Genomic DNA, 242,769 nt, shown 5'->3' with positions numbered 1-242,769 from the left:
GTTACCTTGACATGTTTTGACTACATCTGTATGTTCTCTTGGAAGGAACACGTGATATTACTGTGACAGCAGCTGGCTAAACAGCTTACACGACACGTCACAACATACCTAGTAGGACTGCACCTGTTTTCCAAGGACAGTCATTTGATGCAACAGCGCCTCTAAGTGGACAAAGTTGGTATCACATGCTTGTGGATTCAATACTTTCAAACGTAAGTGTAACCAGAAATACTTTAAAGGTCATTTGGCACACAAGCGACAATTAAAAGAACAAAAACATGTAAATAAAAAACAAAAAACCTTAAACTTCAAATCAAGTAAGAAATTAGTATCAAGCGAGACAAGAAGTTAAATATTAACTATTCAAAATGTCACCCAGGGTATTAAAATATAGGTATATTCTAAAACAATACATCAAAAAAAGGGTAATAAAATAAAGAGTAAAAGAACAAAAAAGTACTGCTTTAAAGATATTATTAAAACAATTATTGTATGAAGAATGACAAGAACAGTACAAAGTCCGACAGTTACTAGTTCAATTCTCTGCAAGAATCTTTATGTTTGGTAGTCGCAAGTTCTCCATGTGCATGAGTGGGTTCTTTCCTGGTTTTTCAAAGGGTGAATTTGTGGATGCATCATTGTTTGTCTTGTTTTTTTCTCTATATTGACTTTGGATTGACTTAAGCCTCTTTTTATAAAAAAAGCTAAATAATGTCCATTAAGGCTTTAAAAACTTAGTTTGGTAGACTTTTTTCCTTTCTTTATACTTTTAAAAATATTCATAAAATTAATTATCACTAACTGCCTTACATACTATGTTCATTACATAAAAAATAAAATAAAATAATTAAGAGAATTGCAGCTGGATGCCGACACAACATTAAAAGTACATAAAATATTATAAAGATAAACAAAAATCATATTAACACATTGAAAAAATCATAATAAAATAACATACAACTCAATTAAATCAAAATTTTAAAAGCAAGCAACAGTCTAGATAGGTTAAAAGATACTGCAACTAAAACTTTATTTATAACGCCAGGTAGATAAAACAAAGTGCCACAATGTGCACATAACATCTTATTTAAAAAAATGCATAAAATAAAATAAAATAAAATAAAATGTCAACATCTCATTTGGTGTTAAAAGCCAAGGTGAAAAGACGGGACTTAAAAGATACCATTAAGATTTCATGCATAGACACTTTAGAAAATGAATGTTTCTGGATTTAAACATGTGTACATGTGTACATTTGGACTAGGACTAGCTGGCTCAAGTTCTCGGATCTAAGAGCTCTGCTAGGTTTATATTCGCTGAACATTTCACAGATGTATTCTGGGCCCTATTCCTTGATTTAGGGTCAGTAAAATCAGTAAAAAGTAAAAAATAAATAAATAAATAAATTAAATAAGTAAACAATCAGAAGGGTTTTAAAATCTATTCTGTGACTGACTGGAAGCCAGAATAAAGATTTTAAACTGTTGTGATGATCTCTTAGTTCTGCTGAAAACTCTAGCAGCAGCGTTCTGGATGAGCTGCTCTTTTTAAAGCTCTTTTTTAGCTGTTAAAAAACCATTATAGTAATCCAGTCTACTGGAGATGAACGCATAGGTGAGTTTCTCCTGGTCCTTCAGGGAGATAAAACCTATAAGTCCACTGATGTCTTTGAGCCAGTTAAAAGCTGCCTTGGTGACAGTCGCGATGTGGCTGTTCAAAGTCAGATCTGAGTCTATTAATACTCTAAAGTTACAAATTATGTTAGTAACTGATTTCATGAGCCTGAGTATCAGAAAGTCTACCACTGCTGACCCTCATTTCTTGAATAATCTTAGTTTTGTCTTCATTTAAATGTAGAATATTGTCCCTCATCTAAGTGTTTATTTGCTCCAGACACTGACACACTATAAGTCTATTGGGCCACAGTCATCTGGTGACAGAGACACATGAAGTTGTGCATTGTTTACATAACTGTGATAATCAATGTTAAAGTTGTGTAATATATGACCCAAACTGAGCATATACAAGCTAAACAGAAGCGGTCCAAGAACTGACCCCTGGGGAACTCCACAAGTCATGGCCACTTCCTCGGATTAAAAAAAAAAAAAAAAAAAAAAACTCTGGCCTTCTAAGTAAAGCCTGAACCAATAAGGACCACTCTAAAAAGTCCAATTCAGTTTTCCAGCCTGTGCAACAGAATTCTGTGATCTATCAAAGTTAGCAGTGAGATCCAGCAGAACCAGGACTGAGAGAATCAGTATTTACTCTAATGGCGCTACATAAAATTGATAAGAATAAGAGGAGTCTCCATTCTTTATATTGGTACTGTTGAAAGTTGTGAATAAAGTGCAAATACATATACACTGCATATAAAACATTAGTAGCCCAACACTTGCTTTCTTGTTTCCACAGGCCTATGGCAGGTTACCGTCAATCTGCAGAGCCTTAAATTTGCTGCAAGTGCAAGTTTACAGTAGACGTGTCTATATACAGACTGAGCCTAGAGGCTATAGGCTATTCACTGCAAATGGACCTGACAACGACCCGGCTTAGTGTTCAGGAAACACACATTCAGCAAAAAAAATCTGTTCAGTGGACATCATTTAGCTGTAGACCTCTACTTGTCTGGTAAGTTTGCAGTTAAGCAGTTTAGAGTCACAGCTGTTAATAAGAAGGATGAAAACAGTTAAGTTTTGCTAATAGTCATGGTTTCTGTATTCTGTATATTAATCTATTCCCTTTCATATATATATATATATATATATATATATATATATATATATATATATATATATATATATATATATATATATATATTGTCATGTCCTGTCCAGTATCATAGCAGCAGAATGATGGTCTGGCTGTTGTGTTGTGCCAAGCAAATGTGCTTTTTTTTTAAATCTTATGTATTTATTTTTAATTATGGAATTTACATAGTCATGCTGGACCTGACCAGAGGGGACATGGGAAAGGACAATATTGAACAGAAGTAAAAAGGAATTTAGAAAAAAGAAAGAGGAGAAAAAGATACAGCAGATAGAAGGCAATGACCGCTCAATCCAATTTAACTTCAGAGAACCAACTGTTACACCTGTACAGAAACACAACAGAGAATTCCCTATGACTTTTACAAGAAAGAAAAGTTGACAATAATCATGACCTCCTAAAATAAATAAATAACCAGAACAACAACAACAAAATAAAATAAATAAATAAAAACAAAAAACAAATGTGTATCAAGACAACAACCAAAGTATCAGAAACACACACACACACAAAAGTAGCTCTTAGTGTATAAACCCACTGGACAAGTCAGTGACTGTGTCAGCATGCAGAGGGTGAGAAATGAGGATTGAGCAGAGATGAGTGTGATCGTGCAAATGCGACCATGTCTCTCTGGAGGCTAGAGGCAGACTAGGACAGCCCAGAGACCCGGGCAGTCAGCAGTAATCCCGGAGCACGAACCCAAGCCACCCCACCACTAAGACCACTCCAGACCCACCCAGATGGCGGCAGAGAAAGGCCTCGGCCAGAGCCCCCCACTGTCATGGGGCACAGGCCCCAGCAGTCCAAGATTGGTAACCGCCAAGCCTCCAAGGCACTGGCCATCCAGGACGACCAGAGCGAAGGGCCCAGGGCCCCACTCCCCACTGCCACGAGGCAACCCCAACTGCATACCCCCACAGCCCCCGATAGGGCCAGACACAGAGCCGCCACCCAAGAGGAGCAGCCCAGATCCCAACAGTGGGAAACCACGAAGGACCCGCAGCCATCAGGCATCCCCCGCCAACATTCAGCCCCAAAGAGACGAGGTCACAATCCTCCACCTCCACTAGGTGATGGAGCTACTCACAGGGGACCAGAGGGAGTGAAATTTAGCTAACTGATTCTTTGAGGAGGCAGACATTTTTACTCATTTCTGTGTCTGCAGGATATTCAGTCTGCCTTGATGTCAGGGACTTTTCTTTATACAGAGCACTGGTATTGTCCCTTGCAGCTTTTAGATGTGGTTAATTTTTTTCTTGCAGGTTGCAAAAACATACTGTCATCTCTAAATCCAGCAGGAAAACAGCATGTGCATTTACAGTATGAAAATATATCTTGGTAAATAAAGTAAGACATAGTACTGAAAGCAAGTACATGTTTTAGGCAAGACATTCAAGGCTATGAAGACACGGCATAGAGATACTAAACATGCAGAAACAGGATAACCAACTTTCTAGTCATAGATATTACTTACAATTCTACAAGTCAGGTTTTGGATTTTTTTTTTTTTTTTTTTTTTTTGTTAGAGTGAGTGAATGGATGATTTTGGAAAATTCTGAATCCTTATCTGTGAGTCACTGCCAGAAGAAATATGGACTGTTTTTTTCTTTCATAATCTTACCTCAGTTTATTTAATATCCAACTAATGCTCTACATAATTCATAAAGCTTAACTTTCATTTAATGCATTTTTGTCTGCTCACGTGAAATAAATAAGTGTAAAGGATGTCAAGTGTTTCAGTAATTCAGATGTAACTTTCTAATCAAAATGAAACCAGACTTAATGATAAAGACAGATCTGCCATACACAAATATATTTTGCTTCCATTTTAATGCAATTTCAGGGGTTTAAAGTTTGACATGTCTGTCAAATATATTTGTTCCATTATGAACAGAAACCATCAGTTTGAAGTATAGTTACGCTCGCTAAATAAATTAACTCTCTGAATTAATTCAGGCTCACAATAATGAATGCCACTCTAACCTGAAACAAGTTTTAAAAAATAAATGTAAAATAACTTTCAGCAACACAGAATGGTCAAGTTTTACTCTCTTCTTTTTGACTCCGCTGTTATTCACAAAAGATTGTGTATAATTTGGAAAATAGGCTACAATACTTTCTTTTTTCTTTTAACCTTATAGTGTGTGTTTTTTGTTGTTTTTATCCTTGTCACAAACTGAACATTTGATGAATGTCACTAAATAAATAAAAATAAAAAAAATAGTTCCTGTTTTATAAAATAATTACATTAAAATAAATAAAAAAAACATGGCTTGTCTTTTTTTTGTTGTTGTTGTTTACTTACTTACTTTTAATTCTAAAGCTGCCTTGTATCACAGCAGTCTGATTAATACCTGTGCTGATTCAGGCGAGCTGAGTTAGGGTGTCTGCTCTTCTGAAGTGTTACATCTCTGTGTCCAGCAGTGACTCTTTACTGGTTCCATTTGGTGCAACGTATTGAATATTAACTAATTTACAGTTTTAGTCTTTATATTCGCTTTGAATTGTAATCAATCAATAAGGTTCAAGCTAAGTATGAAGAAATTTAGCCTGTTTCTTGCTCTAAGCATAGCCTAAACTCCATCAGTGTGTCCTGACATGATTAAATTTTCATTGGCCATTCCCTGTCCACATACATCCCCGTCTCCGGGTTTTCCTTCAGCCTTCTCTCATCCTCTCAGTCTGCACAATCTTCAGGCCACAAATCCAGTCTGCATCAATCGTGTGAAAAAGAACTACAGCAAAACCGGAAAAGCTGGGGCAAGTCTAAAAATTTAAAGCTCAATGTTTGTGGAAAGCTTTAAAAATAGTCCTTGGACAGATCATACCAAGATACTCCTGGTGTCGCGCGTTTATATCTTGTCATCGATGGTCGTTTGTAGTCAGAATCAGCTGTTTTGTACGTCTCTCGTGTGTCATTTTTGCTCATTTCCCTTGACCCAGATTTCTATTTTGAAACGTTTTGGTGGCTCTTCCTGTTTTTTCGGCTGAATTTACACTACTCGGAGGCGACCCATGATCGCAGACTCAACACGCATCCTCACACCACTGACCTGGGCTTAGCCGCGTCCTGCATGTGTGTGCATGTGTGTGCGTGTGTGAGCGGGAGTGTGAGTGATCCCCCAGAAACCAGCAGCAGGATGGAGGATCTCAAGGAGAATCTGGGAACTTTGGATTGACGCCCGGGGATAACGCGCGGTCGGCCTGAACCTCATCGGGCTTCTCGTGGATTTATATATTTGGATGTTGTCTGTTTTCCCCTTTTACATTTTCCTGTTTGGCAGTTGGGATTTACACTTGGCTTACAACCTCTATTATTTTTGGCGAGCAAAATGCCATTCGCCAAAAGGATTGTGGAGCCGCAGCTTCTGTGCAGACACCAGATCCCCAACGATGAAGGTCTGCTTTTCGAGGACCTGTGTGCCATCAGTAATGTGGTTCTTTCCCGGACCTTGCGACAGCTGTCCGACCTGGCACGGCATGCCTGCTCCTTATTCCAGGAGCTGGAAAACGACATCTTAAACACCAACCAGCGGGTCTGGATCCTCCAGAACAAAATAGGCCAGATACAACAGACTGCCAGTGCCCTAGACCCCAAAAAGGAGGCAGTGCGTAAGTAGACCACCAAAAAGTGTGTTAAAAATCTCATAATGCTTCACATTTGAGGCATGCGTGATTTTATTCATTCATATCACACGTGTGCCTTCATGCAAAATAATTTCTGCCCAGCTGCACGCACGCACGCTGGTAACGCGGCCGCGCACTCATACTCCTATTGAAATTTGTCACAAGAGGGCATTTGCACATCTGACCGTGAAGTAACATCGAGAAGCATTTTCGCAGGATGGGTTGACTGCTCATCTATTTGGCGGTCTAGACTCTGGTGTGTGTGTGCGTGCGTGCGTGTGTGTCCGTCCGTCGTCGACGACCACAGGGGAGTCGGCGTGTATGCAGGCGGACAGCGCGAGCGGAGCGGAGGGGCGTGTGATGCCGCTGCATTGGCTCAGCATCACTGCGGGAAGCGCACACCTGAAGCATGTTGGTGCTCTCCGGTGCACAAAAGCCGCCTGTGCCAAGTAGGGTGTGAATATGTGAAACTGAGGGTCGAATATTGAAAGCGTGCGTGTGTGTGTGTTTGTGTGTGTGTGTGTACGAAAGAGAGAGAGAGAGAGAGAGAGAGAGAGAGAGAGCGCGAGTGAGAAATAGGTTTTTCACAGGCGACTCCCCGTGCGCCAAACCCACCCTTTCCACATGCAGCGGCACCGACACAGCATCAGTAATAAATCCAGATGTCCATGCTACGGGGTAAATATGAACTGATCATCACCACATATTGAAGTGTTCGTGTTTCGGTGGACTGATAACATAAAACAATAAGCCTGTTTCGTTGTAACACAATGTTCTGTTCGGCAGATTCATATTATTTATGTTCTCTGCAGTCCCCTCTGCGTTATGTCTTCAGATTTTACACGAGCTTTTTACACATAATCTGTACAATGATTTCCTTATTGGTGTAGTTCATAATAATCTGGGACATAAAGCATTTTGTGGCATATTGTTGTTCTTGGGAACACCTCTGTGGTGTAAAACCCTTCAGCATATATGTCCATGAGGCGGCCATGTCTTTATTACATAAAACAGCCCCTCTGTATTTCTCTGTTTAATCTAGTTTACTTTAGATAGATGAATGGAAACACATGGCCTGTTGCAATTAAACTGCCTGACAATTTATTCAAGTTTTTCAGCAACACAGATCTCTTCACACAAACACAAGCAGTAAAAACTTTCACTGAAACCTGTCTGCTACACTTGTTGAGCTTAGAAGTTCCATAATATTGATTTGTTGAGTGTGTGTGGACTGTGTTTCTGTGTCCAGTGCAGCAAGTAAAGACATATATCAACAAGTATCAGTTGGCTTTTTTGAAAACATGCAGCAATGTTGGAGACAAGCTGGGTTTACTGTTTGTGTAAGGCATCACAGACAAAAAACAAACAAACACACATTATTTTAGATCATATTGAAGGGTAGAAGTTATACAACTGCTAAGCTGTGGTACGAAACCTTACCACTAACTCCCTTTTGAAATGATTTTTATGTCGCAGTGTTTTATCTTGTTGTAACTAGCATCCAAGACACCTTCTATATTGTTTAATGGAGAGAAGTGCTGGCAAGGCAGACATACTGTACAATAATATGAATGCATCCTATTTTCTGTTAGTTTTAACCATGGGATCCACAAAGTTTTTTTTTTTTTTTTTTTTTTTTTACATAATTTTACATAACTCAGAACTGCAAGTACAGATTGTGACCAATAAAACTTGCAGACTGTGACATCCAATAAAGTGCATCTATATGCACAGTTATTGAGATGCTGTCATTGTTTCCTCTGTGGCGTTTAGTTTTTATAGTGATTCACGATATTGCACATATGGTCTCATGATATGACCACTACAGTAAACATTTATGATCTTTATTCTTCTTGCGTCTATTTACAGTATTTAATCAGATGTATAATTTAACACATTTTGAGGGAAAACTTAAAAGTAAAATCTTTGATAGACTGTGTGACTTCTGTTTATCAGTTCTGCTCAATGGATATCCAACAAAGTTTTTCTATTTTATTTACATATAGAAAATGCTGTTATATTTTCCCTTGCTGTTGAAGGGCAGCAAAAACCTAAAGGAACTCAATATTTGTGTTACACACAGACTGAAATTCAGTGTTTCCCCACCTGACTGTGAAGTGTGTCAAGATTCAAAGCAGTCAATATGGTGCCAGCTTGGATTGATCTGGAACAAAACAGTAGGCAGTGTTCAGATGGTGCTCAGACTGTCTATGTCTGTCATGTTTGTGAAAACAATGTGTTGTGTAGAACAATTATCAAAACAGTCTGTTCTAGTAGTCATCTATTTTAGCAATATAACTTATCCATTAACAACTGATGTCCAGATTCTACAAATTTGTCTACAATGTTTCACGTGGTTGCTCTTTTTTTTTGTTTGTCTATTTTAGTCCCAGATGATATAAGTGCAGATATAAGTCACATTATCTTCAGTGCTGAATTGTGTAGAGCAATTTCAAGCTCTAAGCTCTGTTAAAAGGCAGGTGACCCAGAACACTGTTATTCCTGAATATATAAAACAGAAATAGTTAGTGTGTATCTTCTGTCTTGCTCCCTTTGTAGATATGGTGTGAGTGGTATGACAGTTGTAATAAAAAGAAACATGTACAGAAATGACTATTTCTGCATGCTTTCATTACAAATTTAAATCAATTTTCAATAATATGAATGCATAGTGCATGAAATATGTTAAGTGGAGTTGCTACCCAAACAAAAAAGTGGAGCTTTTACATATGTGATAACTCAACATTTGAGTTTTACCCCCTCAAAAAACTATGCATAAGTTGGGTAGGACTGGTACATCAATTTCATCAGTTTATTGTTAGATGCTGAGCTGAATGGATGGCTTGGTGGATGATTTTGTCTGAAATAACAGGTTGCAAGAGATAAAATAAATGCAATAACAGATCTATTTCAATTCAATTTAAAATGATCTATTTATAAATTGGGACTATGCATATTAATGTATATGTTCATGTAAATATGCAAGATTATAGTTAATGACAAATTTGACAGGCAGGTAGATGGACTTGACAGAGTAAAATACAATTACATAATACATAGACAACATATAATAGCATGTTATAGGAACATAACATAACATAAGACATGGACAACAGCAAACATTTGCATCAAAAAGTTGCAGATTGAAAGGGCATCTAACAAGATGTATAAAAATCTCAAATAATATTAATAATAACAACCGTCAGTGTTATACATGGTGGGTACATTGTTGCTGTACTTTTAACCATTGTTGAAGACTGTTTCTAAATGATGAATAATTCGTCATATCCCCGACAGTTACATGTAGTTTGTTCCAGGAATGCGTACCTCTGAATGACATCAAATCAAGATCAAATTAGATGTTTGCATTAATAAATGAAAATGAAATTAACACAGAAAACTTACATCATAAATTCATCCACTCAGCTGGGTTTTTTCCATTGACTTTAGGGAATGTATACATTGGCTAGATAAATTACAAACATATCTAGAGAAAATGAAATATTCTAAGAAAAAAGAAAATTAAGATTAAAGAGCCCTTTTCTGAACTCATATTTTCTTTGCTCAGGGGGTTTTGGAGGTAAAAGGGGTGTGCAGGTCTGAAGAGCTGGGTTATATAACTTCCTGGATTTGTCCTACAAGGTAACATGAAGTTTAATTCAATAGTGGGTGAGGTAATGCCCGGAGAGACCATGGAAGACAACTTGTGATTAACACCCCCAACAATGATCTTTCCCAAGTCCTACGAAAGGATTTTACTACCTAAAGAACTTGTTTCTTACAGATGTATCAGACTAGCATGAAAAGGCCCAATAATAACAGACTGGAATCCTGTGCAAAGTGGTTGATTTTTTTTATTAGTAGACTGTGGACACTGTGTATTACCTGCACTGTGTTACTGATAAAGGTTATACAGATCCTGTTATGTGGCACTTACTTGTAGCTATTTTATAAAAATACACATAAATGACAAACAATAAATTGATAAACATGCAGTTCTTACTGTCATGAAAAAACTAAATACACCCCATGATTGAGTAGTGGATAGAGCTATCTTTACCAGCAACAACATGAAGCAATTGATGTCTGTTTGGTTTGATCCACTCTTTGTTCGGAATAGTTCTGTTCCAAATAGATTGGAGATGCATACTTATAATACTATTGCGAAACCTTGTAAGATACTTAATCTGTGTTGGAAAGCATATAATTCCTTATAAGCTGAAAAAAGGGCAATGCAGGAGAGTCTAAGATACGACCACATTTGAAAATGAAAGTGTACACCTTGTTATCATATATATGTTTTGTCTGGAATTCTGGCTGATTTACAGACATTTGCCCTAATGTTCAACATAAGAAAATGCATTTCTTTTCAGGTTGATGTAAACTGCTGGAGAAACAAATTTGAGCTGTTTTTCCATCTAGTTTTATAGAACAAATTAATAGAATTAATGGGCAAAAACCGTACACAGGGAGAAGTAAGTTAAAAAAAAGAATTTTATCTGTGTAAATTCAGTTTAGTACAAGTGTTGAAATCTCTGTCATTTTTGCTGACCTCAACATTATCACCAGTGTTTATATGTGTTTATTTATGTAAAAATGCCACCAATATTTTATAACACCTAAACAAAAAGCAAAGTTTTCACTCTCATTAAACATGGGCACTGCACCTTATTTATATGATATTATACTGTTCTAGACTTCTGGGTGTTTTTCCTAGGGGTTTGTTTTCCACTCAGATAGTTGATATGTATTAGATAATGTATCATAATTTTGTCTACAGATACTTATTCACAATTTTAACTTAGTAAACCTCAGGACATGGTGACAGGTTTGGGGTTTAAAAGCAGCATCATTATTGAAACTCAAACAAACACCATCACACAATGTGATAGGGAATTTTAATGTGGACATATTAGTCTATAGGAAATATATTGCTGCTGTGAAAATACTAGTGTCTTCCTGGTATGCCATCAATGCACATTTGACTTTGAACATGATTTATGAGAGTACGGCCTTTGGCAGTAGGAGGACAGGCCCGTCTCTAGTCTGCATAGTAACAGGATGGAGATGGAGGCCTGCTTTAACCTTTCAGCTGAGTCAGTTTCTTTTAGTGGTCTCACAGTTGTACTCACTACCATTTGGATAACAACTAGCGTCACTTCTGGAGCACTCAGGACAGTGCTGTTGAAACAGTTTTGGAATAAATGAAAAGAGGTAAGTAAAGAGAGACACACAGAGGACCAACATTTTAGAGTGTCATTCTCTGTGGTCTGAAAGTAAATATGAGTGTAATTATGTATTTATTTTTTCTGTTCCTAACAAACAACAAAACTCACAAACACATTTACCTAAGTCATTCTTAACCACTGGCTAGTAGTCTCAATCTGTTCAGTGTCTTTTAATGGGACCTGGTTTAAGCCATAGAGGCAGAAGAGGATACACATTTGTCTGTCTCACACACACCTCACCAAGAGCATCAATTCAGATGTTTTTTACAATCCAGTATGCATGAAGATTTTCGTGCTTTTGTCTCTCATGGCACAGCTTTCTTCACTGTCAATGCCTTTGTCTGTCCTTCTGTTTAATCCATCTTTGCATATCTGTGTCCATTCTGCTCCTCCTCCTCCTTCCTCCGCTTTCTTCTCTCCATCTATACTTCTTCCCTCACTGCCCTACTTTCCCCATCATCAGCAGCATGGAGAGACTTCTGCTTCTTGACAGCATATTTAATGTTTAATGCACTTTGATTTCCACCCAGACACAAGCCGGAGAGGAGAGGAGAGGAGAGGAGAGGAGAGGAGAGGAGAGGAGAAATTTTGATAATGGAGAAAAAGGGAGAAGGAAAGCTAGAGAAATGCAGCAGAGGGATTTTCACGTGATAAGAGGAAGAATTAAATAATGACAAATGCTTCAAAATATTAATACAGATGGCTGTAAAACTGTGGACAAGAATCCCCAGAAGCAGTTGAACACATGTCCACTTCATATCTAAAAACAATTGTAAGTCTACAGCTGTGTTAATGAGTCTAAGCAACACTTTAAGCTAAATGCTAAGATTAGCATGCTAAAATACTCAGAATGGTACTGTTAGCATGTTTAGCTGAGCTACTATTGTCTCTTCTGTTTTGCTAGTCCTGGACCACCAATTTAACTTGCTACCATTACTCTCATAACACAAGCTTATGATGCTTTTCATAGAAAGGCATGATGAAGCGTTAAGATATACACATTCTCTCTCTTTTTTTTTTATGCTCTCTGCACCTGTATGGACACTGTAAATTCCCTTTGCACAAGTATTCTATTGTAATTTATAGGGTAAGAAAGACAATAAGAGTAAAATTACCACAAGCAATTCAAAGCATATGGTCAGCATATGTCCACTTATGTTGTCACAGATAGATGCAGGCATGGCATGCGAGGAAGACATGAGAAAAGGATGTGACAGCTTTGCGTGTTGTTATTACTGTTAGCACGAGACAAGCCAGCTGCAGCTCTGCTTGACTTACAAATACACACACACTGCATTTTCTTAAGCTCCTTAGTCTCTTATGTCATGGAGAGTAAAATCATAACTACACATTTCTTGTTCTCATGGCCCAATTACCTTTGTGCTAATTTTGGCTGAAATAATTGCACTGCCTTATATACAGGAACACACACACGTTCCTGTACACACTACACGGTTTACATTTATCATTCCAGTAGTATCAGGTGACACACTCACATGCCATCTCACACAAACAGAAACACATCTGATAACAACATGATACTACACATGAACACACTGCGGTCCTGGTCTATTTTCTCTCTCATGCTATCATTTGAAATTCCTCTTTATGTGCTTGCACCTCTGTTGCTGCTGCAGTCTGCAATAAAACATGCATGCAGAACTGATCGGTCTGTTCAGTGCAATAGCTATTCAGCCAGATCTCTGACATGCTGACTTTCTAGAGTTAATTCTTCATCTTTGCTAACCAGCCACTGGCTTGTTCATGGTTTTCACAGCTCCTTCATCATATTTAGAACAATAAGAAATTTGGCTGATGTCCGCAGTAATTAGTAGTTCCATAAAACACGATTCAAGTCTGAGAGAGTTAGTAGATAGTAATAGATGTTAGTGTGTTCATGTTTTTTTAAGTTAAAGTCACTGTGTTGATATGCCATCATGATTACATTTAATCTTAATGAATAGGCCATTTTCAATTCAAGTCTCCAACTCAAAGTTATAATTGATCATTTCATTTAAGCACACTGGTGTTCCTTTGAGGCACACTGGCTTTACATAACTTAGTGAACATTTCATGTCATTACTAACATTATGAGTTTCGCTCCCAAGTTTTTCCTTTGAAAAATATTAATAGAAATTTTCTATTTGAATGAATGAGTGAATTATTTCTTTATTTCGAACATAAAAACCAAACAGAAACATCCTTAACAAAGAAAAACCATCATACTAATAGGATAAGCAATTATGTTAACAGCTCACATCAAAGTCAATAGGATAAAATAAAATATGATTTTATGTTTAAAAGTACAGAAGAGTCATCACCCAAAGAGACAAAAACTATAATCTATTATATCTTTATATATAATTACACCTATTTAATGAGCAGTACAACTGTTCATTGCTCATATTTTGACAGAAATTCACTGTCATCATTAAGAAAATTTGACACTATGCCTGATCAAAATACTGCATTATAAATATTGTTTTTATTGATATTATTTTTAAACCGGTTTATAGTTTTTAATTGCATAGATCTTTTTAATTCCATGTTCATACTGTTCCACAACTTCACTCCACAGACAGCTGTGCACACATCTGCAGTGTTGTTTATATGTTTTGTGTTTTTTTTTTATTAAAATTTCTCCCTGAGGTCAGATCATTTCTTGCCTTGTACATGATTTGACCAGTTTCGAAATTTTAACAGTTATAAATTTCAGATGTGTTACAGTGCTAAATAGAAACACACATCAACTCTTCTGTTACTTAATAAGCTAATCATTTCAGTTTCATCTTAAAGTTAAATAGAAGATTTGTATAAATATTTTAATCTAATTCTTTTTGTCTTAAACCCCACTTGCATATACCATGAATAGTTTCAGGAACAAAAACTATTTATGGTCAAATTTATGGTAAAAACAAAACACATCATCACATTCATGACACTTAGCCTTCAATTGATCTGAATATGCTCTTCATCTTCAAATAATAATAATAAATGCATGTTAAAGTTAAACATGCAGGTGACGGACTGCTAATGTACCAAACTGACCTAAAGAGAAACGGCTGAATTCCAGTTGAGGTGTAAAGTAAAACTTAAAATGCTTTTGTGCACAAATGTCTCCCTGATACGTGTGTGTGTCAGCCTCCTGTGATATGCTAAATTGAGCTATTCTGAACTGCTGTCATCTCTGCCTGGAGACACTATCACCATCACCATTTTCCCAAAATCTTTGACAGATGACTGGGGACTTAAAAAAAACACACAGTCAGCAATCAGTATTGGTCTGTGTGTCTGCACAGTGTGTGGACAACAAGCCCAACTTATTAAAGAGATAAAGTCGAACTCCACAAACACCAATAATTATTTTTCATCCTATTACATTAATTATGCAATGGTAGTCTTCTGTACTAAATCTGTTTTAGCCCTGGGGTCACCACAGCAGATAAATGAAGATGCCTGTGGTTCTTTTGGAAAAGTTAAATCAAGAGAAGTCACCAGTTCTTCAGAGAGTTGGAAGTGAGTGAATAGTATAAAAAGAAATTTGGCTATAGATAGGGAATTAAACGTATTTAGTCAATTTGATTTGCATCACCTGAAAATTATAATAACAAATAACAAACAGGTCTAGGACCCTCTTCTTTAGTTTTGTAGGGGCATTATTAACAGGTGCTAATGCACCATTGAATTAAGAAAAGGTAGTTAACAATAATATTTCAAACATCTGCATTTTGAGTTTAATGTGGAAGTCTTTACTTGGCCTTTGTAGCTCTTCTGCTGTAAAGGACTGATGCTCTTTGTCCTGAAAAGCATAACGAACCAGCCTAATTATATCACAGGGCAATGTGAATTAGCAATTGAAGACAAACACAGACTGAAGGATACACAGGCATGTGAAGTTAAAGTCTTAGTTACAGGGTTGGCAGAGTTAGTGGTACATTCAGGACATGCTGTGGATACTTTATAGCCCACTGAGCACTGAAGTCAAACACACTAGGAGTTTGTTAGCGTGTTTTAGCAGATATATTCACCTGCAAAATGGATTTTAAAACCTCTTAAAGCACATTTAGTTTGATGTAAAAATTTAATTAAATTAATGGTCATGATTGACGCTGCGTGGGCAAGCCCAGCTGCAAATCTGTAAGGAATGCCGTGCATCCTGCCAAAGCAAATTTAACATAAGCTTTCAGATTATTCTCAGTCTAGGCACAAGACATCTAGAAAACTTTGCTCCAAGAACTTGTATTGAGTTTTTGCTTAGACTTTTTCCATCTAAATTATTTTAGAAAGTAATCTGAAAATAATCAATGATTCTCTTAGTTATTTGGCACCAAAGTGCTTAAGTAACAAATAAGGAGGCATCCAACAGAATAAAGAAAGTTCTTAACTCGATGTAAAATGGCAAATTGCTTTTTTCACTTCCAGCCTCTTAAAATGGCTTCGTGCTGAGACCAAATTATGAGACAAATTTCACATTTCAAGCTTCCTGTTTTTGTCTGAAACTCAAACATTTGCACCAATCAGTGTCATATTCTAGCTACTGTTATTAGGTTTCAGCTGACAACAGTCAACACTGATGGTTACTACTCATTGTCTCCTCTGTTGATGATCTGATTGCTTAGTTTACTCATCATTAGACAGATTCCTCACCCAGTTACTTACCAAGATTGTCTCATTATTATTATTACATTATTTGTCTTTACTCAGATAGTTTCTCCAGAGGATTTCCCAGAAGGTTTTGAGTAACAAACCATCTGGTGTGTCACATTATCTCAAACATTGATGGGCTTTGTACTGTTAGCTTGTTTCCTTAACTTACTATGCTTTGTTATACTAATTTATCTACATTTATTATATTTTTGATGGTTATTTTCTTTCATATTATGATCATGTGCTGTAAATATTGGATATATGTATTATTCATAGCTTATTTAAAGTTTTAAGGGACTTTACAACTGAAATAATAGTCAAATCACAGCTACAGGCTCAGCTGTCTGAACAGTTAGTTTGTTACAAGGAACTCCGGTGAGAAGATAAAGCTGAAAGCTCACACATCATAATTTTACTGGCTTCTCCACCTCTTAAAAACCCTTTTCAGTATAGGATGTACATTGTGTTTGAATTGAGAATTCTTGAGCAATTGGTTAAAGCAAATCGATAGACCCACTTTCTCCCTCATTGTCTGTAATCCTCTTTTTTCTCATTCCCTCAGTGATTTCCTCTCAGTTTAAGAAGAAAATCTCACACTGTGGTGAAGTATTTTGCAAAGTAGCTGCTGGCAGCGTGTTCAGCTGACAACAGGCAGAGATGAAAAGAGTCATGATAGTTAATGATGAATGCGCAAAATAGTGGGTTTAATTTCTTGCATTTACTGTACAGGTTTTGGTGACGTAGTTTATTCTCTCTTGGTATTAGAAGAAGCAAAAAAGAAGCTGTAAGGTGAACTATATCAATAACATTATAAACATGTGTTTGACAAATGAAAGCTTATGAGTATCAACAAGAGACTTAGAAGCAAAGCGCAGGAGATTATTTTCAAAGGAAGAGCTCCTGGATGGACTTAGTAAACTATCACCATAAGATGGAAACAGATGGAGTTTGGAAAAGCTTAGCAAAGGCTGTCTGCTGCTTGTTTTAAGGACTGAGCTGCCCTTAAGAGTTCCTTAGTATAAGATTGTCTCTGTAAGAACCTTAGCACGCTATAAAGAAGAGCCAAGCTAATTGGACTACTAGCAAACTCAGCCTTGAAGTCAACATGATTACCATCCCATGAGGGGCTGTGTATCTGCAATAGTTTTCAACAGCAATAAAAAGTCTGTGAACACACATGAACAAAAATCTAATTTCAAATATACTTCTTTCCAAATTAACAACAAATCAGTACTCATGAAATAATGTGCTTTTGGTTGAATTCCAGTGCTGATACTGTGTATTAGGCGAGGTAAATTAATCCAATTACACAACAAGCTTGTGAGAGGTGAGGACAGCCGAACCAGGGCTGCACTAATTAGCCATATATCTGTCACAACTGATTGTATCAAAGAGCCTACCAAAGCCTACAATCTTCTTCTTCACCACAGAAAAAGACATGCATACATACACACTCACAAACTCTACTCCACAGAGCTGCAACCTAATTTCTTTCCTTATGAGACTTAATATGAAGAAGCCAAATTTCTTCTATAACTCACAAAGAGAACAGTGATACAGTAGAGATTATGGTTTGAGAATCCTCTGAGTAGGCTTTGCATGCACATACTATGTTCTGCTCAATGAGTGTGCTAATGTACCTCTGGCTGACAGGCCAGAGATGTGTTAGCTGAACGCTGCAGGCAAGCACAGCTGTTACAAAGAGAGGAAAGGATGGGAGAGGCAAGACGAGAAAAAAGGGAGGTTAGGATAGATAACGAAAAAAAAGAAAAAATACTTGTTCGTTCATTGTTAAGTTGCAAGGTTAAAGAGTGTTTAGCCATGGTGGCAGCTACATGGGTTTTTATTTTAGCAAATTAACACTAAATACAAAGTGTTGCCAAAGGAATGCATTTCATTTGCTAATGGAAAAATTTAAGTTTGCACTAAATCAAAACTCCAAAATATATCTGTTTATGGTCTCAGAGGAAAAATAAGAATACCAGCATCAGCAGGATTTAGTTTTGGGGAATTACAAACGTCTGTACAATATTTTATAACAAATCTTCAAGTAGTTTTTGAGTGTTAGACCAACTATCAGACTGACAGCTGTTAAGGCAAACTATGAAAAAAATTAGGAGTGGAAAATTGTTTATTCAATAAAAAACAAAAACAATACTCTAGATATTACATGTGAAAATTAATTACAGTATCCTGACAGATTTTGCTCCAATTCTATGATCTAGTAATTATCACCACACAGTCAAATAATTACAGTAGCAAGAAATTACAATTAATCAGTTGTGTGTCTTACTGGGGACTTCTCCACACTATTGTCTGTGTTCATGTGTGTGCCTATGTGTGTGTGTGTGTGTGTGTGATTGTGCCTTATCCAGCAGATTACTCCACTGGGGCCAAGTCCCCACAGATGAAATGTGATAGCAGATTAATAGCCTAACATACTATTGTCACATCCCTATTATTCCCCTCTGTATGTGTGCTTAATCAGTTAATTTCTAACAGCTGATCTCTTCTTTGACTGCGTCACCTTCAGCGTAATGTCAAATTAAATTAAACTGGTACATGGTAATTTTTTTTTAAATACAGTTGTTTTTCAGTGAAAGACTGTATGTAATGCCAATGTGCTGTGAAACTTAATTATCACAGTGGTCAAATGATCTGTCCAATAAACATGAAAGCAACAAATGCAAAGATTGAAGACTAAAGTGAAACAAAACAAACTCAATAGTTTACTTATGACTTTTATTCATCAAGAGAAATACAATAACTAGCGTGATGTTCTTAAAGAACCATTAAGTCCACAAGGTAAAAGGCTGCATGTTTCAAAAAGACTTTGATATGAGAGATCAATCAATCAATCAATCAGTCTTTATTTATAGAGTACTTTTCATACATAAATGCAGCACAAAGTGCTTTCCATGGTTAAAGATAGAGATGGGTGATAAATTAAAATAGTTTGTACTGTATTTTACAACAATAAACACAGTTACCAGGTAAGTGCATTTTTCTTCTAGATGAGCTAATTTATGTTTGATTTATTCTGTTGGTACAAGATACTTTTCCCCTAAAAATTAAACACCACAGAACATATTTCCAATGAGACAAACTTTGGTGCTGCTATACAGCCCAAACTGCCACTATCATATGGTCAAAAGCCCCTTGCATCAATTTTTAATGAACCTTTATGGTCTTAATTTTGCCAGTAATCCTTCTGTGGCTGTAACAAAAAAGCACCAATAGTAAAGGATGACAGGAATACAGAATTTTGTAGCATATTTTTCCTGTCTTTAAATTCATCTCCTTTACTTGACCACTTAGTTATCAAGTTAGTCAATAAAAGTACCTGGCTAGGGCTAGGAAAATATGGCTAGGTGTTAAAATAGGCAACACAATAACACAGATTTTACTGAGCATAAAACACTAATGAAATGGCAACTGAACCCACAAGGAAACCAGTAATAAATATTACATTTCAAAGTAGAACATTAGGCTGATATGGGAATCAAACCCAAAGTTAATCTGTTAAAGCAGTCGTGTGCAGCTTTACCACATAACCCCACCAAATCCCAATGGCAGATTTTTCTGACAAACTTGTAAAAAAATAAATAAATAAACAAACAATTTCAGTGTAATTCTTTCTGTGTTAAATAAGAAATAATTTAATTAAATCACAATATAACAGTATTTCATTCTTTAAGTTATATTCACTCTTAGAGTTGTAACTATTATTAAAAGCCTTTAAAAGCTTCCATTGATTATATAAGTGAGGATTTAGGTCATGTTTACAAGGAGTTTAGTTTAGATGTATTTGCTTAAGTCTTTATTGTTGTTTTGGGAGCCCAAACATGCTTCTTTTTTTTTAAAAACCAGATCCCAGATCTCCAAATTCTACCATTTCATTTCCGTGTTTATAAACCATACATCTTTCCTTAAGTGATTACACTATAGCACCACCTCTCCCTTAACCTGCATGCAGAAATCGCACCAACAGTTACAACAATGGGGGGTACAGTAAAAAAAAAAAAAAAGAAAGATTCTCTGCCATCTTCTTCTTTACATGATTGTTTACCTCACATGCTGTCTTTGGTGTATTTCTGTGGCCCTATTACAGCACCACTTACATGCCTGGCATATTTACTTCAGCGTTTTCAGTGGTTTTCATTTCTTGAAATGATTCCGTCTTTACGGAAAACTTTTTTAGAATAAAATCGGTTTCATCTCCATGTGGATGTAGTTATATTGTTGAATGCAAAGTTAGTTTAAAGACTTGTGGAGGTAATCTTTCTGCAGAAATCATGGCTTTGTGTTTCCCTAAACATGTAATAACAGAATGTAAAACAGGCTTTCAGGGCCTGAAAAATGCCCCCTCACAGGTCTGTTTTTGGTTGTATTTCTGTTAGTTTATTACTACTTCATTGTTTATCTGCCTGCACAAATTATGAGTTTTGTATTGTGGAGCTGACAAACTGACATTGATGACTTTGTTTTAGGCCAGGCAAAGCAGACATTAAATCCAGGCCCATTAAAGTAAGGCTGGAGCATATGGTATGCCATGGATCAGAAGCAGTGATCCTGAGGATCATACTTCTCTAGCTAAATTGTGGTTCAGTGTGTTTACACCATCTGATGTTTATTGTTGCAGCATGGTCACAGCCCTGATAGCACTGATCACATGATCATATTGCTCATTATCACATATGTTAAGTGGCTTTTGTGTTGTTAATGTAGCTTAGGCTAATTGATGCCTTTACCAGGCACACAAATCAGTCTTTCTGACAAATAGCCTTCATGCACCATGAAAACAACAACTAAGTCTAGACAAAGAATGTTCTGCTTATTTATTGTTTTTACAGTTTGTTAGTTCCTTTTCCTTTCTGCTACATGGAGTCTCCTGATCCATTAGATGAGATCACGAGAGGAGGCCAGATGCCCTGTCCACACACATAAGAAATATTTCCACATGCATGCAAATACACAAATGCACGTATTGCACACCAGACAAAAATACATATGAACAAATCCATGACCAGCACTTGGAAGTCCCATAGAAACATGCTCTCTTCTCATCCTCCAGATAAAAGAGGAAATTATGCATTATACATTTTTTCCTCTTTCAACTGCTCATTACTGTACAGTCAGGGCCTCTGCCTAAAAACAGGTCGTTCCTAATGAGACTTGCTACATAAAGCCATCATTTTTGCTCAAGCATTGCTCTTTTTTTAATCTTGCAGTCACCACCTAAGTTTACTTACAATGACCATATGGGTTGTTGCAGTATTTTGACTGTATTTCTCTTGCATTTTGCTTCCATAATTTCAGATTAATATTAATAACTGCAGTGAATATCATGCTCATTATTTATACCCCATTACAGCTGAGTTCATAGCCTGTCAAGATTGCTGTGTTGTTCCATTAAACGCACTGATGAAAAGAATCCAGGTTAAAGCCATTAAAGGGGTAGTGCACCCAAAACTATGGTTTTTTAAGCTGTAGGCAACACAGTATTACTTAATTGCAATGAAAACTACTTATACTGTTGATAAAATTAAACAGCCTCCTCTATCCAGATGCAAACAGATGAGTCCTCGCCTTGCAGAAAACCACACCCACCAATACATATAATGGGATGTGAATTTATACGGTGTAGATTTGCTAGTTTAAGACTTCTATACTTTCACAGAGTTTCTGATGAAATATTCCTGCAGTGGGACGGATTTGTGCTTTTGAGGGTTGTAAAAGTAACACCTGCTGATCCTCATCTGGCGACAAAGAGCATCTCAAATCGTGGCAGCGGCAACTTAGAGCAGCAGTGCAGCTGCCACAACCTGCCGTGAGTCTCTACAGCTTTCCAGAGTCTGCTGGAGCTGCTGACAGGTCAGGGCAACAGAGCTAACGGTTCTGACTAATACGGTTTAGGACCACCTTGTTCATGTGTAGCTGAGGACATTCAGGAGGGGAAAAGTCTTTCACCTCAAAGACCACTCTGTGGCATAGGTGCTTTGTGAATCTTGTTTTGCATCTTGCCAGTGAGCTGAGCTGCTGTCTGTCAATCATTTCTGCCTGTGTATACCTCATATCTCCCACCTTGCAGTTTCGGGCATTTTCAAATTCGGCAGTGGTGGAGTTACACAAAAAGTAGGGTGCGTAGTTACACTTTAATCCTCATTGTATACAATAAGTGTATCTTCCTAGTAAGAGTTTAATATAATCTTAGAGAAACACCACTTAAATTAAGACAAAATTGCTCAACTGTTCCATTGATATGACACATAATTAATTCAGTGAGTATAGTTGTACAAATGTTTTTCTCAAAAGCCCATGAGGCAGTGGTTATGAACTGGAAATGAAAATGTGGATGATTGTTCTGATGAGATTTTTTTTTTATTTCATTTCCAGATCAAATATCTTACCCAGAACAGCAAATGGGAAAATTCAGACTACCGAGTGGATTAGGGAGTGTATATCCTTGCTCAAGCCAACTACCAATCTTTCCAATCATAATCTGGTGTTGGCAATTGATAAGCTGATGTTGAGAACTGAGAAGACAACTACTCATTTGTCAAATGTAGCATCTTGTGTATAACACCACAACCCTCTTCATTAGATGCTAAATGCAGTCATAGACTGTAAATAAAAGATGGACGGAGCCTCCGTGATGTCACCCGTAGGTTTTTGAAGAGCAAAAGTGAAGCTCACTGGGCGTTCGCCATCTTGGTAGCGTCACACATGTCGTTAGAGGTCGCGCTGAGAGGGGAACTGTGAAGGTAGGGGTGGATGATTGACAACCATCAAACTCTGAGCTGCTTATTTAAGAGCTAACCAAGCTAACCCCAAGCAACGGTAGCTAACCAGCTAATGGAGGTAGGTGGGCTAAAGCTAAGACATGCTGTTAGCCAGCTAAAAACCATGGTTGTGCTGCGCTCTCCCTTCTTGCTGCAGATATTGGATACCTGGATACTGGATACCAAGGCCTGCAATGAGTTTGCCAAATTTTTCACTGAAAAAATCCAGAATATCAGACAGTTCGTTCATCAACAGCAGGTTCAACATTGTGTGTCCATTGAAAACCAGTTTAAGCACCATGACACAGTTTAATCCCATTAACAGCAAAGATCTGGGTGACATCTTATGTCAGCTGAACTCCTCCTCTTGCTGCTTGGACACCCTGCCCACAGGTTTCTTTAAAATAGGTCTCAAAGACTCTAGAGCCAGATCTGTTACAGATTGTGAACTTGTCTTTAATTTCCGGGGTCTTCCCAGAGCTTCTAAAAACAGCTGTAATCAAACCTCTGCTAAAAAGGGACAATCTAGACAAGACACAAATGAGCAACTACAGGCCGATCTCAAATCGTCCTCTTCTAAGTAAGATAATCGAAAAAGCCGTTTTTCATCAACTAAACAACTTTTTAACACAAAAAAACTGCTACAATGTCTTCCAGTCAGATTTTAGACAGCACCACAGCACTAAGGCTACTCTGACCAAAGTCATTAATGACATATGTTTGAACACAGACGATGGAAAAATGTCAGTCTTAGTCTTACTAGACCTCAGTGCTGCATTTGATACCACAATATATTGCTTAAATGGCTGGAGAACTGGGTGGGCCTCTCTGGCAATGCGCTACACTGGTTTAAATCCTATTTAGAGAACAGAAAGTACTTTGTGTCAATAGGTAACTTTACATCTGAGCAGGCAAGAATTACATGTGGAGTTCCCCAAGGTTCCATCCTGGGGCCTCTTCTGTTTAACATCTACATGTTCCCACTGGCACAGGTTATAAAGATAAACAAAATTAGTTACCATAGCTACGCAGATGATACACAGATATATATTACAATGTCACCAGGGGACCGAGGCCCCGTACAGGCTCTTGGTTAATGCATTGAGGAGATTAATGACTGGATGTTTCTAAACTTTCTTCAGTTAAACAAAAACAAAACTGAGGTGATGGTCTTTGGAGCCAAAGAGAAATGATTAAAGGTCACCACAGAGCTTCAGTCTTTACACCTAAAAACCACCAATCAGGCCAGAAATCTGGGTGTATTGATGGATTCAGACCTTAACTTTGAGAAACACATAAAGGGAATTACAAAGTCAGCCTACTATCACCTCAAGAATATATCAAGGGTTAAAGATCTGATGTCTCAGCAGGACCTGGAAAAACTAGTCCATGCTTTCATCTTTAGTCGGCTTGATTATTGTAACATTGTCTTCACAGGTCTATCTAAAAAATCAGACACCTGCAACTTATTCAGAACTCTGCTGCTCGAGTCCTCACTAAGAACAAGAGAGTGGACCACATCAGTCCAGCTCTGAGGTCTTTACACTGGCTGCCTGTTCATCAGAGAATAGACTTTAAAGTTCTACTGCTGGTCTATAAAGCTCTGAATGGTTTAGGACCAAAATACATCAGTGACCTCTTGACCCAGTATGAACCTGCCAACCCCTCAGGTCATCTGGATCCAGTTCCTTATCAGTTCCCAGAGTCAGAACCACACATGGAGAAGCTGCATTCAGCTTCTATGCTCCACATGTCTGGAACAAACTCCCAGAAAGCCTCAGATCAGCTGAAACCCTCAGTTTATTTAAATCCGGGTTAAAGACCCACCTGTTCTCTGCTGCATTTCAGTAGTTTTTATTTAGAAGTCAAAATCTACATCTGGTTCTTTTAAGCTGGAATCATGTTTAATTACTGTCTTTCCCTACACTGGAACTTTATTTCTTGCATTTTATCTATTTTATTTTAGCATCTTCGTTCTGTTTTTATTCCATTAATTGCATTTCTTTTAATCTTTGTTTTTTTAATGCACTTGTATTGCTTTCTGCACCCTGCTGAAATGTTTTATGTAAAGCACTTTGAATTGTCTTGTACATGAAATGTGCTATACAAATAAATTTGCCTTTGCCTTTACCTGTCAATGAAAAAGACACGCCCCTAATTATGCCTAATTTCAAGATTAAATAACATCCAAACGGATGAGTTAGAAAAAAGTTCACCCCCCTCACCCCAGTTGTCATGAAGGTAAACTTGACCTATTAATCCTAAAATGGATTTTTGTACCAGGCTTTAAACATGTTTATTTCTGCTGTGAAGTTGGTCTTTTAACATGGGAGTCTATAGGGATTTGCTCTGTTTTGGAGCCAGCTCCTAGCGGATGAGGGATGAACTGCAATTTTTTTGCACTTCCTCATAGGCTTCACATTTTACAGGTGTAAAGCTTATCCCATACAGGTGGAGGTTGCTGCTTGGATGCAGCCCATGAAAATTAAAGTCAGCTGATAGTCACATCTCTCAGATCAAACTACTTGCTCCTTGGAATGCACTGGTGTTCTTATTATTATGGTAAATGCAGTAAAACGTAATTATTATATAATGCACTTTAGTAAAATCACAAAGATCTGAGGTGTCGACTCTTCATGCTAAAATAAACTTTGTTGATTAACATCAACAAACAAGCACAAACATCTACATCCAAATACTAAACTTCCTTTGGTCTGTATACTACAAGTTACAACTAAATGCAACACTGCATGGTTTAAAGAAAAAAATATTGATTGGTTTAAATTTTCTATTAGTGTAAGAGGGAAATGTTTTAATTCAAATCATTAATTAGAAGCATTTTTTTTCCTGATAAAATGTTTTTGGCATTAAAATATTTCCTTTGCAATGACCACAGCATAATGTGGTCATCTGTTCATGTTAAACATTAACAAGGTTTAATTATTAACAGGTTTAAATAACTGATTTAAGGCTAGGAAAATATTTTTGGTTTTGATCAACGTTTTCAAAAATTCATAAAAATGTTCTCTTAACTTTATACAAAGCATAAAGCCAATCTTAAGGGCTGGGAGTTTTCATTAATCTTTTTGTTAGTTTTTCTTTCTGTCTCTGTCTTTTTTGTTTTTCTTTTCTTTTTCTTCATTTTTGGGAGACATTTCTGTTTATTAATGATTCAAATTACTTAACTGATATATTTTTTGTTGTATTTTAGAGAAACTGATACATTTCTAGAAATGTGATTTGTACAACTGAACTTATTGGGCCACCTGTATTTTTTTTTTTTTTTTTTTAAGTTGAAAACTTTGGTAAACAAATTAAACAACATAATGGATGGTTTAAATAATCTGAACCCTAGTGTAACAAAGTTAAAAAAAAACTGAATGCAGTTAAATTGCTTCATAAGCACAGCTGGTAAAACAATCTAGCTTTATAAATGATAAACATAATTTCATAGGCATTATTTCTTTGAAATATACAAGTAGCTGCTCTAAAGTCCATAGGAGTATGTATTTAGGGCTACAGTTTCAAAGCCTTTAAGTAGATTAAGAGAAAATGCCTCTCTTAAGACCACGGTAAACAGATAGATTGGATATGACTGACACTGATCTTATTAGGTTATGTCCTTTAATAGGAGAAGCCGATTTCGGGAAGGATTCAGATTAGAACTTGGTAATACAGCTATGTTAGCATATACTGTGCAAAGCTGAAAATGTTCCATTCTTTTTATTGTAAGCGACAGCCTTCAACGTGATATATCTTTATGTTTCAGTTGAATATAGCAGGATTTCTTTGGGGTCCCTATTAGAAGAGCTTGGATTCCATCTTATACAAATTAGATTACAAGAACTAAAACTTATTTGGGTAAGACACTACAATTCAGCCTTGCTGCTAGTTTTTGCTTATGGTCACATATGGGATTCAGAAATTAAAAAAAAAGACTTAATGCTTCACTTCCATTTATTAATTGCATATGTGTCCAGCACTCTTCTGAACATGTCTATTAAAAAAACTAAAAATATTCAAATGATACAGTTTCTGAGCCTTCTTTCAACTATTACAATTCTGGCTCAATTTTGTTATCTGCATAAAAAGAGCATTAGCTTATTTGTTCAGTGACTTATTCTCTACCATAACTCACTAAACTTCCAGATGGTTCCATGGCATGACAGTATGAGAGTGTGTTGAGTAAGTCTCGTGAGTCTGGATACTTATGTGGTTTACAGTCATCATTACAGCCTCCATTGTTTATGTAGAGAAAGAGGATCACTTCCAGGTCCAGACCTCAGCCTGGTTTTTATTAAAGGAAAAGGACACAGCCTAAATTAACAGCCATACGCACTGTAATGTTTCATCAGAGAGTCACTCAGTGCTATACCAGTGGTGTCTTAAAGTAGAGAAAGAAGTGTTAGATATTCAGTGGCACTGTATGCCACAGTGAAGAGAAAAATAAATGAAGTTTATATATAAGAACAGACCAAGCTGATATTAAACACTTATAAAAGGAGATGTATTATACACTATCTGATAGTAGTGTGTACTGGTGTATTAGAGGTTGGTAAAATCATAACTAATATGAAAAAAAATTGATCTTTATCCCTTTAAATATCAACTGTCAAACTTATTAAGAATAATCTGAAACAGGCTATTTAAATCATGAAATCTAAATTCAGTGTCAGAGACAGCAAATCACTAAAATAATAAAAATTGCTAATTCACTGAGAACTTGTCTCCCTCAAGGCTAGAAAGACTGAGAATAACAAGCTCCTAAACAGATTAAAAAACAACAACAACAAAAACATACAGTCAAAGGCTATGTCCAAATGTGCACCCTATTCCCTACAAAGTGCCCTAGGGGGTCATGCCATTTTTTAGGAGTGTCCAAATGTCCAGGGAGAAAAAAGTAGTGCATTCAAAATTACCCACAATGCATCTTGAAAAGTAGTGAGCATTGATGGTCACTAGACAGGCCAATATAGACCACAATGCATTGCTGGCATAAGCTCAACATGGCGCAAGGAGGCAAAAAATCGAGCAGCGCGAAATGACCTATAAGCAAACAAAGAATAAAATACAACATAAGGAATAAAAATAAAAATATTTACACACAACTTTGGATTGGATTTGGAATGACATCTTGACGAGCGTTGTGGTTGCCGTGGTGTCGGCTGGTAGTCATGTGGTTTGAGGCGAGGAAAAAATAGGCAGCTTGTGTCCAAATCGCCAAGAGAATGAGTGCACAATGTAGTGTGCCATATAGTGAAACCCTATGTAGTGAACGAGGGGTTAGGGAGTAGGGTGGACATTCGGACACAGCCAAACTGTTTTGTTAAACTTGCTGAGAATTTTAAAGCGATGTCAATGTACTTCACAACAGTCCCACTTATTCATTAATATGAGGGATAGTTTTACATGTACATGCACACTTATTACACTCCACTGATATCTTCTTGAACCCTCAAAGGATTAAATGCAAGTGAAATCCCTTGGTGGGATTTTAAAACTGTCATTATCACCAAGTCCTTTAAAGCTTTCAGGATCTTTATCAAAATTTAGCTGTTAATTATAATCTGAACTCTTACACCTCCTTTGAGTCTTACTCTGTTTTTACATGAATTAAGTGAAGCTTATTATTTTCTGGAATATTAAATGCTTTTAAAACGTTAAAACCAAGAAATGTTGGTGTAACGTTAATTACACATACAGAATATGTCATGATATAAGTAGTTCCGGTTAACACTGTAATGATGGAAGATGTAAAGCCTTGAGAAGTTTTTGTTGTCAGGTTTTGCTTTGTCTGTAATGTAATTTTTTTTTTTTTTTTTGTCTGCACTTTCTTTAAAAGTTGTTACATTCCAAATCACAAAAAAACACATTCACACCCAGTAACTACCTGGTTGGTGTCACATTGTGAAATTTAACATTTAAGCCCATATGCTGTTTGTAGCATCTTGATAAATTTAGATGGAAATTTTGTTTTTCTTTTTTAAATCTCTTCAATAGGTCCTTGTGGTCCTTATTCAAGAGTAGATTGTTGAGTAACAAGGCATCCCTGTCTGCTGAAGTGCACTGTTATTGCTTGCCTCACCACAAAATACCAGCAAAATACCCAACCTCAGTACGAGGGTTAGTCTCTGAAGAAAAATACACCACCACACACTGTATAATAGATTCTGTTTGAGAAGATATTTTTGTATGATTCAGAGTCAGGAAATAAATATTTCACTATGTAGTAGCAGACTAAATCACAGATCAAAATTGATTTAATAGTTTTAAATTAAGATTTTTGAGAGGTACATCAATAAAATAATCAGAGAATGGAGCTTGTGATGTTTTATATGTAAGGGATAATGCCCGGCAAGGTGGCCATTATCATAAATTAATGGACGACGCAGAGGAGTGAACCGTTCCGACGCGACGGCCACCTCATCGGGCATTATCCCACTAATACCATGGTCCATTAAGAAAGACAAAAAAATTAAATAAATTATTAATGTGTTAATGTTGTTTTTTACCGATAAAATCGTAAGTTTTTCACAAGAAGCTGCCAAGTGGACTATTTCGTTGTGACGCATTGCCAAGGTAAACGGCTCTAACACAGAACCTGCAGCTCAGTCGACGTGACACAAAGATTTTTAGAGGGTGGGTTCAGCTCTTACAGCTTGTGTGTGTCCAGAGGATGATCCAACAATTTGTTTTAAACAGTCAAAGTCCACAAACAGTTTCCTACATGTTTAATAAGCCTGCAGGCTGCTCTGATCTGGTGCGTCTGCAAGCCGGCGTCTGAGTTTCTGTTGCCACGGTTACCAACGACCGTTTAGTCAGCGCAATAATTTACAGCAATAAGGCTATTTGGCCGGAACGTCTTTTATAGGTGTCCATTATCACTTTTTAATGGACACCCTCCAGCCAATCAGAATCAAGTATTCACCCAGACCATGGTATAATAAATATTAAAAATGACAGAAAGCTGTAAAAAAAAAAAAAAAACACACACACACAAAAACAAACAAAAGAAACAAAAAACAAAAAAAAAAAACAGATTTTGGTTATGATCTAGGATGGAGATGCATGCAGTAAATGCAAAACAAAGGGTGAAATAACACCATAGACTTACATTTTGTATTTGTGCCTCTTTTGTTTTACTCACGATTAACAATTCTGGTTGAAAATAATTATTCATTTAACTTTATTTGTCACATTTCATGAGGATGTCCAATTTCTTTGATAAGTACAACCTCTTCAGGAGTTCAATTTTAGCCAAGCATTATACATATGTAACATCTTTTTTAGGGTCTTATTTCAGTACATGCTAAGATAGTTTAATGCTGACAAGCCAACAGTTTTTAGTCGGTTACAGAATTAAAAACACAATGGTTGGTTGGAATCTTTGACTTCAGTGTGGAAGGCATGGTGAAGGAAACAAAAGATAAGAGGATGAAGAACGAGAGAAAATGACAAATGGGGGGAGAAAGGAAGGAAACTGCAACCGTTGCAAAGTGTTGTGGATCAATGTGTATGTGTTTGACAGTGAGAGACTGAGTGCGTCATGTGTGTGTGTGAAGGGGCAACCTGTAAGAGAAGAGCAATAAGGCCAGTGTTTTTCGAGAAGACTCACTCTCTCTGTCACATCGATCAGACTACAGCATCACACACACTCATGCAGCAGACACCACTGTTCTGTCTGTACTGTATTTGTAGAAAATATGGATGTGAAGAAAGGAGGCTGCAACAGATTACAAGAAATTCAGTCTTATTTTTTTTACTTTTACTTAGATGTGAAAACTGATACTCTATTAATATTGCATTATAGAAAAATTGTAACTATATCACGGGGTATTTTACTTTGGGTAGTAGTAATATTTGATAATAATATAAAATAGTAATAATATTTGAGAACACGTATTTTTTGTTTACAAGCATAAAGGCTTCACAATAACTAAACAAGAAAAAAACAAGTGAAATGGTAAAGATTGAGTATGTAATTCCACAGTGAGGGAAAAGGAACAAATAAGAACAAAGGAAGTAGTTCTAATAAACAATCATCCACTATGTTTGAGAGTGACACTTTGACATGATAAAGAGACCAGCTAGACAGCAATTTGCACACAAATAAAATCAGAATATTAAAAACAACTATTGAAAGGTCTTTTTTTTTCCCTGCACCATAAAGTTATAAAAGTACTTATAATTCTGTGGTTTTTAAATAAATATATATACTTGAAGGAAGCTAAGGGCACTGGAATTATTTGTTTTTATAAAGAATGGAAAATTATTATGTTTCCTAACAAATATTCAGAATTGCATTAGGCTACATCAAATTGATGTGCATCAAATCAAACCAAATTCTCCTAAAATCTAATGTCCCTAAATTGTGTTATGCATCATTTATCTAGATATATAATGAATCTCCCCAATATGAACACAAACAACCCCAAAAATCCTCCTTGTCTTCTAAATGCATATCACCCAATTTTGCTACCCTGATTTCAATATCACATTTTAGAGACAATTGTCTCTTCAGGTGCAATAAATGTAGAATCCAAACTAGATAACTGTAGCATACTGGATCAGGTTGTATCTGTGAAAGAGACACAGTGAAGCACAGTCATTTGCATCAATGATTTTTTATTCTTATCAGTTTATTCTTAATCCATTGTTATAACTGGTTAGTAGAGGTGAAGCCATGCCAGTTACAGTGCCAGAGAAGGGTGCAGGTTTTTCATGGTTTATTTCATTTAAAGCTGTTGGGTAGCTAGCTGCAGCTAACCAGGAATCGGGCAGATGAGAAAAAAATAGTAGGTAGAGTTTAGCTCAACCGGGGACATTTCTTCATCCTATCACATTTTTAACTTGGAAAACTGAAACACCTCAGCATCTACTACAAGGAAATTCTCATCTGTCACACTCATCGACACATTACAAGTACAAATTGAGACTACTGAGCAGTTGGCAAAGGCTGTATACATGTAGTTAGAGGCTTTTATCATTGCCAATGCCAGCAACTGATCTGGCCAGTCATTAGCTAAGGTTAAAAGTGAATAGCCAGGGATGGCAAATGAGAAATTAGGTTTCAACTTTCGAGGTAACTTGTGTGTCAGCTAGATAAGAATGTCTTGCAACTTGCAGTACATGTTGACACTAACAACCTTCTAAACTGTCTCCTGCTTTTGTTGTTAGCATAATGAAGCTAGCTAGATCAGCTCATCCTCTTCTTCTTTACTTAGCTGTAGAGTCTGCACTTTTACCACCAACTGAGGACTTTGATGTTATTCCCTGAAAATGTAAAAATAAACAGCATGAAATTTAAGGATGCACACAGGTAGGCTTATGTAAAAACCACAAAGGCTCAGGAGTTATTTATAATGCAGTGATAATATGGGTATAGAATATATTACAGTTGTTTTGTCTTTGTTCTGCATCAGCTCATGGGAAAAGATTTTAAAAAGAGGAAGGGTAGATGTAGAATAATGGAGGCTGGAATTCTTAGTTGAAAGAAAAGATCTTGACTTTTAAACACGTACCCAAAATAAATAAATAATTGGATGATGCCTTAACACACAATAATGTTACAGGCGCACACACACACACATGCGCGACTACAGGGTGTGCCCAGCATCAGCAAGAGTACTCTCTGTGCTTGCTCTCTTACTCCTCTTGCCCTCATTGGTCCCTGCCAAATCTAGACATCCAATCACATTAGACTGAGCAATTCAGTTCATAGACTTGCAAATAATCTGAGGTTTTACAACAACACTCCACGACCCTCACCACGACAATCGTGTTTTTTTTTTCTATGATGCCTTTTATACTGGTATCTTTAGAAAAGCAATGGATATTGTGTATTGAACATGAATTAGCTGTGAACTCAGATTTCTTCCAGGTACAATGAACTCACATGACTGTGTACTTTCTTTTTTATTCCACATCTTTCATTTGACCCAACAAATAAAATGTGTGCACATTGTTCTATTTATGTGGCTTTACAAATACATTTGAGAAAACTCTAGTTGTTTGCCTGAGCCTTTTGTTTAGTAGAGTAGAGGCTTATGAAGCTGTAGTGAATTATTAAGCAGGGTGAATTAAGGGCTGCATCAAGTGAACCAGAGAAACAGACAGAAAGGGAGAGAGAGGGAGAGGTCTGGACAAAAATAGGTCAACCTTAGCTGTGGTAACCCAGGAACGTAAAAATGATTCTCTCTCTGAGGAGGAGCTGTCTGAGCATGTGAGTGTGTGTCACAAAGCTTCATATTTGTCAGCAGCTCATAGTGTAGTGCTAATTCAGTTTAAAAGAGACCTAAAGGCTTCCCCGTCAGCCATGAAAGCGAGCTAAATGTCATTACACAAGTAGATCTTGTCTAGAGAATGAATCTAATCTAGAAACACAAATCATCTGAGATGACAAACTGATGAGGCAGGGGCACTTATTATTATTATTATTATTATTATCAGTAGAAGTACTATTTAGTTAGGGGTTTTGTTTGTTTGTTTGTTTGTTTGTTTGTTTGTTTGTTTGTTTTTACAGCAACATCTATAAAAAAAAACAGCAAATTGCAAATTTATCCAGATTTCCCTACCTTTTTAGCTTGTAACCTCCTGAAAAATCATCTTGTGTTTAAATTTTTAAAAATTTTCACTTTTTTCACATGAGGCATGAATGGTTTTGCAATTTAAAAAAAACGGATGTTTGTTAAAGAAAACTCTTGAAATGTTTCATGTACGTTGGATTTGTAGCTATGTTGTCTGAATGACCATTACCAAGCTACAATGCTAAAAATCTGAATTATTTACAGGGTATCGTTGATAGGAGGTTCAGAGTCCCTATTAACACTAATTAATCTCACTTTCTTTCAAACAGATTTGTTCACTGACATTCATTGTAAACAAAAAGGCATGATTGGATGGTAGCACATCCCACTGTTTCCATCTTTATAGTCTGTATAGTCTTAAACCTTTAAAAATAAGCATTATTTCTAGGCCTATAAGTTGTCCAATTTCAAACAAAGTTTAAATTACATTTCTGTTATATTCCTGATCTGGTGCAGCAGTGTCAAGCAATGACTGTATTGTCAGCAACCACAGTAGAGATGATATTGAATTTAATGGTAAAACTGATACCAGTACTTCAGGTGAAAAATAAAGTTTCCATCCAAAGGAAGGATTATAGACTTAAAACGCATGAAGAGAGGAAACAAAAGAACGCCACTTCAAGTTTAATTTACAGTCAGAAGAAGATTTTAAAATCTAGCAGCAACTTGAGAGGGTTAAAACAGAGCAACGGCAGACTTGAGCTCCCACTGAGAACATCACAGATAGTAATATCTAGGGAAAGGTGGGAGAGTTATAATGACATAAAAAATATATTTTTTATTTAAAACTTTTGATTTTTTAACTGTAATATTAAAGCTTATTTTAACTCCAAATTTAAATAGTTTAGTTAGTTCCGCTTGTGTTATGCTACAAAACAGAAAGCAGTTCAGCAAGGTTCCAAGAGAAGGCATGAGTGGTTTTATGTGTATATGTTTCACACTGTGATTTTTACTTTATCTTTTTGTATAAATGAAATATTAGCTGCAGACTGAGAATCCCATGATCATATGAACCCAGTGAGGAACAGAATAACCAGTTGTTATCCAGAGGGTATAAGGTTTAGCATAAAGCAAAGTGTCACTCTGCTTGAGACTGAGGGCATGTGTTTTATCAGATGAATTGTGTTTGTATAAGCACACCTTATTCTGTTTCTATGTGTGCCAATGTGATGAAAATACACACTTCTTGATTTATTTTCTGTGTATGAGTGCATCTCTAAAAGGGCGAAAAGGTTTGTGTGTGTGTGTGTGTTTGAGTAAAAGTGAGAGTAAAAGAGAGAGAGAGAGGGAGAGAGAGAGAGAGGCATGACCTACATTTGGCAAAAGCTCATCGTATGAGCATGAAACTGCCTAACATCACCCCAGAGCTCTTCAGCACAGAGCCACACGATTGGCTGCTTTCAGCTCCAGCCTGACAACAGCACTGGCATCACCCAGGGGGAGGGGGAAGGGAGAGAGGGTAAGAGAGAGAGAGGAGGACATGGGGAGGAGGTACATACATTAAATCCAGAAAGAAAATAAATCTAAGTACATGTTTAAATAAAAAGAGATGAAGAATGAGGAACAGAGAAAGTGGTTCTTTTGAAGGTGTCTGTATGTACGTTTGTAATACATTCAGGGGACAAAAGTATGTAACATGGACACATGAATTTCATCACAACCTGTCTGAGGACAAAAAGCTGTTTCTTACAAACCACCACACAGTAGGATTTAGATTTGATTCGGCCATGCATGTGTGACAGTCTTGGTGATGCTCTGACTTTGAAAATGTCTCAACAACCATCATACGGGCTACCATGAAATTTACTAAACTGCAAATTTGAGATAGTGAAAACTATTTACAGTTGCACTTATAATTAGTACCACATGTACACATATATGTGCATAAATCTCCTCAAAACAGCTAAATAAAAATGTTTTTTTCAATTTAGTCTGAATAAAAATTTTGTAAATATACACAATATGTGTACAACTTTTGTGTGTGAATACACTTTTGACTCACAAAAACAAGATTTCTGAATGGGCTTTTCATATGGAAAATCCTTCCTGTGCCTCCATGGCTTTTTCTCTGGCTTCCTTCTATCATCTGAAAAAATACATGTTAAGTTAATTGGTGTGTATTAACTGATCATAGGTATGAGAGTGTGCTCATTTTTTTCATTTGTCTCTGAATAGGAATGGTGATCTATGCAGAATGTGCTGGATCTCTCACCTCACATTTCAGATTTTGGGTTAAAGTTCAAGGCACTCCCAGTACATAGTGTGAAATTATACTCAAAGCTGCCCAAATGTGTGCTAATAACATGCAACATGACTTGGCATGCAATAACTACATCTTTTTTATGAGAAAACAAACTGGACAAAGTGAGCACAGAAAATGAGTCAAAGCACAGTAAGTAGAAATGAATCCCTTTGCTCACTCATTCACTTCCACCGAAAGAACAGAGGAAACCTGCTGCCCTTGTCTGTAGAAGTAAAAAATAGTTGACGGTCATAAGGAAATTATGGGAGACCACCAAAGGAAACTTTAACAAGATCCAAACAAGATCCAGGCAACACTGATACTGCAGTTACAGAGCCAAATCTAGGTATTTGTGAAAGGGAGAGCTGGCAAGGTGTGACATACCGCACTAGACACTGATGCTGCTGAGTTACGGTACTGCACGATCTGAAAAAAAAAAAAAGATTAGGTTGGCATTATGCTGGCTCCATTCAGTATGAACAAGTGAGGCAAAATAAGGAGGGGTTCTTCAGAGCAACATGAGCTCAATGAGAAAAGGGTTTTTGATTTAACTACACAATAACATAACGATTACAAAGTTAAATGGCTCAGACTGCCAGTAGAAGGTCAACATGGTGGCGCTTTGTTTGCAGGTGATCTGCAATTCCACCTCCAACAAATTTTAGGTGTAATTACATGTTTAAGATGTAGGTTTTACCTTATGCCAAACATATGCTGGCCATACTGTGGCTATGGTTCAGGACAAGTTCTGAGGTGTGTTCCCCCCCTGAAACAAAAGAAAAGTTTTTGAATTTGCATCTTCCTATGTGTGTGTGGTGAGTGTATGTGTGTGTCAGCTCGGAAGTTGCCATGCTCCAAATCCCCATGTTATTGTGACAGCTGACGTGATCAATGACACCAAACTCAGCAGGCACATACACACGATTCTATATGTGCACATACTCACACACCCACTTCTTCTGGGTCCCACTAAGTCTGTCTTTCTTTTCTCTTTCCCTGAGATCCCCAGGCAGAAGGCATTATGGGAATCACTCTGGCACAGCTTTTGCTCTTCACAGCTTTAATCTTTAAGTTGTTTCCATAGAAACAACTATATTCACTCAGTTCTGGCGGATGGCTTCTAAAGCTATAAAAGAATGTCCTTACCCAACATAAACCACCCCCTCTCTGAACAACAGAAGAATGTCTTAGTCACTGTAGACTCATTGATCCAGTGATTATATATAACAGAAACCAGTGTTGGTGATTGATGATGATGTCAATTATTCTGCTTTGAATGACATTATTGTGTTTTAGTGGCAGTTATATTCTAAAGAGTGCACTGACAATAATTTAGCGACAGGGTAAGTAAGTAAGAGCTCCTCAGCATAAAGAGGACTAGTGAGGACATTAGTTTTCTTCAGTGAATCTGTTGCCCAGCATGGGCTAACAAAGAGCCTTTCCATCCAGGTACAACATGTTTGAGTTTCCTGTTCCTGAGAAACCTTATTTCTCCACTATCCTCCCCATCTCTCTATACATTCTTCTGTCTGTTTCTCTATCAGACTCAAATGTGAAATGTTTGCAAACACACAAACTAAAACGTTTTTTAAAAAGTATAAGCTAAGTCATTAATATGCGCGGATGAATTAACAAATAAGATCCAAATCCAAAACAATTACTGGTGTTTGTTTCACATACACACCCATACAAACATGGGAACTCTTGTAATTACAGAATGACCAACGGTAGGAGTCTTCCACAACACACTCTCAGCAGGAGATCACCCCCTCCCTGCATATGTGCCGGTTTCCATGGAGACACGCAGTTAAAAATAACATGGGCGATGGCTTGTCTTGTGCCATTCCACCAACATGGCTGAAGAATTCACACACACACTCACACAGAGTGGCAGAAACGTTGGCAGATGTATGTTTGACAAGCACACGCACAGAGAACAATTAGAAACACACACACTCACACACACACCGCTACAGTTGGTATTGGCATGATAACGTTTCTTCCCATCCTCTTAATGCTCGTCTATAAACAGGTAATATCGCTTTATATTTCTAGAAGGAAACCAAAACATGACACCTGCTGTGACATAGAAAACTTATAGGAAGACTTTATTATGCAAAAATAGTTTTTTTGTCCAGAAAAAAATCCTCTTGATTGACGTCCTTCGCTGTTTCATAAATGTTTGGTGCGTGTGATATTCAGGGTGGTGCCAGTGCTGAATGTCAGATACAGTCAAGCCCAAGACCAGAAGATGTATAATGTTGACAAAATGGTACTAATAAAAATCATCAAACTTAAGGACAGTCATAGACGTCAGGTGACATACAAACGTTTTTAGGGACCCCGGAACTAGCAAGAGCTAAATCATTTGTTTTCTTCATTCTAGCCACTGGAGTTATTATCTAGTAAAATCCACTCTAATTAACTTATGCAAACAGATGACTGTACAGCGCGTCACTCACCAGGCATAACATTTAATCCAAATCCAAAGACCTCGGATGACCGCTCTAAGCACAGTGTTTCTGTGTGTGTCTGTGCACACAGTAAGAAAGCAATGTACAGGAATTGCTCCAAAAAATGTACACATGCTTTTCCACTCCAGCTATACCAGAGTAAAAGCACTGAACTTAAGAAGAACAATTCTGCACCACTAGTCAATAACATGGGCCTTCATACTTTGGGCAAAAATGATATCTTAAATTAAACATTTCTCATCTCAGCTGTCATCAGGTAAGCAGCTAGTGTTGCACATGTTGCAGTCTGTCAATTTAGAATAACCAATCAATCTAAGGTCCTGTTTACACGACACTGTTTCCACACAAAATGCAAATGTTTTTCCTTTTCATTAAAAAAGAAAAAAAGAAAGAAGAAAAAAAAAAAATAAAAATAAAAATAAATGCTTTTACACAACAGCAGAATGAAAAACTATGTCCAGGAGAAAATGCAGAGGACTAGAAATGATGTAGTGCACATGCCAGGCCTCTAGTGGGCAGGGAAACTTTGCAATGACACACCCAAGGCTGCACCTACCTTAGAGTTAGACCACAAAACACAACAACAGAAGCATTACATGTCGCCTGCTAATGTAGGCACATGTAACCTATGTGTCTTCCATTATTTTATTCATTATTTTAAATTACATTAAATTATTTTTATTTGCTAATAATTACTTAAATTGCTCATTTAAAAAATGGAATAATTAGATTAAGCTAACACAATATACATCTTACCATTAGACTTAATAGAGGTTAAAAACAGTAAGATGAGAATGTACTATGTAAATATCTGCACATACTGCAAAGTTTTTAGAGGTGCAGTTTTCTACCTTTAATTGTTGCTGAAGATCTTGTAACTTTAAAATTTGATCTACCTTTTGCAATTCCCCTCTGAGATTAATATTTTTTATTAATTTAAAGTCACACAAACATAGAACATAATTACTTTAAATACCATTTCTGTAAAAAACCTTACAAGATACATGTTGATATTTTTACTTTGCTGTATAAAAATTACATCCTTATTTGTCTTTGTGCACAAGCCCATTTGTCAGCATGTTTCCAAAAACCTTATAAAGTGCTCAGATAAACAACAACATCTAAACATGTTTCCTTTTGTTTAAGCTGCTCTATTATTCTCCCCATATTTCCTCCTGTGATTACAGCTTCTTTAGGAACAATGCTGCAATATTGATGAGGACAGGAGGAAAAACAGAAGCCCCAAAAAGGTTGAGTGAGAAAAGGAAGCCCTGCAACAACAAGAGATGATAAAAGATTGATCACCTGCTGCCTGCTTTTCTTTGCTGTCCTCAGAAACAAATGCATTTGGGTTTCACATTTAAGTGCAAATATAGGTCTCACGTAAGCAGTTTTTCCATCATCAACTGAGAAAATTATGCTTTGCTAATCAGAATAATGATCCAGTTGTCCACATTAAAATGTGTAGATGTGTATAGTGTAAACAGTCTGCATCCCTTTAGTAAATGTTTCACTCTGAAGTACATAAAAGACACATAGCAGCAATCACAAATAAATCCAACCTTTTTGCTGATGTTTCCATCCATGTACAAACACAAAGCTTTGTCTCTGAATCTGTGTAGTGTTCATGCTGTGCCACCAAGGGGCAGTACAGTAGCCTTTTCAGTGGAGCATGTTAACACAGAGTAAACAGCAAGCACAGAGCTGGTAAATAATCCCTTGAACATTTAACCTGCTTTTGTGTCTGTGATATTTTCTCTGACTTGCCGGGTGTGCGGTGACGTTGAGGGTGCTATAAATAAGACTTTTGCCTTTACTGTCATACTCTGTAACTCACATTACTGAGAGGTCTACCAGCCTAATGACAATGTGCACTCAATCATACACAAATATTTTGGCATTTAGAAGTGCAGGACAGAGACACTGGGAAGGAGAAAGGTTGAATATAGTGCAGCAGTGGGAGGGAAAAGGGATGATTTCTTCCTTTTTATGAGAACAAATAAGTGTACATACAAATATGTATATATATACTTTTTTCTTTAAAAACTAAAGACTACAGATGGTGTCTTTGATCTGTTTTTATTATTATTATTATTATTATTATAAACACCAAACCCTGCATTAAAACAAGTCAAAGTGTGTTTTAAGTGACTTAGAGGATGACAAAGTGATTTGGTTTAAGCTCTTCTGGCCAGACAAACCATTAGGGTCCTATCCAAGAAGCACTGATTACATAGCAGTTAATACATGGTTGAAAGATCTGAACTTCAACACAGATGTTTCATAGAGCACTCAATACTACGCTGACAAAAAACTCAAGGGAAGACAAGTTATTAAGAACCTCCCAGCAGTCCAGTAGAGCAAATCTGCCATAAATAAGTGAGGCAAGCCACAAGGATCATCTGTACATTTAAAATTCACCATCATATTATCCCTCCTTCTAGACCACCATGGTGTAGCATGGACCCACACAGGCCGTCATATGTGTGCAAACATTACTGGTGTGGCTGCGCTGTTTCTGGGCATAGTGGGAGACTGAAAGCTTCTTGAGCAGACTGTTGGCTCTGTCAGCTCTACTCCAAAGTCAGTGAACTGCCAGAGCTCCAGATTACAGCAGATTACCAGGCAGGGTGCTCTTACACTCTCTCTGTCTTTGTGTAAGTTTCATGCTGTTTATTTCACAACCACATGGGGGTGTTTACTGTCACAAAGTCTAAAGAAATTTCCTTGAGGATGGCACGTGAGAATATTGAAGACTTATTTTTTGTGGCTTTTGAATTTTTATCTATTTTAGTTATAAAATATTTCAGCTGTATGACTGTAGAAATGGATAACTTTACACTTAAACTCACCCTTAGGTCATCACTCTTTGATGGGAGGAATGGAAGGAGTGAACATGTGATGCATATTCCCAGCATGTGGTAGATTAATACATTAATACTTTGTGGCCAAATCCCCCTCCCTTTGCATATTACTGCATCATAAAGAGATTATGGTCAGTGACAGACCATGCCCAGGCAGGATCCTACCATCTGACCCATGCACATGGGGGTGAATCAGAGAGACAAATGGGATGGAACAGGGAAGAATTTAAGTTTGTGATGCAACATGGGAATGTCATTCTTAAATGTGATGCGACTTGCAGCAAGGCCAGAAAGAAATGTCCAAATATTCTGTAGATTGAGGGATTTTTTTTCACTTATGTGCCAGGTCAGCTAAAAGAAAGGAGAGAGTAGGGACAGCAGATGGGTGGGTGAGGAGGGGGATTGTCTGTGTCTGCAGATGCTGTTAGTCTGGATGTTGGACTTGCACGGGAATGCTTTAGCAGGGTCTGCAGGAGAAAATGATGTGGTGTCATTGAGGAACAGATGACAAGAAGTCTGCAGAAAGAAAGGAGGAGAAGCGCAGAAAGAAAAAAAAGCAGAAAAGAGTAAAAAAAAAAAAAGAAAGAAAAAAAAGTGGACTGCTGTTGATTATGGCTTTGGCTTGTCTTGGACTTGGCTGCAGCCCTGTACGATCCAAAGGTACTGTCTACAACATCTGGGTGTATCTTTAGGATTTCATTCTCAGTTCCTGTCATTGTCTTTTAGTAACATGCCATTTTAGCAAGATAATCAGGATTTAAATTACACAGCCAATGAAATCACAAAGTTTCCAAATTTATTAGATCGGCAGTAATGTATAGTCTTGAGCAACAATGCTTAATTTCATTATGTAAATGCAGTCAACTTAATTAGCTGACTGATTCATTTTCTTATTAGACGCAGAGCTAAAAAGTCAGCAAAATGTTGAAATATAGGCTGTATGACAGTCTGACAGGGTAAAATTTTTGAGATGGGATCTCTGAAAGGCATTAAGTGATTTGAATGTATTTTGTGAACAGTTGTCTTCTGAGCCTGTAAGAGGTTGAACTAAAAGTTTTGTTTTAGACAAAGTTTGAGGAGTTTTGACAACAGACTCACACATACTGCTGATATTTGATTTTTTTTTCTTCATGATAAAAATGGTTTAAGCTGGTTCATGGTGTGAGCACCATTCTAGAACAAGACCCGCTAGTATTTTATAGTAAAAGTGATCAAATCCAAATAAGAATTTTAGCAATGTTTATGTTATAATCACTTTACTAATATGCAAAAAAAAAGGTGTAATCAAATGACCATGCACATGCACAGGGAAGTGCATTCTTCATTGTGATGGACACGTGTCAGGGGAGTAACAAATCAGGGAAGCGAACCCAGTCAAACTTAAAGCTGATGTAGGTGCTTCTGTTGTTTCCATAATTATTTAGTTTGTCTCCATATTAACAAAGCACATCAGAATATTTTTCCTTGAAGGGGTTTATAAGAGTGTACTTTAAATATCCTAAACTTGTGTAAAAATGTAAAAGAAATGCCCATTTGCAAAGAGAAATCTTAGCTAAAAAATGCTCAACGTACATGCAAATGAGAACTCAGCACCACACAATTTTCCATTTCAGAACTAGCTCGCTAGTGTTTCTTATATAACAGCTGTCCGCTATGACAAGATTCTGCAGCTACAGCCATAGGGAGTGTGCTGACTGACCCAGATACACCCTAATACATTCTCTACTAATGACTTACATTCATTCACATCTGGACCAGAGAGAGAGAAAGAGAGAGGGAGATACAAAATCATATATCTGTGACAGAAAGAGAAAAAGGCTGTGTTAAATCAGGCTTCTCGTTGCAACTGTGATGGATTATTGTGCTATATTCTGATATCTTTTGTAGTTTGTCAGCACATCTTGCTCTACACTACAGTTTGCCCTCTGTACATTACATAAGAGCAATGTTTGTCAGCTATGGTTGCTGTATTTTTAACTATCATACGATAATTTGATTTTCAGTTTTGAGGTTGTGTTGTTGATGTTCTTGCTCTTTTTACTTAGAAGTATGTTGATCTTAGAAACCATCTAATCTACATTAGCCAGTCTTCTAGATTTGTTTAAAAACACCAACTAATATTAGATCCATAAGCTAACTTATTTTAATAAGCTACAAAAAATGTCTTTATATTTCTTGGTCGATAACTAACCTGCTAAACATGATAGATTTTAAACTTTACTGAGATGATCAACGAGATGACCCTGGACAACAACACATACGTTTAAAAATTTTAGTCTTTCAGACTACTGTGATTTTTTGGTGATTCAGTAGATTAATATGGATGTGATCAATTTTAGTCCATATATATGAAAGATATTTAATGCTACTTGTTTCTGTATGTGGGCTCAATTGTCTTTATAATTCCTGACCAAAGAAATTCAAACCAACTTCAGCACTTCAAAAAGTCAAATATGTTCACGTGAAACTTCTTCTATCCACTCAAATGTTGACTAATGGATCTGCTTCTGTATTATAATGCCATGAGAGAGCAGCATAGCCCTAAAGCTCTTTTACAAAGAGGTTCTTTCCATGTCTCTCTAAGTTCTCCTCCTAATTTTCTTTATTTTGTTCATCTGCATACACTGAACATGTGAGGAGAAAAATATCCATGGAAACCAACCAAAGCATTTTCATTAGCTTCACGGTGCTCTTTTGAGGTCTATTCACAGATTTTAATGTTAAGATCAAATGTTTGAAAGCGTCATGGCTAAATTTTCAGCTTGTAACTCTTAAAGTAATCAACTGGGTGTTTTTTGATTCTGTTATAGGGGCCATTCTGTGTTCATCTTTAGCTATCTGTATTTTAACTATTTTTTTAACTGAATACACGCTTCCCTCTGTTAGTAAAATGTGACAGAGGGAATCTAACCCCTACCACTGCTCCAAAACAAGCACAAAGCATGATAGTGCTTCACAGCTTAAAGTCCCAAATATACATTTCCCTATTGTGGCCAAGAACTTCAACATTTTATGATAAATTTTACTTTATTAATCCCGATTGGGAAATTATGTTCTGTATTTTACCCATCACTAGATTTACTAGACCCTTAGGAAACCCCTTCAATGTGTATCTCAGAAATTGGTAGGGTTATCCAGATGCTCAAAAAGCCCCTGAACATGTCTGTGTTTCATATGTGGATGCAGACACATAGAGATCGTATCTACATGTAAAGAACATACAACCTCCCGTGGTCATGAGTTCAGCTTAGGGCTGGGCAATATATCGAGATTTTCAAATATGTCGAGACTTTATCAGACGCAATATAGGAGGGAATATCGTTTATATCGAGATAGCTTGTTTTGAGTTAAAAGCATCTTTTCTTTTGCATTTTCTACAGCTGTATTTTTGTTATGGTCATTGAAAAGTATTTTTAATTTATTTTGTTTTAGGAGCATTTAATTTAATATAAAGGTACTTTAATTTCAGTCAGCTGTTTCAATGCACATGTGCTGCTGATCTTTAATAAAAGTATATTTAGCAGTGAGGGCTGTAAATTAGTACTGTCTCTTTGGTTATTGGACAATTTATATCTATATATACCGTATATCGTGATTCAGGTAAAAAATATCGAGATATAAGATTTGGTTCATATCGCCCTGCCCTAGTTCAGCTGCTTCTAAAAGGTAAAAATGGCAACCATGATTGTGATGATTACATGGTAAAATAATTCATTTTAGCCTTAACCATAATCCTTTTGGACATAACTAAGTTTTGACTACCATTTCCAACCAAACGATATGACAGCTTAAAGCTAATCAAGAAATTACAAAGTCTTGTCGCAATGTGTTGTGCAAAAAATTAGTTCAGTAGCTTTAAAGCGTTATTGGTTCTTTTACTCGAGAAAAACCACATGCAAAAACAGAAACGTTCATGTTCTGCATACCATTGTAGTCTGTCTGTACATCAACTTGTGCTGTTGGACAAGTTTAGAATAGACTTGAACTGGCAAAGAATTTCCCATGCAGGCTGTTAGGCGTGGCTTAATGGTCCCAATTTGCTTTTAATAATTTTAACTTAATTTATGATTTTATCATGATTTATTTCTGATTTTTTTCTGCCTTTTCCTACTTTTTAATGCTTTCTTTGCACCACCAGTTTTGCTTTTATTGTTTGTGTGCTGTGCCTTGCCTCATACTTTAAAAAAAATTGTTTGCACAAAAAAGTCAATTTGTTATATAATAAAGTACTAAGTGAAGAAAAGAATCATTGCAGAAAAATGAGATTAAATAATTAGATAAACATGAGAATACAGGTGTATACAGTCAGAAGTCTCCTAGTCTCATCTACTGTTAACTCATTTATTAATTTAAGCTTGAGTTCATAGAGATAAAAAATTTGTTTGAATTTTTTTTTCTAAAAATGGTATAGGATAGAAGAGGGCATGGTGAGATGTCATTTAAAAAGTGATTATTTATTTATTTATTTATTTATTTTGGCATAGTGAAAGTAAATAAAACATATTGCAGAAAGAATATGAAAAAAAAGGTGTAGGCAGAAGCTAATAGCTTATAAAGTGCCTACCCATTACTAAAACAATGTTACGAATTTACCATAATCAACTAAATTAACATTGAAAAAAAGATTTACATCATCACCACAATTGATAGTAAGAACAACATGTAAAAATTACCCATGAAATCTTTTGCATTTCATTTATCACGATACTTCATTATTATTATTATTATTATTATTATTATTATTATTATTATTCATTATCATTTATGGACTTTCTTTTAAAGGATTTCAAAGTAGAACTCATTTTTAAATCATCAAAACAACTGTTCCACAGTTTGACACCAGTTACAGATATACAATGAAACTTAACATTTGTCCGTACCTTGGGTTTGCTAAACATTTAATTTCCTCTAAGTTCATAACATTTCTCTCTCTTTTTAAACAGCCTCCGTATACAGAACGGCAATTGATTATTATTAACTTTGTACATCATTTCAATAGGGCTGTAATCTACTAGTTCTCTGAATTTCAGTATGTGTAATTGAATGAATAATGGAGTTGTTGGTTCACAATACTTTTTTTTTTTACAAATTATACATATGGCCTTCTTTTGCAGAAAGAAAACAGAATTTGTTTTTGTGTAATAAGTGCTTCCCCAAATCCCTACAAAATAGGTCATATATGGAACAATCATTGAGTTACATAGAATAAAAAGTTATTTCTGACACAGATATTCCTTTACTTTGTTCAGTATTCCAATAGAATTTGACATCTTGGTTTTGACATAATTTATAAGTGATTTCAAGTTTAGATTAGGGTCTACAATAACACCTAAAAATTTTATTTCTGTAACTGTATTATCACAGAAAGCCTGGCAGAGTATAGAATGACATGACTTCTGCAAAAAAAAAGAAAATATATAAAGTAAAAACAAAGTAACTGAAAAAATTCCAACATGAATAAATAAAGTAAAAAACCTGGTGAATAAAAATGTTGCAAAATACAGAGAAATGAACAATTAGCTAAACAAGAAAATAGGGAGCACAAGTGATGGTAAAAACTGAGAATTCTGAAGAGCCAACAATAAAGCTTTCCTGATCTTGGAAGAGCTGTAATATCAGTACAATGTCAGTCATGCATGGTAGCTTCAGTCATAGACGTTTCTAGTGTATTTCAGTCACATGCTTAAGTACTACGATATACAGTACTTGTCACTACATGATACATTCATAAGGTTCCCACTCTATCCCTTCCTTATTCAACTGTTATTCAACACTGCTGAGCAATTTAATTACATATGTTTTACTTGCAGACATTTTTTTCAAAACGCTTTAGCCTTTTCCCTTGCTAAAGAAGACATAGTAAATAATACCAAACATAGCCATCCAGCATAAATCTAAAAAGGTAAATGTCAATCAGACCCATTCCTCAGTTTTTAAAAACAAAATTCAAATTTTGCAAGTACATACAAAAATTAACCATAAACATTTATTATTCTGAATTAGCTTTAATCTGCTAATGTTAAGCCCTAAAGCCCAGAATTCTACTACATTACTCTTTTCTCTGTTCCACTCTACCTTTCTTTATTTTTATCACTGTACCTCTCCTCTCTTGATGCCATTGCTGGTGTTGTATGAAATTCTTAATGAAGACACTGCAAGCTGCTGACACAGCACCTGCAAACAGAAGGACTGGGGGAGAAGATGAAGAACACACTGAATATGAAAATGGGTAAAAGTAAAATTATCTGAAAGGACAGACACTACTGTTAAGTGAATATAGATTTGTATTTCAAGCTTGTCTCAGCTGGATGTAAATGGTTATCTAAATCTCAAGGTGTGAGTTAATATCTGGTAGTGTACTGTTTTGTTGGTTAGTTTGATTAGTTTTAAAACTGGTAAACACTATGGTAAATCTGTTTGTGATGGTTTTCACTCATCAAGGTAATTGTGTCCAATCTAGGTTGAGTCAGTTTCTTTGTTCACAATGTTTTGCTCTCATCTAGACTCCTCATCACTCCTGACTTGAGTACGTTGGATACGTTGGGCAATCTTTTTTGTAAAAAACTGCCCCATTTTTACACTAACCATTTAGACTCTTCAAATGCATTTATATATATATATATATATATACATACATTTCTTGATATTCTAGTTTGTGTGCCATTAACACGTTGTAGAAATGTTATTTCATTCCTGTGTAGATCCCATTTATGTAGAAATGACAGTCAAGTTGATTTTTAATTAGACTTGCCTGAGGTAGTTGTGAAAGAATGACTTTGTTTATGTGGCTGAAAACTTAATAACTAAGTCTAAATTAATCATTCTATCAGTTTGTTAGCAACAAAATCTCCCTTGTCTTAATGCAACTTAATTTGGACATTTGAGCTTCACTATGCAGAGTGATTTATGGGCAGTTTTGACGGCTACACCTTCAACATTCAACAGCTGAAGTGTTCACTTTGAAACTCAACCTGAAACAAGTACAAAAGTCACTTATAATAGTGACACAATTTGGAAATCAGCTGTGGTAAAATATGGATATTCCAACTAAATGAGAATAATTTTTTAGAGATATTTTGTGAGAACAGTTGGAATAAATCATATTATTGGTGAGTTTATTATTAGCTCTATGACAATAACATAATGATCTCCAATTGTTTTAAATCATTATTCCAAGTTTTAGAATAGAAATTAGGTTATAAAGTGAAAAATACATTATTAAAACATTTGTGCATTCAACTTTTTTCTCAAATACAGATTGGCATATTTATTTTAGTTTAATTATCCCTTGTTTTTATTTCAAAGTTACAATATTCCTTAATGTTAAAAAAGATTAGGAGTGGCATGCAAATTCTGACTGTGTAAGTGTTTGTTTTGTGTTAATGAGCTTCTTTAATCTTGCATTTTAAACAGGCAATAGCTGCTGATTTGAGCTCACTAATTTCATTGGAGGAAAGTAAAAGCCTTGATGAGTAATGAAAGGTTGCTTGGTTACTGATGTATAGTGTGGCTTTCAAGGACACAATTGCCTGTTGAATATCAAGTTAAAAGAGGGTAAATAGGATTCATGAATAAGGCTAAAGGAGCACTGTGAACAGAGGAATGGATAATCAGTCTCCTTCTTTCTGCTCACAATAACTTAGAGACTATTACTTCTATCTCAGTGATGATAACAGAGGTTTCTAAAATATATTTTAGTGTCAATAAAGATAAAGGACAGACATTTACAGTAATCTGCAGGTGTGTGCAGTTTTAGAGGTGGTTTTAGCTGCCATCTGCTGGCATATCATCACTTTGTCATGAGTATTATTGCAAATAAAAGAAAAGTGGAGCATAATTATTAATCACATTTACAATAAAAAAATATATTTTTGCAACTGATTTTATAGGATTGTGTTTTTTTGGAATACTTTTATGTGTTCACAGATATTAATGTGACCAGTGTATTAGCTACAGGCAAACTGTAAAACCTGGTCTGGATCTGGGGCATTGCGGTTTACTTTCAGATAATCATCTGAGGTGCTGGCTGAAAGGATTTTACTTTAGTATACTAATATTAATGTTTTACAAATGCGAAGGAATAATCCTAAAAAAATGTTTTTGGACTCCAATCTTTGGGATTGTGTAGCAACCAGTGCACTGAAAAATGTAAGGATCACTCTCCTCCCTCCATTTCGGTGTCTTTACTAAACACACTTTTATTCTCCATTAGCAGAACTAAAGCTTTCCCATACAATTTTACAATGCAGTAATCAGTGACTCAAAACATATATATATAAATTTTTTCTTAACCAATAATACATATCTTTCTGTATAATTCACACATTTGCAGCACAATGGAACACAGTGTGGACTTTACATGTTCTCAGTTGTGTAGGTTTACATCAGGTGATCTGCTTTCTTCCCACAGTCTAAGACATGCATGTTAGGTTGAGTGGTAATAATAAATTAACCATGTCAATGAACATGAATGGCTGTCATTGTGTGAGCCCTCTGATGAACTAGCAGCCTGCCCAGGGTGTGCCCCACCCCAAGCTCTATGCCAGCTTGGATAGGCCCAAATTCTGTCTGAACAGACAAAGAGATGGAGATGTTTAGAGATAAATCCAGTCGATGGATGGATGTTAATTTGTTGTGAAAGGCTAGTTACAACAGGACACCTACATAAGAGTAGAAATTGCTGTAAGTTGTCATTGATTTGTTTGTCATTAATTTATAGTCATTTTAACTGTATTTTTTTTTACATGTTTTGGAATATGTACCATTGGAGCAAAATAAAAGTAATAAAGATTTTACATTTAAAACTGAGCTGAAACTTAGGCTGTTGCCTAAAATACATAAAAAAAACTGTTTAATATTGTGCTTCTTTGCACGGTCCAGAAACAAGCGTGTTGGGTTAACTGAGAAGTGAGTGTGAGCATGAGTGGTTGTTTGTCTTTTTTAGTTGGTCCTGCAGTGGACTTAGTACCTGTCTATGGTGTACCGTGCCTTTCACCTAGTAGCAGCTGGGATAGGTTTCTGCCCTTCGGAAGGAAGAAAGGAAGGAAGGAAGGAAGGAAGGAAGGAAGGATGGATGGGTGGTTGGGTGGATGGATGGATGGACGGACAATATGAGACACAAGAGGGTCTCTAGTTAAAATCTAATCACAGAAAAGTTACCACAGAAAGTTCCCCTTTAACATGTCCCATCTCTGTTGTGTGTCATTGTAGCTGTGTCAAACCTGGATATAGAAAGCAAGCTGTCGGCTCACTATCAGGCTCCATGGCATCAGCAACACAACGTGTTTCATCCTTGCACCCGACCACCGTGTCTGGAGGAGCTACATAGAAATGCTCAACTCAGTCTCCGAGCTCTGCACCAAGGTGAGTGGCTGATTCAGGTTCTTCTTGGCTGCACAGGTGCAAATGGATACTGTGCACAAATTAAATGTATGTGTTTGGGTTGCACAGATGAACTACAGCAACAGCTGTCCTCAAGTCAGGAAAGAAATAGGGTGACCATCTCTATCTCAGTGGCACCCCCTATGCCCACCTTCCCGTCACCACACACCATCCGCCGGCAACAAAGGAGTCGTCTGGCACGAGCGGTAAGGTTAACACAATGTGACAATATGATTCGAAGCCTAGATATTTCATAACTGGCCAATAATGAGGCAGTTTGCCCAAAACAGTTTACTCTATGAGGCAGAATGAAGATCAGTAACAAAACCTATTACATATGATGTGTTTGTTCCCTTTAATTAATTAATAAAAGTAGTCAGAAGAACACTGTCACCAAAGTTAATGGCAAATCTATACGTTTTAAGGAAATGATCTGTAATGCAACCAAAATTTGTCAAGATTTTTCTTTCGACCATGCCCTCATAAACAATAATCAGACAACCAGACAGACAATGTTTAAAAGCCTGAATTGTAATGACCCTAAATAAATAAGTTTGTTTGCTTTTGAGAACATGTTGTTTCAAGTATTGCTTTAACAGATGAACCTATTATAAATTTCCATATAAAGGCAGGAGAATTTTAGGATATAATAAATGTTGTTGATATAAAGTTTAAAGAATGATCCTGTTTACCTTGATTTCAGTACTGATAAAGATGCCTGTCCACGAGTTTATTAGACAAGTTTATATATTTTCTGTATTCAAAAAGCTCTCTGACACAGTTTACAATATGACTTTTTGCTGTCTATCCCTTATATCTGAGACATCTCTACTTCCAGGCTTTAAAGATTCTGGCTAACATAACTTTTAAGGCAGAACAGCTACAATTCTATCACAAGAAAGCAAACAGCTTAAGCTGGATTTATACTCAGGAGTGTCTGAGTATGTGCAAGTAGGGCTAGCGTAGCCGACGCTGGTGAAAATATGCTCTCGCACTTGAGCATAGTTATGTCTTTGTGTTGTAGTTTCTCTTCTGTGGTTAAATGGTAAATGGTCTGTATTTAATAGCGCTTTTACCCAAAGTGCTTTATATTATACATCACATTCACCCATTCACACACACATTCACACACTGATGGCGAAAGCTGCCATGCAAGGCGTTAACCACGACCCACCAGGAGCAATTTGGGGTTCGGTGTCTTGCTAAGGGACACCTCAACATGAGCTTGACAGGCAGAGGATCAAACCAGCAACCCTCAGGCTACAAGACGACCCTCTACCCACTGAGCCATGCCGCCCCACATAGTTTCATAGTTTAAGGCACAAATTCAGTGAGAAGCTCCAGAAATCCAAAAAATTGCAAGGGAGTACTTCCACGTAACAGCAGGGGTGCACATTGGGTCTGGAAGAGGTGTGCATCAGGCCTCCGCTGACCTATGCTGAGCATACGGCGGTAATGCTTTAACAGAGTATAAATACAGCTTTAGACATTTAAACACAATCAGCTTGAAGCACATTCACTACTAACCAGGTAGAGAATTGGTCACATGGGTTTTTGGGCAGAAAAGATAAGTTTATTTTATTTTATCCATTTTCTTGCTCATTGACACCTCTCTTTAATATTAAATGTGTTAAATGAGTTAAACTGACAATATGTCACTCTGATGTTTCCATGCAGCAAGAAAGAGCAGAGAGAGAACGAGAGATGGACTACCAACCCAGGAAGGTAAAACAGAAAATTGTTTGCGTATATGTTACATATCAGCATCTGCTCAAAATGTTCTCTTATACAAATCTACCTATATTTACAATTACTGAGATCCCATCTGTTCTTTAAATTTTGATCTCTTGACCTCATTTTTTTTTTTTCCGTAAACTTCTGAAGGAGAGAACTGTGAGAGAAACGGAGATCCAGACCATACAGAGAAAAGTAAGCACAGTCACTAATTCCATATGTAATAGATTTAACTCATTTTGTCTGTGTTTGCATTATTATATTTGTTTTAATTTGTGTTTTCCGTATCAACAGGAGAGGCCAGGGAAAGAGACAGACATTCAGACAATACAAAGGAAGGTAAGAAACTGTACCAGATTAAAAGATTCGAATCTTCAAATTTTAGGGTGAAAAAGGGCACAAGGAACATCTAAATTTGCATAAGCAGTGATGGAACATTGTTAAGTGAATATTTTTAACCGTACAACATTTATTTAATTCATCTGTCACCTTTTGTTTTTTTTCCTTCTATTATTTTATTTAGAATTATTTATTGTTTTTATTATTTATATCATGCATTTTTGATTTTCTTTGTTGTATTTTGTTTTCATAGTTTGAGTGCTTTTACTCACTTGACACTATTGAAGGTTGCATCTTCATTCCGTGGAATAAAAAGGTATTAAGCATTTGTATTGCTCAACTTTATCCACTATGACTGTTAGTAATTGTTGTTTATTAGGTAACTTTGCATTATTTTGTGGTTGTAAAGTTTCTGTTTACATGTTCACTAACTTTAGACAAATTCTAGAATTTTAGTTATTGTTTGGTACACATTCCCCATGTAAAGGGTTCCTATAGCTGTAACTTTCTAAAATTGAAATTGTGGGCCTGTGCTAGAACTTACCATTAATATTCTCACTCATCTGTGCTGTTTGTTGCAGGCTACCTCGACAGGGGAGGATGAAAATGGTGAGGTCTTGGGAGGCCACATAGTCAAGGCTCCAGTCCCTAGTGCCCCTTTAACCCAGAATAAACAGACAAACTGGTCAAAGGAAAACATCCCACCATCAGATCAGAAAACGCCTGGTGATTCTCATGCCATCTCCTCATGTATCATCCCAATTAATGTCACAGGTAAACTTAAAAACAAAAATGAAAAACCAATGCGCTCGACTGTCCTTTATAAGTACGGACTGTACAAACAAGGGGTCAAACACAGACTAACTGTAAGAAAACCAGGAATTCTAATTACCAGACAACAATACATGGCAGGGATCACCATCTCCGGTCCTTAAAACACCAATATCCTACAGGTATTGACAGTTTCCCTACTACATCACACCTGATTCAAATAAAATGTATCTCCAACAGCTTGTGTTCAAGTTGTGCACAAGTCTGTCAATGGCCCTTTTATTTCAATCAGATGTGTTGCTGAAGGGAAGCATTCAATACCTGCAGGACACTGGCCTTCAAGGACCAGAGTTTGGGGCCCCTGCTATATGGAAATAGACAACAAAGGAACATCAGTATAAGTTTGGGCTTGTCTATTTTATTTATAAATGAAAAAATTGGTATGTCTAAATTTTAACTGGTTCTTTATATAGTGCGTTACCTTTTAGTTTTTATAGTCATAATGGCTTCTCTGTTGCAAATGCAGGAGTCGGTTTTGACAGGGAGGCCAGTGCTCGTTGCTCTCTAGTCCATTCCCAGTCGGTTCTTCAAAGGAGAAGAAAGCTGAGGAGAAGGAAGACGATCACAGGAATTCCTAAACGAGTACAACAGGACATGGGTATGTGATAGTAGTATAGGTCTTTACTACTGGCTGCCTGTCCATCAGAGAATATACTTTAAAGTTCTGTTGCTGGTCTCTAAAGCTCTGAATACATAAATAAGACCCCTTGACCCAGTATGAACCTACCAGACCCCTCAGATCATCTGGATCCAGTCTCTTATCAGTTCCCAGAGTCACAACCAGACATGGAGAAGCTGCATTCAGCTTCTACGCTCCACATGTCTGGAACAAACTCCCAGACAACCTCAGATCAGCTGAAACACTCAGTTTATTTAAATCCAGATTAAAGACCCACCTGTTCTCTGCTGCATTTCAATAGTTTTTTTTTTTTTTTAAATGTCCAAATCTGCATGTTTCTTTTAAGCTTGAATTTTAAAACTTGATAATGTTTTAATACAGTTTTTATCCAATGTTCTTTCTATTTCCTTTTTGTTTTGTTTTTTTAAATATTAAATTATGCTTCTTATTTTCTGTAAAGCACTGTGAATCACCCGGTCGTTGAATTCTGCTATACAAATAAACTTACCTTGCCTTGCTTTGTAATGTAGCAATGTATTTGCTTATCTTGTCGTAACTGTAATTCTCTAAAGAATTTTTTTGTATATGATATTCTACAAATTAGATCTGCTCTTTTCCTTTGCTTTCAGACTCGGATGAATCACCTGTAGCAAGAGAGCGCACAGTGATCATCCATGCCAACCCACACCAACTCTCTCTCTGTCAAGAAGACGTCTCAATTAGTGGCCGTCTCCATCACACTCGTGACTCTGGCTGCCAGACAGATGATTTTCTTATAGCGTGTATGTTTCTGAGAATGGAGAAATATAAATGGTTATATTTTGCAGAACGACAACTAAATTAAATTTTTTGCCGTTGCTGTGACCAGTTTTAGGTTAATGCTTGAATAATCTATTTTAAATAGATGTTATGACAGGACATCTGAAAGCTGCCAATATACTTTCATCCTGGAACTCGGGCCATTGATTCAAAATATTTATTTATACCACCTAGGTATAGTGTGTACACATCTGTAATTAGAGAGCTGTATTAAGAAACATCCCCTTTTGTCCCTAACACATCTCTTCTGATTGACCATTTTAGGTACAGCTGCTCCCTCCAGAAGGCGCATTAGAGCTCAACGTTGCCACCAGGGAATCCCTGCTTCTCTGTCCCATTCCACTGGCAATATTTCTTCCCTGGGTGACCAGTCAGACTCCACATACACCATGGCTTCAGTCCATGGTGGGCGCTTGCGTTCACGTAGCCTTCCACGGGAAGGCGGACGTCTATTGGACAGCGATGAAGATGATGATGATGATGATGACAATTATGATGATGATGATGAAGATGAAGAATTGTCACCTTATGAAGCTGAGGACTTTATTCCACCAGGGCCCAGCCCAAGAATGAAGATGATGTTGATGAAGGATGAAGAAGAAAGCACAGATGATCAGGCAGCACCTGAGTCATTGCAACTTGGAAGCTTAAAAAGGTTGCAGCGATCTAGCGAAAGAGACAGAGGGAGTGGAGGAGGAGGGAGCCCAGAGCATGGTTGGATGGAGAGGGGTCGCTCTCGCCTGCCTCGCAAGGCTGACATGGGTAGCTGTGAAATCTCATCCAGTTCTGATACTTTCAGCAGCCCGATTCATTCAGTGTCTACAACAGGAGTTTTAGGCAGCCATGTGGACCATAAAGAAGACCACCAGTCATCAAGTGGGAACTGGAGTGGCTCCAGTTCAACCTGCCCCTCACAAACATCTGAAACCATTCCTCCACCTTCCTCTCCACCACTGACAGGCTCATCCCACTGTGATTCAGAGCTATCACTCAACACTGTGCCCAATGCCATTGACGAGGGATTCTCACTCGATCCTTCATACCATTCCGACCTCAGACCCCAGGGCCAGGGCCACAGATCAAGCTCATTTACATCCTCAGCCACAGACCAGCTGGATGATGCAGGGGTCAGTACAGCCAGTGAGGGGGAGTGGACATACCCTCCAGACCAAGACCAGACTGATCCAGACCAAGACCCAGACCAAACCCAGAATCTGAATCAGACCCATGGACTTGTCCAAGAATACAGCTCAAAACAAGGTTTAGAAGATCAGACATGTTTCAGTGACAAAACATGCAATGTTGAAAAAGAGCTTGGCTCTCATTACTCATCTGATATGGACGGTTTCTACCCATCCTCTCAGAATTTTGGGGAGTGTTTGGGGAGTCAGAATTACAGAGGATACATGTATAACTATGCAGACCCAGGGCCCGATTGTGATCAGTCCAACACTGTGGTAGCACCATTATCCCATGGAGTTTATTCCCAGCCCTCAGCTGATTTCAATGTAGGGACTATGACTCTTGGAAGGGCTTGTCGTCCACTGAGGAAACTAAAAGTCAAGCCTCCACCACCAAAACGGACCTCTTCACTGAAGGAGACCAGTGGTAGTGTTGATGTTGGAACGGACACACAAGCAGATCAAGATCAACCAAAGATGGTTAGTGAACAAGAACTTACCTTGTCTTCCACAGATATGAAACTAGAACTGGACCTTGAACTTGGAGGTGCTCCAGAACCCTTACAGACATCCTGTCTAGTGGCAGAGCCTTTGGGAACTTGGGGAGGTATGGGACTGGGTCAAACCATGGACATAGTAGAGCCCATGTCTTTCAGCTCTGCAGACACACACTCTTTTAAGGATGAAGGTGCAGTGCAATCTGACTATGCAGATCTGTGGCTTCACAATAGTGAGCTCAAATCCAACAACGGTGAGTACACATCTATGTCCAACTCCAGCACAGCCACAGGTACCACTGTCATGGAGTGTATCAAGTCACCAGACAGCTCTTCCTCTTCTACTGAAACCCCAAACCAGGCCAATGCCCAGGCTACAGAGATCAAGACAACTAGTCCACCTCTCCCACCTGGAGACTTTAAACTTGGGTCACCTGAGAAACTGGCTGGCCTAGCGTCACCATCAAGTGGCTATTCAAGTCAATCAGAAACTCCAACATCAACCTTGCCCTCATCTTCAGCAGCATTCTTCCCAGGACCATTGTCTCCTTCAACTGGCAAGAGAAAGCCCAAAGTACCAGAAAGGAAGTCTTCTCTCTCTTCCTTGCAGCACTTTCCCAGAGATGGAGCTTCAGTTTCGACCTGCTATAAGAAAGACCCTGACTTTCCACCTCCACCTTCTCAACTTGATCTCAATGTTCTTCAAGGTGGCTATGTCAGACACACACTATCCCACCGGACACACCACATGCACACACTCCACCATAGCAAACACAGAATTGCAAATATTTTAGCTAGTGGAACAAAGATGTTGGCTCCTGAGACACCAAATACTAACCCACTACCAAGTTTAAGCTCTGCTTCAGTAACTCCAAACTCAAATCTATTAGTGATAACTCCATCTACCCTTCGTTCTGTACCACTCCATTCTACTAGTCAATCTACAGATCAACAGAGTCCTTCCACAACCCATCAGGAAACAAGTGGAACAGAAACAGTGACAAGACCAAAATGTCCTCCCAGTAGTTCTACTTGGGGTCCTCCACCTGTTAACGCAAGGCCTCTACCTCCTCGCAGGCCACCTCCCAGACCGCCATGTCTCGACCACACCTCCTCCCCTGAACATTCACAACCTACTCCCCCTGGCCGCCACCCTGATGGACCTCCATCCTATGAAAGCCTGCTACTCAGACAGGACCGTTATGGGCCTGGAACCTTCTGGGCTATGACTGCCTTCAGAACTCGGCTGGACCCATCTTCAGACCTTTCTGAGGACAGCTCACCTCTACATAGACCAGTGCCACGTGCTCCCCACCCTTCACCTGTGGATCTACACACACATATCCACTCTCATGCAGAGTTCAGAGGGCTCACCCACTCATCTCATGCACACTCTGAATTTAGGGTTTTGGGGGAACGTTCATTTTCCCAGGATGATGAAGAAGATGAAGATGAGGAGGAGGAAGAAGAAGAGCAGGTGAAAGAGCCACTGAGGGCTGCGTGTTCCAGAGGAGGCATGCGATCTGACCACCCTCCACCCCCAGCATATGAATTTGCTGGGGGATACCACTCAGACTCAGGGCCCTGGGCTAGTCCAGTCAAAGTGCCTGGTAACACAATAGAGACATCGCATCCTTACCTAATCAGCGATGCAAAGAAAGGAGGACATGAAGTGCAGGAAGAAGAGGGGGAAGTGACATCAGGTGCTACCAGAAGTGCCCATCAGCAACAGCCACAAGAGAGCAAAGATGACTCAACCACTCCTGACACTGAGGATTACTTTAGCAAAGGTAAGCTTTTAAAGTAAATTCAACTGATTAATTCTCCTGTAGCTCTCTTTTTCCAAAATGAATGAAAAAAAAAAAAATAAACATGTAGGATATTATAGAAGTCTGTTATTTCACAAATAGTGTACTGATTAGACAACCAGATGACATGAGATAGGTCTGTTGTGTGCCACAGATTCCACACCAAGTGATAATTCACTCTCACCTCTGATGGATGACACCAAAGTGGATGACGATATTATCATCACATCACCCAACAAGACCCGTACAACTGAAGACCTGTTTGCAATGATACACAGGTGATGTATTGGTACTCAATATATTGTCATTATAATTCAATGCGTCCAGTGTACACCTATTTGTCAGATTTGACAGGCAATCAAACTTCTAAAATGTTAGTTGTTTTTAAGTTTGTGTTATCTATTCATTCATTGTGTAAATTTTAATCAGCACTATATTGTGCTTTCTCCATTCAGATCCAAGAGAAAGGTTTTGGGCCGTAAAGATTCAGGAGACCTAAATGTGAAGTCCCGTCTCTGCCCTACAGCCCCAGTGATCACCAGCAATGTCTCCACCAGCATTGTCCCTCCAGCCCCTCCACTTAACTTCCCAGCTACTTTAGCCAATGCTGTTGGGTCACAGCGAGCCCCTGTGCCAATCTATCGGAGTGCTAAGAAATCCAGCACATCCAATGAGGAGTTTAAACTTTTGTTGCTGAAGAAGGGTAGCAGGTCTGATTCTAGCTACCGCATGTCTGCCACAGAAATTCTGAAGAGCCCTATCACTCCTAAAACACCAGGAGAATCTCTACAGGAAGGGCCCAATAGACAGGCTGAAGATCCACCGTCTACACTTCAAGAGCTCCCCATTTCTGGCCTGGAACCAATCCAGATACCAGGCCTTTTTCCAAGGGCAAACTCTGAGAGCTTCACCCCAAAAACCCTGCCCATGTCAGCTGCATCTCGACAGGGACGTTCTCGGATCCCCCCAGTTGCAAACAGCAGTCGCTACAGTACACGCAGTCGCCTCTACACAGCCCCCATGCAAGCCATTTCTGAAGGGGAGACGGAGAACTCAGATGGGAGCCCCCATGATGACAGATCATCCTAAAACCACCTGATAAAAGATGTCATCTATTCTTAGCTGTGTCCTACATTTTACATGGCCCCTTCTCCTTTTATAACCTTGGGTAGCTGTGTAATCAAGACCAATGGAGTAATTCTTGCAAAATACAAAATCTGGCTGTTCCTGAAATTCACTCAGTTACTGATATACAATTCAAAGGGTGACCGACTGTTGTTAGATACTAAACCATAAAAAGATGATTACTGAAACCACGAGGATATAAAACTGTACTATCTTAAGAATAGTTCCTATCCTTAAAAGTGCAAAACCTATTTTGATTGCAAAGTCTTCTTAAAAAAAAAAAAAAAAAAAAAAAGAACTGTCCCGGATATAAAATTCAAAGAAAAGATAATGACTGGAAAAGAGACTAAGTTTGCGTGCATGAATGAGCACACACAACATCCACTGAGATTTCTACTTCTTGTGTTTTGAATGGTGTGGGTTCGCGTGTGTCATTTGGAAACTGCTTTCTTATTCAAATAAAAAATTCTTATGACATTTAATATTCTTTTAACTTACAGTGCCCAAAGGATCGGCCAGACTTCACAAAGTCCATACTCGATATTCCTGCCAACAAGCACGGTCTGTTTCGATGTGGAAATTACTAACATCTCAACTCTGAACCAACTTATCTATTTTATTTCCATCTGCAGACCTGGTATAAAGAGTATATTAAATAGAGCCAATATTATATTTGTCCACAAAAGTGATATCCAAAAAATATCATGATGCATGTATTTTTGTAAAATTGCGCCTCAGAACATGATGATAATGCTTCACCATGTTGCATGACTTATGTGGAAACATCCCCTGGATCCTGGTCTCTGTCAGCATTTTTGTGGTTCTTTTGTATTATAAAATAATGGATCCTTCACTGCAAAAGATTTGGGTGGTATCTGTACCACACTGCCTCTAAATTAACTTGTCTTGGATTTGAGTGTCTAACAAAAAGGAGCAAGGGCTTGCACCTATTTGTTTGAGATACGGATAACTTTGGACAATCGCACAGTGGCCTTTCTCTAACAAAGGTGGTTGTAAGTAGGGCATTTATAAGTCCCTGTACATGGAGCTGTGCCATGTTCCACCAGAGTTCAATCAAATACTTTAAATCCAACCTTGAAATATATTTCTTCGACTGATTAATGCTTTTCCAGCTGCTGGCCAGTGTTGCCCTGCTGACATGAAGCGGAAACAGAGCATTTCATTGCAGACTTAAATATACCATTGAGTGCAGACGGTGAAAATGCTTTAGAAGGTCCTTAGTCGGTTTGACTAGAGGTTAATTTGGAACGATTTCCTAGAACTAACCTCTTTTTTGCACTTCATGATTCATTAAGAATATTCCTTGAAAAGAAAATATATCTTATAATGAAATGCATATGTATATTTGTACTGAATATAAAAACTCGTATCTATATAAAAATGACAAGCAGAAATTTTATGGGGAATCAATCTGAGTGTAGCAAAGAAGAACAGGTCTCACTGACATTACACGTGGATTTCTTAGCAGTGTACTGTTCTCCTCTCCTTGTTGCCTCTCCTTCATTTGCACTGACCCAGTAGCATAAGACAGGTGAAAGCTCAACCCAGTGGCTGGTGTCCACCATTCTGTACAACCCTTCACTAAATGTAAGAGAGAAGAGACAAGAGGACAAAAGGACAGCATACTTCAAATACTTACAAATTCTGTTAAGTACCCATAGCGGTGCTGCAGCTTTTCCTACCCGACACAAGGCTTTAAATATGCCATAAAGTCTCTCTCATCCTAACAATAACTATTGCTTACATAAAGTATCCAGTGTATTACAGAAGAAAACTATCATCAGTGAAAAGCTTGAACTGTCACCTGCCTACCACAGCAAACACAACACTTACACTTCTTATGTTCAGAGACCGTACTTCAATAGAAACCATTCACTGTATTCTGTGAATACCTCAGCAAGCTTATTACTGTTTTATTGTAAATGATAGATAGATAGATAGATAGATAGATAGATAGATAGATAGATAGATAGATAGATAGATAGATAGATAGATAGATAGATAGATAGATAGATAGATAGATAGATAGATAGATAGATAGATAGATAGATAAAAAAAACACAACTGTTTGATACTCAGCGAATCTCAACTGCAGAACTGACACTGTGTAAGATGGAGAGAGTTAAAGGCTGTGAAATGATTAGAATTTTACATTCATCATATTTCTGAAGCGCACTTGTTCCTGTCCATTGTTTTCTCTGTTGTGTTTTCTATTGCATGCAATAAGTAAAGGGAAAAAAGGAGAAGAAAATGACACCAACAAATCATTATTTTTATCTGCAGGATGTCTCCATGAGAAAAAAGATTTTGTATTTTCTGTTCAAATGTCAAGTTCAATAGTGTGTTCTATAGATGTACAAACTGTCTGGCTTATTCTGTTCTGTATAGTTGTGATCACACACAGGGGTTTATCTTGTACTGTATATCTACTCACTGGACAATCATGGGTATAAGAGACTGTAAAGAAAATCATATAGAATCTGTTAGGAGGGAGAATCTGAACACTTTAGATGCCAGGTTCTAGTCATGCTGGACCTGTAGAAGTGAGAGAAATATTTTCCAGGAGAAACTGCAGATCATGTTAAAAGAAAATATCTGGACAAAACACTTTGAATATACTAATGTATAAAAAAAATATTAAAAAAAAGACATGAAAAAAAACAGTTCATAAACACAAAGGTTTGTTTGATCTGATCAGAAAGTATACTTTTGACTCAGTTGAATATTTTTATTCTCACAAATTGTTACTGAATATAATTTATTACAAATAATCACATTATTGAACTGAACCATTGAACCATTTGACCATTTTTAAATGTGATTTTTCTGTACTGTACTTGGCACTGATACCATAGAAATATTTCAAGGCTGTTTCCTTAATTTGTAAAAGCAGTGGGTGGGGGATTTATTTATCCAGTTTGGTTATGAATGCAGACTTTAAGGCTGCCAGGCAGATCTCACCCCCTTAAATTTAAGTCCTAGACAGCTTGGGAATACAGCATCAGAAGTATCTATAGCTCTTACTGATTTTATTCCCAACTTGCATCCAATTATGTATGCAATTGTGCCCTAATGGGAAGTATAACAACAACCACTTGATATTTTTATTCAGAGGTGTACAGTATGGAATATCACTAAAACAGACTTTAAAATATCTGGCAGAGAAGAAAAAAGATGTAAGCATTAAAAAAAAAAAAAAGAATCTGTAATTATATAAAAATAGCTCCATGTTGAAAAATAGCTAGGACTTAACAGATTTGATTCACTTTTGTATTTTTGTACAAATTTGTAAATAGGTTTTTGAAGAAAAAACTGTTGCAAATTCTTTCTTTTGTAAAATAAACCAATAAAAGATTAAAAAAAAGACAAAAAGTTTTTTTTCTCAAGTTTACATAATTATTTCCAAGCCTTTGTATATTTTGAAGCTGTGCGACACTTTTGGTCTTTATTTACTTATTTAATTGGAGAAGGGAGTTGTGAAAATTTCATTATTCTATATCGAATTCATTTGAACAGCTCATCAGGCTGCTTTAGTAACTGTGCATAGAAAAAAAAGCCAATAAATGTGATTGCAATGAAATGGAAGACCTCTTGTGTGACAAGTCATTTCCTCTCTACCAGAAAAAAGTGCATTGAGAGAATCTCTCCACTAGATGGCAGTGTTGAAGTGTTGTATAGTTTCTGAATCCTAACTGGGGCAAAATCCAACTCTGATTCATCGTGAATGAAAATGAAGCAAACTGAAAAACACTGTGTGCGCCACAATAAGTTGTGTGTGTATGACTTAAAAGAAAAAATATTTAAACACAGTCAGAAAAAAATAATGCACAAATAGACTGCTTTATATAGTAAAAAAAAAAAACACAGTTGTGCAGTCTTGAAAATTTCATTATTTTATATCCAATTTCATCACATTCCTAGTTTACGTTAGTTTTCACATTTTATACATGGCAATGCTTAAAACTTCCAGTTTAAAGCTCGTCCATACCAAATAAGTCCTACTAACGAGAGCATCCGCTGCCATTCTTGTAACTCTAGGAAATAAAAGAATAAAAAAAAGAAAAATAAGAGTTTAAAATTTCATGCGTTTGCTGCGAATAGCCTACGTCATTTATAGTCGCTGTGACCCAAACACGCATAAAGTTCTCCTACCCCCCCTTGTTTTGATTTCATTACTTGCAAGCTTTGGCAATTTTTTTTTTTTTTTTTTTTTTTTCGATTTTTATACATGTTTTTGATAAAATAATAATAATAATAATGATAATATTAATAACTCTGCTTAAAAGTTCTATAACAATATGTGTTTTGTGTTAATTGTAACAACTGACCAGTCGGTTGTTGCATAACTTACTCTTGTTTTGTGAAGACTTCGCTTTGTCCTCCCCGGTCTAAAGCCGACGTGTCGCTAGGCTAAAGTCCAAACAGCAACTTTGTGCATCTTCATTAAGAGCTCCACTGTCACATCAACTAATAACACAAGTTCCCATTACAAACAGAAAAGTGTGAAACTTGAACACATTTTTAAAATAAAAATAGTAAAAGCAATTTTAACATACTAGGTTAGGTTCCCCAATTTTATATTATTATTATTATTATTAGTAGTAGTAGTAGTAGTTGTAATCTGCAGGAGTCGTGATGAGTCCTGAAGGGCTGCTGGGGAACTATTTGAACTTGCTGATCTTTTGAACAATGATTCCTATTGGACTGTCATATCTTTAAATAAGACATCCATGATATTTAGACTTATAAGGCCTTATACCTCCCCAGGACACACGTAAACACACAAAAAGCCCCTCAAAACTAGACATTTAGGATTTGCAACTGTTTTCCTCATACATGCTCTTTTTTCTTGATCATTTCTCCAACTCATTCAGAATTACCCTTTTCTTTCCAACTCCCAAATTATAATTTTGACTTATTGAAAACACTCATGTACCTACAAAAAAGAAGAAAAAAAAAAAAAAAGAGAAGGGAATTTGCATTTTCTCGTTGAATTATTTGATAATTTTCTTAACCAGGGTTCTAAAAATAAAATCTGTCCACTAGTCAGACATTTGCAGCTACTAATGACTGGTAATGAAGATGTATTATTTTAAAGACTTTTGTGTCAAGAGGGTGGAAATCACTAACTTAAGCTTAAAAAATCAAGTACCCAGCACATTGGATTAAAGCGACACTACTGTACTACTACTGTTGGGACATTTTTGCACTTTGGCGCCCCTTAATGAAGATTAATTCAACACCCATCTTGCATTCTGTCTCTTCTCTGAGCTCTATCCACCCAGTAAAAGTCAGTTTGTTGTTGACGCTTGTCTTATCCATTGCTCTATTCTCCCTTTCTTTGCCTTACTGCCTGCAATTATGTCCGCTTACATTTCTTTGCTGATTGTGTCATGATTTGTGTCCAAAACAGCCATCGTGTCAGTGCCATAAAGCAAAACACAACTGTCAACGTGATGCTCCAGGCTGGAAAAAAAAGTTGTGAAGTGCAGTTTCTCAGCCTCAGGATGCTGAAGGCAATGACTGCTCCAGGAATGTGCAACGAATGTCCACGTACCATGAAAACGAGTCAGAAGCAGGATTTTAAGGTCAGAAACGTGTTGTATTGCTTTAAGATGACACTAGGATGACGTAAACAAATGTTTAATTGTGTGAATGCATTGCAAACATACAGTTTTTAAGAAACATTTCTTACTGAGCTCAGTAAAAAGTTGTATCAATACACTAGAGAGCAATACATGACAAAGCATTAAAAATATACATAATTGGTTATTGTGCAGTCGCTATATGCTGTAGTAATGAGCATGAAATGTTAATGATGTGAAACATTTTCTAAGAAGAAACAACCTTTACTAAAATCCTGAGATTCACATTAAAGCAAGACGGTTTCAAGTATCAACTTGTTACCACTACAGGAGAGCAACAGTGTGAAATGCAGCTACAATAGACATGATACAACATGATTTGGTTTAAAAAATTATTCTGAAATGTTCAGAAAACTGAGTATTTCTGCAATCAAAAACAGATGAACACTTGAAACGTGAATAATTACTCAGACACACTATCATCCTGCAGGTAGTTATTTGATGGCACACACAAAAACTATTTCAGGCAGAAAAAAATGATTACATTTATGCTTGATACACTTTGTTACAGTACAAAATGATATCTTAAAGAATAACTTTGTTTAACTTTGTACAAAAACTGTTTTCCATCATATTCTGTCTGTACAGCAATAAGACTTGACGATCAATGATGTCACTCATTTTATTGAAAAAACACCTCTCCAGTTGTGAGTGTAGCTCTAAAGTGTGTTTGATTGTGTGACTGTCAAAGCACAATACAGCCCCACTAGTGCTCAAGCTGCCACTGGCCTCCAGCATGCAGAAAAACACAAAAAAGAGACATAATTCTTCAGTAACAGTTCCCCTACTTCTACAGGCTGCACTTCCGATTTACATCTGGGGAAAGGTTTTTTTTTTGTTTGTTTGTTTTTTTTTGTTTGTTTTGTTAATAAAATGAGATTGCCACCACTCAAATCAATCGGTGCCCAATCTGCTAACATTAATATATAATCTCTGTTAATAAAAACGTAAGTGTCTGAGGACAAGAATTTTTTTCTGCCACGATTGACTTCAGCAAACAACTTTATCAGTTTTGGCATAAATCCCATTTAACACTTCTAACTCACATAAACGGCCACTCCTGCTGTTCAGTACCTGTTAGCAGTCGTGCTCATCCATTCACTGGCATGCAACTAATGTAGCTATCTGTAACAGATGCAGTCATTCAGACTCTTTTTCTCTTTCTTTTGCACTGACTGAAATAATGCAGCAAGACATTCACTGCTCGTACCTAAACCAGCTTTGTCAGCCTTTATCGCAGCATGTCCCTCCACGAAATTTGGACCAAGGAAACAAGTGTTTGTTTATAATGTTTAAAGTTACATTTAAGACAGTTTAAAAAGGAAAGAAAAAAATAAATAACATGTTTGTCTGTGTACGTGTGTAGAGTTAAATTGACCAAGACTTGTAAATTGTGGCATCCAGTAATTTATATTAGGGCAAAAAGAGATATACATGAATAAAATTCAGTCCATGTTCAGATTTACGATACGGATAGCTGTATGCTTATTCAGTTTTACACTGTGGTCCATAAATTAAAAAACAGAAAACTCTGTTAATGGCAGTTGCTAGCATTTCAAAGACAGTGAAGTGACAAAGGAAATATTCTTTTGTTAAAGTAAATTGACTTTTGATACATCAGTTTTATCATTTTATTGTGTACTTGTACTTTCTATGAATTCTCTAAACCTGAAAGTTAAAATTCTGATTTAAAATCTTCTCTATATTGCGATAAATATAAGTCTGAAAATTGATTGGACATTTATAGGATTAAATTATTAAATCTACTGCCATGTTCCTAAAGGCCAATATTCATAAACAATACCAGGAACATGACCTCAGTCCATGGTGGATCTATGCTGCAGTGCGCCCCGGATTGTGTGTTTGGTTGCCAGTGAGAAGAATGCTGTCATCCTCTACTGTTTGGTCTGCTTCAGTTTCTCAATATGATGACACAGTTTGAGTGCTGGGCCCAACTTCAGTCCCATGTACTTCATGATGACGTCACTCCGCAGCAGCATCAGTGCCTTGCCATCAATCTCCTGCAGAGAGGGGAGTGTGTTGTCAGCAGGAGGGGACACATTACAAAGCTCCTCTCAAAACACTTTGATCAGTCATGATGACTTAGGATGAAAACATTAGTACAGCACTGAACTAGAAAATGAATAAAAGTTCATCTAGGTACTCACATGTTTCCTGAACAGGTCAACATGTGGGCCGAGAGTTTGTGGATCAGCCTCCTGGACAAACCGTATGACATCTTCAACTGACCAGGAAGAAGCATTGTTCCCTGAACCGTCTTTGTCCTGCTTCATATGGTCTGGACCTGTTGTTGAGCTAGCTGCTGTACCATATGCGAGCAGGAGGAAAAATTAAACCTAGTCAATAACTAACACTTTTCTTAAAAGACATACATACAAAAGTGCACATTTATTAAACACTGAAATCTTAGTTTAGAAAGTACCACTGTGATTAACTGTTCAAAATAATAATAAAAAAAAAATCCCCAGCAGCTATTGGTGCATTTTTAAACTCACCTTCCACTCGTCTGTGTGTACCTATTGAGTCAGTTGGGTTGGAGCTGACACATCGAAGGGGTGGGGCCGTTTGTGTGTTTCCAGGGAAATATGGACGCTCCCTCTTTGCTGCTCTGTAGTCCAATGTGTTTTGAAGGGGACGGGTGCTGTGACTTCGATCCTTCGTGGAGTCATCATTAGACAGGCCGTTCTCAGTGATGGACGATGGTTCTGTTTAAAGAGAGGATAAAACAAAGTCTCTACAAACTTAAGAAAAAGAAAAAAAGCATAACTAATACCATCATACAATTACAGACTCATGTAAAAAGATTCAGGAGGTATGTCTACTTGAAAATAACCCTACTCTGTTATTGATATGGTTGCTGATTTATTTTTCACGTGACTTTATGCACGTATTCTCCCACCTGACTTTGTTCTGCTGTAGAAACGAGTGTTGTTGCTGTAGGGGCTGAATGGCTGTGAGCTGAACAGACTGTCACTCTCCAGATGTTGGCACATGTTCTCCAAAAACCGCAGCACAGAGGACGCACTGGAAACGGACGGCAGCTTCACATAGCGGATACCATGCTCAGACCGAACTAAGGACAGACCACAACCACAACACTTATTAGTCTGCAGGAGCATGTCTGTGTGTAGAAACAAAGTAACACAAGAAATGTGCTTTCAGTTGAACCAGTGTTGTGCTTTATGAAACAAACAAAAAAAAATCATAAAAAAATGTTATATTTATGATTGCTGCTAAGATAAATTGGCAGAAAGTTGTACAAAATACAGAGCGTCCTCTTTTCTGGACAAATGATGCAAGAACAGATTTCAAAAGCCACAAAAACACTGATGTGAACCACAGGATCTTTGAATTATTGTGTTCTCTCTGGAAAAAAAAAATTAAATTCATTTCCATCCATTCATCCATCTTTATTTATATATACACACACGTGTGAATGAGTGCAGAAGCCTTATACTGTACATAGCCAAAGTAAATGTAGTAAATGTACTTAAACATCTTACAGTAGTTACATTTAATTTAGAAGAAAATATAATAAATCCAATACACATGCATGTTGTAATGAAGAACCACGCTTAATTCTAGAATAAATTGCATTATGTTAAGAGTTTGCCTTAAATTTTACCAGAAATCTCAATTTAAGGGCTTATTTTTGCAAACTGTTTAAGAGAGACTGACCCTGGCATTTCTAGTTTATCTGAGTTCATAATTATTCGCCAAATACTCTACATCAACCACCAGCCGCCACTCTTTCACAGCTAAACAAAACAGCAGATGGTTCAGGGTTAGCACCCTCCCTTGACAAAACCTTATTTTTCTACCCCATCCCACACCCCCCCACCCAAGCCAAGCCTGCACAATTCCACAAATTAAAACCCTCTCTCCACTGCATACCACCTATAGGCCCAATCCAGGCCCCCAGGGTAGATCTCAGAATCCTAAACCAGGTTAGATGAGCATGTCACTTCTGATTACAGACTCAGTTCTCACATAAGCTGCACCAGCTTTTATTCTTCCTGTCTCTTATTTCTGACAAACATACACTGCAGTCACATGCGTTAAGCCTGATTACAACTGGCTAACTTTGTAACAAAGACTTTCAGAAATTAAATAAAAACTACTTGGCAGCACTTTTAATTTTTAATGTGTTAAGAATAAGATGACATGGGTGATTCTAACATGTACGTTAACATTAGGCTTCTAGTTGCCTTAAAAATAAAGGGTAGAAACAGCATAAAAGCCTGCTTGTGTTCAAATTAAGAAGAAAAACAAAGTTATATATCAGCACGTTTAAAACTTACTATTAACACATATCTCGTGTGCTTAGACATAACTGTTTAGATTATACACTGTTCAAAACAATACAGGGAACGCTTAAACAACATAGTTTAGATCTTTAAGAATGGAGTATTCTAGTTGAAAATCTTCATGCATTTTATAGTGGAATGTGTTGAGAACAAAATAACATTAGAATGATCAATGGAAATTAAAATCATTAACCCATGGAGCTCTGGATTCAGAATCATACTCAAAATAAAAATGGAAAGATGAGATCACAGGCTGACCCAACATCTGGAAATTCCTTAAGACAGTTCAAAATAAGGGTTAGTGCCTGTATGCTGATGAGACGACAGACCTCGATCTGGGCATCAGTGAACCCCTAGACAGTCTGTGGTACGACGAGGCAGAGATGGATGGAACGAGACATGATGTTCCAGAAGTAGTCAATTGGATTCAGGTCTGGTGAATGGGCAGTCTAGTGCATAGCATCAAGGTCTTCGTCTTGCAGGAACTGCTGATACACTCTGGCCACATGAGGCCAAGCATTGTCATGAAAAAGGAACCCAGGTCCCACTGCAGCACCATATGGTCTGACAACGGGTCTGAGGATTTCATTCCGGTACCTTTGAGTCAAGGTACCACTGACTAGCACACAGAGGACTGTGTGGCACTACAAGGATATGTTTCCGGAGACCATCACTGACCCACTGTCAAACCAGTCATGATGGATGATGTTGTAGGCAGCAGCACAGTGTTGGGCAGTGGGCACAGGCCCTACTTGTGGTTGTGGGGCCCTCACAGAGCTGGTTTCTGACCATCTGAGCAGAAACTTGCACATTAGTGGCCTGTTAGACATCACTTTATAGGGCTCTGGCAGTGCTCCTCTTGTACCTCCTTGCACATAGGAGCAGATAGCAGTCCTGCTGTATATAGCTCTTTACATTTTCTGAAGAGCTTTTAAAGTTTTCTGGCTACTTTTTCACTCATTTCACTTTAGTCGTTGTACCTGTCCATTTTCAAAGGAATGTGTTGTTTTGTTTATTTGTTAACCCACTTATTACGGGCCTGTTGATCATTCAAACATAAAAGTCACCTTACTCAAGGATAGTTTGGCACAGAAACCGTTTTAAATAGTATATAATTAAATTAATTAAATAGTCTTTAATTTCATCTATGGAGGAAATTTCCAAAGAGTTATTAGCTGAGAACTTGAAATATCTAAGCAATGTTTTAAAAAACTGAGGAAACGTGACAAGAGGAGTAAAAAATAAGAAATGGCAGGCCTAAAAACATTACAGCAGGTGAACTGAATCTGAAACGATGTCCTTGAGAAATAGACCTTATACCTTTACTAAGACCTGAAAAATACACCCAGACCTTTAACAGCTGATCTACTGTTTACTGAAACCTCATCAGAAATGATCTCCATCAACGGCTGTATGCCGTCAATAAGGAAGGAGACAAGGAGAAGCAGCTGAACAATGTCAAACTTGATTGGAGTGATGAAAGACGTCAGGTATAAACATTACTGAACCAATGTGGGATCATCTTGACAAAGAAGAGAACATGAGGCAGCCTACATCCAAAGAAGAGTTTTGAGAAGTCCTTCAAAAACCTGGAGAACTATTCATGAAGACTACTTAAAGAAATTACAAGAAATCTTTTTTGAGAGAGTTCAGGCTCTTTAAGCTCATTAAAATTGTTCTAGTTTAATTTATATCTCTTTTATTGTGGTTCAAATGTGATATATTTTATACTAAACAGATATATAACAATATGAAAATTCTCATTTAACCCTTTTCAGTAAAAAAAATATGCAAAAAACCCTTTCTCTAATATATAAAATATAGTGTTGCAGAGGTTGTGACAAGATGTTAAGTTACCAAAACCTACTTTAGATATGTGATGAGGAATACAGATGTTTTTCTCTGTGAGGAAAAATGAGCAATCCATGTTTACCTCTGATGACCTCTCCTCCTGTATGGGACTGGCTCTGAAGAAACGACAGCAGCACAGAGGGCAGATATGTACAGTCCACACAGGCCTGAACCGCCTGCTGAAGGACTGCGTTGACTGGTGCTGGACCAAAGTGGTCTGGCAGCTGCTGCACTAGTTTTCGGTCAAGATGAGGGCCATAGTCCCCATGCTTGTTAACATAGACACACACTGTGATGAAACAAAGAAAGGGAAATGGCAAAAAAGCAGAGAAAAATACATTTTTAACCTTTTGAAAATGTGCAAATAGATTTTTAATGATGTGTTATATCAAGCTGAAGTTCATAACTTTACAACAGACACCACGACCCTTCATGTACTCAGAAAGCATCCCCCCCCCCCTCACTTTTTGCACACATGGTGATGTAGATTTTTATTTAAATTAATAGTGTAAATTAAAATAAATAAAAAAATAAAATAAAACAAATGTACAATATCCATGACACTAATATGATAAGGATTTCATAACCTGCGGAAAATTTAGGTAAAAATAAATTTGAACTTCTTGATTGGGGAGTTTACTGAATTCCTCCAGACAAGGGAGAAAAATATCTGACAGAGCTTTATTACATAATATAATTAGTTTTTTTTGTTGTTTTTTTTTACAAATTTTGGGAAGTTTCGTAATAACCCTGAATATGACTACAAGCTGATGCGTAATAAACCACTCAGAGTCAGGTTTCTGCTCTCAGTTGCACCCTTTGTTTTTTCAAGAACTCCTGCAATTGGCTGCAATCATACTTCCCTCAGGGCTGAGAATTACCAGAAATTCAGCTTGTGGTTTTGGCTCTATTTGGCCTTTTTTTAGTAGAGTTTATAAGGGTTTTTATTATTATTATTATTATTATTATTATTATTACTACTAATCCTGCCATAAAACTGCCATTTAATCAACTCGAATCTCTTTAATAGATAACTTGCTACACTTTTACTACAATGAAATATTACATCAGTGACATTATAATTACAACAAGAAGAAATCTGAACACTTTCTGTTCTTGTTGTACATCTGTTTGTGAGTTAATCAGAAATTTGAGCATAAATCAGATTTATTTTATCAAGCAGTAAATACATTGACTATTAATGTTATAGTGACCTGAAATATTGTCATACATCCTGTGTGTAGGAGTGAGTGTAACCCATAACAACTCATCTTTGTCCCTAACAAAGTCTCTGATTGTTCTGGTTGTTGCTTTAGTTATGCTACTTTCACTTCCCAATTATACAGCTCATTTGAACATTCCAAAGTGTTAAAATTGTCCTGTTTAATAACTCACTACTGTTTTAAGAGCTGACAGGCAGCTCCTCAAGACTTACTGGTATGGGTTTTGTTCAGACATGCAGTTCAAATTGTGGGACCTTGCATAAACAAGTGTATGGAAAAAAAATATCTCAATGATAAATAAAGCAAAGAGGATCCATCAAAATGTACAGTGGACTGTAACAGCAACAAATCTAAACACTTGGCAAAAGTTTTTTATCTTTACATAGATCCATAAACATAAAAGCATGTCTCATTTCATCCCTAAATATTAGTTAAATATTAAATCTTTAAAAATGGGGCCAAATTCAGTGTAACATTTTAAAGCCAAATCTACAACACAAAAGTGCAAAAATTGAGGAGATCAAAAAACTTTTGAATCTATTGTGTGGATATTGTATTACTATTATATTCAGTTATTAGAATCAAACTTGTGTTTTCACCTGTGCAAACTACATTTGAGCTGTTGCTGAAGTTGCTGTCCACTGAGACATGGCTGGCACTCAATCTGGTCTCTGGAGGTGGAGTTGCAACTGGTGATGCCCCCAAGGATTGCCCCACCTGAGGCTTCTTCTGGAGCAAAGAACAAACAAACTATCTCATTAAATTTCTGTAACCTGTCCAGGTTGTTGATGACTTATTAATGCTGTGCTTCAACTCTGCTTAACATGAATGGCACTGCAGCATATACAACACCTTGTGAACTTGTAAACATCTGCATAAACATCTGCATATACTCCTCCTCTATTCTATCAAGTAGCCAACATCTCAGTCTCCTCCTCCTTAAAATCATTTCTGCCAGAGCAATTTAAAGGTAAAATGACAGGGTCAGTTGCTCAGTTTTAACAGAATACATCTCATGCGGCATCTCACCTTGCCCTTAGGCTTGGGCCCTCTCTTCTTGTGTGGTCTGGGGGCCAGTTGAGTCTCAGAGCTAGTTCTGGCTGGGCTCTGTGATCCTCCATTTACTGCTGCTGCTGCCGCAGCTTCAGCTGCTGCCTTCAGCAAAGCAATAGTCTGGGATTTGGGACGACGACCTCGGACACCCTTTCGAACGGGGAGGGGTGGCAAGGGGTTGGGGAGTCGGTATGAGGTCTGCATGGAGGAGGAGGAGGAGTTGAAAGAGGAGCGGTGTGTTGCTGAGGTGGAAGAAACTGGAGCAAGAAGTGCACTAGGGAGGGTAACTGGGAAAAAGGGATATCAGAGAGAATACAGATATTTCTTAGCATTATTATAAGTCAATAAGTATTCAAACTTTCAAATACACACATACCAATAAACGAATTTCGTTTCAGTTTGGTGTCATGTATGATAGGGTATAGCACAAAATTTCCATAGCTGACAATCTGCAACAACATAGCTGGTGGCTTTGCTTTTGAAACAAAAGAAACTATGATTGTGAGCCAGTTTTGGACTAATTGCTTTAAAGATGCTGCTTTATACAGAACATCCTTGGTCAACTGCACTTAGAAAATCAACGGTGCTGCAGGTCCATGATCAGGAGAAAAAAAATTTGGAGGGGAGGGGGCGCATAGGATGAGCTACTGAATGGTTCTGCAGTAGAAAATTGCTTGGATTTTTTGTCGTCTGAGACTGGCAGGTCTTTTGTATTGAGCCCCTCCCTTCACTGAAATCCAAGTCAAAAGTTATGAACATGCAGAGACCCGCCAGCAACAAAACAAAAATCGTAATTATACTGATAACATTTTGGGGTTTTTTTCGGCTTTGTTTTCTCCCACAGCAAAAAAAAACATAGGAACAATGTTTAATAAATAAGCATTTTTAGCATACATTACTTTAAGAGAATCCTTTGATGCAGATACAAAATTATTAAAATTAAAATGTACTGTATGTTTGAATTTGTTAAAGTATTTACAGAAAAATTTGTAAATGTAATAAAATATAGGACACAGAAACACATAACTCCAATAGGCTTACTGGCTTAAAAGAATCACTTGATAGTATGAGCAATTCTGAGATATACACATAATTTTTATGTCTGAATTCATTTCTTTATCAACAAATACACTTGACAAAGTGATGCAAGCCACAGACAAGCTTTGTTAAACAACAAACATGGGCATTTATGGTTATACATTGGCTGGCTTTTTTAACGTGGTGTAGAACTGATTATTATTAGTATTCAGTTTTTTAAAAAAATGAAAAAGACAGCTCACAAATTTGGCATCTAATATTAGTTTTAAATGGGTGCTAAGGCTGATCAAAGTTGTTTCATAAGTCTGGTTTAAACTGCATGAAGGTTTTTATGTTTGTTTTATGTTAAAATTTCTCCACAGAATCCATACCATACCATTTGGTATCAGATTTCAGTATTTATCATTCTGAAGTTTCTCCAGACTCCTTAAATCTTTTAATTACGATACTCTGTAAGTTTGCATTGAAAGACACTTCTTTACATTTCTAAAATATTTCCAAAAACATTATCTTTTATTTAAAAGTCAGCGTCTATGGGATGCTCTTTTCTTTGTAGCGCTTTAAAATTTTGCATCTTTTGTTCTCATATATGTTATTTCAACTTAAAATAAAAGTTTCAGCTTCAAAATTACACGTTTTTGGAATATTTTTGGATAATTATAAAATGAATATTTTTGAAAAGCAATGCATTGCATTTCTGCTTTATATTTTAATTTTAAGCAGTCCCCAAACTCTGTTAGAACAGGGTTCAATTTTATGGATAAAAAACAGCAAATTACTTTCAAAAGACTAAGGAATGACAAAGAAAACAAAGCTTAGTTTGAAGATGATAAAAGTGACGATAAAGTAAAGGGTACAAACATAGGAAAAGAAAATACAAAGCAGTGGCAACTCCACCCCTTTCTATCTTCATCAGCCTGAACATAACACTGTGATAAAATCACATAATCACCAATGTGGAAGTGTGAAAGACGGTGCAAAATGAGGGAGAAAATAGGGAAAGATAACCATCCCCTCCATTTCAATAACAATGTATGGTTTGGTGAGAGTGGGGGTCTGAAAGTGTACACTGATGCTCTCAAGGGGGCAAAGCTTTCATCAGAGCCTTTTTGACTGAGGCAATATGGCACAACTATGTAAGCTTTACAGTATTCTCTGAGGGACCAAACAGGGCACTGTGAAAGCAGCTTAATTAGAAAATGAGTGAAAGTGGGTGTAGACTAGAGCAGTGTCTTGTTTCAGAGGGCAAAGGCTCACCAGGAACGGTCACACAAAGCATGCTCACACACAACAGCGAGGCCAACCTGCATTACAAGCCAGAAGCCTCAAACCCTCTGTACCAACATTAAATCTGAGCTGAGGTGGCCTCTCTGATCTTTCCCCATAATCCATCCACATTAAGTGACAGCCACCCAAACCAGCCTGCATATCCTTTCCATACCAGTGATTAATGTATCATATTTATGTAAAGTAGATTAAGCACCTCTCAGGAACTACACCTTTCAAAGACAATCTGCTTATAAATTACTTTCATCCAACATGTTCACAGTGACAGGATCATATAACGTCTATCAGCCTGTTTTAGGTCTACAGTGCATTGTCATGATGACAAAAATTATTTATTTTTCTCTCACTCAGTAAACAAACCAAAGATTTAATGTGGATTTGATAACTTTTTGACTTCACAGACTAAATGATCTAATGGTAAAAGCTACACCAGAAAAAACTTTGCTGCAGTTTATCTCTGTGCCCCAAAGTCAGGTACATGTTATATTTTTTAAAGATTGGATTTGAGATTAGAGGTGCTCAAGTGAACAAGAGAATAAACATGACAGGTAAAACACAATGGTGGATAGTTGTGACTGAGTCGTGATTCTGTTGTTTCCAGGAAGTATATACACAGACGTAAAACGCTCAATACTGGAGGTCACCGCTGGGGGCAGTACACAGGCTCTGAAATAGTGAAAAGGTCAATCTACTGGTCACATTATAATTCCCAGCCTGTAGCAGAACGTTGACATGTGGTGAGCTGCACTGCTTTCACATCACTGAGGTTCTGTTCTGGCTAAAGAGACCCATTAAAGCCAGTAAGTCTGATCCATACAAGCCAGTTAGCAGTGAACACGCTAGTTGTTTACAAAGTGATAAAACAGCAATTTTATTGCCACGTTAGTTTGTCTCATTACATTTATTAAATTAGTTGATGACGTCGGAGTTTCCACCAGGAGAACAGCTGGATAACTGGTTCTGTTCAACAGCAGATCTTAGGTTTAATTCTTTTGTGTCTTCTTGAACTAAATCATCTTTTTGAAAGTGAGAACATGATTTTTAACCATCATTCATCAGCATTTACAATGAGTCAGCAGCTTTCTGATTTTCTTTATAAGTCTATTTGCAACTGTTTGTGGGCTGATAGTCGGCTACTTTTTGGATAAAAACAAAAAAAGCAAGAAAAGTGTACATCACAATTTCCTTTAACCAGTTTAAGGAACATTGCAAGTAATTTATTTATTTTTAGGGGGCATTGTGCAAAGTGTTTATGAGCAGTCATTGTCTCACATGCAGTAAATGAAGGTCGGCACACTCGCTTACTGGAAAAACAGAAAATAACTAACAGACTTGTTATGTTAACAGCTAGTCAACAGAGAATAAAAGATTGACAATGACTAAAACCTCAAAAACTTTGAAGCTATACTGATCAGTCATTAACAGATTTTTACACCATGCCCCTTTTCCATTTGACAATTATTTACTTCGTCACTACATTACCTCAACATAAGAATGTCTGAGTTACTTCGCCTCTGCCCTCCTCCATGCTTTACCAAAATAAAAGCTTGTTGACAGGTAAGACACAGATAAATGAAAATTACTTTACACAATCCCACTTAAAAAAATCTATGAAAATTAGGAGTAAAAACAAATGACTATAATATAATTATAAAGCCAAAAATTTAAAAAAGAACATCAACATGGTTTGCACTAAAGCAGAATGTGATTCAAATTAAAAGAAAATGTAAAAAGCTTCAACAGATACTAAAACAATAATGTGATCTGTACAATACAGTTTTATCATAAACTTTTTATCATAAACTACAAGCTTAAAATAATACAAATCTTTTAAAAAGAAATAAAACCTTGATTAAGACATGACTGACGTGTATTTATTGCAACAAAACAATGACATATGGTACTGATCATGACTATATAATTCCACCCTGACCCAATGACCTGTGTAAGCAGCAGCCTAAAAAAAGTGCACGAATGAGTGTGTGTAGTAAGTGCATGAGAACATTGGTAAGAAGTGTGTCTGCTCTCTGTGGGGGGAAGGGGGGTGGGGGGTTGGAGGAGGGGCTTCACAGAGTAACCTCTCATCTAATTATGCTCCACACACACACACACACACACACACACACATATATATATATATATATGCCTATACAAATAGAGCTCTCAAAGCAAACAGCTCATTCTGCCACATTATACACACACATGAACGCTCACACAAACTGTTCTTTTAAGTGAACTTATGAAAGTGTGTAAAAGTCTGTAAAAAGAACAAAAGGAACGTTGCTTAAGTAGCTTCAGGCCACAAAGTGTAAACATGGAAGATTTCATGCACACATCCTCCCAGCTTTAAAACGCACACTGAAAAACATTAAAATAAATCTTGTTTTCCTGTTGAACTGATTGTAATTTGATACAGAGTTTTTTTTTAACTAATTCCTTATGCGTCACTTTAAATACAAAAAAAAAAGAAAAAAAAAAACAGGATCAAAAACACATGATGCTTCAAGCTTAAATGCAGCAAGAAAGTTAAATCTTTAACTTTTATTCTGTCTCACTGTATTTCCTTCACAAAATCATTCAAATGAATAGAAGTGATTTAAAAAAATCTCCAATGCTAAGAGACCCAAATTGCTTCATTTAATTTACAGCCATTAAGGAGGCTAAAGAGTCCTTTTTGTGAGACAACCTTCATCTGAAGTGAAGATAAAGCTTTCACTTCCTTTTCTATGTTCCCTCACAACAACAACAACAAAAAAAAAGAAAAAAAAAACGATTTCTTCACCAATCCTAGCCTTTTAGAAACACATGTAGAAACACTGAAGACACTACAATCCGATTCATGCTATTAAATCTCTAGGATGTAGCAGAGAAAATCCTGTCCCAAGACAGCTTTTACCCACAGCATAATCATCTGCAATGCACAATTTCAAAAGTTTTTCTTTCATTTATGCAGAAAATCAAACAACACAACTCACCAGGAAGCAAAAAGCAGAACTTCACTGTAGTAGTGGAAGTAAAGTCAGCCGTGATGATTGCACTAATATGTTACAATAAAAGTCACTGCTTCCTGGTTCTCTCTTTGCAAAAGAAAAACTCTCTTTAAGCTGTTGTTGATATCCCCTTTTATTTTTTTCCCTCTTTTTTAACCTTTTCCAATATACCTTCCTTGTCTGCACCACATTTTCTATTTTCCCTCTATCAGCTGCGTCTCTCTTGTCTTTTCTCCACAACAAAGCCCACGCTGCTGCTGCTTGTGCTGCTGGTTGACGCTGCTGCAAAGCTTCCCTCCCAGTGAATGAGCAGTGGGAGGGAAGAGAGGAGGGGGGTGTTAGATTTGCATAGAGTTGGGGAGGGTTAAAGGGAAGGAAGGGAGGAGGGAAAAGTGGGTAGGTGAGAAGGAGGGGTGAGCAGAATTCTTTATTAATGTTATCTGTAGGCCATATCAACGGTCTACATCAGTCACCTGCTTCTAAGTAAGCCATAAGCCTCTGGGGGAGGGGAAAAAAAGAGAGAGAGGGGGGGGGGGGGGGGTGTTTCGGGGGTAACGGTGGGACTCCGAGAGCGGATGGGGGATGGGGCAAGGGTTGGAGGTGGGGTAAAAGGTTAAACTGGATCAGAAGAGTCCTGATTGAAACGGGTGAAAAGGGGCAAACTCCTGGAGTTGGTCCACACATAAGCAAGCTTCTTCTAAAATATAGACACACACACACACACACACACACACACACACACACACACTAATGACCCAGAAAGGGGTCGCCCTCAGTGTAACCCAAGACTATTCAGACATTTCCTGATGAAAGATGGCTGGGACCAGCATCAGGAAGCAGTGGCATAGTCAGATATCACCCAGGCTCTGGAAGAATGTGAAGCATAAGAGCCAAAAGGAAGCCTGTGTGTGAAGTCTTTTCATTGACACCTTAATCTGCCTCTTATACGTATGACAAACAGAAAGAATAAATGTGAACACTTGAGTGTAATTTTATGCAACATAATGACAATTAATGAGCAACAGTTTATAGATGTACAAGTGTTTAAAACTGTTCTTGCATTTATATAGCATATTTTTAGTCTATTCTTGTAAGAAACACTTCAGAAAATCTGACTTGTTTAGCTCCTAAGGGTTCACATCATTAGCATAAAAGTTAAACCAAAAACAGCAACAAATTTAAAGACATATATAAGTAAATAATATGCTGATTTTTTGTGTGTGCTTTTGTACATAACTATAAATCAGTATAAATGTCACAAACAAAATATTGGTGAAATGTTTTGAAGCTACTTCAGAAATGTAACATGAATGGTTATGATTGTTATCTATAAAATATATTTAAATTATAAAATTATATTTTTATTACTTTGCCTCACTAAGATGTGTCTGTTACCACAGACACGCTTCCACCTTCATGCATTATTCAGAAAGCACCATTCCCAAAGATTAAAGAAATCAACATAAAAAAAAAACATAATAATTTGCATGTTGTCAATCACTTTTAAAGAAAAAAAGGAAACTCATTACGCTCACTTCTGGCTTTTGTGTAGCTTCCTTCAAAATTATGTAGCAGGGTCACAACAGGATCATCTGGATGAAAGCTAATTTGAAATTTTAAACGTAGTAGTAATTACAGAGTCTCTCACTCTTTTTTCCTCACGTGCACAGTTAATTATCATCTCGTTAACACCTCACAAAACCCTACTTATTCACTTACATGCAAAAACACAGTAGCTGTCAGATGATTTTCTTTCTTGTTCTTTCTTTGACTGCATTAAAAGACAAAGAAAAAAAATCTCCACACATAAACTGTGAATGAAGTTTATTACAAATCCTGTTTAAATCAAGAATTTAAAGCATATATATATATATATATATATATATATATATGCTTTTGTTTAGCAATGAGCTTTTTTTGTATATAATTGCCTATACCCTCATGTTATCTGTATTTAATGCAATTAGTCTGTGTAAATTTAAGTGTTGGCAAATTAAAACATCCATTAAAATAGTCTTCTAATAGAGCTGCAGCAATACATCAAGAACCAATGACAAAGAATGTTTTGAGACTGTATAAAACTTGATTTGGCCCTGGTATCTATATACATCCTGTTCGACTGGATCGCTGGTGGTGCATTCATGAAATGCATCCCAGCACCAATCAGTGCATTCAGTCTTAAGTTCTCGTCTTAGTTTTGTTGTTTGGTTTCTATTTAGTTCCTAGAACATCCAGCTCGAGCATCGCTTTCAATTAGTTTTACATAAACTTATCAATTTAGTTTACCTGTCTGCCTCTCATCTCATAGATAAGCATTTGGGTCCGATTCCTCGTCTCTGTTCAATAATAGATTGTGACAAATCTCTTGCATATATGGAAAGCAACCTAAGTGCAAACCATGATCACTTTTCCTTAACGCTTTAATTTGACAAAGCAGAACATTATGGGAAATTCTGCAGATGTTTATGCCAAACAGACCTTTGTTCACTGAAGCCAAGACTTTTGCATGCTTCTGCAGCCCCATAATTTTCATTAAACCTGGGAATGCCCTCTGATGTGAGGCGTCTGTGTTAGTTTGCAAACATGGAGTCTTGTAGTCAGCGCTACAACTTGGGTGTAAATGTGAGTAAGCTAGGCAATTGTAATTACTTTTATGCTGATGTGACAGGTGTCAGACAAAATCAGAGAAGCCCTGAGGGTGACATGGAGACAGCAGATATTTATGTTTGCGAAATTATAGCATTAAGCTTATTTATCAGTTAAGTTAATTAACTGTCCCAAATCTATAAACTATGCTACAATACTTTTTTTGTAAGTGATTGTCATGTAATAAGGGCTGTATGGAGCTACTTTAAAGATGTAATTAATGTCTTTTTGGTCCAACTACACATGAATAGTGGATTGAGGATTTACACTTCACTGCATCACTCCCAGAGGACTGAAAAATGCTCTAAGGGACATGTAACAGCAGTCATCCATCAGTTGTGAGGAGACAACCCAAACAAACATACACACATCTCCCATTAATCACAGTTGCTGGCTTTGGTTATTTAAAGCCCTGCTCACTGACCACTGGTCATCAACAATGGGGAGAAAACGCCTAAATGGGTGCTGATGAAATGCAACAATAAATATGGATATGATTGATAATTATTGCACCTAATAAATATTCTAGCAAAACCTACACATCAAGGTTAACAAACTCACTCCAGAGCACTTTGTTACTGTGATTTCTGATTGATGGCAAACTTCTAAACAACTCAGAAAGAAGCTAAACATTTAAAACTTTAACACTGAGCTTTGGAATTTAAAAGAAAAATCACATAGCAATGCATTCTTGTAAGCACCGAGCATAATTACCATAACACTGCATTCTGATAGATAGTTAATAGAACACTGCTGCCTCCTCATTTAGGAATTAAAGCTCTGATTTCCACAGATACACACCAAGAATATTTTGTCCAAAAGAGTTTCAGGTGTCCCACATTATCAGAGGATCTTAAAATGATTCCTGAAACAGTATGAAGGACAGCACAGAGGCGCTAATCACGGTAGCACAGGAGCCCCAGAGCAATAGAGGCCCAGATCTACCACACCAGACAGGATCCCAGGTGCAGGCTGCCCAAAGAGGCCCCTGAAACAATTTAGCATCTAACAGCAGGGTGTAAGATACTGGCAGGCAAAGAACATCTGTGCAGAATATGGACTGGAGACCACTAGGTCAGAATGGGAATCACCTCCCAAGTAGAAGGAGAATGAGAGAGCAAAGATTCTGTAGGACTTCCATATACAGACCGACGAAATGGTGGTGAACAACCAACCAGACATTGCGATAATGGATAAGCAGCAGAGGAAAGCCATTGGGATCGATGTGGCAATATCAGGAAAATGGAACATGAGCAACTGGAGAAATACCAAGGGCTCATGGAAGAACCAGAGAAAGCCTGGAAGGTGAAGGCATCAGTAGTGCATGTGATCATCAGGGTACTGGGGACCGTGTCCCCCACAATGGCGAGGAGGCTCTAACAGATACCTGGAGAAACATCAGACATCTCAATCCAGAGGAGCACAAAATTAGGAACAGCTGAGATACTGGGCAAGTCTTTCAAGCTCTACAGGCTTAAGGCCTCTCGAGCTTGAGGTTTAAAGTCTGGGGGCCTTGTTGGTATGTAAAATCACGAATAAAACAAAGAAAAATAAAACCTGAAAATGCACCGATTGTGTGCTAAACAGGACTTTATCTAGATCTCTGTATCATTCACCACACTGCTTTGTCACAATTTTAAGAACAGTCTGAGCCAGTCACTGCATAAATAGAATAATGGACTATTACTCATAACAGAGTATAATTAAATCATAATGTATTATTTTAACATTTACTAATGTAAATGATCTAATTACAATGAAGCAAAAACTTGCATGCATAAACCTCAATTTTTCCATAACTTCCTATCACTTCAAATATTAACTCATTAGCCTATCAAAAATAAATGAATAAATACAGTTAATAAAAACTTTTTATATTCCTTTTTCTGTAGCTGTATAGAATTTTATAACTGAGAATTATTGTTTTTCTCCAGATAAACACTTTAAATGTGTCCTGAAATGTTGAATTCAAAGTAATCTAATCAAAATTGTCTGAGATTGCAGCTCTAGACTAACAAGGCACTCTGAACTGAAGATGCTCAAAAAAAGGCTCGCTATCTCTATAATTGCTCAGTCAGATGCCTGTTGATCCTCACAGTTGAAAAGAAATAAGACCCAGAATCAAGACTGATTACAGAGAGGAGACAGCATCCTTTCTTTTTAGATTCGCATAACAAACCTACTACTCCGCGGTCTGTTACCAGTCATCAGAATTTAAACACTGCTGCCCTCTAGTGGTCAAAATTTATAACGTCCCTTTATCATTAGAGATACCTGTCCACAAGCAACAGCTAAAAGAGCCCGATAAAAAGAAGTATTATCTGTCACCGAATCATCCTCTGTTAGGATGACAGCACACATCTGTATGCTGCACCTTCAAAAACACTTACACACACCTCTGTTTCAGTCAAGTGCTCACATAACCACCACATGACATAGCAAATCATCAGCCAGAAAACCATTTATTCATTTCCTTTAACATATAAGTGTTATGTGAACAAATGTGCATTTCCAGCTCCTTGCTGAAAGTAAATTATCAAAAATTTGATATAATTTTTTTTTCTGATATTAATGCCTGATCCTAGACCCAATCAGTCTATTTAATTCAGAACTGAAAAAAGAGTGTAACAGAGTGTCAGGTTTACCTGGTATAAGGTGAATGATTGTGATAAACATGAACTGAATATGCTCCAAATAGAATAGTCTTCATTTGAAGGCACATTTTATGCAATGTAGTGATGAAAAATAAAAATAATTATTAAAAAAATAAAAAAAACTAATGAGGATGAGTTGTATGAGAGGATTGGGTTTTCCACAAAACATTAACTAAGGTAGCACTTACAGAAGTTTCCGGGTGGCTGCAAGCTGTGTTTCGTCAAGGTACACCAACCGACCGGAAAGATGTCTCTGGAGTCAAACGGGCACCAGTAATCAAAGGCGCCACGCCACCCGTCAAACATGACAAAAATCTCCTGACCTCTGACTTCCCCCACTGTGGCAGGACAAATCAGGTAGGGGTTCTTCCTGTCCACAGCCTCCAGCTTCATGCCAGGCTGGAAGTAGTTTTTAGGAGGACTTGCTGGTTCCTGAACACACAAGCATACATAAAGAAATGTATAAACAACTAAACACTGAACATTTTAATGAAAAATGTCAATACTTTGATGAGATATATTTAAAATAATGTTTAGATAGTGGAAAGAAGCTAAATTATGTATGTGTAAACATGAAAAATGTTACAAACTAGAATAAAAATTCACTAATGTGGCCATAAACTTGTTAAAATGAACTTCCTAATACAAATCAAAGTATTACATACATATTCCCAAACTTTTCATTGTGTTTATAAATGAAAATATATCAATAAAATTAGCTATTTCTTTTCCAGCTGATAAAATACTGCTTTCTTTATTGGTGTCTTTCGTTGTTATGTTTTACTGATGTATCTACATTAATTGTGTTTGAACAATGTATATTAAGTTATTCATGAGTATTGATCTCTTATGTCTGAGCTGGTTGCTGCAAAATATAATGATGACAAAAAGAAAGTTCAAACTTTCCTTGTTTTACCACATCCTTGAATAACTTTTCAGAACATCACTGTTCTGAAACTGCTTATTGCTTTAATAATAAAGTTTTTTTCCCTATTCCAAAAACAAAAATAAAATTGTTTAAATGTTTTGTTTTTTTTACAGGAAATCTTAATGATACAGATGAGACGAATGTTACTTCAATTATCTTTACTAAACAGATGAAAAGTTCTTACATCTTGTGACACTTACACCTTCTAATCTTACAAGATTTAACTTCTTCTGGCTTTCATTACCTTCTTAAAAGCTGAGGCAGGAGCCATCTCTGCACCGCTGAGAGTTCGCAAGAGGAACATCGGCCATGAGGATGCATTCATCCTGAAACCTGCACACACATTGTCTCACTGGTTATTTATGCTTGAAAGATGCTAGTTTCTGTCAACTTTTCAATGTGGAAGAATAATTCAGATAATCCTGAAAACGTAACTAATGGTGAGCTCATCATACCAAAAATACATGATAACTATCTACTTAATTTTATGAAAAAAGAAAAAAAAATACTTATTTTAAAAAAATGTGTAAAACTAAAACAATCTTTTTTCTTTTTTTTTTAAACCAGGTCTTAAAATCAGGTACATTCAATCTCATATTAACAACAGCACATGCCGTATTACACCATGTCATTAATTATTTAAAAAGATAAAAGAAAATAAAAAAAGCTCATCCAAAATGCAAAAGCAGTGTGTGAATAAATAAATAAACCCGCCAGGTGCTGATAACTAAATACAATTGCCTAATTAATAATCAGCAAATGTGAGGACCTCTATCAAAGCTCAAGGCCTGACCCTTTTAAAGATACTGCTATAAATAAAGTTGGGCCTTTTAATACTATTATTCACTATTTACGCTTTTTTCAGTTTGTACTTTTTACTCCTGTTATTTAGACTTAATTGTTATATTGTATTTATAGCTTTGCAATGTCTTATCTTTATTTGTTTTTGTTTTTCAATTGTTTTATTTAATATACTGGTTTTCTATTCCATATTTACTGTTTGTTTACCTGCCCGGGGACTGCAGATGTAAATTACCTTTCAGCTAACTCTGGGGCAATCTTGTGCATCGTCCCTACCAAGAAAAGCAAGTTGCTGTCCATTAATCAATTTATAATCAATTCGTAGTCCATTATTCTAAAGCAGGGCTCCCTAAAGGTCTGTCCTCAAGGGCCGCTGTCCTGCAGATTTTCCAATGTTTCCTGTTTTAACACACCTGACTCAAAAGAAATAGATCCAACAGCCTATTAAGTTTTGCACAATGACTCATCAGTTTGAGTCAGGTGGTTCTGGAGCAGGGACACATCAAAAACCTGCAGGATTGTGGCCCTTAAGGACCAGAGCTGGGCACCCCTGTTCTACAGCCAGAAAACAGATAAAAAAACATTTAAAATAGTTGCTTAACTTGTCTGGTGGGTGCCCCATGTACAGAGCCGGTTTGAAGTCTCGGCCTTGCACCCTTAGCGCCATGCCATCCTCCAGTCTCTGCACACTTGTCCTGTTGTCTCTCTATGATTATAATATATGATCAAATAATATACGTGATAATATAAAATAACTATTAATAAAGGCTACAACATCCAACAAACACACCTCTCTTAAAAGAACATGGCAGCAGCGTTTAGATTTGCGAAGTTGGATCTGAAAAGTCCAAGACTTTTGGAACAATGTCCTTCAAACAGACGAGACCAAAGTGGAGATGTGTGATCATACTGTATTGAACTATATTTGATAAAAACCAACACAGTCCAGCAAACACTTCATACCCACTGTAAAGCATGGTGGTAGAGAGGTAATGATTTGGGCTTGTTTTGTAGTGGTGAGACCTGAACATGTTGCAGTTGCTGATTCATCCATGAACCCTTATGTCTCTATTCTAAAGTCAAATGTGATGCAATCTTCCTAAGAACTTAAGCTTAGCTCAAATTAGGTTAGGTAACAGAACAATAATCTCAAACACAAGAGTAAATCTACAACAGAACTACCAAAAAAAAAAAAGAATCAGGGTGCTGCAGTGACTCAAGGTCAATGTCTCAACCTGACTGAAATGCTGTGGCAAGACCTCGCGACAGCTATGAAAGCCTATATGAACAGAAGCAACACTGTAAAAAAGTGGCCAAAATTTCTCCACAACAATAAGAGAAACTGATAACGACAAACAGAAAAGGATCATTTCATGCCACTCTTAGTTTTTAAACACACTATTTCTGTTTTTTTTGGTTTAGATTTTTGTTGAATAAATAACAACATGGTGTAATAAGTCATGTGTTGTTGTTTATATAAGGTCCTATTTACCTCATTTTAAAACCTGGTAAAGACCAGATAATTTTAATCATGTCTTGTTACTGAGACCTTTAGAAAGAAAGATGGTGTACAACTTTTTTCCTTGTGACTGTTGTGACAAAAATAAACATTTTCTACAGACAACATCTGAACACATGACAATGGGGAAAAGCACTCAGGTATAAATCACATTAACAACAATTAAATTTCATTTCAGTTTTAAGTTCTTGGTATTGTGCATGGTTTACACACCCAGACACTTATTTGTTTGAGTTAAATAAAAACTTAAAAAGGGACATTGTGTAATGTTGGAACTGTGTATCACATTCTAAGGTATAGCGCATTCTAGCGTCTCACTTTCTCAAGCCACCATATATGTCATATGTATAAACAAATCTAAAATTCCTTGCTTATGAGAATGTGCCAGATAATTAGCAAAGGTCATAATACACCAATGATAACACATATATACAAGCAGACATCGATTTTGGGCAGTAAACAACATAAAATGTTACACAAGGCCCCTTTAAAATTTTAAATTATGGGAATTTATTTGTACTCTCAAATCTGTTTTTATCTATAGAACCAGTGCTCATACATGGTGGTAAACATTGTTTTTTTTTTGTTTGTTTGTTTTTTTATGTGTAAATAAAAAAGAAAACAAGGATTAAAGACACTCACCCAGAGGCGGCTGCAGCATGTCTCCGTTCCTTTCACAGGTTCCTATTGGTTGGATGTCTGATGAGTCAACAAGCCTCCAGAAGTCATTAGTGTTGTCACTACCATCCAGACGCAGGCGAAGGCGAGTACCCATCATGCCCATCACCGTGGCGATACACACTGAATTAGAGTTACGAGGGTCCCGTGCTTCAAGTTTCATTCCTGCTTTAAAGTCATTGGAGGGGGGGACTCTGGACTGCAGAGAGAGACGTTAGTCACCTTGAGTGGTCTCCTCCTTGGAGGGGCTGATGTGATGTCACACATTATTTGCTGAAGATATTACACAACCTGGTTATCTAAATGTATCGAAAATTAAATTAAATGTATACTTATTCTAACTCTCATTTACATTTTTCCAGAGAAATAAGCTCCAAAGACAACAGTAGTGGTTCTGATCTTATGATCAGACATTAAGAAAAATATTATATTATCCTTTAAACAACGCATGGTGGGTTTAATGGGGTCCTTAAAAACGCCTCTCTATGATGAGCTACCTGTTTGAAGCAAGTAGGCGATGCTGCAACGGAGGAGGTTTCTCTCAGGTAGTCTTCCCAGCTGAACGGCTCTGACAACAGCATCAACAGAAGCAGAGATAGGATGATTAAAATAAACCGTGTCGACACAGTTCAGAGGAAAAATAAACATGCATTTTATAACATTAATGTCTTGGAAACATATAAGGAAACGATTATATAAATCTTTCTGAACTCACAGTTTTACAAGTAATTTTTTGTGTGTTTTAGATAACCTATAACAGAACTTAGTGGGGAAAAAAACATAGCTGATAATGAAAGGATGGACCCTGATAAGGCTGAATTTAAAAAACTGTTCACTGAAAAGCTATTAACTAAAGTTTGCATGAAAGTTTCCACACTAAAAAGCAACATGACGGGGATCTGAGCCAACCATTCGACTTGTCGAGGGCAGAGCCTGCTGTGATGCTGCTGCGTCTCTCCTTCTTCTCCTCTTTTTGATCTGAAATCAAAAGTGAGTGATTGAACCGCTCATTGGAATTTGGGAGCTTCTGATAAAGAGACTTCACTACAGAAAAGGCATCAAACCTGCAGCTGTGACTTGTTAAAATATAAACCTATAAATTAATTGTACATCAAAAACTTTATTTCTTCCATTGAACTGGACAAAAAGCCTATTTAGTCATCAGAGAAGCAGTGCCAACCAGAGACTAGGCCTACCTTTTTGTGGTGTCCGGCCCATGATGACCACTCTGCTGCAGATGAAGTCGCAAACACAGTGACCTAAACCGCCACAGGAGAGATTATAGGAGTTCAAAAATGTCATCAAAATACTTCTAATTAACTGACATACTGAGATAACTTATTGGTGCAAACAAGATTATTTGAGATTTCTAGTAATGTATAAACTTTTTCTAAACTAGTATGCAAACTAATCCTCCCCCCCTCCATTTTGCAATCCCCATCCCGTTATTTCAGTCACTTTGGTCTACTCTTAAAACCTGTCCAAATGTCTTTATTTTCTGTTCAAAATCTTATGTAAAGCCACAATCTCTAATTTTGTTCTAAGCCTTTGATTTAAAATAAAAATAATCTCTCAGCCTTTCCTGTCATCTTGAGTGAGAGCCAAATTTTATTTTTGCTTTACAAGTGTCATTAAAAGTAGTGTCTAACTATTCAGCGTCTTAGGTACCAAGTGTCTTTTTCATTGATTTGAACACACACACACTGTACTTTTAGCCAATCTCGCTTACACCATTTGGATCTGCTCTAATGCAACCACATAAAACACATCTGAAAATACAACAACAAATAAACAGTTTACTATATATATATATATATATATATATATATATATATATATATATATATATATATATATATATATATTTGTTGAAACCTGTTTAAAACAAAATAATGACTTTAAATGTGTTTTCAAAGAAGCTGAATGTACCAGTGACACGTTGTTAGGGTTATGAACAGGTTGTGAAAACTGGAAGTTTACCTGGACTTTTGATAAGATTTTCTTACAATGAGATAAACAAAATAATATTACACTCAAAGCCTAACATTTTCCCTCAAAAACACTGTTACAGACTAAATTTTGTACTTGCCACAAGTAGTAGTAGTTAGTATTGTCTGACTGCATTAACATCTAAAATGTAACTAATAACAGAAATGCAAACAATGATATCTATTCAATTTAAATTTGCACATAAAATATAAAAGAAAAGTTAAAAGAACAGAAAAAACTAATCATATTAATCATCATTAATCATCATTACTAATCATCAGACAGCTTTGTGTTTTTTTTGTTTGTTTGTTTTTGTGTGTGTGTGTATGTGTGTGTGTGGGTGTGTGTGTTTTTTGTCCCCAAGTCCAAATGAGCCCTCCTGGTATTTGAATTAGCAGCTTTTCGAAAAAGTAAAATTTACCCCCATATGCCTAAAATAATTATAGTTGAATTAAAATATTACCACTCTCTTTATGATGAAAACTGGCCCAAAATCCAGAATAGGTTCACTAAAAAATGTCAGTATAGTCCTGCCTTCTGCAAAAGTCCATATAATCTTGCAGCAATCAAACAAATGAACCATAAAAAAAAACACCAAAAAAGTCACATGTTCCAAACTAAATCCATAAATTCAAAAGTTAAAATCCACTTAGTAGCCAGACAATGTCTCATTTCTTTGAGTTAGCAAGTCTTTGCATCTGCAGCATGGTTGTCCCTCACTATGAGGACCCTCTGTCTCTGCAATCAATCCCATCGAGTTTAAAAGAAGCCATAAAGATTCCAAGCTGCCATAAAAAGCCATTAAGATGTGTGGATGTGGGGCGTCTTCTGGCCGACATGAAAAGGATTCCAGCTCTGCTGCAGGCTGTTTCAGTGGACTAATCTAGCTGCCTCACTCATGCGGGTCAGACAAAACTGCCCTGCAGACCAGGAAGCACTTAATTTTTACGATCTCAATTTCCACATAGACAGACACTGACATGAGTAAAGTTTATGAAACATGAACACTGAGAAGCCTTGAAAAATGGATTGAGACCCTGTTTCATGAGGAGTTATGACTCTCACTCAACTGGTAATGGTACTTTTTTCCACATAAAACTTTAGAGAAAAATCTTGATTATGAGTTAATATATAAAAAAATGTAAACTGTATTATAAATTAGAAACATTGACTGATTTAATTTAATTTTTTTTTAGATTTCCTTATTACACAATAATGGTAATTTTGTTTACATCAAAGTTTTTACCTAAAATTATGTGAAAGATATGTTTCTCAAAGCTGTAAGGAAAAATTTAACTGCATTTATTCTGCCAATAACTTTCATCAATTTAGTCTATAAAGTTTTAGAAATTCAAGGAAGATATTCACCAGAAAATCAAAAAAGCCTAAAACTAAAATGTGTTGACAATCTCAGTAATTAAAGGGTTTTGACACCGACTGATTTAATTTTGTTAAAATTACAACAGAAAAGTAAGACAGGCATCTTGGTTTGTAATTAAGATCATTTTCATTATGCAGAACAAACACCCACACATATGGAGAGTTATGCACACATTTTTAATTTTACTCAAGACATAAAAAAGATACTTAAAATGGGGCAAGATCGTGCTGACCCACACGTACACAAAACTCAAAATCAAAATGAAAATACAACCTTAAAAACAGGTTACTTTTCAGAAAGCCAATTATTTCAGATTCATAGGAACTAAAACATTTTTTATAAGCTAGTATTTTTCCCTGCTGCAAAACACCTGAATTTAAACTAATGACTCAGTAGCAGACTTATGCAGAACTTGTCAGAGATCCATTTAATTTGAATCAGGTGTGTTGAAGCAAGAAAACATCTAATACCTGCAGGATAATGGGCCTTGAGGACCAGGGCTGGGAATCACTGCTCTAGGGACACTGCCCTGCAGGGTTTGCAGGTTCCCCTGCTTCATCGCACCTCACTCAAATTAATTAGTCATTCTAGAGACAACCAGCTGTTGAGATCATTTAATTTGAATCAGGTGTGTTGGAGCAGGGATGCATCTGAAAAATGCAAGACAGTGGCCCTTGAGGACCAGAGTTTTATCATAAGATAAAACAAGAGCAGCAAATCAGTGACTGAAACAATCACTTATTTATCTATGAAAAAATCTTTTTTCATCTCAAGTTGAAAAACATTTCCAGCCTCTCCTGTTCTGCTTTTCTCTCATTTGAGCTTTTGTAAACTCAATATGAGGGGTGTTTTTTTTTGTTTGTTTGTTTTGTTTTGTTTTAACACTATTTATATCATACAACTGTTTTCTGTTCTTTCTTAAATTATTAGTCACGTATAAAGGTGGCCAACATATGAAACTGATTAAAACAGCAAATTCACATTTATCCAACGTGGCAGCAAAAATTGCTATTTAGCCCAAGAAAAAAAAATACATCATCTAATGATTCCTGACTGACAGTGTAACATGCTTAGTTAATCATAAGGACTTTTCAGGAGGTTAATGAGTGATTTTATGTTACTTTTCACCACATCCTTCAGAAAGACAGAAAGCGTGAAATTGCTTTTACAAACATTGGACAGTAGCTAATGGGATAAACCTGAAAATTTTAAAACTTATGTTTTCGGCTCCCGTGTTATTCTCTAACAAAAAAAAGGAATGAAACTGTCAGGGGTGTGGATCGCTGCAGGATAACTCAAATCTTTCACGTCTACCAACTTTCATGACTTTGTGATTTTCACCGGAACCGTTTTCAAAGCCAATGTTTAGAATGAATCCCACTGGAAAACTTAGGAAGAATTGCGGCGTTTGTGGCATAAGATGGTGTATTGCTCTCCTGATTTAGCAGGGTGTGAGAATGCAAGCTGCGAAAGAAAAAAGTAGGAGATCAAATTAAACGTGAAGAAAAGTCTGTGACGCATTTTCATTTGTGTTATGGGCACATTTTGTGGGCGGGACGGGTCTCGTTACTCTGGCTAAACACTGCTAACATTACAGTGTAGCAACGGCGTGATACTGCAAGGCTGCAGGGTCATGCAAAACATTTCTGTAGTTGCAGCCCAATAATGTGCAGGAACCCAGTAAGAAGAAAAGCTTGGGGAAATCTGAAGATTTGAGTAAAGCTACTGTAAGCACCAAGCGCCCCGTCTGCGCTGAATCCACTATAAACACGCTCTGCTACCTATCAGTACGTGGACAAATAGCAAGAAAGCTGGTCGCCTTTCAACCGCAGCCCTAAACACACACGAGAGAGAAAGCCGTCGTTTGCCGCACCTAAGATTAATAACGATACACGAGCCGTACCAACCGTTTGCAGCAGGGTGTTTTGATGAGAGATTCCTCACTTTCTATCAGATGCAAGCCGCCATATTCGCTGCAGCTCCGCGCATGTCCACTGCGCAGTGCTGTAATTCATATTTTCCACTGGAGCTTAGGGAATAACACAGACAAGAGGATGGGAATTATTAATTAGGCCAAGCGTTTTAATAAGGAAGAAAATTATTCATGTCGGGGTTTCATAATATATGCCAGGTCACGTGGAAACGAAATCATTAATATTTTTTTTGTCGATTTTCATGCAGAAGGTGATGAGAACCACGGAGGTGACTTACCATCGCAGGTATGCGAAGGTCATGTTTATGAAAGTGGGTAAAACAAATGGTGACTTTAATAAAAATGAAGAAACAGGAGAAAACCAGTAATGCGATAGACCTCCAATAAACCAGTGCACATATTTTTTTGCCAGATTGACTGTGCAGGAGGGACAAACAGCCACTTGAGTAATTTTATCCTTTTAAAATGTTATTACACCATTATAAAATCTACTGCCAAGGTCGAGCATTTTAAACTACACAGCAAAACCAGTTTGTCATCTATATAAGTCCAGAAGTAGGATATTATTTAATGAATATCCTTTGGTATCAGTGTTATTGATGCATTCACACGTAAGCAGTGCATGTATTAAATGTAATTAATTCATTGTGTCATTACTCATAAAACTTGTTCATTTTTAGACCAGGGTGCTACATTATGTCTTATTGTAATGTAATTTATTGGTGCTTCTCTGAGCGCATTTATATATATTTTTATGCGTTAGTTGTCTACATTGTTAAAAGAAAAAAAAGAAAAAACGGGGTGCATTTTAGGTGCATTCTAGTTACCCTAAAGTTGAATACTTCAAATAAACTCTAGTAGTGAAATAAAACCAAAAAAGTTTTTTCCCCATTTGAAAAGTATTAGTGTAAATGTATTAACTGACGATCAGTATTGTCTTGCATTATTTCATAACTTTTTTATTACTTAAGACCACTGCTGAAGCAGAAAATATTATGACTTGAAAGTGTCCAACTTTTTGTGGGCATACAATTATAACCTTTCTCTGCGTGTTCAAACAATAGCACAGTGTGAGATGATTTCTCTAAAATCTTAAATACTTCTAACTCAGATCACAATTATGGCTTGAAATTTAGGTGAGAAACTTTTGATTTGGCATTGTCTTGGACCACATTTTATGAGTAGCCTCACTCTGCCTGATGTTTATAATTAACTGAAGAATCAAAGGTATGAATGTTTTCTATCCTGTCATCACAGCAGTGACAGACTGACTCTGCAGCACTTATGTCCCTCTTGAAACACTTGTGCTTTTATTGCATCTGGTTATACCAGAGGAATTGACATCTACAATCACCTGACAATTATTTGATCTTAAATATACTCATGTAATGGTATAAAATGATCAGATTGGTTGGTTTAATTAATTGTCTTAACTGGTTTGAAGGTGCATTGTCACATTGATATTTTTAGAAATTAGCCTTCACCATTTACTATTCATTCATTGTTAAATGGATTAGGCTGCTGGATTACAATGAGAATTACTTTATATATTTTAGAAATGCAGATCATTGATAAAGCAGGTCTATGAAACACTGATATAAACATAGAAATCATTGTTCACAAAAAAGGGTATATTTTTAGTAATGCATAAGATTTTTACTTTTAAAATATGTATTTGTACAACCACATATAAGTGCCCTGAAAAAAGTTCCTCACATTCACATTCACATTGCACAACAATTTCTGGGGGCATCTTAATTATTTTACATCGTATTTATTTATTTATTTATTCTATTGAGTTACATTCAATGTCAGGAAACCCTCAGTATTCCTGGCAGGATGGAAATGTTTGAGAAGGTTTTTCTTTATTTTTACTGTCTGCTAAAGTTGTTGCACTGGTCAAACCACAATATTTTCAAAGGAAGATGCTTTTTCTTTTCCTCCTTCTTCTTTTGCGCAACAAACCTCGAAGCGCAAAATATGTACACCTTCATTATGAAACAGGTCGAAGTATGTCTGTGAATTCAATGATTTTTCCGATTAGTACAGCCTTCCTGAAAGGGAGGTGTAGGTGACAGAGGCAGGAGAGGAAGATTATTAAGCATGGGTTGACCAAAGGGTGCATGTGCATCAGCATCACCATCAAGGGCTGAACGTTCGAGCGCTTGAATTGTGATTAATGTCCGAAATTATTCAAAAAATAATGAACTGGATCTAATGTCCATCTCAAATGTTGTATTTTATCACAGCTTACACACAAGAGAGAGAGAGAGAGAGAGAGAGAGAGGTACACTGCTGGAACGCGCAGACGTCCGTGTTTCTATTGGCTCTCTGTAGCGTCGATCAGAGGAATGACGATTTTGCTGCTATAACCAGCTGATGCTGGGGTTATGAACACGGATCTTCTGAAGAACTGTTGACGGTACACTGACCCCCCGCCCCCCGTCATCGGCGTTATGCCCGCGGATTCAGGTCTCATTTTCATCAAAGACTGAGTGAGTAGCCTATATTTGACCGTGTCACGACGCAAAGGCCCGGGTTTTTGCCCCTGACGTTCCACAGGATGTTTCTCCGTCTTCCCACATCATCGTTTTCACGGGAATGATGCAGTGTGTTCCACGGACTGAGCTTTCTCACCTCACAGGCGACACATCACAGCTGCAGGTAAATGCTGATTTGATTTAACAGCGAACGGGCCGCGACTCTTCTTTATTATTATTATTATTATTTTATGTTTGTTTTCTTTTACCAGCTTGTAATAATTGTGGATTCTACGGGTAAACGCTATATGTGGATCTTGTTGTGCAACACTGTCGTGAACATGATCCGTTAACTACGTTATGGTGTTGGCGCTGGTAACTGTGTAGGCTGAGAAACGCGTGGACAGCGATGGAATGGTGGTGCGCTCCGCAACGCAGCGACGAGAGAGATGCAGTTCGGTGCAGAGAACGCAGCATTACTATCCCCCCTTCTCACTGCCTCCCTCTCTCCTCAAACTCACGCGCAAGCACACACACTCTCCCGTGCACGCGGATACACGCACCAACCTATAAAATTCACACTCCCAAACTAACTTATTACGATTTCGCTTGTTGCCAGATTCCTGTTGCCGTCTATCAAGACTTTTCCAGAAAGATTTCCTTCCCTTTTTAGGTTACAAGAGGAAGCAGCTTTTCAGTAACACATTGTGTTATGTTGCTCCAGTTTCAGGCTTTTTTTATATTATGTGTTTAACTATTAAGACGAGATGCAGTATGGATCTAATTTCTTAACAAGCAGCACCATGACAAGACATGAATGGCCTCTACATCCACCTTATTTCTTCCCCGAGGAACGGCGGAGCTGTGGAGTGTGTGCTGCATAAGAAAACGCCCACACAAACACATGAACCAAATCAACATTAAAATGATTTTTTTTTCTTTCACTGTTGAATAAATCAAATGTTGTACAAATGAAGTTGGACTGTAACAATGAGAAGCTTAGGTGGTTCCAGTCAAGCAGCATTCACATTACAAAAGGGGCATTCAGTGTCCTGGGTGGGCATTCAGTGGTTATGGTCAATTTTTGGATGCATGACAGGAAGAGATTTAAGTGTTCAGCTGTAATTGCTCAGCACCTTTTCAGCCCTATTGTCCAAGAAAAACATATTCGACCTACATACATGTAGACACGGAAACCTGTTGGAAGTTGGAGGGGAAAAGGAAAAGAGTGTTAAAAAGCAAAATATAAAAAAATAGAGTTGCAGGCTGCACATGTTTAATGTTTTCCAAGTTACCATCTAACTCAGGCTGCTAACATTTTTTCTGTTAGTATTTAACATAAAGTACATCTGGAACGTTTTGGAGTCAACTCCTATTTGGTCATTAACTAAAGTGCTTGGTCAAGTAAAACTCACTTTCAGCCAGATGATTATGCTGGATGTGTATATCAGACCTAACCAATGGCTTAATTAAAGTTCTCTTTCACATTTAACTGAAATCCACAGAAATGACCCAGCATGAGGGCCATTAGAAGAAAACTCATAACAAAAGCAGTAGAACTTGGTGATTGTAATTATAGGAAAAAGTCTCAGGGAGCCATCTTCTTTGCACCACATATCTGCACCAAAATGAATTATAGTTCATCAAAAAGCTATCAAGACATTACAATAAAGAACAATCTGGCTATTATCTTTAGAAAATATCCAGCTGTCTTTGACATATTTTAACCAATTTTAGACATTAAATGAACTATGTTAAAACTGGACAGGTAGGGATGTGCCGTTTTTGTTATGGTATAAAGAATAAATAAAAAATAACAGGAGTGTATACACTTGTGTCCAATAGCCTGTGTCCTCTGGAATTCGTGGTGTCATTTATGGACTTAAACTTCCTAACAGCTTTTGTACCTGTGCAGACCCATGTCACCACACTCTCACCTCGGTAGTTCACTGTCAGCACACTCACCCGGTGGAGAGCCTCGACAGATTCATAACAAGCATGTTGGATCTTACATGAGACATAAATGTTAATATTCCTGTTTTTTTGTTTGTTTGTTTTTTTTTTTTGTTTGTTTGTTTGTTTTTATGTTGTTTTATCATGTTTCTTCCTGCACTTTTAGAAAAGTGAGCAAGATTTTTAAATTTTTTTTTCTTGGATGCTGTCCATACAATGCAATGTCCTTCACACTGTCTCTGCTGTCGCAGAAAACTCAGATTTACATTGGGAACTCCTGTGCTCAGTCTGAAGTCCTTGCCTATCAGTTTTTTTAAAAACAAGCTAGTTTTGGAAGTAGCGCAAAGTTTTGTGCCATTTTTGGAGCGTATGGCACCTCAGCTATGATCAGTGGCGCTATGAATGGCTCTGTATCTTGGGCTTACTGCTGCAGCAGTGTTTCCTTCTGTCTTTAGTTCATCATTCTGTATCCCCTCCATATTTGTATATACAAGCATCCACAAGGTCTGAAACTGAAAATGTTCTGGTGCTTGGAGACCACTCTGACCATTTTTTAAATGGTTAGATTAAAATGTCAGATGAGCTTAGCTTCATTTCTGTTATCAGTTTTCTAATTTATATTTTAGTGATCTCCGTATTCACTTTCGCTTTAATGATTTTCTACTGTAAGGCTTTTTTCCTGTTGTAGTTTTTAAATACTCCAATGTCCAAATTTAAAAAAATCCATTATTGAACAGTTAATTTTTTTTGATAAAGTTTAGGATTGTGATGTGAAGTGAACACGCACCATACACTTGTTAGTAGAGTCAGTTGTAGCATGCTTCAGACTAATGTGTTACTGATTGGAATATGTGATAAGACTTGTGTGGAAGTCAAGTTTAAGTCAATCGTAAGTCCAATTTTTGTACATTTGCAATATCCTAATTAGTAGCTATGAGTGTAAGGTTTATAACCAGTATGCTGTTGTCTGTCCAAAAAATTATGGGAAGCAGGGCATTGGAGAGACCCTCTGATACCATATTTGATATCTTCTCTATTGTTTGTCTTGTCTTTTCTTCCAGATGTGCCCACTTGGAGCTTTGGAAAGAAGTACAAGATCAACATAAAGACATGGAATAAAGGAACCGCTAAAAGATACTTCAGGCCGATCTGTATTAAATAAAAAGAAACAACAACACAAAAAGACAAATATATATAGAATCCATTTCCAGGTGTGCTGGAGGAATAGTGAGGTTATAGTGAAAGAGGAGTGAAGATGGCATGTAGTCAGGAGCTTGCCATGTTTTTTCTGGAGTCTTCAGTTCACTCCATCAGCCGCTGGTCAAAGCAGGAGTCTCCTCGCTAAAACCCAAGCAGCTCATTTCACCTGCTGGAGGAGTCCTCCTTCTCGGTGATGTGATGAATAAGTTTGAAGTCCTTGGCATTGTGGGAGAAGGTGGGTCATGTTACATAGCATTTAACTACATATACAGTTGTCAACCTTCATCTCTAATGCTGGTGATTTGTGTTACTCATGACACTGATGTGATATGTGGTTTAGTTTTTATGAGATTTTTTGTATTGAAAATTGTTCATCTTAACCTTACTATTATCTGTTGTCAGATGGTTTGCACACATTTCACTCTCTTAGCATTTTAAAAACAGGTTGGTAAGGTTTCTCATAAAGTAGTGTATAATCCATCAAGATGGTTCTAAAAGTTAGAGCGTCACGTTTGTTGACCATATATGTTAAATCAGTTTCCAGGCACATATATTCTTTCTGCTGAGAAAAACAACTATTCATTCAAAACAGGGTTGTGTATTACATGCCTCTGTTTGATAAGCTCACTTTATTTGACTTAGGTAAGAAGCATTCCTGTTTTTGACCTGATTTAACATTACTTCTATGCTAATTCGAAATATCCTCCATGTTAGCGTATTCTCCTGATAGTCTCTTTAGGTATAATATCATCTGCAGAGTAACAGTCAGATTTTTTATGTTCATTTTGATGTTCTAGGTTTTTACTTCATGACAGACACTTTTTATTCCCTAACTCTTTTCATTTGCTTCTATTTTCCTCAAGCAAGTTGCATCAATCCAAGAAGTGTTGAAGTTCAACACATCTTACACTGGTGTTTTAGTTAAAAAGTCCTCTAGCAGTTCCAAGGGCATGTTCCACCCACTTTCCGCTTGGCAAGAAGTGTTGAGCTTCACGCACTGTAACAAAACCATGCTTGAAAAAGCTGTAGTTGTGTAAAAAAGAGAGATTCAAAGCAAAGAATATTATTTAAAGCTGTGGCACTGATGGAATTAGTGTTGTGGAGTAATGAGAGTATGTAAGTAGTGCTTGAAAGTTTCTTAAAATTCTTTAGATTTTATATATTTATGCACAAATCGAAAGAATAGGTAATTGTTTATCAGTCCATCACAAGAGATTGAGGACCTTTCAGTCATTTCCTCTGTGCAGAAAAGTCTCAACTTTTGGACCTTGGTAGGTTTCCTTATAGGAATGGCTTGTTCCCAGTACCTCTACATCATTTATTTGGGATTAAAGTCGAGTCAAAATCTACCTGTTAAAGGGGGCTGTTAAGCAACATATTTTTACTGGTATAGTTCAGAATTTAATATTCCTTTAACGATATCTAAACTGAGCAAAACTGTTTGAAACTATGACACTATTACCACCGTGCTTCAGGGATAGGAGTCTTATGCTGCATTATAGTGGTTTGTTCATCACAACATTTTTAAACCAGAAATGTTTTTTGTGGTCACATTAATATACAAAACATTTTCCTACTGGTCAGCTGGTTTGTACCGATGTAAGCTACAAACAGACAGCTGCATCCTTATTGGAGAGCAACAATTTTGTCACTAAAGTCTAGCCATACTCAACGTTTTTCATCAGTATGCTCCTCATTTATGTGGACTTATGAATGTCAATGTATGTCAAAATGAGAGAGGCCTATAGTTGCTCAGGAGTTACTTCGGGCTCCTTTGTGGCATTAGGGACAAACAACTGTTTGAGTGTTCTTTTTTTAGTCAGTCACTCCTGAGGATAGTCTTGTATTGAATATCCTCCAGAAATGGTTTCATAATCTTTTTTCTAGCCAGATGACCATCAATAACTGTTTTCTGAGCTATTCAGAATCTCTTTTGTTTGCTTCACAATTCACCTGCACAAAAAGTTGTTGTGAAGCTCAGACAATGACAGACCCTGTTCCTAAAATAAAACAGGACACCCACTCACATCTGATTATCGCAACTGAAGATACCTGACTCTAATTTTACCTTTAAACTAACTGTTAATCCTGCAGTTTTACATATAGCTGCATATTACCGATATGCAGTGTTGGATCATTTTTCTTACTGAATAAAAGTGTGATCAAATAGCCAACATTGTTTTGTTTTAAATCTGACATTGACCTTGGGATGACCAAAACCAGCTGTCTGTCTAAGAATAATCAAACAAAAGAATCAAATGACTCACTGAGACGGGAGTCTTATTTATGGATTCAGAAAGGTAGTGATGAACAAAATAATTATATTGATAGGGTTATCAGATAAGAAATGTACATTGTTTGCTAGGAAATAGCTAATTGTTTAGCTGGTAGGACTGAAAAAAATCTTAAAAAGCAGTTTTCACAGATTAAGATGACAGATTCTTTTCATCCGACACAATGTGCATATTTTAAGCCAAAAAAGAAAATAAAAAAACAAAAACACTCGACAACTATTTTTATTCCTGTCATAGTGAAACTTGAAACCTTACAGCAACATTTCTAGAGCAGATAAGCCTTTACATCAGTATTTCATTTAGAGCTGATTTCCCTTTTTGTAGTTGGATGGATGTGCATTCTTGTCTCAGTCTTATGTAAGAAGATGGAGGAACTGAGTATTTATTGAGCTGTTGATAATCCTCAGTCTGTATTCTTTATCAGTGTTTGTCAGGACACATCAATCAGAAAGTCTGATACACAAAGAACTAGAATGCAGCAATGGAAGAGACGTTTTTTTTTTCTTTTAACTGTTTTTAAACTAGATTATTAGCAGAACTTGTTCAGATTTACAGGATCTTTTAACTCTTTTCTTGGGGAAAATCCCTAAAACAGAGTTTGTAGGACTAATTCCTGAATATTGATAGATTTTTTTCTTTTTTTTTCTTTTACCTCAGTGTTTTTAATTCCCTGGTTTAATACACCAAGGGCCAGATTTACTGACAGTTGGTTGCAAATCCAGTTTTGACATGAAAAATGATGACTAACCCCTAACCCTACTAACCCTCTTCAAGAAAATGCAATGACTTACAGGTGAAATCTGTTTCAAGTTTAAGCAACTTATAGTAAGCAGGTTTCTCACTGTGACCATACAAGACACAGTTAATAACTGACCAGCTTTCAATCTTTAACAGGTTATCTTGGTTGTTACCTCACATTCATTTGTACTGCCCTTTTTAGAGTTCTTAAATTGCTGTTTAAATGAGCTGCTTATGCTTGTGTTCTAAGAGTATATCAGCACAATGTTAGTACAGTAGATCAGTGGCAGACGTAGCCTCCTAAAAACTACCAAGTTAAGTTTAACAGTAAATGATTCGGTTGGAGTGAACAAGGTTAGTTGCTTTGATGGCCGAAAGACATGAAACAAATAATTGTGTGGATTTAAGCAGAAGTACAAGTGGAAAGATATAGAAAAGCTTATAACTTGAAATATTGCAGCTCTGGGTTATGTGCTTAATGGACAGACTGGGAAACCTGAGATCTGGCATATCAATAGTCAAACAAGCCTCATAATAATGGACACTGGCTTCTGTTTGAGCAAAGACAGAAAGCTACAGCATCATTTGTGGTGTGTTATTTGTTGAAGGTAGAAACATAAGTGTTGGTTGAGTGTGTGGGAGACTGCCTCCTCCTTACTTACTGTTGTTTCATTGGTGGTTCTCACCTATGCTGCTTTTTAAAATAAACTTCTTTATGTAAGGTTAGATGCCAAAACATAATTACAATGTTGAAACTTTACCATGTGTTATTGATCTTTTGTCTCTTTTCTCTCTGTTTCATGTTGCCCAGGAGCATATGGAGTGGTGCTTAAGTGCAGGCATAAGGTAAGGCTTTCTGATTGTCTTACTGTCATTTGTACAAGTTGAGTTTGCAGTATGATCATGTGAAGTCTTTCCGGTGGGGTTTCTTAGATGCAGAATTAAACACTTAAGTAACAAAGCATTGAGGGAGATTAGATTGCTTTGGTTTATTTATTTATGTATACAGTAGTTGATTTGAATTCTCTTCTATATGTATTGCTGTGGACAATCTACAACCAAGTCCTGTTTTGTAATAATAATAATAATAATAATAATAATAATAATAATAATAATAATAATAATAATGGATTAGATTTATATAGCACTTTTCAAGGCACCCAAAGCGCTTTATATTGTATCCATTATTCATTTGCTCTTCATTCATACTTGGTGATGGTAAGCTACATGTGTAGCCACAGCTGCCCTGGGGCAGACTGATGGCAACATGGCAGCCAATACTCTCCTATGGCCTCTCTGATCATCACCAAACATTCATACACCAGTGATGCCGACACTGGAAGCAAGAAAAGTGAAGTGTCTTGCCCAACCAATCTTCTAATTATTAGACAACCCGCTCATCAGCCATTAGAGAGGCTATGTGATGCTAAAACTAAACAATATGTGGCATCTTATCTTTTAAATAGGAAAATAAGAATGACTCAGCAAAGATAGACCACTTGTAATTCCTGCAATAACAAAGCCGAAGATCTTATTAGTAATTAGTTTAACTGGCAAGGGTTTGGGTAACAAAATTGTGTATAAGAGAATCCAGAGAGGCTGAGTCTTTCAGAAGTTAAGATGTACATGGATTTTTGAGAAGATGTTTGCAAATAATTCTGCATTTTAATTCAATTTAATTTAAGTTCGGCTTGTATAGTGCCACTTCACAACAATGTCATCTCAGGGCACTTTAGAGACAGGAAGGTTCCTGGTTCCTGGTTCAAACCACAGCTGAAAACAAGTTTTTCTGTGTGGAGTTTACATGTTTAAGGATTGAGTTTCACAACCGACAGACACAAAGAAAGGATTATGACTCTGCCTTTGTAACAAGTAACAGTACAAATTCTGCCTTTGAAAAAAAGTGTATTGTTAAACTTTTAAATTTAGTCTTTTTGAGCAGGATGAAGTTATACTTCAGTACAGTACATGAGGAATTCGTACTGTTTATTTAATTGCTGAATACAAAAATGGTAAAAATGCTGCTGGTTTCAGGATGTGGAAGTAAATTCCTTGTATGCATAGCTGAAATCTCTTTTATGCTTGTTAACTGATCGCACCATAAGAAACACACAAGAAATGAGGCTGTAAGCTATTTGAACTACTGCTTATTCCAAGCGATAATGCACAGTGACCAAAGCTTCTACCTGAAAGTGATAGAAAAAAATGGCATTTTATTTTGAGTTTCTGTGATCTTCCTTTCCTATTTTTATGCAAAATGGCTTGTACACATTGACTGCCCTGTGTGGAAATCTCGCAACATTTAGAAAACCACCAATGTTAAAGATATTCAAGCACATGAATAATTGTACTCTGAGGTAAAGCTGGACTCTAGAAGCATCCATATTCATTCAGTGTTATGAATGACTTGATCAGATAGAAACTGGGTTAATGGCAGATTACAACAACTACTTTAAGCATATTGTGTCTGTCATTAATAGAGCGAGGTTAACTAAGAGTTTAATCTCAGTAAGAGCTACAAAGGTGACCTTTTTGTATAATATGTTCTGGCACAACATATTTCACTGTTAATAAATTACATTCGTTATTCTTCATGAAAGATTAATATCTGAAACAAATTAGGTAAATTAGAGATTTTTTTTTCTTTATTGATACTGAAGAGGTGCACCTTTACAGTGTGGAAGTACTCAGGTGTTTAGTGAAAACTTGAACTTACACTTTTTTTTCTCTGAATGCTTGTACTCATTCTTGTGTTGGATGCTTGTACAGTCTTTTACTTTGTCAGAATTTGTACAGAGTAATTTAATTTTTAATATTATACTTTTCTTCATGGCTGCACAGTGGTGTTGTGGTTAACACTGTTGCTTCACAGCAAGAAGGTTCATAGTTTAAGCCACACCTGGAATCAGGTCTTTCTGTGTGGAGTTTGAATGTTCTCCCTGAGTATTTGTGACTTCTTTCCGGGTACTCCAGCTTCCTCCCACAATCCACAGACATTCATGTTAGGTTGAATGGTGTCTCAAAATTCTTCCTAGGAGTGAGCAACAGTGGTTGTTCGTCCCTCTGTGTTGGTCCTATATTGAACTGGTGACCTGTCCAGGGTGTTTTTATAAAAAAAAATAAAAAAAACTTGAAAAAAATATATAAAAAAATATATATTTGAGATATTTTTCTGCAATAAACATTCATAAATGCGTAAAAAGAAATAATGGTTTTCTTTGAAATATTCTAAACTCATCCATTTACTATTGATTATGAGTAGTTGATAAATACCGTCTCCATGGCTATAGTCATTTGTGGATCACTTTCTGTTATAGCATGTTTGCATGGCCAAGTTTCTCAGTGTATAGAAAATTTAAAGAGAAATAAAATTGTACAAAATGAGTGAAATTCATGCAAGCACATGCGTTCTGCAGGCATGAGCACAATGACACGTAAAACAGAACTCATCAGTTTGCAAGGAAGTGGCAGCAGAACAAAGGTAGATAAAAGTTTGATGCAAGGAGAATTTGAACATCAGATGTGTTAAAATGTTACTGATTATGAATGTGTACCCTCTTTTTGAGGCTTCATTTACTCGATCTTGTGAGGAGAAAGCTCGGGTTCTTCTTCTCTCAACAAGTTCCCTAAAGTTAAGTTTAATGAAGTATTTGTATGATAAACTACTTGAAAAAAAGACAAACAAAAAAAGAAAAAAACAGAATTTAAAAAAAATATTTTACTTACTAAGTTATTATTATAGAATTACAGATAATTAATTTGTCTAAAACATTTTTAAAAACTGCAAAGGATTGCATTGAACTTATTGTGAAAATAGGTTTAGATGTTAGTTCTTGTCATAAATAATTTAGCTTACAAATTATACACTACCGTTCAAAAGTTTGGGGTCACTTCCCTATTGAATCCCATGGCAAAGTGACCCCAAACTTTTGAACGGTAGTGTACATATGTAATTTATAAAAAAAAAAAAAAAGGCGATCAAGCCATTTTATTTTTTTAAAAGAAAAAAGAAAAAAAACCTAAGACACATAGCAGGAGAGACAAAAAATAATCATGATTTCTGCTCAGTAACATAAAACTTCAAGAGATGTGCAATTACTGCATAAAATGCAAGCAAAGATACTGAGAAATGTTCTGAAATGCCTAATCATTAAATATAAATTATAATACGAATAACGAAAATATAACTTCTTTTTAGATTTTTAACCCAGTATTTTTGCATTTACAGAGAGCTTGAATAATTAAAACAATTATCTCAGAGGGATAAGGGGTTATTAGGGCCTTTCCTTTAAATAAAATAATCTGATATCCGGATAAAACGAGACAATGAGGATTTGGGACCCATCATTTGGGAATCCCTAACCTTTTAACTAAGAAGGCTCACTTTGTATTAATTTTGTTTAAACAAAAGCAAACAAATCAACAATGTGCAGGGAAAACTAGGCAAAAGTGTTGATGTCTTTACATCAGACCAGAAAAATAAACAGCAAAAGTTTAGTTGGTTTTCCAGAATCTCCTTTTTTCTAAAGAAAACTCTTTTGCTTGTCTGTTGCATACAGTGTGAGAGATATCACAGAGTTCTGCATACTGCTTGTCAGTCGTAATTAACCTTAATGAAGTCACACTCAAAACTGACATAAACTGCATAAAAGCCTTTTGAATTATTAATGCTAATTGCAAAAATTAAAAAAAGAGTTAGAAAGTTTAGCATCACGCTTTTAAAAAGCGTCTCCAGTGAGACTTTTCTGAGCAAATATTTTTCATGAAATAGTGATTTGTCTCACTTTATGTAGATCAGCTTCCTTTTGATGCCAGCCCAAATGGCTGCTCAGGGAACTGCAGTTCTTGGAAATGGAGGGGAGTAGAAAGTAGAGATGGAGATAGTATAAGGTAAGCTAGTGAAGTTTTATTTCTCAGAAGTTTATTGTATTGTGCATAGCAGAGGCTACATCCTGGCTACACGGCAGCTCCTAGTCTGGCCAATGATAAGATGACAATGAAAACTGAGAGGCCATTAGAAACGTGAATTCTACACATTAGATTCAGGCTACAACTCATAAAACAATCTAATGTATACATTTCTGCCTCAGTTGTTATTTTGCTTCAGTTGGAAAAATTTAAGCGATTCATTATGTATCATTGCGTTCCTTAGGTAAAGGAGCCTAGTCGATTTGGAACCACATGACATGCTGACAATTTGTGAAGAATTTGCAGGTTATGTGATTCATAACATTAAGTCTTGTTTATTTTACAGGGACTGGTAGGGGCCTTGCTTGAACATTTTTGGAACATAGTTATCTCAAAATAATGAGTTAACTATCTGCTTATCTCGATATAATCACTCCAACTAACCTCCTGACTTATTTCTCCCCATGCTCTAATGGTCCACACTTGGTCACAATGACACTAGGCTCACTGGCTGATCTATAAATCCAGATGGTGACAGATCATTTAGGTCTCTTTTCAATGCCTCCATTGAAAACAGTCTTAGCAATGTTTCATTCAGGTTTTTAAAAACATCTGAAGTGTTGTACATATTGGAGACATTCTGTTATATAAAATATCTATGTGTTTACTGTACCATGCAAAACACTATTTAGCAGCACCAAAATATGCCACCATGCTTGCACGGCACAAAGAACTACGCCACTTCTTTTAATTAAGTATTTTCCTGTCATGGTTTCTTTTTATTTTATTAGCATGAATATGTTATTCACAACAAATCTCCACTGCATAAAAATTTAACTAGCAGCTGTCAAAATGGAGTCACGTCAAACTGAGAAACCTTTTCTTTTCACCAACTTTCTAAGAGGTGACAGGCAACAAATTTCCATCTTATAAGAGGGGTGGTTCATTTTCACAGAGCCAGAGACTCAGACCATGGCAATGAAAGTGCTTTTAGCTTTGCCGGAAGAGAACAGTTATTTTTACTTTTCTCAGCTAGAAACAGGGCAAAAGAGAACAGAGTGGCAGAGGAAGAGAATGAAGCTATATGTGTGTGCGTGTGTGCATGAGGGAGAGGAGGACATGCTGAGGGAGCTCTTGAATATAGAGACTATACTGTGTAAATGGGTCACCCTGTTAGGAGTCTACAGCAGACCTGTGTATGACAGAAAGAATAATAGGACTAAAAATGTTTGAGACTCGCTGGGCTAAAACCCAAGCAGGCGACACAGACGACTTTAACCATATTTCAAAGAAATACAGTTAATCTTAAATGTGTGTTTCTGTCATATTTATATGCACTTTACAGTGCAGTATCTGTTTGACGCAACATTTAATTAGTCAACCAAACGTTTGCCAGGATTTGTGCACTGTTCTGCCACTTTATGCAAGTGTTGCATTAGCGTATGTGGGTGTTAGTATGGAGGCTTTTGTGTTATCTTGAATTTGTGTTTTGGGAGTGACAATATCACAACCTACACGGTAGCCAGTCTCTGGTTGCCTATATGATGTATCTTTACAGTGTTGGACTGCAAGAGGGCTTGCTAATTAATTAGCAATGATAATTGATTATTTGTTTAAGCAATATATTGAATGAAAGGACTAAATGTTCACCTGTTACAGGCTTTAATCAGAGTGTTGTTTGATCTTTAAAAAGATGAAGGTGAAACGAAATCTCTGTTCGACTTCAGAACATGTGATAGCTTCTCTTGTCCACATTGCAAATACATTGTATAGTTTCGTGTAAATTTAATTGAATTATAGACTTTGGCAATCATGTATAGTAAAACATTACTAAATATTTTTTGGTCAGAGGATGTAGCTCATAAACGGTTTCATTTTCAAAATCAGTACGCAAAAAATTACTTTAAATCATTTGACTGTTACAGTGGTTGATATAAAACTGTAGATATATTCAGTTTAAGAAAATGGTCATTGTCAAGCTGCTATATATTCTGTTGTGGACCAAAGTATCTATTTTTTCTTTCTATGGCAAATTTTATATAAGAGATTAGAATGTTTTTTCACCCCTTCTGCACCATGGTATGATCAAATATTAATAGATAATGCACCACTATAAAAAAAAAGGTGAAACATTCATGCTTTACTTTTTAATGTTATGATTATACTCTTCGTATAGTCAGTAGATGATTAACAACTTGAAGACTATTTTTAAGTTTGCTGACTTTAGCTGTGGCTCAAGAGGTGAATCGGGAGGTCAAAGAGACAACATATCAACACAATTATATCATTAGCATATTGCAATGTGCTGCTGGAGTGAAATTTCATCTGTGCTGGATGGCTGCTGGTACATGTGTGTTTTTCATTACTTTACTCTATTTTCCCTTACATTAAAACTGTAACTTCACAGTCAGTGTTTTGTGGTATTAAAGTTATAAATCAACATATTTTCATCTTATTTCTTCTGCTGCTTCTACAGCAAAAGAAATAAGATGAAAATTGTGTTAAAACTCCAACAAACAAGTGGTTTGTCTAAACAAGCACTGCAAGTGTCATGTAGCTCCTCAAACTGACCTTGTTGTCTGACCTTCTTTCGACAAAAGGACAATAGAGGAACACGAGAGCAGCTGAGGACACTGAACTGTATGATGTAATTCCCTCTGGCCCTCCATCCTGACCCTTTACAGCCCGAGGATACAACACAAGATAAAAAAGACAGTTGTCTCTATAAATCAGCAGTGTCAGCACCAAATTTTACGATGGCAAACGTTTAAGATTTGAGCTCATTCCAATATAACATTCTATGTTTATGACACTGCCTTTACAACATTTTAATGAATTAGTACATGTTTGCAGATTGCTCATTGTACTAAATTCCTGAGAAAAATAAAACCCATGACAAGTAAACCTTAGACAATTTAAAGCAAAAAAAGCCATTTACTTGTCTTAAATGGAAAAAAGACAACTATATATAAATACAAAGGACATTATTGTGAAAGCTGCTTTTTAATTCAAATAGTGTACTCCTTAGATGCGGTTTAGCAAACAAAATATTTTAAAATATGACTATAATATAGTTAATGTGGAAAAAATGCTTTTCATGAAGAGAATTATAAAAGTGTGTTTTTTTATGTTTTTTTTTTTTTATTGAGAATGCACACCACATTGCACACCTCACTAACTTTTGCAGTGTTTATAAAAGGGACTGGACAGCATTTTAATGGTGGTATTAAAAAAGGGCAAGGAGTATTAGAAAAAAATCAATCTGCAGCTCCCCTTTGCTTTATTACTTGATATTTATTTTCTTTACTTTCAACTTTGCTGTTTGGTTCACTTCATTACCACAGTGCTGTTTTGCCCAACACAGGCAGCCTTTTTCTGTGGCAAAAAGCCCTAAATCTGCACCAAATAAACACCAGCGGCAAGCTGGTGAACACAGTGAAGCTTTTAGTAGCTAAAGAGCCAGATATTTCCTTCAGAGTTGGCGGAGATTAAAAGAAAGACTAAAAAGAGAGTGAATATTGGAGTTACATAACACAGCTGCAAAGAAATGATGATGCTTTTCCATAACTGCTGGGTGTGTAAACAAGCTGCATTTAAGCCAACAAATTAATTGTACCACTTCAAAATCTGATTATATGGCATCACAGGTTGATTTATACTGCCCCTAAAGAGCCAAGTAAATAATTTATTGTTGTTTAATATACATTGCCTGGCCAAAAAAAAAAAAAGACACCACTAAACAAAGGTCACACACTAATTAATTTAATTGGAACACCTTTAGCATTGATTACAGCAGCATTCGCTGTGGCATTGTTTCCATAAGCTTCTGAAATATCACATGATTTATTTCCATCCAGTGTTGCATTCATCTTTTACCAAGATCTTATATTAGGGCTGGGCAATATATCAAGATTTTCAAATATATCGAGACTTTATCAGATGCAATATAGAAGGAGGGAATATCGTTTATATCGAGATAGCTTGTTTTGAGTTAAAAGCATCTTTTCTTTTGCATTTTGTACAGCTGTATTTTTGTTATGGTCATTGAAAAGTGTTTTTAATTTATTTTGTGTTAGGAGCATTTATTTCAATATAAAGCTACTTTAATTTCAGTCAGCTGGTTTAATGCGCATGTGCTGCTGATCTTTAATAAAAATATATTTAGCACTGAAGGCTGTGAATAGAACTGTCTCTTTGGTTACGTGAAAAAAAAAACAAAAAAAAAAACATTGAGATATATATCGCATATCGCGATTCAGGTAAAAAATATCGAGATATAAGATTTGGTTCAAATCGCCCAGCCCTAACTTATATTGGTGATGGAACAGTCTGACCACTGTGCAAAGGCTTCTCTAGCACATTCCAAAGATTCTTAATGGGGTTCAGGTCTGAAGTCTGTGGTGGCCAGTCCATGTGTGAAAAGGATGTCTCCTGTTCCCTGAACCACTCTTTCAATGATGACTTCTGGCATTGTCATCTTGGAATATGCCCGTGCTATCAGGGAAGAAAATATCCATTGATAGAATAACCTGGTCATTCAGTATATTCAGGTATCAGCTGACCTCATTCTTTAGGCACATAATGCTGTTGAACTTAGACCTGACCAACTGCAGCAACCCTAGATCATAGATTTTCCCCACAGGCTTGTACAGTAGACACTAGGCATAACTTCAGCTGCCTCTCTCTTTAACCTGATGTGTCCATCACTCTGGAACAGTATAAATCTGGACTCATCAGACCACATGACCTTCTTCCATTGCTCCAGAATCCAATCTTCATGCACCCTAGCAAACTGAAGCTTTTTTTTTCTGGTTAGCCTCACTGATTAGTTGATTCTTAAGGCTAAAAAGCTGTTCAGTTCCAATCCCTTGAGTTCCCTTCACATTGTGTATGTGGAAATGTTCTTACTTTCACTATTAAACATAGCTATGAGTTCTACTTTTGTTATTGTTTCTTCAATTTGATTTTGGCAAACATTTTAGTGATCACTGATCACCATCATTAAGAATTTTTTCGCTAGGATTTCTTAGCAAAACTATGACAGGATGTGTCTGTTGACATGGTAAATCCAGTTTTTATGGCCAAGCAGTGTAGCTGTAAGCTGTAATATATATTTTCTTATAATCTACATAATAATATTTCTGTTCGTTGTTCATGGATAGTTTAGGTATATTAGCTAATTAGTTTCTGTGGGCTTACTTGGAAAACTGTTCATGATGAGAGCAAAGATGTAGAACACCTTGGCCAGAATACAAGGGGAAATGAGATAATGAATTGCTGTGTTTCTTTTGTTTTGGGTTTTTTTGTTTTGTCTTTGCAGTCAATGCTCGCTCAGCTCAGCCATAGTCTAGTAGTAGTAGTATCTTATTTCTAGCAATGCTCGCTGTACAGTCTGATATTTCATAATCTATTTCACAGAACAATGTGGTGAAGGAATTATGTCTTTGACTCACAGAGTTCGCAAATTTGGTCTTGACAACTCTTGTGACCTTGTGTCTTACCAGGAAACCAATGAGTTGGTGGCCATTAAGAAGTTCAAAGACAGTGAAGGTGAGTGAAGCGACGAGGGATAATAGAAAGGAGGGACACCCAGAAGAAGTGCAGATCAGTTCTGTCATGTCTCTTTCATTTTCACACAGAAAATGAGGAGGTTAAGGAGACGACTCTTCGGGAGCTGAAGATGCTTCGGACTCTGAAGCAGGACAACATTGTTGAGCTGAAGGAGGCTTTCCGCAGGAGGGGGAAGCTCTACCTTGTCTTTGAATATGTTGAGAGGGTCAGCTTACTGATGCTGTCATTATCCTTTCACAGTCTGCATGCTGTGCACACATTCTATTTCTTTTTGCTGCTGCATCTAGTCTACTTTAAGGTTTGATGATGTTGAGAAGGCTCAGTTAAGCATAAAAAAGTGTCACCATGGTAACATCCGAACTATGCTGCGGGTGAGTAATGGTATTCCCCACTGTGTTGCCAGGGTATCCAGCCAAGTGTTTATCCATACTGTACATCAACTGTCCAGCTGTGTGTGTATATCTATATATATATATATATATATATATATATATATATATATATATATATGGTTAGAGAGAGAGAGAGAAAATGACCTACTGCTATACACAGTAGCTCTTTTAGATCTTTCTATAGGTCTGTTTGTTGTGGTTTGTTGCAGAACATGCTCGAGCTGTTAGAGGAATTTCCCAATGGTGCACCACCTGATAAAGTCCGCAGCTACATCTTCCAGCTCATTAAAGCCATCCACTGGTGTCACAAGAATGAGATCGTGCACAGAGGTGAGGAATCGTCTTTATTTTTATGTTTATATCTCTCCTGTGAAATTATCAGTGTTACCAGGTCAGGTGCAGTTTCCCATGACTTAAACACTTTTATCCTTAAAAAGACAGAGTGGTAATGACAAGATATCTGTCTTATAAATATGAGAGTTCACAGAAATGACTTTAAGCATTACTTTTTCAGGAAATGAAGATGGTTAAAAACTTGTAGTTATATTTAACTATTTCTTTGTCATTTCGAGTTTCAGAGGTATGTGATAAATGTTAAATACTTATTTTGAACCAAAATGTAGCAGTAAACAAATAATTTGTATGAGATAATTGTGTTGTTTAATGGCATTCTTACCAAAGAGCTGCTCACTCTTGTGTTGTAAATCAGCCTGCTGTGTTCTTGAGTGCATACTCTGCAGTTCTGAGTGAGCACACTTTCACATTTTCTTTTAATGAATAAATTATATATTTGGCTAAAAAGCCTCCCGTAAGTGGAGGGATAAAACCAGAGTTCTCCTTGCTCTGGTTTTCCCAACACAATAAGAGATTGTTGAAAAATAAAAAATAATTTTCTAAATCTGTTTGTCATAGGTTTCTTCCACTGACACATTCCTTTATGAGACTAGCAGCAGTTTTGAGTCTGTTTCTTCCAGTTGGAGAAGTGTACGATAACAAAGATTCTGATTATTTCTTTAACCAAAAAATTTTTACCCAAACCATGCTTGTTCTCAGCATTTGAATTAAAAGATTGTATAATATGACCACCTTGTCAGAATGAAATTAGAAAAATCAATACCTGCTGTATCAGGATCCTACTTAAACATGAACCTATAACAAAGTACTTATAGATATACTATAAGGTTTGATATTTACTTATCAAAATATAATGTTATCTGTCACAATAAAGTTAACAATAATTGAAACAGTACCTGTGTACATGTGATTACACTCTTAATGGCAGCAAAAGATTAAAGAAAAAATGCCATCTCTAGACAAAATTTTCTTTTGATTTAAGAAGTACATGAAGATGAAAACTCTGCATCTGTCTTCCAGATATCAAGCCAGAAAACCTTCTCATCAGTTCAGAGGATGTTCTCAAACTCTGTGACTTTGGTGAGTTGTCTGGTGGTCATTTAATTTTTTTATTTAACCTCTAATTATCAAGTTCTTGCATAATGTACATAAATGGGATAGTTTAAAATGCTGATGTTTAATATAATGAAGCCAGTCTAGACACTTTCTCTCTATCAAATGGACTAATCTGTTTTGTTGTTGTTGTTGTTTGGTTTTGTTTTGTTTTTGTAAGTGTTTTCACAATGAAGACATTCAGATTGTATACACAATTTAACAGATATTTGTCCATACACTAACAGTGAAAAATATGGACACATTTTCCTATTAAATCTAATGGGAAAGTTGTTAAGTGCATCCCAAGTTTTGACTGATACTGTACATACATACACACACACACACAAATATATATATATAGGGAGTAAACAAGAACTTTGGAAAAAAAGCTATATATATAAAACCTATATATATATATATATATATATGCTCTGCCTCTGCATGGCTGCCAGCTAGTACAATAAAATGCACCCTGGTGTTTGACATGTTAATTTGCTAAATTTATATATCGAGAAAGTCATATCAATGTCATAAACCTTCCTCCCCTGTAAAACAATAATACATTGCATTAACATTACATTATCCAGCTTGTTTATTTATTTATTTATTTATTTTACAGTTTCTAAGTGTTTATTCTACATTTAGATCAGTATTTGCAACATCACATGGTCACTTAGCTCTGCACAATTGGTTAATTCAGAGCCACTGAGCCAGCTCGGGCGAGAATTATTTGTTATTCACTGTTGGAGCTGGCATTCTGTTTATTGTGACTTTCAATGCTTAAAATGGATTCTCTGTACATCAGTTATCTAAAGCAGTCTTGGACTGCCTGCAGTGACATAAAAAATGACATGACATAACAAATTTTGTCACTGTAGCTGTCCAAAGATCTGAATGTTAGTTGTCTTTTCTTGTCATAAACTGGTAATTCATGTTTGCATGTGGAGGGCTGTAAACTGTCTATATGTTATCATGATGGAAATGCTGACAGAATCAGGTCTTTGTGATGCATTAATTTATGTGCTCTTCTGGTTCAGGTTTTGCACGTAATTTGTCTGAAGGAACAGATGCCAACTACACAGAGTATGTTGCCACAAGGTGGTACCGCTCGCCTGAGCTGCTGCTTGGGTAAGTCCCTGTATGTGTGTATGCTGGTAGGTGTGTGTGTGTGTGTGTGTGTGTGTGTGTGTGTGGGTGTAAGAATTAGACATGCATGGAGGGAACATGTACTCATTCTTTTGGCTCTTGTTATTACTATTTATTTTTTATTCAAGCACTAAATATATGAAATGTTTCTTTTCATTGAGATTCTCTAAAATACTCGCCATCCATCTCATGAGGCAGCTTTCAGTACCTCAGTCCAGACTTAATGCCAGTACTCTTATTTTCCCAAATGTACAATCTGTCAAGCTTATTGTAATAATTTCTACTTAAAGTAACAAAAGGCCAAGGGTTGTACTTGCACTAAAAATGAACACAGTCATGGCAAGCACTGAGCCTGACAATACCAAAGGAAACTATAAATAACCGTTGTGTGTCATTCACACTACAAGCTCCTATAAAAGCTTCCAAAGATCCCAAATGTGTCAAATTGGATTTTCCACAAGAAAATTACTAGGAAAACAAAAAAAATCAATAAAAAAAAATAAAAATAAAAAAAGTACTACAATATGTTACTCCAGCGAGATTATGCAAAAAAAAGGAGACAGCACAGATTTATACTGCTGAGTTCAGTCATTTTGAAAATTGGACCCTTGTCTTCTCAAACTTCGTGTCTGTAAAACATCAAGGGACAGTAGTAAAAACTACAAATTTTCAGTCTGATATCAGAAGGCAATGTGAAATATGTATGTTAATCCACATTCCAAAACACTGCAGTTTCACAACAGAGACTCAAAAATTGTACAGTTACTCTGTTTTCTTGATTCAGCTAAAGTTTCTGTTTGTCAGCATGTTCGTTTTCTGTCCTACATTTCCATATCGGTTTTGTGATGATGTTTATTTGTCACATCTCTCCATTTATAAGGAGTAAGGAAAACATTATTTAACTTTAGAAAAGTGAACAAACATATGATATGCCTGTCTCAGTGCTGTGACCATAAATGACTATAAAGATAAAACACCACTACTGTATCACTCCATCAATATAACATCAAGTAATGTACTCAAAGGGAACAGTGTTTTGCTTATACACATTTTACATACATAGTCCCACCACCTTCTCCTATTGCACACACCCCTAGACCTATTTCACCTACACACACACACATGAAAATACAAAAAAATGCCTAGATAAATACTAAAAAAATGACAAAACACAATAAATCTACTGCCCAGTCTCTCAAGCTTCGGACAGTGTTGTTTAAAAGTTTGCAAAGGAGTTCAGTTTACAGCAGGGGACTGTTATGTGTCATCCCTATCCTTTGAATCTGCCTGAGAACAGATTACTTCTACACAGACTGTCCATCATCTTTTTAGTAACATGTAACCAACCTGCTGAGCTTAGGTTTTAGTTGTACCATCATAGTGCTGTACCATGCTAACATCCCATATCCAAAAAAAAAGATCCTGGCTCACACCATACATCTGTGCAAAAAGTAAAGTCAGCTGAAGGCGTTGTCTATGTGAAAACTGAGATCAGCGCTGACCTGACTGATGTTTGGATGTTGTATGATTACAATTCATCACTAATGCATTTGCACTGACATATATTCTGAGACTAGGGGAATAATCAAATAATCACAGACAATCAATTCCGTATTTTGAAATGTCTTTAAGAAATGTATAATTTCCTAAAGTTTTAGAGGAACTAACAAGTTGTTCCTTTAATTTATAGGACAAATTCAATTAGTTTAACCTGGAAAAAAACATGTTTTGCATATTTTTCTACATGTACACAAAAAACTGGTTTTATAACCTAAATAACTTTAAATCAGTTTTCAGTCTGGTAAATACTTTTTTATTACTATTATTATAATTGTTCTACATGTTTTTATGTTAATATATCTCATGTCAAAGTCTTTCTTTAGGCACTAATTAAACCCCCTTATAATAATCTCTTTTATGCCTTAAATAGGCAGAGTAAAAGAGATTTATGACTAACAGTTGTCTTATCAATTAAGTCATATTTCTGCTCAAATGTAAGAAGGCTGTTGGAAATAACTTGTTAAATCTCATGCAAAGTTGATGTACTAGGAAAGTAGATGTGAAAGGGAATCAGGAAATTACTGTAGTAAAAAGTGTTGACTGATGACAGTATCATCTAGCCTCACTCTTACTTTTGTCATGTTGTCTATCACTTCAGGTTACTATAAATATTCAGGCTGCACCAGCTGACTTTTAGTTTTTGTTTCTGTGGAAGGCAAGGCTACAGTTGTTGCTTTATACTTCATTTTGTAAGACATTATTTCACTAGGGCTGTAGGTTATTATTATAAGCTAGCTATTATTTTAGCTGTATAGTTAGCCAAAATGGAATTGAAGTTTAAATGTAGCTGTCAAAATTGCCACTGGTGGCCATTTTAGAAGTCTAGTTATTTGACCGTTCTAGTGTTAAAATAAAAATATAGCCTTCTATTTTTAATTTTTTGTGGGTGCCAGTGTGATCTGTGTGTGAGCATGACAACAGAGGAGGGAAGTGTTTGCTGTCAGGAACAAGACAAAGCAGAAAATTCATAAAAGTATTGTATCACCAGTCATCACAACTTCTCCACAGCGTGTCTAACTGAACCAGCTCAACCTGCAATACAATGTGAAGGCATAGCCATAACTGTTCATCGGTAAAACTAATAAAAAAACCTAAAACTGTCTGCTACAAAACTGCTGGTCTTCCTGTCAACAGAGCATTTTTGCACTGATGTCACTTCTGCCTTCTTCCTAAGTCGGTAAGAAAATGAATCATTTGCAAGAGGAAAGGAAGTAGAAAGGTTCAGTGACTGTTGAAAGTACTGTGCAGCAGAAGTCTTGAACCTTCAAACTCTTGATTAGACCGTGATTTTAAAAAAGTGGAAGTCAATGCATAAGAACATGTACTGATTCGTAGGTTGTTTAATGTGCTGACAAATCAAAACTTACGTTTCATTTGTGTGGGATTTGTAAAATTTTCGAAACTTCATTAAGAAACTACAGTAAGTTCAGACAGGAAGAAATCTTGTGAAGCAACCATTGTCTTTCACAGTTACCAAAGAAATATCCTGCCAGACTCTTGGCTGCCATTTGTGGCCAAAACGCTGAGGACTTATCAGATTGGGAACTATGGTTTTTGGTGGTAAAGCAGCCAGAAAAGGCAACTTATTTCCCTGACTGTCTCCATTTAGAGCACTTTGTTGGTCAGATTGGTATTAAGTAAGTGTACTCATGTTACAGACATCAAAATATCAGTCTTTTTTGGGGGAGTGGGGGTAAATCACTGCCCTTTTCCAACCAGTTTTTATGGAGCACTTCATAGATGTTTCACCAGCAATGATCACACCTCAAAAAATGTGGGTTGGATGGATGGATGGATGGATGGATGGATGGATGGATGGATGGATGGATGGATATAATGATTATCAATACTGCCATATCACAACCACTAATTATCTTAGTGTGTCCTTGTGTACAAGTTACAAAAACTATTTTGTAATTTTTTCCTGCATGTTCACTTTTTCATTTGGATTGTCAGATCACTGAGAAAACAGGCATCGATTAACCTGATAGAGCATTGTGACTTGTGCCAGTATATCCTTGCAGTACATGAGATTAACTTCATGTTGTTTCTGTGCTTTTTGCTGCATCAAAATGTCCATTCTAGCTTAGAGACAGCTGAACATCATCTATCTTCACTGCTGTAGCTTGATTTAGTAAATGCCCTGGAACATATACTGAGACGGTGTTTGAATGCCGCCCACTCAAATACTCTCCCTCCAACACCAGCGCTCCTTTGCTTTCTCTGCTGCCAGATCTCTCACCATTTTTCACCACACTCCACAGCTCTGTTCCCTCAGAAATGACTACCATCTTTATGGGCCCCTTCATGAGAAAAATAAAATCCCTTGTTTTTTGTTTGTTTTTTGTTGTTCTTCCACTCCACCAGCATGAAAATCACTATTCTCTGGTAGAAATTTCCACTTATTCTGATGACTTCATTATCACTACCCTATCATCCTCATTTCATTATCATTTTCAGTATTATTTCAGTATTTTCCAAACATGTAATTAACTAAGTCTTTACAAAGGTTCATGATATTTTCACTTGAATAATATATTTTTGCAGAAATAACATGGTAATGTGCCTGATTCTGTTCATCTCAGGGCTCCGTATGGGAAAGCTGTGGACATGTGGTCAGTGGGTTGTATCCTTGGAGAGCTGAGTGATGGGCAGCCTTTGTTTCCAGGGGAAAGCGAGATTGATCAGGTTGGTTGCGGCACAAAAAGTAATTATTAAGAAAGGAGATAAAAAGAAGTACTGTAATTTCAGATATTGACTATTCAAATATATAACTTATATTTGGAGGAACTTTCTTGTTTTTGATCTTTATGACTTAACACTGTAAGTGAATCCCGAGAATTTCTCTCAAGAAACTCCAATGTGGGCTTTTTAGTAACCACTAAAACATATTAAACAAAAAGTAGAACAATATGTTCTCTGAAGATGGACTGTATCATGGGTTATTTTACCCTAAAGAAAAGAATAGCTTGGTTTAGACAGAACAGAAACATGACCACCATCAGTTCTTGTTCAACAGTTCATGTAAAAAAATGTACCAAATTATACAGTGCAGTGACTCATTCCTGTGATTAACAAAACGGTCATAGCTTAAATGCAACTTGTCTTCCTTTTGCTGATCTAAACATCTTCCTTTTAACTTTGATACTTAAAGAGCTCTCCTTAAAAGTTCTCTGTTGTCAAGAATAATGTAAAAAGGCTTAATTGTTTTTCAACAAAATGAATAAGATAATTACACAAACCAGCATCTATAACAAATCACAGCGACGAAAGGAAAATTGAATAATATGATACACAGTAAATGACTTAAATCAGATTAAATAAACCAAAAGAAAAGAAAGAAAAGGAAGGGGCAGTGGGTATTTCAGTAGTGATGTGTAGGATGTATTGTTGAGTGAGAAGACAATTTGGAGACTGAGCTGTTCAGATAATTGGATAAAAACCTACAGCTATAGATTTGCATAAGTGGAACCAATAGAATGATATGGGACAATTTAAATATAACTAGAGTTCTGTCCCAAAACTCAGTGAAAAAAGAAAAAGATGAAGGCTTTACCTTAAACTGTATGAAAACACGGCGCTTGCACTTGAAAAAAATTACATCATGAAAATAAATGAATAAATAAAGATTAAAACAATTAGTGTTGTGAGTCCTTGAAATGCAAATATCACATTTTCATGGTGACAGATCTGCAGAGAACTGGCCAAACCTTGCAGCTTCACCACAGCTTAACTGAGCTATACCCATTGTTCCAATTCTCTGGCTCACCTCTAAAATGTTTGGCTTTACTCAAATTAACTTCATTTTGCTGTGCAGGAAAAAGCCGTTTAATAATGGATAAACCAGCTGTAAAGACTGGTAGGCAAATTAAGTGGTGATGAGCTAATGTTCAGTAGTAAATGAAGTGAAACATATTTCTTGTTGGGGTGCCAGATAGCTCAATTGGTTGAGTGGGTGCCCCCATCTACAGAGGCTGAAGCTGCTTGATACAGCCAGCCTAGGTTATATTTCACCTTGGGGCCCTTTGCTGCAAGTCATCCACCCTTCTTTGCCCCCTTTCCTGTCAGACTATTTTAAAAAAAGGCTGCTATTGCTAAAATGTCCTTCAAAAGATATACATTTCTTGGAAAAGTTAGCAATGAAAAAGTGTTAATATGTACTTTCAACAGATGAATGAATATTACCAAAGAAAAATCTTAAATGAGCACTGCAGATGTTGCACTAATGTTGGAAAAATAAAAAGTGGTATACTACTAACCACATTGCTGTGTCTTTTTATCTCCAGCTCTTCACTATTCAGAAAGTCTTAGGGCCACTTCCTGCAGAACAGATGAAACTCTTCTACAACAACCCACGATTTCACGGAATCAGGGTAGGAAACATTAAGTGTAGTCGATTGTGCTCCTCTTCTCTATTGCTTTTTCTTCTTTCTCCTCATCCTCCTCCTCTCTGTTTTTATCTCTTTTCCTTCTCTCAGCTCTGTCCCCTTCCATCTCTTTCTTTGTGGCAGTGTTCCCAGCACCATGACTGAGTGGATTGCTATGACTCATGAGATAGGTGGTTGGTGTTCAGTTTAGCACCAAGAGAAAAATGTCCCAGAAGGCTGAACAAGCGTGTGCGAGTGTGAATGTGTGCATGATAGTTTTTTTAATGTCATCTGTGTGATTCGACATGAGCACTGCTTTTTGCTAGTCGGACATCTACTGTGTGTTGGAAATGTTGATAGTAATTCTTACTGCAGAAAAAAAAGAAAAAGGAAGGATATGGACTCTAATACAGTGTTTTTGTGTGTGCTAGTTTCCCTCAGTTACTCATCCTCAGACTTTAGAGAGGAGATACCAAGGTATCCTGAATGGTTTGATATTGGATTTGATGAAGGTAAAATACCTACAATAAACTTGTTTAACTAGTTGTGTTATTGGCAAAATTCAAGACATATGTCTCTAAAATAAATCTAACCCCTTGTATGTCTTTTGCCATTAGAGCCTATTGCTGCTGAACCCAACTGAGCGATATCTGACAGAGCAGAGTTTGAACCATCCAGTCTTCCAGCCTCTGAGGCAGGCAGAGCGCGAGAGGCCATCTCCTGCTTCTCCCAATCCTCCACGTTCCTCCAAAAGAAAAACGCACCACCATGGAGAAAACACAGTTCCTACAAGGTTTGACCAAACTCTTTTGTTCTTTGTTTCTGTCACTGCTTCATTTTGACATTATTCTGCAATGATAACTTTGAAGATGGTTGTTAGCATTTGATTTATCAAAATATATCTTTCAAACTTGTGTGTAGCAAGTGTGTATTTAGGCAGTAGAAATGGACACATCTCATTGATTTCATGGTCTTTATTTCTCAAAGAGAAATAAAATGTAAATAAAATTAAATTAAATAAAATTTATATACCATCCTCACATGCAAAAATGAGTTATTCTGATGTTAAATAAATTCTTCATTCTTGGTGAAATGGACTAAGTTGGATATATGATCTGTTTGATTTGTGTCAAAGGGCAGCATGGTGTTGTGGTTAATTCAGTTACTTTGCATTATGTTCTTGGGCATGAGTGCTACAGTTTCCTCAAACAGTTAAAAATATGCATGTTAGCTTTATTAGTGATTCCAAATGGACCCTGAAGGCTCTTTTACACCGAGTGCATTACGGCTGCACCACGGCCTCTGCTGCTATTCGTGGCTGTTTTATTCAATGGTTTGGTTCCCACCAGGTGCGCAGCATCAGAAGCATCCCAGAAGCGCCTTGTCGCGGCTCTCACTAAATTTACACCCCAAGTCTATTTTTGACGGAGCGCGCAACCAGAATGTATCAAACTCTGCAGTTTAGATAGGGGCAAACAGAAAATCAGACAAAGGAGCAGTGTAAAAGACTGGAACAAAAGGCCGGAACAAAACCATGGCACAGCTGTAATGTGACGCACCCGGTGGAAGAGGGAACAGTTCTTTGTCTCATTTGTCTCTGTGCTAGTTCTGCTGATGACCTTTCCAGGGTGTACCCTCCATTTCACTTGATAGAAGCTGGGATAATATCTAGCCCCCTACAACTCTGAAGTGGATTGAGCAGATATAGCAAATGGATTGATGGATGGATGTCACAGTCAGATGATCAACAAGGACATCAGAACATTACTTATGGTTTTAAAAAATCACAAGTGCTTTAAATGACCAGAAGACCTGTATGCAGGGCTGTAGAGTGTGACTATTTTGGTCACACATGCGACCCGACATTTGTTGAATGCAACTAACATTTTTTGTTGGTCACACTGGTCCGTCTAACATTTCGCAAGTCTACGTGAAGAACTTTAATTATCTCTCTGAATGTCTCTCTGTGTATTCTGTGTTCATTCCCTCCTTACCCGGGCTTGGGGAAGAATGACACCATGATAAAAAGCCAAGAGAAGGGGTTGGTCTTCACCTCTGATTGGCTCTGATTCCCAGCTGTACACTGTGTTGTGTGTTGGTTTGAAATCAAGACCGGAGTTCTGTCGAAACATGCTACCTTGCCAAAACACGTTACAGCAGGCTGAATTTATAGGTTTATCTGTCGGTCAGTGCAGCCCTATCAGAACAGAATACCATGCATATTTTTCATACAACTCAGTTTTGTGCGATCAAAAGTTAGTTAGTTAGTTAGTTAGTTAGTTAGTTAGTTAGTTAGTTAGTTAGTTAGTTTGTTCTAAAATAAAACTTTGAATAAATCAATTAAGGTAGGATGTCTCAACAGTATAAATTACCCTATCAAAGTATGCTACCTTATATATTATTAATCATAATAATAATTTCTATAAAAATGCATACAATACATAATATGTATTGTACTAACTTTCATTTTCATATATGATATGAAATTATATGAAATTAAAGTTATTAGTTTACAGTTTACATTAGGTACAGCCGATTGGCGTAGACTTGGATTTATGGATGTGTCCTTACTGCGCATTGAAATGACATTTTCGTGATATATGCATATGCATAGAAGGCAAAGGTAGGACGTCTCAATGGGTACAATGAAATGTTAGAGCACCGGCACACATTAGACATCGGGTACGGAAAAGAACGACACAGACGAGAATCGGAGAGTGGAATTGATTGGAAATTGTGGAATATGGTGAAATTTGCTCATATGTGATTGTAATCTATTGTCCCCACTAATTTAAGATGTTTTTAGATTGCCTGAACAAAATTAAACAGAAAAGCTGGATGAGAGTTGAATTTGTTTTGACTGCTGTAGCCCAACATTTATGTGATGTCACCTGAACTGACCCAGTTTAAGTCTGCTGCAGAAGTTCAGTGGTGGCTAAGAGGTTATAAAAAAAAACAAATAAAAATAAAATAAATTTAAAAAAATTAAATAGCAGACCCAACACTAAGCAGCTTTTAAAAAAGATTAAAAGAGCTGCATCCATTGCTGGTGAAGTATCAGAGTGAGGAAATTCTGGCCGATAAATCTTGCCAGAAAACAAGAACAGCCTCCTCCATGTGTTTGAGCTGCACCTAGATGGTGTCCTGGAGAAGATCCGTGGAAAATAAATATTAATTGTGGTTGACAAAACTACTAAAATAAAAGGCTGTATTTAAGATGAAAGCAGAATAACAAACTGGCTGTTAATAAAGCCAAAGAGGAGTGCTGCATTTCACAAAATACAAGTCCAAGTAGAGAATTATCATGCAAAAGATAAAACGTAAATTCAGAGGAGAGCAATTAGCTTTTTTTTTTTTGCAACAAACTCATAAGTCAAATCATATTTAAAGCCAAAAATAATGCATGATTATTATGACTGCCTCACATATTTTGCTTTGTGTGAAGGGCTGTTGCATGTGCGCAAATGTTACGTGTTCGCAAACTGCAATATGCGATTAACCTCAAGGGGCAGTCTCAGGCCAAATTGAACCAGATGTGAAGTCTAAGAGTTGACAGCAGTAAAAAAGATGATGAAAAGATTTGAGGACAAGACATGTTGTTCTTGTTTTAGGAAACTTACATACCCTTTATGTTACTACTATGTTTTTTTTTTTTTTTTTTTTTGTCTGCCATGATCTCAAAACCAACCAAATACTAACCTCCACTATTGTCTCAATGTTAATTATTTTGTGTACAACCTACAAATTCAGCAACTCTATCTAGTCTAAGTTCTCTAATGTGAACAGCTAAGCTCACAATGGAGCTGGTCACCTTGGTCACTTATGTAAACATGAGAAAGCAAGTGTACTCTTTAGCTCTGAATGTCTGGAATAATGTGTCACGAGTCTATGGTATGATATCAACCTTTCAAAATTGCAAAAGGGGTATAAGCTACTAAATGACTTACTTTTTTATGTCTTTGTGCCTGATCCTAGAAGTCACAGCAAGAGCACAAGTCGTCGCTCCAACAGTAAAGAATGTTCCAGCCTCCCTCGCCATGGGGACCTCCATCACCTTAGCAATGACAGTTTCCTGAATGGCAACAAACCAGCTCCATCTAGCTTGAGTCCAACACTCCATCCCAAGGGCCAATACCTGTCCCAGACCCTCAATCGTTCTGCCTCATCCAACAAAGACCTAGCTAACAATAATTTGCCACACCTCCTCAGTCCCAAAGAAGCTAAAAACAAGACAGAGTTTGATTTCAGTTTGGGACCCTCTCCAAAAATGCAAGACCCAGGACACGGAGGAAAGTACAGCCACAGCAAACCAAGTTCCTCTCGCTCTCAGCAGCAGCAGCAGCAGCAGCAACAGCAGCAGCAGCAGCAACCAAGCCGTCACACATTCCTGGAAAATAAAACCAACACACTGCAGTCTGGAGCAGAAAAACAACATGGCCGGCATGCCCACAGTATGGCTGACTCAGCCCATGGATCCATGTCCTCATCTTCTAAAAGTTCAGCTTCTTATCTCAGCCTGTCCAAGAGCCACAGCGCTTTAAGTGATGCCAAATCTGTGGGGAACCTCAGTGATGGTCGGCTCCACCCAGACGACCCAAATTCCAACGCAGCAGGTGGTGCGGGACCCAGTGCCCGCTTCTTCCCTGCTAGCTGTTTAGACCTCAACGCCCCATCAGGTCCTCCAGGACCCCCTGGCAGCCCCTCTGCCCGACACAGTGATCGATCCGGCCACAGCCCTGCCTCTCGTAGCAGTGCAAATGCCCGTATGGAGAGCAGCACGCTTGACTCCTCATCCAGACACAAATCCAGACACAAATCTTTAGCCCCAGGTAGGTTAAAGAGTCAAATTTAGGCTTCGGGGTAAATTTATTTTCCACTTACAATGCTTTTTTTTTATTCATATGTAGGCTTGTTACATTGACTAGATCTTTGTGTGCTACCCTGTCCAATAAAAATAAATGCTAAAAAACAAAATAAAGATGGAATAAAGATGGATGTCCTATTATTAACAATATTATTATTCTCTGTGACATTTAAAGTCCCAAAAGATAGTAAACTGGGGTTAATTAAAAGCTTTTTTTGCTTGTTTGTTTTTTTCTTGTTGTGACATTTCAAGTTAATTTAGCACATTTTTCCACACTTATTTTTTTTTCCTGTCACAGGACTCTATCTAATGGAGAAAATCCAAAATATTTAGACAACTGCACATTTAAATATTACATTTCTCATAGAGGGTAGACCAGATTTATTATTTTTGTCCTTATTATGGAACAAATGTAGATGATAAAAAGGTAAGACATTTCATCAGATGTATTAGCCCCAAATGCACTACAAAAAAAACTTCCACTTACAAAGAATTAAAAAAAAATAATCTGGTAATACTGGTTGTGTTATTTAATGACACATTTTCAGTGTTTATGTTCAGTTTCAAGGGCACAGGGTTGTTTTTTGTTTGTTTTTTTTTTAAGGGTTTTCAGGCTCTAATTTTTTAGGTCAATCGGTTTTACAGATTCACCTTTTTTCAGATTTAAAAACAAAAAGGCAAGAAAAGAAAAGAAAACCTACTTGAAGTAGGGAAGTTGTGAAAAATTGGTTGAACTGACACCGAAGAGTTATTTTGGTTTTTAGAGACCATCTTTTAACCAATCAGAGAGATGTGATGACTTGTTGACTTTGCTAATTAGTAGAATATTCATCACAGAGAAAATGACGGGAAAGTCTGTTGTAATCCTTTTAACATAACTATATATGAAATCATTTTGGACTTTTACAGCAGAGTGATGATTAAACAGAAAACAACATGATGGTATTGGCATAAGCAAATATTCCTGCATTTTATAGATTTAACAAATGATCATTTAACACAAGCAATTGAAGAGTTGAGGGAGAAAATATTCATTTAGCTCTGCTGAATTGTAACTCTGCTCTCTTCTTCAGAAGATGTTGGTGCTCCAGAGCTCTTAGACCCCGGAGGGCCAGGGATGCCTTCCACTCACACTCTGCCTTCCCCACATGAGTCTTATCATTACGGCTTGGGATATACCTCCCCCTTCTCCTCTCAGCAACGGCCTCAACGCCACTCCATGTATGTGAGAAGGGAACGCCACCGACCACACGGGGTTGAAGGAGGTATGACGGGCTTGCCTCCGCCTGGGCAGGCGATACCGACGCGAGCCAGTAGCCTCCAGCTCCTCTCCCCCCAGCTGCAGCACCGGACCACCCTGACTGGACATTCTGTGAGCTCATCAAGAGAGGATTGCACTGATGACATGACAAGGGTTAGTGGCGGCAAACTGAAACATTCACCTTAAAATACTGACTAGGATTGTGAAAGTGGACCATTAGGGTTCAGTCTGTTAGAATATAGATGATATACAGAATACTCACATATTCAGTTTTTTATGATGTCAGTACTGACCTAAAATGCACTATGGCTTTTACAGGTTAAACAAATCTAACCCTTTCTAAACCTTAAGGGTGCACATGTACAACGGCTCAGTGTCGGATTAGTTATTGCATAATATGCTGTTCTATAACAAGGTGATTAACCTTGGCTTACATTTATAATATATATCAGTGTAGTATCTTTTTACATACATGGATGAGCAAATGATCCTCTTTCTAACAGTACCTAAGAATAATGCCCTGGAGCTCCTACAGGAAACTGTAGGAAACCTCTTTTTTTTTTTTTTTTTTTTTTTTTTACTTTTCTAAAGCCACTTTTCACATTTAGATTTAGGAAATAAAGAACTGCTAAGGAATAAAAAACACTGTTTACAATTAAATACTACATTGTATATATGATGCACATTCCACACACACGGTTAGGCCACTATCTCCCTTTGTGGTAGAAACTTCCAGCCCATTTGGCTGCAGAATGCACATGATCACAGGAGACTTGGTGGTGATAAGAGGTTTTTCTCAGTTTTTAAGATATTGGACAAATCATTGTACATTTTATTATTATTATTATTTTGCCAACAATGTGTTAGCCTCAAGAGACCACAAAGCCACACAGCTACAACACGAGAAGTTTAAAAAAGCCTGTTGTTGCACAAACACTGAGTGAAACTCTCCACCTGCAATAACAATTTTGACAGTTTACTGTCAGATTTGACAAGTTGGTGAGAAAAAATCATTTTGAGCGTCAGTACATTTGGCTGAAATGTGCCAGAGCTTACTGACTCAAAGAAAAAGTACCAAAGGTTTCCTTTGTTTTGTTTTTCTGTTTGTGTGTTTGTTTGTTTTGTTTTTTTTTTGTTTTGTTTTTTTCATCGTTGTTGCAATGGCCTATGTGTAACTAAAATGTGTCTGCGAGATTGAGTGTGGGCATTTCATGAGCTGATGTGTGTATTGGGAGAGTCATTGTCCCACATTTTCATTGCCACTGCTTCATGCTGCTTCTCTAGTCTGCTTTGACCTGCACCTGTCCGTCTTCCCAACAGAGTGAGCAGTCCCCTAAAGACATGAGCCACCCTTGTGCCCCCATCAAAGACTCTACGAGGGACAACACTGCTGCTTTTCATACACAGCGCTCTAAAAATGAGGTCCGACCCCCTGATTCCTCCCTACTTCCAACCCACCCGACACAGAGAGTAGCGTTTCTGACTACTGGTTTCCGTAGTTTTTTCTGTTTATAGTCAGGTCAACAGCTTCACTGCACGTTGTCGCTGTTATATATGTAACCTCACTGAAAAGCTCTAACAGTGTCTTGACTGTCTTGTGACGAATGCTGGTAAAGAATGTCTTAGCTAAACTGGCAAACAAAGATAAATGATATTTTAGTGGGATAATAATCTCAAGATGCTGAGGTGTTTTTGTTTGTGTGTGTGGTTTTGTGTCCATGTGTGTTTGTTTTTCTTCATTGTGTGTGTAATTCTTAGGTTGGTATGTATCACGACCCCCACGTTGAGGATGGAGGTTCCTCCAAAGAAAACCGGATGATCTTCACAGAGTCCATGCCTCGCAGAGTTGGCAGCTTCTACCGAGGTAAGGAACAGGGACCGTCAATGTATGTCATGATTTGGATGTTGTTTGACTTTTTGCATAGTCTGATTTAAATTATTTTAGAAAGGTTTTGATTCACCCGGTCTTTTATTTCAAATCTGATTTTATCCTTCATTATTTCTGTACTTTTGCTTGTAATTGTTCCACACCTGTTTTGTGTTTTGAATATCCCCATTTTTATTCTTAGAGGGGTCAGATTAATATGATTTGGCACGTTCAAAGGAGGGATAGGGATATACAGTATATCAGTGACTTATGGATGTACTGAAAGAGGACATGAAGTTTATTGGTGTAAGAAAAGAGGACAGGGTTAGATGGAGGCAAGGATCAGCCAAAAAGGGAAAAGAAGACATGCTCCTGCCATCCACACCTGACTGTAACCAGGGTTTGAATTACATGGTGGCTAAGGGGAGCTCAGCTCCCCTAAAAGGCAGATAAGCTCCCCTGAAAACACTTTACTGAAACATTAAGGGGGATCTCTAAAAATAGTCCACTTTTTGTTTTTATTTAATTTTATTTTCCATAAGATTACTGATGTTTCTTAAATGAAAAGAATAGCATTATTTGCCAGCATTGTCTGTTTCTTTATTTCAGGGATCACCATCTCCGGTCCTTGAGGGCCAGTGTCCTGCAGGTAATGAATGTTTCTTTATTGCAACACACCTGATAAAAATAAAATGAATGTCCAACAGCTTGTTGTCAAGTTTTGCACAAGTCTGTTAATGACTCATTCATTTGAATCCGGTGTGTTGCTGCAGGAAACATCCAATACCTGCAAGACACCGGCCCTCGAGAACCGGAGATCCCTGCTATTTAATACACTAAATTTTCCAAACACCACAGGTGACATTTCTTTCAGCCCCGTGGACAGCAGCATTGTTTGTTTGTTGTGTGCTGTGAGCGGCTCAAGCAGCACCACTTAATTTTCTTGCTTTAGTGTTTGTTTAAAAAGAACAATCCAACCCAAATCAGTTGTTTCTAGTTGTACCAGTACTAAACAGTAGTAGCAGAAGGTTTTTGAACGCACTGCCATGGAGTACTATACATGCATGTGCATGTGACTTTCAAAGTCATGCTTCACGCCCAAAAATGAGGCTCCTCCAAAAGTCCAGGTGTTATTCTACTCCTGGTTGTAACCAGTCATCAATCACTCTGTGTTGGTTTCTACTGTTCTTTCCCAAATGGTTCATGTTCCATTTTTACTAGCTTTACAGGTTCTGATCCATGTGTTTTCCATTAAGTGTCTGGCCTAGCTTGTTTCTGGTTTTGCCTTTTGCCTCACCCTTTTTAATATATTGTTTGCTTCTGGGTTTTCGCCTCTTTGTCTTTGGATTTCGTCTTTGCCAAATATTAAATGTCCTCACCTTTTGGAATTTACCTGGCTTTGGGTTTGGATCATCCTGTCATACCCTCAGAAAGTTTGTATCACATGGCACTGACACCTTCAGGAAACTAATGTTGTTATTTTAGGAGAGCTAAGTTTACTTATTTTTGTGTTGCCAATGTGCAACAAAAGACAATGGAAGGTCATTTATATAACATTGACTGAATTAAGGCAAGATAAAAGACAAATAAAGGGCAACAGAAATGAAGTATGTAGATAGGATTAACACAAATAAACAAAGAAGAATAAAAATAAGCACAAAAACTCAAATTATCACCCCAACTATTTGTGAAAAGCATTATCACCCCAAGGAACTGGGGAACAAATGCAACAAACCATTTGTTCATTGCTTCTTTTTTCTATGATGACAAGACAGTATCAAAAACAGACAATATATTAAAGTGCAAGATGTGTCTATAGAGCCCTACATTTTCTTTTATTATTTAATATGATATTTTCATGACCACCCCTTATCGTAGCTGTCCTGAAGGCAAACAAGGCTCTAAATAGATTTTTCCTGATAAGTGAAGTGTAGTAGTCCTGGGAAATGTCAAATGTTGACCAACTGGACAGCAAGCAGACACATATTTGAGCTGTGCTTTGTAAAGCAAGTTGATTTTATTAGCCAGGAGCCAAAAAGGAAAGGTTACACTACTAAATTCATTTATTTATTTATTTGAGCATGAAAGCTCAAATATGTTGGCCAGTAAAGAAAAAAACTGCTTTCAAATGATGCATTTGTCATAATATTTTGAGGTTTTTAGATTTTTTGCATTAATATTATCTTTAACATGGAATTTTATGTCATACAGTTACTTCAGTTAAAATGCAAGTTGCTAAAACACAACTACTTGCTGAGAATAGTAAGTTTTTGCATCACAGAATATAGTTCGCTGTTTACATGTCTTTGATAAAAATACCTATAAATGCTCCATTCAACATTAGACTTATAACAGATTTAGCTGAATGAGCCTGTTTTAAAGCTTAGACATAAGTGTCACTCTCCTCCTCAATAGACAAAAGCAAATACTTCCACAACTTGAAGACTTTCCCCTCGGAAAGCTCATTAACACAACCATACAAAAGGTAACTTGATATTGTTGCAAAGCTAGCATTTTATGCAACTCATTCCAGCAGCAACCAACAATCTTATAACTTTTTCCATCTCAATTAATGATTTTGTCAGTTTGCTATAATAAGTTAAAGCGTGTTTCCTCTAACCTTGCCATTTTTCAAGATGTTTAACAGAAAAGTAAGTTGAACTCTTAAATAGAGTTCAACTTACTTTGGGTTTTAACAGCAGGATGCATTTTGAGCAATATGAGAGGAGCAATTAAAAGGTGGAAGTCTTTGGAGAAGAAATTTTCCGGCCAACAATTCTACATGCTGTGGTTTTCAAAGTACAATAGAACTTAATCTGCTAGATAAGGTTAAATAAGCTGTTGTCTGAAAAGATGGTCCTAATCTGTTTACTCAGATTTGCTATTGGAATTTCAATTCTTTGCACCAAGCTTTAGATCTTACATGAGTTGATTCCCAGGAAGAGCTAATTAAGTTATGGTGCTGGAAAGCAGAAAAAGTCCACTTTGGGATGGTTGCAAACCAGTTGCATAACTGAGCTCACTAGATTCCCTGACTGGAATTTGAACCCAGGCCACAGCAGTGAGAGCACTGAATCCTAACTACTAGACCACCAGGGAGCTGTTATTCCTGTCTAGCAAGGGGGATTCAGTCTTGTGGTTATAGCTTCTTAAGGTGCACAATGATGCCCACACTGCCTTACAATGACTACATGCTTCTGTGAATTCAATATGAATTCTGTGCGACCCAAATACCAGTGCAAACAAGCATGGCCTGCATGCTCGGGAAACCTTGCTTATTTCAGGAAATGTGAAAAAGAAATGCCTGAGTGTGAATGAGGAACAAAAGTTTGAGGAGTAAAAGCTTCCTGACCAGGAATCAAACCAGTCCTGTGGCAGTGAAAATGCCAAATCCTAGCCACTAGACCATCAGGGAAGGCAAGGCAAGGCAAGGCAGTTTATTTGTATAGCACATTTCATGTACAGGACAATTCAAAGTGCTTTACATAAAACAAAGACATTACAGATATTTAGAATAGTAAAAGGCATCAACACATAATCAACACATAATCACAATAAAATAATAAATTACATTAAAATGATTAAAAGCAAGATAAGTTAAAAAAAAAAAAAAGTTACCGTGCAGATTTCATGCATAGGCGCATGAGAAAAGAAAAGTTTTTAACCTGGATTTAAAAATGTCTACATTTGGGGAAAGTTTAATCTCCACTGGCAGTTTGTTCCATTTGTTTGCAGCATAACAGCTAAATGCTGCTTCTCCATGTTTAGTCTGGACTCTGGCCTGGACTAGTTGACCAGAGTCTTTGGATCTAAGAGCTCTGCTAGGTTTATATTCTCTGAACATATCACAGATGTATTCTGGGCCTAAACCATTCTGGGATTTGTAAATGATCAGAAGGGTTTTAAAATCTATTCTGTGACTGACTGGAAGTGTAAAGATTTTAAAACTGGTGTGATGTGTTCAGATCTCTTAGTCCTGGTTAAAACTCTAGCAGCAGCGTTCTGGATGAGCTGCAGATGTTTAATGCTCTTTTTAGGAAGTCCTGTTAAAAGACCATTACAGTAATCCAGTCTACTGGAGATGAATGCATGGATGAGTTTCTCTTGGTCTTTCTGGGAGACTAAACTTTTAATTCTGTTGATGTTTCTGAGCTGGTAAAAAGCTGTCTTAGTGACAGCTTTGATATGGCTGCTGAAAGTCAGGTCTGAGTCTATCAACACTCCCAGGTTACGAACTTGGTTGGTAATTTTAAGAGCCCGAGTCTCCAGGTGTTTGCCAATGCTGACCCTCTTCTCTTTGCTACCAAACAGAATAATCTCAGTTTTGTCTTCATTTAATTGTAGGAAATTCTCCCTCATCCAGGTGTTTATTTGCTCCAGACACTGACACATTAAGTCTATTGGACTGCAGTCATCTGGTGACAGAGACACATAAAGTTGTGTATCATCTGCATAACTTTGATAACTGTTAATTGACTCATTGGCTAGTAGGTGTGCTCTCAATTATTGTTGATTCCTCACAGGTTTGTTTGTCATGTGATCATGCCATGTGCTACACTATTTAAGTTGTACCTGCACCAATAAACAAGTGATTGTGATTGTTCTCACTGAATCTAGACTGCAGGCATGTTTCATTGTTCCCTTAGTCGATGGAAGCTAAGCTCTGCTTAACAGGTTATGGGCCCAGGACATTAATAGGGTAGGAGTAGCCACCACAAGGCAGTTTGTTTGGAGTACCAGCACCATGAGCGAGCGGACAAGTTCACGATGGTCTCGTCTTGTGTTCGACGGAGAGGAAAAGAACTATGAACTGTGGGAGACAAAGTTCTTGGGGCATATGCGGCTGCAGAAACTGAAAGATACAATTTTGAATGGGCCTGCTGAGGGTGCAGATGCAGAGACGCTGGCTGAGGATGCAGCAAAGAATGCTGAAGCATACGCCGAATTGATCCAGTTCCTTGATGACAAAAGTTTGTCTCTGGTTATGAGAGAGGCTGCAGATGATGGCCGTGGAGCACTCAAGATTTTGCGGGACTACTATGCTGGCAAGGGTAAGCCCCGTATTGTGAGTCTCTACACAGAACTGACTTCACTGCAAAAACAGAACAGTGAGAGTGTGACTGATTATGTCATACGTGCTGAGAACTCAATCACAGCACTGAGGAATGCTGGGGAAGTTTTGAGTGATGGACTATTAGTTGCAATGGTTTTGAATGGTTATGTTGTAAGTAAACTGTCACAGTATTTCAGTGAGCCATCAGAAGAGCAGTGGACAACTGTGAAGCATGTACTGAAATATCTGAAAGGAACAAATGACAAGATGCTCTGTTACAGGAAATGTGATAAAGGATTAAGACTGGTGGCTTACAGCGATGCAGATTGGGCAGGTGATACTAGTGACCGCCGTAGCACATCTGGCTATTGTGTTAGCCTATGTAAGAGTGGACCTCTGATTTCCTGGAAGACCAAAAAGCAGCCAACGGTAGCTTTGTCAACATGTGAGGCTGAGTATATTGCACTGGCTGCAACCACACAAGAGTGTTTGTACTTGACTCAAATGCTACAACATCTTGATGATTATCAGTATGGTGTACCTATTATCTTTGAAGACAACCAGGGTACAATTGCACTGGCAAAGAATCCTGTTAACAGACAAAGGTGTAAGCATATTGATATCAAATATCATTTTGTAAGATCGACTGTAAACAATGGTGAAGTGTCTTTGGAGTATCGCCCAACAGATCAGATGGTAGCAGACCTGATGACTAAACCAGCTACAAAACAGAAGCTACTTACCTTTTCCACATTCCTGTTTGGGTTGTAGCCGAGAGGCAATGCAGTTGATTTTCATGATGTTCCTATGTTTTTTTTGTTTTATAATGCATGTGAATAATATGTGAGCAAGTGGGGGTGTTAATTGACTCATTGGCTAGTAGGTGTGCTCTCAATTATTGTTGATTCCTCACAGGTTTGTTTGTCATGTGATCATGCCATGTGCTACACTATTTAAGTTGTACCTGCACCAATAAACAAGTGATTGTGATTGTTCTCACTGAATCTAGACTGCAGGCATGTTTCATTGTTCCCTTAGTCGATGGAAGCTAAGCTCTGCTTAACAATAACTAATACTATAGTTTTGTAATATTTTACCCAAAGGGAGCATATACAAGTTGAACAGAAGAGGTCCAAGGACTGACCCCTGGGGGACTCCACAAGTCATGGCCACTCGCTCGGATTCATAGCTGCCGATCGTAACAAAATAACTCCGGCCTTCTAAATAGGACCTGAACCAGTTAAGGACCGCTCCAGAAAGTCCAACCCAGTTTTCCAGCCTGTGCAACAGGATTCTGTGATCTACAGTATCAAACGCAGCACTGAGATCCAACAGAACCAGGACTGATACTTGACCAGAATCGGTATTCAACCTAATGTCATTTAACACTTTGACCAGAGCTGTTTCAGTGCTGTGATGAGGTCGGAAGCCGGACTGAAATTTATCAAGATTTCCACTTTCATTTAAAAAGTCATGAAGCTGGTGAAATACAACTTTTTCAATAATCTTGGAAATAAAAGAGAGGTTAGAGACAGGTCTATAGTTGTTCATTATAGAGGCGTCTAGAGTCCTTTTCTTTAGGAGTGGCTTAATAGCAGCTATCTTTAGTGACTTGGGAAAAATGCCTGATGCCAGCGAGCTGTTAACTATCAGTAGGAGATCACTTTCTACTGAGGTAAAAACTGTTTTTAAAAAGTCGGATGGTATCATGTCCAGAGTGCATGTTGTTGATTTAAAATGCCAAACTGTTTCTTGTAGGACTTTTAAATTCACCATTTTAAATTGTGACATGACATCAGAATTATTTCCGGGTTTTAGACACAGACTAATTTTCTTGTTTGACTGTGTGGAATTAATATTTTGCCTAATTGTTTTAATTTTTTTTGGGCTAAAAAAGTTTGCAAATTGGTTGCATTTCTCAGTGGAAAGGAGCTCTGGGCTTATCCGTTTAGGAGGATTTGTAAGTTTTTCAATCATAGCAAACAGAGTGCGAGAATTGTTGACATTCCTGTTAATCATTTCAGATAAATGCAGCTCTCTGGCCTTGCACAACTCATTGTTATAGTTACGCAGGCTTTGTTTGTACAGCTCATAGTAAATTTGAAGTTTATTTTTCCGCCATTTCCGCTCAGTTTTTCTGCATTCTCTTTTTAGGCTGGTAACCACAGTGGTGTTTCTCCATGGTGTTTTCTGTTTGCTCAAGTTGCTCTTGATTCTTATCGGTGCAACAGCATCCATTACATTCAAGATTTTCAGATTGAAATTATCCAGGAGTCTATCAACTGACTCTGCACTGGTTGTTGGTAACATAGCTATGGCCTCCACAAACTTAGCACTTGTTCTTTCATTAATGTACCTCTTCCTAACGGAGAAGCAGGTTGGTTGAACATTCTGAGTGATCAGTAAATCAAACAAAATACAAAAATGGTCAGACAAGGCCAAGTCAGTGACCGCAACAGAAGAAATATCAACACCCTTTGAAATAACCAGGTCCAGAATGTGACCTCGAATGTGGGTCGGTTGTTTAACATGTTGCCACAAACCAAACATGTCCAATATGGAACAAAATTCCTTGACATTACCATCCGTCATGTTATCTATGTGAATGTTAAAATCCCCAGTTAAGATGAAATGGTTAAAATCAGTAGAGATAACCGACAATAATTCAGAAAATTCATCAATAAAATTTACACAGTGTCCTGGATGTCTGTAGATGATTAGAAATAGGATTTTAGGAATGCCCCTTAAAATAAAACTAAGATATTCAAAAGAAGTAAAATCACCAAATGACATTTCTTTACACTGGAATGAATCTTTAAATAAGGCAGCTTCTCCTCCCCCTTTCCTCCCGTTTCGACATTTATTCATGAAACTAAAATGAGGGGGTGCTGTTTCATTAAGAACTGTAGCACTTGTGTCTTCTGTTAACCATGTTTCTGTCAGAAAAAGAAAATCTAAACTGTGAGAAATGATGAAGTCATTAACTAACAGTGACTTGTTGGACAGAGATCTAACATTTAGTACAGCTAGCTTTATGAAGTTTACACTGGTCTCTGTTGTATTCTGAGTTATACAAGGTACAGTTAACAGATTAGATCGATTCACCCCACAAGCTGACCGTGTTCGATTCCTTATTTTACTAACTAACACAGGAATCCTACTGGGTCCAGGCTTGATCTCAGAACAGCTGTCAGTAGTAGCAAAACTACAGCAAGGACCCTGAACGCATCATGGCATGTTATCTTTGTTGTGAATTCTGCTGCTCTGGGAACCTCCTCCCATGCCCTGCTCGGTCAGGACAGATGATCTAATAGGAGGATGAGGAGGGGGAGGGGGGGGGAGCCCTGTATTTCTTGGTAGATGGTGGTCGCTGGGGTTCAGACCTGGATAGAGACATCCTTTTAAGACCTTGGGTGATGTGGAGAAGAGGGTCTGGTGAGGGGGGAGAGCTGGCAGTTGATCGCTTCTCTGCTGTGTCCTTCGCTCTTATCTGTACACTCATGTTTGGGTTTGCCGTCCCAACAGCATGACGCAAGTGTGCACCAAGTAATCTGCATCCAGTTAGATTTGGATGCACACCATCAGGTCTGAATCGCTCCTTACAGTTCCAAAAGATATTGAAGTTATCAATGAACTTTATCCCATGGGTGATACATGCGTTTGATAACCATGTGTTCAGGCCAAGAAGCCTACTGAAAAGTTCAATTCCTTTACCCGCTGTAGGAATGGGTCCTGAAATGTAAACATGGTGTGCTCCCAACTGACACAGTCTCTCCAACAGCAGAGAAAAGTCTTTTTTAAGCATCTTAGAGCCAATTTTCCTCCTCAGAATATCAAAAGACCCTGTGTGGACAATAATCTTCATATCATCTGGATGTGAAGACAGAATGGTCGGCAACATCTCTGTCAGTTCCCTGACTGATGTATCAAAAAGTGTTAAATTTTCCGTCTTTGCCATCCTGACATGCCGTGTTATAGAGTCCCCAATCAGAATTGTGTCTATTTGTTTTTGTGTGGAGGTGCCGATAGCTTCTCTAGTCCTCCTGTTTGTGGGATTTTGGCCTCTCCTCCTGGTCTGGTTAGCCCTGGGCTGAGTTTTAGGGCTATTTCTTGAATTTTGATAAATCCTTGCATTACATTCATCATCATTCATTTTAATATGACTCAACACATCATATTTATTATGCAGTGAGACTTCAGATGGTGGAGTGAGTGCTGGAGCTTTAAATTTCCTGCTGGATTTACCTCTGCGACGAACAACATCAGACCAGGTTCTGGCCGGGGTTGATGACTTTGGTCTGGCACCAACAGTGTTCCAGAAGGAGAGATCAGTCTGATGGTCCGGTTTGGGATTTTCCTCAGCTATTCCAATGTCATTTGAACACATCCAGGGAAGTGTATCAGCCAGGTCTGTAGCGGGAGGCTCCACATTCGACATGCCTTCGCGTATGAAGATGTGACTCAATCCATTTGACAACTCAGTAGCATGTACAGAAGCTACTACAGAGTCAATAAATTCTTCATTCACACGAATGTCTTGCAGTGTTTCAATCCTCTTCTCCAGCTGTGTTATCCTCAAAGAAAGTTGCTCACACTCAGTGCAGCTCACTGATACTGCAGGGTTAGGAGACATCGTTCCACTAGTTCTCCGATGGAAATCAACTAAATTTATCAAAAAATATATTCGTTCCAGTGATTTATAAGTGACCAGGAGTCCTTGTTCCTAAATTTCTTGCCGGTAAAGATAAGAAAAAAGAAGAAAAAAAGAAGAAAAATGCAAGCAGAAAGGAGAGCAGAGCAGGAAGCGTCCGCACGGCAGCAAAGCAGGAAGCAAAACTCCGTCAAACATGCTCTGCATGTACAAAGCTACTCTCATGGCTCCCTCAGCAGTAACCTGTCTATGGGGCATTTCTGCCTATAAATTCTCAAAAGACAGTTCACACTTGGAGGGTCCTTAAGGTAACACTGACTTACTCGACCATTGTGGGGCTCCTTCACGTCGTAGTCCACTGTGAGTTGTTTCCCTGCCACACGTGGCTGGGCCGTTTGATTTCCATGTGAGTACACAGTTTGTTGCTGAGTGGTTAGCAACGTCAAACCGTTCAGCTGTTTATTGCACATAAAAACACAAATATCTCGCGTGCAGTAATTCCTGCCCCGTCACAGACGAAGCGTCTCGTGAAGTATGAAATGACCGGACTAATACAATCTAATTTCTTCTTCTTGCAGCCTTAAGAACAAGAACAAACTTTTCGCTTCTCATGGAGTATATAACAAGCTTAACTTCCAGCTCAGGTCTCTGATGTAGGTGTATGGTGCACTAAAGGAGATTATGTTTGTTATAAAATATAATCTTATACACCATTGCTTTTAGATTTCTGATAGCAGAATGAGTTCACACAGCAGCTGATCTGTTGTGTGGAAAAAAAAAATTGTTTATTATACTCATTGTTTTATTGACATGTTGTTCAGTAGGCCTACAGTATCTTTTGTGATGCTGGTACAGTGACTTGTCTTCACATAACAAATATAATGTTTCTAATGGATTTAATTTAAATATAGTGTTTATGATAGTTGTTTACATTTATTTTGGCAGTGGACAAAGAACTAATTGGATCTAATATATACAAAATGAACATTAGCACAAAGATATTCATCAGTGCAGACTTCAACTCATTTCTGAGAGGTGCAGAGTCAAAAACTTGCCTGAATACCTGATTTGAAAAATAATAGGTGAGTAAGTTTGGTAGAGGGAGGGGGCACTGCAGGAGAAATGGAAAATCCTGGGACTTTTAGTGTTAAAACACTGTGAAACATCACATATTAATCAAAGCATGACTTTAAGTTCACTTTAAGTAACTTTTTTCTTGTTTCTCCTCAGTCCCCTCTCCCAGACCGGATAACTCCTCTTCTTTCCATGAAGGTGTCGGTCAAGGTCGCGGACCAGTTGTACCCATTGTAGCAGGGGATCCAGTTGCCATGGCAAACCACTCCAAGCGTCAGACGGCTTTTGACTGGTGAGAATTCATTTGAGGACCTCAACATATTAACATACGTAGAATCAAGGCTGATATAAGGAAATTGACACGACCTTTCAGATTTTACCAGCACAAGTTGCTAAAAGAATAGTCAATATGTGTCTTCTGTATGAGGAGTTTGCTTTCAGAGAATCAGGATTTTTTATTTCTTCATATTCTACCTCCTCTGTGTCAAGCTGTCTGACATATTTTCCTCGCTGTGTCACGAAGGTTTGTCACTAATGAGATCTACCTGATTTCTCAATATTACAGTTTTGTTGCCATGAAGCTGGAAACTATTTAATAACTGAAAGGAAATACATTCAAAATACTGTATCTTGCAGCAATGCCATTAATTGTGATTTATTTTATATTGACTATCATAAAGAGGAGAAGAATGTGTTTTCACTATCAGGACAATCAAATTAACAATAATTCAGACACCATTTGCAATCCATCACTATGCTGTTGTGTTATTTCAGGACCCTCTTTCTTTTCATACTGTTTTTATTTGTCATCATATCTTGTTTGGTTATTTCTAGGCATATGAGACACATTGTAGAGGAAGTTACTATTTAATCCTGAGCTTATGCTTACAAGAAGCCTTTCCGCATGTGCTCTGTAGGTCTGCAGCAGAGGCGATGGTCATGAATCCTCCAGAGCCCACCAAAGAGAAGGAAAAACAAGGCTTCTTCAGAGCCATTAAAAAGAAAAAGAAGAAGGCACAAATAGTAAGATTTTTTTTTTATACTGATATCAACCACTGAAAGTAGAGTAATCCTGATTTAACCACAACACAAGTCTTCTTGCCATCATCATTACACAATAGTAATAATTCCTTGGTAATAATAATAATGCAGAACTCACCAGGTTACTCTGGGAACACAATAAAACATAATCAGTATGATCAATCAGACAGGTAATTGAAAAGCTCTGGCTTTGTAAAACATTAATGACAAAAAAACAAAACAAAACAATTCACCTGAAATTGTTGAATAAAATATATAACTAATGAACATTTCCATTCACTTCTGAAGACATGTCTGTTGCTGAAGACACATTGAAATTAAATCTCTAATAATTAAATTATGTAGTGGCAGTGTACTTAATGTTAGTTTCATATGTGAATGTCTTTATTTTGAATTTCAGTTCAGTGAAATTGTTTTAGATTTTTTAGTAACGTGTGAAAAGACAAATAGTTCATTGCAAGTAAAAAATAAAATGTGGAAAAACACTTTCAGTTTTGCTTCCAATCAAAGCTTAGATGGGATTATAAACTCTGCTTATTTACAATCTGTGTGTCTTTTTCTTTTCTTGTCTACTTTATTAACACGAAGGAATCACAGCCATATTATGAAAAAAAAGAACAGAAAAGAATATTTTTCTGCTTAGTCTGATTTTTGGTTATCAATTGAATATTAATGGAAATCTTCTTTTCTTTTTAATCAATGTTTCTTGTTAAGCTTTGTTTCCTAAGATGGTTCAGGTTGTGCAGTTTTGTTTTTTGTTGTTTTTTTTTTTGTTTTTTTTTATCTGTTTGTTGTCAGAGATTTGTGTTGAAAGTTGTGGCTATGCATCTTCTGCTCCACAGACCGATATGGAAGACGGGAGGAACCCCAGCATCAAGAAAAGCCTTTTCCCCCTTTTTAGCTCTAAGAATAGCTTAAAGCACAACTCAGCTGTCAAAGTTCTACCTGTAGTCGCCTCGCCTATGGTACAACACCAGCCTACCGTGCCCTTCCCTGCCTCACCAGTAATCTAACCCTCAACACTACGGCTGCATGTTTACTGACACTGCACTCACTCAACTTGCTTTGAAATCCTCTCAAAAGTTTGACTGGCTGAAACATTTTTCAAACTGATAGGATTTCAAAAATGTTTACAGACTAAAACTGCACGCTTTTTGTGCATCCATTTGTCTTGCTACAATGTATGTCAAACGCAGTCACCTTGCGCTCACATCGCATTGTAAAGACACCGATTCCATGCTGCAGTGTGTCCTGTTTGTGAGGCCTACGATTTCACATCGTTATCATGTGAGGGACATGAGCTTTTCAATACAGAAACACACACTCAAACTCCTAGCATTGAAACTTGTTCTATGTCTTTGAGTTTGCTTTCTTAATGAGAGCTGATCACTCTAAACTCACAACTATATGTTATAAATAAAGTCACAAGCTCAGAGTAAACAGAATAACAGCATCCTTAAAGCTATTTCCAAGTAACTATCATGAATACTGAATAATTATTCAAATTAGTTATTAAGTAACAAAGGTTTACATGCGGTCATCATGGACATAAATCTGTTGGACTTTCAATGGTTTCTTTAAAATGTTCTTTTTCATTAGCAGAATGATTGTGCAACATCTTTAATAATTTTTTTTTCTCTTTTAAAAGAAGATATAAATGTTTAAAATCAATACAGAAAAAAATTACACAAGTCATCAAATGTATATTTACATATATTGCTTCTTTTTTTTTATGTGTATGTGCTATAGTCGGAGATTAAGTTTGTCCAGAGCTTGATGTGACATGAGTTCTTTGATTTCCAGTACTGAAGGAGTACTTTTGTTAGTGACAGTTAGAGAACCGAGTAAAGAATCTCTGAAATTGGATGGGATGATTAGTTTGGAAATATCACCAAGGAGACAGAGTGATGCTGATGCGGGGACTTGCAGCTCAGGATGGTGGAGAGTCTTTTCGTGATGTTGATCCATAGAAAGCAAACTGGTTGACCGAGAGCCCGATGTGTGAAGATAGATGTATGTGTGTCCTAAAGAGCATTTTGAACAAAAATCAGAGGTGGCCAGTTCCATTTTAAACATTTATATTTGGGTAAAATGAGTTCTGTGAATTTTTTATTATTGTAGTGTTATAGCTGGAGATGTATAATTTAGAAAAAAAAGTTTAGGTGATTATTGGTTTTGGTGAGTTGTTTAATAAGCTGAGACAGTTGTAATGCATTATTATTATTGTTTAAGATGATATTTTCTTTCATTCTTAATTTCAATTTTTAATTTTAGAGAAATTGGTTTCTGGATTGATTGAAAAGCCTGCAGATGTTATCTGTGACCTGTCTGTGTTTTATGAGACCTGTCTGATCTGGGTGAATGAGAGTGGGAGTGGCCATTTCAATTCTTGTTGCTAATGTTTTGGTTATAAGTTTTTAAGTCTGTATAGATTAGAGAGAGGAGTCGGAAGCTGGATTGCTATTTTCAGAAGTGCTGTGGTTATTTCACTGAGGGTAAAGGGTGCATCTAGAAAATGTGCTTGTTCTGTATTTATTTTTAGTAGTTCCACATTACTGAACGTTTTCTTAAGGTGTAGGTTAGTGAGAGGAGGAATAAAAAATTACTGTAGAAATTTCTAAATATTTTATTTATATCTTTTGGGTTTTGAATAATAGTTCTGTTAAGAGTCTTTAAATTCGGTGTATTTCTGGTTACTTGGGTTGCTGGATATTTCCGTTGTGAGATATTTAATTTTCGGTTCTATTGTATTTTTCAATTGTTGTTGGTGGGGTTTTTTTCAATATGCAGAATATAATGTGATTTTTCCTCTAATTTTTGCCTTCCCAGTTTCCCATGACAATGACAGTGAGGTGTTTAGAGAGTTGTTTGCTTCCAGAAAGAATGCACACTCTCGCCTTACCATTGTATTAAATTTAAGGTCTCCCAGTAGTGAGGTATTGAATCGCCATCTTGTCAGGATGTTAGTGTGTGTTTAAGTATCTAAAGACAGAGAGACAGGAGCATGTTCACAATCGGATGGATTGTATTGTCTTCCGTCTTGGCTATGAGTGAATTACTGATCATTAATAGGTCATTTCATGAGAAAAATTAATATTGCCTTAAGGAGGGGTTTCTCTTTCCCCAAATGTCGCAAAGACCATCGTCCATGTACTATTTTATGACAGTAGTGAAGTGACAATTTCTTAATTCAATTCAATTCTCGGCCTGTCGAGCTCATGTCGCGGTGTCCCTGCTTAAGACACCAAACCCCAAATTGCTCCTTATGGGTCGTGGTTAACGCCTTGCATGGCAGCTTCCACCATCAGTGTGTGAATGTGTGTGTGAATGGGTGAATGTGATGTATGGGTAGAAGCACTATTTAAGTACAAACCATTTGACCATTTACCATTTACTGAGCGCTAATGAGAGTTGTAGAGAAAAATGAAGAGCAAAAAGGATGTAGAGGGGAAAAAAACTAACTTTAAAAATTGAAAAGAAGAAATAAATTATATAAGAGAAAGAAAAAAATGTTTACATTTAAAACTGCTTATTTTGTTTGCCAAATGGATATATGACAACTCTTGTCAGCTAACAGACTTTTTCCTATTAAATTTGATAGTTTCCTAAAATTGCTTTAAAAAATGTGAATGGATTTAAGTCAAGACTCAAGAAAGGCAAATTAAAAAACTTGATATTATATTGATTTATCCTTTACAGACCCGTTTTTAACATGTATTTATGATTATTGTCCTGTAGTTGGGACACCCAGTCCACTTTGTCAAACAACTGAGTCTTTGCCTCATGTGACCATTAAACATTCCTCTAAGAGGTTGGTCTTGATCCATGTAGTTGGCTAAAATCTTAAGCCTAGTTTGAAAGTGTTGGCTTCTTTTTTTCCTATCTTTTCATGCTGATGTAAAACTTACTTGACAACAGAAAGTGAAAGTGAGTGGTGTTTCAGCAAGTTCCAGTTCTGACTCATGTGTGGTGACAATTTTGGTCTTCTTCCAAGCTTTGAAAAAGTAGCAGTAACACCTCCACTTGCTTAGATAATCTCCAGTATTACATATTGGTAATTAATAAGATGATGATGTTGGAAACTGCTGTTCAAATAGGGCTCCATGAGACTGTATTGTGTTAGAAAGTCCATGTGAGAGCTCTCAAACAAACTCATTCTTTGCTGGCAGAAAAAAGCTGGCACCAACAGGAAGTTAATACCAAAGCAAGTTAAATGACATCTTTGAATTCTTACCGCCACTTTATTAATCATCGGAGAACTGTATTTATATATTTGACAATGCATGTTTCATTTTTTAGTTTGTGTAGTTTTTTTCAAGATTTTTGTTTTATAATTTGGTGCTCCAGAAGAAGAATGACAGTATCATAAAAAGCCCAATTTTACCACAACATTTATGTCCATGATTAGGGTATATAAACTTCTATTTTGTTTTCTAGTTTTAGTCTCACTTAAGTGAAAGTTTACTGCTTTTCTGTGTTATGGAATGTACACCAGCATCTTGGAAAAACTGCCACATTTTTCATGTCCAGTAGAAAGTCATCACCAATCAGCATCACCACTTCTTTGTGTTTTGTCTGCTGCTGCAGAGGTGCATGTAGAACATCTCCAGGGTTTGAGATGTTATGAAAATTGCTATAGATACTTTTACAATAAAGTCAGCGAATATTTTGGATATTTAATCATATTCCAGTTTTGATTATTTTTTCTTGATTTGTCAGGTCGCTGGAAATGGACAAGAGCACCTGTCCCTTCAGAGGAGCTCCAAGTCGTCCTCTCACCACAGCAGCCGCCGGAAAAACCGTGAGCGATCCCGAGACAGAGACCGAGACCGGGAACAGAGCCGAGACAGAGAACGAGACAGGGAGAGAGAGAGAGAGCGGGAGAGAGAAAGAGAGAGAGAGAGGGAAAGAGGAAGGGAGAGAGAGAGAGTAAGTGAGTGGCCACCAGACAAGCAAGTGGACTCTCACTCTCAGGTATGTTTTCATTCTAGTCTAAAATCAAAGTCATGAGAGCAGCCTTTAATCTGCCCCCCCCCCCCCCCCCCCCCTTTTTTTTTTCTTCTTCTTTTTTTTGTAAGTTGTGATGCTGTGCAAAGAAAATCATTTAAAACACAAAAAAATATATTTAATGCCGAAATGACTGAAGAATGATGCTTTTTTTTTTTTTATCTATTATCATTTTATGCAATTAAATCCCAGCAACTAACAAAGATCATCTGGAGAAGGATTCGCCATATCATCACCTTACTTATGCCACGTAATGAATTAACTGAGAAGGCAAACACACAATTTAAAAATGTATTTCCTTAACCATAAATTGCAAATAATATAATGATTTTATCATCTACACCCTTTAATGGTATTGAAAGTTGGAAAGAATTTTGCAGAAAAAACTAATAAGGAGCATCAGCAATGCTCATAAATGCCTCTGCCAACAATATAAACAAAGCCTGCCTTGTTGTCTAATGAATCAAGCATCAACTTAAACATCTGTGGCTTCACTAATGCTGGATGATATGCAGGTTTCAGAGCAACAAATGAAGTCATCAAGTTAAATTCATGACACATTCTCTATATATGATATAGGCATGGCTAGGTAGTAAATGAGTCTAGCTTGTCTGCTGTTTAGATCCATCACCCACTGAAAACATTAAACCTTCATAAATCAAAAATACAACAAAGGAGTCCTGTTGAGTCAAACATGAACTACTCAGCAGCTAAAATCCCAAAGCAAACAGGAATATAACAACATTTATCAAATCAAGCAGTTAGTCTCATTGATTCCTAAACGCATACAGAATATTCTTAAAATAGGAGTTAATATAACACATTAAAATATAATATTTCATTATATGGTTGATATGATTTACAAGTCAAGGCAATTGTTTTTATTTGCATTCATGCAGCATCCCTGTATTATCAAAATTACATGTTTAATCACATTTTGTCATGGACATATAAATCAAATCTAAATGGAGTCATACCGTTGTATAAAAGTTGATTGAAGATTAAGACATAAAGTGGCTGAATTAAAAAAAAAGGGTATGGGATTTTAAGGCTGCTCCATGCCCATCACAGAGTCTCAGCTGGAAATCAAAGAAGAATTTGTCCTCATTTATACGCAAAAATGCTAAAACAGTCTTACATTTACTTCATGTTTATTTTTATGAAATATTATGTCATTTGTATTGGACTAAAATACCATTTGATATTTTTATTGGATCTTTGGAAAAAACAATCAATCAAAATGTGCTGAACACTGGTATCCCTGTCCCTCCTCCCAGAGCCAACCTCTCAAGTCACTCCGTAGGCTCCTTCATCTCTCCCCTTCTTCAAATCAAGGACAGCCCCCTCCCCCTCCTCCAGACCTGCGCTTCCAAGGCCCCCTTCCCAACCCACCTCAGCCCTCCTCCAAACCAGGCTACCCTGAGGGTCGAGGGCATACTGAGAGCAGGGGGCATTCTGGAGTGAGCAGCTCCAGCCAGGCTAAAAACCGTAAGGCCAGCTACCCCCTCCCAGGACAGATCGAGTCCAGCTGGCACGTTTCTGCTTTACAGCGAGCGGAGGGTGCTCAGTTCACCCCTGAACAACTGGGTATCAAACCAGGCCAGAACGGACCCACCTTTACCCGAGCATCTCGCACCAGGATGCCAAACCTCAACGACCTGAAGGAGACAGCCTTGTAACTCCTGGGAACCGAACCACCTCCAATATGGCTCCGTCCTAGAAGCATCTGCCGAACACAGACATCGTCATACTGTAGTGAAACTTCTCGGGAGAGCCCACTTCACTGGATCAAATCCTCATCAGAAATATAGTTATTGGTTGATTCTCATGTCTGAAAGTTACACAGACAAAACGATGATAGGCCAAACATCAGTTACAGGTAATAAAGACAGAGAATGACTCGCACCTTCTCTGGTTACCAGTACTGCATCAGCTGTGCTTTATCATCTCTCTACTTACATCAGAATAAGCTGATCTTTATAGTCAGAAAGACACTGCCTATGTGGCCTGTTTGCTGCCATCTTCTGCTCACAGGACACTACTGCAACACTTCAGATGCCGCTGTCACACCAACGGCCAATAAACTCACATTTTTCAAGCTCTGATATTTGATAACAACAAAAAAAGAGAAAGATTTATATAAACATTATTTATTAAATATTTATTTGTTTTAACTTAAAGGATATAAGCTATAAATGACACAGTATGTAGGCTATATGGGAATATTATAAAGGTAATTTAGGATTAAATGTGTAATTGCAAGAGCTTTAGTTTCGACACAGAGAAATGCATAGATATTTATGTGTTGATAATACAATATGTCACAAGGAATATGTAATAATGGTGAATGTCTTTTTTGTTCAAGTTGATGTTATTAACAATTTTGTTAAATGATTTTTTTAACCCTTTTTTCTGTTTGTTTCATCAAACTATAATAAGAAACACAGATGAAGACGTAAACTTTCTGATATTACATCTAGTACAAATCTGCCCATCACCTTCATGACATCAGTTTTGAAGTTTTGTGACAAGTTGGGCTATTTTTGTGACAACAGGGCTCGGTAGCAGATCAGCCAGAGTGAGACTGTTAGGCTCTGTGCTTTTACATACAGTAACTGTTAGCACACCTTGTGTCCCATTTCCAGTGTCACCATTTTGGAACAAGCCCCGTTATCAGTTGCTCAGTTCTTTTATCAGTGACAGCAGCTTCCCAGCTCCATGCTGCCGTGTTGGGTTTGTCTACAGCCTTAACTGCAAGGAACGGGCATCTCTGCCCATGTGAGAGATTAGCCTCCAAAAGTGAGTTTTAACAAACATGTAATAGAACTTTTAGAGTGTTTTGAGATTTAAAAAATAAAGGCATACCTCACCTACAACCTTTAAGAGCTTAAAGGATAAGTCTGGTTTTATTTTGCATTTCAAGAAAATTTCTGATTTTATTCTTTTTCTAAAATAAGCGTGAGTGAGTGTTTATTTATCTTTTTTTATGTATATTGTAATCATTTAAATCTTCATCTTTGAAGGCTGAATTGTTTACGTAAAAATACATCAGATCTTTAAATTAAAGTGCAAGTATGTCAAATTAAGGTAGATGTTTTGGCAAAATTGCAACATAATGTCAATAACTGTATTTCCCTAAGTGTAAAATCACAGGAAATGTTGTGACCCAAGCCTGAAACATTACTGATACTGTAGACATCTAAAACCAGGTGCCTATATCACTCACTGCTTCTTTGTGTTTTTTAGTTTAATTAATTTAGTTTTACAAATGAGCTGCAATAATCCCAGACTTGTCCTTTAATGTGTGTTTACATCTTTCTGTGTGCATTTTTAAAGCTCTGGTCATTCGGTTTTTTGTAAAACTCCTTTTGTAAATCAGAATTATTCTTTTCCTGTGCGTTATTTTCAACATCAGCAGTCATATCAGGGATGATTTTTATTCAGCTTAAGTGTTTACGAAGTCATAATTTCTTGTCCTATGACATATGGATGATTAAAAAAAAATAACTTGTGTGGGACAAAACACTGTCTGTGGCCTAAGCAAAGAAGATGCAAGTGCTTGTTTTTCCAACCTCAACTTAATCCTTCATTCCTTTCTCCTGAAAAGCATAAAACATTTTTCTATCACTGAGAATAAGAACGAAGAAAGGAATAATTGCAAACATTTGTGGACTAGATGTAGAAATTGGCTTAGTTTTGAGGCAGATCCAACTGACTTCATGGTTGACTGAAAGCAATAACTGAGAAAGAGAGAGAGATGTCACCTTATTAAAACCTGAAGGTAACAGAGTCAAAAATACAGTAGCAGGGAAGGATTTTCTACAGAGTATTGTGATTAAACCAAGTGTCCACATAATATCAAGGCATCTTGCATTATATTTCTCTTCAGCAGTTCCCTGAACACGTGAAAACTGTCCCATGTTGTGCATTATAGACAAGCCTGATTGCTAATGATTGTACAATGACTGCTGATGTGGGTTTCTTTATATCATCAGTGAACAGAGTGATGACAAAGCTTGCCTTGCCAGTGACCTGAAGCCTTACATTAGCTCATTGACTCAACACAGATAGAAATGGAGGCTTCAACCACCCAGCAAGTCACATACTAAGAGACGAGAAAATGAAGATTTTTGTCCACAAATACGAATGTGTTTCCTGAAACATCCGTTGTTTTTTCATTGAGCTGTTCCCAACTTCTGACAGGGTGTAAATACAAATAAGAGTGTATCTATACTGACCATTCTACTTTACATATGATAGGGTCTCATAATAAATGCCAACTGTACATTTTTGAACGGCTCAGATGTTTGTTTTGTCGCACAAACTGATGCAATAACAACAACAAAGACCCATACATTTAGCATGATTTTAATCAGGGAACTTGTTCAAAGATACAGTAAAGAACACAGCTTTTAAAGTATATAAAACTTTGCAATGGATTCCCAAAGTGTCATGAATTTGAACTGTATGTTACAGACAAAAGGATCTGGAGATTACCACAACAACAAACCACAACACAGAATATCCCTTTTCTCAAACTTCATTCGTCACTGAAGCTTGATACATTTCAAAAAGTACCTCCGGTAAAAAAAGAAAAACAATTAGTGATAAATAAATATCAGTAAATTATACTTAGGTCTTACCAAACACAACCAGGGTCACAGTTGCATGTTTAAGTTAGAAAAAAAGACAGTAAAGCTATGATTACTCAAGCCTTTAGGGATTGTTTTCATTGCAGATTAGTACATGTTTATGACATTTGAACCACTGAGTATTCAGTCATTGTCTGAGAGAGTAAAGTTAGTGACTGAAAATAATCTGCAGTACTCCTGTTAATTGTAATAAACATTGTCTAGTGCAAAAGTTGAGCTCATTAACAGGTTTAACTAATTTTGAGAAAAAAAAGGAAAAAAGTAAACCAGTAATATCTGTCATTAGGTTGAATTCATTTGTGTTTTGGAGTTTTTACCAAAAATGTGGAATATTACTTAACTTACGTTTTAGGGTAAACAAGGTGAAGGGACAATTACTGAGAACTATAGATGTCACATAACACTCACATATCAGGCGAAGCAGAAATATTTTTACATCAATATACACCACAAAACAACAACACAAATGTTTTGGAAGAGGTTGTCTCAGACCTGTAGCCACATCCTCCATAGCAACGCTGCCTCTCCTCAACTGCAAATTATTGCTTTGAATATGCCCTTTCACTGCAAATGGAGCAATTTATTGAGAACTCTTAAAATGAAAGCCTCCACGGAGAACTGGTTAGCCCAGAAAATGCAGAGTAGAGTGAATGAAAGCTTGTGTACATTAAACAAACCTGTTGTTATGAATTCATGTCAGTTATAAAAACTTTTTTTTCATACTGAAAAATTTAGGGTTTGCTTCCTATTTGGGAGCCAGATTTGTGAATATATGATCACACGCCACACACTTTTAAGATGAGGAGAGATGAGGCAGGAGGAGAGGTTCACATGCATTTGCTCATACAGATCAGCAACTCCATTCGCAGAGCGATACGTGTGTGCCATCCCAGAGGGAGGATGCGGATGTAGCGTGCCACGATGGGTGGCCGCAGGAGGTTTTGGACAGATGAGGAGCGGTCAGAGTTCCCATAAAACACCTGCGGGAGCACAAAAACAGGAGGTCAGGTTGTAGTTAGGAAAGATGGGAACTATTTTGTGGTTCAGGAACTTTATATGTTTTGGTTTTCACTATGGCATCACTATCAGCCCAATAACAAAATAAAAAATGCACATTCAGTTTAAATCAGCCAAAATGAGTTCTCTGCTATTATTTCATTCTGTCTTAATGTTTTGTCTGAAGTCAGCTGACCCTATTGTTCCCAGTTTGGTCTTTGTAATAGATCCAGTTGAGTTTTTCATCTGTGCGATATTGAACGCTGTACTTTGTGATCCACTCTTCAGCATCACAGCGCCCTTGTGTGAGGATGCCTGACACCACCATCACCTCCATCAGGTCAATCTGCAGCCACTGAGTGCTGTCCTGGAACTTGGACAGCCAGGCACACCTGTACAGGAAGCACAAGCACGGGCAATCGCACACAGTGTGCAACAAGACAGCACCTAAATGAAATTCTATCCTTTTGTTTTTTTATGATTTATTAAATTTTTTTTTTTATTATTATTAGTGATTTTCAAGAACTCTATTTTTTAAAATCATTCTAGATAAAAGTTTATTATTTATCTTCTAGTCGTTGCCTAAAGACAAAACAGAGAAATGTCCCAATAAACATAACACTGAGGAAAAGGTAACATTTTCTAAGACATGGGAGGAATATTAACTAAACTACAGCTGTTCGGTGTTTCTTGCTTGACTTAACCAGATCAGTCTCAACAAAAACTGTGAAACGTAAGTCTGTCTGCACAAACAATTCAGGAGGTGCTACACCATGTGATGGTAAACTAAACCAATTGGTAAAAAAGTTCATAGTCTGTGGCAACATACATTTTTCTAATCTAAATCGTGAATGTTTTTAACATCTAAACCTGGATGCGTGCATTAGTTCTAACCCTTACCAGCAATATATTGCTTGAATATCAAGGGCTTAATGCTTACCACTTACCCAACCTGCCTCCAGCATTTTTTTGTCCTCATTAAGGGAGACCATATTTTCTTTTTTCTGACACATAATACTTAGCAATATGTGATAAAAGCAATGATTTACTAGAGGAATCAAACAGCATGACAACCTTAGCATTTAGGACATGCAATGCACATTCATATGTAAGTCTGTAGATACTTTTGTTGCATCATCTGAAAACAAACAAACAAATAAAAACATTAAATTGTCATACGCCTACCCAAAACCTTGGCTGTTCAGCCTGGCCTTGCTTGGAAGCCATGAGGAGAACCAGCCAGTGTACTGGTCCTGGTTAGAGCAGGTGATCTGGTCTGGGTTCACAGATCCAGCCTCAAAGCCAAAAGGCTTGTGGTACGGACACTCTGCAAGTACAAAACAGAACTTAATTTAAATATGTTTTGTATGTTAATGTATTTGTTTTTCTCATAAAGAGGCTGCTTTGGATTAGAAAACCTCCATTCTGAGAGAGGAGAACGCAAACACATACAGCTAAGCAGTAAACCACATAGACGTGACCTGTGAATGATCATCACTAAGCCTCTCTGGATTCTTAACTCTATCCTTTCTGCTCTGTCCTCTCGCCTGCAGACTTCCATCCTCAGGCCCTCTGACTCCCAGGATCCCCACTGCGAGCAGTCCTAGTGTGACCCATATCCTACCCTAAAAGCCTGTAGTTTAATTCTCCACAGTGAGAGATCAGTGATTTCCATTAGGGCAGCAGGCAGACAGATGGCCATCTTCTGCTCTCCACTGCCTGTTTTGCTTTCATGTTTTGAGCTACCCCTTTCTTTTGGTGGCTTATGGCTATAAAAATGAGAGGGGAAGTTGGAAATAAGTCAAATAAAAATAATGATGGTGGAACAAGACTGTAGTGGATGTAGCTGGCTGCTCTTTTGTTTACTACTGTCTTAAGTCTATCTAGCAAAGGGTCACATCCTGTCTAATCCCAGTGTTACGCTCACAGCTGAAGCATCTGTGTGAGTCAGTGAGATAAGTGCTTACATAACAGCCATGCAAATGCATCCGGAGCCTTCTCTTGTGTATTTCCTCACCAAGGTAAACAATTTCAGATGGCTACATTAATAGAAAACCAATAGGTGAGACACACATTGGGCTGCAGCAACAAGTGTAATGCAGTACAGGAGGTGTTTTTCTCACTGATCCTTCACCACCACCTGGTCCGTGTAGTGGTAATCACTAGTTTCTGTAATAATGTGATCGACAGAGTCTATTAGGAGCCCCATAATCTTTGCATCATGTACTGAGATAATGACGATTTGCAGAATTTCTTTTTCCTCTCCATCACTGGTTGCCATGCAATTTGTGACTCGGCTGATACACTTATTCACTGTTACATCAAATCTTCTTTTCCTCCTCAAATCTGACATTATTCAGATTTGATCCTTTGATCAGATCTTTTGAGGCAGCAGTTTGTTAGTTTGCATGCTTAATTGCAAGTTTTAAGAAACAATGATTTCATGGAGTTCATGGAGATTTCAAGCTAAGCTTTCATGCAAATCCACACATGTAAGATTCCCATTAGCTGATTAATGCAATGTGATATGATGAAAAGCTCTTTGCTAATTACTAATGGATGTTGACGATGATGGTGATGAGGTTTGGTTTACATGGTAACAATTCTAAGTTTCTGTTTCAAAAGTCAAGAATGAAAAATTAATTTTCAAACAAGAGTTGTGGTTTAAATCCAAATCTTTGTGAAGGTCTAGGATTAATATTGTGAAACAGGATCTGAGGGTTTTGGATTTGTGTACATTTAAAAAATTCTTGCCACATCCTAAAGAAGCTAAACAATTCTCTTGTTTAAATAAAGATCCAGAAAACAACCAAGATAGTAGAGAATTCTGCAACCTTGGCTGAGTCAGATTCTGTGTCTTTTAATGGTTCAATCCATATCACTTCAGAGGATGTCCACTAGAGCATGTCCACCCTGTGGAGTCAAATCTGGGGTCTAATACATGCATGCATGCACATGATCATATAGGGATTGTTATCAAGTATACACATTAATACACTCCACCCATCTGCACCGCAGATCTTAAATGAAATGGTGGATTTTTAAGAATTAAAGGTTTCAATCATTTTCAAGCAAAATACCTCCAAAACTGGATGTTTTAGACTGTCTGTAAAGATTTGCATTGCTATATTTCATGTTTGAAATTCTACATTGGGTTTTTATATGTTTAGCAGATAAACTATATTCAATAGGTGCAGACTTTCTTGGGTTTTATAGTCTCCAGTAGGTCAAACAAGAAGGCATACATAATTTTATGTCTTTTTTGTCTTTGTCCACTTTCAGTCAGCTTGCAGATTTGTATGTATATTGTCTAAATCTTTAAATAAACACTCTGGACTAATTATGAATAAAGTGTAAGCAGAAGATGTTTATGAAGTATATTATTATGTTATATTACATGTGGCATATTAATAGAGAGAAGGTTATATGTAATGAGGCTCTTACCAGGCATACAATCCACTCCTTTCACCATGGAGCCAGACCCAATAGTAGAAAATGCTGTTGGGGATTCACCTTTATCACAATCACATTTGCAAGAATCGCTGGTCCAGGTTTCAGACACTTTAGCCTCATACGGACAAAGAAAAACAGCATTTTTCATATGCAATCCAAAATATTATCATCAGATATGTTTCAGTGTAATTTTAAAAGTATAGTTGGTTAAGAAAATTTAAAACTCATATTCTTATTTTGTTCTGTTTAGCTGTTCAGCTTTCATTTTAAAGGACATTTCGTTTTTGTGGAAAATTATTTCCAGTGGCATTTCTTAACACAAGGTTAAATGTCTTTGGAAAAAAATCTATCTAATCTCATCTATGGTATTTGTTGTGTTCCTGGCATTTCTTCATACCTCTTGCGCATGAATGCTGGTGAACACTGTCCAGCCAGATGGACAGGAAGAAAAAAATCCATCCAACGAGGCACAGAAGGAAGGAGGAAAAAAGAGGCTGTTAAGACACAAAAGTCAGCCATTCTGGCAATACAGTCTGTGCATCAATCTGTCTGTTTAACCACATTAAGAAAAGGAAAACAAACACAATTCAGACACACAGAATTAATGTTACTGATAGAAATCTCAGTAAGAATCTAGTTCATCCTTTCAGATGTGGGCTTTGGAATGTTTTCTCAGATTGAACATTTATAAAGATTCCTGACCTTACCCTTTTAAATCTGCAATTTGCATTTACAACTCAACAGATGAGTAAAGACCAGGTTGTAAGGACTGAAATCATACCGTCAGCTCCAAGAAGAAGCAGAGCCAGCAGGAAATGCTGCATGCTTAGAGCCATCTTCCAACTCGCTCCAAACCAGACGGGACTGACTGAGGAGTGAGCAACCCAGCCAGCAATGATAGAGAGGCTGGATTACAATAATCCACAGGACACTAATGGCTTTACCTAATGCCATCCTTATCTGACAAAGCCCCTCCTACAGCTGCTCATCCATTACCATCACCACCGTCAACGACATCAAAATCACTGGAAATCACCACACAGTCACTGGAGTCATGTCAGAAATTCTTCAGGAGAAACAAACACCAGCAGGTTCAAGTGACAGATTTGAGATGATTGTGTGTGTTTGTGTGTGTGGCTATGTATGCATGTGTGTGTATGAGCTAGCAAGACTGAGGGGGGCTGGAGGCTGGTGGTACTTATGTTGAGTCTTGTAATCCATATGACGAGGCAGAAGGTTTGCTTTTGGATAAAAATAAGGCTCTCACAGGCTGTGGCAGCTGCAATCCCATTTGCATGAACAGTTTATTTTGAATGTAAAATTAAAGGAAGAAATACAAAAAAGTTGCAATACTTAAACATTTTATATTTTAGGCAACAAAAAATAAATAAAAATGTAAATTAGTCTATAAAAATCAGTTTATCTGACAAATTCTTTTTTCACAGATATACCAGGATCTGTGAACTGAACAAAGAGATGCCAAAGACAAAAAAATTATTTTGATATACATTATCTTGTTTACATTGGACCCAGCTTTGGTGATGTTTCCTTCAGTTATATGTTTCAGACACAGAACTGTGGGAGACAACCTCATAGAAACCCAGACATTGACAGGGAGAATGTGCAAACCTCACAGAGAAAAACTCCAGCTAAGATTTAGACAGGAAACCTGCTTATATTAAGGCAACAGTTCTAAATATACAGCCCCCTCAAGAGAATTGGCCTTTATTTTATCCTTCACCAAAAGAGCCAACACAACAATCTGAAAATATGATTGCAGAGCAGGAAAACTCTTTAAGCGAAAGTACATAAACAATGTTAGTGTTGAATTCAAACCAATAGTTTAATGGTTCCACTGGCTAATATATTATATTTGAGATAATTAGATTATTCAAACTGGAGCATCAGTGTGTAAGCATGTGTTTTCTACACATGAAGATTAATAATCATCATGACATCTTTAATGGGAAATATAAGAAGAACAAAGTCCTTATGTAACATCTGGACCAAAGACATGCTAATAACTTTAAAAAGAATTAAGAATTAAGAAGACTGTTAATTTTTTATAAAGAGAAAATATAACTTCATCAAGTTAAATGTTTTTAAATTTTAAAACTGAGGATTTTCAGCATTATTGTTTTCATATAAACCTCTGAGTTGTCTTTTAAAAATATCAAAAACCACAATAAGCACTGATCACAAGCAGCTAAATGTCAACCACTCTGTTTAAACTTAACAAGTTCAGCTTGACTTTTCCACTTTAGGTAGTCCCTTAACCCCCACTGAGGGCTTTAAAGCAAAGAGGGTGAAAGTAATTAAGCCTAATTAAGCAAAGATGTTTTCAATTTGCATTCATTAAAACTTCCTTTTGTCTACTCACACTCTCTTGTGTCCTGTGTGTCTTAGTACTGGTCCAATAAGAACATTAGAAAAATAAATGGCTGGTATGTTCCATTAGTTTCTTTGTGAAATGTGTTTCTAAACACCTCAGGAAAGAAAATGAAGACATCTATTCCAGCAGCACGCAGATTTCCTCCACTGACTAAAAAGAGGCTTCGAGGGTATTCTAATGTTATCTACAGAGCTCATAAAGAGGTTTAATACTTGATTTTTAAAAATCTGGCAATGACAGGATGTTGTAACATTGACTTTGATTTTTATTAATTTTTACTTTTTCTTCCCCAATCTTATGTCCTACAGGTTAGTCCAGCTGGGATGAGGAGTTCAGACTTCCTGGTGAGTCGGGGGCTCAGCTTTCCCAGGCCAGTTCTTCTTAAACTGGTGAGCTCAGAAGCATCTCGACTGTCAAAGACCAACAGACTAAAAATCATCACACTGCATGAGATCAATGCTGCAGTCACACTTGTACAGAAAAGAATTTGTTCAAGAGCTGCTGCATAAAGACTCACAAGTCAAGAGACTTGAGCTAAACATGTTTTTATTGTATAATAAAAGTTTATTTTTAAAATTTTTAATTAATTGCCTTTTGTTTTTATTAAGCCAAAGTAATTCACGTTGACAAGGAGTTGGTCAGTGAAGGATTCCTAGATTTCAAATGGTGCAGGAGGGCAACTGTTTGGATGGTCCATGCTCTTGTTTCTAATTTGGTGCTGGCATTACCAACTTTTAGCTTAAATACTTCAGGATGATGCACCTGGCTATAGTCCTCTGAGAACAATTGGATAAAGACAAGTTTTTATGCTTTAATCTATATTCAAAAGCTGCATGTTCAGTATTACATCTCAGGAAGAAGGGCACTTTTGAGTTATTGGGTGCTTTCTTGTCTACTTGTCACAACTGTAACATAACTTTTTGCTAAATGGGGTTTTTCTTGCGATTAAACTGGCAATGTCAGTTTCAACTTGGCTTTACTTTTATTTTTTATTTTTTTATTCCTTTAATGCTTTGTCATATTTGGCTGCATTGAATGTCATTTTACAGGCTTGTCCAGAAGTTGGAATCAAGTTGCTGAGGAGATTCATTTAATTTTATTCAAGCCAAGCAGGGAAATGTCTCAAATCTGCAGGACAGTGGTCCTCAAAGTCTGGACTACAGTAGAATTTTATCTTATACTGTTTTTAAGTTGAGTCTAAAAGGAGAAACATTTTGATTTGTGTAAATAGCTTTTCTTTATATGATATGATTCACACAGATTCAGATCTGCTACAATAATATCACAAATTAACAAATCAGGAATTGCACATCTGTACTGAATCAACTATAATTTAATAATCGGTTACAAAAGCAAGTTATGCAGTCTAGCTGAGTGGCTTTGCACACATTTGAGGTGGTCATATCAAACATCTCTGGCTTTCAAATCCATTAGAAAAAAATATTTAAATGTATCCTGAATCAAATCTTTACATCCAAATTTTGTACAGAACCTAAAGTACAAAACACCAAATATAAATCTTTCATCTCCAATGGTTAATTATGGCAAATTGTGTTAATGACAACGTAACACAAAGTGCAACTACGGACCCATTTATGAGAACGTCTAAAGATTTGGAGCGCAAACTACCAACAAAATATGTGCCATTTATTTGTGCTCCAAATCATGAATAGTTTCAGGAGTGATGACGGGTGGTGGAACAGCGACCGCCCCCCCGCACTGACTTTCTGTGGTCGTGTCCATCCACCTGATGATGCCTCCGCCTCTTTGTGCTGTTATGCTGCAACTCTTCCTGTATCGACGTCTTGTCTGGGAATTTTCAGTCATATCTCTGAATTTATATTTCTCATTAAAGTACTTGAGGACGCACGGAGCTCAGCCTTGTCTCAACGTCTTCCTCCATCAAATGAAGTGCGTTTGGATCGCGCGGCTCCAGGTAGGAACCGTTAAACCTGATGGCTTGCACTGAATGCGCCGTTTGTTCATGTCTGATGCTGTATGAAAAAAAGACACCACAATAAGCTTGTTTTGTTTTTCCCTCTTTGTTGCGTGCATTTCTACCAAGTATTTATCGGATTTGCAGCCATTTACAAGTTTGGTCTTGTTTCGCTGTCGCGACGTTCTTCAACTGAAGGAGGCCACATTGTCCTGCACAAATTTAAGTGTTTGTTTTGGAAACTTGGACACCACAGATCAGGTCTTTTTTTCCAACAGTCACATGCAGCTGTTTAGATGTCATCCACCTCATCCTGCCCTGGAAGAAGTGACCCATGTGACCCCTGAATCTCTCCTTTAGCCACCATGGGATGTGGCACCTCTGTTGCCACAGAAACACAAGTGAAAAGACCGGAAACAGGTAAATATGTGTAATGAGTTAATGCTTGACAAATTTGGTTTCAAACAGCAGTTAACCTTTTTTTTATAGTCCATGTAATTAATCCATTATATTACTAAATATTACTAATAAATAGTACTGAAGATTACTAATATTACTATTACTAAGGTGTGCTGTTCCTGAGAAAATGTTTGAAAAACAAACTGGGAAATAAAAAGATATCTTCTCCCTTTATAGGTAGGCAGTGAAGTCAAACTCTAGAAAAACCCACATAGGCTACTCCTTTTAGTGAATACACTGAATTTTTCTTTAAATCCACAGCTCACAAACCATTTTCAAAGGATAAAACAGAGGCTGATGTGGTAATTGATTTACAGTTTTACTTAAAAAAATTACTTGGAAATTGTTACAAATAAATTCTTCCTGCTGGTGTTTATATAAAGGAAAATTAATGTGTTTTGGACAGAACAACACCTGAAGACATCATGCAGAGGAAACTGTTTATAGACAATCGACTACATTTAAATATAATAGTTATATAATATTTGTCTAACCTTTATTTAACGAGAAAACACAGACTTGATTTGATGTGCTTCATTTTGAGCAGTTAAAACCAAAGTATGTCCTTCTAATAAATTGGATTTATATAGTTTTTAGAAATAACGATAAAGGAAATGAAATGAACAATACACAACCAGATATATCAAAGAAATTAAATTTAGGGGAAAAAAAGACTTGTGAGGCTTAATGTTTTGCGAGGGTCAAACAGCAACTATGAATAGTGGTTTTGTAACGCTTTTCATTCAACAATACACTACACAGCTATTCATTATCACAGTCGCAGCAAGTGAAAATAGGAGAACTGCTGTCACTATCTGTTGCCACACTTGTAATTTTTATGTCCTTCAAAATTTCTTTTAACTCACATGGAGATATGTTTAAAATTTTAGTGGTTTCAGTTGATTTCAAGAAAACTGAATAGCATATTTAATGCCCTTCTTCCCCAAGTTTCTCCCAAGGAGGTACTAGCTGAATAAGATCTGAGCAGACGTAGAAAAATTAGAATAATTATTACTTGCATCCTCATTTAAAAACTACAGATGACACCTCTTCACATGCATATTTTGTTATATCTTTTAATCAAGTCTGATACTTATTCCACAAATGCATTTTAAAGCAAACATTTTTAGTTCTATCTTAGTGATCTCCTCTGTGAAGCATCATTAGAAAGTACTCCTCAATAACCATGCCACTATGTTACGGTTTAGTGTTTTACTCATTTCTGTCACACTGTTATTTTCCTCTGACTTGTTGCACACACACAGATGTTTGACAGATGGCCCTCTGTTTTTCTTCACAGCTTGTCTTTTCTGCTCTCTTTAATGAGTGCAGTTACTCCCAAAAGCTGCTATAATTTGCGTAGCTTTTTATAGTCCCGCTGTTGCACATGACCTCCCTTGTGTCTTGTTATCTCCCTCACTTTGTATGTCTATCTGTGTGTACCCTTGCACATAATTTTATTCAATTACCAGTGTCTTATGCTGACTTGTAGTGTTTCTTTTCACAGATAAAGCAGTTAAAACACCCTGCCCAGCTTTGAGTAAGACCCTGCTCATCTTTATAAATCAGTCAGTGACATGCTGGATGTGCATGTATGTCTTGTGTGCATTTTTATGTATTTATGAAGGCTACAATATGTTAAAATACACATTGTGACTTGTTAAGGAAACAGAATTTAAAGCTGACACAGTTCTAGAAAGCCACTCATAAATAAGAGTTTAGATGTATTAAACCAGTAAAAAGTTTGGACACACTTTCCCATTAAATCTAATCTAATTTTTCCTGGTAGTGCACATGAATTTTTATATATGTTAATATAGACAAATAATATAGCAGGCCTATTCAGTTAATTAAACATTACTGGTGTTTTCTGCAGCCATAAAAGCAGCTGTTTTGATCCAGCGATGGTACCGACGTTACATGGCCCGTCTTGAGATGAGGCGCAGGTACACCTGGAACATCTTTCAGTCCATTGAATATGCCGGAGAGCAAGACCAGCTACAGGTGACTCTCACTCCAGGCATTTCTTGCTACTCAAAAACACATTTGTTCTCATTTTTAGATGCATCATAAAAGTTACAGGTCTGTCCATTTTGCTTTTCTTTCTTTAGCTCTCCAGTTTCTTCAGTTTCATGCTGGACAACTTCACTCAGCTTAATGGAAACGGGCCAGGTCAGGAGCTATAGTAATCTGCTTAAATACTAAGATGATAAAGTAGAAATTTAACCTAATGTCATCTTTTAATATGCAAATGTAACTTTTTTAGAGTAAAAAAAGAAAAAGCCTTATTAATTATGATTATATTTAGATGTGTTTTTGTCAGCCAACTCAAGGACTGCGAACTCACTCTTTGAGTGGATGATTTTAGTCTAATAGCACCAACAGCTGTTGTGTCTCACGCACAGTAAAAGCTCCAATTTTTTAGGTTAGCTTTTACTTTTATATCCTTTATAGCTTTTAACATTTTACCTTTATTTGATGCTTGTGTGCTCACTATAATTACTAACATTAAGAGATGACATTTTAGAGATCACCAGTCATCACCTAGTAACTAGTAGTTGTTTTTTTTTTTTAGGAGTGTATACTGATCTGTTTCTTTTCAATAAATTTGCACCAGCTATGTCATAAAACTGCATTTTGGTCTAGATAAGAAAACCCTTTGCACATACACTGTTGCTTAGCAACTGCTGGGAATGCAGAGACCCATGTGTTGGTGTGTAGCACTAAAACAGCTGTGGCATGAGTGTGTATTGACCCACTCATCCAGCTATGAAGCATAATTTCTCATTGACGAACTATTCTGTAGATCAGCCTTACTGCTCTGCTGGGCATCCTCTTCGTAGGTTTTACATTAAGTCAACATGCAGTTTGGCCATACTGTATTTGGTCTGTACTGCAGACAGCAGATTCTGGCATCCGTCCGAGTGTGTTTGTGTGTGTGACAGAACAAAGGCCATTAGATAGGCACAGAGGGAAATGGATTTAACAAAGGAGAAATGGGCCTGTAGGTAGATGTCTGTTCCTGCCTTGCATAAATTAGAGGCTGGCAGGTTTTATTAGCATATTTGAGTGCCCTTGTCATGTAGAGCTTGATATGACGCTGTGACAAGCTATTTGTTATAAGAATTTAGAGATTGGAACCCGTACAAAAAATATATTTTGATTTAGGACTCAGTATTATCTTAATACATTTAAATGTTAGGCTTTGTTTAAAATTCATTCTGAAACCTGTGGCTTTCTGGAAAAAATAAGCTAAACACTAAAACAGACTGTTAATGACTTTGCCCTGAAGGTTATGAGTATTGAAAAAAAGAAGGAAATCATTGTTTGTCTTGAAATTGATAATGCAACACACTTGTTACATCAAGCTCAAAATGTAAACGTGTGCATATGTTGCATCAGGTCTAAATTGACTAAAATGAATCAAAAGCCTCTAATAGTGCATATTCATTAGAAGTTCTTGGGCTGGAACAAAAGATTTCATATTGTATCTAAAGTGATGAGTGCATTTGACCACAGGTACAAACATGCCTGTGATCACTGATATGCCTGTGGAGCCAAGGACAGTGTAGGGATTTTACTGTACATTTTTTAGTGTTGATTATACCAAAACCTTTGGGTTTGGCAGTGGCTCAAGAAGACATGACCAGAGATATAAAATCCGAAGGCCTAAATATAATACCCCAAGGGGGGCCCCCGAAGAACACAGGGGGTCCCTGATGCTTTAAACATTCAGAGCCATTGTGGTTAATGCCCATATTGTTCCTATTTTATGGAAAAAAAAAGTAAGGCTTTATGTTTTTAATTTAACTTTGGCTTTATCAAAGGACAGGAAACAGCCAGAATACATTATTTATGGTGAAAATCTCACTTTTGAAAGCATAAAACTAAGGATGGTTTCAGCACAGCGTGGGGCAGGGGGTCCATGGCTTTTCAATGTTTGCATGAAGAGAGTCGTCAACAGAAAACAGTCGGGAACCAAAGTTCTAGAGGTTCTATACAGTGTCATTATTCAGGACATTTCTGGTGTGCCAACAGAGGTTGAACCACTGTGAGCCCCAGAGCAAGGCCCTTAACTCCAGGGGCCGAAACATGCCCACTGCTCTTTAGTAAATGTAGAGATGGGTCAAATTATTATTAATATTATTATTACTAGAAATAGTATATTCTTCTTAAATCACCTTATTAAAATTCAGTTTATTTCTGCCTTTTTTTGTCTTGTTGGCTGTGGATTCTCAATACAATGGTTCAAGTTTAGGGAAGAGGATTCTGTGCAGCTGCTGTAGAACCCTAACTTTACTTGTAATCCAAATCAAAAGACAGCAGTGAAATTAAGTTATGAGTTAAGTGTATTAACAAATTCACACACTGTAAATGCAGACTTGATCTCCCAGCTGCTGGACCCAGTGGTTGACCCCTGGTTAGACAGAGAGACCTGCTACAACTTGATCTCCATACCAGAGTCTTACACCGGACCCCGGATATCATTTCCTCTCTCTGTCTCTGATACAAATGCTCTCCTATGTGCATTTAAGGAGCAGCAGGTACCAGATATAAAGCTTTAATCTTTCTCATGTTTGTATTAGGGTCAGTTTTAACATATGAGGAATTTCCTTCCACACAGACTCTCCATGCCAGATATGTTCTGCAGCTGCTCTATGAGACCAAAAAGCTCCTCAAACAGATGCCAAACATCATCAATTTGTCAACATCCTACACCAAGGAGATCACCATATGTGGTGAGTTGCCTCAGCCTTGCTTTCACTTGTTTTGTTTTGCATCACGTTTTGCAGTACAGAAAAAAAAACATGAAATAATTTCAGCCTTCTAATGTTGTGATGATGTTGAATGTACTCCCACTCCTTTGGTCAGTGCAGTAGGCTTCTGAATAAATGTATGACCAGTTACCTGACCTGCTAGTCAAATTATCGCAGATGTCTTTAAATTTGTTTTAAGTACAGTTTACTGCATCTTAATGGCACTGTTCCAAGAAAGGAGGTCATTGATTCCACGCTGAGCAGGCACTTGACTTCTCTTCCACAGCTGCTTCCTCAAATCAAGTTGCATCTCATTAAACTCAAGAATCCTTGTGAGAGAAACAAACACATATTGTCTAATTCTGTGTGCTGTTAGCATGTAATTAAGACATTTTAGACCTCATCTATAAATCAGGGCTCAATTATGATTGAATAATTTGAATGATGAATAATTTTTTTTCTTTTTTGCTACAGGGGATCTGCATGGCCGGCTTGATGACTTACTACTTATATTTTACAAGGTATGCCTACATTCTTGTCCATCCAGGAAGCAGATATATCGTTTTTTTTATGTACACTCATAGGGCACATAAATAGGCACACATTTTGTGTAGCTTTTCAACACGAATAGTTATTTAGCCAAACAAACCAATGCATTGAAGCATGCAGACATGGTCAAGACATCTTGCTGAAGTTCAAATCAAGCATCACAATGGATAGGAAAGGGGATTTAAGTTACTTTGAACTTGGTGTGGTTGTTGGTGCAGGCTGGTCTGATTATTACAGAAATTGCTGATCAGCTGGGATTTTCAAGGAAAACCATATCTAGGGTTTATAGAGTTGCTCAACATGGAAAGTATCCAGTGAGCAGCACTTGTCTGGACAAAAATCCTTTGTTGAGGTCAGAAGTCAGTGGAGAATGGACAGATTGGTTCCAATTGATAGAAAGGCAACAGTGATTCAAAAACTTATTGCAACCAAGGTATGCAGAATACCATCTTTAAACACACAATATGTCCAACCTTGAAGCAGATGGACTACAGCAGTAGCAGCCTACTTGAAAATTTGTTAATGGCCGTGTCCATCCCTTTATAACCACAGTGTATCATCTTCTGATGGCTACGTCCAGTAGGATAATGCACCATGTCACACAGCTCAAATCATCTCAAATTAGTTTTGTGAACATGACATTGGCCTGAACAGTCACTAAATCTCAATTAAATAGAGCACCACTGGAATATGTTGGGAGTAGGAGGATGTGCAGCTGAGAAACCTGCAGCAACTATGTAATGCTATCATGTCAAAATGGACCAAAATTTCTAATGAGTTTTTCTAACACCTTGTTGAATCTATGCCACGAAAGAATTAATGCAGTTCTGGAGACAAAAGGGAGTATAACCTTGTACTAGCGGGGTGTGCCAAATACAGTGGCTGGCGAGTGTAGATTCACAAAAGCCATAAACAAGCAAATGTTCCTGAGTGTGAAATCTCCATTAACCATCCTAAAGATTGGATTTTTTTTGTGTTGTCCAGAATGGACTTCCATCTGCTGAGACGCCATACATTTTCAATGGGGACTTTGTGGATCGTGGGAAGAAATCAGTGGAAGTGGTAATCCTCTTGTTTGCCTACCTACTGTTGTACCCTGACTATATGCACCTGAACCGTGGAAACCATGAGGACCACATAATGAACCTCAGGTCAGTGTTGGAGAAGAGAAAAACACATGAAAATGCATTCCTTAGCCTTAACATGATTTTTCAATTTTTTTATTTCCCAGATATGGGTTCACAAAAGAAGTCATGCAGAAGTACAAGGTACACTTTAGTCTAGATGCAAGTTGTCACTTAGTTTTTTTTACTTATACAGAACTCATTCTGCTCTTTGGGGACTCTCACAATAAATTCTGCTTTTCCTGTGTGCAGACTCATGGATGTGAGATTCTCCAGCTGTTTCAGGATGTTTTCAGCCTTCTGCCAATTGCAACAGTCATTGATGGGAAGATCCTGATCGTGCATGGAGGAATTTCAGACCAGACCGACCTGGACTTTCTTAGCTCCATAGATAGGCACAAGGTCAGTGGCTATGAGTAGCCAGCATTTATCCACCACCAGTGCAAAAAAATAAAAATGGAAGAGTTGACGTACATCTTGTATGTGCATGTGTTGAATAAACAACTTGAAACTTGACATCTGCAACTGGATAGAAGTTTCACGAGAAAATCTCACAATATTATTATTATTTATAGCAAATAAAAACTGTGCTCAGTAGACAATGATTTGGATCTGGAGGAATTGGTGTCTATAATCACTTTTGGTAGGTTATGTTTAAAACTTTAATTCAACCAGGAGAAAAACTGTGGCTGGACAGGCTGACACTCAGAACTATAACAATACAGGTACATACACAAAAATTATTACATGTACACATCACGACACACAACAACAAAGCCATCCAAATTGTAGACATTATAGACTAAAAACATGAATCAAATTTGGCAATTTTCCGAATAAAGAAAGGTAGCAGTGATCTCTTGTAACATTTACAGCCAGGTGTTCCTGAATGTAAAATGTTTATTTGTGTTAACATTTATTTATTTAGGTTTAGGCATTATTGAACTCCCTTTTCCCTAACTCAATGTGAGTTTAAAGTATAGTTTAGAGAAACAAATCTAGGTAGCAGATGGAGACAAGACCCTCTGTACTTTTTTTTTTTAAAGATAATACAGCACATCGTACAGTGGTGAGGAAGAGCTTTAACTTTTGTACGTTTGGTGCTGATAAGGTATTATGCTGCAGTTTTTCTGAGGTCTTACACAAGTTGCTTTAGACTGAGTTAACAGTTACTTAATATCGGCCGCAAAGCTTTGTAGAAAATGTACAGCTGAGTGGAAATGGTAATTTTGGCTCTATTAGAAACAAATCTACATTTTAACGCTTGATTAAAGATTTACATTCAAAACATTGATTGTTGTGGAGTTTATAAAGAATTTTAAAGCTTAATACTTCTTTTTTTTTTAAGATTTAGCACTTGTTTGTTGTTTGTTTGAGCGTTTTAGAAATCTGTGTGTAACAGCTCTGAACAAATACTTCATGTGTTCTCCTTCTCTGGTGTTCCAGGTAAAGTCTGCCCTGAGGTTTCCCAGACGCAGTCTGGAGCAGCTGGACATTGGTCAGTCCTGCAGACATGCCAAAAGAATGAGGTCGATGGACAGCTCCCGTCCCAGCAGCAGTCACAGCTACAAGAGCCAAAGAACCCCCAACCAGAGGTCTGACAGATGCTCAGATTTACAGATATGTTTTTTTTTCCTAACCAATGCCAATGTTTAGTCAGACTGCATTTAAAGTGACAGACTGTTTTCTGTGTCTTTTTTTTCCCTAGAAAGAGGAGATGCAGGCCCAGCCGACAAGACAGTGCTGCCTCCACTTCTTCCTCCTCCTCGTCATCGTCCTCTTCTTCGCTCTGCTCTCCTCGAACTCCCTCCTGCCCCTCACCTCGTCCATGTCCATCTTCTCCCAGCATGCATTACAATGTCCTGCAAGTGCCTTTCCTGGACTCTCTGTCTTCCATTCCTCTTCCATCACCTCCACAACACGAGAGAGACTGGAAACAGGTTGATACAATTAAATTTAGCTTTAATGCTATAGCGCCAGTCATCTCAAGATACTTTTAAGGTACAATCCAGTTTTTTGTAGTCCAAGTAAAACAAATCTATTCTATGAGCCACATTAGTCAAATTTGTGATAAGTGTGTTCATATAAGCTAATTCATAAAAATAATTGCTTAGCTAAGGACACCAACTGATTCCTTTGATTGCCCCCCAGCAGCCTAAGCCTGAGGTAAAGAGGGTGTCTGCTTCCCAAACTCAAACTGCGTGCTGGTTCCATATGAGAGGGGTCTGATAACTAAAGGCTCTGCCTCACAATGTTCTTTTAGAAATTCTAGGAACCACAAGCAGCCTGAGAGCAAAGTGCTCTGTTGGGAAAAATATGGAACCATGAAATATCTGAGACCTGCAGCAGATGTGGCAGCAGGTGGGAAGCTGCAGAGAAGTACAGTGGAATGAACTCTGCCTCCTGGTCTCAACCCTGAGATGTCATTGTTTTACATGACTGGAGCAATGAATTAATTGGAAAACAGATTTGTGTTTCCAGCTTTCAGCACCACGATAATGTGGATAATGTGGATACTTCACTGCCATCTGCTTCTCCCTCTTGACAGATTGTGGATATATTGTGGAGTGACCCTAAAACCCAAGAAGGCTGCAGCCCTAATACCTTCAGAGGTGGGGGCTGCTATTTTGGCCCTGATGTCACCCAGAAATTGTTGCTCCAACATGGACTGCAGCTGCTCATCCGCTCTCATGAGTGCAAGCAGGAGGGATATGAGCTCTGCCATGGTGGACAGGTAAGAGGCAGTGAATTCATGAAAATACTCCAAAAGTTTAATTTGTACAAGCCAGCTGACATAAATGTGTGAAAATTGTAGGTGATTACCATTTTTTCAGCATCAAACTATTATGAGGAGGGCAGCAATCGTGGCGCTTATATCAAACTGGGCAGAGAACTGGTTCCCCGCTTCTACCAGTACCAAGTTAGCCGCACAACCCGTAAACTCACCCTGACACAGAGGTACATCAGGTGTTTTATGGGACAGATTTAACAACAGCTAGTATAAATACGGAATCGCTTAATGATTGTGATTGACATTTTTACCATTTTATGATGTAAGATGTCTTTGTGTCTGCAGGGTGCGAGCTGCTGAAGGTTCTGCCCTCAGAGCCTTAAAGGAGAAGCTGTTTGCGCATCGTTCTGAACTGATGGCAGGCTTCCAGCAGTATGACCAGAATGACATTGGTGCTCTCTTCATTCTATTTATTGCCATTTTGAAATTTGCAGTTATTAATATTTAAACACATCTTTTTTATTTTATTTTATTGTTTTTACAGGTAGTGTGTCAGTCAGTGAATGGGCTGAGGTGTTAGAATCTGTGCTGAGACTGGACCTTCCGTGGAGGACTCTTCGCCTGCACTTAGCTCATCTTACACCAGATGGCAGCGTTGACTATCAATCCTGCTTTGAAGACATGGGACCAGGAGTTCCTCTGCCTCAGGTCAGAAACAGGGTGGAAAGTCCATTTACTCGACTGCAATGTTTAACGAAAGTGGTGAAACACAGGGGAATCTTTTGGGGAATCACATGACAATAAATGCTTTGAACTTGAACTTAACATGAATAAACAAAGAGGATCATTTAAATGCAGGAAATTAAATTATGTAAAATATATTTACTTTGCACAGGGAGCAACAGCAGGCTTGAAATCTTCTACGTTAAGTCTGTAATGTTCCATTGTCCAGTGTTTTAGGTTTTTGTCCAATCATACTACTGCATTATACTACCAATGCATTCAACCAAATCACAATACTTACTGCAGCAGAGTACCTCAGAGAAACAAGTATAAAATCATGTTGTTGTTTCCTAATCTACAGTCTTTCTAATTTATCTCTCCCTCTAGGTCTCTCCAAACTTGGCTGAAACTCTGTTCAGATACAGGACAGACATAGAGATCATTTTCAACATTATAGACAAAGATCATTCAGGTAAATAAAAAAATATAAAACATCTTTACAGGTCATATTGAAATGCATCTAGACATTCTCCACCACATTATGCTTGTGGATATTGTGTGTTTTGTTAAGGTCTCATCTCCATCGAAGAGTTTCGTCACACCTGGCGCCTTTTTAGTGCTCACCTGGGGGTTGCCATTGACGACCGAGCCATTGATGATCTGGCCCGTAGTATTGACTTCAACAAGGACGGCAGTATAGACTTCACAGAGTTTCTAGAAGCCTTCAGAGTGGTTCACAAACTGGACAACAAGGATCAGCCACTCAGTGAGAAAATGAACAGGAAGGAGTATTCATGAGCCAAAAAGCAGTGGAAGGATATTGGGAAAGCATGAATGCAAGAAATAAAATGTTTGGGTTTTTTCTGTTATACTATATATCCCCAAAAGATTTTTATTTGTTCATTGTTTGTGTTGACAGCTGTTGGATGGATATGCTATGAAATTAATTAGCATTTGAAGTTATGTTTGCAAAAGGCAAGGTTCTTGATATTCAAGTACCAAAAAGAGGTTTTCTGAGATAATTACAAATAATTACTTTAGCTAAATTAGAATATTTTAATAAAATGGCAAATTATTGAATACCAACGTTGGTACTTTTGTGATGACATGAAACATAAACATGTAATTATGCTAGAAAATGTTTCTTATTTATGTACACTGATGTGTGCAGATCTTGCTTCTAACAGCAGCTAAAGTTCCAGTATTCTCAGTATTCATGATTTAACTTCTGATGTTTTTCTCATTGTAAAAGTTTTGTTTTTATTTGCGAGATTTTAAGTTATGTTTATAAGTGACTTTTAGACTATTATGTTGTACTGTTCTATGTTATATATAGGTGTATATCTGATATCCTGCCACTTTGTTATAAGTGGATGGAAAAGTAAAAGCATCACAAGCATCTGTTAAAATGTGCTGTAAATCAATGCAACTTTAACTATAGATAAACATATAATATTGACACATTTCTGATTACCATAACTGAACATTATATGCTTTATGAATTATATAGTAATGTTCAGTAAATTGGATTGTAACAGTTGGCATATATGTCTATAGAAAGAAAAAATTGTAGGATACTAGTTGCATATAGTGTTAAAAAAAACTTAAGGTTTCAGTGTTAAAAAATAAAGAGAGTTAACAGTTTTTCTAAAGAAAATAAATTTTAAAAGTTTTGTATTTGTGTATATTATCAGAGTGTGCTGCTGTGTGCATGTGCTTCTTTACTCTGGCATGCTCCCTGACCTAAATACAAACACTTAAACAGGCCTGGGCAACTTGTCAGCTAGTAGCTAAATAACAGGTTCAGATTTTACTGACGTTGTCACACATACACTTTTGCACATGTGCAGCACAAAGTAGTTGCATTATGCTAAAAGAAGTCATAGATAAACACAGAGCTAAAGAGACTATTTTTAAACTAAGAGTCACAAGCAAAAAAAAAAAAAATGCATCTTTCCTGCTACCTTTCTATCCATCTGTCAGAATGTTTAGCTTATGCACCATTCTACCCCTTCCTCCTCTCTTCCTTCCTCCCATATGTAGCCTTTAGCAGTCCCAGACCAGTTTTTCAACTCCCCGTAATCTCACTTTTGCTCTCCATGTCTGTCACTCCTCTTCCCACCTTTTTCCCCTTAAGAAGTACCTCAGCTCTTCAGATCAGTGTCATCCTGAACACACATGAGGATGGGAGGTCAGAAGTGGCTACTGGCAGCACTAGTCACACTATTTTGTATCTATGTTCCAGGTATTTCTTGAATTTGAGTTTCAAATTGTTTGGAAATAGGAGCCATGTTTTCAGGTATTAATTGTGAAAATGTCTGCAGCATGTGGAGAAAAGGGATGCAATGGGTTTAGACACCTGGACAACGGGCAGACCTTCTTCCGTTATGGTGGACTCTTGGTGGTCTTCCGATGCTATCCTGGATACAAGCTCCATGGATTCACAACCAGCAGCTGTGTGTCTGGACACTGGTCCCGGGAGCCCCCAGTCTGTGTTGGTGAGGATTTTAATTCATCTACTAACTTTTCTCATTTCAATCTCTGTTCTTGTTATATTAGCAATGTTTTGACATTGATTACAACTAATAACAAATATAAATCTTGTAATCCAAAACCGGAAAGGGTTACTGTGTTTGAGAAAAGTCAGAGTTGAGAGGGAGAACAAGAGAAAATTTCTAATTGGTTCTAGCTTTGTTCTCCCTTCTGTAAGGTTCTGGCTGCTCCAGCCCAGGGTCACTCATCCATGGGACAAGCAGAATGAATGAGGATGGCTCCTGGGCAGAGTTCAGCTGTAACAGTGGCTTTCACTTACATGGACCCTCAATGTTATACTGCAAGGGCCAGACCTGGAATGGCACAAAGCCTGTATGTAAAGGTGAGTATAGAAAAACTCAGGTGTTAAAGCAGCACATGATATATGCACTTGCACTCTTAAATGCCTCAGTGCAATACAAGTAAATTGGCTTTCCCTTTTCCCTTTTTTTTCTCCTCTGTTTCTCTTGATAGAGTCAGACATAATGAGCTCCATTACAAGTATTAATGTGAACAAGTCAAACACACACCAGAACCTCCAGGCTTCTGCAGCTCTGAAGAGCCAGCAACACCCCCACTTTGATACTTCATCCAAAGAAGCAGAAAGTTTTAACATTGATAAAAACAATGTGACTAACTCAAAAACTCAACTGCAGAAGCACACTCATTTTTCCAGTTCAAAAGTCAGTGATGGGGTCCATACAAGTCCAGGATCAGGAAGGTATGGCTCCCAGGTGACAGCATCACATGAGGAAGCAGGAAGGTTGGATGGAGTTACACAAATGTTAGCCCCTAAACACCATTTATCTGCCACTGTCTCATTTACCATGTCATTAGTGTCAAGACCAGAGCATTTGACATCTTCACCGCCTTCATTTTCAGCTGCTCAGACACCAGATGTCACCGCTTTCACAAATTCTGCTGTCAAGCAAAGTTCACAACATCACTACACAAACTTTGCTTCGCCTGTGCTTGGATTTCACAAACTTGTTACATCTCAAGAAATTTTAATTCCTCCTGAAGCTGAAAACAAAGATCAACAGGCTGAAACTGGCTTCCAGTCTGTTTTTCTGTCTCATCCTCTGCCTGCTGATCAAATGAAACCGACAGAAAGATCAAATATCCTGACAGCAACCTCCACTTCCACTTCATCACCTGCTGCATCAACCTCTCTAATTCCCAGCATCTCCAACTTTAATACGACAACACAACCACCAAATGACACCACTCTTCCTCCAAACATGTCGACCACCTCTGACTTGACAACTCTTTGGGCTGAAAATCAAAACTTCACTGAGCTTCTGAGTTTCAGCAGAAGACCCGTTTGCCCATACCCACCTGTGCCTGCTCATGGGACCTTCTACTTCCGTAATGTAGAGAATCCTGGTCCCAGAGAGTTCAGGCATTACATACAGTACACTTGCTACCCTGGCTACACACTGGCTCATGGAGACATACACAGTTACTGCCAGCGAGGTGGGACCTGGAGTGGAATCACACCTGTTTGTCTGGGTAGGTGGTTACATAGTTTCATAATTAGATTCTTTAAAAATGCCAACTAAAATGCAATTCTTGTGAGCATGTGAATGAAATCAACTCAGAAAAAGAAAAATAGTGAGTCAAGATGTCTTGAAATTTGACATTTTTTTTAAATAAGCAAAAAGCAGCCAAAGTCATACCAGCTCTGACTTTCATTCTGGTCAGCTTGTAAATAACCCGTGACAGGATGCATGCCTTAACATGATTATTCATTTAGACAAATCACAGGATCGCAGTCTCCATCCAGTCAAGGAAGCAAAAAAGAAAAAAGACTTCTCTCATACAAAACTGAGTGACTTTCTGTTTACCAGCTTGCTTTGCAGTGGTGTTCAGTGCCCAGATTAGTTAAAGAAGATGGAAATTCCTTCACAGAATAAGAAGTTTTTCTTCACATGTTTAAGGTGCGACATCCTGGCTTAAATAGTTTCTGTCTATAATCAAAATTATTATCATACAACACATATTTAATTTTTAAAATCTACATCTGTTAATATATTTTCTATTAATAAAAATACAAATATATTCAATATTGGATTTTCTTTACCCAAAACTCTGTGCAAGAGAGACCACTTACTGACCTAATTTGCTGGTTCAAAATTTCATTTTTGAAATTAAACTTAAACACTATTTTTCTCCAAAGGGTCATTGTAATGCTGCAGTATTTATTTTTTCTGCTTCTGTTTTTCTTCTCTGTTTGTTGTTTTTTTCTTTATTAAAAGTATTGCCATTTATAATTATTATTGTTATTAAACACCTAAATTATTTAAATTAATTGCGACAAAGTAAAAATCTGTAATTACTTGAGAGCTACAATATGAAGTTTAGATGCTAAAAATGTAAATATATATATATATATATGTATGTATGTATGTATGTATGTATACATAAACATATTTTATTTATTGCTTTAGCACTTTTTCATCCCAAACTCTGACGCTCTGTTAGTTTATGTCTCTTTAAGCCCTCCTGAAAGCCCAGACCACTCTGAAGTGTCAGGACAATAAATGAAATATTTCCAGTCATTTAGAAAGGCTGGCTTAGTCTGGCTGTATCAGTTTCTTTTAGTGATCTGAAAGTATTAACATAATTAGAATCCAATGAGGAAATAATTTTATCACCAGAGGAGCTGATTGTTCCAAATTAAGTCCAATATTCTACCAATCTGTGTTTCATCAGGCAGCTTCTTGTCATATTTCTGTTTAAATGATGATCGTGTTACATCTTCTGCTTTAGAGTTGACTCCATGCTCAGTTAACAATGGAGGCTGTTCCCAAGTGTGCTTTCAATCCCAGAACCAGAGCTCCAGCCAGATGCAGATTAGAACTCAGTGCCACTGCAGACCTGGATTTGTTCTGCTGGATGATGGGCAAACATGTCGAGGTGAGTGTGTCAGTATGATTTGTTTTGGGGAGTTGTTTTTTTTTTTTTTCCTCTCTAAAACTTTAGCAGCAGCAGCGGCTGTTCAGTAACATTCTTTTTGAATTCTCTGTGGATGCCTTCAGGCTTTTTTTGTTTTTTAATAGCAACTGAGGCATGTTACAGCACAACAGAGAATCTCCTCCACATTACGTGTTTGATGTTTCATGGCTAAGAGACAAGCATAAGTAAGCTGTGAAATTTAACAAGAACTTTCAACAATTTATTGCTGGCATCTTTTCTGTATGTTGTCACACATGCCTGCAGACTGACAATTTATTCATTCAACTAATTCAACTGTGGATGGCATTAATAGGAAGAAAGAACAATATCATTTTCAGTGTGCACTTTGTCATAGTTTTGTCCAGACATTGCAGTTTAGCGGGCTTATAAACATTCCTTTTGGCTCTTACACAAGAAATTTGGTTATACTTTCAGCCCTTGTATGTAAAAGATTTTCTTTTCCTTTGATCCGCAAGAAGTAAAAAGATCTTAAACCACTTAAAGGTACATATAGAAACATCAGGTTGGAAAAATGGTATTTTAACACAGAGCAGAGCAGTTATACAAGCTTTCTGAGTCCTCGCTGCACATCCCTGTTTCCTGTCTGAACAACAGGATGCAAGAAAACATCTGCATTATGATTTGCTCATTACAAGCCAGAACAGCAAGCCAACATGCATACACATGAATGAGGTTTCAGATTCCAGCTTGATTCAGGGGCAGATGACCACCTTTCATCTGCTCCTCTCTTTCATCCTCGTCCAGCTTGTGTATTTCTCTGTTTGTGACTGTGCACAAGTGTATGTGTATGTTTTTTTGTCATTGTTGTGTGTTTCTAAATATAGATTTAGATGAGTGTGAGGAAGGACAGCACCAGTGTCAGCAGAGCTGCATCAACACATTTGGATCTTTTAAATGCGGCTGTGATGTCGGCTACCAGCTGGCTCCTGACCAGACCGCCTGTACAGGTGTGTGAACGGCCAAGTGTACTTACACATCTGTGTGTATTTGTGTCATTTACACATTAAACAAAGTTGTTGGGTTTTTTTTTCCTCCTTACCATCTTTCCAGATGTTGATGAGTGTCTGCAGCCTGCAGCTATCACAGGTTGTATGTTTGGCTGTGTTAACACTCTCGGTAGCTTCCACTGCCAGTGTCCAGGTGGCTACAGCCAACACACTCCAGATGGCCACTGCCAAGGTGGGAGGAATTCTGCTAAATATTACACTGAACATTTGCATTCTTTCTGTCAGGATGGATTGTCAGCTCACTTTTTGACTATCAGAAATGTCCAGTATATTAGTTTATGTTCAAACTTTTGCACTAACGAACCATATTCCCATCATTTTCTGAGGTAATTAGTATGTGAATGTTATTTCTATCCTAAATGTACCTTTCAACCTGTCTAAAGATATATCAGTATTTAGCTCAGAGTTGGCTTAATCTAATTTTATTGTATCTCTAAAATGCAACCTGAATTTTAATCTTAATATTGGTCACAATATGCAGGATGTAGGTCAAATTCATGTTCTGAAACCAAATCATGCAAAACTAGCTGTGTACGTTATGTATGATACGATTTATGTCAGGGCTACTCAAGTCAGTCCTACGAGGGCAGCAGTCCTGCATGTTTTCAATGTTTCTCTGCTCCAACACACCTGACTCAAATTAATGATTCATTGTGCAGAGCTCCGTAGGTTGTCAGATCCATTTAATTAGAATCAGGTGTGTTGGAGAAGGAATATGTTAAAGGACTCTAGAACCGAACTGAGTAGCTCTGATTTAAAGGTATTCATAAGGCTTTTTTAGACTAAATTTCTTTTTATATAGATTTCCGTTGTCACTGCAAATCTTGGTTTTTTTTTAATACATTAAAATTTTTTGGTTTTTGTGGAAAAGTTTTCAGAAATGAATCCTATAACCTATAACTGGTTTGCAGTGTTTAAAGGTTGTGATTTTTGCCAAAGGGGATGTTAATGTCCATGCAGACTCCACAAACATTTGCTTTGGACCCTTTTTACTTTTTGTGTATTAGGAAACTTATAAATGTGTGTCATTTCAAACTTTAGGCCTTTTTGTGAATCAGGTTGTTTTTTTGTTTGTTTGTTTTGTTTGTTTGTTTTTTGCTCACAGGCAAAAAGTATTCAGAGTAGCAGATTTCAACCTAACTGCTGCATTCAATTACATGCTAGTAAAACATAATATACAGATGAATTAAAATTAGTTAAGAGCCATATTTACCTAAATCTATTTATTTAATCCAGATATAGATGAGTGCGCTGTTAACAAGGGGCTCGGGCCTTGTATGCAGCAGTGCCACAACTCACCAGGCTCTTACCGATGTTCCTGCACATACGGGCACATCTTAGCTGGAGATGGACACAGCTGCTTTTCAGAGTGTCCACCTGGATACAGGAAACAAACAACCACACCTCCTGAGAATTCAACTAATCAAACACTGAAGGACGAATGTGTAGGTAGGAAAAAAACTTCATATAGGTTTCATGTGAGTGTACATATATTTCTCTAGCTTGTGTCAAATTGAATTTTATTGTTGTGACTGTAGATATAAATGAATGCCTCGAAGATGTGTGTGAGTGGCAGTGTATTAACCTGCCAGGCTCCCACCGCTGTATCTGCCCGCGTGGATACACACTCCAAAGAGATGGGCTACACTGCAAAGGTCAGTCTGGTCATGAACACGCATCAGTTTTATGGTGGATAATGTGCACTTTAGCTGACGTGAGATAACCAACATCACTAGTCTTTTGCTGAAGTGAGTTACTGAATAACTGAATCAGAATGCGAAGGTAAGTTTCATTACCCCCCATGTGAAAAGCAACATATAAAACTGAAATTTGGAACAGACGAAGCTACATCAGAGACAACTAAAAGTTTGATCTTTAAGTTGAAATGATGGGTTTTAGAAAAATTCTCTTCTCCTTTTTACTTTTTTCCTCCTCCAGACATTAATGAGTGCAAACGGAAGAACGGAGGCTGCTCCCATCTGTGTGTGAACCGAAGAGGAGGGTATAAATGTGCTTGCCCACCCTCCCATCGTCTGTCCTCATACAGCTGGAAGAAATGTTTGCCAAGGACAACAGAGGACACTCTTGGCTGAGCTGCAGGGCACCTCCCTCATGCCTCAGACAGACTGGTGTAGTTCATACTGTGTATATAGGTTTTATACAAAGACATATGTTTTTAGTCACTCACAAATTAAAATACTTAGTCATGTACTGATTTAATTTAAAAATTTGTGTATTTAATTTATTTACTTTGTCCAGTTAAACATGAAATGCTTCATGAAAATTGTCATAACCTCTTTACGAAAATAAGTAACTTGACACTGGATTATCATAAGCTTCCCATGTTCAACGAGTTCATTATCCAGTGTACATAAATAATAATCTACATGTCACCAATTGCACTGACTGTCATGGATGAGTTTTAAAGACCATGACGAACAGATGTGTACCAGAACAGCTGAAGCTGTTCAAGCAGAAGACCAAGCAACCGTGCAGTCTAATGGACTGTGTGTCTCTTTCATTTCTTCTATAAGAACACTCCAACAGAAAAATAAAGTCTTAAATACGTTTAAAATCTTCCTGACTGGTCATTTAAAAAATGTGCTTGAACTATCGGATTTTGGGTAGCCGGACTACCCATTAATCTCTTGGTATTTGCAAGCCTGCAGCTTACTTCAGGAATCTCCAAGGAAGTAGCATCTTTTCCCACATGCAGACCTCTGTGTCTGGTTTATCTTGGATGTTTTTTCATCTTAGGGTTTTTATTTATTTAGTTCCCACATAAATACATTTTTCTGGACAGAGGACACATACCCATAATTTCACTTATGAGGAGAATGTGTGTATCATACTGTTTCTACTGTGATTATACATGCTTTTTTTTATTATTTTGGTAAAGGCTTATTTTTGTCTCATCCGTTTTGCCTCAAAACTTTAACGTTTTGTTTGTTTTCAAATTACAATTCCACTTGTTATTCTTTATGCTTGCTTACAAATATTAAGAGGCTCCATTATGCTACCTTATAAGCACTTTGTTCCCCTTCACACCTGCAACCTCTTAACTGGTTGTCACTTCACAGACAGAAGTTTTGGGTGGTTTCTGTCATAAGCTGAAGGTGTTTTCCTTGGTAACTTGTCCAGTGTATTTTCAATAGGAGCATTTAATGTGACTAGGCCATTATTAATGGTGGGCGTTTTTGTAAACATCTTGAACATTGTATCAGTTTCTAAAGTGTGCTTAGAGAGGAGGGGAAAGATTTACTGAAAGAGCTAATGATTTCTATTCTAGTACTATTTCCTTTCAGCACGTGACATATAGCCCACATTGTAAATTTAACTCAAAGTAGATACTGTTAATATTCATTAGACAGAGATCTTAAAATATTGCAGTAAGCAGTAAAGAATGGACAGATGATGAATTTCTTGCACATATATTTAACTGACACTGGTTTAAAGTCACACCTCTGAAGCACAAATGTCTCATTTTGCCATTCTGCCTTGACTGTTCTCTTTCTAGCTCTCTGTCTCCTCCTAGTGGCCACCTTGTGTCTCAGTCATAAGGTACTAGGACAAGAATAATCTAGGATGTGACAACAGGAAGGTAAAAAGCAAAATGTCTGCTAAGACAAATAAAATAAAAAAAAGAAAGATGCAGTACATTCTTAGAAAATTAAAAAAAATGCATATATGCCTACTCATGCAAAAGGAAAAATGTGGCCAATAAGTTCAACTTGATAAATGTTTAACATCTGAAAGTGAATGCAGCACTGTTATTTGTTTTACAGTAAATGTGAAGACCACTGCATTAAAGTTAATGATTATTCTTTTATTTTAACAGTAAACAGCTCAGGTTAATAGCAAATGTCTAAAATCACTCAACTGTTAACATACTAACTTTTGTAGGCATTGTATGTAACCACATCAAACATAATTCTGCTATAATGTACCAGGAATGCACTTATTTTCACTGCATACAGACAAATTGCCGGTTGCATGCTGAGGTAATGTTTACAGGACACGTCAACCATGAGGTGACTTTCAAATACATACAAATAACAAACGTTTGCATTAGCTGTCAAGTACACACAATACACACAGACAACAAAAATATTTCTGGCATTCAAGGAAAATATTATTTTAGGTTAACATTGTTACAAGATTTCAACAGATAGGTTTCAGGACGATGGACACTAAATCATACAGAGCCTGCATGCCGTCACTTGTGAAGCAAAGGTCATATGAGGGACCAAAATCTCCTCTCATATATCTTTTTTTCCTCACCTTTAAGGTCAGTCTTTATACTGGAACAATAAATTATAATATTCAGTACAGATAAAACATTATCCAAGATATATTATCAAAATATATATTTATAGACAAACTGATAAAGCATTTAGTAGAATTAAATTCTAAAATAAATTATAAAATCCAAGATAAATTATAAGTAAAACTCCTGTTAAGATAATATTATTCAAGAGCACAAAGGTGTGCTTTTTACAGTATTCTTGCAAATTGCATACTGAAATACTACAAAATGCAAGTCTTCTACATGCATTTGAGCTGCATGATGAACAAAGCGGACTCATGAGGACAAAAGGCATTATATTAAGTGTTTTGCATCAGCTGCAACAGCTGTTATGTCACATCAGTACATGAATGCTACATTTTGATGAGTTTGTACTCAAAAGCACCACATAAGCTGATAACTTGAAGCTTTGCTTGAATTTGGACAGTTGATCTTTCAGTTACAATAAATGCTTGTTAAGACGTTTAGAGTCCATCAGTGACAGTATGACACGTATTCTGTTTCTTTATTGCATCAAGCAGCTGGAACTTGGCAGGAAGTCTTGGACATAAGTAATTACTGCCTTGGACAGATAGGTCATAGTGCCAAAGCTGCCACTCGGGGCACTGTCATAGAAGAAGTTGCAAATTCCAGTCGCTGGGTCTTTCTCAAGGAAATAATCACTGGCACTGTGGGAAATCTGAATATGTAGTGGTAGAAAAGAGCTTTGATTACATGCACAAGAACATCCTATTAAACATGATGTAACTCTTGTCATTATCTATCTCTTACCTGGTCATTGATGAAAAGGTCATTGGCCAAATGCAAAATGCGATCCACATGGATAATGCCACCAATGTTGTCCACATCTACATCAGCCACCAGGCCCAAAACCATCACAGTCTCCACAAGCAGCTGTCGATACTCTGGCTGAGGGACGTGGTTCAGGACAGACTCCACCTGCACTGCAAACTTGATCTCTCCAGCTGTCATCTATGCAGAAGACACAATATTAAATGCAAGTCTATGCACACATTCAAAACTCTAGCTTCAGTAGAAATATGTTACCTCTCTTGTGGTGGAAGAGGGCAACACATATCCATCAATGGACAGGCCATGGCACTTCTGCAGGATCGTCCACACTTTCTGATAGAAACCCATAGGGACTCTGTTGATAGCTCCATCCAACCTGCGTCGTCTCAGCCACTGGCCTTGCCTCTCTTCCCAGTGCAGCTGTCCGTCTCCAGGACCATGACCCACTGGGGACAGGATGCCACTGGGTGTGGAGGGGCTACTGCAACGCTGTGATGAATGAACAGGACCCACAGACAACTGTGTTAATTCCAACCTTTCTCCATTCATTTTAAATGTATTTGAGACCATTGCACTTGTCAGTAGCATCTGCACATCGATATCCGCAGCTTTTTTTCCCCACAAGACTAAACTTATGTTAGAGCTCATGTCTAACTCTTGATTGAAAAAGACTGGACCTTTCCTCGAAGGATCCGATTAGGGATTACTAGCAATAAATACTGTGTACTGACAAGATTAATAGTTTATGCATGTTTGACATACAATCTCTGTCTCACAAAATAACCATTTTAATCTACCTATAATGACACAGTCAGTGCAGTCATTCATGCAAAACAAGACACTGCAGCAGACATTAAAGGACAAGGATGTAATCATTGTACGTTTTGGTCAATAATGACCTGACATGCACAAAAACTACAATCAATCAAGCAAATACTGACGTGTTTTGTCTGTGTGCCAACAGTCTGTTGCAGCTTGTGCTTTATCGAATTACTTTCCAAAACATAAAATAGTTTATAGCACCAGCTCACATGTTGCATTACGCTAAACACACCCAGTATTGTTTATTGTAATATCAGTTTGAATATGGCTCCTGTGTCTTTCCTTAAGTGAATTCATAAAGCCCAAAATCTGCCACAAAATGCTTCACAAGGGTTCTGTATTCCTGACATGGACTGAGCCTGTTTGTAGCCTAAATAAACATTGTCTGACATAAATTTAGTACTAACATAATTTCCATTTAGTCATTAAATATGACTGGACAGGAGGGAAAGCCTGCATTTTTCTTTCATGAATAGCTGCATATGTTTTTGTTCATATTTTTGTTCATTCAAAAACATATGCAAAGGCTTATTCATGCTTTTACCTCTTGTGAATTAAATCAGTGTAATGGATTCCCAAATAAGACCCAGTAAAGTCTTTTGACATCTGCAGCTTTATTGAAATTTTGCTGCTACTGACCAGTGCAAAGAAATGCCTTCTTTGACTTTTGTTGAATATAGAGGGGAGTTTAAGGTATGTCTTATTGTCTAAAGATCTATCAACAATCGGGGTCAGAAATATATCTGATATGTTTACTGAATGAAAGCTTATAGATGGTGTCTCAGATCTGCAGGAACTGGTCAGCTAGGGGTATCCAGAGCTATAAAAAAAAAAAAGGTGAGATGGGTTTAAGCCATTATGTTTTTTGTAGTTTACACATCTGTAAACATAATGTTCTTGACCATTTGACTAAAACCTCAGAATTAAATATACCATAATTTAATACACTGAGGTGCTTCTTTTTAAAATCTGTACATAATACTGGAGCACAAGCTGTTACTGGCTGCAGCAGCACAGATAAAACTCATTGAAAGGACCAATTCGAGTGCTATTTTTGTCTTTGCAATAGGAACACTACAAAACAATGCCATTCTTATCCTTCAATATACCAGATTAAATGGCAACAGTATCCTAATAAAACACGGACTTTGAATGAAAGGGCTTTGAGCATGAGCTTGCTTACTGTACATCTTACTACATTTGACTATAGCAGACCTGGTAGAAAAAAAGTATGCGAAGTAGCAGAGATGAAATGATTTACCGTGGAGCGCGGAGAAGTGACATTGCTACTCAAGGAAAGACTGCCACTGAAGATCTACACATGGATATGGATGACAGATGATATTTTGAGAAGATTTACATGCATCGCATACTTGTACAAGACTAGTGACAAAAAATGAGCATTTGGGATAAAAACAAAAACATGCTGTTCCAGGATATATGCTGTAACAACTGCAATAAAATGAGTTATGAAGACAGGCTACAGAAAAACAGCTAAATCAAGGTCTGGGTTGGTTAGAAGGCTCTTAAATTTATAGAAAATTTATTTTAAGTGTGATTCTCTTTGACAAAAAAAAAACATCCTTGACACTGACAATCAGCGAGCGACACATGGAAGAGTAGCAAAGCACGTTCTCCTACTGATTTGTAATGAAGTCACTCCAGTTAAAATGTTAACAGCCAACGAGTGGTTTCTGAACAGGATTTAGCCGGCGGTTTGGTTTAGACCGAGGTTAGAAACAGTCACATGCTAGGTATTATCAAAGCCAACCCACACTGACAGGCCGAGAGTCATCCAGCTGCAATCAAAAGCAAGAAAAATGTTAATCTGTCCTCATATAAAAGCTAAATAAAACATCTAGCTATCCATATGTATTTAGCTAGCTAGCCAGACAGCCAGAGATAGATAGATAGATAGATAGATAGATAGATAGATAGATAGATAGATAGATAGATAGATAGATAGATAGATAGATAGATAGATAGATAGATAGATAGATAGATAGATAGATAGATAGATAGATAGATAGATAGTGTAATCCAGTCCATTTTATTTTTGATTTGTGTTTCACACCTGTTTTATCTCACTCTTTAACTTGTGTATTCCTGTACGTTCAGTCTTGGTGGCTCCTGTATGGCCCAGTTCATGGATAGAGATTGCAGGACTTGTGGCTGTGGACTGGATTGGCCGCACTGATGGAATAAATTGATAAAAGTAAAAAAGAAAAACTTACAATAAAGTTTAATATGGTTATACTGGGGCTGCACAGTGCATGCAAACTCCAAAGTTTGCATGTTCACCCCTTGTATGTGTGGGTTCTCTCCGGGGTATTCAGGCTTCCTCCCACCCTCTAAAGACATGCATGTTAGGTTAATTGGACACTAAATTCTACCTAGGAATGAGTGTGAGCACAAGAGGTTGTTTGTCTCTCTATGTTGGCCTTGCCATGGACTGGTGACCTGTCCAGGGTGTACCCTGCCTCTCGCCTGTTAATTGCTGGGATAGGCTCCAGCTTCCCCCACGACCCTTAATTGGACTAGGTGGTACAGGAAATGAATGGCTATATTGTTGCTAACATCTGTCACACTACAATGAAAGGAACAGCTGCTACTGTATCTGTTTAATACAATGGTGCATACAAGTCTGTTATGATTTACTACTTTTCTCCATAAATATGACCTGAAACATGATCTGATTTTTTAAAAAGGCATATGCGGGTATAGACAATGCATGGATGGATATCTGTTACCGGCTAAAACATGAGAAATGTATCTGTCTGTGCCCCTCTGAGTAAAAGTAACTGCAAAAAAAAGTTTTTATACATCTTTTAATTAGTCATACAAAGTCATACAGGGCAATTTCATCCCACTACTTTGGAAGCTTCCCAAATTTCCCTGAGGGCTCTCTGAAGGGATTAATAAAGTATTTCTATTCTATTCTATTCTAAGCTTCTCTTTAGATAGAGAAACTTCAACTGAGGAATATTGGTGTCTTTTTGTTCTTTATTGTTTTGTTGTTGTTTTTTTGTTTTTCTAAAATGTTTGGCATATGTCTTATGTTGCTATTTCATTTCATGGCCCACTTTTCCTGGCCTATGCAGTAAACAGGCTGAAACCATCATAAAGTTTATATGTATATTTGGCATCATCTGTCAAAAAACATTTTACAACAGTCAGTGTTGGTCAGAGTGCTGCTAAACTCATTATAGTTAACATTAGCCAGTGTGAGAAAGCCCTTTGGTTGCCAATTATTCATTTCTTTTGATCTCTCAGAGATCTCTCAAGCCTCTACAGCTCTCTCTCAGAGACTGTCAGAAAGCTATTGCTTTGTCTACTTAAACACACACTTGTTAATAGTAAAGTTTAAATACTTTTATTACTCACAGATAAGTAATTTTAGATTTGTTTCCATAATAAATAGATGACTGTGTATGAGACTGGCTGTAGTTGTCTAAATATTTCTGTGTGGAGCAACGTACAAACTGGCATCAAACATAATCTAAAACAAGGGGGAAATACTCACTGCTTCGCTCAACCCCAAACTCTTTCCCACTGAGGATGTGATGAAGAAGGTTCTTCATGCCAAATGGACTTAGGCTCATTAAACTCTCAGATGCCTCCTCTCCTATAAAGGCACCACATGATTTTTTTTCCATTACATAGCTACATATGATTATTTTTTTATTTAAATTATTGCATGTGTGTTTGTTCCTGTGTGCTTCTGTATGTTTCCTACCAGAACAGTGCAGGCTGCGAGCCAGCTCAGTAGCCATGACTTGCATGATGAGTCCTATCCTGAGTCGGAGCATGTCTCCAAACAGAGCAGGCTGGGAGCGGATGTACATGGCTAGATAGACCATGATTTCCTATAAAATAACCACACATCAGTCATAAGTGTACAATAAATGTCTCTTAGAGTTGTGTTATGGGTCCAAAAGGTTACAGGTTCACCTGGGTGAGAACAGCTATACTGATGTCCTGACCGCTGGCTTCATATATGAGAGTGTTTAGCTCCTCAGGAGGAAGTGGACTGAGAAGAACCAATGTTGAAGAAAAAACAAGTTTATGTGTTTATTTGGTGAGTAAAACTTTGATATGAACACAAAAACATATATTTAGCTACATGAACAACTTACACTGTGATCACTCTTTCCCTGGGTTCAGGAGGAAGGCCGACAGTCAACTGTTTGTGATGGGAAATCAGATCTGTACAGGCCTTAAAAAAAGACGAACAGAAAAAGAAAAAAATCATGTCAATAATCCCGTTTTGTCAAAGTTTTTTTTTTAATAAAGAGACATAGACACTAAATTTAATTAGCAACTAATTCAAATGAAAAACGTAAACATTGTTAAACAATAATTCCATGAGTCTTTAGTTTTTGTTTGCAGGCTCTCTGTGACCTGGTGGTTTCGCTCAGTGTCACAGGTTGAGTAACTTGTGGAACATCAAGTAGGAATTATAAGGTGTTTTAATGTAAATCTAAACAACAGCTTTCTATACGAACAATTAATATGTAGAATTTATTACTTTATTACTTGACTCCATACTTGACTTCATTTATTATGTGTGCTTTCTTTTATGATGTGTAGATGGCATATTTACCAGAACAGAATAGCTGGTGCAGGAGTGCAAGTGTATGAGGGACAGAGGACGTTTGCACACATATGGATTTTTAAACCCAAAACAAACCTTAAAATCAAGGTAAACACTAAAGAGCTCATGCTTGAAAACATCCTTTTAATTCACATCATAGATAAGAAAACACGTTCTGACGTAGGCATCTGGGCTGGCTCAGGTCAGGTCCACACTGTAATAGCTTTGATGTGTCATCTGAGAATTACTCTAGTATGTCAACCACTCACAGAAAAATACCCTTTAGAGCCGAATGATTAATCATTTTTAAATCAAAATTGTAATTATGTAATTAATTAGCAAATCTGAAAAAGTGTGACTATTTTACATGTTACACATGGCCTGATCCACACCTGAGACATCCAGTCTTACAAATCCACTTGCTTCAGATGTATTTCCTGTTTTATTTCTTGTGCAACAGCAGGATCCTCTTTTTGAGTCAAAAAATGCATCATTCTGTGATTCTGCTCTATCTTAGCCTCAAATATGTTTACATTAAATTTGCATTGTCTTTCATTCCCTACACTCTCTTATTATTATCCCCTCTCTCACAGCCAGTGAGGGGGAAACACAACTCAGAAATTATCACAGATTCAGCTTATTCAGCTGCGTCTCCGTAATGGACAAGAAGATCTCAGAATGACACCATTGTTTCCATCTTCACCTCCCTGGAGAGTCTGAAAAAAAACAGGTTTTCTGTCTGATTTTTTAGGTGGTTTAAGCTTTATTTTGTCCGATATGTGTCCTCTGCTGGTTGGAGTGTGCGCACCTGTGATTGCAGCACATATCTGTGTGTATGTGGCGTTGGGGTGAAACTCGCTGTCTGCAGGACAGAAATCATGCAGAGAGAAATGACGGTTTGTGGTGTAATTAAAATAATAACATCAGACTGTTTAGTTTTTACTAAAAGGACAAACTCTAAACCTGTTCTAGAGGAAATGTAACCTTCAGGCTTCAGTGATTTGGCCACAGGTTGCATTTTGTAACCTGGAAAGTGAAGCAGTTAATTTCTCAACTTTATGTCCTTGTTAGAATATAGAGGGCAGTTCATTTTTAGATGTCATGTGATAATCCTCAATCTCATATAGAACATATATTTCTGCATGAACACTGAACAGAAGTTGGGAGTTCAAAATATTAAATCGCAAACGAAATCGCATTTGTTATATAGGTTAGAGAAATCGCAAATAAATTTTGTTTCCCGTCAGGCCTAATACACTCACAACACTTTTCTTTTGGAGCAACATGTTATTTGGATGCTGTTGTTGTGATTCTCTTTCTCATTGATAATCTTGTTTAGGTCAGCTTCATCTGGATCAGACCAAACTGTCTCATGTCTATTTGATCAGGCATGTATTTAAACACACTGAGGCGTTCTTTTATCACTTGAAAATCTAAAACATCAAACAAAGCTTATTTATAGCAAGCTTATCTTTCTATCTATATCGCTAATCCACTCACTTGGTTGCATTCATAAAAAGGATTACTCACTGACCTCAGCAAGGACCTCCACTCTCTTGCGCAGTATTCCAGAGATATATCTAATGAGCCCCCACTCTTTGCAAGCTCCGGCTTGTACGTACAACTCCTCCAACAGCAAACGCACACTGATCCCACCCTGCCCAGGGCCCGACAACTCCACCACCCAATCCGCTCCTCTGATTATGAGAACAAAAGCACAGAGAAGTTCATCATATGAAGAAACATTTAGTTACTGCTGTTTTATAACTTTGTTTTTATGTGAATACTTCATAACGTAGAGAATGTAGAGGATGTCAGCCTGGTCCTGCAGAGTGGGACACTCTTTCAGCTGCCTCACCAATGCTGCAAAGTCTGTGTTGCCTTGAGAATCTCGAGGCAGGTGCAGGTCAGCAGCATTGTGGGGCTTGAGAAAGGATGCTGGTGTTAGACGGAAGTCAGAGGACACAACGCTGCTGGTGGAACAATCTGCTTCACCAGCTTTGTGCTGCTTTGCATGCGGGCCTGGCAGAGGATGTGGAACGTCGAGAAGGTTGAGAGATCTGCGGTGCTTGTGCATGACCGGTGTCACAGGAAGATACATGGAAGACTCTGAAAAATACATGTTTATTAAAAACAAAGTCTTGTTTTTGCATCTAATCTAATATTTATCCAACAATAATGAAACCAGAAACAAGCTTGAAACTTATTTACAACAACCAACCAACAAACAAGGATCTATTTTAGAACTAACTTTGAGAACTTTTTCTCACTAATGTCACTATTACTCTCCAATATCACTTTGCTTCTGTAACTGTGTTAGCATTAAGCGTTTTAAAGCCGTGCCCACCCCTGTTCATAACATCTTAAACTCACTGGGTAAGTTCAGTCCCTGAACCTGAGCCATAAAAGACAGAATGTCTCTAGTGGTGTGTTCAGCACTAAAGATGTGATGATGCCCCCGCTGGATGGGAGGAAGATGACACTTGGTGGTGGTGCTTTGGAGGAGCTGCATGAGGTACTGGTCGAACACATCCTTTGAGCCTTCTGGTAAACACACAAATACCACGTTTCCTTACGGTTCAAATGTAATTAGTCAAATAAAAACTGAAAGGGAAGAAAACATTGCTTACTTACTTGCTGACTTACTGTTACACTCTGAGATTCTATATGTGTTATATTCCTCTCCATACTCGTCATCATCTTCCTCTTCTTGGTCATCCTCATCCCCCAATAAGCTGTCATCATTTTCTTCATCCAGAAAGGTGAGGCGCGTGTGAAATGAAGTGGTCTGGACACTGTAGAGATCTGACATCTGCACCCTACAGAAACCAACATAGAAATCTCCCAAATTCACATTTGTTATTTTACAGAGCTCTAAACACATGTCTGTGATTGTATGTTACAGAAGGAAACACACCTCGCTCCAGCAAAATAGCCATCCTGTAGTTTCCTAAGTGTTGCTAGGATGCACGGATCAATTGCATCTCCTTCTTCAACTGGAGATGAAAAGAAAACAAATGCAGAGAAAGAACTTAATAAAACAACATGGCTATATACAGGAAAAGCTGCACTGGTTTTATTAAGATATCAATAATATAATAAATTAAATGTGCACATACTGGAAGAGATCACATGAAAGGCTTAGGTTGAAGAATCAGTTTATTTCCACCACCCTTTTTATATTTTTTTGCTTAGTGTAAATCTTACTGTTTATGCACTCAGTGAATAAAAAATACTTCTTTTACTATTTTTATTTCCAGCACCATCATGTCCTTTGGGCTCATTTTGAATCTTGTGTTTTCATAACAATTTTTATCCATTAAATAGTCAGTAGGTTGTTCAAAACTATGAGTTTCATTACACTTTATTCATGTCAGGCTAAAGGTGTGACAAAGAATTGATTGATAATTATTTTACTTTATGCTTTAAATAAAAGGTAAAGTATATACTGGAGTAATTTTTTTTTTACCAAAGAACAAAGTGTGACTATTTTAGGAAATAAACTTTTGAATTAATGCATATATATATAGACATCTATATGCTTTCATATCTTTGCTTTACTAATTAAAAAATTACTCGTGTAACTCTCACATTTCGTTATTTTGCATTTATTCTTATCTTTGTTTAAATTCCTCTCACTTCATGTTTTTGTCTCATTTAGTGCAACATCTGGATGCAGCTTGGAAGCACAGAATTTTTAATTTTAAACATTTAAGCAACATGTAAACCCACTGGGGTGATTTGAGTTATTCGCTCCTTCTTTTTTTGTCAGGTTGCTCATTATTTAACATTTATCATAACTTAAAATGTGCTTTTGTGCGTGTGTCTGAATTCTAAAGGTTTCTGAGACATATCATAACTTACAGCAAAACTGAGAAAAACAGCTTTCGTAAAAATCAACAGTCATGATTCTTCTAACAAATTCTTAGTAATTACTCTCATTCTGTAAAAATAAAGCCCCTCACAGCTACAGTAGCTAAATATAATTGCGTTTGTGAACTCTGCTGAACAGACACTAATGTGAACATTAAAAAGGATACACAACATGGAATCAAACATGAACATTAGTACTTAGCTAGAAAGAATCATTCAAGTCAGTTCGCACCATCTTTGAGCTCAACCTCTGGTTTCTATGTTGTATGGAGGACTGATGGTAGTAATTTAGTCATTTACCACTAGTTGTCTCAAAAAGAAAAAAAATGGCTGCTGCTTACATTGTCTTTCAATTATGCTAGACTTAGTGGAACAGCTGAGAGACAGGGGGATGTGTAGATTTTGTACCTAACATGCTATGTGTGATAGGAAAGGTCAGTGTGGGTCGTCCTGTCATCCTCCAGCAAGAAGAGAGATAAGCCAGCTCTGTTCGTAACATCTCCACAATCATCTGGTTGTCCAGCGCCAGATAGAAGTGGTGCTGATCCAGAAACTGAGCATTCAGGACAGAGAAGTGAGGAGAAAAACAAGCAGAAGAAAGGCAAATCATCTGGGGTGTTTATCATTGCCCCTTTTTTTTTTAAGAAAAATCTCACTGTTGTAATTCAGAATATCACAATATCTCATTCTAATGCTGTTTTACCTGAGGGGTGAATATGTAGGAGTGATTTCTGATCTCATAGAATTTGGATGTTCCCAGGACTCCAATGTGTCTATAAGGTCTCCCACTCAACTTCAACTTCTTGCAGTTTCCTGGTGTAATGGCACCAGTTATTACTTCTATTTGACACACACAAGGACCTCCAGCATGAGGAAAACAGTGCTTGTTTACCTAGTCGGACATAGACGTGGCTCAGGATGCGAGCGGGCATGACCCTGATTGGCAGAACTTCTGACATCGTTTGTACCATAATCCCAAGATCTCTTAACAGCTCCTGGATCTCCTCTGACTCTGCTACAACACAAACTGAAACACAGATAAAAAAATACATAAACACAGTGTGTCTTTGTGAGGATAATGTGAAAAAACACACCAATAAAAAAAAGAAAAGTGTTGGTGTTCATATTTTTTCAACTATGTGTGGTCCTTTAAATTAGACAAATAGGCTCTATTGTCATGAAACAGAACATTTTAGCTTCTGGTTTAGCTAGAAGTTGAGCAACACCTTTGACACTCAAGACAAATTTACATTTCTGACATTCACCTCCTATTTTCTTTTTAAATGGGGTTTAACCCATTTGAATCCTTTACACAAATCACCAACCTTGTACCACAACATCCGGCTTGAAGTTTGTGGAGAACCTCCTATTGAGAGGATCTATCTCTCCTGGTGCTAAAAATCCCTGAACCCAGGTAGAACAGCAAAAAAGACAGAGAGGAAGGATTATTATATTTACTGCACTTACATTTATAGAAGTGATATGATCCATATAGCTTCACTGTGGTCTAGCAACATCTTGTCTCTTTGGTTCTAATTTAAATAGTTATCAAGTGTACGTACAGATTACCATTAAAGAAATAGAAAAAAAAATAAAATTTGATCAAAAGTACACATAAAAAATAAAAAAAAAGTTTTTCAGGGTGTGTTCTGGCACTACCTCAGCCAGAAGACAGCCCAAGATGTAGAGAGACTGTCCCCACATGTGTGGAAGCTGCCCCATGGCCAACCTGTCCACTGAGTGAGGATTGCTATACTCCTCGTCCACCTGAGAAAGGAAAAAAACATCTTCTCATATTGTATTGTAAACAAACACAGGTCTGGTAGTCTGGTCCCTATCACAGCAGGTAAACAAATCCACAGGCAGCTGACAGGCCTGCAGGTCACAAATAACAGTTCAGTACTCGTCAAACAATTCGTCACTCAACTATAATATGCTAATATACACCAAGTTAGAGAGCACTAGCTGTATTTTGTATTATTGCAATAAGTGCAATACCTTGTCAAGTGGTACAGCATAAAGTTCAGGCACCATTTTGATGCCGTGCTTTCCTCTGATCAAAATGCCTTCCAGCGCCTCGCGGTACTCCATCACCTGTATAATAAATATAGTTCTTCAATTTTACAGCAGTATTCAAGACTCCTTCCAGTTTCTGCCAGATTAAACCATGTGATACTCTAAAACTGCACAGATACCCACAACAGTTTATTTCCAAGTAAAATAAGAACAAATATTATGTGAAGATTACCAGAATTATAAGAAGCTAATGTGTTTAAAATCTTTTCAGTACTGTTATTTCTATGGCTATATTTGTATTGGTGGCAATACTATGCCCTTTATACCAAGTACATATCTTAAGAAAAGTGACTGAGGTCATTTTTAAGCAGCTGGTTTGCAACTTGCAAAGAAAGATTATAATAAGTAAAAGTTTAAATTCTACCCCATATTGTGTAAATGTGACTCTATCTCAATAAATAGCTTCTAAATTACTTCAAAATCTAGAATTTCTCCCACACAAAGATTCACCCTTGACCTGAATAACAAATGAACCACATTAGTTAAAATGACTACAGAATGACCTGAATAAACCAGTGTGTTTTGTTTGCCTACCTGCACTTGATCGCCAGCAAAGATACCATCCAGGATGAGGTAAGTCCAGAACACAGGCCACTCACATTCAATGTTCTCAAACAGCTTGAGCTCAGCTGGATCGTAGTGCAGACGAGTTGGATCCTGGTGACATAATGCACTTTTTATTATAATGTGAGCTTCCATTAACAATCTCAGCATTTAAAATCTTTAATAAACAGATTATATTACCTCTTTAGGACAATGATATCCATCCCTGATGAAGCGACAGCAGCCGTAGCGACCCTGAAACAAAACCACCGTGGACTGTAAAGTCCATTGACCAAGTGCACAAAGTGTGTATTAAATAACTAAACTATCTTAGACTGTACCTGCAGTTTGCTTATGATTTCTGACTTAGTGATGGCCACCAAGTCAGCATCCTCTACAGCAAAAGCAGGGAAGGAAATGACAGACAGAAGACCAGCATCTATCTCCTTCGATGTTGAGGCCCTTGGCAGCATGGAGCACAGGATTGCCTGAGGGAAAATACAGGAACATGCAGAGGGCACCAAAATAAGGAAGCAATTCACCAGTTCACATGACAACAAGAGCTTAATTGAGCGCTACCTGACAGTGCTCCACCTCATCAGGCAAAACATGGATTACTGACTTTGGTCCTCCATGGGCACCAAACAGATCCAACTCATCTATGGCTTCCAGAGCTGCCTGCAACATATTACTACTTAGTTCATGCACAAAAACACACTTTATACAGTTTTTTTTTTTGTTTTGTATCTTTTTTAATCCATTAAGGATTAAGGATGCTGACAATAATAATAAAACAATATGTACTTTGGCCATTCCTACAGAGCTGCCGTTGAGCTCAGGGATGCCCTGGTTGGTCTTGTCCCCTCGCTCCCACATCCCATAATCCTGTAGGAGTAGAAAATAAAGGCATCACTTCCAATCCAAATTTACCAATCTCTGTGCCTGCATCACAGTGGAAAGCACAGTCCATCATTTTTTGCACTGCAGCACTATAATATTGTGGTTAGACTGCAGATGATGTGTTTAAATCGATGCTCCAAAACATGCTTGGTGCCTACATTACCAACATGTTTCTGTCAATATTCAGTCAGTCGATAATCTCACACTAATCTTCTTTAAAAACCATCTTCTTAAAAAAAATAATAACTAAAAAAAGGTTCTCACCGCCACTTTGTATGCTGCCTCTATGTAGAAGACCAAGTTTTGGATAAAGGCTACCTCATCGAGGTTGGAAATGATACGGAGACCTGTATGACAACACATTTATAAAAAGAAAAACTCAGAAACCATCTCATTTTGTGCCTTTTTATTTCATTAATATCAACAGGGAATACACAGGGAAGTCATTAAATATCACATTTCACTCTGCTCCAATACTGCACCTGAGGCTGTCATCTGTGCCAGCATCAGCAGGTAGATGGAGGTGGCGTCCACCTGGAGATGGCCCCACTGGTCATCCCTGACCACGGTGGCACAGGTGGGAGTATTGTATTTGGCATGCAAGCAATCCTTAGTACTCTGGGTGTGCTTGAACTTTTCCACCTTATCCACCTAAGGACACAAACAACTTTTTTGCTAACTTAAAAAAATATGAAGATTATTCTAACAATCAAGGAATAGCATAGACAAAAGAAAAGAGATTAACTGCAAAGACTCATGAGCACTGATTAAGAGCCGCAGGTTACTGTTCTTCATTGGCAATTAAGTTGACTTTTGTTTTTGGATAACTTTTTGCTTACATATTCTGCAATAATGTATGAACAACATCAAGCCTGAACACCCAGAAGCCTTTTATTAAGCAGTTTAAATTTGATTTAGTGTAATGTAACTCAAATGAGCATGTCTGTAAATTAATATAAAACTTTTTTTAAAGGAAGAAAAACAAACTGCAATTAGGTGAATCTGAAGGAGTATGTTCACACAGAGACTCTAGTTGTCATGATTGCTGCTCTGCAGTGATGCCTGTCTGCAGGAACCTCCACTTCCTCATTAAGCTCATCTGTTCCACCTGCCCTGATTACTCACTCTCTCCACCTCCTCCCCACCCTACTTAAACACACTCCAGTCTCTGCTTCCCTGACAGATGATATCCAGCGGTTGTCTCTTGTTTCTAGATTCCTGTTACCGACCTTGCCATGTCTCCTGGATTTCCCCGTGTCTGATTCCCTGTTGGATTTTCCTGCCCTCTGCCTTCTCTGGATTTCGACCCATGCTTTGGACTGACCACTGAGCCTTGCCTGTTGCTGACAAGTAATCTGATTTCTGCCTTCTTGTGTATGACCCTGCCTGCCTGATTACAACACTTCTGGATTGTTGGATCTTCCCTGTTCATGTCTGGAGTCCCTTTTTCAGGATCCTGTACCCCACAGCATATTAGGACCTTGTTGCCACTCCCTGCTGGACTGTTTCCAGATTCTGCTCTGGCTTCCCCTGTTTCAATAAACACATTCCTTGTTTAATACTCCATCACTGTGTGTGGCTAAATTTCCGGGTTCTCCGTGACAACTCATACTAGTATGACTGCTTCAGGTCCTTTCTCTTTTCATGCTGGTCAAAATGACGGTAATCTCGTGTTGCATCAGGACTAAACGGTTACACAGTGCTGCAAGAGCATGAAGAGTAATTATTAAATCTGAGCAGCGGTTGAAATCAATTTGCTGTATGACTTTCTGAGGGCCGCTGCATTTTAACACCATTTTGAGAATTTGGCATCATCGTTCTATGTTCCTCAGGAATTTTTAGTCCAGTTCTGTAATTTGGCCTTCCTTTTTCTCTGGTTCCCTTCCTTAAGAATGATTTCTTGACATACACCTGTCCATGGAGACTATTTCTGGTGAAGGCCCAGAGGTGTCTCATAAGGCCTGTGTTAAGTCTTTGCTGGATTTTCTCTTAAGGAAATCACTTTCACATACTGTCAATGTGCTGTAGATAGTGTTTTTCAGACCTCTTATCTGTCCATTTAGCCAGTTTCTCTTTTTTTTTTTTTTTTTTTTTTTTTTTTTTTTTTTTAAAAGAACAGGCTGCACACACAGGCCAAGTTTTCAGCAAATACCTCTTTGGGAACAACCTTTTGTTTTGAAAATGTGAGTCTAAACCTGTCAAACTATTTTAACCTTATTTGAAGATGCAACTAAATAAATGGGAACTAATGTGTCTTTTCATTTGGCTGCTAGTACCAAGTTTTAGAAAAACTTTTTTCGAAAGAACTTTGACACAAGACTGTTGATCCACAATATGTTTTTATAATAAAACTAATTTCCAAATGTTGGAATATACATTTGGAACAAATGGACACATAATTTCAACATACTGGGCTTTTTAGGAGCTAAACCATTAAATTAGCTTTGGATCTTTTTGAATTTATTTCGATAGATGACCACCAGCAGTAAACTTTATTTGTAATAACTCAAAATCTGTAGATGGTACACATTTCTATGAGATTGTGGGCATTTTTATTTGTGTCTCAGAGCATAAATGATGTAAAACAAGAGATGAACACTTCACTGCTACAGTTTATTTCCATATTCTCACAATCTCTTATGTCTTCTAGGGTAGACACAAAACAGGCGGTGCACTTCACTTGAGTTGAAAAATTAATTTAGTGTATTCTTAGAAAGATGGACTCTCACTCTTCTCATTTATTCTCAAACTCATTTCACCACCACAGCTTGCAAGCATGAATATCTGAGCTCAAATGTTGCCTTCATGACCAGCAACAACTATCCCTGCAGTACAACTTCATGTCAACAGATTTGGGTTAATTGTGAGATAACTAAGACACAATGGCTGAATATAAAATGTAAAAGAATACTCAACCAGTCAGAAATGTTCTGCAGTGGAGCTGGAGGGAGTCGAATAAAAGACCACCCAAAAAAAACAGATTGTTGGAAAATGAATGTTTGTTGTTTTTACCTGTCTCATCATGCACTGCAGAAGTCCCTGCATCAGTTTCACCACACTCTGCCAACACAAAGAAGACAAAGAAATCAAAATTATAATCTAAATCATAAAATATTCCTAGTGTAGCAAACTGTTGTAAGATTCTGGAGATTTCTGAAGATATCAATATTAATCTGTTATTTTCAGACTCATTATATAAGCAGTGGGTTTGAGAAGGGCACAATTTCAGAAATATGTTGGCATCTCATAGTAGATTACTGCGGCAAATAATTTAATAAGAACAAAATGGTGGAAAAAAAAGCTGTGATAAATAATTTTACTATTTAATAACTATTATAAATAAAATCTGTAAAACATCTCAAAGTCACATGATCTGAAAATGATGCTTTGTAATCTTTTTTTGTTTCTTTTTTGTCTGCCAAAAACACTATTTATGTCATTTATGATCCAATTCATCCACCACACATGGGCAACATACAGCCTAAAGGCCTCAAGTGGACCATTCCCAACCCTGCCCTCAACATCCTGAGAGAACCGTCTACATTCAGACTGGAATAAATGTTGTTTTTGCCACCGACAGAGACTGGTTGCAGAACCAGTCTTTGGATAAATGCTTTCAGAAAGAAAAAAAATTACTCTAAATTTTGTGTTTTGAACAAAAAACTATTTTTGAATATTTTCTTACAAACGGTGATGTGCTAGAAGAGAACCATCATGCTCAGTGAGACATCGGGTGATAATTAATCAAACATATTAAATGTTCAGCAAATGTGTCATCACTGGTAAAAGGCAAAAAAAAAAATCATTGAAACAGCCCTCCAGCATAAGCTCAGGTAATATATTTTCACAAGCAAAGCAAACACACAGGTTCTCCCGCAGACTGTGTGATAGAGGTAGTGTGTGCTGTTCCCATGGTACAGCAGGTGTATGAGACCTTTTAAAGTTTAACAACATCAGCATAGCTCTCCTGTACTGTACAAATGAGAATGTGACGCCAAAAGCCTTCCATGTTGTTTTTTTTTCCCTTAAATATTCAACCCGACAAAACAAGCAGAGCAAACAGGCACTGGTGTACTTATTAGCTCTTCCTCTCTGTCACAAACACACCTGTTCCAGTTCGTAGGCCTTGGCCTTGTCTTCATCACGATCTGCGTTCTTGCGGTAGGCCATGCCCAGCCCCCATACGGCCAGGACACTGTACACATTGTCCCTCACCCAGGCATCCTTCTTCTGGATACTAGCAGGGAGAAGTCCTGTCACTGGGTTCTGAACAGAAAACACACACACGTTTAATCTACAGTACACACTCTTGATCAGTACAATACCAAATGACACCGACCCACCAATCAACATTTTGGCAGTTTCTTAGAATTACTTATTTACTGGATGGTGGGGGTGTGCGTGGTTGGTAAATGGTAAATGGTCAGTACTTACATAGTACATTCACTTCACTTCATACATTCAATATAGCACATTCAACCATTCACACACTCATTCACACATTGATGGCGGAAGCTGCCATGTAAGGCGCTAACCATGACTCATCAGAAGCAATTAGAGGTTTAATGTCTTGCTCAGTGACACCTCGATATGAGCTCTCCGGGCGGGGATCGAAACGGCAACCCCTGGGCTATGGGATGTCCCACTGAGCCATGCCGCATGGTTGTCTGTTGATGTGTCTGTCTGGGCTGCCCTCTGGCCCACTTAGGATGCTCCTTCAAAGGTTGGCAGGGGGTTGAGTCCAGGGTTGGTTGGAGGTAGGGGTCTGGAGGCATGGGTTAGGTTGGCAGCATGGGGGGGGGGGGGAGTCTGGGGAGTGAGTTGTCAAGCCGGGCCTTCCCTGGTGAGATGTGTGGCTCTCGGGCTCGCAGTGCTCTGGGTTATGTCCCCAACTCATGCTCAGGGGGCCGGTGCCTGGCAGGGCTGGTGGACCACTACAGGGGGCTGTCTCAGTTCTGTGCTCTGTGGTGGCTGCTTGTTGCCCAGTCCTTAGGGCCCTCTTGGTCTACTTCTGATCCTTAGAGTTGATGTGGTTGCATTTGCATGATGACTCAACACAAGTCAAACCTTATATTTTGCACACACACCCACACCTCTAAACACACTTATACACACATACTTCTTGCTGCTGTGTTTATTGTTCATGGTTTTTACTGTTTTTCTTCCCGCAGGTGTTCCTGATGATTGTCTGTTGTGTTTTCTTAGAAGCCTTAGGATGTTTACTGTTTCTTTACCATGGTAGCACCTGGTTGTCTGGTTTTTCTGTTTAAGTTGTTTTATACCTTTTGTTTAGCTCTTCCTTTTTCTATCTTTTCTCTTCCCTTCTCTCCGCTGTCCACCTTTTTCCTTCTGTCGTTACTATAGTTCGTGCAGACATGTTATGAGTAAAATTGGCACGAAACATTTTCTAAAAAAGGCTAAAATAAACACTAAACTAACACTGAGCTCCAAACCAAAGCATAATTACTTTAATTAATAAATTACTGTATTAATCCTGATTAAGAAATTTGGCTCTGCGTATGACCCATCTCTAGATGTACTACAGAGCAGTGGGTTTGGTGCCAGGGAGGAGTTGTGGGTTAGGGTTAGTTGTGGGTAGCTAACCATGGTTCACCTCTGTTGCACTTCAGGGACTTGAACCCAGGATTTTTAGACCCAGGCCCACCTCTGTAACTTACTAACATATCAGTGCAAATCAGTTCTTTTGCGAGGTGAAGAACATCTGCATTTTAACTGAGAAAGTTGTTCAAATGTTTACTGACCTGTAAATAGTGTTCAGCTAGGTTCCTACTAACCAGTTTGCTCCAGAAAAACTTTCAATTCTGTATAATGATTTACTATTGATGACGTGTTATTGTCACAGCAACAACTTAAAATGAACTAAAACCAAAACAATTCATTTTAATTTTGGTTAGTGTGAAATAATAAATAGTTTCTGTTTCTGTTATTAGTGGTGAAACTGGTGACTTTGTGTGTTCCCTCCTTCTTTGATTATAAACCTGCAAACTGGCATCTCAGTGTGTGGCGTACATGGAAAGCTCTGACAGTGTTTTCTATCAGCTGTGGACCCTCCATGTCACATTTTCACTGAGACACTGACTTCATGTCAATGTGAACTCAAGAGCTGAGAGATAAAGGTGCATTGCTTCCCAGACCTCAGCTTATTGCAGAAGCTGAACTTTGCTCACACTTTGTTTATTTCTCTTCAGCTGTGTTAGCTGAACCTTTACCCATGTGAGCTACAAAACATCTGCATATCTAGGAAAAATAAAGGAGATCAAAAGAAACACAAACTAAAGCAGCTGCTTGTAGACTGAAGTGAAGAGTATTCACATACAGTTACACAAATTTACTGTACTCAAGTAGAATTAGTAGTTTTTGTGTTTTTAAGGTCTTGTTACTTAAATACATTTTCAAGATATGATTCACCTGTTACCCAGCTATAAAGGCTTCATATAGACTTTAAGTTTTTGCCTTCCCTTAAATTATAATAGTAAATCTCCCCTATAATAAAAAATGCCACAAGAGGAGTCTTGAATGATATATTTTCAAGAAAAATTCCATTTAAGTTCTGACCCGCAACAGTGCAGAAAAAGGTCTAGATGTTTAGTTTGAGTTTAGTTTAGATTAGTTCCATATTTAATTACTGAGTTAATACTAGCCAACCTTACAAAACTTTCCTGAACAAATTTTATATTGATGTATATTTTCTCTATGATGTTTGTTCATACATAAATGTAATTAACAGAATAACCCAAAATACCAGTTAGAGTGTAAAGGTGTTCAAATGAGTCCCTTTACCACATACAGTATGCAAATGAATAGTTAGGTGATAGTGCAACAGTTATGACTAAAGTAAATATTCTAGTACTTTGATGGGATTATACTACCCTAAACGTTCAGTTCATTTGAAAAAGATAAAATGAGGGTAATAAGATTTTTTTTTAGTGAGGGCCTTGATTTTCTTGCTCTGCTAAGAAGTTAGTTTTGGTACCACTGTGGAAATATTCCACTTAATGCACTGCCTCAGTCCTACCCGGACTGACCTGATGGCACAGGATCGTCTCTTGGACCAGCCTGGCATAACCGTCCAGCCTCACTCCAGAGTTACTGCGGCTCCTCATCCTCACTGATCACTGCGTACACAACAAGTTAACTGTCAACGAGGGTGCAGATCATGAAACTTGGATATTTCCCTGTGTGTCAAATGTAACAAACGCAACAGTTCAATTTAGATGAGTCATTTAGGTAACTTACCACGCAGCGAAACATCCTCTGAGTCCTGCTGAGCCCACTTGACCTCCGCAGAGGCTGTTCGAGCTGCTAAAGCTCGCTAGCCGAGTAGCAGCATCCACTTGTTTCAGACAATATTTAACAAAATGTTCACGGGTTGTATTACATCCATGTCCCAATAAAAGTGCTTGATAAAAGAGTCGGGACTTGTAGTTGACAACACGCGAGTTTTCACAAGTCAGTGGGAAGTAGAAGACGTACGTGGGCGACTGTACATCCAATCTCTCAAAGATACATTATGTTCTAGATGTTTCATAGTTTAACGACAGGGGGCGCCAAATACCACTATTTCTCACTTGACGTCCTAAAGCTGTCAAGCTATACAAAAAAAAGAGACAAGCACAAGATTACTGGCAAAGTTGTTTTTTGTTATTGGTGGTGTTTTTTGTTGTTGTTGTTTGTTTGTTTTGTTTTTGCAGCAATACAGATGCACACCGAATGAACTGAACAACATTTAGACTGCATTTAGACGCTGTTACATGTAAGTAGCATTTGATTAGTAGCTGGCAACGGTGTAGCTCCACACAAACACACACGTTGTGAAAATTAAAGAGAGTAAAAATAAAGAAAGTTGCCAGGACATGATCTAATTTTCTTTCATAAAGGATGGTTCAGTGTTTCCTGTACATTATAGAAAATAATGGAGGAAGCAGTGAAGCTCCTTTTCTTGACATTAGGAGAATTTGCTAAGCTCTTATCGTAACTGTTCCAAATGCTGTAACTTTTGGACTATTTTACTCAGTTAGGAACTTTCTAATGGAATACTCAAACCCTTTGATAAAAGCTCCTTTTTATAACTAATCATGATATCTGATTGTATATTGTTTACAAACCTTTCTGTGATCAATTGTTTCACTGCCAAATACAAAAATTCAATTAGTGGGGATGTTTGAAATCCTTTGCTGTCCACTTGTTACTTCAAAGAAAGGCTCAAATAATTCAATAAATCACAAATAAAGTTTTCTTTCTTTCTAAAATTATAGACTTAAAAGAGACCACTCGTGGCATAACCCAATCAACATTCTTTTTTAAGCCACTTGCTACCCTACCAATAACATTGTGCAATAATAACTTTTCTTTTTGCTTCTCTTACATTTTTCATGCAGTGTGTAAGAATATTCTGAGATTTCTCATCTTGGATGTTATTAGGTCTCTGTCCAAATAATTTTACATTTTGAAAGTTCAATACCAAATATGAATGTAAACCTGAATGCGACCCTCCATATGCTCGCTGAGTCTGAATGTTAAATTGTGACTGCTTGCTGATATTTGGTTTGCCTTAAAGATTTCTGTTTTTGCTCCCATGTTTCGCCTTGTGTTGCTGTCTTTTGTCACTGAGGCTCTCTTGCAGTGATCTTTCTTTCAAACATTTTCGTTGTTCTTACAAAAAAAGAAAAGTGAAATCGACTAAAACTTTCAGCCATAAGAAAGGCAGCGGTTGTCTGGGAATCACGTCAGAACGTAAAGAATAACGGAATATTAGAGCCAATCAAATTCCACAGCTGTGGCGATATTGTCCAATCACAGTGCAGTTCTTAAACGTGTTGTTTTGCCTCATCCGCTAGTCATTTTAGCATCAAAGGGGATAAGAAGCTAAGCTCCTGATAATCAGAACTGTATTTGGATATGAATATAGCTTAATTTTTTGTTGTTGTTGTTTCAGTCGTTCAAGTGACAAACTCGAAGACCCAACCGAAGGTAAAGCGTTTTGTTTACCATTTCGTTACTGCTGTAGCTGAATAAGCGTCGCAGGAGGGGGCGCAAATTTCACATAACGTGGTGTTAATGTTAAAATGTGGCTATTAAACGACGTTAGCCAGCGTGAGCTGATGAAACTTTATACTATAACTTGCTAGGCGTGCAATTCCCTGGAAAACTATTACGGTCTGATGGCATGGTTGTGTTATCGTCATAAATAGCGTATATATTTTACCCCTACGTTATCTTTCTACTTATTTCATGTACTGATTGCAATAAATCAACTTTCATATTATACTAACGCATTGACCTATACATTAATTTCACGTTTTTGATTTCGTAGCACCAATATCTGCTTTAAAACCTCCGTCGTGTTTCTGTATCATTTCCTCATTTCTAGTTTTTAAACTGTCTTTCAAACATGGCAAGTTTTTGTCAACTATGAATAACTCAGCTGAACTTCCTTCCTTAGATGCAGTTCATGCTGCTGTTCAGCCGGCAGGGAAAGCTGCGATTACAAAAATGGTATGTTCCTCTCTCTGACAAGGAGAGGAAGAAGATTTCCAGAGATCTGGTTCAAACCATCCTGGCTCGGAAGCCTAAGATGTGCAGCTTCTTGGAGTGGAGGGACCTCAAGATTGTCTACAAAAGGTAGGCGGTTAAGAGAAAGTTAAATTCAGTTTTCTTGTACTCCTTATATTGTTTTTCCTCAGACATTTACAGTGTGTCTTGCTTGTGATATGGTGTGAAATGCACACACACACCTATGCCATCCTTTGCCAAATGGATTAACATGCTGCAGAGATGCACCTTGATGAGCAGACGTGGACGGCATTGAACTGGGGGGGGGGCTGATGGTAACAGGGGAAGGACAGGAGCTGCGTGTGGATGAGGGTGCAGGGTGATCTGCATTAACGGGTGGGAGTATGGTGGGCTTTGATAGGCATGTTGCAACCAGGACGGGCAGACATGGAAGGCCGTAAGCTCAGGGCCTCATGAAGGTCTGCATAATAGTGGCAGGTACTCGCTGTCGCCACCCCCTTGGTCAGTACCTGACCCCGTCTGTAGCCTTCTCAGCTCCTGGGAATGATTATGTGAAGTTATGTTAGCTCTCACCCAGCAACAGCATCAATCTCAGGCCACAAAGCGAAAATTTTTATTTATTTATTTTTTTTCTTGATTTTTTCCCAGTTTTTGAAGGCTTGTTTTGGGATTACTCTCTCCACAAGCCCATACCTCTGAGCATAAATGGTGTAAAACATGCCCTTTTTTTAAAAAAAAAATTTTATTTTTTTTGTGAAACAGTCATCATATAAATTGCGGAGCCACACCAGCTGCCTCATTTTTTCCATTGTCGCTAAAACATAAATTCAGCAAGGAATTACTAATTTCATTACAATAGAAGTGAGATTTCAGATTCTGTTATTGGTTTTATTTCCTATGTTTTGTTTTTTTTTTTTTTTTTATTGGTAATTCCAGTGAACAATCATGTTTGATGTGTATGAGTCGATTTTATTGTTTGAAGTTTTGATATTGTGAGGACCTGTCTTATACTAAGTTAGGGGCAATAAAATTATGTACTGTTACAATGATAGAAGCTACAATATACTTCAAATACATTTAATTGATTCCCCAAATCTTTAACACCATTACCATTTGACATTTCCAATCAAACAAACGAATGAATGCTGCTGATTGTGCTTACAGCAAACCATATGTCAGCATAGAGTAAGATTTGTTAGTTTCGTTTTTATCGTCCTAAACCTTTTGTGATTTTCTGTCAGTGTGACAAACTCACAGGACACATGCAGAAATGACATTTGAAGGATGTTTCCTCCAGTTTGCTGTCGCACCAGCTGCAAAATGCATTACAAGTGTGCAGGGTTGTAGACTCGCTATTTGAGGGCTAAACGGTCTACTCGCCCTCCACAAGACTTGGTTTGTGACAGTCCTTAATATGGTGAAGCCAACTTTAGGGTGAAGGGGCGGTTTGGCATTGAGCCTTTGTTGCCTGTCTGTTCTCTTTTTCTATGTGACCTGAACTTAGTAACTTACTTCTCTGCAGTAGCAGACTTTATAGTTTATATAATTATTACATAATTACCTGTAAATTTGACAGTTGCATATCTTTATTTTTATTTATTTTGAGCATTTAACTAATGAGTTTGAGTTCTAACTATAGCAAAAATAGTTCTAACTTATCCACCAGTGCACTTATTGCCTAACAGAGCTTACATCTGCATCTTATCAGAAGATGGCACAGTTGTCATGGAATAGCTTTAGATTTGGTAACATGACTAGAGTATGAAACATTTGTCACATGATAACCGAAAGTTGTAGCAAGTTGTAGACTGAAACTTTTGAAATGACAAGACTGACATGTGGTTGAAAGCCCTAAAGGCAAGAAGAATTTAGACAACTGTTTAATTTGTGAAAGTAGTAGCAGTAAGCTGCCCTGAGATTGTTCTAAATAGTTTGTCAGTGCTTAATTCAGTAATAGGATGTATAAATGTTTGGTTTCCTGGATCAAAACCATTGTAGATTTATTTTTTCCCAGAACTAAAATTTCTGGTATTCAGAATTTTGTAACTTACAGTTGCATTGTTAGAGGACAAATTATGTATGCATTCAAGAGTGAAAACAGTAGGTGCTGCAACAGGTTGAAGGAAAGTTTTAACTTTTTTTTTTTTTTTACCCTCTAGATCTTAACATTTTTCCATGTTTTTTTGTTTTTTTTTAAATAAATTATTCATTTAGCAATAGGCACGAAAACATGGCTGCAAAAGTGAAGTTGGTTAACTTGCCTTTTTCAAAGGTACATTTCTGTTTAAATGGTGCACATCTTTTTCCTGACCAATAAAATGAATAACATTTTTATTTTTTACACATCATAAAGTTGGGTGGCGCTTTACAGCAGTTCCTTTTAAGAAAAAAACAAACCAAGAGACAAGAACTTACTGATGCAGTACTGAAGTGCTGTGTGATTGTTTTACAAAAAGAATGAATCTTTTACTACCATTTTCAAGCTTGCAATGTAAAGGATAAAAATAAACATCTTTGCCTTTCTACTCTTGTTGTGTATCAGATATGCCAGCCTCTACTTCTGCTGCGCAGTAGAGGATCAAGATAATGAGCTGATCACTCTGGAGATTATCCATCGATATGTGGAGCTGCTGGACAAATATTTTGGCAGCGTGAGTCTCAAACGCCACACATGTAAAATGCAGAAATTCTGTTCAAAAGTTACAATAGGAAATTGTTTTCAAGCAGAACAACATGTCCCCTCTGTTATACAGGTCTGTGAGCTGGATATTATCTTCAACTTTGAGAAGGCCTACTTTATCCTGGATGAGTTCTTGCTGGGTGGAGAAGCCCAAGAAACGTCCAAGAAAAATGTCCTGAAGGCCATTGAGCAGGCTGACCTGCTGCAGGAGGTAAGATCAAGTTTTCAACAGCACACAGATGAACCCATTTGACAAACTAACCAGCATCATGTGCACATGGCAAGGATGAGGCCTAATTTCAGTGACCTATGATTCAAATCTTTGTGTTGAGTAGTGGTTTTAATCATTTGATTTATTCTAAATGTGGCTGTTTCAAAATGACAGGGATTTGCAATTCCCACATCTAAAAGTGATGTCGCATCTTATTTTGATCAAATATGTTAATGTCTTAAGTTTCAAAATACTAAAAGCAGTTACTAGTACATGCCTTATTGTCATAGTTTTAACTTTTGAACCTGTCGGTTTCCCTCAGCGTTGCATCAGGCAAGAGGATAGATGTCATATGTTGACACATTACTTTTTCCACCTTGGACCTATCTGCACCTGTTATCGCCTGTTTATTCTAAGCCTGCAGCACTCGATCAAAATCTCTCCTCTGTATGCGAGTGTGCTGACCTCCATGTTTACATTGCTATGCATGGTCACAGATGGATTCTTTGTTTATTTTTAGCACAGCATGTAGTACTATTGTTGTAAAGGCATGGCTGAATAGGTGTAGCATGACTCTGACTCGTATAGTCTAATAGTAATATATGTTGAACTTTTCTATGTAAAATTAGTTACAGGTGAACAAGCAGGTGCAATACAACTGCAAAGGACATTTCTCTTTTCTCTTTTTTGCAGGAGGCTGAGGCACCACGGAGCGTCTTAGAGGAAATTGGTCTGACATAGATCCTGCTGCCTCTTCTTTCTCACAGATGCAGATCTGGCCAACTTTTTGTCTCTATTGTCTCTTTTCCTGTTCGTGTCAGTGTTACGTGTATTTAATCACCATAAAAGTACTGTATTATTATTATTATGTACTTTGCTATCCTGTAATGTCTTTTCAGTGTGGTGCCAGCTGTGGCTTTAATGTGTCTTCTGTGTACAAAATCCCTCACTGTATTCAGCAGTATTTTGTGTGCATCACTCCCACAACTTTCTGCACTCTGCAGAGAACAATGTAGCACCAACATGACCACTCTAATATTTTATTCAGAATCGTCAGAAGTTGTAGAGTTGGACGTAGTATTTTGCTCAAAGTGCTGTCAGTGCCTCTCGTGTGTTACCATTACCTCTAAAGTTATTGCAACTTTTAGCTGTTCTCGAGGGATCCTCACATTGGTGCATACTTACTTGTAGCTCTTTTTGCTACAACAAAAACATGTAATTTATTTAGTTTTTAAATTTAAAACAAAATTAGATATAGCACTGGCATTAAAATTTGACTGATTTATATAAAAAGCAAAAACAGGCATCTTTGATTGGAGAAAATACCAACGACACAAAACTGGATTCACCAGCTTCGGCTAATGCTGTTGAGAGAATTGCTGACACTGTTACAATCATCTTCATACATGGGTAGACATAACCCAAAGATGAAGTGATATTAATAAACCCATACCCATCTTCAGTGTTATTGTTAAATAGTTTCTTTTTGTGTGTGTTTGGTGATTACTTTCCAAAAATGAATACATTAAAACTTCTTACATACGTATATGTAGGTGTGATGGGGCATCTCCCTATAAATTGTGTTGTTCACTAAACTATATTTTCCTTTTGCTTTGAATACTAACTTTCCTCACAACCAACAGCATCCACATTGACCTGTTGTGATAAGTCTTAGTCACTCCTGCCTGTAGTTTTCAGCCAGCAGTAACCCAAATGACAAACATTATTCTATACTCTCGAATAACGTTTTGGCTAACTCAGAATTACATATGACCAAAGAACACTGTGTTTAACCTTCTCAATGGTGTCTATAGAAGGCTAACATGGAAAAGGGATTTTTAACAGCAAGTTGTTAAAAATGTACGAGAGATATTTGGCTACAATTTGTCATTTTTCCTGCAAGTTTAAAGACAGGTCTGAGTTTCCATATGGATTAAGAATGAAAGCAGATAAACGGCACATATCAGCTGCATAATCATCACTGACAACTTCTTCAAATACTAGTAGGATGCAGGAAAACAAGCCAACAACTTAATAGAAGTTCATCCCAAACTGTGACAATTTATTTTTAATCTGCAACCATATGGGGAATTGTTTACCATTCATAAGGCATTACTGAACAAATTTATCTTTGATTTGTCCTTAAGAATCACTTTTTGTAGTAAACACTGCCAAGACTTCTTTCTTATATTTGACAGTATTTAACAATAAATGTATTCAAGAAAACACTTGTCATGTTTTTACTCGCTGATTACTATGGACTGCTGCAGCTCATGTGAATAAATGTTAAAAGCAACGCAAACCATCTTCAAAAAACAAACTATTTACATATATGAGGTGACAAGTGCTAATAGGCCGTGTATGAAACCATTACCTTTTTAGTGTATAGATGACCATATTGTATTTTATGTGGATATCTGTGTGTAAATTTTTCAACTACTAAATGATCTCTAAAAATCAACAATGCTATGATAGAAACATCCACTGGATGAACACTTCCCTTTACTAATAAGACCAAAATTAAATTTAGATCATCTATGGGTATGAAACTATAGTCTGATGCACAATGTAAATGAGGGAGTGATTTCATGACCCAGCCAAATATGACCAAGTGCACCCATTTCTAAATCCTGGAACCACTAAGAAAAACCATTGTCAGGGTTTTCAGTCAGCTCGCTTTTGATTTCACTGTTGGCCAGTTCACTTTTCACCTCTGAACTTAAGTTAGTTTCATGAACACATTTTTCCTGAGCTATCTCTGCATTATTTGTGTCTCCACTGGGACTTTGTGCTGAAGGATCAACCACAGTCTCTTCTTCTGACTCTTTCTCCTTTTCTGACTCTTCAGATGACGTCACATCGGACGTGTGGCTTTTCTTCTTACGTTTCTTCTTGCTCTTCTTGCTTTTCTTTGAATGTTTGTGGCGGCGGTGTGTTTTCTCATCTTTAATTTCTTCGGCGTGCTTGGGGCTCTTTTCTTTACTTTGCTTGTCTCTTTTCTTCTCTCTACTTGTGCTCCTTGACTTCTCTCTTGCTTCTGTGTGTGTGCCATCTTCATCTCTACTAACTCTTTCTTCACTTATATTCCTATATTTATGCTGCCTGTCATCATGTCTTCTTGCTGTTCTCAGTCTGTGTTCTCCATCTTTACCTCTGCTCTTCGACCTGTCTCTACTTCGGCTTCGATGCCTATCTGTCCTGCTCTCGGTGTGTCTGGATCTGGATGACCTTTTGTCTTCTCTGTGCTGATGGGAGGCTCTTCTCTCTTTGCTCCTGCTTCGCCTTCTGTTGTCCTCTCGTCTGCTATGAGACCTCTCTGATCTTCTCTCTGGACTTCTGCTGTAGAGACGCTGCCTCCATGATCGCTCTCTGTGTCGCTCTGAATGCCAGCCGTCTCTTTGACTTCCCCTGACGCTACGATCGGGAGAGATGCGCAGATCCCTGTCGGCCTCCCAGAATTCATTGCCAGGGTTTCGAAACACATGTAAGAAGTTACAGTGTTTTCCTTTGGGGCACTTCTGTCTGTCAAACAGTCCTAAGAGGGAAAACACAAGCAACTGAGATGGTAGACAAAAATTTAAAAGGTCATTTTGCTAAAATGTCACCATACAAAAAAAAAAACTCACCACATATGGCGTTCTTCCACCGTGTAACAGGACATATTTCACAGTGAAGCTGCCGGCCTGCATACCACCTTCCATTAAACTTGATAAAAGCCTCTTTGCAATGTTCTTCTCTAGACAACCAGGAGCAAAAGTACAAACATTTAAAAAAAATTTCTGAGACCTTTAACAGTTTACATATGAGGTCACTGAATGGTTCAAAGTTGTCTTACGTCTCAAACTGAATGTAAACATTTCCTCTCAGATGAGGTTCATAATTGCAGCAGACCTAAGAGCGGGAAAGATATCAGTTAAAAGTTTATATCCAGTGAATGCTTTTCTGGACAGGGAAGTTTGAAGCTGTTAAATGGCAACTTCGTTAAGCTTTTCTTATTATTATTCTGTAACACGCCTTTATGAAAACTCAACTTTTTCCCCTGTTAAAGGATCCTTCCAAACAATATCTCAAAAAGTATTTTCCAATAATCTGGGAACATGCATGTACATATGTATGCAGAAACCTAGTTTTCTAATTTAACTATTTAAAATATACAAATAAGAACATTGATATATCTGTTACATTATGTGAAGACAAGATCGCAAATAGAAATCTGTGACCTTCAGAAAACTGCTTGGACTTATCTCACCTTGAACTGCACCACCTTGCCGACACTCTTGAACTCCGGCAGCACATCATGGTAGAACTCGAGGAAAGACTCATGAAGCTCCTCCTCGCTGTGCTCCAAACAAGCATCCATGTCATAATCATCACGCCTCAGCTCCTCCATTCCAAAGGTTCTGAACATGCCACGAATCATCAGAGTAGGGCTGGTTGTGGGATAAACGTGCTTCCGAGAACATCTGCACAGGGAAAGGAATTCCTCAGCCACTCCAAAACTTTTTTTTTTAAAATATAACCAGGCAAAGCCATAGCGACAGTAAGAAATCGGTACCTATCTCCAAATCTACAAGCTCCAGTTTTAAGGAAAAAAGGACAGTTGGCTATGTCGCGTTCTGTTCCAAAGTTCTCTGAATTTACAGGAGCCTCGGGATTCATCCATGGTCCTTTATTATCGAGCTGAAAATGAGAGCATATAAAAATATTATCTACTTTTTAAACTTAAAAAATGATATGGCAAATTATACATTTAAACTTTCAGTCTTTTACCAGGTCGAAAGAGCTATTATGGGCCTTAAATCCAATACAAGTTTAGCTTTAAAATGCTTCCTGCTCTGTTAGATGACATCAGTGTTTGTGTTTATACCTGATTTTCAGCTTCATCCAACATTTTCTGAACAGCCTCCTACAAATGGTGTAAAGACACGTCTGGTGAAAATGTGAAGACGGCAACATACTGCAGAATGTCTGTTACTGTGGGTTAAGACCACATTCACACAGACTGATAGGCACGATAAATAACTGTTGTAACAGGTATCAATGCAAATCTTCTGGACCAATTTTAGTGAGTCGTCACACAACGTAAAAGATACATCCTTGCTGTGAGAGCTGAAGGTGTTGTGAGGGTTTTTCTCTTTGAGTGTATCTTAGTTAAGGAGTAGGAGGGCTGTTTGTGCCACTCAGTCAAGGAAAAGTTTAAACACAAAGCAAAAACACATTTTACAAAAACATTCAGATGGTGATGTTTTACTGTGATAATCTTAATCTTTTTTTTTAATGAACAGTCTAAATACTCCTTAGAAGATAGAAGAGGATATATTTCTTTTTGTATCTATCCTCCTGGAGTCCGTTTCACCTCTCTGTCCCGCTTCTCCTGCTGCTTCTGCTCTTTTTCCTCTTGTTCTCTCCTCTGCTGGGACTCCCATTCTTCTTTTATCAACAGCTGAGAACACAAAAACACATAAAGTCAGTTAATAGAGATTTTGTTGTGCATAGACTAATAAACTACCCTAGTATATTTCTAACTTGCACATCAGTTTTAACTAAATATTCCACAAATAAGAGAACCCAATTTATTTGTCAATTATTTCCATTTGCAGAAAAACACACATTTGATAATATAGTGGTAACTAAAGCAGCAGGATGAGTCAAAATAAACTGTTCATGTTCTTTGTATCCATGACGTGTACTGCAGCGCAAAAGGAACAAACAACAACTTTTGTTACACAGAAAATGTCTCTGAGTGGCACCAAATTATAGTTGGTTTTGGTTGCTCAATGGCATTTCGTAGCAGAAGAAAAACAAGTGAAAATTCCCAAAATTATCTTTTGCAACACTTTACAAAACCAATTCACATTTTTGTGTACTGTTTAAACATCCCATGTTGGTAATGCATTCCTGTATCAGCGAGCTGCCAAACAACACCTTTAAACTTGAATAGCTGACTAATCACATTCAAATTTAGTTTTTTAATTGACATGCTTTTTCTCCCATTTAAAAAGAAGATTACCTCCTCCTCTTCTTTTCTTTTCCTTGCAGCTTCCTCCTTCTCTAATCTCAGCTTAAACTCTTCCTGGGCAAGCCTCTCCCTTTCTAGCCATTCTTCATGTAGCCGAAGTCTAAGAAAAGAAATCAAACACAATTATACATGATCCAGTCTAGTTTGTCAGCACAGTCACGTAATATGCAGCTGGAAGACAGCAGTGACTACCTTTCTTCCTCAGCAGCACCTTTATCCTCACAATCATCATCATTTACATCCTCTTCTTCTTCAGCTTCATCTTTCAGCCCTATAACAAAGTAAATGCACATTCAACACTAGAAGTGCCAACTAATCGCATAGAAACGACAGTCAGCCATCAAGAAGACCGTTTTAATCCTACCGGAATCTCTGGCTTGGGCGAGAGCTTGGCGTTTCCGTTTTCTTCTCTCCTTCCTAAGAGCAGCTTTACGTTTTTTATGACTGAGATAAACAAAAATAAACAATAAAAAAAAAAACAGTTCAAATAATAATTACAGTGGTAAAAAGTATTAATGAAGAAAACATTCCTGTGGGAAACATAGTGTGAAATCATCAGGATGAAACATGTGAAATACTGTTCACCGTCTAGTGCCATGGGAATGAAGCAAGAGATATCCAGAAAAATATCTCAACAACAAATTAGCCAAATAAATCAGGGCCGTCAATGCCGTGGCTTGCATTTATTATAATGTTTAATCTCTGCTTAAATTATTCATTCTATCGTTAAATGAGTTCTACGCGATTAAATGAGGTACTGACCTTAAAACAGGAGTAGAACTCACTGCGGGAATGGAAGCTGCCATTATAGGTACCGGTGGTTAGTTAGCTAGATCCTCTATAGTTAGCATCTACTTTTGACTGATTTCTTTTATCAGTTAATAGTCATGTATATATCGGCAATAAATACATGATCATACTGTCTTAAACTAAAAAAAAATTTCCGTTTTCAAATAGGTTTGTCGGGAAAGAGACACAGATACGTTTGATTATGATGTCAATTACTTAGCTCCACGCTGTGCTGTTATGCTACTAACAGGAAGAAATGGAGTCTAGTACTTCCGGCTTCAACTTCTTCTTCTATCCTCTAAAAAAGTAAAAATAGATGAGCGAACAAATTCCTAAGGCGTTTTTCTATTCCATAATAACATATTTCATTAGAAAATACTTAATATTATTACTCTTTATTTATTTTTTATTATTTACATAAAATTGTACTCATCACTTCTGCTGATTTTTTTATATTTCTATTGAGGAAATACAATGTTTGCGGCTACAATGTATGAAGAAAAAAAATCTCTACATCTGACTTTACAGACATTGCAACAGTATAAATATTTTTAAACTTTTTGAACTTAATGTAGATTTTGTACATTGCTGTAATTGTGACACTGTTAAAAGTAAAGTAACATCATCCAAAATAACTATATGTTGTTAAATATATAGTTAAATTTAAAACATAGGCACATGAATTATCTCTTTACTGGCCAAGCAACAGCTAAAGAAGCACTGCAAATAAACCTCAACATTGACAAGAAGTATATTTTTGTAAGCAAAGCAGAAAAAACATACCAAAGCATAAGAGCGAGTCAAGTAGTTTGAATCCCACACAGTATAACTGTCTAAAACAGTACAGTGACAGTTTTTTGGTTATTTTACCCACACAAGCACACTTTTAAAAAAAAATATTCACATTTTCAGAATAAGCAGCATAACATAAACACAAAGTGTGTTTGCTTTGTCATATTTCAAACACTTCCTCTTGGCTGTCATTGATGTTAAAGGTGAAAGCTCTCTCAAAACACAGGAACTGCCTATAAGAGCAGTGCTTTGCAAGTATTTGAGCCTTTTTCAACCATCTTTGATATCTGTGGCACTCTGTGTACCCTTGAAAGACTGATTCATTCATTCTTTTTCTCTGCCATTGGCCTGAGGAAGAAGTCTGGCTGGGAGCAGCAGCGGTAGCACAGAACCTGAGGCACCAGCGTGTACAGGACATTGACCAGCAGGAAGACAGGCTGGCTATCAGCAGGCACTCTGTAGGAGAACGGTGTCCGAGTGTGAAGTGATGCACCAATATGAGAGAACTGGGCCTGTAAAGTGAAGCAGGAAAATGACTGATATAGTCTTTTGACATCATGTGCTCTTAACCCATAAGAGCCCAACGGGACATACAGTATTTGATGCATACAGTTTCTGAGACATTTTTCATCACTTTATGGTAAAAGTTTTGCTGAAAAACCTGCTGAACACAATCTGATACTTGTCTTCTGCCTCTAATAGAAATCAGGAAGCAGAAAACCACACTATAATAATTTTGACATATAACATGGAAAAAATATTTTAATATTTACAATTTAAAACATTTTTCTTATAAGGATCCCTTTCACATAAAAAACAGATCATGACATTTAATGCAAGGTTTATTTTGGTTTGTAGATTTCCTAGAACTAATTTCTTTTATATATAAAATGTATTAACTGTCTAAATGCATGCCATTCTGATAGGAGATCAACTAGAAAGCTTAAGGTCTTAAACAAATTAATCTCCATATTATCACATTAAATATCAATGCAAACTAGATTTAACAGGTTGTAAAAAGTAACAGTTAAAACAAAACTACAGAATTAGGTCATGCAGTTGTCCTTCAAGGACTCATTACATTCTAGTGATAGCTCATCATCTAATAATTTTAAACTACTCAACTAATTATTACATTATCTTTTAATAGAAAGCCACTGAAAATTTCCATGTTTCATAGCAACCCAGAATGCCAACAGCATCAGCTCTTCTATTTATAACCTGGCTAGACAGCTGACATTTCAGTGAATACCACCATTCCTCTTGGTCTGAAGTCAGCTTCTCCCCTTAGTCCCACTTGAGTGACGTGTCAGCCTGCAGCTCAAACACAATAGCTGCTTTGTATGGTGGAGATGAGATTGGTGTGCTAGCTGCTCCCGCCAATCTTCAGGGTTTCCATTTTTAGATGTAAATAGATGTCTCTATTCTGCTGATTCACCCTATAGCTGCTCATACACAGCCACTGGTGACAGCAAGGAAGACTAAACTACAAATTTTTAAACCAGTAGGAAGAAGATTTAGCCACATGCTTGCTTTCCATCAAGTATTACTAATCTGAACCATAATGTCATGATGGAAAACAAAAGATTTTGCACTTGACTCTCTCACGTTGAAGGGGGAAATCACGGTACTATATTGTATAATTAATATCACTTTGAATTTAGTGATTAAAGTGGGACAAAATTTAGCTGAAATCTGTCTGTTGACACAGATACACTTAAAGAAGCCCACATGAAAAATTGATGGTCTGACTATTTTTAGTTAAACCAAAGAGGCCAGCTCTACATTCACAAATGTTGTTGACTGAGTGATGAAATGACACCAATGTTTGCCCTTCTGAGTGTTGGAGTTTTCCAGTTGGCTGTTACTGTGGGATGGACAGCAATACTGCAGTTCCATCCAATGCTCGTGGTACTTTTAGTCTTTAAGAAACTGAAATATTCTAGTTGTCTTCTACAGCAGTCGAGGGGCCAATGACGATCAAGCAGCTTACTTTAGCTCAGTCATCAGTTTCTCCTTTATCAAATAATAATGTGATTTCCATTCTAGGAGTAGATTGACAACAATCCCACAACACTGAACGAGGCAAAGCAAACATAATACTTTCTCTGTGTATGATTTTAGCTGTGAATAGCATGAGTTTCACACTACAGAAACTATCTGTAAAAAATTACCTACACACAACAACAGGAGTACAGGAAACCCTACTGTTGTAGGGGAGCCAGTTAGAAATGTTGTGTATCTCTGTTAATTGGGGGGATGTTTCAAAGTTTCTTGGTTAGAAGACCCTACACACTCATGTGATTGCTGTTTTGATCCCAATCTCTTGGGTGGATGAATCGGCCAGGTTACACCTGCTCACAAGATGAGCAATAGGATTAATCAACAGTACGTACCTGTGCCAGTGCTCCTGAGTGTACAAGAGTCAGATCTGGCATCCATTCACATCCTGGGACCAACAGCCCATACATGGCAATGATGTAGTATGGTCCAGAATACAGCATGCTCACCAGCATCTGACAAACAGATACAGCTTACTGCTTTAGTAACTAGGCTGATTACAGTATTAGAGGTTTAATGACACTGAGTTACCTGAACTTTTGGATAGGCTGTAGGATCTTTCAGGTATGGCTCATACTGATGAGTGTAGTCTTGACACCATTTGCTGGAACAATCCAGAACAACCTCAAACACAAATAGAGGTACTAAACATTAGGGAAATATTCTACAGGTGTGTGTATTGAATATAATCTTTGGGTTTCTTACCAGGCCTCTAAAGATACAGAATGCCAGTTCTGAGATGAGGGAGATGATGAACAGAAAATCAAGAGGTCTGTGGAACAAGTTCTTCTTTTGAGCTTCCAGAATGTTCTGCAAATTATATTTTGAGTCAGAAAGTATCCATCCATTTGTGAAAATTGATATGCAGTAATACAATGCTCCCAATCTCATCATGTATTTTCACATTATAAAAATATCTAGACTTTGTATCTACAGTAAAAACCATTATTTTCCTTGACTGTCATTTCTACATTTCTAGAAATCTTAGTATCATCTGTGTCTGCATATTGACATTTCATAAAAGCAGCAACTACTCAGATATCTGTTTAATTTACTTTTTATAAAGTTTATACTGCTATAAGTTATACTGCTTTATTTTAAACAGTAAGAGAAATTTTCCTTGTTTTCTCCGACTTTGCATTCACGCTGTACATATATGGAAGCGATTCTGTACCTTTATTCAAATTAAAATGGGTTAATCGGGCTTTTTAAATAATGTGATCCACTTCCCGCCAGAGGCGGTGCTGCATGAGGAAGAAGATGAGACACACAGCGAAGAATAAAACTCTCATCTGTTGATTAATGCAGGACAATTTCTGCTTCTACCACATAACAGCAAAATATGGATCCTATGGATGCATTTTAGGATGTGTCCATGTGTTGTATTTTTAGGCTTGTGTTTCATATGTTTTGTTTTGTCTGTTATGTTGACAGCACATTTTGAGTTCCTTGTAACTGTTTTCCAATGTGGTTTCTTTTCTGCAAATGACAAATAAACTGAACTGAACTGACTTGAACCTGCATCAGATCCTAGCGATTTTGGGATGATCATATTTCTATCAAAACTTTTACCAAGTTCTTCCACGTCCAACTGCGAGCTGTCAGAGCCGCCTATCGTCACACACACGTGTATGTTTGAGCTTAAAGTGGACTGAAACCTGCATTTGCAGGTAGATCAGAGTCCACTTCTTTGATCAGAATCAGAGTTCGTTTGCGCATTCACAATACTCCAAATGAAGTGGACTTTACAAGCAAACGGACTAGGATTAAAATCAAAAATGCTGGTGTTAATGCATCTTCAAAGTGATTTTGAAGTTCTTCTTAGATGCTTTTTCCCTCCTCTTTTTATAGGCTATCTGCTTTAACCTATTCAGGGTCATGGGGGCAAACAGTGGTAAACCACCACCATGTAATCCTACCATATCCAGTCTAGACAGAGCGCCCAGCCGGGTAGGTGGAGTTTTCTTTCAAATTAAACCAGTCAATGAGCAGGATGACCCGCTCAGATCCAACAGCATGTTCAGTGAGAACGCGTCTTTTAACCACATGGGGGGAACAAAGAAATGGGTTTGCAGATAATCTTAGAAAATGTTCAGACTTGATAAATAATGTTGATGTGTGGCAATTTAAGTTCAGTAGATAACTGTGCATCAGACAATTTCTACTATGATTCTGTTCTGATCTGCTCTAAGCAGTAGAGTTATGTCCCAACTCCTTTATACCATAATGTCCTTATTTGTTAAGAGACCTCCAATAGACACTGTTCCACTTTGCAGACTAAAGCCTGAAAGAAATACATGCAAAATGATCACTTTTTCTACCAGCCAAAACACTTTCCCTTCCATTTAAGCTGCAAACTACTCTTTCCCTGCTCCTCATCACTTCTCCCTGGGTCATCACCCAGCTGACAGAAAAGGAGCAGACCCAATGACCTATGATTCATTTAAGGCTAAAAAGGCATCTAACCCAATGAATGAAAACTTATTTAAACTTTATGCATTTTGTTACTGGCAGCCAAAGACATATCTTTTCCCCTTTGAGTCATATCTTATTAAATATACCATGGTTTAACATGTTTAAAACAGCATTTTTGTCCCAAAAAGGTAACTGATGAAGTGCTATTAGCCAAAACTAAATATTACACCAAGACAGCTTCACTAATAGGGTTCAAGCTAGAATAAAGGTATATCAAATATTGACTTTCAAGCTCTTCTAGAATTGTAAAAACTTTTGTTTTGCTTTCTTTTGTTTATATTTTATTATTTTCAGGAAAATCTCAGCTCTGTTTCCCATTGTTGTTAATGTAGACACTTATATTCAGCAGCTATTATTTCCTGATGAAAAAGTAATGATGGGGGAAGACATTTTAGTCATCAGTTCATGAATCTAGTTGCTTACTGTTAACTTTACATCACATGTAGATGGTTGACTGAAGATGCGGACGCAAGCCCACAGAGACACTGATATATAAAGCATGTGGAGGATGAAGAGATAACTAACTTGAGTCCCATATTTTCCTAAGAAAAGACAAAAACAAATTAATAATGCACAGTTGGAAAGCCAAAATGCTAGAAGAAGCACTGTATGAGATGCACGTCTCTTTTCAGTTGTAGAACACACAAATACAAAAATATGTTTGGACTATTGTCATATCCTCAAGAGAACTAAGTACTAGTGGGTCAGTTTGAACAGCCCTACACAAAGTGTCTAAAAGCATCCTATTATTTTTAGTGTACTTACCCACAACACTCCCAAGAATGCAGACTATGGTGCACATGAGAAAAGAGCCCACCCAGTAGAGTCCAATTGCTCGGTAACTGTCCCTGTGCAAACCACGTAAGACTGCCATTGTCAAAGCCAGATGGACATAAATATTTAGATTAGATAGATAGATAGATAGATAGATAGATAGATAGATAGATAGATAGATAGATAGATAGATAGATAGATAGATAGATAGATAGATATCTTACCCCCATGTAATTGCTGCAATCATGAGAAGATACATGAGATAGTGCACACAGCCATCCCAATAGGAGATCATGTGCCCATGAGCTGTATTAATATGTGGATCTGCCTGAAACACATGGTAGATTATCTGTAAAATATGTTAGAGAAAACATTTAAACCAACCAACAACTGGAAAAAGAACATGGGACTTGCCTCCTTCAGGTAAAATGTCACAAATCCATCAATTATATTGTCTTGCTCCAGTCCAATAATCAGATTCACCACACTGAGGAATGCATACACTGCGTACACTGCACAAATACACATGCCTAATTTATTTAAAGTTGGTTGCAAACTAAAAAATTATACATTTAGATTTCAGATGGACAAAGTTGCAAACATAGCCTACTATGAAACAGCTTTTAAATTTTTAGGGGGAAAAGTCTGCCATTTTTGAAAATGCTGATATGAATATATTTTGAGTTAAAACTGGGATAAATCTTGAGATTCCCACAAAAACATGCATTTGAGTATTCATACCATAGAAGAGAGGGTCTACTGGAGCCTTCTTCTTCATCATAAAACAGGCTGAGATGATCAGGATTACCAGTGCTGTCCAGCCAGCAAAGAAGAAAGCTTCAGCACTGAATGTAAGGAGAAAACTTAAATCTTTTAAAAGTTTATTTGAGAACTTTCAAATCATACTAGACAGTCCTAAACTGGCAATGAATGCTTTATCACCCCCAGGAATTTGAAAGAGTAATGCAGACATATTTTACTTCACCTGTTGTTGTAGATAAGGCAGTTGAAGAAATAGCAGATAGGGATGGACATCAAGGAGAGCATAAACGCCCCTGTTCCTGGTGACGCGCTCATTGCTGGACGTGATGAATTTGAGCAATCTTTTGAGAAAATAATGAGAAAAATAATAATAACATATAAATTAATTATACGCAAAAGACACTGATTTAGTCCGATTCATATCGCAAGGAAATTAGGTAAAGTCACGTTGTGTCTGAAAAAGTAAACAAGCTACCAGCTTGCACAACAGCTCCCATCTGCATGCTTTGTCTTGTCTCTCTCTCTTTGTCTTTCTCTCTCTCTTTCTCTCGTCCTCTTTCGCTCTTACCAAAATGCGTGTGCGCACGCATGTTCACAACCATTCATGCAGACTGTAAAAGATGATAAGGTTTGATGTTTTACTTTATGAACAATCTTCAAACAGGGAAATTAAAACGTTTTTTTATTGTTCATCATTACCCATAAGTTTATAAAAGTGCAAATACTGACATCTGGCGGTTAACTAGTAAACGGTAAGTTGGAGGATGGCCCACTGTGAATCACGCAGGACACTGGATTTCACGAAATAGATACATGGACCAGGGTCTCATAGATGATAATGGCCTAAGTAAGTTTTTTTCACCTCAAAAACTACTTCCTGTTCAAAATCAGTTCTTAGGCCTACCAAATAACCAGATTTTTTTTTAGAATCTAATGAAAACAATTAATGTTCAGATCTGGAGGACACGCGAACGTAGATACAACATTTTTATTTATTGTTTACTCAAATTGTTGGATTAGTTGGATTATTTTATTATGCATAAAACATAACAACTGTGTGCTGAAAACCATCTGAATAAGCTAAGCAGTTTCCTAGTGTAGCTGGTTGTTGTTAACGTTTAATTAAACAATAAAGTTTATAAGGGAAAAAATGTTGGACAAAGTGCGCATGCGTTGTTTCAGAAGCTTTCAGCTAGCAAAACATGAGCAATGGCGTGCTGCAAGATGGATACCACGTAAATAAGTAACATCGTTTTGTTATAGCCAATACACGGTCGTATGTCAATAACGGCCTGTTTTTTATTTTTTAGGACATAAAATAAAGACAAAATAGCTGTTAGTCGTTATGGCGACTGGGAGCGGCAACAGTGGATTGGCGTCAAACCATGACGGACAGGACGCTGCATCTAATTCGATTCAGTGTGGAGCAGCAGCGCTGTCTAACATGCCTCCGTCGGCTCCTACTCCGTCCGCCTCTCCGCCAGTTCTGGGCCTTCACCGGGAGCCCATGTACAACTGGCAGGCGACGAAGAGCTCCTTGAAGGAGCGTTTCGCTTTCCTCTTCAACAACGAGCTGCTTAGCGACGTCAGGTTCATAGTAGGGAAAGGCAGACAGGCCCAGAGGATACCGGCCCATAAATTCGTCTTAGCTGCTGGTAGTGCCGTATTTGATGCCATGTTTAACGGAGGAATGGCCACGACCTCGGCTGAAATAGAGCTTCCTGATGTGGAGCCAGCAGCTTTCCTCGCCCTGCTCAGGTAAATGGGACATGTTATCCCTTTGCACGTTGTTAAAATGAGTACATCTCAGCATCTATCAACATTCAAGACTAATAGCACAATCTAAAGGTGTTTACCTGCACGTTGTAATGCTTTATATCCTTAATTAGTGTATTTTTTTAGATGCCTTACAGTAACTATTAAAAATAAAATAAGTCTTAACAGGTTTTATCTTTTTGTTCTGTCTATTGAAAAACAAGTGTTACATATATCATTGTATAGAAATAAAGGTAAATCTGGTCAATGAATAAACAAGCTTGTGAATTGACAGTTTATTTGTTTTGTATGTATCATGTTATGCCTTGTCTTATATATCATTTAAATACACTATACCCACAGCAGAGTACAGTTGTACAACAAGCTGATATATTGAAAAGGGTGTCAGTTCTATTAATTACGCAGTCTATTTAATTTTTTTTTAAAAATTGCTAATGGGACATTTTTGTCAGTTTTATCTCGCTGTTTCATGCAGATAAATGCAGATTATGACAATCATCACAATTATCTGAAATTATTGTGAGGATGTGATAGGTTTGTCAGTTACTATAGGCTGACTTACAAGTGAGGAACACTAAACTTCAAGTTTTTTATACTTCTTTCTGTAAATACCAAGGTTTAACAGTGCCAGTATTGTGAAATTCGATTAATCTCTTTAGATTTGTCATTTTTAATAAACAGTGTGTAATTTTTCTGAATTTATTTTACAACGAAAACACCTGAATGGCCATTTTCCTTTGTTTCCTCTGTGCAGGTTTCTATATTCTGACGAGGTCCATATTGGTCCAGAAACTGTGATGACAACTCTTTATACAGCTAAGAAATATGCTGTCCCTGCTCTGGAGGGCTATTGTGTGGAGTTCCTCACCAAGCACCTCAGAGCCGATAACGCATTCATGCTTCTCACTCAGGTTATTGTTTGCCTCCCCACCTCAGTTGTTGACACTGAAGCTGTCTGACAGTCAACTGTGTGAACTTTTTTTGTTATGGATTATTTTAGAGCAGGAATAGGAAGTTTCTGTAACAGCTTGGTTTGATTTACAATCACATTTTCTGGGGGATTATCTAACTAAAAAAAAAAAAAAAGGATAATAATAATTCTTTTTCCATTAGCTGGAAGCCGCTTAAAAGCAGCCTTACTTCCTTTGTGGTCACAGCAGACCATCTTCCAGCCATTGCTAGTAGGATTTTAATGACATTAGCTGGTCTATTTTTGGTTGGTACTGCTATTTGTTTGGGTTTATCTTTTCATTCTGCTTCTGCTTTTTATTCCTTAAGTCTGCCGCATGACTGCAGCACAAAGAATGGATGTCTATGAACCATCTTAAGCAGCACATTTTCCAAATAGTGTTTTCTTAATTATCACTGTCATTGCTTACCTTATAAGAAAGCTGTTAAGAATTTACGAGGCTTAAGAATGTTTTTGCCTTAAATCCAAAATGATCTGAAATAAATCACTTAGTTAATTTTAGAACACAAGATATGGAATAATCTATATATGTTGTATATTGTTTTGGTTTTGTATTTTTTTAACCCAGCTTGTTTTTGACTAATCTAACACACTCTTTACTAAAAGTACAGCAATTCTTCTTGTAATGCATTTAATTTTAATGACCAAATTTGACTAGTAAAGCCTTGCATGGTGTTTTTATGTGCGTTTATCCACAGGCAAGATTATTTGATGAGCCTCAGCTCGCCAGCCTCTGCTTAGACACCATAGACAAAAGCACTGCAGATGCAATAAATGCAGAGGGCTTTACAGATATTGACCTCGGTATGTGAGTTTTATTTATACTGTTTATGTTTCAACAATTATTTATTTTTTGTATACATGAATGATACATGTTTTGTGTGTTTGTGTAGACACCTTATGTGCAGTGTTAGAGAGAGACACACTTAGCATCAGAGAGAACCGTCTGTTTGAAGCGGTGGTACGCTGGGCAGAGGCAGAGTGTTACAGACAGCAGCTTCCCCCGACATCAGAGAACAAGCAGAAGGTTCTGGGGAAAGCTCTCCCACTCATCCGCTTCCCACTCATGACTGTTGAGGAGTTTGCTGCCGGTAAGTGTATCGTGAAATTTAATATTTTGTTTTTTAAACTGCAGAGATTTTTTTAAGGTTATTCTGACTAGTTCAGCCATCACTAAGCACATTCGTCATATTCCTTCTGTGTCCATACAAATCAAACCACAGAAACCAGATTGATATTTTTTCTTGTGCAACAGGGCCTGCCCAGTCTGGAATATTGTTCGATCGGGAGGTGGTAAATCTGTTTTTACACTTTACAGTAAACCCCAAACCACGGGTCGACTACATTGACAGGCCTCGCTGCTGCCTCAGAGGGGAGGAGTGCAGCATTAATAGATTCCAGCAGGTTGAGAGTCGATGGGGGTACAGTGGCACCAGCGACAGAATCAGGTGAGATAGAGTGGCTGTCGTCAGGCGTTATTTAAAGCAAACTAAATTCAGGTGAATTTTTCTAATTGTTCTTTATTTTCTGTTTTTCTCCCTCTGTAGATTCAATGTTAATAGAAGAATATCCATAGTGGGTTTTGGCCTTTATGGTTCAATACATGGACCCACTGACTATCAGGTCAACATACAGGTAAGGCCTGACATTGGTATTCCCGTACTCTTATCATCAATGGGTTTGGAATTGAGTTGTAATAGAGGGCATGCATCTACATCACTTTTCCATAAAAACAATTTAGCCATAGTGGCAAAACATTTAACATTCTCACTGCTAGTCACAAGAATGGGAATATACCAAGTGAATATCGTCTTAAAATTAAGGCTCCTTTCAACAGGGATCTTTGATCTACCAAAGAATTTGTGAACGAAAGGCTATATGCATATAAAAGTCAGGATTTGTATAGCACATTAATATTTGTCAGTGAAATTTAGGTAACAAAAACTTTATTAACCTATTTTATTTAAACCTTTATAAATAAGGCTGTAAACTTGGATTAAATAATAATGTACGATCCACCATACAGACTATGTTATATACGAGCAGAGTCATGAGATGATTAAGTTTTTAAAGGACACAGCTTCTACCTCTTTACTGTGGTTTCTGTTTGCCCTTTATTTATAACAGTGAGAAAACATTTGCTTTGTAAATCTGGAGATTAGGATTAGAAAGGTGTGTAATTTTACTGTTCACCAAACCCTGATAATTAGCTTAATCTGTAATCTGTTTTTATATAAAGGACAGATTTAATTTTCAAAATACATAATTTAAAAAAAATAATAATCAAGAATAATATTCAAGATTCAAGAGGAGCCTCATATCATCTGGCAATGGTATACTTGTAATTAGAAACTGGTCCAAAGTTCACATTGTGAAAAAGAATAATAGTTTTAAGCTTTTGATACATTTAATTTAGATTTTAATAACCAGACCAAGTTTCTCATGTCATCAAGGGCAAGTTGGCTGTCAGGACTAAAGTGGATTCTTGTTTTTCCACCTTTGTTCATTTGGTTTTATCCTGTTTTAGATCATAGAGAGCGACAAACGCATTACTCTGGGGCAGAATGAAACAGGATTCAGCTGTGACGGCACAGCAAACACCTTTCGAGTGATGTTCAAAGAGCCTGTGGAAATCCTACCCAATGTCAGCTACACTGCATGTGCCACCTTAAAGGTCAGTTTGAACGTGCTGTGTTTTTTTTTTTTTTTTTTATGTATTTATATCACTGTTAATATTACCTGCAAGCTTTGGATTAATTCAGAACTTGTATTTAAATTTGCAACCCAGGGTCCAGACTCGCACTACGGCACTAAAGGGTTGAAGAAATTGACCCAGGAATCTGTAACAGGGACCAAGACGACGTTCTTCTTTTTTAGCTCTCCTGGAAATAACAATGGAACATCAGTGGAAGACGGGCAGATACCAGAGATAATTTACTACACCTAAACTGAACAGATTTACAGTCAACAGGTAAAATAAACCAGGGAGACCTCAGACTACTGGGTAGACTGGACTGCTAGACGTGGACGTAGTGCCTCAGGATCCCCTGGAATGGTGAATGTGTATGCTTAAAAATGCGTGTGTATGTTGTATGTTTATCTGTGTATGAGATAGTGTTGTACATACATTATCGGGAATGTGGAAAGGTCTGTGGGAAAATCAAAGCTCTGAGGGTTAAACAAGTTTTTGGGGGCATAAATCTAATTTTCACTTTAATTATCCAAATACTGATGTCCTCCTGTCTGGTATTATATACTTCAAAAGTAAAACTAAAAAGACAGCTACCATCTGTTATCAATGCCAGTTTTTGTTAGTTTGTGCTCATGCATATATTGAAAGTATAATATTTGCATTTTTTCACTGTGCACTGTTATCTTTAATTCATCAGCTGTCCCCCAAGTACTTTATTTCTGCATTGTATAAAAGCTTTATGCCTGTTGTGTGATTTTGTCAATGGTACATGCTGTAACTTATGACTTCATGTTTACTTAGCACTTCATTAAAATGTAAACCAAGCCGGGGGGGGGAAAGTGTGTGTGTGTGTGTGTGTGGGGTGGGGTGGGGTGGGGTGGGGTGGGGGGTACTTTTGTGGTTAAATATATGGAAAAATAGCCTATTTTTAGCTTTTTGACAATAAAATATGGTATGGCCAAAGTAGGATTGGTTCTTTTGTTCAGGTTCAGTGAGTGTCATGTATGTATGCATTCCCATTTCTGTCACTAGGTGATGCCATATACCCTATCCATGCATATCCACATTTTACTGTATATTAGAGGGGCAAGACGAACCATCAAAGTGATGGAAGAGAAGAAACCATTTCTAGACATTAATTTTCTTCAGCCCTTTAGTTACCAACATTAACCGGAGAAGTTACCTTTGGTTGAAAATCTCAAAATACTAATGATTCTGTTTGAAAAAGCTCTCAGCTGGTGCATTCTGTCAGTAGCATTAAGATGCAAGAGGTATTTTACTACTCTGAAAATTGAGCATAAGTTAGTAAAAGTCCATCAAACTACATCTCAAATAAGACTAAAGTAATTTTAGCCTCAGTCACGTCCTCCTAAACCTTGGTGAAAATCTCAAAATTTCCTGAAGGATGCTTTCTACTCTTATCCTGCTGGTAAAAGGAAAAGCATTGTCTAATTATACCTGCTTCTACATTTCAGAGATGAAGTGCTCTTAGATTGCATAAGCTGCACATTCATATGAGACAGGCAGTGGAAACAGGGTCCTTTTTAGACAGCTGTGAGTGGGCTTTGATGAGGAGAGAGATCCACGAAGGCTGTCAGGTGAGTCACCAGGACCCAAGAGCTTCTCCTGCTGACTGCCCACTTATACAGTCTTTTATGAAAGATCCAAGCAAATCAGTTTGATGCAGGATTTTTTTTATGTTTTTTTTTTTTTTCCCCACCCACGACATAAAATGCTTAAATGCTAGCAGGACAAATAGACAGGACTTTGCTCTTACCTGCCTTGCTTCAAGATCTCTTGGATTGGTTAAATTCAAGCTCAATAAAAGCTCCTTATAATTTTTAAAGAGGATGAAAGGGGCTAAATTTCCACTAATAAACTGTCAAATATGGAGCTTGTGCAGAATAACAGAATAATATATACAGTTTCTTAAAGTTATTAGATTACAGATCCATGACAGAGATTTGTAATGCTCTGATGTGTGTGTGTGTGGGTGGGTGTATGGCAGCAGAATAAGCTGTGTTTAACAGCGTGCGCCTTCTAGTTGAACACTGACAGCAGGAGAGAGGATTTATGCTTCTGCTGTTTTTGACAACATGACATATGACTGTAGAACTGCAGTGTTTGTCTTACTGATACAGAATCACACTGACAAAAACACAGCAGTGAGCTGTTTGTTAATACCTGTTTTGCTTTCTGTTTTCCTTTTTTTTTTTTGGTCAAGTTCTATGTTAAAGATTTTATTCAACATTGTGTGGAAAGTAAATGCATCTCGGTATTTGTGTTAATGCAAATGAGTATACTGGTTTTTACTTAGCACAATTTAATTTGGTTTCTCAAAACCATGATAGGACCTTATAGATTTCTGAAAAGAGGAAAAAATGCTTCAGTGTTCTGTAACATTTATTACAAAAATACTACAAAACATCCAACCATAACTTAAATACTGGTGCATGTACAAATACAGTCAGAAATATTTAACCTCAGTCAAAATAACAGAACTAAACGCCATTATAACTCTGGAAGTTGTAGATTTTATTTCTTTTGTCTCAACTGATGTTAAATTTTATGTTTATTGTAGTGCACTGTACAGAAAAGAGAAACAAAGCCTCTAATCTGTGGACAATGACACTTTTAGGGTCAAAACACAACAATTAATATAAAAACAATTACATTTTCATTTACTTCTGTGACACATCAGAAACAAAATCAAATTATATTATTTTGTGGTTGTTGTGCCACTTTAGGCCCCCCATACAGCAACATTCAACCTTAACTTGCAGGGAAGATTAAGGGTGTTTGTGTGCATGTGTATCCCTGCTTGTCCAGCTGGTGGAGGTTATGCAACCTGAATGATGTAAGACATGGCTAATTAATTACTAAATACATAGGAGTGTGTGGTGAGCGTCAATAACACCCTCAGTCCTCTGGATCCAAGATGAGCTCTGTTCATATCAACTGAATACAGATTACTAATTTGTGACCTTTTTTTAAATTAAGGAAGGAGGTTAAGGAAAATTAGGTAATTTTACATATCTGTGAGTGGCAAAGGTATGTGAATATTTGTGTGTCACTTTTTGCAGTAAAAAAGCACAATTAAATTCTTTCATAACTATCTTGTCAGGTCCTTCAATTACATGCTTTATAGCTTTATTTCAGTATTTTAGTCTAACTCGTTCAGTCATTCTGTGGTAGAACGCTATATTATTTCATAATCCTCTATTTAAACTGATTTAATGCATGGTCATATTTCTTGACATTTTCCTTTAGAATTTATGAGTTTACCTGAGAACTTATAGTTCCATCAATGATGATGCCTGTCATGGTAATATGCAACACAACAGCACCAAACCATAAAACGACCACCACCATGTTTCATAGATGGGGGAGGAGTCTTTTCTTGGAATACAAGGTTTTCCTTTCTTCACACAAAACACTTCTCAACCAAGCAGCTCTAATTTAATCTCATTAAATATTTTTTTTTCCAAATAGCCAGGCCTTCCATCTTATTTCTGTAGTCTTTAAGCAAAGACCTGTTTATTGACAATGTTCTTTTTGGAGGGAAAATCCTATCTGAAAGCATACTATTATGCAACTTGCTCGTCATGACTTTCCTGCATAATTTGTTTTACTGTAGCTTGTTGGAGTTTGAGATCTATACACATCATTTTTCAAGCTATTTCAAGTTTAAAACCTGTCTTGATTCTCTTCCACAAACATGTTGGCAACTACAAACTTTAATACTGTAGATCCTTGCTCTTTAAACATATATACCACACCAGCTGGTCATCGCGTTTCCTTCCTTCCTGTGTAACTTGTATCTGTAGATTTGTCATTATATCTGCCACTCAATCCATTATCCATTATTAATCCATTTTATCATGGAGCATTATGTCATTTGACCTTTTAAGCCAGGAGCAACAAGCATGTCTCATCGACATAGTTGTTTTTAAGTATTAAGTTTACCTTTTAAATGTGTTTTTGCCATGTTCCTAGTTTGTTCAGATGCTTAGAAATAAAAGTTTTATTGGACAGTTAAAGTTATTCTGAAAACCCACAGGCTTGAGAAGACGTTTAAATAACTTTTCAAGTCTAAATGAGATAAATCAGGTTGTTATTTATCCTGTATCAGCAGCAAAAATAACCAAATATATTACTTTTGTCTTATTTAAGAAGTGGCTTTATATGTTTTGAATACTTGATTAAAAACTTGTGTACTCTTCATTTTTTGCAAAAATAAAACAATTCTAAAGGATCTGCAAACTCTCCGAACAATGGTTAATGATAATTTATTGCATCAAAACAGTAAATTATAAAAAGAAAAAAACAAATACAAATGTCAGTATTAGCTTATAATACAATGGTCAAAGCTGATTGTTTCCATTATTGAAAGATTTTTTTCCCCCCTCAACAAACAGGCTTTTCCAGACAACAGATACTGACCCAGTCAGTCCTGATGCTGTGATTTTAAGTCATCTAGGACGGCAACCCCAAATCTCAGGTCACTAAATAGAGATGACCCCTCGCTGATATAGTATGAATACATTTGCCTTTCAACTCCAGTGAATAAAGTCTCATTAAAAAAAAAAAAAAAAAAAAAAAAAAAAACACACACACACACACACACACACAAATGATCACTGATGTTTGATTTGGCAAAACTTAGCTGTTGTAGCATGTGACAAGCAATCAAAAAGGACAGATTTATTGTGTGAATGACAGTAGAGCCTTTGTTCTACTCAAAGAAAACCTGTGCCTTTACCCTTTCAGTGTGACTGACTTCATATTCAAAAATGTAAATTTTCTGCGGATCGATGAGGTGCACAGCAGGGTGTTGGCTCTCATCTTGATGTATAATTGCAGTCTTGCTGGCAGGAAGCACAGAGCAGTCTGATAAGAGAAGAAAAACATTTACATTGCACAAAGTCCTGAATTTAAGATTTCCCTCCCTTAAAGGAAGCAAGTAACTATTACATAGTTTTCTACATAATCAAAGCATATAAAGTTACAAAAGCCACACCAAAGGAGTAATTTTCTATTTGGTGAGAATTGTTTGTGCAGAAATTACACTCTGGATGCAATGGATGACAGTGTGGAAAAAATGCAACCAGATGACAAGCTTCTTTCATCTCGTTGCTATGCGTGCGCGCGCACACACACACACACACACACACACACACACACACACACACACACACACACACACACACACACACACACACACACACACACCTCATTTCTGACATGATCTAAAATTCATGTTGCTTGTTTAAGAGCAACACAAGAAAAAATACAGTGAACACACTAGTTATTAGTTAGAGAAAAATATTGTGCATAACACAGACCAGCAGCTTTGAGAGAGCACATAGAAAAATGCATCAAAATGTGCATCTCAATCAGGAATTGTGTGCTATGCTAACGGTTACCAATTATTTATTTTTTGAAAATGCCAACAATTTCCCATGGAAACCAATTGGGTGTTGTCTAGAAAAATTCCAGCAAATTAAAATATACCTTGATTAAGACAAAGTCAACCAGTATGTGCGGACTTATATATAGCAGACTACCATGCCAGGTGAAGGCAATCATTTAATTATAAGTGCCAGGCAAGTCCAAGTGGCCAACTTGACGAGCTGGTACTATCCAATCAGTAATTATTTTAAGAGGGGGACTTAAAGAAACAGGAGCTAAAACAGTGTTTCAATGTCCCACACTCCTTACCAGTTGGTGGTGGTAATGTAACATCTTTACGTTGTTTGCCAACCACCAGTAAACTGCAGAAGAAGAAGAAGAAGGGAAAAAGAAGAAGAAGAAGAAGAAAAAAGAGGAGGAGGAGGAGGAGGAAGAGGAGGGTTAGGGGTTAGGTAGAGGAGGAAAAGGTTGTGTTTTGTTTTATTGCTATTGTTTTTGCACCAGTGGTTTAATTAAAAAAGTAGTTGTATGTAATAATTTAGAACTTATTCATAAGTGAGGTAGTTAGCAATTTTAGGAGTTTGAAGCAAAGGATCTGAGATTTGAGAAAAATTTAAAACACCTTTTTAAAGATTCCAATGGATATATCACCAGATATAATCGGACTAACAAGCTTTCATCACTGTCTTTACATGGATGACCTGAGCAGCTGCATGATTAACTTATAGTGTGCAGCTGGATGAGCAGAGGACAAGATGCTGGCAAACCTTCTCGCAGCTATTTAAGGAGGTTTTTTTTTAAATTCTTCATTAAGTGTGTGTATGATCTTCTGCTCAGCTCGTGTGTGCTCATGTGACAAGATACATTTTTGTACAGATTTGTTTGCACTTAACAAAGCTGGGGGCATTTATTTTAACAAAAAGAACAGAGCAAGAGTACTCCACCATTCACACTTGTCACGTGCTACAAAAACACGCTGTACTGTCTGCTGGGGGATGGCTGGCCTGGGCCAACCTTAGCCCCTACATTCTCCAACACCAGATGTAGGTCGCATAGTGCTCCAGGGGCTGGGGGATGCAGTGCCTGTGTGTTTCTGCATAATGGTGGGGAAGCTGGAGTGTATTGTACTCACACATGCATGTTTGTGTGCAGTAAGCTGAGGAGAGAGCAGAGGGATGATTGCAGCGGATGAGTTCATCACCAAGGACGTGGCCCCCAGGACACTGTCTCCATTGCTGTCACATTGCATTGTCACAAACAGGCCACATGAAGCCTGACAACCCGGCAGACCAGACTAAGGGTATGGTCTCATTGGTCCCTCTCTGTGGCTCTCTCACTTGTTTTTCCTTCTCTGGCTCTCTCCAAGCTTCACGATACATTAGTAGTTAATTAATTCAAATGTAGCAGGAGATGGATTTGATTAGAAACGACACTGAAAAGGTTCATGAGCTCCTCTCTGTCAGGTTGCTGAATGAATTAACTAAAACAATTGTAAAGATTTTGCTCAATGTAGCAAAAAATAAAAATAATTGCTTCTTCACACCCATCTCAAAAGAAGATGAGATGATGTATGAAATGTAAATATAATCGATATGCAATGATATGCAACTCAATCCCTTTATAATTGAAAATACTACAAAAACTTTTTGGAAGATAATACAAATGAGAAGTATTAATTTAAAAAAATAAAATTTTGTGCAATTAAGATGTGTCAGAGAGGCTGAGACGTTCAGAAATGAAAATTGGATAAGACCATGAATCTGATCAAATCTGTTAAACAAAACATTTATTTACAAATCATGAAGTCTTATTTTCAAAAGACTTTTTTTTTCAAGCCAACAAAATCCAAGTGTTACACCTTGGGAATTCTTTTTAAAAAAATACTTGTTTTACTCTTCTGTCTGTTCCCTTGCCATGTGAAGACACAGCACTCTAGGATGCAGATTCTCTAATCTAAACTGATTATAGCAGTGATGGCAGCGCTCTCCGCTGTGTGCCAGTTTCAGCACACCGCCCCCCTCACACACACACACTTTCACCCAAACCTTCCTCCCTCCCTTATCACAGCTGATTGCACTGCTGAAATCCAAATGAAGTGTTAACCCTGTCTTCACCAAGGCTACAAAGAGAAGCCAAAGAACAACATCCAAGTCCAGTTGCATCCAGTGAGAAAGGTTTTTTGCTTGTGTTGTGCATCAGAGAGGAAGCAGGCCCAGAGTTACTGTTTGTCACTTAACTGAGATCTGCTGTAAATGGACTGTGAAACCCAAGTGCTGACATCTTTGGGCAATGAGCTACATGTGCCATAGCCAATGATGCATGTAGCAATAACGTATTAATGATGCACATAAATATTTCACAATATAAACTATTGGTCTTTGTGCTGAACATTTGATGTAAAAACAGCGTTTCCTACTTAGACAAAGCACTTATTCAGGCCATCTGGTTTAATGTGTCATGCACTAAACTGATATTAAAAGCTGATAAAAACCTATAAGCAATTCATTTTTTTAGTTGCAGTGAGCAACAATTTAACGAGAAATAGATCTGCAATGAATGTATTTACATGAGAACTTTGAATTTGGAAAAATAGTGCACAACTTCTTAGAAAAGAATGAATGATTGGATCAGATTGACTTAATTGTGATCCATGTAACATGTCACCGAACTTTTACAGCTGTCTTAACAAAATATTTGAATATATGTTCAATCTTGTCAAACAACAAAAAAAGTGCTATATGCCCTAATTTCCTTGCACCTTAATGATTACAATAGCCTTTATAAGTCTCTCAGTAGTAAATCTATAAGTCAACTCCAGATTTTGCACACCTGAGCTGCAAGATTTCTACCAAAAATCAGAAAATATGACCATGTTACCTTTGTTTTAGCTTCCCCTCTCTGGCCTATTGTGTGTTTTTGGACCAATTTTAAGATTTTTCTGTTGGCTTTAAAGACTTTTATTGGACTTTCTCCCAGCTGACCTCTTATCCTACAAATACTATGTGTTCCTTTAGCAGAGGATTCTTATCTGTGCTTGAAATGTGGGAGAAAACCAGAGGTGACAGAGCTTTAGCTGTGAGAACACCAAAGTTGTGGAATGAGCTGCCTGAAGAGATTAGGTCAACAGAATCTCTTTAAGTCACCCGTTTAATTATACTGTTATTGGAGAGCCTCTCCCACTTTTAATTACTTTTCGTGATTTTTTTTTATAAAACATTGGCTTTATTCTTTTTTTAAATTTGTTTAATTTTACCCTTGTTTTTATGCATTGTTTTATTACTTGTTTGCATAATTTTTGTAGTTTATGGGCTTGATTTGACTGTTTTTACTGTTTTGTAAAGCACATTGACATGTTTTAAAAAGTACAATGTATTTTAACATGTTTGGGATGCTGTGTAAAATGAAAATAAAAAATAAAAACGGAATGCAATGAACTGCATATCTCATAAAGCCATATGTTATTCTCAATAGAACATAAAGGGCATGTCAAATCTTGAAATGGAGACATTTTACCATTTGCATGGAAAGTATTAACTTATTTTGAATTTGATTGCAGCAACACATTTCAAAAGTTAGAACAGGGTGATGGTTAGCATCATGTAGAATCCCCTCTTCTTTTAACAGCTGTGTAGAAATCTGGGAAAAGAAATACCAGCTGCTGTAGTTTTAGGAGAGGAATGTTGTCCCATTCTGGTGTGATGCAGGAGTCCAGATGCTCAACAGTCTTGGACCTTTGTTGCCAGATTTTTGGTTTCATGATGCTCCAAATGTTTTCTATTTGGTAAAGGTCAGGACTGCAGACATTCCAGTTCAGCATCTAGACTCTAATGTAAAGCAATGCTGTTGTGATGGAGCAGAATGTGGTTTAACATTGTCTTGCTGAAGTCTGCAAGCCCTTCTGTGAAAGAGACTGTTTCTGGATGGGAGCAGATGTTCCTCTAAACCCTCATTGTACTTTTTCCAACATTGATGGAGCTTAACAGATGTGGAATCTGCCCACACCAAAGGCACAAATGCAACCCCATACCATCAAAGATGCAGGCTTTTGAACTGTCCACTGATAACAAGCTGGATGTTCCATGTTACTTTTGAGATATGTTGTTGCCATTTAATGCAAAATGAGCTAATATTTTCCATAAAATGGATGAAATGGCAAAATGTCTGTTTCAACACCACAATGTTGTTGATGTTAAAATATGAAATAAAAATATGGGTTTATGAGCTTTGCAAATCTTTGCATTGTTTTGATTTACATTTTACACAGCACCCCAACTTTTGGAGAATTGGGGTTGTAGCTCAGTGACCTGCATCAGGCCAATGCTACACTACCCTAACTGTAAAGGACTGCTAGCATTTCTTCTTTAATTCTGTCTGCAGTGATTCTAAGTCAGCCAATCTATGACGACAATCCTTTAAAATATAATGCATCTGAGATCTGGAAATATTTGAAGTCAAGTGTCAAAGGTCCTTTACAAACACTTCACCCACTGGACGAACCAGGGAATTAACACTGATGGTCTTACATTTGATATCTTTAGTTTAGAGGATATGTAAAAGCAAACCAAAAAAGAGGACAATAAATGAGTGAATTTAGTAAATTTACAACCACATCAGACAATAATGACTCCTTGAACAAGCAGGAAGATACAGTGGTTTACAAAACATCAAAACTCTTCCAGCTGAGGTTGAGACGTTTGACCTCAGCTTGGTCTACAAATCCCAAATATTTGGACTAGTGATTTCAGCTTTAATTATACTTTCTTTAGAAATGTCAGACATTGTCTGATTCACTTTGAAGTGCTGCGTAGGCTGCATACAATTTGAAATCTAAACTGAAGATATTCCCAAATGTCTCCCATCTCTGTGATAAATTTTTTTTTAAAAGAGGCCAATGAAGTGTGTAGTTCTATGAAAACCTTTGGGCCAAAATATTATCTTTTAGGTTTCCAGTAAACTACTTGCAATAACATTATGTTGTCTTCAACAGGGTACAAACCAGGCTACACAAAAGACGGAACACTGGGTAAAATGTACATTTAAACAGAACACAATGATCTAACAACAGTTATAGGCAAGTTTAGCAGCTGAACTATTAATTTATGTGCTATGACTGTGATGATCCTGCTGAAATGAGATAAGCCCTTTGATCAGATTTCTTCAGGTTCTCTGCATCTTGATATTATGTACATTTATGGCAAAATCCCCAAATTCTTTGAAAAAATGTTTTGATCAGATTTAATGCAATTTTTATTTCTGAATGTCTCAGTCTGACGTCTTATTTGCATTAATTCAATCTCTCTCCATATATATATATATATATATATATTCTTTTAATATTTCACAAATGTTTTGTACTGTTTTCAATTATAAAAAGTGATTGAGTTGCATATCATTGCATATGGATTGTTTCACACATTTTGGTCACACATCTCATCCTTTTTGAGATGGATGTGAAGAAGCGAAGTGTGTAAATTCTGTAATAAAGCTCTCCAGCGAAGTTTGGGGTCATAAAACTAAATGACAAACTACAATAAAAAAAGAAATTCACTTACATCTAGAATGACAGTCTGAAATGATAAAAATATAGATACCACAAAATGACTTCAGAAAACACATATAAACAGAATCAAAATTGCTCACAGTGCCGGGTGGACCAGTGATGGTCTCTTTTGGAGGTTCTGTTCACAAAATGCTTGAGAAGCAGATATTTTTTTCTTCTCCACTAAAAATGTTTAATTAGTCAGGACACTTGACTTCATATAAATGCTATTGTACTCAAATTCACTACATGCATACCTCCCAACAAAAGAAAGAATATTTATTTTGTTAAAAACTTGACTTAACAGGAATAATAGTCATCATTGGATAATTACACCAAAACATCAATTTAATTACTGTCACTTTCACACTGACAATGTTAAACTCCAATTAATATTAGAATACATACTGTAACCTAACAAAACAGCCATTTGATTAAGAAAATACATGTTTATTATCAGAAGTTGATTTCAATTGTCTGTTTTGAGACAGAAAAATAAAGCAGCATTACAAAGACATTTGCTCCAGAAACTCAGATTCATTTCTTGTTTAAACACAGCATATTTTTATGTAATATCAAAGCACACAGAAGTCTAGTTATAAAATAATTTGAAGATAGGACTACTCGCCTGTCATAATGTGACATTAAGCCATTAAGAAAAAGATACTACAAATACTAAAAATGACTTTTCAGCTTTCTTTACAACACGAGTTCCAGTACTGAGAACTGAAGATCTGTTCTCAACAAGAGTCATTACCATGAGTAAAGTGTACATTTATTGAAGTTGAGAAAGACTTTATAACACTGACACATTTTGTCAGCCCGCCCTTACAGTAAGAGTTGGTGGCATTTAAACTATACAAAGAATATCAGCTGCACACAGTATTGCAACGCAAGTTATACGACGGTGAATACTATAAATACCGACAGAAGCTGGGTGATTAGAGCAGATGTCAGTAGCGGTCATGACGAGGTCTCTGGTGATAGGAGTTGTAACCCTGGTTGGAGCTCGGAGGCCCTGACTGATAACCACTTCCATGCCCACTGTAGCGGTCTCGGTCTCTGTTGTGCCAGTGCTGCCCACGATGGCCCCCTCGCCAACCCCTGTCTCCTCCCCAATCTCTGCCTCCTCCCCACCCACGATCTCCATGTGCTCGACGATCCTGGTACCTTGATGAAAACAAGTTAAACTTCAACCATAGGCACTGAATTATGGATTAAATAATATGTAAAAAAAAGATGTACACCTGTGTTGAACAAATAAATCACAAATGAGAATTATCACTCTACCCCAATTTAATAAATCATTTCTATTATTTTTCTAAATTAAGCAAATCTTGCTTTACATCATTTAAAATGATCTTAGATTTCTGTGCCATATATGATTCAACCACAGCAGCTAAAGATAGACCACCCACCTAGCAAAAATGATGAAATTACAAATCTTGGAAGATGTTCATTCAGTTTTTCTTTATTTTCTATATCTGATTACTTTGTGTCTCTTAGCAGTCAGTTTGATAATCTTTGTTTTTATTTAATTTTTTCTTATGGATGCATCTTTGTAGTCTTTGTAGTGTGTCTTTGTAGCCTCTCTGCCATAAAGTTCATCACTTTGTGAGATGGTTTGGCTTGACTTTAAAAACACCAATAGCTAAGCATTACCTCTACATTAGATTCAGGACTAAGGGAACCCTGACACCTTGACTTTAGGCCCAGTATAACTATTCAATAATACCTCCAGAGGCTTGAAAGATGCCTTTATCTCGAAATAATTGTGTTTTGTCTGTGAACTATATTGTAGCACCTTTGTGATACCCTTCTTAAGTTGTGTGGTTGTAAAAAAAAATTGCAAAAAGAGTAATGTTGGCATGCATTTCCTGGTAAACATCTCTGAATGCCATGCTTCCTTTTTTCCTGGTTTTGCACTACTTAAAGCCCTACGTGTTTGTTTTGGCCCACAGAGGTAGACGGCACATCTGGTTCTGCAGCTTCGTCGTCCTCATTTAAACTTTCATCCTTTCCTGTGTCATTCTTTCACTCACTTGATTTTAATCCTCTGAAAACTCCAGATCTGAATCTCCCCCAATGACTGTTACCTCTGCCATGGATGTGTCCACTGAAAAAATGTGGCACAAACAGTGGTACAAAGTCCTGGCACCCAGCACAGAGGACTAAAAGAGCTTTTTTTTTCTCTCTCTCTCTCTCTCTTTTTTTTTTAAAGAAAATATATAAACTCAGCTCTGAAAATTGACTTAAATATTTCTAAGAGGTTTATTCACTGGAATCTAACATTTAAAATTATGTTAACATGATTATTCTTTTTGTTTCCATAAAATGTGCTGACCAAAGTCAAAACCAGTTTGAAAAGACAGCCACACAAGCTAGCAATGCCACACCCACTCACATGTGATATCTCTTGAAGCTACAGTTGTCCTCTGTAAGGATATACAAGACTTTAAAAAGTAACATGTGCAGTGTGAGGAAAAAGTAGCAAAACTGTAATGTCCACTACAAGGGACAAATATGAATTACTGGGTCTCAGGAGGATAGTATGATAACTTCTACTGTTCTTTTGCTCTACAAACACAGAGAAGCATCATTACCACAGAGAATAAATTGTGACAGATGGGGAAAAAATGCTAGGGAGGAAGCGTTACCTGTTATCCCTGCCTCTCTGGTTTCCCCCACCACGCCCCCTCCAGTCCTCCACAATGGGTGGAGGGTCAGCAGGGCGGTTCAGATACTGTTGGTATTCATGATCCTCAGATGTAAATCTGTTTGCAAACAGGTCCTCGTAGTTCTGCAGATTTTCCGAGGCTTCGGTCATTCTGTGGAAGTCATAAGAATTTCTAATGACGTAAAGTTTACCAGTGAAGTGAAGGTAATCGTGAAGCCCTAGCTGCTAATACAGTTAAGATGAGCTCCCCTCGTGAATCACTAAAAACGAAACACGTTTGTATACAAAAAGCGTTATCCACCGATACAAGACACACATGCAGAATAACAAATTAATTTACAATGCCAGATTTGAAAACACACCTTTATATGCCTAAGAGTCTTGTTAGCTTTAGCGACACGAGTGGTGTAAAATTCCAGTACTAGAACGTCAATGAATTGCTTCCCCCGAAACACAAATATTACTTAATGGTTCCGTAAACGCGCGCACCTGCTTGTGATTGCTTCCGTGACCCGTCAGTTAGAAGAAAGGACCAACAATCAAATCAAACACTTTTGATAAACAACAATAATAGTAATAACAAATTACTTTAAACCAAGTTTTAAAAAAAGAAAAGGAAAGGCTGAAGATGGTTATAAGTGGAACAGCTAATCATGTATGACATTTATTCCGCTAAATTTGGGAGAAAGTGCCAGCAATTAGATGCCAGAGCAACCACTTAAATGTAAGTGGAGTTTTGTTTGAATAACACACCATCATTTTTAATCACCTGTATCTATGTGGTTTGCTCATTTGTATATTAAAAAAAATCGTGGTTTCATACCATAGCATTGGCTAACCGTCCTACCGAAACCGCAGACGGCACCACAGATACCACAGGTTTTAAAAAAAGGAGGGGTGGCTCTAGAAAAAGCAGGTGGAAGCCGCTCCGTGTCGCTGCTGCTGCTGCCCTTCATATGAAACACAAGCCCATTGGGGAGAAACTCCGCGTAGGGAGCAGGGAAATATTAACTTAATTCATTTACACCGATTTTTGGGGGACACAAAGGAAGAAACCATTTGGAAGTGGAATTTATTGTCGCGGATGGAAAGAGGAAAAACAAACGAGGAAAACGGGAAAAACTTCCTGAAATGAACGTGGTTCTGTGAAAGGGAGCTTGACAACCCGGTGAATCGAGTTTACGAAGTGCTCTCATATTTCACTTATCTCTCAGCAGCAAGAGGACTTGTTCGAAGCTGGCTCACGGAGTATAAACTCAGTGGACCGCTAATCATTTGCGGACTTTTAACTGCGCTTTATAACATTATTTTCAACAGTCAATAAAACATACAGATAAAAAGGAGTTGTTTGTCAAGTCCGCAGCGATGGGGTGAGTAATCCAGAGAGCGCTGCCCTTCAGAGCGCCTCTCCTGACACCTGCACTTACAATTTGAAATTTTATGTTTTATTTGCTCGTTAAAAATACAACAGAATACCTCTTCAGGCCTTTAGTCCAGCCATGCCTGTAAATAGATCTAACTTTCATTATAGCTGCTCTCAAGAGCTTAACTGTGCGTAAGGAAGATCCTTGCATTACAAGATTATTAGTCAATGTGGGGAATTTATGGGGTGACTCTTGGACTAGGTTCTCTCTGAGATATCCCGAACTGATGTGTGAAAAATGCTTGATGCGGTATTTATTAATGAACTCATTTCCAATTTCTAAGTAGAAATTCTGACGCATAGATCTAATTTCTCTCGGAATGCCACAGTATTTATCTGTGCAAATATGGCTTTGATGGTGATTATACGGAGGTGTCAGTCAACACTGTCCACTAATAAGAAGAGATGGCACTTGTGGGAATGTGTGTTTTCGCGTGTGTTCTCCACGGGGCTGGAGGTAGTGGTTTGTTTTCAAGCTGTTTACAGAAAACAGTGCGTTATTCTTTGCCTCCACAGTCTACTGTGGTTTTAGTGTTGACTCTGTGGCTCAATGCCATAGTTATGCAATCACCAGCTCTCTTCATATACTGGATACATGATTGAGTTTTCTTTGGACTACCGACTTCACTGTGCATCGCCTATTTTTTTTTTTTATTTTTATTTTGAAATGTAAAAAACAACTCATTGCTACCAATTTCTAGCAAAATAAACCGAGCAGTTCATTTAAATAATAGGAATGGCTGCATTTACAACATTAATAAACTTAAAACCACGGTATAGATTATGCAGCATTAATGTTCAGTATTTAGGTTAAAAAATGCCCCTCAGTGTCACTATTAATTTCTTACTATACAAAACTATGACATATAAATTAAACCAGTTTGACAGCCATGACTCTCTATCAGGAGTTTGGTGTAGTCATCGAACCGGTTTGGAAGGAGTGTGTCTTGAAACTGGCCCAGTGGACCAGCATCAGCATGACAACCAGGCCAAGACAGGCAGGTCACACCTACTGGCAGAAACACAGGTTCTTCTTTTTCCAGTTCCTTGGTTTCAGTCAGTGACAACCAGTAGTTTCACTTGATAGTTAAAAACATTTTGAAAGAATGAAACAATGGCCTCCTTTGATATCTTGATCTGGCTGACTATTCTATAAACTCTCCAAGTGTCAGGATTTGTTGGGGTTACAATTAATTGTAACTCTATCGCTTTTGGTAACCCAAATGGCTCTTATTTGTTATTATTGTTGTTATTATTATTATTATTATTATTATTATTATTGCAGTAAATGTTGTATTTTAAGTATCCTATTACAATGTTGTAGAACCATAGATAACCTCTCAAAACCACTTTTGTTTGACCAGCAGCTCAAAACCCACAGATAATTAACATGTACTGCAAAAGACTCACTGAACAGGATCCAGCGTTTCATAATTTAAAATTATTCAACTGATCTAAGAAATTTTCATTTAATGATATTGCAGCCATGTTTAAATCAGTATCAGTTAGGTTATCTAAACAGTGAAGCAAAACTTAAAATATTAAATTTACCATTACAGAAGACGAAGAGAATCACAAATCAAATGTGTAAAACTT

At 37.3% G+C, this 242,769-nt stretch overlaps 12 protein-coding genes and 2 long non-coding RNA genes across 32 annotated transcripts in view; 8 read left to right on the top strand and 6 right to left on the bottom strand.

The window, feature by feature from the left end:
- Positions 1 to 6,058: 6,058 nt before the first annotated feature.
- Positions 6,059 to 59,871, top strand: nhsb (Nance-Horan syndrome b (congenital cataracts and dental anomalies)). Its single transcript, XM_041982972.1, has 12 exons — positions 6,059 to 6,378; positions 50,427 to 50,579; positions 50,667 to 50,803; positions 52,275 to 52,322; positions 52,482 to 52,526; positions 52,626 to 52,670; positions 53,252 to 53,444; positions 53,968 to 54,099; positions 54,750 to 54,902; positions 55,204 to 58,407; positions 58,562 to 58,703; positions 58,881 to 59,871. The coding sequence occupies exons 1-12, from the start codon at positions 6,099 to 6,101 to the stop codon at positions 59,512 to 59,514; spliced, it is 5,166 nt and encodes a 1,721-aa protein (XP_041838906.1). The 5' UTR covers positions 6,059 to 6,098; the 3' UTR covers positions 59,515 to 59,871.
- A 5,327-nt stretch (positions 59,872 to 65,198) lies between these two features.
- scml2 (Scm polycomb group protein like 2) lies at positions 65,199 to 93,562 on the bottom strand. 5 transcript variants are annotated; one of them, XM_041982297.1, is made up of 14 exons: positions 93,490 to 93,562; positions 89,409 to 89,476; positions 89,122 to 89,190; positions 88,710 to 88,780; positions 88,177 to 88,411; positions 85,459 to 85,547; positions 84,475 to 84,718; positions 73,648 to 73,958; positions 73,218 to 73,347; positions 71,478 to 71,684; positions 68,137 to 68,310; positions 67,733 to 67,942; positions 67,385 to 67,539; positions 65,199 to 67,237 (listed from the first exon to the last, which is right to left on the bottom strand). In XM_041982297.1, the coding sequence occupies exons 2-14, from the start codon at positions 89,428 to 89,430 to the stop codon at positions 67,112 to 67,114; spliced, it is 2,043 nt and encodes a 680-aa protein (XP_041838231.1). In that variant the 5' UTR covers positions 89,431 to 89,476; positions 93,490 to 93,562; the 3' UTR covers positions 65,199 to 67,111. The 5 variants fall into 5 exon arrangements, with proteins under 5 accessions (XP_041838231.1, XP_041838257.1, XP_041838250.1 ...); XM_041982323.1 differs by having other exon boundaries at positions 67,385 to 67,536; XM_041982316.1 differs by having other exon boundaries at positions 73,218 to 73,344.
- Positions 93,563 to 95,887: 2,325 nt separating this feature from the next.
- cdkl5 (cyclin-dependent kinase-like 5) lies at positions 95,888 to 150,992 on the top strand. Of its 6 annotated transcripts, none has more exons than XM_041982060.1 (21): positions 95,888 to 96,179; positions 99,010 to 99,383; positions 102,992 to 103,026; positions 112,593 to 112,638; positions 112,728 to 112,864; positions 113,261 to 113,381; positions 114,426 to 114,485; positions 115,538 to 115,628; positions 119,792 to 119,894; positions 121,493 to 121,579; positions 122,005 to 122,085; positions 122,191 to 122,366; positions 125,549 to 126,402; positions 127,514 to 127,851; positions 129,019 to 129,120; positions 129,457 to 129,562; positions 140,500 to 140,635; positions 141,261 to 141,366; positions 142,227 to 142,388; positions 146,104 to 146,358; positions 147,669 to 150,992. In XM_041982060.1, exons 2-21 carry the CDS (start codon positions 99,347 to 99,349, stop codon positions 148,068 to 148,070), a joined length of 3,435 nt encoding a protein of 1,144 aa, XP_041837994.1. In that variant the 5' UTR covers positions 95,888 to 96,179; positions 99,010 to 99,346; the 3' UTR covers positions 148,071 to 150,992. The 6 variants fall into 6 exon arrangements, with proteins under 6 accessions (XP_041837994.1, XP_041838009.1, XP_041838001.1 ...); XM_041982075.1 differs by having other exon boundaries at positions 127,511 to 127,851; positions 140,542 to 140,635; XM_041982067.1 differs by having other exon boundaries at positions 127,511 to 127,851; positions 142,227 to 142,349.
- Positions 150,993 to 151,353: 361 nt separating this feature from the next.
- Positions 151,354 to 158,226, bottom strand: rs1a (retinoschisin 1a). 2 transcript variants are annotated; one of them, XM_041982862.1, is made up of 6 exons: positions 158,142 to 158,226; positions 155,890 to 155,915; positions 155,484 to 155,607; positions 153,225 to 153,366; positions 152,236 to 152,431; positions 151,354 to 152,023 (listed from the first exon to the last, which is right to left on the bottom strand). In XM_041982862.1, coding segments are annotated over exons 1-6 (642 nt in total). In that variant the 5' UTR covers positions 158,143 to 158,226; the 3' UTR covers positions 151,354 to 151,870. The 2 variants fall into 2 exon arrangements, with proteins under 2 accessions (XP_041838796.1, XP_041838789.1); XM_041982855.1 differs by lacking the exon at positions 158,142 to 158,226 and adding an exon at positions 156,274 to 156,435.
- LOC121638299 lies at positions 157,864 to 158,464 on the top strand. Its single transcript, XR_006010007.1, has 2 exons — positions 157,864 to 158,087; positions 158,193 to 158,464. It is a non-coding gene; the product is annotated as an uncharacterized LOC121638299 (long non-coding RNA).
- Positions 158,465 to 159,605: 1,141 nt separating this feature from the next.
- ppef1 (protein phosphatase, EF-hand calcium binding domain 1) lies at positions 159,606 to 171,773 on the top strand. 2 transcript variants are annotated; one of them, XM_041982260.1, is made up of 19 exons: positions 159,606 to 159,820; positions 160,181 to 160,240; positions 161,787 to 161,819; positions 162,156 to 162,283; positions 162,391 to 162,451; positions 164,660 to 164,823; positions 164,904 to 165,018; positions 165,511 to 165,557; positions 166,570 to 166,736; positions 166,817 to 166,853; positions 166,962 to 167,111; positions 168,156 to 168,304; positions 168,418 to 168,649; positions 169,258 to 169,443; positions 169,525 to 169,667; positions 169,786 to 169,892; positions 169,985 to 170,148; positions 170,551 to 170,635; positions 170,735 to 171,773. In XM_041982260.1, the coding sequence occupies exons 2-19, from the start codon at positions 160,186 to 160,188 to the stop codon at positions 170,959 to 170,961; spliced, it is 2,250 nt and encodes a 749-aa protein (XP_041838194.1). In that variant the 5' UTR covers positions 159,606 to 159,820; positions 160,181 to 160,185; the 3' UTR covers positions 170,962 to 171,773. The 2 variants fall into 2 exon arrangements, with proteins under 2 accessions (XP_041838194.1, XP_041838190.1); XM_041982256.1 differs by having other exon boundaries at positions 160,099 to 160,240.
- Positions 171,774 to 177,976: 6,203 nt separating this feature from the next.
- LOC121638306 lies at positions 177,977 to 178,763 on the top strand. Its single transcript, XR_006010008.1, has 3 exons — positions 177,977 to 178,130; positions 178,220 to 178,336; positions 178,620 to 178,763. It is a non-coding gene; the product is annotated as an uncharacterized LOC121638306 (long non-coding RNA).
- A 1,333-nt stretch (positions 178,764 to 180,096) lies between these two features.
- Positions 180,097 to 202,138, bottom strand: phka2 (phosphorylase kinase, alpha 2 (liver)). 5 transcript variants are annotated; one of them, XM_041982005.1, is made up of 32 exons: positions 201,845 to 202,136; positions 201,634 to 201,723; positions 198,695 to 198,853; positions 197,600 to 197,647; positions 195,070 to 195,238; positions 194,852 to 194,934; positions 194,492 to 194,572; positions 194,267 to 194,365; positions 194,029 to 194,175; positions 193,889 to 193,942; positions 193,679 to 193,801; positions 193,067 to 193,162; positions 192,728 to 192,835; positions 192,394 to 192,472; positions 191,961 to 192,095; positions 191,772 to 191,881; positions 191,477 to 191,621; positions 190,113 to 190,191; positions 189,830 to 190,014; positions 189,569 to 189,739; positions 188,983 to 189,304; positions 188,730 to 188,892; positions 186,738 to 186,817; positions 186,553 to 186,631; positions 186,338 to 186,467; positions 186,125 to 186,226; positions 184,676 to 184,794; positions 184,377 to 184,400; positions 183,863 to 183,916; positions 182,035 to 182,268; positions 181,759 to 181,959; positions 180,097 to 181,666 (listed from the first exon to the last, which is right to left on the bottom strand). In XM_041982005.1, exons 2-32 carry the CDS (start codon positions 201,709 to 201,711, stop codon positions 181,493 to 181,495), a joined length of 3,831 nt encoding a protein of 1,276 aa, XP_041837939.1. In that variant the 5' UTR covers positions 201,712 to 201,723; positions 201,845 to 202,136; the 3' UTR covers positions 180,097 to 181,492. The 5 variants fall into 5 exon arrangements, with proteins under 5 accessions (XP_041837939.1, XP_041837959.1, XP_041837948.1 ...); XM_041982025.1 differs by lacking the exon at positions 183,863 to 183,916; XM_041982014.1 differs by lacking the exon at positions 184,377 to 184,400.
- A 1,278-nt stretch (positions 202,139 to 203,416) lies between these two features.
- On the top strand, positions 203,417 to 208,474 carry LOC121638246 (AP-1 complex subunit sigma-2-like). Its single transcript, XM_041982906.1, has 5 exons — positions 203,417 to 203,578; positions 204,051 to 204,229; positions 206,664 to 206,772; positions 206,875 to 207,012; positions 207,706 to 208,474. Exons 2-5 carry the CDS (start codon positions 204,051 to 204,053, stop codon positions 207,751 to 207,753), a joined length of 474 nt encoding a protein of 157 aa, XP_041838840.1. The 5' UTR covers positions 203,417 to 203,578; the 3' UTR covers positions 207,754 to 208,474.
- Positions 208,475 to 209,047: 573 nt separating this feature from the next.
- Positions 209,048 to 214,068, bottom strand: zrsr2 (zinc finger (CCCH type), RNA-binding motif and serine/arginine rich 2). Its single transcript, XM_041982456.1, has 11 exons — positions 213,794 to 214,068; positions 213,396 to 213,475; positions 213,224 to 213,302; positions 213,023 to 213,131; positions 212,369 to 212,455; positions 211,880 to 211,918; positions 211,568 to 211,692; positions 211,262 to 211,475; positions 210,848 to 210,903; positions 210,639 to 210,748; positions 209,048 to 210,547 (listed from the first exon to the last, which is right to left on the bottom strand). Exons 1-11 carry the CDS (start codon positions 213,835 to 213,837, stop codon positions 209,652 to 209,654), a joined length of 1,839 nt encoding a protein of 612 aa, XP_041838390.1. The 5' UTR covers positions 213,838 to 214,068; the 3' UTR covers positions 209,048 to 209,651.
- A 222-nt stretch (positions 214,069 to 214,290) lies between these two features.
- Positions 214,291 to 221,279, bottom strand: LOC121638140 (transmembrane 6 superfamily member 1-like). Its single transcript, XM_041982676.1, has 11 exons — positions 221,160 to 221,279; positions 220,908 to 221,025; positions 220,664 to 220,767; positions 220,337 to 220,434; positions 220,147 to 220,250; positions 219,914 to 219,996; positions 219,572 to 219,690; positions 217,379 to 217,483; positions 217,205 to 217,297; positions 217,009 to 217,128; positions 214,291 to 215,124 (listed from the first exon to the last, which is right to left on the bottom strand). Exons 1-11 carry the CDS (start codon positions 221,272 to 221,274, stop codon positions 214,933 to 214,935), a joined length of 1,251 nt encoding a protein of 416 aa, XP_041838610.1. The 5' UTR covers positions 221,275 to 221,279; the 3' UTR covers positions 214,291 to 214,932.
- A 576-nt stretch (positions 221,280 to 221,855) lies between these two features.
- On the top strand, positions 221,856 to 226,951 carry LOC121638119 (BTB/POZ domain-containing protein 1-like). 2 transcript variants are annotated; one of them, XM_041982633.1, is made up of 8 exons: positions 221,856 to 222,442; positions 223,215 to 223,371; positions 224,129 to 224,234; positions 224,324 to 224,521; positions 224,749 to 224,878; positions 224,978 to 225,065; positions 225,958 to 226,104; positions 226,219 to 226,951. In XM_041982633.1, exons 1-8 carry the CDS (start codon positions 222,030 to 222,032, stop codon positions 226,375 to 226,377), a joined length of 1,398 nt encoding a protein of 465 aa, XP_041838567.1. In that variant the 5' UTR covers positions 221,856 to 222,029; the 3' UTR covers positions 226,378 to 226,951. The 2 variants fall into 2 exon arrangements, with proteins under 2 accessions (XP_041838567.1, XP_041838558.1); XM_041982624.1 differs by having other exon boundaries at positions 224,686 to 224,878.
- Positions 226,952 to 237,149: 10,198 nt separating this feature from the next.
- LOC121638260 (RNA guanine-N7 methyltransferase activating subunit-like) lies at positions 237,150 to 240,666 on the bottom strand. Of its 2 annotated transcripts, none has more exons than XM_041982937.1 (3): positions 240,574 to 240,666; positions 239,731 to 239,901; positions 237,150 to 238,243 (listed from the first exon to the last, which is right to left on the bottom strand). In XM_041982937.1, the coding sequence occupies exons 2-3, from the start codon at positions 239,898 to 239,900 to the stop codon at positions 238,027 to 238,029; spliced, it is 387 nt and encodes a 128-aa protein (XP_041838871.1). In that variant the 5' UTR covers position 239,901; positions 240,574 to 240,666; the 3' UTR covers positions 237,150 to 238,026. The 2 variants fall into 2 exon arrangements, with proteins under 2 accessions (XP_041838871.1, XP_041838860.1); XM_041982926.1 differs by lacking the exon at positions 240,574 to 240,666 and adding an exon at positions 240,113 to 240,221 and having other exon boundaries at positions 237,157 to 238,243.
- Positions 240,258 to 242,769, top strand: part of homer2 (homer scaffold protein 2) — a 33,058-nt gene continuing 30,546 nt past the window's right edge. The window contains exon 1 of one of the 2 annotated variants that reach the window (XM_041982734.1): positions 240,258 to 240,474. In XM_041982734.1, the coding sequence (XP_041838668.1) occupies positions 240,473 to 240,474 (2 nt within the window). In that variant the 5' untranslated portion in view covers positions 240,258 to 240,472. Of the gene's footprint in view, positions 240,475 to 240,733; positions 241,121 to 242,769 lie in introns of those variants that run through there. The other variant, XM_041982725.1, reaches the window with a different exon arrangement.

Source organism: Melanotaenia boesemani, chromosome 1 (genome assembly GCF_017639745.1).
Source record: "Melanotaenia boesemani isolate fMelBoe1 chromosome 1, fMelBoe1.pri, whole genome shotgun sequence".
Taxonomy (NCBI): Eukaryota; Metazoa; Chordata; class Actinopteri; order Atheriniformes; family Melanotaeniidae; genus Melanotaenia; species Melanotaenia boesemani.
This window is presented reverse-complemented; position numbering and strand designations above follow the sequence as displayed.

Bases quoted from the DNA above. Each gene is read 5' to 3' on its own strand.
- scml2 (XM_041982297.1), bottom strand. From the start codon at position 89,430: ATGGGCCGGACACCACAAAAAG. The intron at 88,412-88,709 runs GTAGCTCATCAT...CTCTCTCTGCAG, and splicing joins CGCCTACTTGCTTCAAACAG to TCCAGAGTCCCCCCCTCCAA. The intron at 73,348-73,647 runs GTGAGATGCCGC...TCTTTGCTCCAG, and splicing joins GGCCCAAGCCTAAGGGCAAG to AAGAAGCCTCAGGTGGGGCA.
- LOC121638140 (XM_041982676.1), bottom strand. From the start codon at position 221,274: ATGCGTGCGCACACGCATTTTGGTAAGAGCGAAAGAGGACGAGAGAAA. The intron at 221,026-221,159 runs GTAGCTTGTTTA...TTTTCTCAAAAG, and splicing joins GGGAGCTGTTGTGCAAGCTG to ATTGCTCAAATTCATCACGT. The intron at 220,768-220,907 runs GTGAAGTAAAAT...CCTTACATTCAG, and splicing joins TGCCTTATCTACAACAACAG to TGCTGAAGCTTTCTTCTTTG.
- rs1a (XM_041982855.1), bottom strand. From the start codon at position 156,328: ATGGCTCTAAGCATGCAGCATTTCCTGCTGGCTCTGCTTCTTCTTGGA. The intron at 155,916-156,273 runs GTATGATTTCAG...CTGGCTGGACAG, and splicing joins GCTTCTTCTTGGAGCTGACG to TGTTCACCAGCATTCATGCG. The intron at 155,608-155,889 runs GTATGAAGAAAT...TGTCCGTATGAG, and splicing joins CCAGCATTCATGCGCAAGAG to GCTAAAGTGTCTGAAACCTG.
- phka2 (XM_041982005.1), bottom strand. From the start codon at position 201,711: ATGAGGAGCCGCAGTAACTCTGGAGTGAGGCTGGACGGTTATGCCAGG. The intron at 186,818-188,729 runs GTCAGTGAGTAA...TCTTTTTTTAAG, and splicing joins GAGTGGAGGTCCTTGCTGAG to GCCTGTACAGATCTGATTTC. The intron at 186,227-186,337 runs GTAGGAAACATA...GTGCCTTTATAG, and splicing joins TCGCAGCCTGCACTGTTCTG to GAGAGGAGGCATCTGAGAGT.
- ppef1 (XM_041982260.1), top strand. From the start codon at position 160,186: ATGGGATGTGGCACCTCTGTTGCCACAGAAACACAAGTGAAAAGACCG. The intron at 169,668-169,785 runs GTACATCAGGTG...TTGTGTCTGCAG, and splicing joins AAACTCACCCTGACACAGAG to GGTGCGAGCTGCTGAAGGTT. The intron at 170,636-170,734 runs GTAAATAAAAAA...TGTTTTGTTAAG, and splicing joins TATAGACAAAGATCATTCAG to GTCTCATCTCCATCGAAGAG.
- zrsr2 (XM_041982456.1), bottom strand. From the start codon at position 213,837: ATGGCAGCTTCCATTCCCGCAGTGAGTTCTACTCCTGTTTTAAG. The intron at 211,693-211,879 runs GTATAAACACAA...TCTCATTTTCAG, and splicing joins TGGATGAAGCTGAAAATCAG to CTCGATAATAAAGGACCATG. The intron at 210,749-210,847 runs GTAAGACAACTT...CTGGTTGTCTAG, and splicing joins GTTTACATTCAGTTTGAGAC to AGAAGAACATTGCAAAGAGG.
- nhsb (XM_041982972.1), top strand. From the start codon at position 6,099: ATGCCATTCGCCAAAAGGATTGTGGAGCCGCAGCTTCTGTGCAGACAC. The intron at 52,527-52,625 runs GTAAGCACAGTC...CCGTATCAACAG, and splicing joins TCCAGACCATACAGAGAAAA to GAGAGGCCAGGGAAAGAGAC. The intron at 52,671-53,251 runs GTAAGAAACTGT...TGTTTGTTGCAG, and splicing joins TTCAGACAATACAAAGGAAG to GCTACCTCGACAGGGGAGGA.
- LOC121638260 (XM_041982937.1), bottom strand. From the start codon at position 239,900: ATGACCGAAGCCTCGGAAAATCTGCAGAACTACGAGGACCTGTTTGCA. The intron at 238,244-239,730 runs GTAACGCTTCCT...GTTTTCATCAAG, and splicing joins CAGAGAGGCAGGGATAACAG to GTACCAGGATCGTCGAGCAC.
- cdkl5 (XM_041982051.1), top strand. From the start codon at position 99,347: ATGAATAAGTTTGAAGTCCTTGGCATTGTGGGAGAAG. The intron at 121,580-122,004 runs GTAGGAAACATT...TGTGTGTGCTAG, and splicing joins CACGATTTCACGGAATCAGG to TTTCCCTCAGTTACTCATCC. The intron at 142,389-146,103 runs GTAATCTAACCC...TTGATTTGTCAG, and splicing joins TGCCCTTCCCTGCCTCACCA to GTCGCTGGAAATGGACAAGA.
- LOC121638119 (XM_041982624.1), top strand. From the start codon at position 222,030: ATGGCGACTGGGAGCGGCAACAGTGGATTGGCGTCAAACCATGACGGA. The intron at 223,372-224,128 runs GTTATTGTTTGC...GTTTATCCACAG, and splicing joins CATTCATGCTTCTCACTCAG to GCAAGATTATTTGATGAGCC. The intron at 226,105-226,218 runs GTCAGTTTGAAC...TTTGCAACCCAG, and splicing joins CTGCATGTGCCACCTTAAAG to GGTCCAGACTCGCACTACGG.
- LOC121638246 (XM_041982906.1), top strand. From the start codon at position 204,051: ATGCAGTTCATGCTGCTGTTCAGCCGGCAGGGAAAGCTGCGATTACAA. The intron at 204,230-206,663 runs GTAGGCGGTTAA...GTTGTGTATCAG, and splicing joins CTCAAGATTGTCTACAAAAG to ATATGCCAGCCTCTACTTCT. The intron at 206,773-206,874 runs GTGAGTCTCAAA...TCTGTTATACAG, and splicing joins TGGACAAATATTTTGGCAGC to GTCTGTGAGCTGGATATTAT.